This window comes from Cyclopterus lumpus, chromosome 8 (genome assembly GCF_009769545.1).
Source record: "Cyclopterus lumpus isolate fCycLum1 chromosome 8, fCycLum1.pri, whole genome shotgun sequence".
Taxonomy (NCBI): domain Eukaryota; kingdom Metazoa; phylum Chordata; class Actinopteri; order Perciformes; family Cyclopteridae; genus Cyclopterus; species Cyclopterus lumpus.
In genome coordinates, this window is record NC_046973.1 from 12,346,863 (window position 1) to 12,619,777 (window position 272,915).

Below are 272,915 nucleotides of genomic sequence, written 5' to 3' on the forward strand. Positions count from 1 at the left end.
AATTAGTCTCAAACAATGTTTTTTTGTATTTTTCAAACTGCAATTATAGTGGTAAAAATTAGTGTCAATGTCCAAAAGTGACATATTTTGATTCAATATCATGTCACTTTGGATAGGAGATAAGCTTCTGAAATGTAAATGACGTCTGTCATTGTCTTTGTTAATGGGGGGGGGGGGGGGGGGGGGGCTTGGATTCTTTCCCCTTTACCCTGTAAAGAGTTTCTAGACACATACAATTTGGAGATAAATATTCATATTCACAAGGCAGACGGTTCTATAGAGTAGCAATCCTCTACCTGTCTTTTGCATTATACGCAGTTAACATTTTTCTTTTAAGAATATAAATAGCATACTTCTTTTTTTCATCTAGTAAAAAAGAAAAAAAAGAAAACTCTTGCTGGCTGAACACAGCTATATAGTTTCACATGTAAACACACAGATACAAAAAAAATGTGCGTGTGTGTGTGTGTGTGGGGGGGGGGGGGGGGGGGGGGGGGGGGGGGGGGGGGAGCTTAAAATGGGCAATTCTAGCTTTTATACAGTGGTAAACCTTAGAGGTAGAACAAGTATAAAATATCATTGAGAACTTTAACACAAACACCACAAAAAGGACACAGAAAGGAGCTCCGACACAGAGGACGGCTGAGATCCCCCGTTTACCTTCACTGTTCACTGTCAGACTTCAGAAAACAACATGGCCGCCCCAAAGATAAAAGGTCAAAGAGAAGAAGGGAAGACGGGTCGGTCCCGGTGACACAACGAGGTCCGAGGACGGCCAGTGGCAGCTATAGCTTCCTGACTGGTGCGATGGGTTAAATACTGGACACAACGTGTGCGTGTGTGTGTGTTTGTTGCATGACGGAGATGCTGAGTTATTGATTAGCTCTGGGTTCAAACAGCCACTGTTAAGACTCAGAGAAATGTCTGCACCCTCTGGCCCATCCAGCACCGTTTCTTACACAAAAAGAGAATCTGTAAAAGAGACCATCTGACCGGATGTTTTTATTTTCATAAGACTTGTATTTAATCATATTTAATTGTAGTGGGTGCATGATAAAAGGCAACATCACTCTGCAGCTGATACCCAACCATTCACATAAAGTACTACAATATGTATAATGACGATAGGTAATGGAAGGTAATATCTTTATGGAATAAAAAAAAATCTGGTGATCGATGTTCTTAGTCTGATCTAAATAGTTTTTTTCTCTCGTGTGTTCATGTCTTAAAAACAGGATATTTCCTTAAAGTAAAACATTTTTCATCTGTTAAAGCAGGTGAAAAAAAATGTTTTGTCAGGTTCATTTTTCAATGTTTTTGTTGTTGTTACAGTACTCTTTTTAATACTAATTTTCAATAAAAAGCATTCATGTTTTCTTCCAGGTGAGTTTTAATTTCTCGATCCCCCCCACCTACTGAAAATGATCCTACAAAACTTAGAAAGGAACGTAGATAGGCACGTTTCTCTCACCTGTTCTGTAGTCTTAAAAAAAAAAACGGGGATCAGATTTTAAAAATGGATTGCCAGAATTAGTTTTTAGTCCTATTCAAATTTAGTTTTCCAATTCTCAAAAGAAATCTTTTTGGGATGTCTCTGTTTAGCCATGTGACCTGAGCTCCTTAAAACTGCATTCATTTTGTTTTTGGGCCCAGGCATTGCTCTGTTTAATCACAGCCAGCTGGTCTGTGTCTGCCAAAATGCATTGCATGAGTCAACGCGCTGCAGACCTGCGTTGTGTCAACCACCTCGAGAGCCGAATGAAAAGCAGCACCGGTTCGATACTGGCTGCCGCAGATTGGGTTAGCGGGTGTGCCTGGCACTCCGTGCTAGCCAGTGTCAGGAAGGAGGTGCACTCACAACGCACAATTACTTTCACTTCTCAGACAAAAAATGAGCTCAGAGGCGATTTTACGTAGACAGACCATCACCGGCCGTTTGCTTAGCTCATTATTTTGTAATTTAGTCACAGTGTTCGTCGGGAAATATTAAATCTAAAAATAAAATCGGGAACAGCTGATCCTCTCCTTTGGAACCCCAAAGTGGGCACAGTTGAATATATAAAAAAAAACATTATTACATAAATAATCATGTTAATAAACTGTGAACCAACAATTTGTGAAATAATTAAAATTCTATACAAATGTTTTAAAAAGCGCCACGTAATATATTGATGCAATTTAAGTGAGTAATAGCCAGGGGCGTACTGCTGTCGTGTAATTTATTGTTCATTGCTCGTATTAGCTTAAATAACTATTCAGGGTCAAGCTACGTAATTCCGTGTTTCATTTGCTTCTAAACACAACCATTAATTAACCATTAATGATATGCATGTTTGTTTTTTTGTTACATTTCAAGAGTTTATTTCAAAAGAAACCCTTCTTGATGAGTCTTTTTTTGTCCTCCTATTTTTGTGTAATGCGCAAACAAATACTCTTGCCAGGCATTATACCGGTGCTCTCATGTTGAGCCACGACGGTGACTGCTGAACCCAGAGTTCACGGCGGACACAACGAGCGGCTGACTGCGCTGGAGCTGCTGAAAGGGTTTTGTACAAGAGTGTGTGGGGAGGGTTCAGGCTCAGGGTCTGTGAGCATGCCAGAGTGCAGCGGAGGATCGGTCTGTGTGTGTGTGTGTGTTTCTGGGTTTGTAGTGTGAAAGGAAGCTCCTCTACGTCCCTTTAGGCGGTGTCCATTTTAAGGCTTTGGGGTCAATGGTCTTGCCATTGCCGCGTTTGGTCTCCTTGGCCTTCCAGTCGTCGATAAGGTCCTGCAGAGAAAAAACGCACCTTAGTAGAGCTTACGTGATAAGCAATCAGCTACCAGCCGGGCAAAGTAGGCATTCCCTACCAAACGGTCGGAACGGTATGAAATTAATTTCAAATTTGATGTTTCTTGTTTCCTACCTGTCGCTTTAAAACCAGGTGCTTCCCCTTCCAGTATTTGAGCATCTGGAGGGACTGCAGCGTGCTGACAATATCCACTGGGTTCACTGCCGTCTCCTGACTGATCTCTGTGAGCACAAGAGTGGGACAAGAGGAGGTCAGAGTGATGGCATCCGGATTGTCTGATTAAGAAGACTTGGAATCTACTGCCATGCTAGCGGCTCTGTGAGGCTGTACACAGAAGCGCTTTGAGCGAAATGTTGAAGCCGCCACACTAAAAGGCTCACAGTGACGACATTAAAGAAATGTATTTTGCTTTCTTGCCAAGAGTTAGATGAGAAGATTAAAACCACTCTCATGTCGGTCAGTAAATGTAAGGCTATAGCCAGCAGGTGGTTAGCATAGCGTAAGATAAAGACTGGAAACACCTAGCTTGTTTCTGCTAGCAGGTGGTTAGCTTATCTTAGGATAAAGACTGAAAACAGCTTGCTTGTTTTTGCCTAAAGGTAACACCTACCTGCACCTCTAAAGCGCACCAATGACCATGTAATGTCTCATAGACAATCAGGGAGAATTTTATTTAGTTTATCATTGTTGAGGCTTGAAAAAATACTCAACATAAAAATACTTAAACTCAAGTATGACCACATCCAGAGCTCTTCAAGCAACATGCTAACACAGCGGTATAGTGAGAACTAATCAGAAGGCTCCAGAATGATGCACAATGTTTTCAAATCTAGTGTATTTGAATGTAGACTGGAAATGACTGAGAAGAGGTATTTCTATTACTCTGCACGAGTTGAAAAGATCTTCCTAAATGTAAAATGACGTGCAGGAATTACAAAAAAAAGAGAACACAAAGAGGCTTTGACAGGAGGGAACAGAGTGTTATTACTGAACTCTCCGCTCCTTTGTCCCACTGATTGCCGTCTGATCTATTATTGGATGCTTTCGCTACCTCTCCTAAGCGTGACATCACAGCTGTAACTGGGAGCATGTCAGCATACGGTCAATGTCGTGCCTCACGGGATATTTGTTTTCTTTTCAAATGTATGATAATTTTGTCTGTGTTAATACATTTGGCTTACATTTTTGGCAAGGTTGTGAGTTTTACATTAAAAAAATTTTTTCTAACTTTCAAACATTTAAAATTCTGAAAATGAATGAATATTTTTTTTAGTTTTGATATATATTTATATATATATATATATATATATATATATATATATATATATATATATAAATAACCCAGTTTTGCCTTATTTATCACCTGAACGCTGACTTGGAGTGGCGACAGTGTTCTCTGGTCCATTCACAAAAGATGACACACACACACACACACACACACACCTTTGATGGAGATTTCTTTGCCCTGAAAGTTGTTCAGGTAGCGCAGCAGCACCTCCTTCCAGTAACTCCGGTAACTGATGAGGCCCAGGTCAGACAGGGGGCGCTCAGGTGAACCCACCTTCTCCTCCACTTTGGACAACAGGTAGCCTTAAAACGGCAGATCAGAAAGAGCTTTATGTTGTTGTTAGCTAAACTCCTCCTCAAGCATTACCTTCTCCCAGTGAGGACATGTAATAAGGATACAGAAAAAAAGACAAATTAATGACTGTAATAGCCAGAAAACAAGGAAAGGGAAAGTGCTCCAGAGAGCCTCTTAAATCTGGTGTTATTGTGCCACGCAAAAGCCCTTGGCCTGTGTTTTAAGTTTATGAGGCAAACACACACACACACACACACATGCAAGAACACGCAAGTGGGATACACACACAGACACACTAGGCGTCTGCACTCACTGAAGTCGATGAGCATCTTGCCGTAGCCCTGCCTCATGTACTGCGGCATGGTGAGGATGCAGGACACGTTGTAGTTGAGGAAAGAGTTCTTCTCCTGCAGAGGGAGAATGAATCCGTTAACACAGCGGTTTGGCTGAAATGGGTTTTTCAGGGGCTGATGTAAGGACTAATATTTGGGAATTTGAGGAAGCTGACATTTTGAGCTGATATTTACACAGGCAGAGGATATACTGTAGGTCATTTGTCAGATCTTTTTGGCTGTGCGTATTCACTTCGGCTCATTTATTTTTTCTCTGGTAAACACTGGACATTTGTTTACCTTGGAGAAGTATCCGACTAGATGGCACCCTGTGTTGTCAGCTTCGGTCATGACGTAGAAGAGGAAAGGTTCCACATCGTAATACAGAGTCTTGTGGTCCAGGAAGAGCTTCGCCAGCAGGCACAAGTTCTGGCAGTAAATCTGTGAGAGAGAGAGAGAGAGAGCAGTGTAATTCATCAAAGTTTCCAGGGAACACAACACTGGAAAATCTCCCACACAGAGATGTATCAGGTGTGGGAGTATTACATTCAGGCACAACAACCGGTTAGAAAGTCCAGAGACACAGGGCCTTACTTGGAGCTAAAGAGGAACTGCGGCAAACCAACCAGAAGTGCCGGGTTATTTTTCTGTTTGTTTTTTTTACAAACACTGCAAATCAAACAAAAAGGGACTTGAAGGAAGCATCACCTTTCCCCTCTTAGTGTTCCTGTAAAGGCGTTTTCCAATAAAGGCCATTTGGAGACTCCATTTTAGATAAGACAGATTCACTATTGCTGACACAGAGTAACTGAAGCATAAACACATTATAATGTTTTTTCCCCTAATTGAAACTAAATTGTGTGCACAATGAACCAACATCCAAAGGTTATCATTACGCAGTGAAATTACCTGTTTTTGCCTTGGACCTGGCAACATAACCGGCATACCGTTGTTTTCGTCTTTTCATTGGCTATTCGAATCCAGCGTCATTTGACAAATCGGGCTCAGTGGGCGCGCACAATATACGAAAGAAGAGGGTCGGCACTTTCCTTCAACGCTGACTCTGGTTGGCTAATGTGGGCTGTGAAGAGGAATGTATTATTATCCTATTGGCTCAAGTTTGGTTTCATTCGAAAGGTTAGAGTTCAACGGACAGTCTGATATCCTGTTTTTTATCAGTGCGGGCATGAGAACGTTTTTTACAGGGAATATTCTGAAATATTTTGTCATATCTGCCGGCTGATTTGAAATGATGCAACACCAGTTTGTGGATATTTATGGATGTAATCATGTGTTTTGGATAACAACTTTTACTGGAATGGATCGTCTGGACCTTTTTACGATGTAACAAGACCGTTTTTATTGGATTGTGATGATCTGTGGCTCACCACGAGGCTTCATCGGCGAGTTGCCTTGATTTTAAAATTGTTTGTTTGTTGGTACAATCTGCAGTGCACAGTTGTAAAACCCACAGTAAAGGAGCTAGGGGAGGTGCCAAATAACCTTCCAATGACATGAAATTCACAATTGATCCAGACTCATTGACTAGTTATGTACAGAGTCTGCCTTTCACTACAGCTGGAAAACCCCTTGTATTAATATTTCCTAATCGTTTCTCGTCCCCTAAAGAGACGACTGAGATGGTTACATATGTTATGTTGTAGCGAAGCAGAACAGTAAACCTGTGACCAAATGTAAATAACGCACACTTTCTCATGAACAGCTGAAAAAGGTCATTTCTGACACCTTTGTGCAGAGTTCAGCCAGTCCGACTTAAGATGAGTAAGAAAAGCTGATAAGAATGCAAGAATGTTCTTGCGTGAGGCCCGGCGATACCCGGACCTTCCTCTGGGAAAGTCGCTCTTTTACCTTGTTCTTCTTTCCATCCACCTCAAAGACAGAGATGTTCCCCTTCCTGTAGATCTCGTCCCCTGGAGGGTGCTTCCACACACACTTGGCCTTCATGCGACAAGCGATGAGAGAAAGCAGTGCAGGTTAGTTCATATAGAAGTCAGCCAAACATTTTACTTTTAGTTTTGCACGGTGCTCGTTCTGGATAGAAGAAAAATAATCAAAAAGGAAACGGAGCCAGAGATATTGCGACTACACTGGATCCTGCTTTATAAATTGCCCTCATCTTAGATGTTCCTAATTGATGGTCACAGTTCGCCATTCGTTTGACATCCAAACTCCAAACCATGAAGTTCAGCACAGCTTCTCTCACTCCAATATAGAAACGATGTGAACTGAATCAGGAGGGGAAAGTTATACAGTCTATCTAAATAGAGTCGGCATGGTCTGGGAATACAATTATGAGTCGCCTCAGGCAGCCGAGATAGTAAGGATAGAGTTGGAACTAAGGCCCAGGCTCATTTTGTGCCACAGTCCATTTGCACTTTGATGCTTCAACACCACTGACTGGAAGCTTCAAACCTTTTGGTTATCGATCAGAGACATTTCAGGTCCGATAAAGTACCGCTCCCTAAACTTACCAGTCAGAATTTGCAGTATTTAGAGGTGTTTTACAAATTATCAAAGAAGAATGCAATTTTGTTTAAAACGATAGATCATATCCACAGTAGAAAGACCATTGAAATGTCAAAGAACAGACGGATACATTATATATATATATATATATATATATATATATATATATATATATATATATATATATATATATATATATATATATATATATATATATATACACATACATACATACATACATACACACACACACTGCATTATTGCCAAACTCAAGACTAGTGTTGTCACAATACCAAAAATACTACTAAAAACAGTGTATCTGCAGGTCTGAAAACACTGAATTAAAGACATTTAGAACATAAATGACAAATGGAATTGGATTAAGGTACAAGTTGCCATTTATGTTTAAAGTTTGTGAAACTACAGTCTGCATAAACTAGCAACTTGTTTGGTGTGTTGTATCAGCCCCACTTCGTATTCATCTGATATTGGAGATCTAGGTAAGTCCAATACAGTGTGTGACCAGGAGGAATTTCAGGAGTTTTTCCTGATCCGATGTGAGGTCCTGGGACAGGGATGTCGTATGTGTACAGATTGTAAAGCCCTCTGAGGCTAATTTGTAATTTGTGATATTGGGCTATACAAAATAAACTGAATTGAATTGAATTGCAAGTAAGGTTTTAAGACACATTGCATTGTTAGTAAAAAAAAAACATGAGTTTGATTTCCTTCTGACTTCAAAAGGACCTGCAGACGCCCCAGAGAAAGAGCTGCCTCACCATGTGCCGCCGCAGAATGGTCTGGCTCTTCATATACTTGAGGCAGAACTCGCACATGTAGAGCCTCCCCAGGCGGGCGTATTCCTCTGGGTATGGGGAATGGTACCACGTGTCCAGTTCGTAGCGGCCAAACACAATGGTCTTTATCATGTTGCTGCCCTCTGACACCTGGCCGGCGAGCCGAAGTTTCTCCTGTAGAGGCCGGGACAGGAGGGACGGGGAGATGGGGGCCCGGAAGTGAAAAGGAACAAAGAGAGGAGAGGAGAGAAGAGAAGAGAAAGAAGAAAATATCCCAATTATTCAGGGAAGAGGATCCGGTGAACCAAGGAGCATACACAGGAAAACCTCAGTGGAGGCAACCAGCCAGATAGAACAATCACAAGATGCAGGAAGAAAGATTAGAATGGAGAACCAATAGGAAAAGACCTAAAGATGAAGCTTTGAAACTAATTTACACGTTTACATGTCGTCTGCAAGGGTTTTTAAGACATTTTCAGAGGCAAATAGGAGACAAGATTTGTGTCACACAAGTATTTCTAAAATCCGTGAAACTGAATTTAAGACTTAAATAATGTGAATAAGATTCAAGGCCTTGGCAAGGGAATTTAAGACTAGCTGCGTTACCGTGCAATGATACCATTAATTTGACAGAGAAAGTACACCTATCTTACATTTTTCCAGATGTCTTTTATTTAGTAGTGAAATACAAACCAATAGCAGCTTGAAACGCCAAATCTGAATCTATTGTGTGTGTGTTTTTGGGGGGAGAATTGTAAGTACATGCCATTTGTCAACTAAAACATACAAAACAGTCTGTGTGATTGGAGGAGAACAATGCCTTTTCATCTGAATGGTTCACAAAGTAACAGAGCAGAAGAAAAAAAAAAAAAAACAGAATAACAGGAAGTGATTTTCCAAACTACCAAAAATATCTCAGACTCCTCCTGTGGCTGCAGAGGAGGGTTTGCTGACTGAAACAGAGAAGAAGAGGAATAATGCAGACGGGGGAGGGGTGGGACCAAAAAACAAAGGGTAGCGGAAAAGCGTACGGGAGGGAGGTGAGGATGAGTTTTCTCTCTTACAAGGTCCTCCGAGGCACGTGCCTGCGCTTTCCTGAACAGCTCAAGGTCGTAGTCGCTGGTGATGTTTTCCAGCAGCGGCTCCCTGCTCGCTCCGTGGCTCTGACGGTGCTCCTGGTGGGGTGGGTGGGGGGTTGGGGGGTGGGGGAGTAAGACTTTCAAAATATGAATGGGTAAGGATACGGAGGTGTATGAAGGAGTAAACACGTTCATTTCTCACACACTTACCATGTACTTGTCCTTCTGCTCCTTATTGAGGCCAGAATTCCTCTTCCTCCTCAGCTCCGTTACCTTCTCCTTGTAGCGCAGCTGGCGGTCTGATGGGGCCTGAGACCACAAAGAGACTGAGGTTGAAGGCTTTGCACTGCCTGATGAGACTAGATAAAGAATTAATGTCTCGCTGAGATGTATACATTTTCTATTAAGTGTACTAGTGTTATTGATGTTTTATTACTGCTTGATGTAATGGAAAAATTAACACAAACTGTGAAGGTTCGTGATTGTAAGTATATCGGCGTCCCACAGGGATCTATACTTGAGCCACTTTTATGTAGTCTTTATATAAAAGATATGCCTGTGTCTGAAGAAATCCAGCAATATGCTGATGATACAGTATTTTCTCACATTTCACGTATTGTTGAACAAACTGGTGCACAGGCTGACAAGATTTATATGAATATACTCTTTAAGTTATGGACCAAATATCAAACGACCTTCAGAGGTGTCACATTTGAAATAATTCTAACATCCTGAGCCGTTAAAAAGTATGCGTTAAATCTGAAACTACTCTTTTATTGATGGCCTTGCATGTTTTCTTTTTCTTCCCAATTATTACACATATCTTGCAGCAGACTGCCATATGTTATACAGTGCCATTACTTTCATCCTGATATTTTATAAAATCTATAATTTTGTTCTGGTTTAGGGATTTTGGAACAACTCCGGCTCATTGGCAGCCTTTTCTCTGTTGATCAATGAGCACGGTCCCTTTCACACTCACTGGGACTGAACCAACAGCAGCCCGTCATCACTTTGCCTCTGAGCCCGCTGGACTGAGGAAACAGTGTGATCTCAGACCTGAGGTATTACTGCTTTTAAGAGTAATGCATGTGGCATGCGGGAATTCCCCCTTCAAAACACACAGGCACACACACCTTCAGCTCATGATGAAGTGAATCGGACAGGTGAAATTAAGGATGGGTCACAGCTTTCACCTGGATTAATTTGCTCACTTCAGCTGATAAAGAGAATACGCTTTCCGGATATATATATATATATATATATATATATATATATATATATATATATATATATATATATATATATATATATGTACATGTATCCCTCTGTTTTTAGGTGTGAGCATGTGTCACCACGTGTTATACCACGTGTGTGTGTGTGTGTGTGTGTGTGTGTGTGTGTGTGTGTCTGTGTCTGTGTCTGTGTTACCTGGTTTCTTGTGGAGTGTCTATTCTCGTCCTGGCGGTGCGACAGCGTCCTTTCCTCGGCCTGTTTGTCGCGCGTCGATGCCTTGCCCTAACAAAACATCAACACTGTGTCTGCCACCAACAAATCACAAAAAAAAACCTCAGCGGAGAAAAATAAATAAAAAATAGCAGCAACCCCCTCCGTGTTCCTGGAAGCTTCGCAGCTTGACAACTTCGATTTAAGTCTGTTGTCTTCCTTCAGTTTCATGCACTGGACACTTGGTCACAGTGCGACGAGGTATTTCCCACAGATGAAACTTGGTTTGAATAATGAGTAATATCATAAAAGCAGCAAAAAAAAAGTTTACAGATTTTACAGAACAACAACAGAAAATACATGAAATGGTGGGAGCTTCCCTGGAGTCCCTGTTGATATGTCTTTGTGTGTGTGTGTGTGTGTGTGTGTGTGTGTGTGTGTGTGTGTGTGTGTGTGTGTGTGTGTGTGTGTGTGTGTGCACCTTGCATTCATCAGCAGAGAGATTGTGGTAGAGAGGACATCCCGATATGGAGAAGTGTCTCTCATGCCTGCCTGTTAGATGACCTGAGAGAACAAGCGAGAGACAGAAAGGGAACGAGATGTACGGAGAGCTGAGTGTTGGTGCATGGGAGCGGGAACATCTGAGCCAATGAAAAAAGAAACGTTGTTGTGTTGGTGCCCTCACCCAACGAATTACACCCTGGCGTGGGACACTTCATGTTAAAGTTGTAGCTCTCGTGGAAGCGCCGCCGTTTGGGCCTGTGGGAAAGGTCGTGGGCGGCGGCCTCTTTGAGCGACAGCTCTTTGGCCAATCTCTCGTCCTCCTCCTGCGACACTACAATGTCGTTGCTAGAAGACACAAGGTCGTTGCCGGGGCTGGAAACATCGATGTCGGACTCCGAGGACGGGGCGTTACCCGTCGGGGTCCGGGGAGGTGTCTCGTCCCGGTCTGCCCCCTGCTTCAGGTCTGCTGAACCAATTAGGACAAAGGGAATGATTGCAAGGACGCCGAACTCTGCATAAATCTATCGTAAAGGGGAGTCCGAAAGTGCACACATTTTGTATTTTCATTTGAGTGTTTCTCATAGAAATAGTGGGGTTATATGAATGACTTCCTATAGTCCCACTTTGGAGAAACAGACAGGAGTACAGCACAGGACTAAAACAATATACTGCTGCAATACAAAAAATAAAAATCTGTTTAAGAGTACACTATCTTTAGAATATTTCCACCGCCTCACGTTATGGCCCTTTCCAGCAAGGAACTAAAGTCACACAAAAATTAACCGATCAGCGGTACACCAGCAACGCCTGTGTTCTGCAAGGTACAGCTACTTTCATGCTGCATAGCACATGGTGGACTAAATACAGCTACAACTAACAGAATAACAAGTTTTTAAAAGCCATTTTTCAATCTTTTACCACAAATCAATCTAACAGGAATTCACTGTCGGCTGCAAATGTGACCACACACAGATGCAGCCCCCCCTACCAGCAGTGGCTGCCGGCAGAGAAATCCAATAGTAAAGGCCGATGTAACCGCAGCAGAAGAAAACACTGACAGGTGCATGGGACATATTGCAGTCCATTTCCTATCCTTTGTCTCCCTGTCACATTTCTCTTAACTCTGAAATTGAAAACCCCTGCCAGTGCTTCAATTCAATTCAATTCAGTTTATTTTGTATAGCCCAATATCACAAATTACAAATTTGCCTCAGATGGCTTTACAATCTGTACACATACGACATCCCTGTCCCAGGACCTCACATCGAATCAGGAAAAACTCCCCAAAAATAACCTTTCACAGGGAAAAAAGGGAAGAAACCTTCAGGAGAGTAACAGAGGAGGATCGCTCTCCACGGATGGACAGATGCAATAGATGTCATGTGACCACAATGTCTTAAGATGTGTGCTACACCCCAAAGCATCTTTCCTATTACAACATGTATTTCAGGCGAATCCCCTTTTCTTAGTAACCCTGTAGGAAGGCAAGCGAACAAAGACGCACTGAGGTACAATATGACAAACCCTATTATTTCATAAAAAATCTAACCAAAGAACCCATCGACTTTGAGCCGAGGGAACAGGAATTGCAAAATAAATGCTCATTTCCAGGTTTTAGGACTCATTCCTGCAGCACTCCTATCCCATCAAATAGTCCGGGTTAATTTGTCACCTCTGGAGGAATTATCCACGATTAACATTAAATCTGGTGTGTTTCACAAGGGTCCGTTTGAGGGCCTATGATGTTTGGAATTTGCCCAATGTTTGTAAACTGGCATCTAAGATTTTAATTTGCAAGCATCAACATTATTTTTTACGCTCACAGGAATCTTGATTATAAGTTTATGGCTATTTAACTCCTGAATCGTGTGGACTTCTCCTAAAAGGGACCCATTAGCATCTTGGTGCATATCTGTCAGTGTACTTTGATTGTGTTTGGAGTTGTTAGAATTTTGCTTTGACTTTTTCCATTTCATCTTTGTAATGTGTAAACAGACTAACTTGGTTGAATAAATAAATGAATAATGTTTAGCTCATTCCTTTGTATATTGTTTCACTCCCACTAAACGATAATGTCGAAACAATCTAAGGTGCAGATATATCTCTTTTGTGGACACAGATCAGCACCTCCTACAGTGTCTGAAGTTTGAAAACGGTTCGTGGTCTCTCCGTGAGGTAATTCATTCAACACAAAGATAAGATACATATGTGCCGAGGTATATTCGTCTTCTTTAATAAATCAAGAACATGCTGTGATCACAGACAGGTCTCATAAATGGGCACTGAATGAAACACGCAGATAGATGCTTTTCTTCCTCCTTCCCCTCCTCATCGTCATCTCATTCCTTCTTTTCTCTTCCAGCTTCCTTTTACAACTCCTTCATATACTCATCAGTATTACCTTTTACTCTCCCTTTCGCTCTCGCCCTGCTCTCTTACTTTACTGCCTAACTGTGCCTCAGTTTCCACTCTCATAAAAACAGCATCCACTTTTAATGAAAAGGGTTGAACAGCATCCCTTAATGTTATGTCTAGGTCTTATATCCAAGACATATACTGGTGCTCTCACCGTTAGCCTCGGTATCCGAGCCAGATGACCTGCTCCGACGCAGTGGGTATTTTTTGGCTGTGGTGTTTGTCGCCCCCTGCTGGCTGCGTGTGATCCTGCGCCCAGAGGAAAAGACGGACGCTGCCACTGCTGCCGCCGCCGCCGCCGACTCTGCCGCTGAATCCTGGCCTTCGTCTGGACCAGTGGCTGCAGGAGAACTGCTGCGTACTGAGCTGCAGTTATCTAAAAGGGAATGATTTCCAATATGGTTTAGACACCCCCTACAACATTAACATAGCGATTAAAAATGGATACACTCAGAAATTTAATTTGGACGCATACATTTATTTTCCTTTACGGCATTACTACTTTTAGTTACCTACTATTATAGTGGGCTTTTTAATTGACAACTATTTTGATGATCAATTGATAATTTAAGTAAATTTTTCCAGACACAAATATCCTATTTCCAGCTCCTACATTGCGAGGACTTGCTACGACAACTTCTAAAAATTTTACAGTTCTTTGATTTTAATTCAGATATATTGTAATGTTATTTTGTACCTATGTCTCTTGATGTTTGCAATACTTGCTTTTACTTTTAATTACATTTTCTCTTGCTATGTTTACGTTGAGCACCATTACACCAAAGCAAATGTCTCATATGTGAAATACATACTTGGCAATAAGGTTTTAGATCAGGGGCTTCATCATGTCAGCAAAGAATAATCAAGAAAATTCAAATAATAACGTTCTACTCTCATTGTCTCCTAGAAACTTAAGTTTACAATCTATCTAACAGCATGAAAACCTGAGCAGTCGGTAACAGACTAACTCCATGCGAAAATAAAACAAATGGGAAGAAGAAGACAGTTACTTGTTGCAAATGGCCTCAATGATATAGAAGAGATTAATCCTGCAGCAAAAAAGAACACTGAACCTTGTGAATCCGCTTCTTTTTTTGGGGAATAAAAAAGGCCCCTGTGCTTTTTTTATTAAGCTGTATGGGGGACAAGGACAGCGCAGCAACAATAAGCAGAGGAAACAGTGTCGCCTTTTATTTCTCCGTTTGTGAATCCCCCCAGCCACAGCGGAAAGAGGTCACACAGGGGGTAGGGGTAGTGTTTTTATGTCTGTTGTTGGTGCGTGCGTGTGTGTGTGCGTGTGTGTGTGCGTGTGTGTGTGTTTTGGGGGGCGGAGTCAGGCTTGCTGAACACATTCATGAATTAGGGCTGCCGATAGATAATAGACACTGTTCAAGTGTGGGTTGGGGGTTAAAGTCTCCCTGTGATCCCCAAATGAAAACATAATTGCTTATTCAAATGACACTTAAATTAAATTATACTGTAAATGTGTGGCTCTGTAAAGAATATGTGAGATTAACTATATATGAAATGGTCAACATATGCACTAAAAACATTTTTTAAACAAAGCAGAAAACTAAAACGGTGATATAATGAATGGATTTAATTATAAACCTACAAGGGAAACTGGCACAATAAGATCAATTAAAATGATACTTCTATCTTTCTGAAGTCCAAGGCAAAACAAACTGGTGTTATGTCATTCGGGTTGTTTTAGAAAAAGGTTGATAGTTGAAGTTGAAATATAACGGTTATATTGTGTCACATGGAGCGTTTACCTTGTGAGCTCCGACTGAGGCGCAGCGATGCGCGAGTGAGGCGAGTGCTGCTGCGCCTGCGCGCGTTCTCGGAAGCTTCCGCGTGCTCGAGGTCGGCGGAAAAATCCGAGTCCTCCGTCCCGTCCGAGCTGCTGCCGGCAGTCCTCTGCAAACAACAACGTTCATCAGCTGGCAGCGTGGTTAAAGTATCAGACGAATCAGCAACAGGATGTGAGACTGGTGTTAGTAAAGCTGTGTGTGTGTGTGTGTGTGTGTGTGTGTGTGTGTGTGTGTGTGTGTGTGTGTGTGTGTGTGTGTGTGTGTGTGTGTGTGTGTGTGTGTGTGTGTGTGTTTTATTTGTTTGTTTGTTTGTTTGTTTTTACCATCGGGTAATTCAACAAAGATCCCATGCTGGGGGAGGAACATCACCCCCTCCACATCTCCTGCGGCTGCGCGCCCCCTCTTGCCACGATGGACGTCAATAAATTCTCAAAAAAAGCCTCATCGCCATTGGCCGCGAGTACAAAGCCGAGTAATGCTGCACGCGCGCATGTATTGCACCAACACCCCCCTGTTTGATCACAACGTCAGAGTCCGTACCTACCACGTGAATTCCCAGTTCGTATAGTCAATTAAGTGGACTAGAAAGACTGTTACCATACAAAAACACCCAACAACTCAGCAAAGAGTGATCCACTAATGAAACATCCCATAAACGTGTGTCACCTCATCATGGACTCCAGTACGAGCCAAAGTGTCATTTGCATATATATATATATATATATATATATATATATATATATATATATATATATATATATATATAATATAATAATAATAATAATAATAATACTGTACCCTCTGTAATAATAACCCAAATGTGATATTAGGAGTAGGCAACCCACAATTGTTTAATATGAATTGGTGAAAGAATAATGTGTAGATTCACCCGTTGCGCTTAATGTTTAGTTCACAGTCGTATTTATTTGTTTATTCTTCTAATCACGACATATGTCACGTTGATTTTGCACAAGCCCACCCAAGAAAATACATTAACTATATATGATAACCCTTTATTGACGCGCATGGGGTAAAGTATAGGTATTATAAGGACAGAAAGGATAAAAAGGGGGAAACGGAGCAATTAAAATACAAATGAGGTAAGCTACACCATGAAACAAAATTAGCTTAAAGTTATTCACAGATAGAGATCAAATCAAGATAAGAAAGCTTTGTACAAACTTAATGTGAATTCATGTGGAAATTGTGCAAAATGAATGCTGCTGTTAAGCGTGTCTATTAATGGTAACTAAACATTAACTACATTTTATTAGTACTAGAAGACAGTAACAAACAATATACAAAAATCCTGAGTGTGAAATGTATTTCTACACTCAAGCGTGGACCACAGCGCACATTCGACGTTAAGTGCGTTTGACAACTTCACAACAAGAAGCCGAGGGCTCATTTGCATACGACCAATCACATTGGAGAGGAGGCGGGGCTTGTGAAAGCCACACCAATGAAAGCGACGCCTGTCCAGATTCTGGCCAATCGCGGCGTTGTTTTGGTGCGGACGCTTCGTTTTCATCCTAGCACTCAAAGAACAGCCTGTTCCCTTTAGCAACAGTTAAAGCTGCCGTTATTGACACCACTGGAGGTCAGCGTCTCCATGCAACCCACCAGCTGGTCGAATATCACCAGAATGTCTTAAAAGCCCAAATGTTTAAAGCTCTTCCCACTGTACCGCGAGGGAGCGACGCTTCATAAACTGCATCACATTCTTGCAACACGTTAGCTAGCGTAGCTTTTTAGCAACAACACAAACCGATTGCTCAGTCGAGTGACTCTGCTAACGTCCGTATTTCAACACACACCCACGACTTATTAGCGGCATCTTGTAGAATTGCATTTCAGCTCACAGGCGGACAAAGGTGTTTCCACACAGTTAGATGTTTGGCTAACATTAACTATGACGTTATGTTGTTGTGTGTCCGATCTGCAGCAGAACGACTGCTGCAAACATCTGTCTTACCTTTCTCCGGGGCATTCTCAAAGGTGTCGCGTGTGTCGCCAGTGGCCGATTACTACTCCCTACTTTGGGGGCAATTTATTTCAGGTTGTAAGACCAACAAATCATCAGCTTTTGATATGAGCCAACTCAGCTGAAAAGGGCGCACCAATTTTTTCCGCACTTCCTTGTGAGTACGGCGCAAACTCGTTCGTTTTTTGGGTCCGTTGACAAAATGCCTCCGTGCGGAACATGAGGCTGCGGCGGTCCTTTGATTCCACAGGTAACGGCGAGAGAGGTAGTGTATCTCAACTTTGTAAAATTCAAAGTCAACGAATAGTTATTATAAGTTAGTTACCAAAATGTTATCTAAATTATCGTCTCACTACGATTAAGAAAACGAATCAAACACACAGAGCGGAACCCACCTACTAAAATACAACTGGTGTTTTAACAACATTTAAATACATCTAAAATACATATTTAAATTAGCTGTTGATAGCTTATAAAGAACACACACACTCATTACGTTGTTTGCTTAAATCTAGTAAATCCAGAATGAACCTGGACACGACACCGGAAGTAAGCATAAGGGAAACCTCTCGCTCGACGTCTGTCAGGCTAGCTCTGCACGTTCGTTGACACAGCGCGAGGTGTTTCTAGTGGGAGGAGGCACGTTGCATTTTGACGTACAGTGGGACCTCAGTCGACTTCCTGCTAGCCTTCTCCTCTAAATAGCTTGTAATTGCCACATTAACAACTTCAAAGTAAACGTTTTCACCATTGAACGCCACCAAGAAAACGAACACGTAGCGCGCGAGGAGACTTCCTTCCTTCCTTCCTCACTCACTCTAGTAACTCTATTATGGATGGCAGCACCGCCAAGACAGTGCACGATATTTTCCAAAGCATGGAGTACGGACCAGCAGCAACTTCCAGCACCGCCACTGCACAGGTAAAGCTATCGGCTCATGTCAGACGGCAAAGGTTGCCTTGACACTACTTCATGTTGTTTACGGGCTGGTATAGTGTTACTGCGCATGTTCCCGTCAGACTATTTGACCCATGTGAAGTTCATTAACAGTCTGTAGCTCACAAGGCAGCCATGTGACAGAGACTGTACAGCTCTGGTTATGAACGGTCAAGGGTGAGGCCAGATATGTGGACACATGTTTACTCTGAAGGGGAATCTTCACACTGACACTCGGGGTCTCTCAAATCCAATAATTAAGACTTCTGGAAGTAAGCAGGTGTTAGGTGTAGGTTGGTTAGTGTAGTAAAAAATACATATAAAAATGTCCCAGTACAGGGACTGAATGTGTTGTCATAATGTCCTGGAATATGATGATGATGTCACATCAGACCTTCTGCACAGAGAAGGTCAGCTCTGTACTTTGGTATCCTCTGTAAATAGTTGACACGCTCCGCCATGTTCCTTTAATTTCTTTGACTCAGTACGCTCTTTCCAAAGTCAGACAAGCAGTTTTCTACGATTTCCTGCAAGTTGTGAGAGGTACACCGTTTCACTCTCACACAAAGTGTTTGTAGAAAGAAAGTTGTCTCTTTCAAGACCTTAAACGATAAACTTCCCTTTGCAAGCTTGTGCGGCTTGTGTCTGACTTTCTTTTCTTTCTTAGTGCCCACTTGCATATCATACACAATGGTGCACATTTATTCAGTTAAAAAATGAAACAGAGGAAATCTGTCAAAAGAGTTTAAACAAAACAAAGTGAGGTCACTGTGAAGTATGTGACCTATATATCAACTGACATCAGTGTGAAGTGAAATAATAGAGTTCTCAGAGAGAATATTGCTGTGTGGATGTGCAGAGGGATATTAAACAATTCTAAAAACAAGATGTGTGCTACATTTTTTCAATACATTTATTGTTTAAAACATCTAAACGAGTAGCGTTGTAGTTTGAGCTCTTTATACAGTCAATACCTCTGACTGCTGTGTTTTTGGAAAGGTCTCCTGCTGGAATAAGTGTGTATGTTTCGGCTCCCTCGGCAGCTTGAGAACCGACTGACGCTTTCTCCTCTCCACCAGGCCTGGCTGGACAACCATTCACGTTCTCTGGGCCTGTTCGTTGATGGCAAGTGTATCCGCCCGGCAGACAGACAGAGTCGGTCCCTGGCTGATTCTAAAGGTGAGAGCAGCCTGAACTCGTAATGCAAGAAAAGCCAACACAGCTTACACTTGGGGCTCTTTAAATATTTTTATTTGCACGCATGTTTTTTTCCGTTGCTCTCCAGGTGGTAACCTGTGCAGCACGGTGTGTGCCGTGGAGGACGACGTCTCCCAGTGCGCCTCCTCTGCCGTTAAGGGCCACAAGGCCTGGGGAGACCTGAGCTGCCACCAGAGGGCCAAAGTGCTGCTCAGGTAGGAACAAACTCACTCTAGTCTAGTCTACTCACCTCGGGAACCTCGGTCTGTTCGATTAACGGCCCTGTTCTCTGCCGACAGGTCGGCAAGCGCTCTCGGGCAGCACGGCACGTGCGTGTCGGAGCTGTGCGAGCTGTGCGAGGTTTCCTGCTCGCCCTCCAGCCTCATCCGACTGCTTCAGTACTACAGCAGCTGGGCGCAGCTCCGAGACGCTCTCGTTCCCGACTGGACGCCACTGGGTGAGTTTAACATGGGATTTGGTGTTAGTTTTCACTTTCGTTAGAGTTAAAAAATAAAAATAATAATAATATTTGTATATATTTATATTTTTAAGCCTGTGGTTTTTCCTGATTCCCAGGTGTGGTGGCAGTAGTCACCTCTGATGACTGCTCTCTCTATTCCCTTATGCTCAAAGTTCTACCAGCATTGGCCATGGGTAACACACACACACACACACACACACGCACACAATTCAATACACTCTGAAAAAGTTCCCTCATAACTAATATCTGAGGCTGCAGCTAATCCTTACTCTATTGTTTTCTCGTGTGATCTATTATAATGAACCATATGAACCCCAAGCTGTTACAGGGTGTTTTTTCTTTTGCTCCTGTGACATTTAACTTAAAGGCCATTCATCATCAGAAAGAAGCTCTGCGTTCAGTAGCCTGCAGTTTGTTGGATACATTTCCAACCTCCTGAAAAATCGACTTTGAAGTTCATAACTGTTCTAAGAGGTGTTTTGAGTTCTGATTTATTCCTTCTAGGAAACTCTGTCATCGTTGTCCCTGGTAGGAGCAGAGCCCCACCGACTCTCCTACTGGCGCAGCTTTTTACGGGAGCAGGACTTCCTGCCGGGGCACTCAATGTCCTAACAGGAAGTGATATGTCGCTGTGTGCCAGAGTGGCTCAGAACGCCAACATCGGCTACGTCGCCTACAGCGGCAACAAGCAGGTGCGTGTGAGGGAACTGGTGTTACATTCCCAACCCCAACGTTGGCCGCCCTCCGATGCATTTGTTCATAAAGCTTTCAAAATGGCCTAAAATGTTACCTCGCATTTCCTGCTTTGTTAAAACGATATTTCCCCTCTTCTTTCAGGACGGGGTGTTGCTGTGTAAGTCCACAGCGGGGATGGGCATTCCTGTTTCTGTCTCCCCTAACATCGGAGCTCGGTGTCCCTTCATCATCTTTGAGTCGGCCGACATCGACAGCGCAGTGGACGCAGTGATAGAGGCGGCCTTCAAGAAGAAAAGAGAGGTGCACTAAAGAGATTATCCTACAGAGGGATAGAGTGTTTCACGCCATCCTGTTAGACCGCTTCTCTTTAAAGGGTTCAGATTTCCTTTTTTAACTACTGTACTCCTGTCTGTTTTTCCTTGCCGACCGCCATCTACACTGACTACGGATCAGTAGAAACACAACCCCCCCCAAAAAAAATCCGAACCATCCCCATTAACAGTTTTGCCTTCCTCTCTCCGCTCAGGTCCACTGGGTGCTGTGCGTGCAGGAGAGTGTAGTGGACAGCGTTGTGGCCCGTCTCGGCCTCCGTATGGCGGGCATGAAGTGCGTGGCCCTGCACAGTGACGGAGACAGAGGCCTGGTGGACGCTGCAGTACGGGACGCTCAGCAGCAGGGGGCAACGGTTAGTCAAAAAACACAAAGAAAAAGCGGTTTATAGAGCGATGGTCCAAATGAGTGGCTGAGAGGAGAGGAGGTTCTTTAATATATGCCGAACTCAAGTAGGAAAATTAAGGAGTTAAAAAATAATAATGAGCCGTGACCTACAGGTTTTCTGTTTTCTTACTTTTTCCTCTTCCTGCTCCCCCAGCTGATTCAGTCCTGCGCCGCCCCCTCTTCAGGCGCTCAGTACCCTCCAACAGTGCTCTGCGGGGCGGCCCCCTCCTCTCCATTCGTAGTCAACCCCTCTCCCGGACCACTGCTGCCTCTCATGACCTTCAGAAGCAACACAGAGGCAGTGGTCCTTGGTGAGGAAGCCTCCATGGATGTAGAGAGGCCCTTAGGTTCCCTTTGAAACTTTGGGAGGGACATCATTGAGATATTATGTGAAACTTTTATCGCATTTCCATTGTTTTGTAAAAGTAATGCACTTTGTATTGTGCCACTGTAACGATCTCTGTCCTCCACAGGGAACCACAGCCCTCATGGCCAGGCAGCCTCCATCTGGACTGAAGACCTCACCCTGGCATTGGAGACGGCTAAGAGGTACCGTCTTATTTTCCTCTTCCTCTTCTTCGTATCGTGTTTTTCTTAAATCTTCTACTTAAATCTTCCACTTTCTTTGTCAGTCTTCTTCCAAATCACCTTATTTGTCTTGTAAACTTTCACTGTAGTAAATGTTTCCTATCTCTCCATTTTCTCTTATCTTTTCTTTACAGGCTGATATTCACAATTGTACAATTTTCATTATAGGCACCTTAAAGACTGGAATGTCCATTTAGTAACTACTGCAATAAGTGCTTCCTGTTCGCCGTCTCCTCCCTGAGACTTCTATAGACACTTTTGACTTCTCCAACTGTCTGCTGAGAAAAGGCTCTTTCACTCCCTACTGATGTTCTCTCCTTCTTCATCTCTCCTCAGTCTGTCAGTTGGCTCGGTGTGGGTGAATTCCCACTCGGTGTCTGACCCCTGTCTGCCTGTCTCTGGTCACAAAGACAGCGGTACCTGCACTGACGGAGGACAAGAGGTATGTACGACTATTTGTGACTTCTTCACCAGCCCGAGCAGGGAACAAACCTAACGACCTGCTCTCCGCTGTCTACCAGGGTCTATACCAGTTTCTACGCCCGTCCTCGTCTTCCTCCCCTCTTCCTCGCTCCTCCCCTGTCTCTATGGACTACTCCAAGTTTGGAACAGCAGCGTCCATCCCGGCTATCATTCCTGATGATTCGAATCCTGCCAGGTGGGTTTATAATGCTCTTTTCATTTTTTTAAGTCATGTTTTATAAGGTATCACAAGGCATCATAGCTGCATTATAAGCACATTACTAATGTATTCTAAGTATCAGGGCTGTACCAAATATCTTTTTTATTTTAAACTTTTATTGACTTTTTCATACTATGGTGTCATCACCCTAAAAAAATCCTTGATAAAAATCCTCAATTTGAATAAAGTTATTCATCAGATTTGAATAAGTTAGTTCTTTTTTTTAATGTAGTCTTTTTCTTTGAATATAACTCCCTTTGTGTGCAACCAGTGGGAGAGCAGGTGGGTTTCTTTTCACCGCAGTGAAAATGTTGTTTTTGAAATGCTGAGCACTTTTTGTTCCGTAGAAACCTTTTTGATTATACGACGCTCTGGAGTCATTGGAAATGTTTGGCTAGCACTAGTCGGAAACAATCAAAGCATGGTATAATTCTAATTATATAATATAAATTATTTATAAACTAATCTTTATCCACATCTGTGCAGAAATACTGGCTTAATACAGAATTGGGGGGGGGGGTGCAAGTCATTTAAATAACAGCTTACATGCTTCCTCCCTCCTCTCCCATCAGTGCTCCAAAGGTCTACCTGCAGTTTGTTGGTGGTAAGCCGTGTAAGTCGGTGTCTGGCTGCAGTGTGGCTGTGCAGTCACCAGGGGGCGCCAGTGTGTTAGCCTACTGTCCCGACGGAGGCCGGAAAGACGTCCGCAATGCCGTGGAGGCCGCTGTCAAAGTCCAGCCTAGGTGAGAGCTTATATGAGGGCTGATGTTTACCTGCTAAGCTCAACCTCTCCATCCCCAAGCAGGAAGTGTTGGGCCAGAGGGTTGTTCAGTGGAATATGGTCATCTAGTCTGCATGACTCATTGATTCTTTATCTGACTGAGGTGTGTGTCAGTTACACTATATGTCTCTGAATCAGCCTCCAGTCTGGCTCAGCTCTACTGCTGCGGGGCTTAAATATTTATAAATCGCCTGCTGCAAATAGGTCCGTGTTGTGTTTTCAAAGTCCCAAACCCAAACCCACAGTGGACACAGTTACACATCCAATGTGGTGAAGAGCACACCCCTTGTTACATTTTTTATTTAGCACTGTTTCGTTTTTTCAGCAATATAAACTGTTGCAACAAGGGATCATATTAAACTGATAAATATCACAAAAGCAACAACATTTGCTCGCACACTAAATACACAGAGCAAATTATTCCTTTTTTTCATTCTTAAAATATGCAAACAATTGTTTTTGTCTAACCAGATCTTTTGAACCTGTACGTTTTGCCCGAAATACAACTTTTGGAAGTGAAACTTTTATAAGAGACATTATTTCATGTTAGACCCTCACAAGGACACACCTCTGTACAATCCAGAGAGGCACCAACGTATTTCCCAACCAAGTGGGCTGTGCGTGTTTATTACCAGTCAAACTCCAACTTGAGAAATGTAATGAGTCATACGAAGAACATAAACAAAGCACATGATGCTGAAATCCAATAAACATACGGCTCTTCATGTCGGTACACGTAAACCATTAAAGTACAGTATGAGCTCAGTGTGTCTGCAGGACAGTTCTAACCATCATTCCCAGGTTAGGTATCTTAACCTAAATAATGGTAAAGATATATAACATTTTCTTTCTTTTCTTTCTTCCCCTCCCCCAGCTGGATGAAAAAGAGTCCGTCTGCACGCGCTCAGTCTCTCTACTCTCTGTCCAAGGGCCTGGAGGCAAAGAGGCGGGACATAGCCGGATCAATTAATGTTCAGACCGGCCTCTCAATGGACGAGGCTGATAAGGAGGTGGAGCTCAGCATCGCCAGGCTCAGTGATTGGGCAGCTTACTGTGACAAAGTGCAAGGAGGATCTCCAGTGAGGCTTTTTTTATATTGTGCTAGTAGACCAATAATGATCAAATGTGATGATTGTCAGGATGCTTGGTAGCATTATTCTAACTGCATTATTAATAAACTCCATTTATTTCTTGTTGTGTCCCTCTCCCTTCAGGCCCTCCCACAGTCTGGCTCTGCTCTCTCTCTCCCCGGAGCCCTGGGAGTCGTGGGGGTCGTCCTCCCCGACGAGAGTCCCCTGCTCTCTATGGTGACGCTTCTCGGGGCGGCCATCGGCAATGGCAACGCTGTCGTCATGGTCCCCAGTGAGAAGTATCCGCTACCAGCCTTGGCTTTGATTCAGGCAAGTGATGAGATGTTAAAATGTGCCGTGCAGCAATGCTGGTCAGAACAAAAGTTTGCTAAATGCTTCACAATGAAAGCATTTACCACAAAATATCAAATGTGCTGTATCCAGAGAGAAGAGGAACGGAAATTAATAAAAGTAAAATTAGCAACAAGTACAAACCATCAGTTAAAACGTCAATATTTAAAATTCCAACGACAGTGGGGTGAATGAAGCTTCTAGTCGGTACATCCCTGTCTCTAACCGGCGATATCAGTAACCGGACCTCCAAACGCATGTGTACGCCTGTATGTGTATCTGTAAACACTGATCTTCCTCCTCCTCCTCCTCCTCAGGTGCTCCAGTCTTCAGACCTGCCGGCAGGATTGGTAAACATCATTACAGGAAGTAGAGACCAGCTGACAGTGGCTCTGGCTACTCACAGCGTCATAAAGGCCATCTGGTACTGGGGCAGTGCTGAGGTGAGGACTAAACACTGACACGTACACCAGTGTTTACATTTCAATTGGGGGGTAAAAAGAGGCGTGGGGTTCAACAACAGCCCGGCCACACATCATCATCTTCACCCCTGCTCTCTGCTTTGCTGCCGTAGGGCTGTCAGTACCTCCAGTACACCTGCACCAGCCCTCTGAAAACCCTGCGCCTGTCCTGCCAAAAGGAGGACGGCGGGAAGGACTGGACTTGGTCTCATCCCTCGCTCCTGGAGGAGATGTGGAGAAGTGCCGTGCAGTGGAAGAGTGTCTGGATCCCGACTGCATGAAAAAACAAGAGGACAAAGAAAGCTAGGCAGCGGGTGGGGAAGAGTGTCAGATTTCCACCATTTCCACCGCTTTAACGTCCGTAGAGTTAACGTGTGACCTGTAAGCAAATGAACTGTGACCATGGAAATGTCAAGATGTCAGTGAAATTAACAGTGAGCAAACAAGAAATATCATACCCAAGATCTTATGAGATTTATAAATGAACATGCAACTTTAAAATGAAGGTGAAATAAGAAACACTGTCCAACAGGTTACGAGTCAGCAGAATGAAATCAGAGAAGGTTAAATATTTTAACATATAAAAATATTTCATTTTGACAAATGCAGGAATTTGTCACTTAAATGCAATGGTACGGCTCTTTGTGTGTAATATGGATTTAAAATGAAGGATGTCTACACAGATTCTTCTCGCTCATCAGATCATTGTTGGGTTTTGGTGATTTATTGATAGTTAAACGATATTGCAGACATTGGGGAAACAGCTAATGCAGTGTTCCACTAATGTGTTCAAGTCCAGGGCAGACAATACACAACAACAACATCAAGACGACAGAATGCCTGCTCTTCACCATATGACTTCCTACCTCCATCTTCGGCTGCTCTCTGCTTTGTTTATTTTAGTTTTCCAGCCTGATTTGCAGGTAGCTACGAAAGACCCAGAGAGGAAATATGTGTCTGACCTACATATTCTTTTTCTTTCTTTTTTTTATCTGTGAAACAAGTTCAAAGGTTTTGGCGGGTGAATGTTTCTTGTCATAATACGGACTAAAAGCACTTGTGTTTTCTTCCAGGTGGGCTTTAATTTGTCCCTATGCTCTAAACACAAGGTTAATTTATTGTGTGTTTGCAAGTTATGTAACATTACTCATGTTTTTCTTTTGGCTAGAAGTGTATTTTAATCTATGCTAATCTGCCATCAGGGAAAACAGCTGTTCTTCAGTCATAAACAGAGCGAAGGCCATTTAGATAAGACTAGATCACCAGAAGGGGAGATAATATCCTCATATGTCTGTCAGGGCTTTTGTTAATATCTCTGTTGGAAAAGTGGCAATTTTAAAATTATTTTTTTTACTACAAATACATCCCTTTCTGAAACCACATCTGCCTTAAAATTCTGTCTGTGACCAAGCAATTAAACAATCAATCTTGTGTCAACGCAGCACTAAATATGCACATGTCCTGCATATCTTTATCACTGTGCTTTAATACTGTAACCTTTCTGTCGTACACACACACACACATTCCCTGTCAAAGTTCACACCGAAATATGTGTGTTTCTAGAAAATAACTGGTGTTTTACTGCCCAAATTAAAATGTCAATATTCAATCAAATCTCAACTTGGGAATTTATACCCTCTTCTTTCCACTGGTCAAATACCGTGGGCGCACTTTGTTTAAATCAGCAACGTCATCGTCTCGTCTTGTTTCAGGATCCTTTTTTTTTCCTCCAACTGGTTCCATCCAGCAGTGAGACATGCTCTTTGGTCACAAGACCGCTCTCCACACTGTGCTGAGTCACAATGATGACACAGCACAAAACCTCTACTCGTGCTACGTGACTCAGCACCAACAAAATAAGGACGGGTGCTTTCTGAATTGCTGAGTCACTTTTCCCCCCAAAGTATGAGAATGTGGGATATAAAGTGAGCACAACCACAGATGTTTGACTGTAATGGCTTAAATTCAGAGTCACAGCAATACATTCTTACTAGTTGGGAAAGAAATATGCACTGCGGGTAATCTTCACCATTAAAGTAGCAGTTTGAAAATAAAATGTAGTTGTGGCCCTCGAGGTCAACCTGGCACTATACAAGTGGAAAACTAATTTGCTGACAGTGCTGTGTCACTTTATGATAGATGATGTATTGTGCTATATACAAGAGTATGATAGTCGAAGTACACGAGGACCAACCTCAACCCACAACCTCAGTGTGTGTGTTTGATCTCCTGGAGCCACGGTTTACAACACCCTTTCTGGAGACTTGATGTCACTTATCTGACTCTCACGTTAAACAAATATGAGCATGCATTACAAACTGAGGCGCTTTTAGAAGCACACGTTTCATTATGAACGTAATAATCACTGACAATATGCGAGTACATGCCAAGGCTTTTCTGGCTTTTCAGACTCTTTCACATCTCGCAACAGTGCTGTGGTATTGAGTAATGTAATAAAAGATAAAAACATTGGTCGAAAAGACAATGTCAGCAGTTTTTAGATGTATTGTATTACGAGATAGAACAAGTTGGGCTGTATAGGGCCAAAGTTAAATACATAGCCATGGCCTATGGCGGTCTATAGATGGGCTATTGATATATTGATAAATGGACATATGGGGAGTATTGGCCAACTATCCAGTGCTGGGTCGGTTTGTAGAGCGAAGGCAAGACCAGAACTCAGTGTAGAATGAGTTATTCTGCAACTTGGAAACAACAAAAAACAGATTGGACACAATTTATCTTTTAATAAGGTTGGATGTATTGTAGTTAATACAATAACAGGGGAAGATATTTCCCCTTCATAAAAACTGAAAGAAAAGATAGAAAAACCTGAATACTCTTACATAAAGGGCCAATTATTTTTACACACATAAATTGCACACTCAACCAATTCTGTATTTTAATTTTAATTCAAACTATGATGCGCTCTATTGTCTTTTGAGCAAAAGTGCTTCGTCATTGCAGGTGTGAATCAATCAATGGGATATGAAAACTTGGATTTCCACGAATGAGGAAGCTGGGCGGGGGTAGGGGGGGGGGCGGGGAGTACAGCACCTCATGTGTGTTATCCGAGCTCAGTGATTTGCGGAAACGCCTCGTGACGTTCCGCGTGTCACGTGCTCTGGCACGAGTATAAATACCAGGGAGGGGAGCATCTTCCATTTCACACAAGTAGTTCTTGCTTCAACAGTGTTTGAACGGAACTTCTTCCCTCGTCCCGCGGACTATTACTTCAGCCAGCCTGAATCCGGACACGAGCACAAACGTTACTACTTGAACACCACTGAGAAACAAGTCGCTGTGAAGCTTTATTTTTGTACCGATTTGCTAAGAAAAAAGAACCGAAACCCCTCAAGAAACGCCAGTAAAATGGAGTCTCAGGTGCGTCAGAACTACCACCGCGACTGCGAGGCCGCCGTCAACCGGATGGTCAACATGGAGCTGTTTGCCTCCTACACCTACACGTCCATGGTGAGAGAGACATTTACTTTAATCTTAGTACGTATATATGTCTGATAATTATCTGCTTATATTGTTTACAAAAAACATTGGCTGACCGACATGTTAACTAAGTAAAGTACCATAGCTATTTAATGGTATCGTGTATAGTTTTATAAGTAACGCAGTGTTGCCGTACTTGAGTGGCGCATGCTGGTTGTTTTCAGCATTCCTCACTTTATCTGATTGCCAGATATGGAGTCTTATCCCCTACCACCACATCGAGTCCAATATGCTGCTTGTACTTATGCTGCCTTTTTAAAATATATTTTACCCTCGATGCTTGTGTTCTAACCGACTAGACCTTCTGAAATAATGACTCATGTGGCTGACTAATACTTGGCTGCATAACTACTGTTTGTCACAACCTTTTTTTTTTTAAAATGATGTGACTTCTGCTAATAACTGTTTCTAACCTCTGCCGTCCCTCCTTTACAGGCCTTTTACTTCTCCCGTGATGATGTGGCCCTCGAAGGCTTCGCTCATTTCTTCAAGGAGAACAGCGACGAGGAGAGGGGGCACGCCGATAAGCTGCTGGCCTTCCAGAACCACCGGGGAGGACGCATCTTCCTCCAGGACCTCAAGGTCTGTACAGACTGGAGACTGCCGCACGCATCATTAATGTAGTGACCGTTCAGTCTGCTATAATTGACTTATTTCCCTCTGTAGAAACCAGACCGCGATGAGTGGGGAAGCGGGCTGGAGGCCATGCAGTGTGCCCTGCAGCTGGAGAAGAACGTCAACCAGGCCCTGCTGGACCTGCACAAACTGGCTTCGCAACACGGAGACCCACATGTAAGTTTGAGTTGGTGCTGAGAGGGCTTCCAAAGAGGGTCCCGGCTGAACCACAAGCTTGTATGAGTTGTCTGTGCATGGAGTAAAATCTCTCTCTCGTCCCGGTTCTCAGATGTGTGACTTCCTGGAGACCAACTACCTAAACGAGCAGGTGGAGGCCATTAAGAAGCTTGGTGACTACATCTCCAACCTCTCCCGCATGGACGCCAGCAAGAACAAGATGGCGGAGTACCTGTTCGACAAGCACACCCTGGCAAGCAAGAGCTAAATGTGCCAAGTCGCAGGGTCGAGCCTGGAGTGGAAATATGGCCGACACGCCGGGTCCAGTGAGCCTACATTTACATCAGATCTGCTAAATGTAAAGTCAACAAGTTCTGGTGGTGTCACTGTTTTTGTTTTAAATGTCATTTAAGCAAGGCGATTCATAGGTCATGACATTGCCCTCATGACCTAATAAATCTCTTGTGTGACATTTATTACGACTACTGTAACTGAATGTTTCTGATCTGTTCCTAATCTGAATAAAAAAATGTTGAGCTGGACTGTGGCGTCTGATCTGCATCTGTTACGCAGCCTCTAGTGTTTATACACTGATCAAACTGTGCTAGTTAAATTGCTGGATAACTCTTAAATCTGGCTAATCGTAACTCCCTTGTAATGTGTACATGAACAACTACACTTTTCCTGGATCCAACAGTCAAAAGAGCCTTCTGTTTTGTTTATCCTTGTGTGACTTTATCAGGGTTTTTTGGCCGGTGTTACGGTTTAATAAGCGACCGTGTTAACTGGCCACTTTGAACCAACGCGTCCTTTGTTGTCGTAGTTACAGACAGCTGTTGAAAGGAGGAAGATAACACGTAACCTAGCTGCACTCGTGAATGCCCCATTGTTTAAAATTTGTATAGTATATACTATTGTGTATGAAGGGGGTTGACACTTCATTACAAACTTAAACCAAGCGGCATTCACGAAGACTGCTAACGTTATACGTGAAAAGTCGCCAGTTAACAGGGTCGCCTGTATCACCGGAAGTACATGTTAACGTGACTTTCTATTCAAATACATGATAAAGCGTTCTCTACTGTACGTCAGTCAACCAACATATAAATACTGTGGATATTACGTTACATACACTCAGTGAAAGAACAGCAAACTATGAACGGAGCGTCCCGGGGTGAACGTGTTTGTTTTGATGGTAAACTTTAGTACTTTTACTCTAATCATTTATTTTAATGCAAGACTCTAATAAGGATACGTTAAATACTCTAACTTATACTTGTTAAAGAGTATTTACACCATGTGGTGGTATTCAGATATTTTGTTTTACAAGATGTGTAAACTTTCATCACCACTGTTAAAATCAGAACACCAGAATGGGATAAAGTTATTTATTACACAGTATAATCATATTCTGATGTGTGTTTGGGATGGGATGGGATGGGGATGGGGGGGGGGGGCTGCCATTGAAATGTAAATTGTGTGGCTCAAGAAACCCAGGCATACAGAAAAACAGGCACTTAACATACACACATTATATCAGATGTTAGTCTGCTGTACTAACCTCCTATGTCCTGCTTTCCATAAAGACTACCTATTAATATCTGATATTAAAACAATGCCAGTGATGGATGAAGATGAAGAGCTGGAGAGAGAGATGCTCAGTATCTCTCCTTCCAAGCAACATGTGCAGAGCTGTGAGTAAACATTTGGTGGCTTTTATTTCTTTGTTTCTACTAGCTGAAGATTCAAAATAATTTACAGTTCCTCTGATTTGCTATTAATCGTGTATTCTATTCAGCATATATGATATTGTTTTGTTTGTGTTTAACAGCTGTTTTTGCATCATCCTTATCCTCATCATCTGCCAGACAACGACAGCCTTTGGGAACAGAAAGAAGTTTTTAACCCAAAACGCCGGTGACCGACACGACTGGACCATGGATTCTTATCCCACATGAAGATGACTTGTATCATCCCGTCTCATGTTGACCATGTTCTGGTCATGTTTGTCTTTTGGTGTATCACTTATTGTCCCAGTGACTATGAATTGATCCCAGTCATGATGAGGGTACGTAGCAGTCTTTGTTTTCTTATATGGATTAAAACATATACATGTGAAACTGCTGTGTTACTAACACCGGATTGCATGTGTTTGAAGTGTGTCATGTTGCTTCCCCTGCCTAGGTTACATCCTAGGGAGTATTAACCCATTCCAACATAAACACGTGTATGAAGTATATTGTTTATATAATAATGTTAGAAAAAGTCTGTTTCATTGGATTTGCCTGATAAAAATCAGGTGACGTAAAGATACTTTCTGCCTTTACTAACAGTAGTTTTTGTGTATCGTCAAAATATGATCCCCACCAGAGGCACATTCCAGGAGGAGGGTTATTACTTCGACCAGGAGCAGTGGGTCACTGGAACACAAACTTCCCCAGAGCCGTTTCATGTTCAGGGGATGACTGTGGCACGGTGGACTTGAAACAGCCTAGTATTCACCTCCACGCTGATCCTGCATTAATGGCCCAGTTCAACACAGTCTCTGAACGGGTGTTGGGACACGTCCCATTTCTCTAGTAAAGACACTGGAGAGATGTTTGGCCTACAGTACATTGAGCCTGGTTACCACCAAGTTCCTTTGGACTGGGACCAGCAAAGGACCGAGACAGACTCTGCCCGGCCCTGAATCCACCTCCTCAAAGCAGCGCGCCCACTGCCCAGTCATCCTCAATGGCACCCCTCAAGCTGCTTCAGTTTCCTCCACGCCCTCCTGCAGATTCTGCTGTCAAACCAGACGTGAATCCCAGTACGACTCCCGGGCCTCAGACAGATCCAGGTAACCATCAAACAGACAAAGTAGTGGACGAGACTCCAGCATTAGTTCGTAGAAACTGAATTTCAATCATATTTATTTTAATTAGGTGGGTAATGAAGATGTTGCAGTTTTCTTTTCTTACGAGATGTGACAATATTTAATGTGTTAATGTGTTAATGTGTAAATGACGGTTGCATAAACATACAAGTTAGCCATGAGTCGGAAGGAAAAGTGTAATATAATATGTCAATAGCCAATAGTTCTACTCCGCCATCATCCAGTCTGTTCTCTGTTCTTCCATCACTGTGTGGTTTGGATCGGCCACCAAACAGGACAGAGACAGACTACAACGCATAGTCAGGTCTGCAGAGAGAACTATTGGTTCCAGCCTGCCCTCCATCCTGGACTTGTACACCTCCAGAGTCAGGAAGCGGGCTGGAAAGATCACTGCAGACCCTTCACACCCTGGACACAAGCTGTTCCAACTCCTCCCCTCTGGTAGACGCTACAGAGCACTGTACGCCAAAACCACCAGACACAGGAACAGCTTCTTCCCACTGGCCGTCACGCTGTTGAACAATTAATCACCTCCATCTGCACTACTTGCACTATCACCACTTTCTGCACTACATCCCCATTTCACTGTTGTTGTTTATATTGTACATACATGTTGCTATTGTTGTCTTTAATGTCTTTATATTTATCCTGTTATTTGTCATTTAAATTTGTACGTACGAGGAGAGCGTACGTGAAACCGGAGTCAAATTCCACACATGAATGGCCAATAAAGCTGAAGCTGATTCGGATTCGGATTCGGATAAATAAGTCAAGTACTTATATACGTAGTCTGCCACTAGGATATAGTGACATTACATTATTACATTACATGTCATTTAGCTGACGCTTTTATCCAAAGCGACTTACAATAAGTGCATTAAACCATTGTAACCAGTGACAATCAGTAAACAGCAAAGTAGGATCTTGATTAATAAATAGCTCGTCATCGTTGATGTGTGGCTTTGGCCCAACTGAGACTCGAACCTCTGTCTCAGGATATTTGAGGCCAAGGTGCTGAAAACAGTGGCTTTTCAGCACCTTGGACAACGTTAGTAATGCTGCAATTTCATTGGCTGTCAGTGATTGGCGGAAACGCGTCGTTCCGCGTGTCACGTGCTCTGGCACGAGTATAAATACCAGGGAGGGGAGCATCTTCCAATTCACACAAGTAGTTCTTGCTTCAACAGTGTTTGAACGGAACTTCGTCCCGCGGACTATTACTTCAGCCAGCCTGAATCCGGACACGAGCACAAACTTTACTACTTGAACACCACTGAGAAACAAGTCGCTGTGAAGCTTTATTTTTGTACCCATTTGCTAAGAAAAAAGAACCGAAACCCCTCAAGAAACGCCAGTAAAATGGAGTCTCAGGTGCGTCAGAACTACCACCGCGACTGCGAGGCCGCCGTCAACCGGATGGTCAACATGAAGCTGTTTGCCTCCTACACTTACACGTCCATGGTGAGAGAGACATTTACTTTAATCTTAGTACGTATCTATGTTTGATAATTATCTGCTTATATTGTTTACAAAAAACATTGGCTGACCGACATGTTAACTAAGTAAAGTACCATAGCTATTTAATGGTATCGTGTATAGTTTTATAAGTAACGCAGTGTTGCCGTACTTGAGTGGCGCATGCTGGTTGTTTTCAGCATTCCTCACTTTATCTGATTGCCAGATATGGAGTCTTATCCCCTACCACCACATCGAGTCCAATATGCTGCTTGTACTTATGCTGCCTTTTTAAAATATATTTTACCCTCTCCAAACTCGATGCTTGTGTTCTAACCGACTAGACCTTCTGAAATAATGACTCATGTGGCTGACTAATACTTGGCTGCATAACTACTGTTTGTCACAACCTTTTTTTTTCTTTTTTTTTAAAAAAATGATGTGTGACTTCTGCTAATAACTGTTTCTAACCTCTGCCTTCCCTCCTTTACAGGCCTTTTACTTCTCCCGTGATGATGTGGCCCTCGAAGGCTTCGCTCATTTCTTCAAGGAGAACAGCGACGAGGAGAGGGGGCACGCCGATAAGCTGCTGGCCTTCCAGAACCACCGGGGAGGACGCATCTTCCTCCAGGACCTCAAGGTCTGTACAGACTGGAGACTGCCGCACGCATCATTAATGTAGTGACCGTTCAGTCTGCTATAATTGACTTATTTCCCTCTGTAGAAACCAGACCGCGATGAGTGGGGAAGCGGGCTGGAGGCCATGCAGTGTGCCCTGCAGCTGGAGAAGAACGTCAACCAGGCCCTGCTGGACCTGCACAAACTGGCTTCGCAACACGGAGACCCACATGTAAGTTTGAGTTGGTGCTGAGAGGGCTTCCAAAGAGGGTCCCGGCTGAACCACAAGCTTGTATGAGTTGTCTGTGCATGGAGTAAAATCTCTCTCTCGTCCCGGTTCTCAGATGTGTGACTTCCTGGAGACCAACTACCTAAACGAGCAGGTGGAGGCCATTAAGAAGCTCGGTGACTACATCTCGAACCTCTCCCGCATGGACGCCAGCAAGAACAAGCTGGCGGAGTACCTGTTCGACAAGCACACCCTGGCAAGCAAGAGCTAAATGTGCCAAGTCGCAGGGTCGAGCCTGGAGTGGAAATGTGGCCGGGTCCAGTGAGCCTACATTTACATCAGATCTGCTAAATGTAAAGTCAACAAGTTCTTGTATGTTCTGGTGGTGTCACTGTTTTTGTTTTAAATGTCATTTAAGCAAGGCAATTCATAGGTCATGACTTTGCCCTCATGACCTATAAATCTCTTGTGTGACATTTATTACGATTACTGTAACTGAATGTTTCTATTCCTAATCTGAATAAAAAATGTTGAGCTGGACTGTGGCGTCTGATCTGCATCTGTTACGCAGCCTCTAGTGTTTATACACTCTGATCAAACTGTGCTAGTTAAATTGCTGGATAACTCTTAAATCTGGCTAATCGTAACTCCCTTGTAATGTGTACATGAACAACTACACTTTTCCTGAATCCAACAGTCAAAAGAGCCTTCTGTTTTGTTTATCCTTGTGTGACTTTATCAGGGTTTTTTTGGCCGGTGTTACGGTTTAATAAGCGACCGTGTTAACTGGCCACTTTGAACCAACGCGTCCTTTGTTGTCGTAGTTACAGACAGCTGTTGAAAGGAGGAAGATAACACATAACCTAGCTGCACTCGTGAATGCCCCATTGTTTAAAATTTGTATAGTATATACTATTGTGTATGAAGGGGGTTGACACTTCATTACAAACTTAAACCAAGCGGCATTCACGAAGACTGCTAACGTTATACGTGAAAAGTCGCCAGTTAACAGGGTCGCCTGTATCACCGGAAGTACATGTTAACGTGACTTTCTATTCAAATACATGATAAAGCGTTCTCTACTGTACGTCAGTCAACAAACATATAAATACTGTGGATATTACTTTACATACACTGTGAAAGAACAGCAAACTATGAACGGAGCGTCCCGGGGTTTCTTTTGAATCACGTCACGTGATGAACGTGCTTGTTCGTTTGATGGTAAACTTTAGTACTTTTACTCTAATCATTTATTTTAATGCAAGACTCTAATAAGGATACGTTAAATACTCTAACTTATACTTGTTAAAGAGTATTTACACCATGTGGTGGTATTCAGATATTTTGTTTTACAAGATGTGTAAACTTTCATCACCACTGTTAAAATCAGAACACCAGAATGGGATAAAGTTATTTATTACACAGTATAATCATATTCTGATGTGTGTTTGGGATGGGATGGGATGGGGATGGGGGGGGGGGGGGCTGCCATTGAAATGTAAATTGTGTGGCTCAAGAAACCCAGGCATACAGAAAAACAGGCACTTAACATACACACATTATATCAGATGTTAGTCTGCTGTACTAACCTCCTATGTCCTGCTTTCCATAAAGACTACCTATTAATATCTGATATTAAAACAATGCCAGTGATGGATGAAGATGAAGAGCTGGAGAGAGAGATGCTCAGTATCTCTCCTTCCAAGCAACATGTGCAGAGCTGTGAGTAAACATTTGGTGGCTTTTATTTCTTTGTTTCTACTAGCTGAAGATTCAAAATAATTTACAGTTCCTCTGATTTGCTATTAATCGTGTATTCTATTCAGCATATATGATATTGTTTTGTTTGTGTTTAACAGCTGTTTTTGCATCATCCTTATCCTCATCATCTGCCAGACAACGACAGCCTTTGGGAACAGAAAGAAGTTTTTAACCCAAAACGCCGGTGACCGACACGACTGGACCATGGATTCTTATCCCACATGAAGATGACTTGTATCATCCCGTCTCATGTTGACCATGTTCTGGTCATGTTTGTCTTTTGGTGTATCACTTATTGTCCCAGTGACTATGAATTGATCCCAGTCATGATGAGGGTACGTAGCAGTCTTTGTTTTCTTATATGGATTAAAACATATACATGTGAAACTGCTGTGTTACTAACACCGGATTGCATGTGTTTGAAGTGTGTCATGTTGCTTCCCCTGCCTAGGTTACATCCTAGGGAGTATTAACCCATTCCAACATAAACACGTGTATGAAGTATATTGTTTATATAATAATGTTAGAAAAAGTCTGTTTCATTGGATTTGCCTGATAAAAATCAGGTGACGTAAAGATACTTTCTGCCTTTACTAACAGTAGTTTTTGTGTATCGTCAAAATATGATCCCCACCAGAGGCACATTCCAGGAGGAGGGTTATTACTTCGACCAGGAGCAGTGGGTCACTGGAACACAAACTTCCCCAGAGCCGTTTCATGTTCAGGGGATGACTGTGGCACGGTGGACTTGAAACAGCCTAGTATTCACCTCCACGCTGATCCTGCATTAATGGCCCAGTTCAACACAGTCTCTGAACGGGTGTTGGGACACGTCCCATTTCTCTAGTAAAGACACTGGAGAGATGTTTGGCCTACAGTACATTGAGCCTGGTTACCGCCAAGTTCCTTTGGACTGGGACCAGCAAAGGACCGAGACAGACTCTGCCCGGCCCTGAATCCACCTCCTCAAAGCAGCGCGCCCACTGCCCAGTCATCCTCAATGGCACCCCTCAAGCTGCTTCAGTTTCCTCCACGCCCTCCTGCAGATTCTGCTGTCAAACCAGACGTGAATCCCAGTACGACTCCCGGGCCTCAGACAGATCCAGGTAACCATCAAACAGACAAAGTAGTGGACGAGACTCCAGCATTAGTTCGTAGAAACTGAATTTCAATCATATTTATTTTAATTAGGTGGGTAATGAAGATGTTGCAGTTTTCTTTTCTTACGAGATGTGACAATATTTAATGTGTTAATGTGTTAATGTGTAAATGACGGTTGCATAAACATACAAGTTAGCCATGAGTCGGAAGGAAAAGTGTAATATAATATGTCAATAGCCAATAGTTCTACTCCGCCATCATCCAGTCTGTTCTCTGTTCTTCCATCACTGTGTGGTTTGGATCGGCCACCAAACAGGACAGAGACAGACTACAACGCATAGTCAGGTCTGCAGAGAGAACTATTGGTTCCAGCCTGCCCTCCATCCTGGACTTGTACACCTCCAGAGTCAGGAAGCGGGCTGGAAAGATCACTGCAGACCCTTCACACCCTGGACACAAGCTGTTCCAACTCCTCCCCTCTGGTAGACGCTACAGAGCACTGTACGCCAAAACCACCAGACACAGGAACAGCTTCTTCCCTCTGGCCGTCACTCTGTTAAACAATTAATCAGACACCTCCATCTGCGCTACTTGCACTAGCACCACTTTCTGCGCTACATCCCCATTTCACTGTTGTTGTTTATATTGTACATACATGTTGCTATTGTTGTCTTTAATGTCTTTATATGTATCCTGTTATATTGTCATTTAAATATGTACGTACGAGGAGAGCGTACGTGTAACCGGAGTCAAATTCCACACATGAATGGCCAATAAAGCTGAAGCTGATTCGGATTCGGATTCGGATAAATAAGTCAAGTACTTATATACGTAGTCTGCCACTAGGATATAGTGACATTACATTATTACATTACATGTCATTTAGCTGACGCTTTTATCCAAAGCGACTTACAATAAGTGCATTAAACCATTGTAACCAGTGACAATCAGTAAACAGCAAAGTAGGATCTTGATTAATAAATAGCTCGTCATCGTTGATGTGTGGCTTTGGCCCAACTGAGACTCGAACCTCTGTCTCAGGATATTTGAGGCCAAGGTGCTGAAAACAGTGGCTTTTCAGCACCTTGGACAACGTTAGTAATGCTGCAATTTCATTGGCTGTCAGTGATTGGCGGAAACGCGTCGTTCCGCGTGTCACGTGCTCTGGCACGAGTATAAATACCAGGGAGGGGAGCATCTTCCATTTCACACAAGTAGTTCTTGCTTCAACAGTGTTTGAACGGAACTTCGTCCCGCGGACTATTACTTCAGCCAGCCTGAATCCGGACACGAGCACAAACTTTACTACTTGAACACCACTGAGAAACAAGTCGCTGTGAAGCTTTATTTTTGTACCCATTTGCTAAGAAAAAAGAACCGAAACCCCTCAAGAAACGCCAGTAAAATGGAGTCTCAGGTGCGTCAGAACTACCACCGCGACTGCGAGGCCGCCGTCAACCGGATGGTCAACATGGAGCTGTTTGCCTCCTACACTTACACGTCCATGGTGAGAGAGACATTTACTTTAATCTTAGTACGTATCTATGTTTGATAATTATCTGCTTATATTGTTTACAAAAAACATTGGCTGACCGACATGTTAACTAAGTAAAGTACAATAGCTATTTAATGGTATCGTGTATAGTTTTATAAGTAACGCAGTGTTGCCGTACTTGAGTGGCGCATGCTGGTTGTTTTCAGCATTCCTCACTTTATCTGATTGCCAGATATGGAGTCTTATCCCCTACCACCACATCGAGTCCAATATGCTGCTTGTACTTATGCTGCCTTTTAAAAATATATTTTACCCTCTCCAAACTCGATGCTTGTGTTCTATCCGACTAGACCTTCTGAAATAATGACTCATGTGGCTGACTAATACTTGGCTGCATAACTACTGTTTGTCACAACCTTTTTTTTTTTAAATGATGTGACTTCGGCTAATAACCGTGTTTCTAACCTCTGCCTTCCCTCCTTTTACAGGCCTTTTACTTCTCCCGTGATGATGTGGCCCTCGAAGGCTTCGCTCATTTCTTCAAGGAGAACAGCGACGAGGAGAGGGGGCACGCCGATAAGCTGCTGGCCTTCCAGAACCACCGGGGAGGACGCATCTTCCTCCAGGACCTCAAGGTCTGTACAGACTGGAGACTGCCGCACGCATCATTAATGTAGTGACCGTTCAGTCTGCTATAATTGACTTATTTCCTTCTGTAGAAACCAGACCGCGATGAGTGGGGAAGCGGGCTGGAGGCCATGCAGTGTGCCCTGCAGCTGGAGAAGAATGTCAACCAGGCCCTGCTGGACCTGAACAAACTGGCTTCGCAACACGGAGACCCACATGTAAGTTTGAGTTGTTGCTGAGAGGGCTTCCAAAGAGGGTCCCTGCTGAACCACAAGCTTGTATGAGTTGTCTGTGCGTGGAGTAAAATCTCTCTCGTCCCGGTTCTCAGATGTGTAACTTCCTGGAGACCAACTACCTAAACGAGCAGGTGAAGGCCATTAAGAAGCTTGGTGACTACATCTCCAACCTCTCCCGCATGGACGCCAGCAAGAACAAGATGGCGGAGTACCTGTTCGACAAGCACACCCTGGCGAGCAAGAGCTAAATGTGCCAAGTCGCAGGGTCGAGCCTGGAGTGGAAATGTGTCCGGGTCCAGTGAGCGTACATTTACATCAGATCTGCTAAATGTAACGAGTCAACAAGTTCTGGTGTCACTGTTTTTATTTTAAATGTCATTTAAGCAAGGCGATTCATAGGTCATGACTTTGCCCTCATGACCTATAAATCTCTTGTGACCTTTATTACGACTACTGTGACTGAATGTTTCTGATCCGTTCCTAATCTGAATAAACATTTTGAGCTGGACTGTGGCGTCTGATCTGCATCTGTTACGCAGGCTCTAGTGTTTACACACTCTGATCAAACTATGCTAGTTAAATTGCTGGATAACTCTTAAATCTGGCTAATCCTAACTCTCTTGTAATGTGTACATGTTCATAAACGACTTCCTAAATTCAACAGTCAAAAGAGGTTTTTTTTTTTTTTTCCTCATCGGCTTTTCTAGTCCCCTCGGTTCAACCAAGTGATGCCCTGATTCCTTCCAGGCTACTTTTTCCTAACTGAATAAACTAAGGAATTTATAAATGGCACACTACCACTACATAACTGTTAATTCCTCAACTGGTGTAATAGTTTTACTTACTTTTTTTACAATGTCTAACACTGATGCTGTTATGGATGACTGACTGGTGCCAATAAAAGTTATACAAAGCTCTTTCAACTGTCTAATCTGATAAGAAAAAATCCTGTGCCTTTTTTTTTTTTGAAGGTAATGTTTTCTACAGCTGATTTCCGTCTGTTCATATTGTGTGTGTAATATATATATATAATCCGTAGCCGCACACAGCTTCTCCAGGAGCTGCGTCTGGATGACGGCCGCTTCCAGACTATAAACTCATCCTCTATAGTTTCTGATTCAACAACAGCATGACGTCAGTCGGACCATCTCAACGCTGATTGGCTGTAACGTAAAAAAAAATTGGCGTGCGTGAATGAAGCGCATGTTTTGCGTCGCGTCATTCACGCGCCCGGCGGAAATGACGCGTTAATCACAGACGCGTCTGTGGATTGAAAAAACATCCCCAGTTCTCCCATTATGAATTCATCCAGACTCAGATCTATGTCAACTAAGGTTGAAGTTAGTGTTGCTTAATGTTTTTCAGTATCTACCTACTAATAAGGTAATCAGAAGAACAGTTAATGTTGTATACACTTTTTGTTTAATTTATTTTGAGTTTGTGGATAAAAGCTGCTCTTCAAGACACTGACTTGTTGTGCAACGTTGGTTGTCATAGATTCAGTGAGTGAGCCATAAGTCACATCTTTTGAGGCTTTAAACTACTTCTCACTAGACTTTGCTATTTCATGTTTGTGCATGAAAGTACTGTTGAGTATTTTTTTAAAGTCTGAAGTTACTGAATTGTTATGCATGTTGTGTTACCTTGTGTCCTTAAGATGCACTTTTTGGTTTATAATTGACTGTAAAAGGGAATATTCCTAACTAGTTTTAGATATTCTTTACTATCTCAGGTTCAAACTGCACCATCTTTTCATTAATTCAATTTGAGAAGTTGAAAATGTTCCTCGATTTGGGTGACTGCTTGTCATTCAGGGGTGATGAGGGGTCCCAGCCAGGCCAGTGAAGAACCACTGCCCCAGCCCACATGTCACACATGTTCTTAGCAGCTCACTATTTGTTGGACCAGAGTTAAGTCCTTCTTCAGACACAGTCACCTCATTCAAGAATAGACTTAAGACTTTCCTGTTTGATAGTGCTTATAGTTAGGGCTGAATCAGGTTTGCCCTGGTCGAGCCCCTTGATATGCTGCTATAGGCTTATAGGCTGCTGGGGGATGTTTTAGGATACACTGAGCACCTCTCTCCTCTTCTCTCTCTCCTTATGGATACATTTACATCTCTCCATTGCACCTTATTAACTCTGCTTCCTCCCCGGAGTCGTTGTGACTTCACGTCTCATAGGGTCCATTGGACCTGGAGGTGTCTGATGCCTGGTGAGCCGGCCTCCCACCTTGGCCCTGCTGATGCCCCGCCCCCTCCTCTCTACCTCCTTCTGTTTCATGGATTGGAGTTCCATTCATACATTGTCATATTCATGTAATATGTTTATGTAACTTTGTAAATGCTGTTCATTCTGTACACATGACATCTATTGCTTCTGTCCATCCGGGGAGAGGGATCCTCCTCTGTTGCTCTCCTGAAGGTTTCTTTCCTTTTTTCCCTGTGAAAGGTTATTTTTGGGGAGTTTTTCCTGATTCGATGTGAGGTCCTGGGACAGGGATGTCGTATGTGTACAGATTGTAAAGCCCTCTGAGGCAAATTTGTAATTTGTGATATTGGGCTATACAAAATAAACTGAATTGAATTGAATTGAATTCTCAACTTTGACAAAAAAGCTTTGAACAAAGTTGTGATAACATGCGTTTGATCTTTGGTACAGTAATGTGGGTTCTAATAATATAATTAAATGTTATAATATTAGAGAAATTTGCTTTTTTTAATATATATATATATATATTTACATTTATATAAATGCATGTACAATATTTTTACACTCGAATAAACTATAATCAAATGCAAGACAGTTATTTAACAAAATGTTGGGGATAAGTTACATTTATACAGCCTTACAGTTGACACACGCTTGTGAATTTCTCCCAGGCGATCAATTAAGTCTTATGGCATCCAACATACCTGTGTATCATTAATCAGAATCTTCAAAGTTTAATGGAAATTAAGCTTTTCAATCTCCTTTAGAGAAAACAAGTGTGATGCCAAACACACTTAAATGTTTTTAAGCTTTTATTAAATAGAAACCTGCAATAATTCAATTGAATGACCAGAGCTCCACCCCACAAATGGTTAGGAGGTCTGACCCAGAAAGATAGTGCAACATAGTCTTATACAGTCACACTTATTGATGAAATGTTTGCCCCTCATCCCCCTCCCCCTTTTGTTCCTTCCTCCTTCCACCTGCTCTCCTGCAGTCAGGTTCTGTCTGTCTAACAGATGTTGTTTGACTGCGTCTCTGAAAGGTGAGAGAGAGAGAAAGCCAAAATACAAGACGACTAAACAATAATAAGATCCGTTATTCCTTGTGGTTTAGTTTGTTCTAGTTTTCGGGTGCCAATGTTTTGGATTTAACTGCCCACTGCTTCCTGCTTCCCATCAGCCGTTACCATGACTCCCCTTAAGCTCTCAGGTTGTAAGTCTGTGTTTGGGTCCAACTCTGCAATTCCCTGTTAAAGTCATTAATAATTTTTTTAATGTCATTAAAAAAAGTATAGTATAGTATACCATAAAACAGTCATAGTATAATTCGATTAAATTTACTAATATATATAAAGACACATTTTATATAGAGCCGTTCATAACCATACTCATATATAATTTAGTAAGTCGAAATTTCCCAAAGTAAAAGTCTGACATTTCTACCATTTCAAATGGAGACATTTCTTTTCAGATCTAAGTAATTTCAATGTTTATATGTCCTGAAACCAAATGTGTCAATCATTGTCAGCATGTATTGAACAACATGTTTTTATAGCACCTCAATTATTTAGAAATTTCTTTTACTATGGAAAATCTCTTTAAAACAGTAACACAAATGCTTTGTTTTATTTATTGATGTAGTCGGGATTATAATTCCTTATTATAATTTAAGACATTTATCTTGCAATTGTGTGGTATTGTCATTCTAATCACAGGCAACATGTTTTGGAATATAATACATTTCATCTTATATCCATATATATAATTTGTATGTACTCTTACCCTTATTTTATTTTTTTAACTAGACATAGTTTCATCTCGTGATCTCTGGATAACAATGATACAAATAACATAGTTTAAGGCTTCCGTAAAATAAGGGATAACTATCTGGGATTACACATAAAGTGGATAACAGCATTTGACGTGAGGCACAAGTATTAATCTACAGATATGAACATGTCTGAATGATTAAACCCAACAAAGCACGACAGTAGTCTCAGCCGTCAGTAACGATTCCTTAATATCCGGTTCACTTCTGGCACAGCAGGGGGCGCCGCAACGTGACGTCACTGGGGGAAAACCAAACATGGCCGACAGCAAGCGTTAGACGGCTGAAGTTAGCGTAAAGCGAGCGTAAATTCGGCGAACGGCTTAGACTTTGGTGCAGGTATTTGGAGTTTGTGCTACACCTTTGCCGTGTCGTCGTACTGGGACACGTCTCACACATGAATTGGAGGTTCAAGTGGAGTTTGTTCGTCTGTAAAGGCGTCGCCATACCGGACTTTAGCCCGCCGCGTTAGCCTCGTTAGCTGCCGGACCAGCGCCTGCTTTTGTTTTTGTGGGGACGGTGAGCTCCAGAGGGCTGAAGCCGTGTGGTCGCGCATTTTCTTTTCCCAAACGGACTGTAGCCGTTTAGGTGGACTGAGTCCGGGGTTTTGGGTATCGTATAGCGGGTGGGGTCCAGCCCGTCTTGCTAGCGTTTTAGCAGTGTTTTTCATTCAAGGCCAACTTGGCAACAAAGCCACACTTTTGCCGACAACGGACACGCACCTACCTCGAGCCGCCTGCGGACATTGCACCCAGCAACATGGATCCAAAGCGCGCGCATGGCAACCCTCACACGAGTAGCAGCAGCAGCAGCGGCGGCGACTCCAGCTGCGGCAGCCCCGCGTCCCCCTCCAGCAGCCCGGCAGCGAGCAAAGCCCCGGGGCCCGGGGGAAACGCGTTCGCCAACGACGGCAGCTTCATGGAGATGTTCAAGAAGAAGATGGAGGCGGAGGCGGCGAAGAGGAAAAATGAGACGTCGCAAACAGGTGGAGAGGCGAGAGCCACCGAGCAAGGACAGACAGCAGTGGAAAAGAAGCCCCTTCCCGTGACGAGCTTTGTAAGGGGTTTGGCAGTTGTAAGATGATCGCAGTATTTCAACACGCATCCAAAGTGGAGCGCCATGCTCTGATTGACAGGCTTACTGTGACACTAAAGTTATTGCATCCTGAAATCATGGCCAAGAGTTCAGCAGTATTTGCCTGTAGTATTTCACCCACACACTTGCCAGTGATTTGTGTAAAACCTTCCATATTATCTGAACACATTGTGGCAATTTGCAATTTTTCTAGACCAGTGAAGAGCAGGGATGCTCCTGGTGATGGTTTTGCTGGTGGTGCAACAAGGAACTAAATGTAGACCTTCTGCGCTGGTGTAGTCTCCTTCATTGACCGTCCACCTGCAAGGGCTCCTATAACGGTTTCAGTCTTCTATCCCCTAACCCAGGTGGGGAAGCGCAGAGGCGGCGTGTTCCTAAAGACCGGCATGGTTGCAAAGAAGCAGAAAGATGAAACGGAAGTGAGTGAGGACGATGTTTGAACATCTTCTTTTTTTTTGTACTATTGACATTTTAATCACCTTGCGTTTCCTCTCCTGCAGGGCACGCCAGGCAAGAGCGATGCTTGGTCAAAGTATATGGCAGAGGTAAAAAAGTACAAAGCCCACGAGTGTGGCGACGACGATAAGACCAGGCCTCTGGTCAAGTAGGGTTCCACGGTGCGAAATCGAAAAAGTGTTTGTGAAGGGGGACACCCATCTGGGAGAAGCTCTGAGGACGGCCGGCCAATCCTGAACCTTCTCATACTGCCAGTTCAAGTCGCCCTTCACGTCAGTCTTTCACAAACTGCGTATATTGATGGGCCCTTTTCCCCTACTTTCTTTTTTTTATTATTATTGTCTTGCTTGTTATTTGTTGGGACTCTGGTAATCTGATGTCAAAAAGGTGTTCATTTAATGTGTTCTAATTTGTCATGTCTGGGTTAAGTTAGGGTTCATTAGCAGTTGGATTTGATTTAATAGCCAAACCAAGGTGTCAATTAAATCTACACTGCCCATTGAGTGGTATTGTGCCTCAGTTTTGTGTTGGTTTGTAATCCCAAAAGCATCAGTCTCACTTGACTTCAATGCAAGTCTGTCAAAAGTATAAACGTATCAAAGGGCTCCATTTTGAAGGGAAAGATTTTAATTAAAAGGTTTGGGTTCTATACAGACAATTTATTCAAGAATCTAAGTACAATGAAAAAGTGTACAGCTCTTGAGAGAGAAGAAAAGAAGAAGCTCATTCTATTTGCAGTTTATATTTCTTACAGGTATCAGTGATAATTACATGATTAAAAAACAGCACCAAATAGACACATTGACCATGCATCAGCGAGGGAGACATACAAAAGGCACGCTCTCAATCCCACCTACCAAAAGCATTCAAACCCACACACACACACACACACACCTAAAAATCCCAGTCGTTCCTTCTCCCTGTCCACAGTGATATAGGTCTATCTTGTAAACATTGACAACCTGTATTTGTCATTTCATTGAACAATTCTATGAATAGTATTTCAAAGTTATCAAATCGTTTAAAAAAAAAAAAAAAGTTATTTAAACTGCGGTGTTCGTGAAAAGTTGAGCCGATCTCTTTCAGATCAAGTATCTTTAAAGTGTAACAAAGTCCTCATTTCAGACCCGTCCCATCTGTCACCAAAAGTCACACTCCGTCCCAACACGTCACATGGTCATTTCATCAGACAGCGTCTTTGAAATCCAGCTGTATCATAGAGTCTTCCTCTTAGCGTCTCCTGTCTGGCTTTGACTGACATCTGCATGGGAATGATAACAATGTTCAGTGAAAAGCATCAAAAGACAGAAAAACATTACGGAGGTCGGACGACGATATAAAAAGGCAAAAAAAAAACCAGCAGAGAACAGGACGACCCGAGACAAAGAACACCAGACACTTGGAAAGAGAGGGGGAGGAGGGTGGGAGTAAATGGAGCAGGCTTTTGAGAGTGGAGGGAGGGTTCAGATTTTACCTGAGAAAGCGAGCTGCAAGTGAGGAGGCAGAGCAACCTGAGACCCTGACTGGAGACTCTTATACAGATCTGAGGAGACAGGACAGGGGAAGAAAAACGAGGAGAAGGCGGTGGGGGGAAGAGAGCAAGATGGTACAGAGGTGAAGGGCAGGGTGATGACAGCCAAAGAGAAGAGGGGGATTTACGGATGAGGGGAGATAAATATTTTGGGGGAAATGAAGCAAACAAAATGGAATAATGTCAAACAGGAGAAAAATCACAAGCTTACATTTGACAGACGATATGATGATAGAACAAACGCTGCCGTGACATAAAAACACAAAACGAAAATCTCTGCAGGAACACAGAAAGGGACAACAAGGCAATGCCTGCCCTCATGTGCAAACACGAATACTCCACGTCAATAAACATTGCATCAGATTTGGCGCCTGCCACCGATTTTTAAATGTGCGTCCGTGTTTCTGCCCTGCGTGGTTCACTCACTCTGTGTCAGGGTGGAGAACGATGCATTGCTACTGGCCGACGAGCCGCCGGCCACCGCGCTGGAGCCCACTGTGCCCAGCGGGGGCAGGTTTAGCATCTGGGGGAACTGGAAGGGAAGGGATACGGGCACCAGGCCCCCGAGCATCCCAAAGCCCAGCGAGGAGGCCGAGCCGAGCAGGCCGCCGATGCCCGCTGTGGAGACCTGGGCAGAAGATGGTTGACGAAAAGAGAGAAAACACGTTGGCATGTGCAAACACAAAATAACCTCCACAACCCAGCCTGGACAGTTTAATTCACAACTCATTCCACACAGTTCATCCATATCACAATAAAAGATCTTCCTCTTCAGTCGTACTCGGATTCTTAACGAAAGTATCAGGACCACAATGTGAAACTATTTGGACTAACTAAAGCTAAAATGGGGGGTTATCCAATTACTACAGCACAGTACGTGCAAATGTGTTCAATAAGAACTCATTTGGACAAATAGGAAGCAAAAACTGCAGGTTTTAATAATCTGGACATGCTGGCGGTACAAACCTGTGTCAACTGAGAAGAGACGGCTGACGCTGGGACAGACGCAACCGGCTTGGCCCCCTGAGGTGTCCCGCCCCCCGGCCTCTGGCGCTGGCCCTGGATGGCAGAGGCTATTGTGGGGGAGGCACTGGATCCTGAATGCTTGCTAATGGATATGGCGTTAATAAGGCTGGCGTTGGTGGTGCTGTTGTTGGGCGTCTTCTGGCTGCCTGGAGGAGTGTAGCTGCCTTGCCCCTGCTTGGTTGCTCCTCCTTGAGCCCCTGAGAACGCGGAGCGGAACCCGACTGCGCTTTTGGGAGAGTACTGGTGTATCGGGGGGTTTGCCTGAGACCGTGGGCTAATGGAGATGGAGGGCGAGGCTGAGGGGGTGGTGTGCACGTCATGGCTGAAGGTGCGCGGCGTGAGTTTGACGATCGGCGGGATGCTGCTGTGGGCCGACTTGGTGAGGGTGGCGTGCATGGGGGTGATGAAGTTGGACTGTGGCCGGGGCTGAACCCCCGGAAGAGTCTGGGTGAGGGAGGGGGAGGACTTACTCAGCGGGGTGTGGGGCAGGCGAGGCGTCTGGAAGGTTTTGGTGAGCATGTGTGAGGAGGTTATAAGGGTGTGTGGCCGAAGCGGAGGCGACGTGATGATGAGCGTGTCGCCGCTGTTGGCTTTATTATTGCTGCCTTTGAGGAGGCCAGACATGGGGGCCCCCGCCTTCAACCCTGGGGCCACGAGCGGGGACGCAGTGGGTGGCGGACGCGGTTTGGGAGGCAACGCTGAGGCCAACATGTTGGCTTTGGCCACGCCCACAACCAACGTCCTCTGAGTGTTCAACACTGATTGTCTGTGCGCCTGCGCTGTGCCCTTGACGACCCCCATACCATCCGCCCGCACCGAGGGCAGTGGCGCGCAGGTGACGGAGAGAGGCCGAGACAGAGAGGTGGAGGTGACGGAGAGAGGCCGAGACAGAGAGGTGGAGGTGACGGAGAGAGGCCGAGATAGAGGGGTGGAGGTGACAGAGAGAGACCGAGACAGAGAGGTGGAGGTGACGGAGAGAGGCCGAGACAGAGAGGTGGAGGTGACGGAGAGAGGCCGAGACAGAGAGGTGGAGGTGACGGAGAGAGGCCGAGACAGAGAGGTGGAGGTGATGGAGAGAGGCCGAGACAGAGAGGTGGAAATGGACGAAGAGGTAGAGATGTAGTGTGGTGCGTTAGAGCTGGGCGAGCTGACGGGGTTCTTCTTCTGCTGCTGCTGTATGAGCGGCGAGACATGGAGCGAGGAGGGCTTGGCGGCAGCCTTGTGTCCATCGGGGGACGGGGGGTTGTCCCCGTGGGCCAGGCCCTTGGCTGCGTTGCCGAGGATGGCCAGGGCCTGGGAGATGGAGTCCAGGGAGGGGGCCGTCAGATCCTCATCAAGGGAATCCAGACATATGGGCTCGGAGGGTGACTGAGGGGGTCGCTTGGCAACCTGGGCTGCGGGGGAGGGGGTGGTGCCCGCTGAGGGCACGGACCGCTGAACCCACATGGCCTCCTGCACAGAAACAACATTTATACAAGCTGGATTTGTTGCAACAGGGCTGCATTACACATTTCCATGTCTTATTAAAGTAAAGGTTTGCATTTTTAGAACATTACTCACATACCAGATGTACGTTTTAGTCGCTCTAAATCTCTTTTTCCCCTCTCAAATAGGGATTAAAGAGCTAATTCAGCTTTCCCCCCTTTTGACAACATTTTGAAATTGTAAAATCTTTATTTGACAAAGACTGACTTTGGATGACACCAACTCATGTAATAAGCATTAAAAAAAAAAACACAGTCTTTATTAAAACCAACACCCTTTACTGTCGTGTCGATATAGAAGACAAGAGTAACCTTTGGCTTGGCCTTGGGAGTAGTGACCATCCTTTTCTTTGCTCTGGAGACACAAAAACAACACAAAAGGGAGTGAGAAACAAACTAGACAGAGTTAGTTCTGAAGACATCAGTTAATAAAAAAGTCCTGTGACTCACGTGTAGCCTGTGAGGTGACCATGAGCCATGATGCTCTCTTTGAACAGCATCCTGTAAAACGGAAATATCAGAAACATCAATTTCCGGAGAGATTCGTGTGGAGGTAATTCACAACGAAGCTAGAAAGCAAAAGCAAGTTAAAGCCGCGGTGGAAGACATTCCACGGCGGCAGCCATCTCTAGTAAACGCTGACAGACACAAAATAACCTGAGCAGTCACTTACCTGGCCTGCATCCAGCCTTTAGGCCAGAGAAGCTTGACTTCAGTCTCCATGAAGGCTTTGAGGTAGTCCTCACGAGACAGCGAGTTCTTGCCTTCCAGCTCGTAGCAGCCCAGCTTCACCCGCACCAGGTTGCACAGCAGTAACCTGGAGAGCGACCAAAAGGCAATCGAGACCAGGACTTGAAAAGCCCCCCAAAAAATACATAAATAGCATCCAAGGTGCATTATGTAACATGTTCAGTGATGATCCAGCTGCTATGGCGGACCGGATGTTGCACCATTTGCTAAAATAGGTTAGAAATCATTCGAAATGACGACAGATTGATCATATAATAATAAAATAATACCAGTCACCAACCAGCATTGACTCATATTGACATTATTCAGGGCTTTGAACCCTTTAATCCAGTGGTTCTCAAATGGTGAAACATGTACCCCTGGGGGTACGTGAAGGTACTCCAGGGGGTACGTGAGATTTCTTTTAAATATATTTAAATTAGCATCCATTCAAAAATACTTTAACAATAGTTATTTAATACATATTCAATAAAATATAAGTGTAAGTGTAAGTTCAGAAACTGAATTTTATTAATTATATATATTAAATCAGACACGGATGGCACAGCGTTGTGTTGTACGCTGAAACCGATTTTCCAGGAAGCATTGGGCCCGTTATTGCCACGTGCACGATAAATGGACCCCCCCCCTTCAGCGAAACTGACCTCAGTTTGTCGTCCCACACAAACTTCTTCCGAGGGCCCATCACCCTCTTCCCTGGCTTCTCCTCGTCGTCATCCTCGGACCCGTTCTTCTCTGCCTCCCCCGACTGCTGCCTGCAAGCAACGAGATGAACATCGTTATATCACAACGCCTTCATCAAGGCTGCGGGTGGGAATATGCTGCGACAAACTGTGGCAAGGGTCCTCACTTTGCCACCTTGGCGATGCAGTCCATGTTGTAGCGGGCGATCTGCTCCGGCATCACGCTGCACACCGCCAGTTTCAGCTTCAGCAGGGGCGTTCGGAGGCGGTCGTCCTGGGCGACGGGGACAAAAGGCGCAGTCAAAACATAACGCACACACACACACACACACACAACTTACATGTCAGATATACTATCGGACTATATGACCATTTTTATAAAAAGCAAATCACACACACATCCTTCCAAAACAGACATGTTATGAGCACACTGCAGAAAGCCGCACACCTGTATGTTGAGGCTGAGTTTCTTAAGGCGTTTGAGCAGAGCTTCTTTATTGCAGGGCACGAAGGCCTCCAGGTGGGAGTAGACGACCGCACGCACCTCCGTCGGCTGCTCCTGAACCTGCAACTCAATGCTGAATTAAAGACACGCAGAGACGTGTGTCAGAGATTTTATATAAATGTGTCTTATTTAAAATATGAAAATCTGGTGCGGCACTCACTCCAGCAGGATGTTGTTCATGTCCAGTGTGAAGAATTTCTTCCTGCCCTCTGCGTCAAACAGTCGGGACGCCTGAAGGGAACAAGCAATGCGTTCATATTTCTGTCACAGACTTGACTAAAAAAAACATTAAAAACACAGCTATCAAAAAAAAGGGGGCGAGGATGATGAGGCGTTTAACCTCTTCGTGCCAAATACTGAAAGGATTTAAAATAAATTTTTGCTTTATAACATTAGAAATTTTATATCTTAAGGTGTCGGACTGTTGGTCATATTGAAGAAGTGATTTTAATTGGTCATCAATAAAGAAAAGCTGGAGCTCTAATCGAACACATGTGGTCCGGTGGAGTGCTGAGGCCCGTACCGCTCTCAGGTCTTCAATGCGCTTGGCGAGCGGGGCCGGGAGTCCGCCGGGCAGAGGGGGAGGGGCCATTACGTTGCCCTGGGGCACCCTGCTGCCACCGACTTTGTGGCCCATCCCTAAGGAGCCGTTCTCTCCCTGCTGGGGACTCGAGGGCTGCGGGGAGTCTAGCATCTCAAAGTCCAGGTCGCCCATCATGTCCTGCAGGATGTCGTTGTTGGCCGAGCCCAGCAACGACATTACGGACGAGTCGGCGGCCAGGTCAGTCATGTTGCACTCGTTGCCGCCGGCAGCCTTGGACTGGGCGCTGAGGAGGGCGCTGGCGGCATTGGGCACTTTGGCAGCGGCGGTGGCGGCAGTAGCAGCGGCAGCGGGACGCTGCAAACCGACAGCAGGAATGTTCCTCTTTCGCATCTCCTCCTTCTCCCTGGTGAAGCGACGCAGCATGTTGGCCAGGTGGATAGAATCCTTCATCAGCTTCTTCCTCTTTTTCTTCTCGGGCCGATGAATGTTCAGGGCCGACACTCTGCCGAGAATGGGAGAAACGACGAGTAGAGACGATTAATTGACTCGCACAGAGAACATGCATTGAGATGAGGAATTAGGGGGAAATCAAGATCAGGGAACAAAAATAAATAAATAAATATATATATATATATATATATATATATATATATATATATATATATATATAACTGACATTTTTCCACAATCAAAGACGCAAACAATTCATTAATTAACAGACAAGTTCATTCTTTTTCTAATGATCAACTAAAGTTGATCAACTAAAGTTAGTTACTCAACTAATAGTTTCAGCCTGTTGTTTGTGGACAAGCAATAGCTTTTATGTTGGGATACAGAGGAGCATCGGTCACCCTAAAACCCTGTCAAGATGCATCTGATCCAGAAACTCTTGGTGTGACATTTGAGCAGGTCTGATAAAAATATGTTTAAATACAACACTTTTTAAACTGTAGCTAAAAGTGTGAACTAACAGATGATGTAGGGACTATTTATTTATTTGGATCTTGCCACCCGAGTAAGTGATCGTTCTACGCGGCCGCACAGCAGTCTGCTCATTAAACTGCATTGTTGTGTGCGTAAAACAACAAGCCCCTATGATGAAAACACTTACCCGGGCTTTGGTACTTTATTCTTCCTGGGTTTCTTGTCCTCCAGAATTCCACCATCTTGCTTTTTCCGGCGTTTCTTTATCACCAGCTCCTCGCCATCTTTCGTCTTCTGCAAAACAGGTGCGACGTTGTTTTTTTTGTTACAGGAATGAAGAAAAAAAAAAAAAATCATCAAAACTGACATTATTTGTCTGTTTGTTGTTTACTTGTATGTGCACTTCGCTACATACGAAAAGGGGGCTGAGGAGCTGGAACCTGCCTTGAAGCGATTGTCCTCCGCGCCAGCGTTTTCTCCCTCGGATTCGGACGCCGCTCTGAACTGAAGAGTGCCCGTGTTGATGTAGAAGCCTCCGTGTTTTGTGGTGAGGGAGGCCGGAACCAGCTCGTCGTACTGAGGCCATGAGAGAAGTATAATTACTGTTAGTGCTCCTTCTACTGCCGCGCGCTGAGTCAGCCTTTTAACCGCTGCTTAGAATAATGTTTCTTCCACATGATACTTAGCTATACGTGCACATTATACAAAACGTGCTGCGTACTGGGCGACTGTGGGTCAGTGGTTAGCAGGTCCGTCTTTCATTCAGGGGGTTGGTGGTTCAATTCCCGCCCTAGTCGATGTGTCCTTGAGCAAGACACTTAACCCTGAGTTGTTCCCTGTAGCTGTGTCTACAGTGTATCAATGTAACATGATTGTAAGTCGCTTTGGATAAAAGCGTCAGCTAAATGACATGTAATGTAATGCGTTAGTATACAAGTAGATACAAGACGTGACCAAACGACAACTTCAGACGTCTACTTTTACAATGAAACTTAACTTAAAGCAACATATATTTATGCATCTCATTTCCATTTCACCATACTCAAAAATACACAAACAAATGAATAAGCAGAACTTCGTATCGTAAACTTTATACACTAACTATTTTGACATTCTGATTCTAGTCTGTTAAATGTGAATATTTTCTGGCGTCCTCTGTGACAGCAAACTGAAAGGTTGTTGTTGTTAAGAAAACACATTGGAGGACGTCATCTTGGGCTTTAGGAAGCACAGAGCCACCATTTCTTGACTTTTTACATACCAAACAATTAATCGAGAAAATAGTTAATTGAAAATAAATAAATATATATATATATATATATATATATATATATATATACATACATACATACATACATACATACATACATACATACATACATACATACATACATACATACATACATACACACACACACTTTGTTCCATGTTCATTTAAAAGGCAGTTTGCTGACTATTACGGAACACAAGTGATCCCCTGTGGGTAACGCAGAAAGTGACGTGTGTTTTTGGCAAAAAGGGAACTCACAGCCTCTGAATTGTCGATGAAAGGGTCCGTCTCATCGTAGCCGTAGCCGATGTCGATGAGGTCCTGCATCCTGTCCTTTTTCTTCTTCTTTGGGACACCAGGCTGCAAACAGAGCCAAACACATTTAAAATGCATATATTAGACATCTTTCTGCATGCACATGGTCCACACGGTTACAGCTGTGACAACAGATCCTTACATCTGGAGAATATGACACTTACGTATTTGTTCTCAAACTTCTTGGCCATCGCTTCTACCTCCCGTCTTTCCCGGTCCTCGTCAGCAAAGGGGTCTCTGGGGTCCAGGGGAGGAGCGAGTCCTTTGGGGGCTGTTGAACCTGCAAGCTTTACCTGAGAGAAAAAAAGAAATGGACAAAGTAATGACATGAGTGTGAGTGGCCTTTTTCGGTTTTTGTGCCATTTCTCATAATAAAACAATATGAACCTTATCAGTCAAATGTTAGACATGAAAATTGGGTTTCTGGTCACAGAGAGAACTATGGCAACTGTGAAAACAGTTGTGTAAAGTCTCTGTGGGGGTCTGAATGACTAAACCAGGGTGTGGACTTGTGTTCCGCATCCACGTCATATCAGAGTACTCATAATTACAACACAAATCAAAATGTAATGTGTTAGTCCTAACAGAAGAGTGTTTCTGGAGTTTCACTCACACTAGGGAGTCAAGAACCATTTTTAAATTGTGTCTCTTGTAAATCCCCAAATGTTTATGGATATGGAATTGAAATAATTAAAGAAAACCTGGATTACTCCTTTAAACACTTTCCTAACTTAAAAAAACCTGTCCAGAGTTTGGCCCACGGTCATAACAAACACGCATCCTTATTGCGCATAATAAAAGCGGTTATTCGCTGGGTAGCAGCCTCATCAACGCAACTTGTGCGAACGTCTCAAAAGTGTTGACACCTCCGCCTCACACAACCAAACACTTGCGACGTGACGCCGGGTCAGGCCCCTCCTGCCGCCATCATGGCGCCCCACTGTGCTGCTCTGCTCGCCACTAACCTGAGTGAGAGTTGTGTTGACCAGCTCGCCGTAGTTGAACTCGGAGGACCCACGGTCACTGGGCTCGGCCAGCGGGAGGTGGAGGCGCACGGTGGGTTTCGCCTCCACGGCCTCGGCGTCGCCTCCCGCCGCGTTCACGTTGCCGAATGGACTCCCACCGCCGCCACTGCCGCCTGACCCGACCGCCGCCGCGGCGGCAGCGCCACCTCCATCTCCATCTTTCCCAAAAGTGATGTCGATGGCCTCGTCTTCGCGGCGACGCTTCTTGCTGGACTCCGGGGTCGGCGGGGACGCGTTGAAGGTGGAGATGGTGACGAACGGCACCTTCCTCGGCTCTGCCATTTGACGCTGTCGGTCCGGGCGACCGGGCACGCGCCCCTCCTCTGAGCCGCCGCTGGCTGGGAAGCTAAAAACCTGGAGATGGTCGACAAGCAGCGCTCGAGCTCGCTAGTTGCTCTGCTAGCTAGCTTCCTCGGAATGTGTGCGGCGGGCAACACGAGCACTTTTATGTCCTCGCAGCCCGTATTAATCCATATAGTATCGTCCCTGGCAGAGCCCGCGTCGCCTACGAGGGACTTAAACAGTGAGAAATAACAGTTTTGAGCGCTTCCATGAATTTGGAGGTTAGCTACCGCAAGGAGGATTCTGTAGTAGCCATCTTGATCGTTATTATCATTATTCAGTGGCTGGGCGTGCGCATGAAAAGAAAGCGGAAGCCGGGGAGGAAAAGGAGCCGTGTTCGTCCAATGGCGGCGCCGAAACACGCCCACCTGACAGACAAGCGCGAATGTGGAGGGGGGGATTGTTCTGTACAGGCGGGATGCCCGGACTCCGGACCCCTGAACGCCTCACTACTGTTTACTACGGAGAGGAATTATATGTGTGATGCGTTTTTGTTTTTTTTCTGCCCCGGTTGCTCGTAAAATCCGGAAATGAAACGATACGACCCCCATCTTCCCCCCTAAAGCTAAAGAGGTGCTCTTCAGAAATATGAGTGAACTTCACCGTTTTGCAATTAACTCTTTTATTATATAAACAAACGGACAATTTTGCAAGTACAGATTAAGATTTTGTTTGCGCTTTAATGTCTGAATTAATGCTGCAGTTAACACTTATTTTTAAAGTATAAATGTCAAATTCGGAATGTTTTTTTCTCACATGCAGTTTAATTATTTTACAAACTTATTAATTAAATATTTTTTTTTACTATATGCTATATCAAATATATGAGGGGTAAAAGCCCCACAATTACTCTGATATCAGTATTTGTGTTGGTATATTTGTATGTGCTTGTCCATCTGCTCTGATTAAGTTGAAGAAACACAAAAAAAACTACATTGACAACATGCAGATCAAATTAATGATATGGACACAAACTTATGGACAAATAAAACATATTGTTGTTCTTCGGTCCTACAGCGTGAGGTATCTTTTAATGCAGATCGAGTTGAGCCATGTTATTCTGTAGTTTTATAAAACCACAGAAATAAGTTTTGCATAATAAAATACAGGCTCAGTGCTAGTCTTTTTATGACTAGTGACACCACCCAATCACACAGATTGTATCTATATTCATGTATCAATCTTACTCAAATTAACTTTAATAGTTTCCAATAAAAGAGAGAACAGGGACTGTAAAACTGTTACATCCAAACAATATAATTTGTGAAAGCTTTATGTAAAATCTACCGTAATATACTACATAAGCCTGTTTTTTAATGTTCTTCTGAGCCACCATTATTTTTTAACAAATATCAACCATACAATATAATGTATGTATACTGTATAGAGCCACACTCTGCACGTTCATCAAATTACAAATGATTGCTGCAGTCAGCTGCAAAGACCCACTCTTGTCTCCTATATTTCAGCGTTCTACACCATTTCTTATGCCTAAACCGAGTTTCCGTTGCCGGCCAGGTGAACCTTTACTCTGCAATGTGAAGCAGCATGTCTAACTATGAACAACAACTAAGGAAGGAGATCATATTCCTCCTGTATTAGTGTATCTGCACAAATCTAAACTCCTCACCACAAAGCCTTAATTGGTGAGGCACCATCCTACCTTAAGGTACCATATTATCCCACTAGAGAGCTGCGTTCACTAAATATGGGGCTACTCGTTGTTCCTAGAGTCTTAAAAAGTAGGATGGGAGCCAGAGCCTTCAGTTATCAAGCTCTTCTGTGGGACCAGCTTCCACTTTCAGTCCGGTGGCTGACAGTGCCCACATTTAAGAGTAGACTTAAGACGTTTCTCTTCAATAACACGTATAGTTAGAGCTGGCTCAGGTTTGCTACTATAGCCCTAACTTTGATTCTTTCCCAGAAATGTGCTTTCTCTCCTCAGGTTTACATGGGTCGTGGTTATATCTGGACCCTGGTTCTGCCTGACACCCACTCCTATTATTAGATTCATTGCCATCTCTATTGCCCAAATCATTGCTACTTTTATTATACATCCACTGCTGCCGTTATTGGCAATTGTAACTTTTCATGCCTCCTAACATTACGTTATAGTTTCTGTCATATGTATTGAATGTGTTGTCCATCCTGATACATGGATAGCACAAGCAGTCCTGTCTACGTCTCCTTCCACTTGTACTGGGCTGACAAACCACAATACACGTTGGTCAAATCATGACACCATTTTTCACTTAGAATTGTCTCATTAAACTTAGTCAATGTCATATTTGGGTAGTATTAAGGTAGCGCACCAAGCTTGTTTAACTCCTATTTATCAGATCGATCTAAATTTGTATTTGTAAACGATGAAGCCTTGTTGACTACCAACATTAATCACAGAGTTCCACAAGGTTCTGTGCTTGGACCAATTTTATTTACCTTATATATGCTTCCTTTGTGCAATATTATCAGGAAACACTCCATAAACTATGCAGATGATACTCAATTATCTATCGATCAAGCCAGAAGAAACCAAGCAGCTCGCTAAACTTCAAGCATGTCTTAGACGAAAACATGGATGACCTGCAACTTCCTGATGTTAAACTCAGACAAAACTGAAGTTATTTTACTCGGCCCAGAACACCTCAGAGATCCATTATCTGGTGATGTGGTTTCTGTAGATGGCATTGCCCTGGCATCCAACACCACTGTAAAGAATCTCAGCGTTATCTTTGATTGGGACCTGTCCTTTTTTTTGGGGTCAATTTTTTCATCTACGTAACATTTGAAAAATCAGGCACATCTTGTCTCAAAAAGACGCAGAAAAGCTGGTTCACGCATTTGTTACTTTTAGACTTGATTACTGCAACTCCTTATCGGGCTGCTCTAATAAGTCTCTTAAGTCAAAGTCTATATTGATGATGCACCATCATATCTTAAGGAGCATGTAGTACCATATTGCCCCACTAGAGAGCTGCGCTCACTAAATGCGGGGCTACTTGTGGTTCCTAGAGTCTTAAAAAGTAGGATGAGAGCCAGAGCCTTCAGTTATCAAGCTCCTCTTTTATGGAACCAGCTTCCACTTTCAGTCCGGGAGGCACTAAGTCACCTCATTTAAGAGTAGACTTAAGACTTTCCTCTTTAATAGTGCTTATAGATGGTGCCGTCTCAGGTTTGCCCTGGTCTAGCCCCTAGACATGCTGCTATAGGCTTATAGGCTGCTGGGGGACATTTAAGATAATCCTTTATTAGTCCCTCAGTGGGGAAATTACAGGATTACGGCAGCATTGCTCACAGTAATAAGTAAAAAACAAGTAGTATAATAACAATAAACAGAAATAAGATAAGAGTTAAAACAAGAAGAATATTATATATACAGACTGAGTAGAAATTTTATTAGATAATTTTATAATAGAAATAAAAAAGTACTTAAACATCTTTGGTACCGGTACCACGCAGGATGTCTTCCATAGCTGTGGTACTTTCCCCAGCCTCAAGCTCAAGTTGAAGATGTGCTCCGCTATCCCGCACAGTTGGTCTGCGCAGGATTTGAGGAGCCTTGAGCTGATGCCATCTGGACCCGTGGCATTCCTCACCTTGATCCTCCTCAGTTCCTTCCTCACCTGGTGATGGGACACACTGGGGGGTGTGGTGCTGTGAGGTGTTGGAGTGGGTTGCCGGTCATAGAGTGCTGAGTATGAGAGGTGTGAAGGGGGGCTGAGTGCTGTAGAAAGGGGGGAGGTGCAATCCACAGGGGGTGCAGATGATGGTGCTGCAGCAGCAGCAGCAGCGAGGTCTGGGTGGGGGGAGGGGTGAATGGCTGGTCAAATCTGTTAAAAAATTTGTTCAGATCATTTACCCACTTATGGTCCCCCTTAGGCTGTTGGTTGAGCCCCTTGAACCCAGAAATCACCTTGAGGCCCTTCCAGACCCCGATGGTGTTGTTCTGCTGCAGCTGGTCCTCTATCCTGGTCCTGTAGACATCTTTACCCTCCCTGATCTTCATCCTCAGCTCCCTCTGCAGTCCTCAGCTCAGGATATACTGAGCTATTATCTCTAGACAAATTCACACCTCTTCATTTTTCATTACTAACTCTACTTCCTCCCCAGAGTCTTTGTACTTTCTCACCTCAGGGTCCATTGGACCTGGCTGTCTGGAGCTGGTCCTGACTCCTTCCTCATTGGCACTGCCTCTACCTCCCTCTATTTACATAGATTGTGGAAATATGGCCTACTACTCATTGACAATTTGTCATATTCAGTGAAGGTTTTGTAACTAGATTCATTCTGTACACATGACATCTATTGCTTCCGTCCATTCGGGGAGGGGGGTCCTCCTCTGTTGCTCTCCTGAGGATTTCTTCCCTTTTTTCCCCCCAATCCCAATTTTGGAATATACAAAATAAACGGAATGATTTTTACAACGTAACCGAAATGCATAGTAAATAGTGGAATTTATCCTGTGTGAAACACCAACAATCAGCGGTATGACATTAGGCTTTGTACGATGCTGAATTGCCAAATTGTGTATTCACAATACCAGTCTCTTATTCTGAATGTCACATTCTACCCACTTTGTCACACCGACTTCAGCTGCAATTTACATTGACAACGAAACATTACAGCAAACGGTAACCTTCAGTGAATGTCAATTCAAAGTAAACAGAAACAGTCAAAGTGTGAAAACACCGTTTATTGTTGCCAAAGTCAACAATTTAAGCCCAGTCAGAAGTAGCGCCACCCCAGTCAGATGCCTGGGCAGTGGGGGCTGTGGACCAGTCTTCTGTGGCCGGCTGGGTGCTCCAGTCCTCTGCAAGAAACACATTAAAATGCATTTAGCATCAAATATTAAAACACCTTTAAGTGTTCCGCCATTTTTTGGGATTCATTTTAAACTCTTAAAAACCTCACCTGTCTTAACAGCCGGAGCAGCCGCTTCTCAACAAGAAAAAAGAAGAAGTTTAGTGTCAAATAACATACAAATATTAAGTGGCAGGTTTTGTAGCAAGTTGCCCATCAAATGGCGTGATCTTACCGGCAGCAGGGAACTGTTGGATGGGCACAGATGGCACAGCAACACCCTCAGACCAGTCGGCCACCTCAGGCTGGGTGAACTCAGCTGCAGGGGCACTCCATTCACCCTGGAACTCCTCCTTCCCGACAGCCTTCTCTGCAGCAGCCTGCTCCTCCTTCTCGATCTGCATTGAAAATATGTGCATCAGTGTGCAAATCAACCAATGTAACGTTGCATGCAGCAACCTCAAGCCACTATACAGCTCTCACGGTGCACTGCCTTACCTCCTCTGGATCCCTGTAGAAGTACAGATCGGGCATGACCTCCCATGGGTGCTCCCTGGAGATGGTTCCCCTCATCCTGAGAACCTCCCTGGCCAACATCCACCACATCAGACCAACAGAGTGGTGACCCTGCAACAGTCACACAAGTACATTGTATCAGAAAACATGTGTTATACCGTGTGTTTCACAAGATCCAGAGGCATGACAATATATTAAGAAGTTTGGCATTTTGTAGCAAGACCTCTACTCTCATCCCCACTGGTATATAGAGAGGGGGAGTGAGGACCAGCGTTATTATTTAGCACACATCCTACACCCAGCACAGCACAGACGAGACAGCGCCGGGCTCTAACGGTGTGCAAAGATTTACTAAATGAACCCAAAACAAACAATCAGATTACGTCAACATATAATCTATTCTTCAACTGGTCTCACCTTGTTGTTACAGGGGATAGCAATGTCCACATATCTCAGTGGGGAGTCAGTGTTACACAGGGCAATGGTGGGGATGTTGACGTAGGAAGCCTCAGTCAGTGGCTGATGGTCAGCACGAGGGTCTGTCACAATCAGAAGACGGGGCTCGCGGAAAGCTGCCTGGATCTGATTGGTGAATGTACCGGGGGTGAATCGACCGTGGAAGGTGGTGGCGCCAGTGGCAGAGGCGAACTTCAGCACGGCTCTCTATAGAGGGCCAAAAAGAACAAGTTACACCGAGGATCTCTGTTGAATTCTGATTCTTATTAAAACAAATTTAACTGTGGCTCAGGTCACTATCAAACTCCAGTCATGGGACAGCAGTCCTACTGGTGTTAGCGAAAACCCGGCCGGCTCACTCTCGCACACTTCCGACGCCTGAACACCGACATCAGTGCCCGGCTTTAATTAGAGTGCTTATCATAGTGCATGTACATCTTTCGCTGTGTAAACAGGCAATCACTTAGTCTTACAGGAAAACCAATCACAAGTTTAACTCTACCTGTCCAGTGTTTCTGGAGGAGATGACACACACATCAGCTGGGTTTTCAATGGCAACAATGGCCCTGGCAGCAAGCAGTAGCTTCTCCCAAGTCCTCTTCAGGTTAACAATGTACACACCTGGTGATTAAAAGAGAACCCCAGGAATGAAAACAGTCCAACTTCATTGACATGTGTTACTTGTAAGAGTAGGACTATGGTGCAGATAGCCATGACAAAAAAACAGAAAAGTTTACTACCAAGTTTGTCTTTAAATATAATTTCACCACCTGGGACTCACCGTCACTTTTCCTCTTGTACACGTACTGATCCATCTGGAAGTCCAAGTTGGTACCTCCCAGGTGGGTCCCTGCTGCCAGGAACTTCAGCACATCCTCCTCCTTCATTTGAAGGACATCTAGACCTCCGGACATCGTGACTGCTTACCCTGAGTTACGATTGATAGGAAAGCTGGGAAGAAGACGACACGTATTAGCAGCTGCAGGTTTATGTCTTCTTGATCGTTAGTTCAGAGTATGTCAGCAGTTTGACACACACACACACACTCATTAACTGGGCAAAGACCGGAAGCTAATAGGCTGGACAAACTAAAGGTATCCGGGTGAAAGAGTAAGAAACCACGCTGAAAATCAAGTGTGTACATTTATAGTATTCTTACGTGTCTAATAGTAAATATATAATTGTATTTAATTTCGGTATGCGGCCAATATGATCTCATAAGTATTAAGAGTCATGGCGCGAGGGGAACACTACGAGATGAGCGCGTGTCAGCGGCTAGCACATTTAGCTGTGTCCGTTAGCATATCTTCTTTGGGGTAATTCAACATGAAAAAGACCCGATAGGTCGGGGTTGTGGTGCCTTGTCGCGTGTCTTGTGAGCCGCCCATCATTAATTAGTCTTTTACACGTCGTTTAAACGTTTATTATTGAAATATAACAGTTTAGAAAACTTACCACGAAACAACGCCGTATGGAAATCTGACCACACGGTGAAAAAGAGGGCGCTTGGAGGAAGTGACGTAGTATAAATACCAGATTCCAACAGCCTGCGATTGGTTGGTTATGTAGAGGGGCGGATATCCTTTCCCGGAGTTCGCCTCTAGGGGGCGGTGTTTGCCGTGCGCTGTGACGACGGGAGCGGAGGTAACCACAGGTCAGATTCCGGGGTCCCTTATTAAGAAAGTGGCGTTGGAAAGACCATATTAAGACAACGCGGAGACGCTGACTTCTCGGTGAAAGACTGACCCGTGTTGCAACTGTATTTGCTCGAGATAATGAGTTCCAGGACCAGGGAACACAATATGTACACAGTGGCTCCACGGGTTGAGAAACAATTTCAATAAAATGCGTTTCATGTGCAGAGAGTGTGTTATACTGGTAATTCTGAAAGGACACAGGCAAAGACGTACAGGCTGAGATTTTTGGGTGCGAATGTCCCATTTGAGGCAATGGATCCTACAAATAACCCTACAAAAGAAGTATAGGAGTGACGTGTCAAGCGGAATAACGTGTTCTTTTCCTAGTTGTTTTAACCTTGTCAACACATACAGATTAATTTTTCTATCGGGCAAGCCGCCATTTCATATTCAGCCTTGCAAACTGTTCAAACTATAATTCAGTCACACATGAACAAATCAGTCAATTAATGACACTCAATGGTGGAAAAAGACATTGGGTTCAAGAGGATTTATATAAAGTGTATTCACATAATATATATATATATATATATATATATATATATATATATATATATATATATATAATAAAAACACATGAACAAAATATAAATTAGTCATAAAGTCATAAAGTTTAGCCAGGAAATATCTAAGAAGATGCACTTCATTTTCAGGTTTTTATTTTGTATTCTATTACACAATGTTTATTGTCACACACAAATCACCAAGTCAAATCCCGTGGCAATAAACAGTTTCCAATTCTGATTAATGATTTCAATCATTTCAGCAGATAGCTCGCGCTCTGCAGCTTAATGTCTGACTTTAAACCCGACCCCCTCCTTGCCCTTATGTCCTATTTGACATGATGCCGCCGCTCCCCCTCTGCTGCTTATCTCGGAGAAGTCTTTGGCCTTTTGGTTGCGGCAGTCTGCTGCAATCTTACGATTGCATTGTTTTATATCCCGTTCAATGAATGAGAAAAAGAAACAACGTCCATGGCATGCAGTTCCGGTACTTGAACATGAGATTTTAATCACTTTGATTATTATTATTTTTCTCAAAAAAGGAAGAAAACCTGGCTTGAAAAGGAGCTGAATATTAAAGCCGGTGGTGTCATAGATGATCCCTCCACAGTCTGGACCAGGATCATTGACCAACCAAGATCCATGTTCCATACATCGTTAAAAACAGGAAACGACTTTGCATGAAAGTACACTTCAGACAAATATAAAATGTTAAAGGCAGACAAATGTAATGAGGTCATACACAAGAACATATTTTATTTTACAAAAAGAAAGAAAGAATATAAAACAACATTGTGTTATTGGAGAGGCATTCATGAGTCTCCTGGTCGTAAACTGTGCGTGCGACAGAACTGCAGGGGTCAAAGTGCACTGCAGAGGCCTGAGCTGCAACTGTATCAGCTGTATCTGTCTTGAGGAATGGTGGATCGTGTCTCTGCAGTCTCGTCGAGATCACAACCGGGAAAGCAGGAGACACAGGAATTCCCGCCGAGGCGTTTCGGAATCGACCAAATACTCGCAGAGGGTCGCAATTATTGATGTGCAATCATCACATCATGCCAGTGGTATTTAAAAAATAAAGTAATACTTTTTCAAGACTTACAAAGCACTGGCTAAACTAAATCTGGTTTCTGAACATCAGCCATAAGCCAGCAGAGCACATTCCATGGAGCAATGTCTCCTCGTCCGTTTTGTGACGATCCCGTTAGTCTTTAGAGAACGAGTGCATCTCTTGTGTTGTGGCGAAATATATCCTAAACTCCTGTTCACATTACCGTCTTCACTCGACTCAAGTTTGAGCTCTTCTCTCTTTCAAACGCTTCTACGCCCCCCTGCACCCTCCTTTCAGGACTCCAGTCCAAAACGGGCCATCATCTGCTCGTACACCGTCCACGCCATGGCGGCGATCATGGTCCTTCTCAGCGCCCGCGGAACGGCCCCTCTGAAGAACCCCTGGAGTCTGTGTTCCTGCGAGAGGGAAGAACGAGGACGGCAGAGTTCAAACTGGACTGCTTGCCCCGACGGCCCCAAACAGCTAGACGCTCAAGCTAAAGAGGAGCGGGATAGTTACCATGTAGATGCATCGGATTGCCTCGACCGTCCTCAGCTGCGAGTTCACTTGGACGTGCGTTTTGACCACGTCAGCCGGCTGCGTGATCAGGGAGGCCAACACCCCCGCCAGGAGGCCACAGCTAAAGTTCGCCAGGGGGGCGGAGGCAGACGTGCTGATTTCTAGACAGAGGACCAGACGATGGGGTTTTAAGTCAAAATGGATGTTTCGAACCAAAAGAGCCCGAGCAAGACCAACAGTGACAGTACGACTCCTCGGGGGGCGCGCCTACCTTTCGACAGCGAGGCCTTGGTCTGGCTGTAGAACATGACGTAGATGCCAGAGAACGGGACGTCTCTGAGGAGAGTGGCCACCAGGCCGGAGAACAGAGCCGCGGGACCTTCAGTCCGACACACGCTGCGCAGAGCTCCGGTCACGCTGCCGTAACTGTACCTGCCACACTGAAACACACACATTTAGTTTAGTTCTGCAACGATGATTTGTATTGTGAATTGACATCCAGTTTCAACACACACATGTGGAACATGTTGATGAAGGGGTACAATAAACAAAAAAAGGAGGGAACCGTCATGGTCATGTTCAGGCCAAAATGTAACGAGTACCACACTCACTTCGAAGCGCGCCTTGATGACAGTGACTGGCAGCATGGCGACGCCTGCCACCGTCCGGGCCCCGCCTCCCAGCAGCACGGCCCCCACGGCCCCCGGGCTGCTGTCCTGGAAGAAGTGCTGCTTCAGAGAGTAGTAGGTGCTGAAGTAGAGCCCCACTCCCGGGATGGTCCGAGCAAAGGACTGGAGGGGCAGCAGATGGATATGTGAAAGAGAGAGAGAGAGAGTCAGAAGAGGGGAAATCTGCAGCTGCTGGTTTAAACAAAAAAAAAAAGACTTCCTACAAGAGAAGGTGGGATGAAGACCGAATGAAGACGTTCTCACCGGTGAAACTCCTTTCCACAGTCCCAGCAGCCTCTCAGTCCGCACCACGCTCAGGAGCACCGCCATCATCCCCACTCTGCCCGAGCTGAAAGAGTAAAGGGGACACAATGAACACTGCTGTCGTGCAGTATTTCACGCACTGGGGGGCCTCAAACAACATTAAACAAGGCAGTCCCTTTGGCAGGAAAACAGGGATGCGACTGTGCGCTCATGCATGCAGACTCACCCGGGCTGCACGCCGCTCTGCAGAGTCTGCAGCCGGGTCTTGACCAGATCCAGAGGCTGGAAGAGCAGAGTGGAGCAGGTCCCACTGACGGAGCCGCACACAAAGGCTTTGATGGCCGGGTGGGCCTGAGGGATCAAGTTATTATTATATTATTATATTATTCACATAACTGTTTTAATGTTATATATTCAAAATAGCTGTTTAAATAGCCTACAATTATTTTTTTACGAATTTGTTGAGGGTGTTAACTTATTGTTTTGTCAATAACATTAAAAAACGTTTTTGTTTATGTTTCTTTAGATGATGTTTGGTCGACAAAGAACCATAAAAGGAAACAAATCAGGAAAATATTTATTTAATGAAATTAAAAACTGTTGCCCGTTTGCTGTATTATTCAGCTGTGAGGTAACAATACAGCCCGTCCAGTCAGGAAAAGGGTAAACAAGGTCACAAGTATGTCAGAATGGCCCAACCTCAAATTAGTGGCAACAACAAGAATGATCCTTCTCCTCAAACCCCAAAAAGAATAATAATAATTAAAAAAAAGTATAAACCGTATAACTTAAAACAGACTAATCAGGTAAACAAAAGCATGCATAGTTTCTCCGGCTGGGAAAACTCACCAGTGACAGTTCCATAGTTCTTCGAGACGATGAATGTGGTTTTTTCTCCCTGAACACACACGTAAAATCTGTCGCTCTGATGCTGTTTGCACACCGAGAAAGAGATGAAACAACCAAGAGAAGTGTCCGTTCAGTCGTCTGATAACTCAGTCACATAAGAGTCACTCTTACAGATGCATGTGTGTCCTGCTGTCTGTATCTGGCTGCATATGATCACTCTCTCTCACACACACACACACACACACCCTGACCAACACTGTGCTTCCTATTCTTGACCACCTGACAGCACACAGCTACTCATTGACTTACCAAAGACCGCTGTGCTACATATTAGGATGGATCTGGTGCACATGATGAACTAATGCAGTGTGTGCGTGTTTGTGTGTGTGCGTGTGTGTGTGTGTGTGTTTTGTTGAATCAATATCCGGTGATGAGTAGAATCAGCAAAGGGGCTCTTTTTTCTGAGCAATGTCTCTAAATGGATGTTTATGAGGTTACATTTCTCTCTCTCTTTTGTTATAATATTAATTTGACCCCTTGTAGCACATTCTGCTGCAACCAAAGAGGTACAATGAGAAAAAGGTGTGAAGTGGTCCGCAGAAATAGTCCAATCTTATAACACCAATATCATGACACTCACAGCCAGCTATGTTCTAGACACATTATAATTATTAAATTATGATGCGTTACACTGTGTGATATCTCCATGGAGGGAACGAATTATCAGTTTATACAAAACAAACCGGATAAAGACTCTTCAGGTGTGTTCCTCTGTAGCTTACCCTCCTTTAAAAACAAAACAATAAAAGACTGCGACACCACAGCTCGTGAGGTGCGGAACCAGTTAAGTGCTCTCTCCGTCGCGTGGGCCCGAGAAACAACACCGACGGAGAACCTCCTTGCGAGCGGAAAACCGCTTCTGACCGACCGACAACCGGGAGACCTGAGCGTCACGCGACACACGCGCTCCTGTGCTGTGGCGTGAAAGCACAACCCGCTCGTTGAAAACTTAAACCGGCCGGTTCCTGCTCGATGACGCGGCCAGAAAGCCCCGCCCATCTCGAAGGGGGCTGGCTTCTGATTGGTTAAAACAGCGGGGCATGGTGTCGCTTTTTTAAAGGGTCACCGCTAAATTAAGGACTGGAGGAAAAATGCAATGTTTAAATAAAAAAAAAAATAGAATCGTGATAGAGGATTCTTTATTTCTTTGACTTTTTAAAAAGTTTTAAGTCAAGACTATTACTTGAGTAAAAGTAACAACTACCACCACAAGTTCCTCCTTTAAAAGTAAAGAAACATTTTAACATAAGTACTTTTAATGCATAATGACTCCTTACAAAGCGCGATACAATCATAGCATTGCATCTCTTTTATTGTGAAACATTTATAGTTGATTTTTTTTTAAGTACAATATCCAATGAAGTAGAAAAGTAGCAGAAAATAGAAATACTCAAGTACCTCTAAACTGTACTTAGTCCTACTGTACTGTGCTGAAGTAAATATACTTAAGTAATTTCCAACCACGAGCTGTATTAATGAAAACGTATCTCCATCTCTATTTGACGTCACAAATGTAGATCCAGTAACAGAAACGAATACTTACTCCATACAATACTTTAACGTTGTGCCGGTTCCGACTTGATACGCTACGATTGTCTAATTGAAAGAAAGCCCCTACTGCCCTCTGCTGGTGGAAACACATCATTTCACAAACAAAAACTGCTCCAACAGTCATCAAGTTCTGGACTTCAAATCGGACTTTTCTAAACACTTAAACCCTAAATTAACAAATGGAAAAAAACATCAGTATGAGACAAAGACTCAGTAGCAGTTTAGAAAGCCTTTTTAATTGCAATAATGCCAACATGATTTTCCATTCCAGAGGTGCAGACAGACAAAACATTACATAATAATTGAGATGCAGTTTCTTTTTTGGGGGATTTCCGTTGATTTTTAAGTGCGAAAGAGCGATCTTTTTTTTGTTTTAAATCTGAGCCATTACCCTTAACACATTCCTCCCACTTCCCAGCAGTGTGAGCCGAAAGCAGCCCCCGAGCACAGCCTGCGAGGGGGCTCTCGCATCCTGACGCACCTCTATGAAACTGCTCATCTTATACATCGGCTCCATGTTGACTGCTGTCTCCACGGAGCCCCGTCAGCCAGAGTACAGTGTACATCGGTTACAGTGATATAAGTACGACCCACCCCACCCCCTCTCCGTAACACCCTCAGCTACTCCTCCCCCTCAACAAGCTGTGCTCTGAGAATACAGTGTGTGCTGCGAGTAATACTACCCCATCACCCCATCTGAACACTGATAGTGATAATAAATGTAAAGAAAAAAATAAAAATAAAATAAAAGAATCAATCCATGTCCAGGAAAAAAAGCCAACAAAACCCCGCCGAGTGGAATTCAGCTGCATTTAAGGCCTTAGTGTGTCGGCAGTCTGGATGAGCACGTGCACAAGTCTTTACAAAACTTCCAAGCTTCTCCGTCAATGTGTCAATGGAAACACAAATGCAGTGGTTTATAATGTCGAGGCATAAGTGTTTTTCGTTAGTTTTTCTCAACTCAGTGCAAAATTAAGATATTTCCGCACAGTCACAATCAAAATGCCTTCAGTATGCGTCAATGAGTCTCCAGCTGGGTTCCTGGAAGTCTGCCTCCAATTTCGTTCTCGCAAGAAATGTGTGTGTATAATATTATTAAGCCCAAAAAGCGTAGTCACGAGTACTAACTGCAGCTAAATTGATAGGATACATTTCCGCGTATAAACCTTCATTATAAAGCATTATGTAGCGCGAGCATAAAAAACATGAAGCACTTTCTTAACAATTCAAATAAGAAAAAAAAACAACAAAAAAAACTTCGGCATAAAATACAATTCTATAGATTGAGATATTACTTTGGTCCCCTTCCAGTAATCTGTCTTTATCTATGTATACTTCTTTCTTGGTTTTCTCCTTCAATTAGAAAAATAGATCCCAAATCAGGACTATTATACCTGGAATGTTTCCTTACAAAAATATTAGATTTTTTCCCAGAGAATGAAAAAAATGAAGCAAACCAAAAGAAATTTGGGCCCTCCCTCACAAAAAACATAACGTTTGCGTTTGTCAGCATGGCGATTGTCCGAGTTTACTGGCTCCTGTATGTTACGAATGCATAGATTGTCAATGGTAAAGAGACACGACTGTCACGGGGCTAAACGTGGAGGAACGGGTGGAATCCCTGTCTGAGTCTTACTTTGTTTCCTCCCCGTTCAGCAGGTACAGTAATGTGTGCTTGTGTGTTTATTTCGTGTGTGTATTTTGGGTCGGCCTATTCGTGATGCAGTTCTAAGGAGTCGAGTGGCACTGCGTCGCTTCATTCGGGCTTGGGCTCGGGGGTCTCGCTCTTGGGCTCGCTGTCCTCGTCGCTTTCGATGCCCGTGCGGGTAACGGTGCGGCGCACGGTGAAGGGGAAGTCACCACGCCTAAAAAAAGAAAAGAAAAAGAAAAGAGGCGATAACAATTAAACTACAGAATGCTTAACATTTTGTTAGACGCATTTGAAAACTAAGTTTCTTGCATTTAGTTTCCTGTATATCGCGTTCTTCTCCCCACCTGAGCTTGTTCTTAAGGGTGGTGACCTCACGGTTCACAACGTCGGCCGACTCCGTGGCGTCCTCCAGCTCCCTCTGCAGCTTCCTGCGGTTGGCGTTGGCCCTCTGAGCCTCTTCCTCAGCCTCCTCCAGCTGACGCTTCAGCTGCTTCATGCGGGAGTTCAACTTGTCCACCTGTAATTTGGACACGGATAACGTTAAAGACATACGGCAGAGCACGCTCTCCGATCTCCCGGGAGTGGGCTACGACCAGCATTGGCTCGACAGTGGCGTTAGAGAAACGCTGACCTGGTCTTTGTACTGCTCCGTGTTGCGTCTCTCATCGTCCACCTGCAGGATGACTTCCTTCAGTTTCTTCTCGGTGCGTCTCACGAGCTTGGTGGCACCCTGCCTCTCCCTGAGTCAAGAGCACAACGCTGGTCAGACTAATGTCACATGACATGGTGGAGGAACTATTTAGATCTGTGTCTCTTTACAAAGTATTACTATCAAAGCCAGCTGGCCCATCACCTCTGGAGCCGGCTCCCCAGGAAGCTGCAACCACTGACGTGTGTTGTCACCATAACAATAACAATCTTTTGTACATCATCAAATAACCACAGTGAACAGTTAAATATCAGTTATACTCCCATTCTATTTATGTGGTCGTGTATGATTGAGAAAAACTTGAATAAAATGTTTTGTCACCACAGACCCAGTTTGTAATACTACAAATATAGCAATACTTTCATCGAGAATTTAACGAAAAACCATCTTTTACTCATTTAGCTATAACTATAATGCAGAATAAAAGCCCACCTGGTCTCCATGTCCAGCTGTTCCTCCAGCGCAGCGATTTTGGACTCCAGGGCGGCCATGTTGGCCTTGTACTTGGACTTGACCGTTCCCTCCAGCTCCTGCAGCTTCAGCTTCAGCTCCTTGTTCTGACGCTCCAGCTGGCACCGAGCCCCCTCCACACGCTGACAAGTACTGCGCTCTGCAGTCAGCTCCACGTTCATCTGGTCAGTCTGCAAAAAAGAAAAGAAAGAAGTTGGACGGGGACTCTAAGCCTGGGGGTTTGATCCATTTAATAACTTAAAATACAGCAATTTTCACACCACAAATGGAAAAGAATCAATGTTTCTTCGATAATGAGATGCAGAATACTCGTGTCCACAAACCTGCAGCACTGCTTTCTTCAGCCTGTCATTGGTCAGCTCGGTGTTGCACTGCTCCTCCTCCAGCTCCTCCTCCAACTGAGCGATGCGAGCCTCCAGCCGTCTCTTCTCCTCTGCAACCTGAGCACTGAAAGATGAGAAAGGTGGGGAAATGGTCACCAACAGGGGAGATGCAGTCAGTTTGTTCATTTGTTTTACTTGAAAGATGCGTTACTTCTTGGTGGCCTGGTTGTTAATCTCATCCTGCAGCTCGTCTCTCTCTTGCTGGGCCTGTCTCTTTACTCGCTCTGCGGCAGCCAACTCCTGCACAGTAGGGTGACCGAGAAAGGAGCAATAAGATTTAGTGTGCAACAGCGGCAGGGGAGCAGAACAGAGTTGGAGAGGAGCGCGTGCCGACCTCCTGCATCTGGATCATCTCGGCCTCCATGCCCTTCAGCTTCTTCTCAGTCTCCTTGCTCTGAGCGAGGATTTCCTCTCTGGACATGCGAGTGTCCTCCAGCTCCCGGATGAGATCCTTCATCTGGGCCTGCGGAGTAAAGGGGAGTCAGTCGAACTGAGTCGGAAGAAGCAGCTCATTTTCTTTGTCGTATTGAAGACATTTCGGCAACGGACTCACTTGGATCTTCTTCAGCTGTTTCAGGGCCTCGTCGCGGTTCTTGTTGGCCATGTCGATGCCCGCCTCCAGCTCCTTCAGGTCCAGCTCCAGCTTCTTGCGCCCGGCCACGGCGGCAGAGCGCTGCTTCCTCTCATCCTCCAGCTCCATCTCCATTTCCCGCACCTGATGGAGGCCAGTTTGAGTTTCAGCCACTTCCCAAAACACAGAAGACACTGCACCTGCATGCTGACACCATCTCAGCTGAAGCCACATTTCATTTAAACGATTCATCGTGTAGTCCAAATTAGTTAATTGCAGCCATTTAAAGTGTCAGTGTGTTAAACATTTTGCTCTAAATATGGCAACAGCAGATGCCTTTTCATGGCATGCTCAGTCCCAGGCTCTGAGGGCGTCCATTCAATTGTCAAGCAAATTTTAAGTGAACTTTTGAAATTTCACCAAAAAAATAAATAAAAAAGTGGTAAATGACTAGGGGCGTTTTCCATTAACTTATGAGCAAATTAACTTGGCTACAGCAGTTTGGTTAGAAGTTGTCACTATAGGCTACTCCCGTCTGGGAAAATGCCAGTAAACGGAAGGAGTAAAGAATGCAAACCGAATAGTAGTTTGTAGTGTTCTTTCATGTCAGCTAGTGTTCATGCTCTCCAGAGATATTTGCGTGTTATATTAATACCAGAGAAGACTGCGACAGCAGAAACAGCTGATCAGTCATGTGACTTAAATGTTTTCCATGTCCGAATTTACTCAGCAAAGCCGTTTCCTTAATCCATTAAGGCAAAAATCACCTCAAGCGAGCGTAGAAACTTGTTTACACAACTGAGAACATTTTCAATGTCAATAAAGCACGTCTAATGCGGCACTAAAAAAAATTGAGCTTGAACATACTTATACCATAAATGCAGCTGATATCGTTTGATTCTAAGTAACAATATTGTGTTTAGTGCAGATGTCTTTTTCCGGTCTGTAACCAAACTGTTCTGACACTATATACAGATTGTTCACCAGTCTAGAACCAACTTCCCACAGGAAACAGTTACCATACAAACATTGGGTTGGGTCTACATCCCAGTCGTACCTGTTTGACCAGCGCCCTCTTCTTCTCCTCGCCCATCTCGTCCCGTCCCGACAGGTCTCTCTCATACTGGGCCTTCATGGCCTGCATGTTGACCTCCAGGCGCAGCTTGGCATCCTCCGTGCCCTGCAGCTCGTCTTCCAGCTCCTCCAGCTGAGTCTTCATCTCTTCCAGCTGCTGCTCCATCGCACGCTTTGCCTTCTCCAGCTCGTGGACCTGCAAGAGAAAAAGGAGGAACGCTTTATGCGACGACATGACAAAGACAAAGACGCCTCTGAAAACACACATCTTTCCACACTTACGCTCTTGCCGACATCGTCCTTAGAGGACACCAGGTCCTCCATCTCGGCCCGCAGCAGTTTGTTGTTGCGGTCCACTTCGTCCTTGATGTCCATCATAGAGTCCAGCTCGCGGGTTAAAGCCAGTGCCCGGGTCTCCTTTTCGCGGGCCTCGGCTTCAGCCTTGTCACGCTCCTCTGCATAACGGGCAGAAATGTTCTTCTCCTCTGCCAGCATCTGAGTCGGGATGACGAGTGTCAATCCTTTAGATTTCAAGCCCATGAAAGACTAAACAAGTGTTTTACACACAGACATCTCACCTGGTCAAACTTCTTCTGCTTCTTCTCCAGGTTGGAGACGATCTGCCGGAGGTGGTCCTGGTCTACCAGCAGGTCGTCCAGCTCCTGCTGGACACGTGTCTTGGTTTTGTCCAACTTCTCGAAGGCGGAACATTTCTCCTCCATGCGCTGGTTCAGTCCCTCCAAGTCCCTCTGAAGCCTCTTCTTCCCTTCCTCGGCGGTCTCCAGGCAACCCGCATCCTGCTCGAACTTCTTCTTCATTTCAAGAAGCTGTACGGACAGAAGGCGGTGTGTCACTTGAACATTCGATGCGGTGAGGCTTCATAAATCCATAATGAGGCAGCATTAGTCCAAATTAAGTTTAAGCTGTACGCGTGTCTCAAGTTAGTTTTCTTTCCAACCTGAGCCTGAACGGTTTGCAGCTGCTTCTCCACGTTCCTCTTGGTCTCTTCTTCCTCCTCCAGTTGTTCCCTCAGGTTGTTCTGCTCGTCCTCAAGCTGGCGCAGACGTGTGCTGTTGGACAGCTTCTGGCGCGTCTCCTCCTGGAGCAGTTCCTGTTGGAAACATGGGCGTGTGACGCCAAGTTAGATGTCGCAGACCATTGGATTTGTGTGATATTATCAGTGATCTTAAAATGTGAGAAATATATATATATGAAAGAAATACTCAAATTAAAAGTCCTCCTCCACTCAAACATGTATTCCTCCTAATATTGTTTCTTTTGGATGCTTGAAGAACATTTTCAAATTCACCGGCTGAAGGGGGAACGTTTCTCAGCCTTAAATATGAGTCTATGACATTACACACAAATTTTGGAGAGTTTGGATAGCAATTGTGGTCCATTAAGAAACCTACTGTTATGCTTAGTCTTCAAATGCAGGGTAAAAATGCATAGAAATTTGGCTAAAGCATCCGGAGGAAGGGAATATTTTTGACTTAAGTTTGTGTTACCGCTGAACATACAGGAGGCTCTAAACAGCGGGTGGGTCAGTTCGTACCTGAACATCCTGCAGCTGGGATTCCACAGCAGAGCAGTCCTTTGTGGCCTTGATGGACTTGCCCTCTACGTCAGACAGCACGGTGCTGACGCTCTCCAGTTCGCTCTGTGGACAAAAGGCAACGAGTGAACCCCTGAACCTCATCAGTGTTCAATCCGGATGGAACTTTAATAGCCGGTTTCATAAAGACACAGGTTTAGCGTCATCTATTGACCACAGACGTGATTCGGACACGCGAAGAGATTTGTCATCATTAGTGTTATAAGCTGAAGGTGCAAACAAAGAGTTGTACCTGCACTTTGGCCAGTTTCTCGGCCTGCTCCAGCCTCAGGCGCTCGCTCTCCGAGTGTTTGAGCTGCAGTTCCTGGACCTGGGCTTCGGCCTTCTTCCGGCGATGCTCAGAGTCTCCCTTCCCCTGCATCAGCGTCTGCATCTCAATGACCAGCTCGTTCCTCTCAGACTCCAGAGCCTGCTTGGCCTTCTCCATGGACACTTTGTTCTGCGAGTGAGGGAAAGGGGGCATGAATGGTTTCAGCAGTCAAAATAACAAATGGGCCTTGAGGGGAAACTCCAAGTAGTTCTGATAAAAGGGGCTCTTACCCTTTTCGCCTGCTCCAGCTGCTCGTTGAGCTCGTCGAAGGCCTGACCGTGTTTCTGCCTCATCTCAACCAGCTGTTGTTCGTGAACTTTGGCGTCGTCGTCCAGAGTCCTTTTGAGATGAGTCACCTCGGTCTCGCGCTTGGACCTGAGGAGGGAGAGCGCAGCTTAATCTCCTTGCGTCAAGATGGATGACGGACTATAAAAAAAAAGAAAAGCACTTTAACAGACATCTGTGGACCGGTATCTCTACCTGAGTTCCTGCTGAGCGGCGGTAGAGTCCAGAGTGTCCTCCAGCTCCGTCTTGAGGGCCTCCAGCTCTTCTCCCAGGTCCCTGCGGTGTTTCTCTGCCTTGGTGCGTGCCTGCCTCTCCAGCTCCAAGTCCTCCTGCAGCTCAGAGAGCTGAGCCTCCATCTCACGGATCTTTTTCTGCGCCAGGTTCTTCTGCGCTGCCTCCTCCTCAATCCTGACAGGAGGAATAGATGAAGAAAAAAAATAATTGTGAATTGAAATAAAATTACAAACAATTGCTAAAAACAATGAGCGGTAAAGTCCCACACAGACCTGGCGAGAGCTGCCTGGAGCTCTTCCTCCTTCTTGGCAAGTTGGGCGCGGAGCTCGGCAATCTGAGCCTGCAGCTCAGCAATCTGGTCATGGATCTCGTTGAAGTCGCCGTCCAGCTTGCGTCGGTTCTTTTCCAGCTCCTGGCGCTGCTTCTCCTCCCTGCGCAGGCGGTCTGGGGAAAAAACAAACAAATAGGAGTTTATAAAGGAGGGGAGCAAACACCGGTTTAGGACCAAGTGGGACATATAATAGCTATGATGTACGTATCCCTATCGTGGTCTCGTCCTACCCTCCAGGTCTGTGATCATGGCCTCGTGTTTGGTCTTGAGTTTCTGCAGGCTCTTGGATTTCTCCTCCTCTTCCGTCAGGTTGGTGGTGTACTCGGAGATCCTCTCCTCCAGCAACTTCTTCTCCTGGATTCACAAAAACGTAATGGGTCAACAATAAGTATCCCCAGAGATGACGCACATCTCATTTGTTTTTAGCGGAAACAGGTTAAATCAAGCGCAGTATTTGTTACGAGCTCCATCTTCAGTTCATCGGGGGCGCTTACACCAAAAGGAACAACGAGTAACCACAACTCCTGTTGACCAATCTAAGTGTCCGTCACAGTGGTGATAGTCCTTCTCGTCCTAACCTTGTTTAGTTTGCCGTTCTGGTCGTCGAGAACCATGACATCATCTTCGATCTTCTTCATCTTGGACTCCAAGGTGACCTTCTCCAGCTGAAGCTTCTGTCTGGCCGCTTCCTCCTCGTCCAGCTGCTGCTCCAAGTCCTGCGAGCAGATGAACGTTACATGTAATGACATGTCCAAATCAGTGGGTGTCGAGTGGAACTTACTCCGATATTCTGCTGCATCTTCTTTTTCTCAGACAAGAGCTGCGAGGCGCGCTCCTCCTCCTCTTCCACGCGTGCCTCCAGGTCGTGGAGGATCTCCTCCAGCTCCTGCTTCCTGGCGGCCAGACGAGCTCTCATCTCCTCCGCCTCGGCACAGAGCTCCGTCTCGGCCTGAAGCTGCTCCTGCAGGGCCATTTTCTCGGCGCTCAGCTGTAAGCGTGCAAAGAAATGTCGGTTAACAGCACTTCTATGATTCACACACATATCATATAATATGATTATATGGATGTCACTTCTACATTTCATACCAATTTCCTGAAGAGGAAAAATAGGACAATAAATGTAACAGAGATTGTGGTTTCTTAAGTTTTACCTGATGCTGCTTTTCATCCATCTCCTGGAGCTGCTGCTCAGCATACAAATGCTTCTCCTTCACCTTCACCAGCTCGTCATCCTTGGCCTGCATCTCCTCCTCCTGCCTGCTGACTTGCAGCAGAGGCTTCACCTGAGGACCAAAAAAAAGTTAGAAAGGACAATAAAAAATAAAAAAAGGGGGTGGTGAGGTTTTAAAGTAAGAGGCTGGGGTTTACCTTGGTGAAGAGCCTCCACCACTGCCAGTTCCTGAGTTTGAGATAAGCAGCACAGTTTCTCTGGATCACCTTCATCGCGGTCAGCTGCTGCTGTCTCTTGGCAAAAGCCCTACGAAGCAATATTAGTTTAGAGATGAGTGGTCGTCACTCAAAATTATTATTTATTATTTAACAGTTGAGTCGCAGAACATCTTTTCTTACTTGCGGGCCACGTAGCCTCTGCACCAGGCCTGGAAACTGATGATGATGTCTGTGATCTTCATGTCTCTCTCCTCCTCCAGGTGAGCAAGGACTCCCGCCCTGAAGAAAACTTTGCTCTGGCCAATACGGAACAGGTTGGGATCCAGCTCCAGGCTTTTTATCTGACGGGACAGGAGATGCACTGATCAAGTTAAACTGCAGCGGGACTCAGTGCAGAGCTTGGCTAGAATTGTGTAGAGCCTTACCATGAGCACGCAGGCTTGCTTTCCATCCATGAAGCCCTTGGGGATGGCATTGGGAGTGAGGATTTCATACCTTGGAGAGAAAGCGGATGATAGGATTTATGTTTGTCTGACACATACCTCCCAGGGAACAAGGCATGCTGGGAACAGTGTTATCATTTGGTATACCTCTGTCTGAACTCCTGGAAGACAATGCGGTTGGGGAAGCCCTGTCTGCAGATACGGATCCCCTCCAGCACACCGTTGCACCTTAGCTGGTCCAGGACCAGGTGGGGATCCAGTTTACCAGCCTGAGAACAAGGAACGTTTACCGTTAAGCGGTGTGAACAGCTCCATTCAACACAGTGGATTATCCAACAAGTATAGTGACGATTAGTCGACTAGGAGGGGGAAGCCCTAGCGTTTAGGGTTTCTTTTGTGAAACGGTGGTACACAAGTTGTAGTCATTGGTGTTTGACCAATGCGCACGAGGCAGCCCCATTCAAACTCCACCCGTAAACTTCCTTTAACACTAGAAAGCACTAGAACCGACACAAGGATTTTTTTAATGTGAATTCCCTGGAACTATAGAACAATAACTAAATTGAGTGCCTAAGGACAGAAAGACCTGCAGTAGAAACCACCCAAATAGATGACAGAATTTCTCGTGTACCTTCTTCTCGTGGTTGGGGATGATGCAACGGACAAAGTTGGGGTTGGTGTTCCTCAGAGTGGCCATGAGCTTGGACAGCTGCTCTTTGTACAGCTGGCCCACCGTGCGGAACATACCTTTGCGGGTCTTGAAGGCACCGGGCATTTCGGACATGGACACCTTATCCAGACCCACAATGCGGTCCACTGAAAAGAACAATAGAGGAGACAATATGTAAGAAGCCAGTGGATTTAAAATCCACGCATTTGAACCAGGCAAACTCAAGGCAAAATATCCATTGTGTCTCCCCTTCTTTTTTGGTAAACACACACCCGGACGGAGAGAGTGGAGGCGGTTCATAACACCAGGACCAGTGAAACACCACACAAACACATGGTGAATGCTGAGGGAGATGGGAATCAGGCATAGGACGACAAGAAAGGAGTCACCCAAAAAAAAAAAAGCCAGTGAAGCGTGGAGAGATTACACACCACAACGAAAACAAAACTGTGCAGTGAATGGAAGCAGCTGGTCAAACTGTTGACGCCACCGGTTTGCAGATCTTCAAGTGAAAACTTGTGTGATGGTTCGACTGAATACGTGTGTCATTAATGTGGCAAACTGAGGGGGTTGCAGTGTGCATGTATTTGTTTTTGTTTGTGGTGATTTACTTTTTAAAAACACACCAAACCCATGCAGTATATACCCATTGCTGCAGTACCCATGACCAACACCAGGAGTCCCCAAACAACACTATTACACAGGGGAGGGAAGAAAAAAAAAAAAGGAGAGTTCAATGACAGAGCAACAAGTGGTAAGATGACTGGAAGAGTCAGAAACATTCTTAATCTACTGAAAGTCTAAACCCAAAACACAAGTTGAAACATTTGGATGGATGGCAGTGAGGGATTCATGGTGGGGGTAAAAAATAAAAAAGCATGTTTAAAAATGGACAGCAAGAATAAGAGGGAAGGACAAAATAAATGAAAAGAAACCTTGTCACCTGAGTCTGAGTGTAGAATAGGAAAACGGTGATAAAAATAGGCTCTCTGACATTTCTGTACCTCTGAGACCCAGTAAAAAGAGAGAATGACAAAAACAGGGCCGCACAGAGGAAGAAATGGGCGGAAGAAAGTGGGATTTGAGAAGGTAAAAACAAAAAGGTCCACACACCAGACAATAAGAGAGCAAAAAAAACAAAGCACTGTGAAACGCAATACCAAAAGCCAACATGAAATATGTATGCATTCCCTTATCCGGCTGTGACTTCCGGGTTTAGCTCCCTCAACTCACCGTCCTTCCAGAGCTCGGACACAAACTTGTCGGTGGACTGGTTAAGCAGTGAGGCCACGTTGTCGTTCAAGGGGTCCATGTTCTTCATCAGCCACTCGTCTGCTTTGTAGTCCACCTGAGGAGTGACAGTAGGGAGGAAGACTCTCTTTTAGACCTCTGGGACATTATCATAGAGTTGAAAAAGAGAAAATCTATGACAACGCGATAATGAGAAAGCATCCTCATGATCCATTTACCTTGCCAGCGTAATGGATGACGCAGAAGTCTGCCTCGTCCTTCAGTTTCTTGGGCTTAAAGAACTTGGGGTGAGTGCCCTGCTCTTGCAGCACCTTCTCCACAAAGCTCTTGTCCGTGGCTTTGGGGAACCAGCACTCCTCATCCAGCAGGGCGAGGATCCCGGGGGGACTAGCCTGAGTCCAAAGGAGAGAGTGCAGACGTTGAGGCACGAGATAGAAACGCTGTGAAGTTCTTAACATAGTGGATGAACAAAGAAGTCGCGTTGGGGAAACGAAAGCCGTACAAGCGTGTAGGCTTTCCAAAACTCACAGGTTTCTCAATGAGCTCGATGCAGGGCTGCAGGTCAAGGCCGAAGTCGATGAAGCTCCACTCGATGCCCTCCCTCTGGTACTCCTCCTGCTCCAGGATGAACATGGTGTGGTTGAAGAGCTGCTGCAGCTTCTCGTTGGTGTAGTTGATGCACAGCTGCTCAAAGGAGTTCAGCTGGAAGGGGACACAGGAGAGAAGAACACCGTTGATCAACAGCACAAATAAAAACATGGACAGGTCGATACTGCCATAGACGACACTTTCAAGTCGGGATTACCTCGAATATCTCAAATCCAGCGATGTCGAGGATGCCGATGAAGGAGGCTCCCTGCCTCTTGGTCTTGTCCAGGGCTTTGTTGATCCTCATGACGAGCCAGCGGAACATCCTCTCGTATGTGGCCTTGGCCAGGGCCTCCACGGCGAACTCAGCCTGCTCCTGGGTCTGGGCCTTCTGGACGAAGTCCCTGCCCACCTTGATGCGGGGCGAAAGGATGGCCCTGGTGAAGTCCGTGACATTCATTCCCATGAGGTGGCTCACCTTCTGGGCAGCTGGAGCGGAGGAAAAGAAGAGGAAGAAAACACAGCAAAAAAGGTAGAGTTAAAAGACGAGGAGAGGGCAAAACGAGATTTTAGATGCAACTGCAGGATCATTGACAACTCGTCAAGGTTCTCTGCAGTGCCGATGCCCACTTCAGGTACCGCTATGACGTACTGGTGTCGTCGGGCATGGCTGCCTGGTCTGTGTGGCGCTCCTTCTTGAAGGTCATGTTCCCGAGCTGCAGCACAGAGGCCACCACCTTCAACAAGCCTGCACAAAAAGAACAAACGGGAGCATAAGCGTTGTTTTGCGGTGCACTGAGAAACAAAAAAGTTATTCTAAAAAGTAATTTGCAGGGTTGTGTTGTGCCTTATTTACCTATTTGCTCATCCTCGGGGATACTCATGATCTTAAAGGCCTCCAAGGTCTCTGTAAACAGGTCCTTGTCCTGCTGCCCGGGAATGGTAACGTTCCCGTTTGAGAGGAAACGGTAGTTGTTGTAATTCTCAAGGAGGAGTTCATCTGAGAGGAAAAGGATGGTCGCAGTGAGTCAAGTGCAGAAAAGAAACAACTTGAAACGGAGTTATGTTATATGTCGCTTACTGCGCAATTTATCTCCGGCCCCCGTGAGCAAGTAGTAGAAGATGTGGAAGGTCCTCTCGTCTTTAGCCTGGCGAATGGCACGGGATTTCTCCAACAAGTCTGGTAGTCAATCCGTCAAGGAAAAGGTTTTTCCCATACTACCAGGGCTGTATTTCAAAACCTGTTTTTATTCATGCATCGCCTTAAGGACACAAAAAGAAAAACAAACTAGCACTAAAATGTCTTTAAATCTTAAAAAAATGTGTTAGAGATGACAGCATTGAGGATACACGTCTCAATATTGGCACCGACGATGTAACCGTTGACATCAAAGTTTATCCTGATGAATTTTCCCTGGAGGAGGAAAAATAAAAAACAATTAAGAGAGATGTGTGGAGCAGTCCAGCAGCAAAACAGGCGGTTAATAAGAGGTCTGAATCGCAAGAGGGAGCACCAAGTCTTACAAATCGGGAGGAGTTGTCGTTCTTGACCGTCTTGGCGTTGCCAAAGGCCTCGAGGATGGGGTTGGCCTGCAGCAGCTGCTTCTCCAGCTCCCCCTTGACGGACACGAAGAGAACAGCAAGGCAACATTTTAACAACGCTTTCCTTTTTTTTCTTCAAGCAATAAATCATGACGGTTCTCAGCCATGGATTCAGATCCAAGTGCTGATATATCGCGAGAACCTCATTATGATCCGTCAACAGAATGGTACTTCATTGGAAGAAATTTGCCAACATACTTACGTCTGAGGAGAAGGGATAACACAGAGTGTACGAAAACATGTAAACATAAAGTGATCAGAGGAGGGATACCGAATACACACACGCACAAGCAACAAACACATTGCACCCAAGCATTCCCCCTCTCCACACACACACCACATCATGTTAGCGCCCACATCTGCAAACACCCAGAGACCCTGAGACCCTCATCAGTAACCCGTCACCTGTTACCCAGAGCAGAACAATCCAGTGAACCCAAAGCACAAAAAATTCAATATAAACATCTTCCTTCAAGTTTTACTGGTTTTACTCCAAAAATGAGTTGTAAAGCATTTGTGTCACTAAAAATAATGGAAACGACGTCAGACAATTTCCAAAGGCTGCACTGAATTGTAGGTAGAGTGGGTGCATTCTACATGTTGAGTTTAAAAGAATTCAAAGCAATGACGTCGTAGAAATTTTTTTTGTCAGAAGTTGTCTGCATGTGTCATTTATTCATCAATCTTTTCTCAGTGTAGAAAAAGCAGTGAAGGCCCTGGATTTTCAATTAATTTCAAACTGTGCTGCACATCTGATTCTGGACTTCACTGAACCTCTTGATCAAATAAGAACAAAAATCATTATGCAAAAACGAGAAAAGCAGTCAAACTTTGGACAGGGTAGCGATACAGATGATGAAAAATTCAACCACACAAATATGTCTCAGACCAAAAATTGCTGTTCCTCAGCAAAGACCCCACCCTCTTAACCTTCCATTGTCTGGCTGAATTTTTCACAGGAACATAAAACGGCTGCTACCGATCTGCAAACAAACTTCCTCCCTTACTTCCTATTGGCTGGCAGGACACGTCACCTCTGCCCTCGATTTACAAAGTGACTCCCACAACAGTGCGCTCCAGCAAAAAGGGGAAAGGGAGGGAGGGCGGGAGGTGATTACAGAAGCAGGTGGGGAGGAAGAGCGAATGGAAGGGAGAGAGTTAACTCACATGTGACAGGATCGAGCTGTTCTGTTGATGGGAGAGAGAAATACGACAACCTCAAAAAAAGGGGGTCTGATGGATGTGTGTTTTCATCACTGGCTGCTTTCAGCAGCATTCTGTCATAAAGCAGGCGAGAGAACAGCGGTGCAGCGTCTCCAGCCGAGGCCGACGCTCTGGGCTACAGAGAGGGGAAGAAGTCCCGCCCCTTCTGGTGGATCGCCATGGGACCTTATCTCCACGAAAAAACTATATATGTACAGTAGTCAACGGCGAGAAAGAAACAACTTTGAACCCGTTGAATTGTGCCATGAAATACACACACATGATGTTTGACAATTTAAAAAGATAATTTAACACCAACAGAAAGTTGCATTTTGTCTTAAAACTGCATCAAATGATGCCCGTGTGCTTCGTACCGGGATGCACTCGCATTGAGTCTTGCTCGTTCAGATGCTTTCCGGTTGATAGAAAGAGTTGCTGATGAAATGCATCAGGTAAGGTAACTTCTACATTTCAGCATGGAATTATAGCGACCTAGCTAGCAAGCCAAGGTAACAGCTGTGATTGGCGTACATTGTGCGAGACAAGATATGGAGTTTCACACAAAACGAAAAGTGATGACAAATTGCAACTTTCTTGGCGTGGAAAATCACATTTTAAAATTGACAAACATCATTCAAACAGGATCAAACAATATGTGTCTTTTGCCATTAAACCCTGTACATATTTATGTGAAGTACGGTCCGATGAGGGGGGACACCGGAAAAGGGTGGGACGTCGCCCCTCTGCTATCTTGATTTCCGCCCATTTCCCTTTGGTTTGAATACAACAATGTGATGAAGGATTAACAATCATGTGCACGAGCAAGTGCGAACACACACACACACACCGATGTACATCAGACACAAATGGAAAGAAAAATCAAAGTGATATGAAAAATGTAGTTCCTGGAAGACTAATGCCTTTGAGGAATTTAGGGAATTGTGTCTCACATGAAAATTAATCAAAAAAACAACAGGAGGGAGTAAAGTGAGAGATGAAGGGAGTGAAGTGATGTAAAAAGAGTAGTAGAAGGAAGGCTTGAGGGAGGAACTGTGTGGATGGGAGGCAGGACCGACCTGGTCTTTCTTGGTCTTGTGAGAGGAGGCCACGTGAGCCAGATACTGGATGACCTTCTTGGTGTTCTCTGTCTTACCGGCACCAGACTCTCCTCTACGAGACGAAGAGAAGAAAAACTATTTAAAAGAGGGACGGTCTAAAAACACAAACGAAGACCAGATGTATTGTTCCTCTGAATGCGTCATGTGGACGTTTGTTACTCACGTGCAAAGAATGGACTGGTCTTCACGATCTGTGGAAAAAATGCAAATGTTTGATTATGCAAAAAAAAAAACAACTACGCCGCTTGTTCCAAGTGAGCATGCGTTATCGCCAAGGCACATACACTTTCTGTAGTCTGCACAACAGGAAGTGCATTGGCCACACAGGAAATTCAATACCAGGCTTCCTGTGATTGTAAAAGAGGTGCTGCCGGGTTTCAAACTAAGTAGCCAATTACCCTTCGCCTCCCACTTTGCTGGAGCCAAAGTGGAGAGAGGGGAAAAACGACGACTGGGATAGAAGAGTGTTTTTGGTATGGGTGGTGTGTGCATGACACAACACATGAGGAACATTACAAAGAAATATTTACACAATGAGATTGTTTTATGAATAAATAAATCTGTAATAATAACCGTCTGGTATGTTCAGAGGGTGAACTCCACTTTACTGTATCGCAACCTATAAAAGCTAAGATGATACCTACATTCTTTTCACAATAGATATAATATAAATATAAGTATGTATATGTAATATACAGGCATGACATGATCGTGAAAAAAAACAACCTTAAACTGTGCATTTGAGGGCACATTTTTTAATACTTTATTGGCAGTAAATATTTTGTGTAGTAAACGCATGCAAGTATAAAGAGCAAAATGGACTGAAATGGGTTCGCACGGATTTACACATACGAGTTTATGCCATTTTTACCCTGTGACCCCAGAGGACCTCTGTAATTACGTCCTCTGTATATTCTTCCAAGGAATGTGGCAAATGAGCTGCATAGGAGTCACAGGCCTCATATTTTCTTCTTTTTTTTTTTAAATGGAACCTCTTAGCTAGATTTGAGAGTGTCAGGTGGGGCTAGTAAATCAACACTCTGCAAGCGTCAGACAATATTCTGCAGCAATTTGTCTTCTGTACAATATACAAGCTACTCCAATGCACCCCGTATCATTTCTTTTGCGCAGTTACTGACAAAAACTACCTGTATTGCGGTGTACATACAAATGTAAAACCTAATCTCTTGGGAGCCTTGTCGTTTGCAGCTCTGCCACTCGGAGAACAGTAGCTACTTTGACAATGCAATCTCATTACAAGTTTGGGGGCTGCTAAAATATCTGCCAACGGTTTTAATAAAAGCCAAAAAAACTACTTAATTCAACTTAATTTCTTTTCTGCTTATAATGAAATACTTCATCACGACTTACCCTGCATCATGCTTCTGTAAGACGTGTCAGTGATGGCGTAGATGTGAGGCGGCATTTCGTGCCTCTTCTTGCCCTTGTACATGTCAACGATCTCCTCGGAGTAGATGGGCAGGTTCTTGTAGGGGTTTATGACGACACAAAAGAGACCGGAGTATGTCTGCGGGACAGATGGAGGTGGCATTTAGAAATAAATTTTAAAAAAAAAGGAGGGGTTGGAGTTTAAAATGGGATAAATATGATAATGTTAGGTCTCCATTTGGTGTGCAGATCGTGGACTGGGATGCTTCATATGCTACGTAGTGTAGTGCTTGTGAAATACACAAGTTGTGCTCGGCACCGATTCAATAATAAGGCCTTCCCATCCCCCATCGAGACCTAGCTGAAAGTTTCTCATGGATTTGGATTTGTTACCCTCCGACATCATTACATAATCTCAACCACACCCTGCTGCATGTTTAAACCGATGATTGGCCGAGGTGCTGTGACACTTCCGCCACTTCACAGGTTAGCCAAGTCATATCTAAAAAAGGTCCAAGCGGCAGTATAATCTGCTTTGAACGCTAAAACCCTCCTTCATTCCCCTCTATAAAACACTTTTCACTTCTTTTTTCTCTGCGTGCTGCATTCCTGCGCTGCCCTCCCCAACATCTCTGTACCAGACATGTCTCCCTCTGTTGTACACCCGGTTCTCTTGAGAAACGGTCGATCTAAAAAGACTACAGAGCCCGGAGGCGCTCCAACGAAACCTGGGTCTGGATCTCTGGAGGGCTGTGATGATATGACCGGGTCACACACACACCAAAGAGATTAAATCATTCCCAGCCCACCACATGGGGATAAACAACATGAATTATGGGGGAAGTAATTGCAGTTACAACACAATTTACATTCCATGTCGAGTGTTGCAAAAAACGGGACCCCGACGCCACCCTCCCCTAACTCTCGCTTCACATCTCTTGTACTTTGGAGGGCATTGTTCCCTGCAGCTTCCGGTTTACAAGACAACACCAAACACAAGACGGGCTCACATACCATGAGCATGTTAGCTGTGTCACTTTGTAGTACAATGGCTCGTCTTAGAGAGATAATTGAGAGTTTGGACAAGGTTTGGACGCTGGCAATGACTGATTTCTATGAGCCAGCGGGGATTTCATAACAATAAAAAAAGGGAACTGCTTTTAAACAAATAGGATGACATCAACCTGATGACTGTTTGGTGGAAAAACATAAGGAAAATAGTAGCAACACTGCATTTTATTATTAAAAATATAACAAACCTAAATCTTCATTAATACTCAAAAGAAATGTATGGGGGGGAACCCAGAAACTAAAATGAGCTCCAATGCAGCAGAATGAGGTATCCATGACAAGCTTCACACTCACATAGATGAGACCGGAGTAGTATCTCTCCTTCAGGTTGTGCAGCACGGAGGCCTCGTTCAGGCAGGTGAGCTCGGCCATGTCCTCCACCTTGCTGAACTTGGGTGGGTTCATCTTCTGGATGTCATCCTTGTTCACCCGGATCTTCTTGCCGGAGTCCGCCAGCTCGACCACACACTCGTCGCCGCGCTCCTCCTTCACGGAGCCGGCCTCGAAGCCCAGGCGCTCCGAGGGCACCCATACCAGCTTCTTGGTGGCCCAGTCGGCCTGTGCCAAAGGGTTGTTGACCACATTACGGTCCACGTACAGGAACTTGTCTGCGGCGGACATGGTGGCTGTTTCAGAGAGAGAGAGAGAGAACGTTTGTGGTTAATGCTGGGAAGAAAATATGAAATTAATTCAGATTTAAATGTTCGTTATCCATCACCACGTCATAAAAAATGTACGAAATGCCGCATATCCTCAATAATTGTTTTGTTAACAGGATTAGATGTTTGCTCCCCTTTCATCTTCAACATGCATTCTCCGGGGAATGACAAGGTCTAAATGGGACGAACAACAGGAAGAGTCTGCTCAAAGTTAGGTCGCGTCATAAAACATAAGGCTCTGTGTTACTTCTTGGCAAACCGCTGCGAATACACACGATTTACAGCTGCTGGACCATCCGGGGGACAGAGAAGAAACATTTGCCCAACAGATGTGCCTCCAGTTTGGCGGTCCACTGGTGGGAAGCCTGTGAGGGAGTGCGTCTTTTGTCATTGTTTTCTGCTGGTTGGTTGAGTATCTGCTCAGAGGGCAATGATGGGATAGCTGAAACCGCTGCATGACGTATGGCCCTGGTCAACCAAATAGTTCCAGGGGACTAAACCCAGCAACTAAAATGGGAAAACAAAATTTTCTTTTGTGCGTAACAATTTGTTTTTGTTCTGCTTCAGAGGAACCATAAAAGATAAAGGCATCATTTTCTTTGGCATTTACCATTAACCGTTTCATGGTTCCGACTCAGATTTAGTAAATAACCGTTTTGTTTGTCGTGGTCACACCTTTTCTCGGCAGACTACTATTTCCTTTTTAGGTTTCCTTTTGTTAAGACTTTGATATTTGTTGTACAGGCCTCTCTCTCTTGATAGTAAATATAATACAATCCCATCCCCTAATATTTGATACTAGTACAACATGCCAGATACGCAGTTTGTGCCACAACAGCACTGATTCTGTTTGTCAATGGTGTGTTGTGAGGAGCGATCAAGGCAGGGTGGGGGATGGGAGCGTGGATTTAGTGTTCAAACTGGATGAAAGTTTCCTGTAAAATTTGCAATGACCAAAAACATATGGCTTTAAAAGCAGCATGCGGATATGTCACACTAAACACAACTACAGTGCAGAAACTAAATCTTGAATCGGCACAAGCTGCTCTTGCTTTAACACGCCTTTGAAAAGCTTGCACACCACATGTTGACAGGGAGTGCTGTCGTTTAACCCACATAGAAAGTGACCCGACGAGTATTACCAGTATCAAGGAAAAAAATAAGACAACTCGCACAACTAAAGCAAGTGCAATTAACTGAACACGGTGTGCTTTCACCGGAGGCACCACACTTCCCCGTCTACAATTAGCCTTCCGACCCAGCGGCAGCAGGACACCGGTTACCCCAAGTGCCACACGGCGATCTCTGTCAGCTTTTCCTCACCTCCGATGGGACAACCCAGAGAGCTTCCCCGTGGAGGTTCGTTTGCATGTGCCAAGAAAAATCACAGCAGAGGTCGGGTCCAGCCCGGTGTTTCATTTGTCAATGTCTGAAATATGGAAATAATAGCTGGAAAGTGTTTGGTTGTGTCCATGAAGGGATTTCGCCATTGAGAGGATGTTCTGGTGCCAAATTCTCATCCAACACCACTTGCACACAACAGCAGGGAAATACATACATTTATGAATGCATGGCGCATTGTGCAAAAATCAGAGTATAATCATAGACGGTCTTTTTTTTTTTTTAGATGATTACAGTGGCTGAACCTAATGTGACTTTTGAACAAATAGTCTCTCTGAAATACCCACATTTAAATTGAGAAATGTGTTTTTTTACCATTTCAGCTAACGAATACTTAGTCAAACTGATTATAGATTTGACAAACATAAATATGGATTAATATTATAATATCAATATAATCTTTAGATGTTGTTTTCAAGCTCCAATCATCAGAATTCACGGATGACAAAATGCAAACTTCGCAGCCTTCCTCAACTGTACTGAAAGAGAAAAAAGAAAACCCTTGAGGAAAGTGCTGCGTTTAACGAGGTTATTATGTCCCGGGTCCGTTCTAGCACATTAACCCTGATCTGGGAGAAAGAAAGCAGAGAGAGAGGCATTCTTCTCATGACCCCCCCTGCCTCTCTTCATCCTCCATCATCGGTTTCCGTCGGGCCACGCTGCAGCCGGCATCCATCACTGCTTCACCCGCCCCCTAACCCATCTCCCGTTTACCGACCCCATACTGTAACAGAACGTTGGGCTAATTGGTCCTGCTTGGGCTCTCAGCTGGCTCCACGCTCCCTCCTCTGCCTTGCACCTCCCTCCTCCTCTCTGCCCAGAATCCTAAACACCCCCCCTAGTTTATCCAGTCTTTTCAGGGTCGCATTCCTCCCATGCTCACCCTTTATCAGAGAGAGACAGCAAGCAGCAGCATTCCACAAATATCTGTCCTCTGCGCCTCCCCTCTCACTCAGACCTGTTCTCTGGCTTTCCTTCCCGTTTCCTCCCCCATACTCCCATCCCAGCAGCAGACTATTTGGAACCTGTGTCGATTGGGGGGGAATCAGCATCACCTCACACAAGTGTCAGCACACACAGAGCTGTTAGTCACTTTGAGTAAGTTCCCATTGTCCTTTAAATGGACATGCGTGTTACTCGCTCCAGTACACTTGGCCCCATGCAGGGTTGAATATGAGCCATAACTCACTATAATCCCTCTAGCTTTGTTGTTTGGCAAAAAAAAGTGAAACAGAGAGGCTTAAAAAGTTCTCCTGTTGCTTTCAGCTTGATACATTCCCATTATTATAGTCACGGTGCTGGGACACGTGTCGGCCATTTATGATCGAATTAATCGGACAATAATTGATATCGTGATACGAGACTAGATATCGCCTTTGATTTCTCAAAATTGTAATATGGCATCTTTTCCTGGTTATAAAAGGCTGCTTACATTTTTCTAACTACCCAGACTGTTCCAGCTGTTAGTCTTTATATCCACATTACTGATGGTCATTCTTCAAAGATTTAATTGTTTATATATTAGTCAAAGCACCAATTGTCATGATGCATTTGGTGAGAGAATATTGTGATAGCTGATTTTCTCCATATTGCACAGCCCCATTACCAATCACTTTCCAGATTAATGGTTTTAAATGTCAGGAAACAAGGAGAAATGCCAACAATAAAGAGAAAGTCTTTATATTCAGTTTACCATCACAAAGAAACAAAAAAACTAAACCAGGGATTGTTTGATATTTCTTCTTGAAAAATGACACTGGCATCAGAAAATTAACAAGGAACTTTATTGATAATCAACTACGCATTTCAGCTCTAATTTGGACCTTAACTTTTTTTATCAAAGTTTGTTGATATCTGCTTCCGTGTGACTCACATATTTGCCACAGATAACTCAGTGACACACTTCAAACCACCTCTAGAGAGTAACTCTAGGTCTAAAAATGACTCCAAACGCTATTCAAGTTTGACAAGTGCTGCTCTATAATTGAAAGTAGAAAAAAAGAAAAACTGGAGGGATAAAGAACTCACATCGGACAACATTAGACGTGATTAGGCTGACCGTTGAAGTAAGACACGGATGTTGACTTGACTTTGAGATAGAACGGTGTTCATTGAAAGGAACCCCTACTTGGCTCAGGTTCCTGAGGCCGCCCTGCCAAGTCCGCTGTAATCCTGTAAGAATCAAGCTTCCTCTGATTGCTTGTCGCTTTGCGACACGCTCAGCTTTGAAAAGAGTTCACCATCTATTCTGTTGAGACCCTTTCACGACAAGATTAGCTGGCCTAGATGATCATAACAAGGATTACTCATTAATTGAGCACACGGCAGCTGGAGGAAAACAGTCATCCCGCAAAGATCCCTGAAATTTATGAAACCTGACTGAGATACCATTAAAGGATTATGTCTTGAAAAAAAAATGCCCAAATGAAAACAAGAGTTGGCGGTGTCATGTCAAAGCAGCAGCCTTCTTGAAAGAGAAAATGTAAAATTAGCAGCATTAGGACAAGGATGTTTTTTTTAGAAACCGGCCATATCACAGGGACCAGAATGTGGTTACAGAGGGAAGTGATGCAGAAGGCCAGGACTTTGAGGAGGGGGAGGTGGAGGAGGAACCGGGAGAGAGAGGAGAGGAAAAGCTACAAAGTGTCTTTTTCAGTCCTGGTTGTCCCGGTTAGAAAGCAGGTCAACCTTGGCTGGCCGTCATAAAACTGAGGCATCCCACCAATCAGTCAGACTCCCTCTCATTCCTTTCCACCTCAGAGTTCCTGTATAAAATTTTTTTTAAAAAGGAGACGAGAAAGGAGACTCTACCAAAAGCATGACCGTGTACAGTCAGACCCCTCCTGCTCCTGCTAAAAGGGAACCCATAAACCAGCTGTGCCGTGTCGACTGCCCCATCGACAGGAAGAATATTAATAGAACGACCAAAAAGTCAATAACACTGCACTCCCCACCAACTGGCTTCATCCGAGCCAAGGCTGCTCATCTTCCTCATGCTGCGTTTTATTTAACCTTGTTGGTTTGGCTGCATTCTGTTTAGATAACCCTTTCCAACAAATGCACCAATCAAGTTAGTGTCAGCCCCCCTCTTTAGTCTTTGCTTTACCACTTACGTCCCCCCCTTAACAGCACAATGATCAACTGACTGAGTTCGCTCCCTCATGAAAGTGAGTCGGTGCGAAACAGGGGATGGAAAGGTACAGATTCAGTCAGAATTCATATCTTTCTCTCTCTCTCTCTGTCGAAGCGGGAAGGGTGGGGCAAGGACGTGAGAGGGAAGGAAAGAGGAAATGACAAACTGAGAAAACTATTTTGCCATTTGTGGAACTTGTTGTGTGCGAGTCTTTCAAAAAAGGAGGGAGAGAAAGAAGGTGGCATTTTTTCTCCTTGAGCGCACGCTGTGCGGCTCCGAGAGGCACAATTAAGCCCTTGCTGGAAAACTGCACTGCACGACAGATCTCACATCACTTTCCACATTACTTCTCGCATTCCTGCCCCGACCGGGATCCGGTTTCACTTTTGAACTGTAAGTAGGCCAATGCCATCTACCGTTTACAACCAGAGGCCCCGGCTATGGGTCTGACTGAAGCTCTCGGCAGGTCGACTACACCAGTAGGAACCATTGACCTACACACACACACACTGTGCAGATCAATTTTTTCGGCTATGTTTGAATAGTCTAAATCTCAGTTTGATCTATCTCAACTAAATTTGACCAATGGGAGTGAGAAGGCAGACCGATTGAACACTTAAGTCAAATGACAGAATAAGAAAAAAAGCGCTGATAAGCACATCATTTCCAGGGTCATAGAACAAATTTCACATCCATCAATCGAAGAGCTATCCCTTTACACCACTGAATGCACTATTGACTAGTTATGTGACAAAACAGAGCAGATACCGGTGTGCCCTATTACTGGAGCACCCTGCAGTATTTACCCTTAAATAGATAACTGGTTACGTAAGCCTTTTTCTTTTAGCAGACGTGAAAGAATGCAGAGGGGAGTTAAGATAGACATTTCAATATGTCAGCAAAGCATTTTCCTGAGTAATGCTAAGCTGGCACAACTAGGTTTAAACATTTCTTTTTTAAAAGAAAATCTGCTATTACCGCCTCACTTCTGCTCCGTTGTTCATCCAATCGCCAGGCTACCCTCCCTTCAACCTTCGGGAAATATCATGTGGCTCTTTTCAGCTATATCACTTCTTATCTCCACCTTAGGGCACTCCCTTTGAGTCATCCACAGACTCAGACTTATCTTGTCAAACAATGCAATCGCCGACCTCCGAGGGCCACATGCTGGATCGACAAGCTGGGCGTCTGGTGAGCGATGCAATTTGGACTGACATGGGAATAAAAAACGTCCAATGGGAGACGGGAGATGGACGTGTTACGCAGAACGTTCCAAAGTTCACCTTGCAAAAGTGTCTGGGTAGTGCTTGTGCAACACATTCGCCGCACTTTTCAAGTGGGATCACACGCCAGGTGCGCCACCCACCACCACACCCGAAATCACCACATCATCTCTAATAAAATGTATGGCTTTACGTCCAGTTTCAAAATGCATTAAATGTTATGTGCACCACTAAGAAGACTTCCAACTAGCAGAACTTTATGAAAACTATTTCCTACAAGGAAGTTATATGGGGGGGTGGAAACTATCACATAATTCTAACACATACCAGGAAGCTGGGTCATTAAACCAACAATGCAGACAGTTCAGTAATCATTGATCGAGGATTACCTCTTCAATTATGGCACAAAACAGAAAGCAGAATTATCTACTAAGATAAGTAATCATCGGGCCTCAGACAAGGTCTGTCCGTCCAGACCAAGTCCTTTCTGTGTATAGTCCAAGTCGGTGCACAACCATTTCCTGGTATTGTTGAAGCCTTACAGGTGCTTGCTAAAAGGGGGAGGGCGAGGAAAGGATGGGATGGGATGGTGACAAAAAAACAAAACACAAACAGTGGAAAAGAGGGGGGGGGAGACATAGACAGGGAACAGAGGGCACGGAGAAAGGTCTGAACAAACAAATAAAGAGATGCGGGGATACACAGAACCAAATAACTGAATTAAAGGCCACCATTGGTGACATACGGCACATGTAGGACGTGTGAAAGTCTTTGATGCCGTCCGCATCATAAAACTCTCCCACCGTCTCTATGTACTGATAAATGTCCGCTCTGCCATGGTTAATGGAGAACCATAACAGTCTACGCTCTGACTGGAATGTTTTGACCGCATGAATGAATCTCAGCTGACTGCGTAGGAAACAAGGCATGACCCCCCTCGCTGCAACGACATCCATCACCAGGGGCAAGCATCGCTAGAGCAATGCACTCAGAAAAGAAAATTGGCACATTCCAACTGGTCAAAACGTCACAAAATAAAGTGTGACAAATAGCAACAATTTCCCAAAGCCTTGCTGACATTTTTATATTAGCACGTGTCAAAACCAACTGTTCAAAACAAAAGATATTCCATTTACAATTATTTAAAAGACAAAAAGGAAAACAGATAAGATTACTATTTTTTGAGAAGCTGCAGCAGGGATATCATTTTAGTATCTTCCCTCAACAAAAATAACCAATTATCAGAATACTTTATGATCGATAAATCATTACAGCTAGTTTTGAAATACCTCCCATTTGTTACAACAACGTTGAGAGTTCATCCCAAAGACAACTGTGGGCAACTTCCCCCCCAACACAGCACTCGTATTTGCAACAAAAGCAAAAGGGCAAGTAATCGATTTCAGCCAAGACGACCCTACCTTCAATAAAGAATTATCTAAACCACTCCAGACTTGATCGACACCGCCCCCTTGTTAAGACGCCTGAGTTTTTTTTGTCTAGCCTCCAGTACGTAACCCTCCAGGAGGGGAATTGGGGGGGGAAGAGAGAGAAGACATTGCTGACACACGAGTGATGGAATGTAACGATCTCCACGGGGTGCTCCATAACCGCGCTGAAACTGGCAACAAGTGAGAATAGCTGGCCTCTGGGGAAGCCGTTGCACAATGCAATGCAAGTGCTTAATCCATGACTCAAAACACAATAACAGGATGTGACATATACGACATGTCACCCAATGTGCCCCTTTAAGGCTACACATTTAATGATGCGTCTCTTCCTCAAGCAAATGACCGGGCCTGCTCCATGACAGTGTAGGTGCATAATATGGAGAGATGGTTTGATAAAACAAGCAACATATGACTATATAAACAGACAGTGGTTTGTATTCCACAGCTACTGTTGACATTTCAGCATGAAACATCATTTGCACAATCATTTCTATGTCTGAGTACTTAGTGAGGTAATCTCACACTAAGGTTTCATCGCTTCTTGGCAGAAAGCATCAGCTAATCGTAAGGTTCTGATTTCTACAAATGAGAGCGGAGCGGTGTCTCTCTCTCTCTCTCTCGCTCTCTTGTACGCCACTAACACTTTGCGCAATGAGTTTTTGGGCAAGCGGGCGCAACCTATTGATGCCCGGAGACGGCGTGCTAATGCTCAAGCCGCATAAGGCCAACCAACCGCACGTCAGTAGGGGCGGGCGCAGGCATACCAGAGACTGTTTGCTTCCCAGAGTGCAAACACAATGATGTGCCGTCTGACAGAGCAAACCCAAATTGCCCTGACAAAGCACACTTTGTGTAGGTGTGCAAAGACAAGTCAGTTAAGCACGAGGAGAATGTGACACTTGACAAATCAGAGGAGAGTCTGCGATTGACCTGTTGAAAGGAAACGATTGAGTGGGTTGCTGTCACATCTTTTCAAATTAGGTTAGATTAATGAAGGTTGGTTTCCTGCGATTGTTCATGTACTTGCTGCAACTGGGGGTACTTTTACACTTATTGGAAAATCTTAACTTATGAAACTTAATATATCCGTAACAGTATGTTTGCACCCAATACTGTCACCCTTTCTCCAGATATAGATTTTACAATTCTGTCTAAACTGCACCCATTTATGTCTGGAATAGGGACCCCACCACTTTCTCCCTGTCCGGTCCCATGTTGCAGTTTGTGACGCCCTCTCAGGCAAAATTGTGATTTGTGACTGTATAAATAAAACTAGCTCAACTTGGCTTGATATATCCCATAAAATCTCTCATGCTGCCTAGGCAATCTTCATCACAGTAGACCACACTGTAATTACAAGACAAACCTGGTCATTTTCAGCTGGCATTCTTCATGTGGAATTCATTCTGACTAACTGACATAACAACCAGTGACCATTAACCCCTGTAACAAAATATAGCACCCATGGCTATGAGTAACTTACAAGCCAAACTTAATATCAGGCATTCAAAAGCCACATCCAAAACATTTTTAAAAGTAATGGAAAAGAAATGTGTCCAATATTGTGCTAAATGTGAATGTTTTACATTTCTCCCAACCAAGAAGGGGCCCTTCTGTAAGAGGTCGATGTAAAACCAGCCATGTTAACCTCTGGTGGAATAAATCACAGTGAAAATGTATTCCTTCTTTGCTGGGGGCCCCTTGAAGAAGAAAAACCCTCGAGGGCCCCGGTATGCTTCACAGACTGTATATGACATTGGTTCCGTGAGAAGAAGGAGCATAGCGCCGGTTTTTCGCCCTTATTTTTTTCAGTCCACCGGTAAACCACTGACGTCATGCCGCCAGCGAGACTTCATATCAGCGACCACACACAGCGGCCGTTTCCGACCGTCACACGCCAAACGGAAAGTTTAACGACAACCACAAAAAGAGTCACAAACAACCCGGTGTCTCACGACGGAGCCAGCGTACACTTAAAGTCTAAAAATGCACTTTCCTCCCATTTCCATTGCACTCAAACTCTTCTCTGGCCCCCTTTTTTTCTTTTTTTTCCTCGCAACTCATTGAAGCGAATCACTTCCTGCCTCCACTGCCTTCCAGCGTCTCGCCAGCTGCCACAATGCCGGGACGGTATTTGACGGCGTACGTCACGCGTATCGCACACACACACACACGTACACTCATTTTGAAGTTTGAGAACAATAAAGTGTGAAGCCGGGTCCTTAGGAAAGTTTAAGAAACCTCAGTTTAAATCTGTCGAGGAGGTCCCGCTCCACCCTTCCTTCGCGGTCGCGAGCAGTGAACTAGCGACCGCGCCGCTTCCTGGTCCGCTGCACTTGCCGGAGTTATGAAAAGAGTAACACGGAGGAAGCATGGCGGTCACGCGTGTTTCAAGTTGAGAATATTACCTGCTTTTTTGGGGGGGTGCAGGACGCCTTTTCTTCAGGGAGGGGGTAGCTAACAACAACCGGGTGGCTCGGTCAGCTTCCGCCGTGAGTCAAACTTCTTTTCCCGTCGACAGCAGCTTCGCAGAGAGTTCAGGCTAAACTACGGCGCTCGCTTCCTCTCTCTCTCTTTTTCCACTCCAGTCCAGTCACTCTTTCTATCTTCTTTTTTTTCTTCCTCTTCTCTCCCCCTCTTCCTTCTGCCCTCCCGCCTCTACTGGCTGTTAACTGGTTTGCGTAATTTCACTCAGTACGTAGCCATCCGGAGCCGGGGTGCGGTCCAGGACGAGGCGGGCCTCTGCCCGCGTGCACCGCCCCTCTTAGCCAATGGCTGCCGCGCTCTGATAATCCGCACACTTTGGACCAATCAAGACTGGAGGCGGGACAGCCACTGCGCAGGCGGAGCGCGCAGGAAAACGCTGAACTCGAAAGAGTTGGGAGGGGGGAGGGCTACAGATAAAGCTATGTTTAATGAGAGAGGTATGTGCATACTAAGGATCTTTATGACCATATAAGTAGCAGTCAACTCTCAGGATGGACTGCATCATCCAGGGCCTCCATTGTGTGTCAACATGGTCTAGTCTGACCACTGTCTGCTTTGAAAACAAGTAGCAGTGATGCCTCCAACTGATTGATATTTGTTATGCTGTAAGGCTGCCCAATATCAGACTAATCACTGGTCATCAGATCATTCATGTCTTTGTGTTGCATCAAATCATTTCTTTTTTTTACTGTATACTCGATAATTTATCTGATATTGGAAAGATTATATATTCATATATTGATCAATATTGATAATACAGCATGTTATTTATGCGTGTTCCAAAAGGAGGTCAGAAGCAGAACAGGGTTGAGTGTCTGGCCCTTGGGCAATTTGGTAGGATGGATATTGAACCTCTCAAAACATCACGTCAAGGGACTTTAAATATTTTGTTTATCTACTGTATATAAACAATGTATGCTTGTTTGAGTTCTTAGATGCAAATGATATAGAGATATTTATTGTGTGTGTATTGAAAGACTTGAAGAGATAAAGAAGAGAGACTTTACAACCCTTAACTGCCCTTTTTCCGCATGTTCTCTCAGTGCTCGTGCACTTGAATTTTGCAGTTGTTCTTTGGCATTCATTTAAATCCACCAGTGCACCGCTCACATAAATGATTACATCAAGAGACCCAACAAGACGTGAAGTGCAGAACAGATTTACTCTCACAGGTTTCCATCACTTGAAACAGGTAAGTCTAGATTGACCAGACATGTCGACACCACATGGGAACCGCTGCAGGTGATCATGAAATTAATGTGAAGGAGGGGAAACCCTTGTTCAGCCCAAACATCACTCCTGACATTTGTTTTTGTTGGCAAAAAAAGGGCCTGACTTGTTCCAGAGAAGTGTAAGCAATGGAGAAGACTGGGAGATATATGCGAGATGGAATCAAAGACCAACGGGATAAAGTGATGGATGTCGAGATGAAAGTTGCGTTTGCACAGAAGAACAATGTGAACCTGTTTGCTTCAAAATCCTCTCCTGGGATTTGGACTAGGTGATCTGAGTCCAGTTTACCGAGCCAATGCAGATGCTACAACAGGAAGGGAGGCATTAGCGTTGGGAAATAATTTAAATATTATATGTGTGAAACACATATCATTTTAATCAGCATCTTTGATCAGTAGCCCAAACTGAGATGGGAAAGATAATTAAGAGCAGGGATTTCTAACCAGGGGAACATTTCTACTTGGCGGTGCATGGGAATTATAGTTGGCAAGCGAGAAGAAAAGCCTAAACACTTAATGTAAAAGAGACAAATCGTTGAAATCGTTAGCGGAAAGTAACGGATAAATGAAGATCACTAACGGATTAAAAGTTTGAATAGTTTGCCAAAAGTAATGAATAATTTATTGAATGTCTTCAGCCAATAGTAAATGTTAACTTAAAGGGGAACACCGCTTAAATTAAAGGTTCCATGTTGTAAAAAGGGAGATTTTCATGTTTTAATTTTTATTTCATATGAGCAGGTCAAAGGCATTTACCATTGTGATGTCACAACTACAGAATATATAGACCGTTTCACTGTTTTTAAGTGTAAACATTATTGTCCCAGTTTATTTCTGGTTGCAGTGTATGTGAATGACATGAGCTAACAGGAAATAAACATGTAAAGGTCATTTCACTCTTGACCTCTTTATGTTTCGTCTCTCCTTTAGAAGGCGACCCAAGAATCAAGAAACAGATACTGCTGCTCTGGATGTCCACGGATATATAACAGCCTTTGACCATCAAATCAAATAGCACAGCAACACAAAGGGCAACACTTGACCCAGAGAAGTCATATCATGACAGGGGCTCAGGTATGGCCGGCATCCAGTCGGCAAACATAGGAAAATTGTGTGATTTACGTCCACCGAGTGTCATTACGAAAGGAATGCGCCCTGTGCGTGTTTTCCTCCACGTTGAGCAGCTGGGCATCACGTGCACGCGGAGCCAAGCCGTCGAACACTCGGCGGCGCGCCTGCCTTTGGAAAAGCTTAATAAATTTCGCACTCTCGCTCTCTCTTCTCCGGGATGGATGGGAAATATCCAACATTTTCAGCGGGGGAGGTGAAAGGTCACCCCCCCACCCCACCCCGGCCCGGCACCCGTTACTTGAGCGGGACCAGATGCCTAGCGAGAAGAAGGGAGGAAAAAGAGAGGGGGACTTCAAATAAACAAATTTCTAAAACATAAAAAAAGAAAAATGTTCACGTGTAACAAAAAACGCTGTGCTGGAAAAATAAAAATAAAAGTACATAAAATACTCAACGATGGCAGGAGACACAAGCGCAGAAAGAGAAAAATGTGGGCTTTGAACCGCGGGCATGTTTTACCAAATATGGACACTTCTGACCTCACCATCTCCCCTCCTTCTCTGCTTTTCACTGTGACCTAGTCTCTCTCTTTCCTTCAGTCGGTGGTAATAGCAGCAGGGTGTGTCTGTAATTCAGGGTGTGTGAAGCCATTATATTACTCAGTCAGAAAGAAAAGCACCTATTCAGCTGCTGCACGCTTAAAGGGTGGCATGGTCAAGTCGCCGACCACTCTTGCTGTGTAGCTGCGTGTGTCTGTGTGTGTGTGCCCTCATGCATGACATGTGTGGTATCAGTAGCCCAGATCTGTGTCAAACCTGAGTGTAAGGAGGTTGTTTAACGCTTCCCCTCGCTCTGACCCAGTTCCTCCGACTGTAAACTCTTACCGGACGGAGGCCTTGTGTTTTTTTGTTTGTTCAATACATCACTTCCCAGGCACGTACAAAGTGTGTGTGTGTGTGCGTGTGTGTGTGTGTCACCACAAAGAACAATCAAGAGCACATCCAGTTGTTGAGATAACGGGACATTATCCCCCCCCCCCCCTCTCTGTGTCCAGCACCTCCATCCTCCTCATTTCCTCAGTAATCAGCCCACAGGAACGCACTCAGGAATGTGGAGTTAAAAAAAGCAAAACTACAGCATTTGCTAAATTACAAGCCAGGCATATTTGACAGCATCTCTAATGCAGCCAATATTAGATATTGGTCCGGTGTTGTAAGCCATGTGTGTGTGTTGCAACAGGGACAGCTTTTCCTGTTTGGGTCTGCAGCAGAAAGGGCAACATGTGTTTACAATATAAATACAGCTATGAATTTGCTATAAACACAGATTGCTCTCAGGCCATGCCAGATCTGGGTGGTGGTGTTGTTGTTGCTGAGTCTCTCGCTCTCCCACACACACACCCACACACTGCAAAATATATTTAGAGAGTGATTTAATTTCAAACAAACACGCAGAAACAGTTTTAGGCGGGATAGAGTTAGTAGAATAAAAATGAAAGTCTGCTTCTCGGCCTGTTTGTTCAGCAGCTCGATACCTTCCCTCAAGTCTTTTTTTTGCCTTATATGGTCACAAGAGTGGTTGAGCGAGCAAGAGAGAGAGCGCGCGAGGCGGGAGGTGTGGTCTATGGTTTCTGGCGGAAGAGGTGTAGGGTTACGTCCAACTTTTGGAGCTCGTCTACTCAGTCACCTCTCTCTCGCTCAGACAGAAGAGGATGAGTAGTGAACGTTAACAAAAGAAAGATGCCATCACGACATCTCCAAACCACGCAGGAATGCATTTCATCCAGCACACAACACACGCGTGCGTACGGCTGGATCAACTGATTACGTTATGTCAGTGAACCCCCCCCCCCACCTTTTTTTAATGTGCTTGAACACATTATCAGTAATGATCCAATCCGAGACCCGTCAAAGGGAGGTGTTACAACAATACATCAGAGTGGAGCCCCCCCTCTGCGGAGTGACAGGTCTGTTAGCGAGTCGTGGGAGAGAAGTGGGGGCTGCAGGTGTTTGAGCCGGCAATGACACGAAAAGTAGGGCCTCTAATCGGTGGTCTCCGATTAAAGCGCAAGGGCTTATGGGAGTCCTCGCACAAGGTGAGTGGAGCAGCACTTCCTGGTTGGGAAATTATTTAATTTATCTTGCATAGAGGACTTTGCATGCCTACTATTCCACTGTTGACAAAGTGATAACGCCAACTTATCACTTTTTGTTTTTATAATTGGGAACCATAGCAACCACCACAAGGCATTTTGGCCCAGACCCTAGACTTATGTACAGTCTAATGGTTTGGACTGGTGGGAGACAAAAAACGGAAATAAAGAGGTCAAACGGGGTCAGTCCATCTGCCATCGATCCTTATGGAGGATGTTTTGATCTTGGTGCGAGACTGGAGGCATTATAGATTCAGGATTAGAGAGACTATCCATTTGAAGGTGGGGGAAGAAAGGAGGTCATTTAAAAGGGTTTATAAGTGGTGGGTGGCATGTGTGGGCGCATCAGTGTCACCGATGAGGGGTTGCGTCAACAAGCGAGAAGACACCGATGTCTAAATCACAGAGAATAATTGAGGGATACTTTAGCTCCCAATCAGTGAACCTAGTAAAAACAAAAGGAAAGTACACAACTATTACATTAGTTGTGTACTAGTTGTGTGCATCACTATTATTTGTGACAAGAGCTACGACCATCTGGTTTGAGTTTTTTTGTTGTCCAAAACACAATTAAACTACAAGAACATCTTCTGACTCCTTTATTACTTCACTTGTTCCCAGTACATAGAGTTCATTTGATTAATAAACCAAACCAAACTTGTATTTGCAATTCCCACTTGACCTTAGTCAAGACACACACACACACACCTTCCTCTCACATCATTTAGGCAGACTGGTGTAAAACGACCCATGTGTGGCTTTCGCCATGCTAAGAGAAACGCCACCACCGTGTGGACAAACACAGGAACTACAGGTTAACACTCACTAGCCTCATTCAGTATGGTCAGCTTTTTAAGTTGAACCCTTTCCGCCCGCTAAAACTAAAAACGTTCGTCCCTCATGTTTTACAGTACACGTGCAGTGGCGTGATTTCCATTCTGCTGACTTTTAATCTTTTGAACATATATGCGTATGAAGAGCCCGGCTGCTCTTGTGAGGAGAGAAGTCACATTACTGTAGAGAAATAGAAAACGCTGCAAAAAAAACAAACAAATGGAAGCACACGCCCATCTCTAGACAAAAAATGAATAGGAGACAGAGACGGAAGCATTGATGCAAAGCCGGAACAGTTGGTCTAGGGATGGGTGTGAGCATTTGAGTGTTTGCCACCTAAGATTGTGGCAGGTTTTTTAACAGGCCGGCGATGGCAGTTGTAATCGCCACACACAACTGCACCATGACGGCGGTGAATGGCAGGGTTAGGCTATTGTCCGATGACCTTCCCGACAAATGAGTCCAGCTCGTCGTCATCTTTGATCCCCACAAAGCGGTCAACGACGTCCCCTCCCCGTATGGCGATCACTGTCGGCACGGCAGACACCTGCGAACAGTTGTTCATGTGTTAACAGCAATTCTTCCAAGTTTAAACAGCATTCGAAAGTATCGGCAATAACATTCTTAGAAGTAGAAATTATATTTAAAAATGTCTATAAAAAGATTTGTTATATATATATATATATATATCCATCCATCCATTTTCAATACCGCTTATCCTCATTAGGGTCGCGGGGGCGCTGGAGCCTATCCCAGCTGACATAGGGCGAAGGCAGGGGACACCCTGGACAGGCCGCCAGTCCATCGAGGGCACATGTAGGGACATACAACCATTCACTCTCACATTCACACCTATGGGCAATTTAGAGATCAATTAACCTGCAGCATGTCTTTGGACTGTGGGAGGAAGCCGGAGAGCCCGGAGAGAACCCACGCTGCCACGGGGAGAACATGCAAACTCCACACAGAAGGACCGCTCCGACCGGGAATTGAACCCGCGGCCCTCTTGCTGTGAGGCGACAGTGCTAGCCACTGCAGCCCCGATCGATCGATCGATCGATCGATAGATAGATAGATAGATAGATAGATAGATAGATAGATAGATAGATAAAACACGCTACAGAACTGCAGCGAGTCTCACCCCGTACTCGATGGCCAGGTCTGTGTGATCGTCTATGTCGACCTTTGCCATGGCAACGCGGCCTTTCTGTTTCGCAACGGCCTTCTCCAACCTCGGACCGAGGATCTTACAGGGACCGCACCACCTGAAGAACCAAAAAATACGCAGACATAAGGCAAAAGTAATGAGTTTTAAGTACAGCCACCTTGAGTGAGGCACGATGAGCTACTTGAAATGTTAAAAACACGGCGCAAACCAGGTAAAATGCACCCGACAGTTCATTTAACCTCAGAACCAATCAGCTACGAAGAAGGTAATGCGGCCCCACAATTCCTTGCGGCAGCAACATATAAAGCGACGCACCATTGGGCTGTCAATAAGACTTTCTGTCATTTCTGTTGGGCTCTAAATGGTTAGTATTGATGTTTTTTACAACGATGTGCATTATCTACACAGGACTCCTAATCCGAGTTGATGTAGCAAGCACCCAGACTGTCTGGATCAAGAAACCTCTCTATTGGACAAGAGTATATATCGTGGTGTTGTGCAACCTCACATGATTAGTTATTTATACGTGTGTCTATTTTAGAACACTATGTGACCCCTCAAGTCATTTAAAGAAGCAGGGCAGCCAGAAAACAAGCCCTGATTCCCCTGTTGGAATTCAATCTCTTTAATTTAGTGCGTATACCTTTTGGATATATACAGCTTTGTATAGTGTAACTGTGTCCTACAACCAGCCATCCCCACGCTACTCACTGTGCATGGAAGTCAACGAGCACGGGCAGCTCGCTGTTGATCACCCTGACCGTGAAGTCCTCATGGTCCTGAACGTTGAAGGAGACTCCCCGAAGGGAGGTGTGAGGGAGGGAGCAAGGCAGAGCGTGCGAGGGCGAGAGGAAGGACGCCCGGGTTGTGGCGAACTGCAGGATAGAGGTGGAAAAAGAAGAGGCGGCGGCGGCGGATGCTGGGAGGCAGCGGATGTCTTTCGCAGAGAGCGTCCAAATTCTGCGCACAAGCAGCCTGTGAGCCATCTGCGTGAGAGACGTCAGGAGTAAAAGAAAAGAAGGAGGATGTTAGTCAATAAGAGTTTGTTGTGATTTGAGGCCGGCTTGAGAAGAAGCGAGGCTGGCATGCTCACAGCCCATCTGCATGAATATGTCACGGTATGGGGTCAGAAATGGACATTTGAGAAAAAACACAAATGCTATATTTCAGAGAGAAACTTATGGTGAGATGCATTTTGTTTTATTAAACATGTATACACAACACTGACTTTTAGTGACATGTAAGCCCACGTGGGCCTGTGCATCGCTACATGCTTGACAGAACAACAACAACTATAATAATGTCATTAAATCGATGCTTAATAATTGAGGTTACTTGATAAGCAAAAATGACAGAAATTCACTGGTTCCAGCTTGTCAGATGGGAATTGTTGCTAAAATGGTATAATGTAATATCTTTGGAAGTTTTGGGCTGATGGACGGACGAAACACCTTATTGATTAATAATGTATTAAGTGTGTTAGTATTGTGAATAATTTTCCAAATGCCAAGTAATAAAAAAAATGACAAGCAATTAATGGATGATTATCAGACTTGTTGCAGATAAATGTTCTTCATTGTCCTCCTCCATTACTGTAACGGGGACTGAGATACTGTACTGGCTCTCCGGAGCTCTGGTCCCTTGATGTTTCAGTAACACGTCTGTGGCTCGTGAGAACGTTCCTCGTTCAGGCGCTTAAAGTTAACTTTATAACACAACGTGTCAGTCTGTAAGTGAGGTTAACACATCACAGCTCGTTAAGTCTCTTCTGACACAGCCATGTTGTTACAACTCGTATAACACTCACGCAACAAGGGGAGGACACACAGCCGAGCTATAAAAATAAAACACTCAATGTGTACTTATATTAACTAAATTAAAATAAAGACAAATAGCTGTGTATTCGCGGCTTGTAGCGCTCGCTTCGTATCTACCGGCGGCTCGTTGTCTCCATTATGTTAACCTATGTTACGTATGACTTTGCCCTCTCCTCCCCTCATCTCCTCCCCTCCTAACCTCCTAACCTCGCCGTCGCCTCCTCGCGCTGCGAGACGCACAAACACTCAAACCGGACAGCTCGGCAGCTCAAAACCCGACAGTCCCAACCGGCATACGCGAATAACAGCCATACGGAGCGTTTCCCGTGGTTACCTTGCTGCTTCGCTGGCGTTGAGCTCGGCCTTGGCTGACCACTGAAGTACTTCCGCCTTCGGTTCCGCAGATGAGAAAGAAAAGAGGCTTTTTATTGCCTCTTCGGGCTGCAGCACCGCGAGTAGCGCCATCGCATGGCCACCCAGAGAAGCACATGGCCGTTTGTTTAAGGCAAATTATGAATATGATACTTGATATTTTTACTATTGTGTGAGTTGTGTTTGGTCCATTTGAAAACGGCTTACTAATTATCGTAGCTTACGTTGTGCTGTTTGTGAAACATCATGATATTATTTTATCATTATCTTCCTGGTTTTATCTGAACCCCACCTGAATCCCCACAATACACATATTTTGGAATACGGAAGACGCAATCGGGGGCAAATACATCTTTGAAGACACTTTACAAGTAGTATTTATTTTCTCAGTGTGGAAAAGTAATCAAGCCCATTTATTCAGGTGCTGTGAAAACATTTTTTAAAGTACTTGTACTTGATCATTTTCATGTACTTCAGATCAGAATCAGAAGTGTTTAAGCCTCGTTGAACATACAAGGAATTTGACCCGGTCAAAGTTGCATAACAATAAAATAATAACAACAATAAACATAAATATGGTGAATAACAAAACAGATAACTGTACTTTAAAACAAGTATATATTTTTGAAATAAAAGTGGCAAGTGTATTTTCAATAAGAAAAGAAAAGATGTGCAAGTGTGTTTGAAATTGTCCTGGGGATGTGAGGATCAGAGTCAGTCAGTGGGGGTCCTGGTCTTTGTTGATGAACCCGACTCCAGCTGGAAAGAAACTGTTCTTGTGGCGTGAGGTCTTGGTCCTGATGGACCGCAGCGTCCTGCCAGAGGGAAGCACCTTGTGTCCAGGGTGAGAGTGGTCTGCCACAATCTTTCTTGCCCACCGTGAAAGTGTTGGGGGCAGATTTTGTGACCCTCAGAGAGAGCCAGGCTAGGGGTTTTCCCTTGTCTTATGCTACACTAACCAGTAGCTTCATGTAAAAACAACTCTCAAATTATATCTTGCTTATGTAATCCAACACTTTTGGGGTTTTATAAGAAGTTACTACTCCATTACAACTGCTGTTGTTGTTTTTCTTTGCGGCACATTGTGTCACTGCACAAACTAAACCCCCTTCGTTTGGAGAGCGGAAGGTCTTTTTGATCACCCTCACTTTTGATCTGAACGCTTTTGAACAGAATGCGTAAAAGCGTTGAGACAAAAGTTGGAATTTCGAGACCGTCTCTCGTCCTTCGGCCTTCTCCGCTGTTTCGCCTGGCCTCTCTGCCGGTCTGCCTCCACACCGACGACTCCGCTCTATTTTTTGCAGGTCCAGAGCGGTGCTGCCCGCAGACGCACACCCTATCAAAGCTTCGGATGCACGCACCTTTACGGACATCCAGACGGGCAACCACGCTGATACGATTGTGCGTCCACTCTCAGAGGATCTTAAGTCCAGCACAGTGTTGAATGCCCCTCAGCCTGAAGTGGACTCAGATCTTCACACGGGAGCTGTGTTTAGGTCAGGGGTTGTTGCCTCCACGCGATCTACAGTGTCAGCGAGCACTCAGGTGCAAAGCGAGCAGCAGGAGACACAGCTGTTTTCTCACCTCTGTCCGCCTGCAAGAGCCACTGGCAGAAACAGAGGCCGGAAGGGCAGATGGGTGACTCCGCCACCGACATCAGAGGATCCTGGGATCAAAGAGAAGCAGCAACAAAAGGGGAGAAAAAGGAGCTTCAAGGTGGACTGCGGAGGCAAACTGAAATATGAAGTGCCGTCACTCAGCGAGAAAGAGGAAGATGCCAGGTTATGTGATTGGTTACAAAGTCTGGGCATAAGGCAGCGAAGTGGAGGATTCTGTCCCTTCCCAGCGGGGGCTATTTGCGTCCAGACGCAGCAGGGTGAGCAGAGAGCAAGAGACAGCAGCGAGCCTCAGGCGAGACCGGCGCCCCCATTTCCTACCTCCCCTCAGTCAGTCGGGCTCCCTCCTGCACGTGCCTGTCCTGCTCCCTGAGAACTCCCCCCCCCCCCGCCCATGTTAAGGTTTTGTGGAGTTTTTGTTTCTGCATTATGATGTTATGTTTTTTTTCTTTTTTTACTCCAACATATTTTTAAAACTTTGAAACGTTAACATTTTCCATACAGGGGGAAAACAACCTAACAAGTTTGCATTGGCCCATGTGCAGAGAATACCATCCAAGGTTACTTGCACCTCTGCAGTAGCCAGAGTCAGGATTCTATTTAAAACTACATATAACATTATGGAGTCAGTTGTAACACCTGTACATCATGTGTTGCAATTGACTCAGAATATATAATTAATTTACAAGTGAGCAAAGCAAAGTCAAAAACAATTAAAGCTGCGAGCAGCAATGAACGGGTCCTCGCTCACCCGCACCAGTCGGGGGCGCCGGCGGGACGCCGACCCGCTCGGCCGAGAACGCGGGGCCGCCGGTCGTACTTTTACCGTTTGTCTTGTAACCCCGATATTCTTTTGCCAGTAGGTGGCGCGTCGACCGCGAGTGAAAATAAGCTTGTCAATATCCTCAGGCCGTGACTTGTAACAAGCATGACAAGTTTGATGCAGATTTGAGCAAGTCCATTTGAGCCACTAGGTGGCACTTTGAGAATGTGAACAAATACATGCACCATGTGTCTCTATGTGAAGTGTAGACCATGTTGTGTAATTTTCATGTGAATCTGATGCATTTTTAGGCTTATTTGTTTTGGCCAGCAGGGGCGCTTTGAGAATGTGAACAGATACATGCATCACGTGTCTCTACGTGAAGTCTAGACCCCATCATGTAAATTAAAGGTAAAAACAACTTTAATTATATATATAATATAATGTATATATATATTTCATATATATATTATATATATATTCTGGTCTAAAACTTGCCATTTTATTTTTTTTAGTTGGTGTTTCTATGACATTTTCAAAAGTTTCTTCTTGGAAATGTGTTCAGGGCTTGACTGGCATCATGCATGATTACTTTTGGAAAGATTGGTTTAGTTAAAGCAACAGTCTCTAGCATAACAAAAAACAGAAACTTGCAGAATAATCATGCTCAAGGCCTTTTGATCATCCTAGAAAGAAGATTGAAGTCGATCGGAATTTTTTTGTGGGAGATAACGTTAAATGTATAACGGCAAAAAGTGGCAAAAACAAGCTAAAAACGCGAAAAAACGGGCAACTCTGGCGAATTATTGTAGCGCCCCCTAGTCTTCAAATCGCACAATATTTTTTTTGCAAGTTAAGGCATGCCATGTGTACTTAGGAAAAATGTTTGAAAGTGATTAGTCCCAATAGTGTTGACGCTATGAGCATTGAAAAACAAGACAAGCCCCTAAGATGTTCATTGGGCCATAGATCCTTACCACAATGAGATATAAATAAACGGTTGACATATTCTAGGTCATCTGGCTTCAATGATTTGATTGATATCAGGTTTTGTTGATTTAGACAAAGCATGTAGTTAAGAAAGTCAATTAGGTGTTTTTCACAAAAATCAAAATGGCAGAAAGTAAGTGAACATGTCTGAAAAATTTCAAGTCAATCGGACATTCTGGGTGAGGGGCGTCGCCGGTCAAAATTGGAGGGGGCGCTAGAGAGCAACTATGAATTGCAAAATTTGACTCCTTGATCAGATGGCTATTTTCACCAAGCCTGACAAGCGTGGCAAATATGGTTAGTTTTAAAAATGTCTACGTGCCCCAGAAATGCTCCCAATGTAGACGAAGCAATTTCAATAGGGTCCTCTCGGACTGACTTCGTCAGTCACTCTGACCCTAATTAGCTAAAAATATTGGATAAATGGACGCATGTACATTAGCAAACGTAACAGAGAGAGCCTACACATTTAAGACCACTAGTCTAATGAATAGCCTACCCTATTTCGTTAGCTAAATGCGATACACATTTTAAATGGCTATGCTAATGATTAGCCTGCATAATTTGATCATCAAAAGGTCAAAAACATTTTAGGTAGCTCTTATAGCGAGTAGCCTGCACATTTTTGTTAGCTAAAAGTAATGGCTAACCCATTTTAGATAAACAGTCGAAAATGTATACGTTGTCAAAAGGCTTAAATAAATAGCTGTATAGTTGAAAGCAATCTAGAATTAGTTGAAGAAGTTAGCACAAAATAAATAGATAGACATTTGAGATACCTTAAATGCAATGAATAAACAGTTAAGAAGAAATAGTTAGCTAGCTAGTTAGCTTAAAATTAGCCTAATTGTGAAAAGGCAAAAAATAATGTTTGTTGGGAACCTTTGTTCTAGACACTTTTAAGTAATTACGGCATTGAGAGAGATGTTTATTTCAAGCTCCAAGTGTTTGTTATACTGTTATTTCTGTGCATAACCTCATCTTTCCTGCAGAGGGCGCTGTGCCTGTAACAGACAGGAGGCAGAGGGGGGATGTTTATTAGACTGTGGCCGTTGGGGCCTGAACAGAGCGGTGCTCTGTGTTCCTGCTGAGGTGGGATCTGTGTGTCAGGACCAGAACACACCGGCCTCAGTCCTCCTTACCGCTTGCCCTTGCGTACCCCTCCCGCACATGTTTACCCTTGAACGCAGCCCAAACTGTTTGTGAGTGAGGCTCTTTTTTCAAGGCCTGCCCGCCCCCCCCAGCCCTCTTTCCGCCAAATAAACATTGCACCGGAAATTGCAGGGATATCTGGGATTTTTGAGGGGTCCCGGTGGAAAGGAGGAGAGGGCGAGAACAAGGGCGCTCTCTGTGACACCTCGGAGGTGAGGGGAGGGCGAAGACGCGGACGGAGGCAGCGGTGGGGGGGTTGTGGGGGGATCCAGAGGGGAGGGCGTGACCTTGCCTGTGGTGCTTGGCGGGATGGGCAGCATCAGCATATCCACTGACGAACAGGTACAGGTGACCCAGTTTCCTTTGACCCCATCAGGGCCCGGCGTGCATGCTAAGACTGACCTTGCTAATCACAGAAGGCCCTGATCCCCGGCTAAAGGTAGAGAGGAAGCCATACTCTGTAACGCAGGGCAAACTGTACTGCGCGCCTCCAAACAGATGGTGACCTCCTGGGGTCGTCGTAACCGCTGCACCTGATCGCTCCAACCTTGGCTGCAAGATGCAAGAGTTGGGAATACAACAGCCATTGACGAAGCCGAGGCAACGGGACAAAGCATGCATGAGTGGCAGGGCGTGTGTTCTTTTGCCTTTACAGAATGCCCTCCCTGGTTGGGGGGGGGGGGGGGGGGGGGGGGGGGAGGGCACTACCAACCACCACCTTTGTGTGTGAAGTTTTATCCCAGCTCACTCCCCATAAACCCAGGCACCTTTAATTAATGATAACTTCCCGGTGGTGGAAAAGAACACAGCTTAAAGCCTGTTGTTGTGCAGTTTGAGCCAAGAAGATAGAACATTACAGTTGATAAACCTCATGTTTATCTCAATTATTGTGGAACAGTATCCACAGCAATTTTATGAGTCTCCTCACTTCCTTTTGCTGGTCATCTTTTCTTTAAATGTGACGCCTCCATTTCTGTCGAGGCTTACCACTGGCCTGTAATTGTGATATCCTGAGATTTGGGTTCCTTATGTACATCATGTCTTGATTATAGGGCAAATGCAATATATATCTATATCTAACTCTCTCTCTCTCTCTCTCTCTCTCTCTCTCTCTCTCTCTCTCTCTCTATATATATATATATATATATATATATATATATATATATATATACACTGCATATATATATATATATGTGTGTGTATATAAATACATGGGAAAACAGGAATTGCACAAATAGAAATTCAAACAAACGCCTTTCTCATCTGTGCTTTGAGGTTTGAGGTCTTGAATATGTTAAAAGGCAGAGCTGCACACTGAGGTTTAGATAGTTTACGTTCGCAGCCACACGTCCTGATGAGAGTGTGAATGTGTGAGGATGAAATGTAGCAAACACCGACAGGAATGTGTTTGGATGTGCGGACGCAGACACGTGTATGGGATGACACACCTGACAGCTGAATTTATACGCTTCCGGTCCTCCTTTCCCCCCAGCTCTACTCTTAAACCAATCCGTGTTTCAGTGTTTGGGAAGTCAACAGTGGAGTTCCTGTTCTCAGTTTAAAAATAACTTTGTGACTTAAATTCCTCGCGCCCTTTCTCTCATCCTTTCTTACTGGCACTCTCCCTTTGCTTGTTTTTCTTTCCCATTTCTTCTGTTTTGGAACAGGCTGTCCCCTCTTTCTTTCGGGCCATGCGACACATATACTCACACACACACACGCACGCACGGACACACACACACACACACACACACACACACACACACACTCATACAACCACATATACTCTACATACACGGAACATTAATGAGAAAAACGATTCCGACAATAACTATGATAATAATAAGAAAAAATAATTTACTTCAATTTGCCAGATTGGTTGTCTCCTTTTTTAAAACATGTTTTATTTATTTAATTATCAGAAAGAACAGAGTTGTTAAAGCATCAGCACACACAACAATGAGACGTTTATGACTATACTGTATGCCTCTGCCAATGCTAATGCCAGGATGGAGGCATAAAAGACGTTAATAAACACCATAATAATACCGGTAATAGTGGGACAAAAGAACATAGGACACAGGAGACAAAGCACTACGACATGGTCATTTAGCACGACATGGTCATTTAGCACGACATGGTCATTTAGCATGCCGATGTTCGCTAATTAGCATTCAACACAAAGTACAAGCTAAATTGTCAGAAAATACTAGCAAGAGCGTTATTTTTTTTAGAAACTTAGAAAGTATATTTTTGTCCAGCTGCCTTTTCATGGAAGTGCATTCCATTTCAAAGGAAGGCTGAAGTGAAATAGATATTTTGGAGGTCATTGTTTTCCTTTTAAAGGCATTGTGCTTATGTGGTGCGCACCCTAACCATTAGGACACAGGAGACCCATAGAGTTTAAATTTAGGACGAGAAACTAAAAGGCCGTCCAACGCTCTCCCATAAAAGTCAGACAAAGACAAATTACAACAACCTTCCCCTCTTGTGTGACCCCTCCCCACAAAGACACCTGTCCCCTTTCATCGGAGGAGTCCAGAGGGATATTTCCGCCAGTGGACAGAAGAGAGAGCTTCAGGCTGTTACACTGCCACAACATAACAAAGCGTTGCCGTTTTAAGATGTATTTAAGACATATTCATAATGTGTGTGCGCGTGTTTTTGTGGCGCATAAAGAGGAGTGTCACTGCAGGTGTGTCGAGGGGGCTCCGCCAAACAAACATTCCACACCTGTCCTCACGGACACACAAAGACACTTTTCTGTGTGCTATGAAAAGAATCCGATGTGAAAAGTGAGCCGCTTTTGTTCCAGCGACCTCGCTCTCTTCTCTTGTTCTATCTATTTCCTGTTTGTTTTTGTTTTTTGATTTTTCTCACTGCCTAATATTTCCCTGGTTCCATGCATGCGGTTTACACCATGTGTCCCTCAGCCCCAGTCTTGTGTTTCCAATGACAGTTTTTTTTATCTCTTTCATCCACTCCCCCCTCTCATTCCCCCCCATCACCTATGGCTCTTTGATAGTAGCGCCAGGGAGGTTTTCCAGCGAGCTCCTAAAGCAGACCTGTGTCACTTCGACCGTTGCAAGTTGACACAATTCGCCGTCAGCTTCGGGGCGTAAAGGTTACCGCGCAGGGGAAACCTCCCACATGTCGAGCAGCGCCGAGAGCTAATGAAAGCCTCCACTCTGGTGTGTTGGAAAACCCTGCATGTTTGTTTATTATGTCTAGGATGGAAGCCACCGAGAGACCAAAGTGGAAAAGGACACCGCTCTTTGATGAGCCAGTGGAACTTTAAGACGAATACGAGAAGAAACAGCAACATATTTTACTCTTGATGTTGGGCTTGTTTACACGGGCCACGTTACATCACCTCCCCACACTGACAGAGAGAAGCGGTTTGTGTGGGAAGAGGATGGAAGTTTGGTGAATACCTCATTTTTGCTCCCTGTGTAGGCCTCTGTGTGCCCGTGAGCACATTCTGTACACAGCATACGGCGTGTGCTTTGGGTCAGTACAATCATTACCGTTACAATCGAGCTGGAAAAATACATACCTGGCAATTTAAAAAGAGAAGAGAAAAAAGCATGGCTTAACAACAGCTATTCTGAAGGTATTTCCAGAATCCTCAAAGATTATTCTGCCGTCTGAATAAAAAAAAAAAAGTCGCAACAGTTATTTGATGGGCTGTTATTAAATTTGGCACGGACGTAATCACTTTGCAGACGTTTCTTCTCATCAGGATCAGAATCTTCGTTTTTCTAACACTTTAGTTTATGACCAGGTACCTGCGAAGCTTACGATGTTCCCATCAGCTTTAGCCACGATTTGTGCTAATCAGCAAATGTTAGGATCAAGATGTTGGCATTGTGAAGATAGAGCCATGCTGATGTTGGCAATCAACAAATACAATTATTTATGTTATTGTTATTACATTTACAACTGGAAACTGCAACTGGAAAACTGTGTTGAAAACATTGTTGTTATTGTGCAACAGAGCCAGGTGGTTATAAGATTCTGAAAACATCTTGAGGGCAGCGGTTAGTGTTGTTGAGCAACTGAGAGCCACAGAATGGAGCTGTGTGTGTGGGGGGGGGGGCTTTTGTACTGTGTGCATCAAGTGCCTTTGGAGTGTGTTGCTGATGTGCAATCAAGAGTATGCTTTCTAGAGGTGCACACAGTTGTGTATGTGCATCACAAGACTGAACGCACCATCATGTGACCATTTGGTGAAGTGCAGGTTGGCGATTTATAGAGAGTGAAGGGCGGGGGACGACATTTTTCCTGTTAGCACAAATAATCGCATGTCATCCCTCTGCTTAATGATACATTTGAGGGAAACTGCACTGGCAAAAACAACAATCTACCCACCCACAATCCCTCTCTCACAGAACCTCTACAGCAGCCCACTGCGTGTGCCCCATGCCTTAATGTAAGGTTTGGGAGCATGAATACGCGGAATACGTATTTAAGCCTCTCACACAGAGTATCAGTGTGCGTTAGCCACCAGCTCAGGTAGTGCAGATGCGGGTTTCCTGTGTGCGGGTCTGCGGGGACAACGACAAGATTATCCAGACGGTGCTCACCTCCGCTCTGCACTCTTCAATGAAAAACAACAACTTCAAACCAAAGTGGACAAAATTCTCGCTTGTTTACATGGGAAGCTGTTTGTGCTTGAGTGTGTGTGTGTGTGTGTGTGTGTGCAGAGAGAGGTGGCCTGGGAATCTCTGGGTATAGGTAAAAGGGATGTGAGGGCTAAAGACAGGATATGGAGGGAGGAAGAGAGAGCGACCAATTGCACGGGAGATTATCATAATCATATTCCACATCACTATAAACTCAATCATGCAGTCATAACCAGCTCCAAGGAACACTCGGCTCACCCGTGCATGTACTTTATCTGTCCAGCTCTTGTCTAAAAGTATTTTTATAAAACGGGGGGGGGGGTAAGGAAATTCCTAGCTGTTTTCCATGGCCGGCCCGGAGTATTAATGTAGCACAGGCTAGCAGCTGAGTATATTTATTTTACTTTTCACAAAGCAGCAGCCTGGGACAGAGGAATGCATGTGAAACGGACTTTAAAGCATCGAAAATATTATTTTCGCTCAAACATAAATAAATAAACACCCAGAAGCCAGGTCCTCTTTGGAATGTAGTAATTCTGAATTTTTATGAATGACTGCATTCATGCTTGGCCACGCCCCCCCCCTCCCAGAACCATCAGCTTTCCCGTGTTGGAGCTCCAAGCCCCGCCCTCCGCCTCCCCTCCTTGTCGGGATACCTTGGCCGCGCGCCTGCCTCCTAATTGGTTGAAGGAGGGTCCGGAGTGGGCGTGGCCTCCCTAAAAAGCACGGGGCTGATATAAAACACAAGCCTCAAACTTTGATCGATGAAGATGTACAAGTGATGAGAGAGATTCGAGGATTTAATCTCTGTGGACAAAAACTATTGTTTCTAAACCGGTGGAGGATTTATTTTCCTGTGATATAAAAAAAATTTTGTGTGTGTGTGTGTGTGTGTTTATTTTTTTTTTTCTTCAAACATCTTCTCTTCTTCTATGGGAATCAGCTGACAGCATGGGGATACTGCTATTATTCGCCGTCTTGCAAATGGTGACTGTCGGCTTGGTAAGTGCGTGAACGATAGTTTTCTGCCACCGTTTTTTCCGCTCTTTGTAAACATTGCGGGGAATAAAGACTCACGTGCCCGCGCTCTCCACTGCAACAGCAGCTTGAGCTCCACGATGTCGCCTGAAAGCCTGCATGCCAAAATAATGGTCGAATGAGATCCGACCCACCGTTCAGCTGCACTCATAATCTTGATCTGCGAAACACTTGTATCCTTCCGTGACTAAAGGGGTCGGTGGTAATAGCTGGTGTCTTCCAAACCCAGAGGGGTTCCGCGGCAAAACGGGCTCGTTCAGGGTGCTCACAAAACATACTGCAATATACAAATACTCCAATATAAGTCCCGTAAACTTATGTAAAAGTATACAAGTATTATTGGCTAAATGTACTGCTCATACTGAATATAAAGTGAGTGTTGTACTATATTATTGGAATATTGTTAACCGATGCAATAATGTATTTCATTTGACTGTTGTTGTACTGTTGTCAAAGTGATGTTGGGTAGTTTATTCTGTAATTATGCATCGCGCTTCATACACGTTTTGTATGTAACTCGGTGATCTGTAAAGTATCTTTGGTAACCGAAGCTGTCAAATTAAATCAAGTGGAGTAAAACGTACACTTGAGCAGTGTGTACTTTACATCCACCCTCTGTTCCTCTTCCTACACCTGTGTCCACGGTTTAGACCCTCACTAAAATCTAAATATACGGATGAAACGTTTTGAGTATTTGAAGAGGTTTCTTAACCCAGGAAAAAAAAGAAGAAAAAAAAACCTTCACCAAATCACCCGTGTACAAATAATATGCACATGCGCTTCCATCTCTCTGTGGGTCCAGAATTACACTGCGGTAATATTATCCAACAGTGATACGGATGGAGATAAAAATACACGGATGAACTCTGCTGCACACTATAAGTGTTATGGGGCTTTTAGTGAGGGGATGTTTCGAGTACCAGGTTAATGCCAACAATGCAGCGCTCAAAATAGACAGCCATTGTCACCGCATTGTGTAATGTCACATCCTCCTCACCCACACGGGACCCACGGGAGCGAACTGACGGCAGGCCCCACCGGCTGCCGGCCCGAGTTCAGACGGTGGCAGCAGAGTCCGGAAGGGATCCCTTCAGGTGATCTGACTGGACAGCCAGACTGGCAGCTTTCTGTGATCCAAATACCCACCTGGAGTTGTTGGAGTGGCTTGTGTGTGTGTGTGTGTGTGTGTGTGTGTGTGTGTGTGTGTGTGTGTGTGTGTGTGTGTGTGTGTGTGTGTGTGTGTGTGTGTGTGTGTGTGTGTGTGTGTGTGTGTGTGTGTGTGTGTGTGTGTGTGTGTGTGTGTGTGTGTGTGTGTGTGTGTGTGTGTGTGTGTGTGTGTGTGTGTGTGTGTGTGTGTGTGTGTGTGTGTGTGTGTGTGTGTGTGTGTGTGTGTGTGTGTGTGTGTGTCTGTGTGTGTGTGTGTGTGTGTGTGTGTGTGTGTGTGTGTGTGTGTGTGTGGCAAGAAAGGGGGTGAGAAACAAAAGGTGAGCGGGGAATGTGTGTGTGTGTGGTGGTGGTGGTGGTGGTGGGGGGGGGGGGACTTTGGGGGCAGAGACCGTACCTTTCATCCCAGCTCGCGCGGCGAATGCCAAGCGGAAGGCGACAGAGGGTCACAGATATCCCTGCGGGGCTCGGGACAGTGCTGGGTATTCAGCAAATGTTTAAGCCTCGCACACTTTGAGGAATTTCTGTGATCTGCGTAACATGAGTCTAACTATTGTCCTGCTCGGTTCCAGTGCTTCCTCACGTGGAACCCGTCGACGGTAACTAAAGTGCTCGCTATGTCCCCCTTTCTGTAGGTGACCGCTGGCTGCCCGGCGGCGTGCGAGTGTGCGGCGGGGCCCGCTTCCTGTCCCCCTGGGGTCAGCTCGGTACCGGACGGCTGCGGCTGCTGCAAGGTGTGCGCCGCTCAGCTCAACCAGGATTGCCACGAGGGACGGCCCTGTGACCACCACAAGGGCCTGGAGTGCAACTACGGCAACGACGTGGGCCGCACCCACGGCATCTGCAGGGGTGGGTAGCACAGAGGTGGTGGAAAAGGCTGGAAGAGAGAGGGGTGAGGGAGGGTTAGATGCAGGGGGAGCTTTTGGGTTTAGATTGGGCATCGGGTTTTTGGGTTTAGCGAGGGGTTGAGCGAGGGGATGTGTAACTTCAGGGTGGGGATGCTGGCTTCCGATCCAAGCGGCTGGGGTTTCTCTTTGATAGGGGGGCTTTGGGTTTGAAGCCCGTGCCACGTTTAAAAAAAACTGAGCACCTTCACGAGCTGCGACTGAAACCCAGCCAACTCCGGGGATTTGTATAAGTAGTTCAGTGTGTACACAAACTGCTCAGCGGTATTTTATTTTTATGTGTGTGTGTATTTGGGGGTCTTTCTATATAAAGGGGATGGTATCTGTGGAGGGAGGGGGTCGCATGGCTAGTCCCACTCAGAAGGACGAAAGGGTAGGACGTTGTAAACCAGTCAAAATTCCTTTTTGGATCTAAGAATAGAGCATGCTTCATAAATATGGAGATACTGTGTCCCTCGCGCTCTTTTCTGAGCCACTTCCTGTTTGATCTTTACTTCCCGTCACTCAACTGTGTGACGGGAACACTTGATGTCTGAAAACAATCTACTTACTAACTGCCCCGTCTTCTTCCTTTTCCCTCAGCAAAGGCGGAGGGCCGCTCGTGCGAGTACAACGGGCGGATTTACCAGAACGGCGAGAATTTCCACGCCGGCTGCAAGCACCAGTGCACCTGCATCGATGGAGCGGTGGGCTGCGTGCCCCTCTGCCCCAGCCACGTGCCCCTGGCGTCGCCCTCCTGTCCCGCGCCACAGCTGGTCAAAGTGCCGGGCCAGTGCTGCCTCACCATTGACTGCCACGGGGGCACCACGGTCGTGTCGCCGGTGCACCATCGACCCCAGCCGCCGGCCTACCCGCCTTACCACTTCATTCCCTACCCGGCCTACCCCTTCCTGAAGCCTTACCCGAAACCCTACCGGAAGCTGTACCCCTACAAACCCAAAAGGGAGAAGGACGCCCTGGGCAACGAGCTGGTGGAGGTGGGGCGCAAGTGGGCCAAGGCGCGTGGAAACAAGCACCTGGCGGGTGAGTGCGAGGGCAGCCGTGTCGCCTCAGAGTCCCGTCTGTTTCCTCCACGCAGTAAAGCATCATGTTTATGTTTTAGCCATTTTAGCTCGCGTTGACACACAAACGGCCTCACTGTGAGCCTTTTCCTCTGCATCTACGTATGTGTGTGTGTGTGTGTGTTTGTGTGTGTCAGCATTTATGTGAGGCTTGTTTTCCACTGGCTCCTTGCACACCAGAGGTGCTCTCACACAGCACATACCTCTGTCACCCAGCTTTCCCCTCTCTGTAATCGCCCTCTCTATGCGTCAGTGTTGCCTGTTGCAGTGAATGAAGCTAGTGTGCTTCGCATCTCCGGACCTCTCCTTTCCCCTCTCTCTCCCACTGGCCACCCCCCCACGGCTTTACTTTTGCCGATGTTGCTCCTCTTTCTCCGACTCTCCATGCTTTCGCCTCGCCCATTGTCCTCTCACACGCCCTCCGTTTCATCTCTCGCAGCCTGGAGGCAGGTGGGCGATCAGTGCGTGGTTCAGACTACTTCCTGGTCCCAGTGTTCTCGGAGCTGTGGGATGGGCGTCTCCTCTCGGGTCACCAACGACAACGCCCGGTGTAAGCTGATCAAGGAGACGCGCCTGTGCAACATCCGGCCCTGCAGATCCATGTCCATCCCCGTCAAGGTGAGGAGTGTGTGTGAGGGTGTGGGGAGAGGGTGTGGGGGGGTCTTTTAAGATCCCCCCCCAAGGGATGGATAGACGGCACCATGCTGAGTAGATTCAGCAAAGGTTTTCTCATAAGGGGTCAGATTGGTATTAATATCACTGCTTGTACACAGCCCCTGGATCTCCCTCTGTTGCTGGAGCCCTTTCTGGTCCATTCGTTCTATTCACGGTTCTGTTGCCGTGTGGGGAAACTTCCTCAGCAGGGTGACAATGGAGCCCCTTTAAGACCACGATTCCTCGGCTCGTGCTCAGGTCACGGTTGGCACACTGGTGAAACGATTAGTCCCACCTTTTGGGCATATACCCGTATTCACTGTCTGGTGCTGGAGTTGAGATGAGAAGACTGATACCACTCTCATATCTGTAGGGTAAAGATGAAGCTGCGGTCGGTTAGCTTAGCTTAGTACAACGAATTGAAACATGGGGAAACTGCTAGCTCGTCACCTTGAAAGCACTAAAGTGATGGTCATCAAAACTGCATATCTTGTTTGTTGAAACCTAAAGTGTAAAAATGACATTTCGCCATTTTATAAGGGTGTTGGTTCACGTGCCAGACTATTTCTTGGCCAAAAGGGTGTAGTGACTTCCGAGTCTCTTCAGGGGTGTGACAAAGCACTCTCCCCTGGTTTGTCTGCGGGGGTTGGGCGCTCACCCACGCCGGACCTGCGACACTGCGGCTGTCAGCTGCACTCTGCTGGCTCTTAGCGATGCCATTTGAAGAGCACTTGTTTCGCCCACTGTGTCGCTCTCTCGCATTTCAAAACGCAACACCCTCAAAAACACTCGCCGCGAGGCTGATGGGTTGTTGCGCACCTCTTCCTCCCAATATTTGCAGAGCTGCTGTGGGTGTTAATGTGCGCCAGTGTCAATCCTTAACTATTGTGTTGTGTGATTAACTGCATTAACTTTGTTTTTTCAAGTCTAAGTGCTTGAGAGATGAGTCATTTCATTTCACTGGACAGCGACCTGCATCACAGCTGCACCAAAGAAAAAGATGTTTACTTGCATGACGAATGTTCCAATGCACGACAAACTGAATCCACTCTTTCCGTCTTCTGTCCCCCCCCTTCCCCTTCTGCAGAAAGGAAGGAAGTGCTCCCGCACCCACAAGGCCCCCGAGCCCCACCGCCTGTCCTACGCGGGCTGCAGGAGCACCCGCCTGTACAGGCCTAACTACTGTGGCGTGTGCCGGGACGGCCGCTGCTGCTCGCCGCGTCGCACACGCACCGCCAGCGTGGCCTTCGCCTGCCCGGACAGCGAGCGCTTCAGCCGGTCCGTGATGTTCATCCAGTCCTGCAAGTGCAGCGACGAGTGCAACCACCTCAACGAGGCCGCCATGCCCCCTCAGCGGTGGCTCTACGGGGACACTCACAAGTTCATCGACTAGTGGTGTCACACACACCCTCCTCCCACCCCGACCTACATTCCCTCACAATAAAACTAAAGACATCACTTTCCCCCATTATAGAATAGCTGTCCTTAGTGTATCTATAAGTAGAAGCAAGCGAGGTGAACCAGTCGAATCATCTCATCTGATGATTATTTCGGGAGTTGAGGAGAAGGAGGAGGAATCCGACGGGAGCAAAGTGCCCAGCCCCTGCTTTAGTGTAGATGCAGAGAGTTGTTTCTGGCCTGGCCAGACTGACAAAAACATTACGCAAAAGGTGAACGCAACCAGCTGCCATGTTGCTGCCGTGCACCAAGAATGTCCCCTGAACTCTTGAGACTTTAGTTGGGGACGCTGGAGCAAGGGCACACACACACACACACGCACACATACACACACTGGCATAACTACTGGTGGCGTTGATTCACATCAGTCACCGAGCAACAGGTCTGACGTTGCTTTGGAGCCAAATGTGAATCAATATGAATCATGCGTCAATGCGCTCTGATAAACGCAATATTGATGAACCAAATGAAGACTGGACGGCGAAGGAACTGGGATCTCGGATGTCTCTCCGAGGAGCACAGCTTGTGTCTTTTTATGGTATTTATTCACTGGTATTTATTGTTGAGACAGACGCAATGACACAGTGGCTTGCCACCAGGGAAGGGCGGAGCTGCTATGTTTGGAGCACCAGAGTGGCTGATTGGTAAGGTGGGTGTGGGGGTCTGAGAGAGGGACAAAACAGCTGAGAGCTGTCAGCCACGAGAGGAATCCCACAGATCCGGGGCTTGAACCCTCCCCCCAGGGTAGCATTGGAGGTCACAGTGGTCAGAAAGCTGCATCTGATGATGGACGATGGAGGCAACGGTAGAAGAGGAGGTATGTACTGAGGGGGGGGTGGGGGGGGGGAATATGTGAATATGGTTGTGTACCCAGCTGGAGTCATCCCATGCCTTGCCTAAGCCGAGAAACTGAGGCATTTAGCAAGCACCATAAGAACAAGCCTGGGATTCTGGCGCCGAGACGTCGACCGCCTGGTTCTGTGCAAATTACAATCCCGACTGTCCACGGCGAGAGAAGACAAGCCACTCTTAAAAATGTGCAAAAAGAAAACCGGAGCACACTGACGTAAACATGTAATTTGTGACTTGGCGGGCAGAACCCTGTAATCGAGCAGCACGCCGGCTCGGGGAAAACAAAACGATAAGTTTGAGCTTCTTCCATGTTTTCAGTGGCGACTGCTTCTGAGGAATGCTGTCAAAGGCCAGTTGAAGTCAACTGTCCGAGAGGAGCCACGGCTACTGGACGCCAGTAACAACCTACTCCCAGGGACATTTTAGGAGGGGTAATTCTGTAGTATTCTGTTTTCTGCTAAAGTCCTTTGTCATGCCTGAAGAGCCCACCCGTCTCACTTAACTGGGACTTGACGACAGCCCGGATTCACAACCTTTGATCTCATTGAAAGGTTAAACAGAGGGACTGAATACACATTTTTAATGAGTTATTCTAAATCATTTGACCGTTTCCTCAATGCAAAGATGTGCCATAAAAAGGTGGCGGACGTTTTTTCTTCTTCAGTTTGCTGTGAAACTGGAAAATATTTGCATTTTCTACCATCTTGGCTACAGTAGGCATTAATTGTTTTTTGCCTAAACTTTACATGCGATTGTAATGGTTCACCATGTTGCCATTTGCCTTTGTAGACGCTGTGGTGTTGGTACTGTATGTCTAGTTTTGTTAAAGAGGACACTATAGAGCAGCTATGGTCAGATGCATCGTTAAGTTCTATCTGCTGTATCAAGGGCCAAACCGTTTAGTTATACTGAAGTAGTCCATGTATAGTTTAGCACTGAACAAAGCGTCCTTTTATGAGCGCGAAGTTGAAAGCATGATTGTCTACTAATGTACATTAACACCATCTCCAATAGTTGTACTTTTTAAAACGTCTCAAGAGAAACGTGTTCATGCTTTCCTCATGAATATTTGTTGTAAACTGTCTAGCACAAGCTGGATTTTGAAGAGTTGGAATGAGTTCAATTTGCATTTTTAATAAAGACATTTTCCCCTCAGACTGAACCAAAGTGATACTTTAACCATCTAATCAGTTTTTAATTCATTCAAACAGCTGTGAGACTGGATAATTGTACATTGAGTGGGGTTTGAGCTAAACTCTAATAGTGGCTAATTAGCACGACAACTATAGTACAATTATCCAATTGTAGTTTAGTAAAATATGTTTAAATCCTAAAAAACAGACATTGAGTAACAAGTATTTCATTGTATGATGTGCTAATGACAATCTTATCAAACGCACCACTAGGATTCTGAGTGATTTTGTTTATTGGAGGCATTCAATTGGAAATTCAAAAGGGCTGCCATGTGAGGCAAAAAATGTACTTAACCAACGCCATGATGTTTTAAAAAGACCAACTGTTGCAGTGGAGGAAAAGACAAAACACCAAACCTGCTATACAAACTAGTTTGAACAATAAAAAAAGGCTAAAATCACTTTTACATGTTCTTCAGAACTACTTTTCTACACGTTTCCCTGCCAAATTGACTGAATATGGAGAAGAGACAATAGCCTCACAAGAGACCACAACAGTAAAAATGGCATTTTATAAAAAGTTTTAATTCCATTGAGCAAAAAAAACAAAACAAAAACAACCCCCCCCCCCCCCTCCAAACAAACAGTAAAAGACAAATAAAAATTGACCATATCCCACCCCAAATAACTGACAATAAAAATAAAGGTTTGGTGAACATTGGGAACGAGCAGAGCTTTCAAATCAACGGTGAAACACGTCTACTTCCAAAGACACGGTCCACGAAGAGACTTCGGCGTGGCCGGAGGACTCATCTGGACTGCTCGACTAAACGGGGAGAGAGGAGGAGAGACGAGTTGAGCGTGTGAAAGACAGCTGAGCATACCAACGTTTCAGCAACAGGTTAAACGTGTGAGGGCTGTTTCCATTTTGACGAGAGCCGCAGTTACATGGCAGCACCAACTGCGGGTTCTAGCTGCCAAGATGACTCTAAAAGGTTGATTACAGCAGCTCATTATCTGCAGGGGAGGGGGGCCATCTTTAGCTGGGAAAATCGCCTGCCCGGCAAAGTGCTTTGAGCATATTTATCCACAAAACAGGCCAGCCCCGCAGACATTCAGAAACGTGAGGGCTTACTGTAAGAGGAGATGTCAATCTCGTCCGGCAACTCGGCCACGTTGACCTCGAAGCGGTCCTGCACGTCGTTCAGAGTCTTGGCATCGGTCTCGTCCGACACAAAGGTTATAGCCAGGCCTTTTGTGCCAAACCGACCGGCACGGGCAACCTGACGGGGGCAGAAAAGGGCCAGAGTGAGTGAAACGTAAAAATGCAAAGACCAAGAACAAACATTAAGGAAAAAAAACAAGTGCCGTTATATCCAATCTGCAGTTCTCACCCTGTGCAAATAGGTGTCAGAATCTTCTGGCATGTCGTAGTTGAAGACTATGTTGACCCGCTCGATGTCCATTCCTCGGCCAAAGAGGTTGGTGGCCACCAGGATCCGCCTTTGGAAGTCCTTAAACTGCTGATAGCGAGACAGCCTGTGGAGTAAAAAGGGGGCAGAGTCATCAACACAGCTGCTGGAGGCATTACTGGACTGCAGCCTCCCTTCTTTGAAGGCAACGATGTGTTGAGTTAACTGATGAGGCCTCACGCTCGATAAACATACTCAGCATTCAGAGCTCAATGGAGCTTATGTTTAGGAGCGCGGGCATATCAGTGGGGAGATGTGTGTGTGTACACAAGTCTCGTCTCACCTCTCCTCCTGAGCCATCCCTCTGTGGATGGCGATGGCAGGGAAATTCTGTTCCACCAGAAGCTGGGCCAGAGCGACACAGCGCTGGACTGACTTGACAAAGATCACCACCTAGAGGTGAAGCATCGGCGTTACTATGCGGCTGCTGAGGGAGCAGACGGGCACCGGGAAAATCAGTGTAGCTAAATAAAAAAACACGCCAATTTAAATGTTGCATTTAGTTTCTTGTACAAAAACAGGTTCTTGTTTGGAAACCTTAACTTCCTTTAGTCTCCACTGGCTAGCCTGACACAACCCCCATAAAAAAAAAACATGTATCTTTTTTTGCAATGTGGTTTCCTGGTTCAGATTTAGTTTACCGCAACATATTTGTTTTATTTTAAAGCAACATTTGCAGTTCTGTAATCCTAACCCAGGACTTTGGTGAGACCAGTGATTTTTTTATATGATATCCCCTTCTATGTTTGATGATAACGAGCAACAACTCAAGTGATACAATATGGCAAAAGCTACTGGCCGTGCAACGTGCGATAGCGGCATCGCTTTACCTGGTTGAACTCCAACACGTCAAGCAGGTCAAAGAGCTTGCGGTTCTTCTCGCTGTCCTTCAGCTTGCAGTAGTATTGTTGCAGGCCGTGGAGTGTCAGTTTTGTCTCGTCGTCCACAAATACTTCCATGGGCTGCACGGGACAAGACGACAGAGGGACACGTTAGGTAAACTTGTTGAGTTTCAGATTACGTCACCAGCAAGTGGGGAAAACATGCCAAATTCAAACGTGCTGCAGCTTTTTCTTGATGATAAAACTGCGTTCTGTGAAATCCTGACGTAACGACACTCCATCGATCACTTACATCCTGCATGAATCTGCGGCAGACTGGTCGAACCTCCTTGCTCAGAGTGGCACTGAACATCATGACCTGCTTCTCATGGGGTGTAATCTTGAAGATGTCCTGTACGTCACGCCTCATGTCTAGTTCAGAGAGAGGTTGGATAGATAGATATATAATACAGAATTATGGGGAGCGCAACTAGATACTGCCAAAGCGGAGTCTATGAGAATTGAGAATAAATATTTAACAAAAACTCACCGAGCTGCTCCAACATTTTGTCACATTCATCCAAGACAAAGTGCTTGACGTTCTTCAGGGCGAGGGTCTTGTTGCGGATGAGAGCGAGGATGCGGCCTGGCGTTCCAACCACGATGTGAGGGCAGTTCTTCTTCAAGACATCCTCGTCCTTCTTTATGGCCATGCCGCCAAAGAACACGGCCGCCTTTACAGAGGACATGTACTTGGAGAAGCGCTCGTACTCTTTGCTGATTTGGAAGGCCAGCTCTCGCGTGTGACACATGACTAATACAGACACCTTGAGGGGTAGACGTAACAAAAGGCTGATTCAGATACTTTTACCTCATCGATTTAATGCTTGATGTATATGTACTCCTTAATGCAAGCCATGAGTTGAAGACTATTTATGTACATAGACCTGTGTGTTGAATGTGTGTACTGACCTGTCCATCAACAGGTTCAATCTGTTGCAGTGTGGCCAGCACAAACACTGCCGTCTTGCCCATACCAGACTTAGCTTGGCACAGGATGTCCATGCCCAGGATAGCTTGTGGGATGCATTCATGTTGAACTAGAAAGAAAACAAACACAAAAACATTTTAAGCCAGTGTATTTGTGTTATTAGAACAACAAGTATTTTAAGCTTTAAACAGTGTGCAGATTGTTATTTGTATTTATGAAATGCATATGGGCAGTTCATATAACGTTAATACTGTAAGGGGCATGGTGTTTAAAAAACCTCATTAGCGCATGAATAAATGGCCCTCACCTTCAGACGGATGCTCAAAACCACAGTCGATGATGGCGCGCAGGAGCTCTGGTTTGAGCAGAAAGTCTCTGAAGCCAGAGCTGTGGATGGAGACGTAGGAGCCCTTCACCTCCTTCTTTCCTGCAGGGGCCACAGTCTCTGGGGCTCCTTGGGGCTCCTCATCCTCTTCGTAGTCGAGCAGCTCGTTGTCGACATCATTTTCTGCCATTGCGTCTGTCTAAAACGAGGAAAACAGAAAAGGGGTCTTTAATCAGTTCCCCCATCTCCTACCATGGCTGAACCCTTTCTCTTAGATGTAAGGGGTGCTGTTAACTAAGCCTAGCTGTTGTTGCACCTCTTTGTGGCATGTTTTACTGCTCGTTTAAAGTACATTCAGATAAGATCGTAGTTGAAAAAGTTGCGTTGATATGCATTCTTCCCATTTTAAGTTTGGTTAGGGTAAACAGTGGTACCGATACTGCTTTAAAGTAACTCTAACGTCGATGTGTTTAGTCCGCGAACCCCATTGTGAGACGTGAGGCCATTGAATGAGCTCCGCTAGCTAGCTTAGCTAAGGAGAGGGTCCACATATTAAATAACGTCGACACTAACGGCGATGTAAACTAAATACGGCCTATGTACACAACAGCATCGCGTACAGCACTGGTCGGCCGAAGCGTCGGGGTTTACGTTAACCGTCGCTCTCGGGTGGACCAAACCGGTGAGCATCCGAAGCGTTTACAACACTGGGAAGCTATTGTGTTGCATAACCACCGCTAACGTGGCGAGCTAACGCGCTACACGGCAGCTAACTATTTAAACAATGGACGTGCTGCATCGGACATTTCTCTTGCGAATCGAATAATTATTTTTAAAAAGACATTACGCGGAATATTAAACGGTCTAACTACGCACTCTGAACATGATTAACGTTACATACCGGGGAGGTTGGTGGGCTGGCGAAGCTAACGAATGCTAGTTCACAAAACGCTAGCTAGTAGTTTAGTGACGGTGAGCTCCTGAATGAAACAACGAAGGAAGCCGTTTGGTTCCAGACGAGATACTTTGTCAAAATACACTAACGCGGGACTTTCTGGAGGCCAGTGGAAGTTTAGAGACCTCTCTCTTCGCAATAATGTAACATATTATTGGACTCTTACCTTATCGGTGTTGGTGTTAGCTACGCGTCAATCTGAAGCTCAAAACCGCATGGGGAGGCCTCGGTTCGTTTATACGAGTGACCGGACGTCCCGCCTCCGCTGAAAGGCGCCGATATCATTGGTTGATTCATACGACCATCGACCTCGGCGGCCAGCGATTGGACACAAAGTGTGTCGCAGTCCACCGCAGCATAAAAAAGCGGGATACAGCAGTACGTATGGAAGAGACCCGTAATAAAATAAATATTTGATACAAATATATGCAGAAATTGTTTTTAATTAATATTATGCACATATTGTAAATATATGTTATTGTGTATAATAAGATAATATTTATATATAGAAATATATCGATATATATGTATATACATATATATATATATATATATATATATATATATATATGTATATATACATATATATATATATGTATATATACATATATATATGTATATATATACATATATATATAGAGAGAGAGAGAAAGCCTCAAATGTAATAATGCTTTTCAGCTCTGAAGGACAACCCTTTCCTATTTAATAAAAATATGGAAGCACTACTTGTACAGTAGTGTAGAAACAACTGTTATAATTGAGTTAATAAAGAGCAATTCGATTTTTTAGTTGTTCTGTTGTGGAGACCATAATCTGCTGGAAATGATCATCCCAGCGTCAGATCGTACTTGATAGCATGTTAATACTTTGAGTAATTTTCACAATAAAGTGACCAAACAGGAGCAAGCAAAAATAAAAATGTTTATTTGTCTTTATACCGTGTATTTATATTTTATAGACGTATGAATTAATGTATTTATTGTCATCTTATTACTAATTTGAGTAATTTCTGTATTAATGATAAACAATGCACATCTTTGTGCCATGTTATATTCAGAGAGATCCCTGCAAGTGATTGTGAATGTTTTTTTCCCTCTTCCAGTTCAACAGTTATTTATCCACAACCATTATTCAAACCTACAACACACGCAGATGGTCTCCTCGTCTATCTTAGGGAAAACAAGTTCTCGACAGTAGCCTAAGTGCAAAACCTTCTCTAAAAAAGTTAAATAGTAATGAGGTTAACAGCGGTGGTGTTTCAGTACATTTACTATGAATAATGTACTCAATGTAACTGCAAAGTGTACAAGTGTGCTTTGTACATTTGTGAAGGCATTATTTAATCGTCCTGCAAGCCTTTGGTTGCCACTAATTTAGTTCAGTAATTAGTGTGGTAAGAAAATGTATGTGCAGAATGTGTACAATGAAGTAACGTGTGCTAATAATGGTTGTTAAAGCCTCACATTAAAATGACCAATAGGAAAGCCTTCTAAAAGAACAGCTGGTCAACACTTTCCCGAAAGCATCGCAAAAGCAAATCTCGCAAATCTGTGTTAGGATACTTAAATCTGTGATTCCAGAGCGGACGAGAAACTCCACTGTGTAGGAGAGAAGTATGGGAAACTGTCCGAATCTGGGCGGGAATGACCCTCTGAGTGAGTACCAGAGGGGCCCCCGCGAGAACGGCCCAGGAAGTTCCTGACCTGTGGAGGCAAAGAAAGAAACAGCCAGTCTTCCACAAGGAGACCACCTCCATGCAGCCCTGAGCAGCAGCCCAGCTCGGCAGGCAGTTCCTCCAGACTGTTGCTGCGCAAGTCCAACCTGCACAACCGACTTAAAGCAGCGACCCCCCTGGGTAACGAGCTGAGAGAGTTGCGAGCCACATTAAGGATGTGCAGCTCCAAACAGCTACTGAAGAGCGGAGAGGGGAGGCTCTCCACCCTGTTCCCACTGAGGTCCAGCTCTGTAAGCAGCTGCAGTGCCTTTACCTCTGAGGGCAGCACCTCCAGCAGGTTACCAGCCAGCAGGAGTTTGCGAAGGCGGCGGAGAGTGAAGAGCGCTGGGGGGAGGCTCTGAAGCTGGTTGTTGGAGAGATCCAGGAGTTCCAGGCCTCGCAGCACACCGACGCTGGCCGGCAGTGCCAGAATGCGGTTGTAGGCGAGCCGGAGGCAAGAAAGACGGCGCAGATGAGCCAGACTAAGCAGCTCCTCCAGAGTCCTCAAGTTATTGTGCTGCAGGTCGAGCTTCCGCAGGTTGGCAAGAGCCAGCAGGGCCGAGGGCAAACGCTCCAGCCGGCAGTCCTGCAGCAGCAGCTCGGTCAGGTCGACCATGCGCTTAAGGCCCGTCAGCACGAGCAACCTGGTGCCCTCGTTGTAGATCTCCAGCCTCGCCAAGCTGCCGGCCACCTCGCACAGCTCCCCGGGGATCCGCTGTAGCGTGCCTCGGATCACCAGCACACGGAGGTGACGCAGCTGGCGGAGGCTCCCCAACGCCCAGCCACGGCCCACACCGCCGTCATTACTCAGCCGGCCAAAGAGGTGGAGCTCGTGCAGGCTGCGGAGGGAGAGGACCCAGCTCGGGATCTCTGACGCCTGGGTAAAAGTGAGGTGGAGGACCTCCAGATGTTCCTGGAGGACTCCGAGTGCACCAGGATCCACCGCTGCTGTGCAGTGATAGAGGTGGAGCTTCCTGTTGGGTGAATAAACAATAAAAGACTTGTGTATGTAAGTCACAGCGTTCTGCTTTTCGACAAAATATCTAGAAGTAACTTGATTAGCATTGTTTAAAATGTGTAAAATGTGGGTTTCACCACTGCGAAACCCACCTGAGTGAGGTCATGTTGGCCACCTGCGCAGTGAACCTGGCATCAGTGATGAGCTCCAGTTGGAGGACCTGAAGCTGGCTGAGGGTGAAAAGGGCCGGAGGTAGGCGAGGCAGGGCCACCAGCTGCAGTCTGGAGCAGCCCTCTGCGTCCACGCTAGTCATGGCACGTAGCTTCTCCTCCCCCCAGCACCTCTCCAAGCTTTCCCCCAGCAGCCTGCTCTCACTGACAGGAGACAAAAAGACGGACAGACGCTGGGCCAGTAGAGGGTCATACTGGTCCAACATGTGTAAAAGAAAGGCCAGGTCATTTCTCAGGTCGGGAACATCTCTCAGGGAGCACAGCTCCTTCAGTGATTGGAAGGAATACTGCCGTAGAGAGCTAAGTACGGCACAGAATGAGAAAAGTATATCACACAGTCTCCCAAAACACAGCTTTACACTCTAATCCTATAATCAGGCCTCTGGTATGCTTTAGAGGCCCTTTGAACAATCACTCAAGTCTCAACAAATTATTTATCAACCATTTGACATGTTTATTTTGTTCATGCAATGCAACAAATTACCTATTCAAATTATTTGAAAAGCTCACCATCAAGTATGAAAAACAGTGTGCCAGGAGTTGAAACTCACAGCAATTAATCTACATATTTCAGAACACATGGAGTCACATTTGTATTCATTTGGAGTTGTGTTTCTGGCCACCATGGTTCATTATAAGCTGTCCTTTAAGCTCTGTTTTGGTCTCCTCCGACTCCTTCATGGTAATATCTGGCTCTCAAGCAGCTAAATGCTTTACTATGGCCACCAGCTAGTCGCTTACTTTGTCTCACATTTTGTGCCGGGAAGGTATCGTAGCTATAGCTATATCAGAACTTCATTTTCTGAAAGCAGCTACTTGTTGCTGGAGACAAAGTCGATGAGAGTGAACCAAAACAGTGAAGTTGCGGGCCTTAAAACCAAAACAATGACTCAAAAGACATTGAAAAACTGAGAGAGTTGAGTGCTAACTGTGTGGGTCCGTCAACCTTACATGTGGTACATTTATCGTTTGTTTATGTATACATACATTTATTAGTACAGCTTGAAAGTTTTCATAAAAATATAGAGTTTTTAGGGTATTTCTACACATATCCCTGTATACTATACACCAATGCACTAACCTGTGCAAAATCCAGCAGAGGGTGTAAAGGTTGAGCAGGCCGTACAGCCCCAGTAGGGTCAGGTAAGCTACCAGCAGTTTGCGTAGGAGGGAGGAAAGCACATGGATACACTCAAAGGTAGCGTAGCCCACCAAGGCCTGCTCCTCAGGGTGACAGGTGTGGGTGAAGGAGAGGGAGCTGAGAAGAGGGATGGTGTAACTCAAGATCAGCGTCACCATCAGCAATTTGAATACTGTCTGAGTCAAGTAGACCTGAATAGATGAAAGGGAGGTATCATGAACCAATTGACATCGTTCAATCAAGCCTGATCAAACATTGACTTGTGTTATTATGAGTTCAAACTCCTGCACTTTTAAAGGTATAGTGTGTAGCATTTGGCTTCATCTAGCAGGGAGTTTGCTGATTGCGACCAAGCGAAATGTTTCCAGTGTGCCAAGCGTGTCAGAGAACTATGGTACCAGACACAAAAAACAAGAAAACGTGAATGGCCCTATCTAGAGACAGCGTTGGATTTGACCGCTCTGGGAACCCATGAAGACGACCTGCTCCGTATGTAGATATTAACGGCTCATTCTAAGGTGATAAAAACACAACGATTCATATATTCAGGTGATTATACACTAAAGAAAACATATTTAATAATAATCTAATTTATTAATATATACAAGCCTAAATGCGATACACTTGACCTTTAAAATAAAGAAACAAGCAGGTTGCTATCAATATTAAGTCCTATAACATCACAACACCAAACATTTTTGGACAATGAAGAACTAAAAAGGAAATGTGTCACCAGTTCAGCTAACAAAAGACAAAGAAGATGATAGCGTATATAAACCATCTAGACTTGAGGACCTCTCACCTTATAGATGACATCTGAGCTTTCGCAGTGTGACCGGAATTTCCTGACCCTTTCGAACAGCGCCCTGGCCTGTTCCCCATCACTTTTACCCAGACTCATGACCTGCCTGGGACTGTCAACCATGACACGCTTGGAGGAAGGAAAGTGCACATGGGACCCGAGGGATATAGATGACATGGCCGAGTTACAGGAGAGTGTGGAGGGGCATGGGGAGGGAGGGGCGCCGTAGGACGCACTACCCGACCTCTTCAAAAGCGGGCTGTCTGTGCCCGAGTCTATGCTTGTGCGTCCCATGTGCGTTACCGGGGGTGAAGATGAAGCTGAAGAGGGAGGAGGCTGGGGCGGTCGTCTCTCCTCCACTACCACCGCCGCCACCACCTCCTTCTCTTGGATGCTCTCCTGCCGGACGGCATGAGACAAGGCCTGAGAGGTCCAGGGCGACTCGCAGCACTTTGCCAAGATGGCCAGGAAGTGCTCTATGCGGGCGGAGGTGTGGGGGAAGTGGAGCCAGAAGGATCCGCTGGCTACCAGCACGAGAGACTGCAGCATGGCCATGTATGGGAAGAAGCGGGAGCACAAAGGCAAAGCCTCATGGTAGCACACCTAGACAGATAGAAGATAGACTTAAACCTAATAACTAATTTCTTTGTCCACTTGGAGTTTGTGAACACAACATTGTATATGATATATCGTCACCCTTTAAGCAACAAGTTAGCAAACAGTTACGCAATTGCACTTTCGGCCAGAGCAACTTTCGGACAGAGCAACTTTATCTCATTTGGAGTTGTGTTTCTGACCCCCTTGTGCATTTAAGTCACTCTTTTTTAGCTCTGTTTTTGGTCTACACCAACTCCTGGAGGAAATAGCTAGCTCTTTAGCGGCTAATTGCTTCAGTAGCTCGCTGCTAATTGTATCTATCTGCTGTTTAGTGCAGGGCTGGGAACATTCAGTGTGTTTTTAGAGCTTTGTTGCTGTACAAGAAGCGCAAGAAGCGCCTCCTGTGGCCTAAAATAACACTACAGCCGTGAGACTGAACCAAAAACCGAAAAATTGCGGGCCATAGAGCTGAGGGGAGATGCAATGTTAGGTGATAATTCTCTCTGAGTTCATCATTATGAAGAAGTCCTTTCACATTCAAGTAGTCATCCATCCATCCATCCATTTTCAATACCGCTTATCCTCATTAGGGTCGCGGGGGCGCTGGAGCCTATCCCAGCTGACATAGGGCGAAGGCAGGGGACACCCTGGACAGGCCGCCAGTCCATCGAGGGCACATGTAGTGACATACAACCATTCACTCTCACATTCACACCTATGGGCAATTTAGAGATCAATTAACCTGCAGCATGTCTTTGGACTGTGGGAGGAAGCCGGAGCCCGGAGAGAACCCACGCTGCCACGGGGAGAACATGCAAACTCCACACAGAAGGACCGCTCCGACCGGGAATTGAACCCGCAGCCCTCTTGCTGTGAGGCGACAGTGCTAGCCACTACACCACCGTGCAGCCCTCAAGTAGTCATTTGATCCATTATTGATAAAAGAATATATATATATATATATATATGTATATATATATATATATACATATATATATATATATATATTGAGTATCGCTGTTTTCAGGGACTTAACAGTCAATCATTTTAATCGGTTTCACCTCTTCTGTTGCATAATTTCTTAATGACTCTTGCTAGTATTATAGTACCTGGCTAATGTAAACATACTGCTGGTAGGCCAGATGTGTGCGTCGACCCCGGCCTGTAGAGTGAAGATTTGTGCCGGCGTTGCGTGAAACATGAGCTGGAGTCAATGCTTGCCCGCTAGTGGAGGGACTGCGATTACTGGTGTTCGCAGTGATAACTGGATCCATGGGAATGCACACCACTCGATCCCTGGACAGCTGCTCAGTACAAGCCAGGACGGATGCCATCAGCATCAGGACCACCAGGTAGTCCATGAAGACCTCCCACCAGGGCTTCAACAGTTTACACCGACCCTGATGCTGGTTCAGAGGCGCCAGCTCCGACAGGGAAAACATGGTGACCTCTTGGTCCCACAGGGATGACTGAAAGAAGAATGGTGAAATAGTAAACAAAGATCTGGGCTTAAACTGATGAAGTAATAAGTCTGGTTTGAATCTGGCTTTCACTGTCAGTGTCGACGGGTGCCACAAACAGCCATTTTGGTAACCAAACTATATGTGACCGGGGCCTGATCCAGGAGCATCCTGATCAGGTCACAGTACAAGAGGATCCTGCCCTAAAAACATAGTTTCTAAATCAGCTTATTGTTCTGAATGTTGTGGTACAGAGGAGGTACAGAGGAGTTTTGTTTATTTCACATTCCTGTGTTTCTGAAAAGGAATGTTTGTCATGTTTTCCCAGGCATCGATCAGGATTTTGCAATATTTGAATTATGATGTAATGGTAGAACAAAACTGATTTTTTTGAAAGTTGGACCTTAAAAAAACATTTGTTCAGTGGTTGCAAATTAAGAGTAAATTAAATTAAATTGTACAACATGAAACACAATTTCCATTGTTGGCCAACATCTCTGAAGTCTACTTCAAAAACAGAAATCACAACCGAACAGTTCTTTCACGTACCTGGATAAATAACTGGTTCTCTCTCTCCTCGGATCAGCCCACAACCGCTTTATAAAAACTTCACTCCGGCGCTGTCTGGTTCTGCTGTGAAACTTACAACAAACTCCTCCTCAGCCGGCCGACACACAGCTTTTCAACGGTTGCCATGGCAGCGGAGGATGTGTGGCTGAAAAATCTAATTCAGCACTATAAGCCCGTTCAAGACCCACCCAGGGGAGGGGAGGGAGAGCCTTTTCTTTAACTCCTTCAGAACAGACTCTGAGGAAAACATCAGAGGATTATTAGACAAAAATTGCAGTCGCAAGAAAACACTAATTATTCTTAACATATATTATATATACCAAAAGTAAAAATACTTTCAATGCAGAATGGCCCCGCGAGGTTGAGATGAAGGTCTATGTGCCAGAATGCCCTTCTTCATAAAGCCTTTTGTTGGGTAGTTTAATCTCTAACATGTTGTCATATTTTATGAACTCACTAAGTTTTGATAACCCCTGCTCAAGCCTCTTTTTGTAAACCCTAAATGTTTTACGTTGTATCCAGCCTTATCCAGCAGGGGATGCTGAAGTTACTGTACTGTGACACGTAACAGCAGCATCTGACTCCACACAGCCTACTGATGACTGGGGAGCGTTGTTATATTGCAGTTAGAGTGTGTATGCATGTCATATGTAACTTTGGGTGCTGCTTCCTTTGTATTTGGGTCAAGAAGAATCTGGAGCACTCAAACTGACAATGAACCACATCGTGATCTCCTCTCCACAGCTGGTGTGTGTGCATTTTCTGTGTGTTTTCCAAGTGAAAATGTGTGTGTGCGTGTGTTTTACTCGTCTTGTGGGGAAAGAAATCTGATTAAGCAATCACATTGTGTGCACTCGCTTTGCTTTTGAGGTCCAAATGGAGACAAAATGCATGTTTCCATGATGTAAATTGTTACATTTTAGGATGAAGACTTGGTTGAAGGTTCGGGTGAAGTCAGGATAGGTTATGGTTAGGAAAGAAGAAAAGAAAAGTGGTGTGGTAGTTGCAGCAGTGGGTGAGGCATTTATTGTCGCCACAAAGAAGACGAGGTGTGAAGATGTAACTTTGAGGGACAGTGACAATTTCTTAGATAACGTATTATCACCATCTAGGCCTACTGCTACATACAAAGTCAAGCCTACTATAGAAGGACAACAAGCTGCTTTATCTGAGAGCCTGTACTCGAGCAGAGTGGTGCATTGAGCTAAATGCTAACTTCAGCATACCAACATGCTCACAATGATGATGCTATGTTCAGGATGTATAACGTTAACCCTCTTCATTTAGCGGGGTAGCATGCTAACTTGCTAACATTTGCTAATTAGCACAAAACACAAAGTGAGTGCAACTGAGATCAAAGGGAATGTTACTAGTTTTGCGGGTATTTAGTCATAATCTAAAGTGACCTGATGATGGTGTTGGATATAAGTTAAAACCTTTCATCCTGAAGGGAACATTATCATCTGAACCAAATTTCATTGCAATCCATCCAATAGTTGTCCAGACTTTATACCTGCATTAGTTACATTTTTTTGCTGAAAACACAAAACTGACATACACAGCTTGATAGATTATGGCTTAAGAGTTAGCAAAGAGTTGTCTATTAACTAAGCGGGAACCTCCGGTCCTGAGAAATGAAGCCAACGAGTAAGTGCCAAAAACTGCAATTCCTCAAATGGGGATGGCTTCCAAAATCACTCAATCTCAACAGACAACATGCCCAACTTTACAGCAGAAACAAACATGTTTACAGCCTAGTTAAAAAATGTGTTTGGTCTCTATAGATCTGATTGCCGCTGATTGGCACTAACTCGCGCTTCAACTAAACAAGGTAAAGCACAGAATAATTTACTGAAAAGTCAGTTTGGTTTTAAGAGGACATTGAGGTTCCATGAACTCACTGCAAAAGAAACTTTTTTATTTTGTATGTCTCTTTCAGTGAAATATGGCTTTAAAATTAGACCGCAGCGCTGTGGCAAGCTCAAAATGACAGGGGGCCGATATCAATACCCTCGGTTTTAGAAAAGGCCAGCGGCTTCACACCTCTTTATTTCCCACAAACTCAAACACAGTAACACAACCGTGCACATAGGCAGTGATGTTTCGGGTGGGGTTCTGTTATGTGACTTCACACGTTCCCGTCATAAAACTTCACAACTTCACAAGCTTGCGACAGACCTCTGCACATCAAATGGCTAATGTCTTTAAACATATACAGCATGAGGTTCAGGTTTATGCTAAACAATTAGTAACATTCAGTAGAAATTCTGGCTGAAAGTTAACCCTGAGTGAAAAGAAAACTTTTTTTATCCAAAGATAGCCTACGGTTGTTTGGATCTGGAATTGGCTTTCTTTAGGAGTAAATGCACACGTAAATGTGTTTTTTAAGCTATAAACTAATTATATGACTGTACTGTGATGCTGTTGTTAATGTTAATGACCTATGTGTCATGGGCTAATCCGACCCACATCCTCGCCTCTCCACACAGCATTTATCATTGATACGTTTTCAGTAATCACTGTGTAGCATTACAATCACATTCAACAAGCCTCTTCTCTCCTTTCTGTGGGCTGAAAATGAAGCTATCAGCACAATACAAAAGCCGATGAATCTGTGTTGATGACAGATTATCTGGCAATAGCAATGTTTTTTTCTACGCTATAATGACAGTGTCTAGAATAGATGATTAAATTGTTGAATTTGCGGTTGGCTGTTTAGCTAGCTGCCGTTAGCTTGCTAATTCCACAATGTTTTCATGCTAACAATACACTGGATACTCAAAATAAGCAACACAGCTGGCTGGGTCCAACAGTCCGGGCTCCCCGCCTCTATGGAGACTACAGCCGTGGCGGCCCGGAGCTGGAGCCCACTCTCCTCACATCTCCCAGCGGCAGGGGGTGCGGAGGAGGGATCACGGAGTGCACTAGCTAGCTAAGTCTTGTGTCATTTGTGCTCAGATAGACTGTAAATTCATCAATTTCACTGCCCCACATCGCCTTTTTCCCAAGCTACTTTAGCTGTCATATTTGTCAACGCTTTGTTTAGAAAATACAAAATTATGCTGGGGGTGGATTTAGGCGCTGACCTGGTAAACTTTAAAACACGACCCAACATACAACATAAGCATGAATGAGATTATAAAACAATACATCCTCTACCCTGATTATACAGAGGTAAATAATAGAAGTAGGCCTAGTTATATTTACAAAGCAATCTATTTTGAATATGCATGGAAATAGTATACTTGTATTGGCTAATAAAGTGTGTTTCTGGATCAATGTGTCCAATTGGTCGATCGGCCCACTTTGATCAAGACTGAAAACAAAGACTCATGTGCCACTTGACACTGACTTTTTCTCTGATGCCACCATTAAGTGGACATTTTTAGAATACTTTCATGAATTGAAAGCTTTTCAGCTCGCACCATCATCATCATTTCACATTGAATATATGACCAAATACCCACAAAACTGGTGTCATTCTGATATGAATAAGGCTGTTTGGCAAATGTTAGCATGCTAACATGCTAAACTAACTATGATGAACGTGGTAAACATACGGTCCCTGAAGATCAGCCGTTGTCATTGTGCTCATGTTAGCACGCTTATACATTGAGGCTCTCTCTCTTGATACCAGCACCATTGATTTTGCAGACGTAGGCAGGTACCATGTCACTTTGGAGTTCTCACACCCCCTTACCTCTCTGATGCCCTGCATTATGACACACATCTCAGAGAGCTGGCTGTGTGTGTGGGAGTGGGGATGCCCATCAGTTGACTGAATATGAGAAGATGTCGTCATTGCTATCATCATCTTCATCAGACAGTTCTGGTTTTAATCTGAATCTGCGATGTTTCTCAATCTGACAGCCATTGATTGAAACGAGTAGGAGGATGTGATAAGCCGTTACATGAAAATACCTAAGCAACATACTTGTTTCCTGTTCAGTGGGAAGCTTGACACCTGATAGTGTCATGGCTTGACACTCTTGAACCTGATATAGTGTGATATTGAGAGATAGATACAGTCAACGGTTCCCATGGTTTGAACATCATGTACTACAAAGTAATTCCTCTTTTTCTTATTATCAATGAGTCTATTATATCATATACATGTATATAACCATATACATGTAACACAGATAGACATTACCTGCATCAACTACTCACTAAGCTCTCAGACTTTTCCTACTCTCTTTTCTCCTTTCCTTCCTCTAACGAGGAAAAGACAGCCTGCACTGTCCTTAACCTTTGTTCTTTTGCCAACCAAAGCGAGAGAAAGTTGAAAAGTTGTGAGGAAATGAGTGTAAAAATGAGTGGGTGGGGGCGAACTGGTGACAGCAAGATAGAGAAGCTGTTGGCAGTGAGAAAGGCACTGCGCTTCTTTTGTCACCCCCAGCCACAGCAGCAACACAGATAAACACCAAAAGGCTGAGACTGCGGGCTGATAATCTGAAGCTTCATTTTCTCTGTTAATTAGGCTCCAGCAAATATATTGGTTCACTTGATTTCACCTGATGACATCATCAGGACTATTTATGCAGACTTTATAAAGCTTTCTCCAGAACAACAGCAAACATCATACTATTGTAAAACAGTTTTCACAAGCTGAGCCGTGCGACCCAAGATGTGCAAACGTATCTTAAAGTGACGCTATGTAACCTTTGCTGAGCAGCAGCCACAGTGGCCTCAACTGCAAGTTACAGGATGTCTGTAGATGCTAAAACATAGTAGAGCAGGTAAAAGAAGAGTCAATTGGCTCAGTTATTCTGTTATTCTGTTATACATCAATTTACATCAAAAGTTCAGAAACAATAGCTAAGTTTAGCCACCCTAACCAGATCAAATACAGTTATAGCAGGAACACATGAGTATGTTGAATTAAGCAAGGTTGCATGTCATTGCCTGTGAATTAAAACTTTTAATTTTTAAGAAAAATGTGGTTTTGTCTCTTCTTTCCAAAGCTACAAAGCTTCTAAAGTCTCCCTTTAATGTGTAAAAGTGGCCTCTTTAAGAAGATAAGGATGTAAAACACCAGTTTACTCTTTTATGGATTACTGGTTTAGAAGCAAAAGTTAATATAATTCATCTATTAACATCATCATGCTAGTATTTGTTTTAAAGGGGTTAGTACTAAAAATAAACATTGCACCCCATCATTTGATTAATATAGTTAATGTTAGGAAAAACATGTAATTTGATGGTTGTTTGGATGGCAGCTGGCAGTCACATTCCTCCCACGTGATATACCACACATAGTCAGGTTTAAAGACTGGTAAGTGAACATCAGAAACAAAGCAATCGGAAAATGAACCTTTGCTACAGTAACACCAGCGTCTCCCCCTTCTCCTCCCAGAGTTTCAGGTTCCTAGAAAGGCAGTTTTCTACCACCATGGGGGAACAAGAAGCCCCTGAACCCCCTAAAACAAAATGAGGCAGAAACCCACCAAACCCACCAGCCCGTCTCAGCTCCCTGCACCACTCTCGTCTGCTCATCCTGACAGACCCCGGGAGAAGGTTGCAAGCCCCCCACCACATCAACCACAGTGCTCTGACATGCCTCTCTTCATGCACATATGCTGCTGTGTATGAGTCAAATGAGATGTTTGCAAAAATACAGCCACATTGAGAAAGGTTTTGGTTTCAGCTCACATGATGATTTGATTTTAATCTGAGGTCAGATTCAGACCTCATTACTTGACAACATATACATATATGTGCAAAATACGGTTGTCACAAGTAAAGAAAACATCTTTTTAAAAATGATTATTTAAGAAAGGATGTGTTTTAGATAGATAGATACTTTTCATCCCCAAGGGGAAATTAATTTAAATTTTGTTATTGTCTTATCAAGAAATGGTATCTTGATTAGTCATATTTATTTAGGATTTGTGTATTTAATTAAGGACTTTATACTCCGGAAGTTGGGTAGGTAAAATATTTAATTATAAATGACTACGGCGTGTGAATATTGTATTAATATTAGTTACTCCTGATGGGCAGGTGGCACCTTGCATGGTAGCCACTGCCATCAGTGTATGAAAGGGTGTGAATGGGTGAATGATGACAAAAAGTCAGTTTACAGTCCATGTTTTGACTTACAATAAGTGTGTTTGTCACGATATTTAAGTTAATCAAATAAGCGAACAGTGGATGGGAACGACGGTTTCACACGACACACAAACAGCAGTCTCCTGGGTAAAAGTCCTGTGTTTGTTGGGACCACCCAGCCACACCGCCCTCCTCCATGTGTAGACATCTGTGAACTATGAATAGAAGTATTTTTGATCCGTCAAAAACACGTAATTTGGGAGAAAGTACTTTCCCAACAAAACATAATTGACAATGCAGTTTTGTTGGATGTGAACTAAACCTTTTTAGAGGACGAGGCTGAAAAATGACGTGACCAATTTTATATTAATCATATTTATATGTTGTATATTGATTTTCATGACAGCTTTGGTAAGTAAAAGAGTATGTCATCTACATACTGATTGATTTTGTATTCTTTCATTTAAACCAGATATGCGTTCCTGTCGGGTTAGCCTGTTGTAAATACTAATTTGAAAAATGTAGTGTCTTTTTATAACATTCTGTTGAAAAAATCTCCCTCCGCCCACATAAGGAACTGTGTGGAATGACTGGGTGCCACATAAGATCACACACACACACACACACGCGCATACACACACACGCACAGACAGACAGACAGGTAAAAAAGGATTGCGATGTGTAAGTGGTGCCTCTATAGTAAAGGTCCACATGTTCACATGATAAAAGATGAGATATTCAAACTTTCCAAAGAATCCGCAGTGTATTAATGAGTCCTCCCACACGAATAGTCGTTGAAGTATATTCCGCGTTGACGCAGCCATAGAGACCCCACAGTAATCAAGGTTTCTCTTGACTTGACTTTGGTATCACAGCACCTTTGTTCACAATGGGTCCTGAACCTAAAGTGTACGGTTGACCAAACCTTTAAAGAGCACAGGGGTGTTGTCCTGTTTTTGTAGACTTTGCTCGACAGAATTTGGGTGGCAACAGAGTTAAAACCCCCAAAAGTTATTGCAACGAAGAGTATATATTTTAAGTTATCTGTTCATTTAAACATTTCTTTTGGGCATTTTTCCCCTCCAATGCAGAAAGACCAAAAATCCTCAGCAGTCTTTCGAAATCAAATCAAATCTCTTTGTGTCATGTCATCAGTCGATGGGTGTGAGAAAGAGAAAAGAGGACGTCGCCAGCAACAAAGACACAAGAAAGGCTCTCAGCATTCAGCTGCGCAGTACAGAGGTAAGATCAGCACTTCAGCGTGAATCTCACTGTTATCGTAGGTTATTAGCTTATTTTCAATGTATTGAATCTTTTAGACATTTTCTAATGGAACTACAAAATGGCAAATTCCATCAACTGGCACATTGCAGCTTCTTCTGTCCAATGTCAAGGATGTGAGGGACATTATTTTATATAATTACATAATCAGGTTACTAAATAAGTTTATTACAGAGGCTCATGCAAAATAAAAATAAAAACATTGACTGGTGAAAAAGTGTGGTAAAAAGAGCATGGTAATTTTCTTGTGTTCTCTCTTTACTTTTCTTTTTGAGGCTTCCCTCTTTCTTGTTGACCGTGTGATCTGATCAAATGTTAAAATCAATACCAAAGCAGTATTAAGAAGTACATTCACACATATTCTATTATGAATGAATACATTTAACACTTGGTTTATGTTTAATTTAGGTAATGTTGAACTAATATTCAAACATTTAAAATCCTTCTGAATGACTAAATGGAAGTATAACAAGTGTACCACAGTGTCAGTTTAGAAGTCGTCAAATGCCACAGACGGGTTATCCTCAGTGAAAGCCCTGAAAACCTCTGTGCAGGTGGCGGGCTGTATTTGCTGAGGAAACCTCAAGCTTTGGCATTGTAACTGAACATAGCAGCAGGTGTGCAACACCGGAGTGTGTGGGCACACAAGCGTGAGCGAATTCTTCAGACCCCCCCTCCCGGGTTTATTCTGCAGGATTCTCAGTCACAACTATGCCGCGGTCGTTCCTCGTCAGGAGTAAAAGGACTCACCTGCTCCACCCACCTAAAGACCCCTACCGACAACACTCCCAGCCCCGGATAGAGGTCCACCAGTCTGTGCAGCATGCGACGGGACAGGGCAGGAGGTGTCCTGAGGATGCTGTGAGGCCTTTGTCCCCCATGTTAGGAGTTAAAGACTTGCTGTTTGAGGCCTGCTCACCCTCCAAGGGGATGGCAGTCCGCTCTCACAGGGCCCCCACAGATGAACCTTGGCCTTCAGGTACCCAACACTTTCTAATTATAAGACTTTCTAAATAGATAGATAGATAGATAGATAGATAGATAGATAGATAGATAGATTATTCATCCCCAGGGGGAAATTTGTTTGTAGCAGCAGCAAAGAAGGTTGCAATATATACAATACAATAAAATAAAATAGCAGAGAATATTAGATTTAAGAAAATTAAATAATTAAATAATAAAGAAAATGAAAACAAATGCAAAGTATATACAGTATATATAAGTTGATATAAAGTTTATAAAGTGAAATCGGTGCAAGGGTTATTGATGTTGATTCAATTTGAGGAGTATCTGGCCATGGTGATTTATTATATAGTTGGCAGTTGGTCTTATAGCAGTTGGCAGGAATGTATCTGTCCTTGTGACAGTACTTGTTCTTTGGATAGCATGTATATTGGTCATAACTGAGACAGTAGTTTTGTACAAGAAAGTGCAACTTTCAGACAACATCTTTGCTAAGCAAAGACCCTGAAAATATGATATGAAAAATATTCTCTGTGGACTAAAGTCATGCCCATCATCCTTTCATATTGGAACAAAAGCCCCTGTGGACAACGGAGACGTCCCGCTGTCGGTCTCGCCTTGGACGGCGGACAGACGCCAGGCATCGGAACGAGAGAGACAATTGGAGGGACTGGTCTACATGTTACTCAACCAATCGTCACACACTGACCTCAAATTTCCCGTCAGCGAGTGTCCGCTCTGTGAAAGGGTAAGAGGCCTCCGCACGGTGAGAATATTCATATCCTTATTATCTCCGTCCTCATCAGCTGCTATCAAGAAAGTGGAAACTAGGGTGAATAACGATAAAAGTAACTGCCATGACACCGAACCTGGCAATATGTCAGAGGGTGACACGGCAGCGTGACTCGCAGTGTAAAAAATAATATGTAAGCGCAGTCTGTGCTGTTCAACAGGGTGATTGCAATGATTCTTCTTGTGGAGAATTGTTTGTGAACAAAGGGGTCATTTGAAAAAGATAAGTGGCTTTCCTGGTGCCAGAGGAATGCATGGTGAAAACTTGGTGAAAACCTTGGAGCAGAAAAATAGTGGATATATTATTTATGCCTTATTTTTATTTTTTAAGCCTCAGCATTGAACAAATTGTAATAAATCTCAAAATCTCTGGGGATTAAAACATTTAAATGTTTCAGCTCAAATAACCGCATGACAGGTCTAAGTAAAAATGTCAACTTAATGAAATAAATATGAATTATTATGTATATTATAACATAGAGAATAAACAGTTTAAATGTATTAAAACATTCAGACCATAGAAAAAGTTGTATTAGTGTTTGTGGACAAACTGGAATGGTGTCACTGTTTCCACCTCAGATCTATCTTTGGCATTTTGGGTTACTTGTCGAATGAACGTTGATGAACAGTGTGTGTTGGTATCCAAGCTAATCTGTGCTTGGTTGACATGTGAGCGTGTGCCACTGGCTAGCTAACGGCCACCGTGCTGCACTGTTCTCATACGACGGTTACAGCTAATAACACCACCCTTGGCTAACGGTGCCGTCGTAGCGTAGCCTCCGGTTCCCCATCAGGTAAACACTACGGTTCGCATCATTAGCTGCCAACTGCTCGCTGCTCCGTTGCTAAGTCTCCCCCATATGCTAATGGTTCTCACTGCCAGAGGATGGAGACAAAAGTTAAGCAATTCAGCTCTGAAACATTATTACATTTGTGTCATTTGGAAAAAAGTAGAAAATCGGATTTGTAGCTGTTCGGCTATCAGCGGTAACTCCAGTAAATTACTGATCTACTGATCCCAGCTTAGAAGTAGTAATCAGTGAGCTTTAGGAGTTCTGATAGGCAGATTCTATCACTGCCACTGTTTCTCCATGTTTTCAAGGATTTATGCTAAGCTAGGCTAACCGGGAGACACAGACTTGACAGTAGTATCATTCTTCTCATAATTTCCCCCCTCTCTCTGTCTCCCTCAGTCTCTTTCAGAAGTCTTGATATCAGGAGGCGGCCATCAGGCTCATCTCAACAGCCTCTCTGTCCCATTGACAAGATCACCCAGTGCCACCGACATGCCCCTTATGCCTTTCGGCTTCAGAGCAATTGGCAGCTACGATAGAGCTAAGGTACAGTGAGAAAGAAGTAGTTTGATTATTTTCAGTACAAGCACATGAGCCATCATGGATTCTCTGGTTTGCCTTCATGTCAAAGTCAATGTGTTTGCGTATCCAGGAGCGTAGCTTCGACTGCAAGGTGTGTGGGAAGGCGTTCAAGCGCTCGTCCACCCTGTCCACACACCTCCTCATCCACTCAGACACGCGGCCCTACCCCTGCCAGTACTGCGGCAAGAGGTTCCACCAGAAGTCGGACATGAAGAAGCACACCTTCATACACACGGGTGGGTGAACACAACAGTGAGGCAAACTTGTGCAGTGAAAGCGCTCAAACTCAAACTCGTGCACTTTCCTTTCCGCAGGTGAGAAACCACACGTGTGCAAAGTGTGCGGTAAAGGATTCAGCCAGAGTTCCAACCTCATCACCCACAGCCGAAAGCACAGCAGCTACCGGCCCTTCAGGTGCCCCAGCTGTCAGCACAGCTTCCAGCGCAGGGTGGACCTACAGCGCCACCGAGAGACGCACTGTGGCTATGCAGACACGTACACTCAAAACTGAGACCACGAGGCAATAAAGTGATAGCGAAATTTGTAAATAATTTTTAATCCCTTATCATTTTAAAAGTCAGAATGGTAACGCCTTGGATAATAAACCCTGATTGTGTAACGTTATTGGTTGGAGTTTTTTAAAATATATATTGTTGTTGAAGATTTGTATCTTTCATGAAACACGCTGCCAAAAGTCCCCCCCCCCCCCAGGAGTTGCCAGGAAAGTGTCAAGAAGACCATTATCCAATCATGTTGTGCAATTTTAAGGGAACTATTTTCCTCAGAAAGTTGTGCGGATGTGATTGTAGTTTGTGTGTCCATGTGTGTGTGTTTGTGTGTGTGTTAATTGTCCCCATTATTGGATGTAGCATCCATAATACACTGCAGCTGGGCTCCCGGCAGAGATGATTGATGATGACATATTCATAGGATGTGCTTCCACTAATGCTGGACTGGAGGTCCAATTTTGAAAAAAACACATACGTGAAAGCTCTGTACTCTGTTTTTTCTACAGCACGTCCGGTACATGTTGCATTAAAATACTGTGATTTTAAGTATTTCCATGTTAACAACTGAAAGGGGCTGCGGACGAACCTGTCATGACCGAACAAGGACTAGAACCCATACGCACGACTCAAGGCAAAGTAACAACAAAAATCTCAGTTTTAATTAACTGGAAACAAACAAACAGAACATCTACATGAACAAAGTAACATAAAATCGTGACTGGTGAATTCCATAAAAATGTCTGGTTCTTTTGCACAAAAGACAAGACGAACAGGCACAGGACAAAGGGAGACGCAGACAATATATACACAGGGTGAGGGCACAGGTGGAAACAATCAGGAGCGAGGCAGACAATCAGACTAGAGGAGAAACACACAGGGGAAGGAACAAGTTGCCTGAAACAAGAGGAGAGTTGACTTTCACAGTAAAACAGGAAATCACGAGACAACATGGACACAAGACACGAAACTGATTAATTTAACATGACAGTTTCCTGGACAAGACAGAACCCACAGAGAAGGAGCGACCAACTCAGTCCCTCCTCTGCTCTGCGGAGCCTTTTTACTAACTAATTGTTGTGGTTTTGTGGATGCAGCTTTAATGTTTTTAGGCCACTCTCGCTGCTCTCGTTAGGATTTCTTTCCCCGCAAAAAAGCTCGTAAAATTTTTTTAATAAGCCACTGCCACAACCTGCTCAGCACCACACGACAGACAGACACTTCGTGACGAGCTGGTGAACACAGCGGAGCCTTTAGCAGAGTGTTTCTCTCAGGATTAGAGACCAAAACAGAGCTTAGAGGAGAGTGTGTTGAACTTGACTTGCAAGTGACTTGAGTGAAACGACATCGCCGACATGCATCTCGACTCGTTTATTACATCTTGTTTGCCACATCAACATGAACAGAATCCACATACAAATAAATGCTGTTTTTCAGCTGATTCAGTGACAGCACAACAGTGAAAATGATTTGGAACACGGACTCTTCAAACAGGCACTCGCAGTGACCGCTCAGTTCACCTTTGACTTCGGGCTCCCCGTCTCTTGAAAGGTGACGATGTGGTGACGTGGTTTCTGTTTCAGTCGCCCCGTCGAATCCAGACACACACACACACACACATACACGAGCTGTCAGAACCTCTGTCCCAGTTCTCCTTTGTCAGATTTGCAGGAAATCCTGAGAGAGAAATAAAAGAATAAAGAAAAACATGTTCAGACCTCTCTGGCACATCAGTTAAAATCTGCAGGTGTTGCTGATAGATTTTCTGTTACTGCCGGCGCTTCTAACCAAGACGTTTACAGTTTAGTCAAAAGATCCAGGTGTGTTAGGCTAGTAGTACGGCGAATGTACTGTGTGCGAATGTGCTATTATTCTTTTCGCTTTCAAACTTGTCGTCTTAATCCCCCAACTGATGCTGACTCGAGTGACATCACTTGAGGCTGATATAATGCAGTAGTACTCTCCCAACATAGACTTCGATGGGGGACTGTCCTCATCAGATCTTACCTCCTACACCGAGCTGGACGACTGGTCAGACGGTGGCGTTGGATTCCAGCTGTTGGGCCCTTCACGAGGGTGGTCTGTGACATGATTCTCTCCTCCAAGTGATGTTGGAAGGGCCCCTTCATAAGATATAAAAACAGAGTTCCTTTATAATGTCTCCACACAACCTCAGATGGAAAATGTCATTGTTAATAATGTTTCATTTGGAAACCTGCATGATCCTCATTTATTTGATAATGTTTTGAAAATGTTAGTTATTAGTCATTACACATGTGCAACCAAGACTAAATGTAGAATTTGAATTTAGACAGTGCTTTCATGCATTTTCCCCAAATCTGGATGGTTGTCAAAAATTCACTAAAATGAACTGGCTGTGTGTTGAATTCCTAATATCTTACATTAATCATTGATCAACAGTTGCAACATGGATATGAGGAGGAGGAGGATGATGATGATGGTGATGATGATGATGATGAAGAATACTTTTAATTTGTCCGGTTCATATGTCAAAGGTTCTGCACAATCAAGTCACTTTTCAGTGACAGGAGGAAGCTGATTTGGTCACCTGTACAATAGTAGATGCCCCACAGCCCGCCCCCCATCAGGCAGCCGGCCATCACAAAGGCAGCGAAGACAATTCCCATCAGTGGTCCCGTCGGCACTGCAGAGACACAGAGAGACAGTGGAGCAGGTTCAATAATCTCACGATAACATTGAAGAAACGACAGAATGAATGATGCTCACTGCTGTGCTCCGGGTCTGGACTGGCCAGTGGGGGGAGACTCAGCCTCTTGGTTCTTTGGTCGGCAGTGGGCGCCAGTGAACTAATGGGATGGGTGACCACCATGGGCCTGTAGAGGTTTCTGACCTCACACTGAGATGGGAGACAGGAGAGGGTAAGTCAAGTACAAATTGTGAATCAACACGAAGTCGGACATGATAAATAATATACAATCCTAAAAAACTTACACTTCCTACCTGTGATATGAAATTGAACAAACTTTCTTTAGGTCTGTCCCCGATTGAATAGTGAAAATGTTCAAGTCACATTAAAGTAAAGTAATATTTTTGGCAAATATGATTGTTTGCTTTCTTGCTGTCATACCACAAACATGTCTGTATGTTAACTAGGAAGCTACTGCTAGCATCAGGTTAGCTTAGGTTAACACATAGACAGGAAAGAGCTCGCCCCTTGATGCCTTCACAAGGAGGCTTCACTCTGCACCTGTTTTGTGCAATGAAACGTAGTACCTGGTGTCTAGAAGATCTAGAAACCAGCGGAGGGATACGCAGCCTGTCCTGACAGTCAGTCTTTACTTTTTCCTCTGTGGGTTCCTCTTTTTTCAGGTCAGAGATGCACAGACGGAGGCTGCAGTGGAGGAACTGTATTGAGTCATTATAAACTGGTCGAAGGATGAAACTAAACCTCAAGGGCCGGATCTCCTCCTCTGCTCCCACGTTTGCACTCTTATTGTCCAGCCTCTCTGGTGCTTCTCTCCCTCTTCTGTCCAGTCCATCTGTCTCCTCCTTTGTCTTTTCCTCTTCCACTTTATCATCACCCCCAGCACCTTCCACCTCTTCTTCTTTTGTCTTTGCACTGAGGGTGAGCGAGGGGTCTGAGGAGCAGCCCTCGCTTAGGACGGTCCAGAAACGAGACTGTTTCGGGTCTGAAAGAGGAGAGACCACACAGGACTTCACCTCCACCATATCTATGAAGGGCCCTTTGGCTGAAATCTGCAGTAGGACAGATAACAACACAGCTTTTGTCACTGGTAATGGTGCCATACACTTGCATAAAGAAAAGAAGACGATCACACCAATGAAGTTCTTGACTTCTGCATCAAATAAGCACAAAAAATAAACGACACAAACACCCAGACCTCAACGTAGACACGGTGGTCTGCAGTTATGACACAGGGGCCGATCCGGCTCCGCTTATATCTCTCAGCGGCAGAGAGCTTCAGAACAAGGACGGCCGCAGACGTTTGTCCGAGTGTCGGAAGGTGTCTCAGTCCTGGATTGGACCCTGGACGCTCGAGTGCCCAGGAGACCGGCCCTACGTCAGCAGACCCGGGGAGCGTGGGGACCGCAGCAAAGCAGCTGAACTGAGAGCAGAAACAGGAGACTGCAGGTTAAAGATATGTCATGAATAATGGAGTAGTCAAGGGTATATAGGTTTACAGATATCTCACATGTATGCCGAGTGGACCTTTGGACTTCCTCTCTGTTTCATTGAGAGCCAGGATGGCCTGAGGCGCGTCTCTCCATAGTAACACCTGGGTAGAGAGGAGGAACACAGATCGGTGTGCTGTACGGGTTAATTCATTGCAACTTTCTGAGCCCTGAAGGTGTAGGAAAATGTCAACACACTTGAGTATAGCAAATATGTTTTTGTGATACTGTATTGATTCTCAAAGACACAAAAAAAAGTTATTCATGGTTTGCATACAAAAATGTGTGGCAGAAAGTGAATCAGGAACTGTGATAAATGCAGGTCCCACTGCTCGCTTATTTTAGTCAGGGTTTGATACATATATTTTAAAAAAAATCATAATATATCGCAATATATAGAACCAGAGCTATTTATGTTTCAGATATATCCCAGCAATGTCTCCTATCCTATAGTCTCATCTTTGCAAAGAAACGGCTCCTCATGTACTGGGAACAGAGTCCTACAAAGATTTGTCACATTAATACCTGGTAGAAACATGATTATTACAGTTGATACGACAGAGAAAAGATGCACATTTATTTTATTAATTTCGTTCCTGAAATCCCTCTTATCCTTCTCTCACTTCATTTGCCTCTGTGCAGCATCCCCTTTTTAGGCTTTACTGCCACGCTGTTGTGGTCATGATGACCTGGGTCCACTGGGGACAACTTCCACTTTCCACAGTTTCAAGTGTCTATTATGTGCCTTGGGTTTTGTTGTTTTGCCACTGTGAACTTTGAATTAATTTTGGAGTCAGGTGTTTTTCCCTTTGTGCTCCGAAAGCTTCACTCATTCTTTTCTCTTTCTCTCTGATTGCTCCGGCCTCTGTTGGTTTATGTCAATTAATTAAACAAGAATGACATACAATCTCACAGAATTCTTTAAAAGTTGGGATAAAAATAATGTGGATTATTTTAAGGAGTAAAATAAACATTGAATTTGAACAGGGTTTCTCATCTCACCGTGTTTTGGTACTGCACTCCTCTCGGCTGTCCCAGGAGAAGATTCTCAGTCCCACAGGAAATGAGTGGAAACACCAACAGGAAATGACTCCCGTTAGACTGAGCCTGGCACATCGAGTCTCGCAGAGTCACGGCGGTCACCGGGACAGACGAGCTCTGGAGGGGAGAACTGATGTGAGACCACGTCACTTTCATAGGAACCATTTTTCTGTATCAGATGTACACATCGTTTGTTTCATAATAACTGCTAGTGTACCGTGAGGCTGTGCTCTTACAAAATGGTGCTAATGCACGGCAACATGCTCACAATGGCGATGGTAGTAACATGTTCAGCAGGCACGATGTTCGCCATCTTAGTTTATCGTGTTAGCATGCTAACATTCGCTCGGTAGCACAAACATAAAATACAGCCAGAGCGAAGGGGAATGTCATGAATGTTGTCGATATCCATCCATCCATTATCAGCCGCTTATCCGGGGTCGGGTCGCGGTGGCAGCAGGTTCAGCAGGCCGACCCAGGCTTCCCTCTCACCCGCAACACTTTCCAGCTCATTCTGGGGGATCCCGAGGTGTTCCAAGGCCAGCCGGGAGATATAATCCCTCCAGCGTGTCCTCGGTCTTCCCCGGGGCCTCCTACCAGTTGGACGTGCCCGGAAAACCTCTAATGGGAGGCGTCCAGGAGGCATCCTGACTAGATGCCCGAACCACCTCAGCTGACTCCTTTCGACACGAAGGAGCAGCGACTCGACTCCAAGCTCCCCCCTGATGTCCGAGCTCCTTACCCTATCTCTAAGGCTGAGCCCGGCCACCCTACGGAGGAAGCTCATTTCGGCCGTTTGTATCCGAGATCTCGTTCTTTTGGTCACGACCCAGAGTTCGTGACCATAGGTGAGGGTTGGAACGTAGACCGACCAGTAAATGGAGAGCTTTGCCTTCCGGCTCAGCTCCCTCTTCACCAAGACGGACCGGTACAGCGCCTGTTTTACTGCTGCAGCCGCACCGATCTGCCTATCGATCTCCCGCTCCACCTTACCCTCACTCGTGAACAAGACCCCGAGATACTTGAACTCCTTCGCTTGGGGTAGGCGATATTCAGAGCAAAAGCCAAGGTTGGCACATTTCATTGATGATGGATATGGGCAGCTTCTCTCTGAATGGTTTATGTCTATACTGAGGTATGAAGACCTGCAGGACGCGCCGGTCTACGCTCACGCTGAGGCATCCGTCCTCACACTGCACTGTGAAACTCTCCCGGCCTCCTCGTGCTCGGCCTCCGGAGTTCAGCCACAGCCTCAGCCGACGCTCCTCGGCCCAGGACGGCCTCTCGACCACGGGATTCATCATCACGGCGGCCGCGTCTGTGGCACAGACGGGGACGCTGTTGAAGGACTACACGAGAGGGAGAGAGAGAAGATGTTGTGAAGGCAAGTTTGGTCTCAACAAGGTTGACCTGAGGAGGGCTTCCACCTATAGACTGTATGTAAGAAGTGGGCGGAGCCACTGTGACGTCACTCATTGCTCTTTAGACTGCCCTTATGAAGCCTCGAGTTTGGGGATTTGGACATCGCCATCTTGGCTTTTTTTGCAACCAGTGAACAGAAATGAGCATATATGGACGGCGGAGGAGTGACATAGAGACGCCGTTTATTACCTGTCAATCACAAGGTAGCCCCGTCCTAAAGCATACTCTGCTTTATGCTCTATTTGACTCTAAATGGACCATCATTTACTATTGAAGAATACTTGAAACTAGAGATTGAGGCCATAAACTCATGTTTACAATGTTTACTGAGGGAATAAATCAAGAGAAGTAGAGTCATTTTCGCATTGGAATTCTATACAACCAGAGGAGTCGCCCCCTGGTGGACATTAGAGAGACTACCTTTTAAGACACTTCTGCATCGGCTTCACGCTTCAGAACTGGATGTTTCCGTCTGCTACAACCACAGCTGAGCGTGACGTGTGTGTCCAATCATGCCCAAAATCTAACTTAATTTGAATCCAAATAACCATCTTATTGATCAGTCCAAAATGACCTTACATGAAACACATGAGAATATGTAAAAATGTTTTCTTATTTTCCTATTTTTACATAATGACATAAAACAGCCAGATAGTAGTAATATTTTTTGCGCGCATTGCTGAAACAGAAGTACGTTTGTGTAGTCAAACACAGCACCTAGTGCAACAGTGTGGCTCGCTTGTGTGTTTAGTCTTTGGGCAATAATAGAGCTTTATGGCACAGAGGAAATGGATATATCAGGAAAAGGCTACAAAGGCATGTCAGCGGGACAATAAGAAAAATATAGAATAACGAAAGCTGCTGCGAATCAGCACAATCGTCTGGCTCTTTGAGTTGGCCACCAGGGGCACAAGAGAGACAATCACCTCCACCTGGGGGGAGCTGAAGGAGAAGGAGAGAGATGGAGAGAGAGAGAGAGAGAGAGAAATGGTTGAATTTAACTCGGCTTGTCATTATGCTCTCCCTGGGGCTTCCTGGGGCACATTTTAACTACATATATACTGTTGGAGAATTTATTGCACATAATCATCCATCCATCCATCCATTTTCAATACCGCTTATCCTCATTAGGGTCGCGGGGCGCTGGAGCCTATCCCAGCTGACATAGGGCGAAGGCAGGGGACACCCTGGACAGGCCGCCAGTCCATCGAGGGCAGCACATAATCATATATTTTATAAATAAAAATAAATAAATAAATAAAATAAATAAAATCTTAATCTGAAAAGTAAAAAGTAACTAAAGCATTCTGATACATATAGTGGAACAAATAACAATATTTCCCTCTGAGATGTGTAGAAGTAGAAATATGAAGCATACAATGTAAATACTTAAGTAGAGTACACCTTAAATGTGTACTAAAGCACAGTACTTGTGTAAATACTCTTGCCCACTGCCTCCATAAACCCATAGGGGTCAGATCATCACCTTGTTTCCGGGGTAGTGTGTCCCACTCCCCACTGCAATGACATGGGTTTCCTTGTCTCCGCGTTCCCTAGCAACGCAGCCCGGCCCAGTCTGGAACCTCTCCAGCAGCCCCCGAACAGGGTGCAACTGCCCCGCCGGTGCCAAGGAGCACCGCACCTCCTCGCCGAGAGCTGAGGAGGAACAGCAGACGCTTGGACTATGAAGGGTGATGAAAAAAAACGTGCAGGTGGTGTGTGAACGTCACTATTCCTCCATGTCCCAAAAGCAATGAGCTCCGGTTCTTGTGACTCTTCCGCTTTCTTACTTCAATGTATCAGTCAGATGGAAAGATTCCTGCCGGAGGAGACTGGAATGTTTCGTTTTTTTTCACTTTCACTCTGACACAATAAAGACCTTTGACTAGTGGCTGCTTGAGCAAAAGGAAATATGTATTTAATGTCTTCACAACACAGATGACGATGCTCTTACCTGCCGTTCTCTTCCAAAGCAGGAGGAGACAGAGAACAGTCCATCCCAGGAGTGAAGGCATCATGAGCATCTCACTGCTGCGTTGCAACATCCTGGTGAACAGAAACAGCAATAAGACATACATAACTATACGTAATGCATTCCTCTCTAGTGGTGCTCTCTTTGTCATGCAATCACCTTGAGCTGAGGAATATAATAATGAGCATTTTCACTATTTTTTTATATTTTTATAGACAAAGCGATTAGTCAATTGATTGAGAAAAATGAATGGCTAATCAATTGATAATTCAAATTATTATTATTAGTCACAACCTGATTCATCATGTTAGCCAACCATCCTGGTTACTATGGAAGCAATTATTAAGTAATTTTAATAAAGTCATCATTACGACGTAGGAGATCAGAATTATTGGATTGAAAAGTCAACATTATTATATGATCAAATAAATATTTTGATTTACTAAGTCAAATTCTATTCTATTCTAAATGTTCATATTTTTTATTTCAAATTATGTATTTATACTGTTTACACTGTTTTTATTTTAAAGGCACCGATGAAGTCAAATTGCTTGTTTGTGAAAACTTACTGATTCTGCAATTGATGAAATGGTGAGCCAAACAATTCACAAAGTATGTCAACAATTTATGGTCAAAATTATTAAAAGTTATTAAAAGTGACTGTGAGACAGTGAATAAGACAGTGAATCAAAAATATGAGAACATTATTTTGCTTTCATAATTTGGGTTCAACACCATTGCTTCCAATTTGATCCTGAAAATATTGTTTATTTAACTCGCTGATATGGGCTTCCATAGTTTGACAAAGAATGTGGATGATCGTTTCTTTTAACAGCACATTTCCCAAAAAGTACATGAATATTAGAGTATGAATATCACAAAAAATAACATATAAGCACATTTTCAAAAAGCAATACAATGAAAAGCAATATATTAATACATCTATTATCTCACGAGTAGATTCCTAAATAATAAATGTAGATTAATTAAACAGGAACAATCAAGAAATGTAGGATTTGAATAACACCAAATGAGTTTTAAATAGGATCGCCGATGATTCCTAAAAATGTTCCCTCACATCAACAAACATGTGAAGGACTAAACATGAAGAGAGACGTAGAACTCACCTGCGCACTGAGTGGTGAGACAGGCGGACTGCTGATCCAGCTGTTGCTCCAGACTCCACTGTGGGAGCTGCACTCAGTACCCGAGACCCCCCCCCCCTCCTCATTCCTCAAACACACAACCACCACTGGCTGTAAAGACACAATGGAAAGGGGCAATGGGAGGGACTGCGCGATGGTGTGACAGAGATGGCGCGATGGAGAGGAATAAAAGGCCTTTGGAAACTTCTCCGAAAGTAGAAGGCAACAAACAGGAAGGGGAAGAAGGAGGGAGGGATGGAGGAGGAGGAGGAGGAGGAGGAGGAGGAGGAGGAGGAACCAAAGCGGTTGACTGGCAGGTGAAATGTTTGGGAGGGGAGTAAACTCACACACTTGATGTCTTCTTTCACCCTCCGAGACATTAATGACTTGGTTCACGTCGAGTTATTCACGTTGCTCGGTCCCCTTTGACCTTCCAGTTGGAAGTGAGTGAGTCCAGAAGAGCCAACATGCGGTCAAAGACTCGTTGTGGAATATTAAATGTTTGGGGTTCAGAGCATTAATATAGCGGCTAACAGCTATTCGCTCTCTGAAGACATGGTGGAGTAATTGACGTTAATATTTGTTTCGCGATCAGGCATATTCATAATACATTTCCACACATCGACAGCCCAACATTGAGACATGTTGGCTGATTCAGTAAAATACTGTTTGTGCATCAGTTCAGTGGAGTCAGGACAAAACAACCAAATTACGGTTCAGTTTTCACTGTGTTTTTAGAGCAATTTCCACTCATGTAACAAGTCTATAATTCAGCCTTTCTTAATAAAAAACAACCTATTTTTTAGGTTTCTGCTTGAAATAACATATCCAAACTAAAAAGGCTGTATCTCTGCAACCACAAAGGCTATTTGAATAATGTTGGTGTTATAATCAAGGCAACCCATGAGAGCTTTTGTTCAGATGTGTAAATATTAGTATATTTGTTATTGGTTAAGAGTAAATAAAGATGAAACACAGCAAAAATAGAAGTTTCAGGTTTGCCTAGGAAAAAAAAGCACTTTCAGGATGATTATCTCTTGGAAAGGTGCAAAGGTCGAAACCCATCCCTTAATCCCAATCCTAACCCCACTCAGATCATATCAACATATGTGAATAGAATCTCTGCAAAGTTTTACTTTGAAAAAGTGAAGCAGAACAAAGTTAGAGAGGTACAGATTAATTATGCAAAATGGACATTTGGGCACATTTGGGCACCATCTCTGCAATTTGAATTTTCTCATGTACCAAACCATATATTTCACTTGTATATTACGTATGGTGTTCAATACATCCGAATACAGCAGTCTTTGGCTTTCGTTTTTCTTCTTCTAATCAACAAAGATAAGCAGCATTTGCTGACTGTAAAGCGCTAAAGAGATTCATGTTGCTGTGTTCTTTAGCTCATATCTCGGTGATGCTTTGGTGCAGAAGGATGTAAAGATGTTTAGAATCTGTGTTAAGTCCTCTTGCTTTTTGCTATCTGGCTTTTTCTGATAGCACCGAGCTACGCGTTGAGAGTTCCGGAAACGTGCTGAGTGGGCTGACTTCTGACAAAATTATGATTATGATATTTTAATAATTCTTTTAGTTGGTGTTCGAGTTATGTTGAAATGGCTTACTAATTCTTGTAAGTTATGTTGTTTAATTTGATGTATAACATCAATATATTTGCTCATGTTTATTGTGATGTTTTACACAATTTAACCATAATGTGTACATTTCCAATTGGGGGGCACGGTTTTTAAAAGGTTTATTGCGTTAGTATTTTCTTTCACGTCCAGTTACATCCCCCCTAATAATTCTAGGAATGTTTTTAATTCCGACCCTTTTAAGACACAATTAACCAGAGTGGCTGGGCGCTGGCTCGCTGAAGCACTCAACAACACACAGAGATGGAAAATATTGCGGCCCACAGCGGCTGCAAAACTGGCTCCATATTCTTAGCACCCAAATTGCATTTTACCCCGTTTATTTAGTCCTTTCTGAACGGCCAAATCCATCAGAGCATCTGGGAGTTCGAATAAACTGATGTGGACATCAGCTGATGCGGCTTAAACCGGAGTTCGCTGTCCTGGGGTCAGCGTGAACCTGTAAATATCTTCTATTATTACATCCAAAGAAACTTTGGAGACTTTCTTTAAGAATGACATCAGTCATTTGCCACGTTGGTATTCCCAGTCTGCATTATGTCTCGGCAATCGTACCTGAACAAGATGACAAAAATGGTGGAGCATTTTCAGGCGTTAAAAGTCTAAATATCAGTCTGTTGTAAACATCTGTCAACAATAACCCAGAAACCTTCCGAAGAGTGTCGTCCTCTCTGAACATCTAAAGGATTTAAAGTGTGAGAAGACGCTGCTCTCCGGTTCAGAGAGGAAAGGAAATCCGCATTGGGACAATGTTACCATGCAGATGTTCCAATACACGTACTAACACGCTATTTAGGAGGCCAATAATAAATAGGTCCCAACACACAGTATTTAGACTATTGCGTTTGATCTTTTGGTCCATGGATGTGAAAGGTCACAGGAAGATCAGGTGATTTTATCTGAATTTTACAATCAGAAGTCTTAACTTTTTGTTGCTTTGTGAGCCACTGAACCACTTCCCTAAGGATGAACGGGGCCCCGCCCCCAACACGGTATCCAGTTCTCTTCACACGTCCAATACCAGCATCACAATAGAACAGAGAGCCGGCGTCATCATCAGGGGGCGTCTCCAAACAACTGCAGGCCAGCCGCTTTTGAAGAATACACAGGTCAAAGAAACAGTTACTTCCTGTTAGATCCGATCTGTATCTTTTTATGTCTGCCTGTGAAACACTTTGCTAATCGTTTTCATGTGTTGTCTACATAAGCTCTGTTATTTGTGTACCCTAGATATGTTTTTAGAGTGTTAAGTATTACAACTGCACAGAAAAATAGGATTTTATACCAAACGTGGTGTTTGTCGTCAAATCTGAGAGTCAATCAGCTCTCTGATCTGGAGACAGCCAGGCGTTTCCCATCATGCATTGGGTCATGCAGTCAGTGGAGAGCAACTGCGGCTGCTGGCTCTAAAAGCTGTGGCCGCCTCGCTCTCGTGATGTCACCGTTGACCACGTGTGCACAACGTCAGAGCAAGTCAGACTCAAATCTAGGACTCGCTCATCTCGAACGAGCCTATGATGGCGATTCTGTCCCACAATCCTTTGCACGGCCGAAGACGAGCCGATGTGACCAATTACAGACAGCAGACATGTGAGCATGGGGGTCGGTAGTAGTATAGTCCTAACTGTACAGGTAATGATGAGGGCATACTAAAAGTAAAAAGAAAAAGTAGGCGATTTGGAACCATCTTAGCTCAGTGTGTTAGCGCGCTAACATTTGCTAGCACAAGACGGGATGAGGCTGATGGGAATGTCACTAGTTTTGCAGGAACTTGGCCATAAACCAAAGAAATGGGCGATTACAAATGTTGAACCATGAAATAAAACATCACTTAGCTGGTGAGATATAGTGATGATTTAGAGCTCAAAAAGGATTGAATGAAGACTTCCACGTTTCCTCAATAAGTACCGATTAACTGAGAGGGACAAAAACGTATCGATGCTTCTGTGTTGGGTTCACATCTTTACTGAGTCACAGTTTAAACATTTTTCACCAGCAAATGACAGAGGAGGAAACACAAGATGGAGAAAAAAGAACAAAACAGAAATCACAAAAAGAACAGAAATCTGTAAAAGCATTTTTTTTGTCATTGAGAAATGATTGTAGTTAAAAATCTGTGTTGTACCGAACAACAGTGGAATGAGAAGATGACGAAGAGGAGTCCTACGTAAGATGTCCCCTCTGGGGTAGAACCCCCACCTGCTCTGCTTCTTCTTTTCTCCCTCCTCTGGCTCCCCCATGTGTTAATGCACAGGCGGTGCATGATTGCGGCTGACACGGTGGATACATTCAAGACACCGAACACAACGAAACACACACTGAGCAGCAACAAACAACAGAGGTCAAGGGTCAAGGGACAAGAGACGGGAGCGCTAGCCGGAAAAAGAGACAAACTGCTTCCTGTCAGAATAATCACGTTTGACTCTTGGACTCACGGAGCGGTTCAGCACAATCACCGATTCCTTCACTGTGCCTCATCGCGTCGGACAGACGGCAGGATCCATCATCTCATTTTCCATCTGTTACATAATCTGGATTATCTTCATCACCACTTCCTTCCTTCCTCTAAAAGCCTTGCAGTGTCACGCATCTGCTGCAGGTCTCTATAGGTCAGCAGATCTGTGACACTGCGAGTGTGCGGGATACGGGATCCGCCTCCGTCGATGCCCCGCCCACAGGCGCTCGGCCCAGCCGGTTCTTTGTCCCATCGCAAACAGACGGACGGAGAGGAAGAGGAAGAGGGGATTAGCCTCTCGTCACTTTCAAGTTCCTCTCTCTCTTTGTGTGTCTCCTCTCAGAGTCTGCGGCTGGCCGCGGGGCATCTAACGACCCCTGTGACCCCTGACCCTAGCAGAGGTCAGAGACGTAGTCAAAATCCTTGAAGTGGTCCTGTTCCTTGCAGGAGAGGGTGCGGCGCTCGCGAGGCGGCGTGAGGGCGGGAGCCTCGGCTGTGAACTCCATGTCGAAGTTGCTGACGTCCTCTTTTCCTCCGATGGTCGGGACGAACGGGGGCGGGAGCTTCCGCTGAAGGAGATCCTCCCAGTCGATGCCCTAAACGACAGGTATGTTTAGTTTCTCACCAGCGGCACTCTCAGGGACATCGAGATTCACAAAGTGAAGCCTCACCCTAAAGAACGGTTGTTTTTTCACATCTTCGGCGTCCTTTTCTCCAGAGCCCAGACGTCTTTCTGGATTCCTCCTCAGCAACTACAAACACAAAAAGTACAAATTTACCAGCTCACCTTTTACTCTCTATGGTGATCAGTGATCAGTGAAATGTTTTAATGTGTTTCAGTGGGCGGAGTCTGACCCGTCTCATGACGCCGATGGCTTCGGTGGAGAGGAAGCGAGGGTAGCGCACTTCGTCGTTCACTATGCTGTCAAAAACCTCCTCTTCATCATCGCCTGGGAACGGAGACTGAAAGAAACCGACACGTTAGTGCACGTGTTAATCACGTATTGGACCTCCGTCTCTGAAAGCCTCGATTGTATAATATACACGATGAACATTACCAGACTATCAACGAGTGGATGTTCCTTTTAAAAGGGGAACAGGGAAAGGATGACCGCGCCAAAGCCAATCCTCCATTATGGACAGCGATGCCAACCGCCCCGTGACTCTGGTCTGGACCGGGAGTGGTGCAATGAACTGCTCTTTACAGAGTCCATCTCAACTCTATCCACTAAATGTATATTGATTAATCTATCCACTCTTTAACCAATGAATCAATTAATCCGAACAACTAATTTTCCAGCCTTTATGTTTAGCCAAGCGAACCACATGCTGGCTGTAGTTTTACATTATAGGTACACACACGAGCGGTGCCGCTCTTCCTTTATATTGATTTGGGAAATGTCCAAAATCCAAGCATGCAGAGGTCGCCAAAGGATCTTTCATAGACACACAATAGCCCGGCTGCGTATCCTCACCTCACCAACCAACATCTCATAGACGAGCACCCCGAGCCCCCACCAGTCCACTGCTCTGGTGTACGATGTGTCCGTCAGCACCTCCGGGGCCAGAAACTCAGGAGTCCCACAGAATGTGCTAGTCCTGTCCCCAAAACCCATGCCTTAAAGGGACGAAGGAGTGAGGGGGGAGTAGATTTTAGAGTTGATGAAAGGGGGGCTGGCGTGATGAATAAGTAACAGACACTCACCTTCTTTACAGAGCCCAAAGTCGGCTATCTTCACAAAACCCTCCTTGTCCAGCAGCAGGTTGTCCAATTTAAGATCCCTGACAGAGAAAAAGGACGTGGATTTATGTTGAATACCGAGGGAGTATTTGTTCCTCCCTTTTTTACAGCATGTGCAACTATCTGAGTCCTCACCGATACACAATCTTATGGTCGTGAAGGAACTGCAGACCCAAGACCACACAAGCAGAGTAGAACCTGTTGGAATAACAATGAACAGAGAATTCAACATATATATACATATACGGTATACATACACTCGTACATGGTGACGCCTCACACACACACACACACACACACACACACACACAGACACAGCAGAACTCACACAGCGCGGGGCTCAGAAAAGACGTCGGCGTGTATGTGCATCATGAGGTCCCCTCCTGCCGTGTACTCCATGACGAAACACACATGCTCCGGCGTCTGGAAGCATGCGAACAGGTTGACCAGGAAAGGGTGGTGCGAGCCGTTGACGGTCTCAAAGATCCGCTTCTCACACATCAGACTGGAGACAGACAGAGAGGGGAGGCAGAGGGGAGGTGAATGACATCTTGGTTGAGGTTGGCGAGCGCTGCGATTGCGAAACGCGGTTACCTTTCCACTTCATCCCTCGCCACGATGTCACCCTTCTTCAGGGCTTTGATGGCGTACAGGCTGCCGGTCCGTTTGTACTCCGAAAGCAACACCTGGGGAGATTCACATGTTTTTGTTATTATCAGTAATTCTCTAAAAAACAACAACCGTGTGTCGGGTCGCGTATCCTGACGTCACATTAACTAAAGTGACGCGTGACATGCAAAATAATGTCAACTTTCACACAGCGAGTTGATCCATTGTTAATATAAAAAAATGGATTTCTGCAGTTCAAGTACTTGGTGAAGAGACACAATTAGCATTCAGGCGAACAATGCCAGTTGTGTTCATCATGTGAGGAAGAAGTCAAGTTTGAGCACCTTCCCAAAGTGGCCCCTGCCGAGCACTGCGATCAGTTTGAAGTCCTGGAGGCCCAGAGGGCCTCTGCTGGGTCTGAGAGGGAGAGATTATAGACACGGCATGCAATAAAACATAACAGGAGGTCATATTTAAATGTGTAAAAACCTCCATAACAGCTACGTTGTGAATAATGTTCAGCATGCGACTCTAATCGGCAGTCTCACTCACACGCGCGCACACACACACACACACACGCACACACACACACACACACACACACACACACACACACACACACACACACACACACACACACACACACACACACACACACAGTAAAAAGAGGTTACAACACAGGACCATATTGTGTGGGGGTGTGTTCCTGGTGTCAAGCTGTGTTGGCCATAGTGCAAAAAGATATGCTCAGGTGTGGTTTCCGTCTGCGTGTGTGTGTTTGTGTGTTTGTGTGTGTGTGTGAGAAGGACATGGTTCCCCCTTTGAGTTCGCACCTGCGCAAAGAGTTCTGGGACAGCGATCTGGTTGGCGGCTCGTGAACCGGGACATCCGGCGCGGCCGGGGGCTCGATGGCCGGCGTCGTCTGTTCCTGTTGAACAATGGAGAGACGATGAAGAAGACAGGACACATGAGAATGTGTCAGTCCAATGAGTGCACGTGGGAGAGGAACAATAATAATAATAATGACGGCTGGCATCTGTAACGACCTTCAGTCACAACGGACAAACCGACAGAGCCATCGACGCGCATCACGACCGGTGGCCAGATTCCCTGCTGGCCGACAGCCTCGCTCCTCCCCTCTTCCTGTCCACTCCGCCCGCCCCTTGCTCACTACTAATTAGTTCTCTAAAAACACATCAGAGTAATTAATCCCATAATACTTCAACCCCATTGAACACACCATCTGCTGCAGGCCCTCCACTCCTCTGACTCTCTCTGCTCTTTGGTGCGTCTGCGGTCTCTAAAATGCAAGTTGGCTTTATCGCCGTGACCGTAGCTAAGCAACTAAGCAACTAAGCAACTAAGCAACTAAGCATCGTCAGAGGTCCGCAATACTTTATTTAGGATATGAGAAAAATGAATAAATAAATAGATAGAATATATATATATGATAACGTGAGATTCAATCCCTCTGACTTTAAGTTATTATAATATTAATTTAAAATGGTAATTTGAAGGTTACTCATGGGGTTCCTCAAGACTCAGTGCTGGCCCATTATTCTTTATTTAATCCATAAATGCAAGTTTTGCAAAATTGTTATTTTGTTGAAATTTGGAACTCCAAAAGAATTAAAAGAATTGGTTTGATTTTAACAAAAGTATCTCCATATTTAAGCAAACCATGCTCTTTGGTAATTGTTTTGTTTTGCGTGTGTAAGTTGCGTTTCTATAGACGCCAAAAACATTTTCGGTTGGTAAAATCAACACATGATTTTTAAAGTCCTGTTGATGTTGCAACTTGTGTTTTGTTATCTTTTTTCCCTTTCTTTCTTTCTTTCTTTCTTTCTCTCTCTCTCTCTCTCTCTCTCTCTCTCACACTTCCTCTTGCTGCCACCTCTCCAGTCCTCTCCCCCATTATCACCCTCTCCAGTTTATCAGACTAGGAAACTAATGCAGATTTGGCCTTGATTAAATTAAAGCCCCCCCCCCCAAATCCAATTACATCTCATTAAAGCTGTCTCCCTGAGTCTCCAGCTCTCCATTTCTCTCATCATTCATCCTCTGCCTGCCAGTCTTATGTTTCACTGCAGCACACAGTGCCTGTGCCTGCAGGTAGGAAGTGAGCACAATAGTGACACGATAGTGATCAAATCCTCCTTCCTCTTTGGCCTCCGTCCCTCTGACTCACCAAGGGAGCATCGGGGTCCACCACATCTCTCTGGGTTTCAGCTTTGGGTGAAGAGTCGCTGCCCAGATTCAGCTTCTCCACTGAGATTTCTCTGCGCGCGCACACACACACACACACGTATTATTATTTGTCAAAAAATTATGATTGATAAGATCTTTATCATAATTCGATCACTAGAAAATAACTTTCAGCACCAAACTTGAGAGTCCTGTTTTGCATAACTTCTGCACTTACTGCCTCTTTTATTACCAACAAGTTGTGCCTGAATGTCTCATTTCAAACACTTCAAATAAAAAAACAAATGAATTAAAAAGCCTTTTTTCAAGTCATACTGGTTACCCACCCAGTGCCCTGTGTGAGTGTGTTGCCCGTGAAACTGGGAGTGTAGGCAGGGGCGTTGCTTCCACTGGGGATGGCGTTCCTCAGCAGGCGGACCCAGGTGGCGATGTCCACGTTCATCTGACGAGCACGCAGGAAGGCTTTACCTGAAACACCCGCAGAGGAATGGAAGTCAGGGAGGGAACGGGAAACCATCAAAAACATTGGTTTGCCGCCGCGTCTCATTGCGGTCTGTATTTACCGGAAGAAGAAATGAAAGAGAATCCATTCATGCTAACTTCAGCATCTGATGGAGGATGTCTCCTGCTGAGCTTGCATTTCCTGTAAATGTTTAGAATCCTAGTTCCAGAAAATACCACAAGCCATTAACACTTTATGTGCTCAACCCATTTGGCCTGCTTGTTTGTTTGGAATGGGTAAAAACACTCTGGAAATAACTCACAATGATGATTACAAACAAAAATGAAAGAGGAACTGTAATGATGAAATATATCATCATCACTGCTTGTTGTATGGTAGAAATGCTTCTACCTGACCTCGAGGTTGGGAAAAAGCGATCTATATTTCTCTAATATTTAGCTTTTACTGAACATTCATTTGGGTTTTCAGGAGGTATTTTGGTTGTAGTGAACTGATGAAGTAGTAGTATTAGACATTAGTCATGTTCAGCAAATCAGTTTCTTGTCACGGTGACCTTGATCTTTGACCTGGAAATCAAATCCAGTTTTTGCCTAAATTAGAAAAACACTGAAAACATGACACCTCCACAGCAGTAACTAATAACACACTATATCTCTCTCTACCAGTAACCCCCTCTCTTTCTCACACACACACCAACTCAATAGGGTGCCTCTGAATATTAGATCATTCAACTACCACAACACAAAGGTTTGGAGACAGCTGTTAAACTGAAAACGTATAATTTGAAGAGTGAAGGGACCTCTATAAGGCTGTGAGCGTACTTGAACTCACCGTGCTGCTTAGAGAAGACCTTCTTCTGCCTCTGGAGTCTTCGGCCTCTCTCTATCACAGGGTTGAAGAAGATCACCTGAAGCAAAAACAATATTTTGAAGCACAAAGCATGTGTCTACAGTGAGTGTACATCTGAGGCTGGAGCACCTGCAAGTGTCTCATGCACACGCAGGCTATAAGGAGCTGTGTAGGCGGATATCTATTACTCTTTACCTGTCACATACCGCTGTGTGAGTGTGTGTGTGTGTGTGTGTGTGTGTGTGTGTGTGTGTGTGTGTGTCCTGTACCTCTGCCAGCAGCAGCCCCTGTGGCTCCAGTTCCAGCTGGACTCTGTGCCTTTGGTTGTCCAGGAACTCCTCTAACTTTAGGTACTTCAGAGCGCACAGGGAGCGGTAATCTCTCCAGTACACTGCGATCTCCATCTCCCGGGACTAATCGCACACAAAAACAAAACACAACAGTTTGATTGTTGGTCCAGCATCAAGTTTAGGTTGAATCACAGTGTTAAGGAGCGATTACTGTTACTCACTCTCTCCAGCTCCACAATGAACGTCTGGTCCCAGGTCTGCTCTCCCACTGCCTTCCACACTGTCTGACCCACCACTGTGTTCTCCAGCTTGAGTACTGCGCTCACCTCCGCTGTAAAACACACACACACACACACACACACGATCTGTTTAACGTCACATATTCGTATTTGTACACTGAACATCGAGGGGCACCCATACGATACAAGAATCAAAGAGAAGCACTCACAGGAGAGCTCCTCATTCTTGCCGGGGATCTTCAGGCTCATGCTGCTGGTGCTGCGGCTGTAGAGGCCACTCAGTTTGAAGGAGGGGCGTCCGTCTCCCAGGGAGTAAGAGGGAAGGACCAGCGGGGTCCCTCTGCTTCGCCCTGGGACGACCTCCAGCAGCCCCACACAGCCCAGAAGGTGCACCTGAAGAGTACCTGGAAGGAAGAAAACATCTCCGCAGGTAAGAAAATGAAAAGAAACAAGGATGTAAAAGTTCAAACTAATTCCCTTTTCCAACAGCACAGTGTCTGTGTCTACCTGTGAGTGGGGATGGTTTGCTCATGGTGCTGTACTGGTTGTGGACGTAGGGGGTGCTGTGGCGGGAGCTGAAGGCTGAGGAGGTGGTCAGCACCAGCTCCTCCTTGATGAGGCAGGCCTTGGGATGGTCCTCGGGCAGCTCCTGCAGCCTCTGTTCCAGAGAGCACCTGAGCAGGTCCAGGCGCTGGGACGACTCGCTCAGACCACACTGAGCCTGCAGACATCAAGGTTTTTTTTACTGAGGGCTTTTTTGGGGGGGGGCAGGTTTGTTGTTGTTGTGAGTACAACCTGCATTGATCTTAAGAAGGGGAATTAGGATTCTGCAGCAGCAATGCTAATATTTTTTTAAAAAAACAGTCAACTATTTGATCTGCAGTCTCATTCGGTCTCAGTCGGCCGGTTGCAGTGAAGTAAATAAAGACACAAAGGATCGTTCATCATTCAGGAATAACAACGTGGATATGTCTGCATGTATTGATCCGAGCACTCGCGTAAGAACGTAGCACTATCAGGGCGGTAGATATGTTTTGAATTTATGAACAATGCTGTTATCTCTTTGTTTCCCTGTATGTGGAAAGTGGAATTTGGACCAAAGGTTAAATCAAGACCACAAAAAAAGGTGTTGGCGCTCTGACCTCAGCCATGGCCTTCTTGTCCTGGACCTTTCCCGCCCCCAGCAGTCGCAGCATGTTCTTGGCGCCCTCGGCCATGGCGTGCTCCACGCGGTAGTGATGCCATAGCTCCTCCACACGCAGCTCCATCCCGCACATGTCCGGCTTACCTGGGACACAGTGCCAAGTTTAGCCGGTGACACATGAACAGCGGTGTACACTGGGGATGCATGTTGATCACCATGGTCAGGTTCGTTTGGCAACAGATGTATACAAAAACAATTATTCCAGATTCGATCAGAGTTATTGAGCTTGGCTTGTGTGGAAGGGTTTACTTGTTTTTCTGTGGGCTCAAATATTCACTCTCAAACGTGCAATAATTTTGTCCGCATGGCTCAGCGAAGACGAGCTGTGAACACCTTTTAAGTTGATAAGGTAGTGGACAGTGGCTTTTTAATGTTTGAAGGTTACTCATGGGGTTCCTCAAGATTCAGTGCTAGGCCCATTATTCTTTATTTGGTCCATAAATTGGACGTGCAAGTTTTCAAAAATGTTATTTTGTTGGGGTTGTAATTTGGAACTCCAAAAGAATTAAAAGAATTGGTTTGATTTTAACAAAGTATCTCCATATTTGAGCACGTTTGTTTTGTGTGTGTAAGTTACGTTTGTATATACGGCAAAAAATGTTTCGGTCGGTAGAACAAAAACATGATTTCAGTCCTGTTGTGTTTTGTTATCTTTTTTCCCTTTCTTTCTCTCTTTCTTTCTCTCTCGCTCTCTCTCTGTCTCTCTCAGATTCGGCCTTGACTTCATGTACTCATTCATGTACTCATTTGGAAAACTACTCAGATACAACCGCACCAGATACCGCTAGGGCAACGTGGCGTTAGCCTCTGGAAGTTCTTGCGTGTTGCTCGTCAGCCACATGATTTATAAGACATTGTTAGAACTGTAATGGTATTATTAATTACTCATATCAGAACCTAGTATGGGCAAGTACTCAAATATAAGAACAACTAAAGAAGTGGTATTGGTGCATCCCTGAACCAAGCCAGTGTGAGACAGAAAATCTTAATGATGAGTTAGAAATAGAATAAACAGGTTATTTTCCGACACCTTTCAGTCAAGTGATCCCTTGTTAATATAAAAATATGAATTAATCGCAGCTTCAAAAGCACAGTGCCAGAAGAGAGGAAAGTAAAAGGAGAATGGAGAGAAAACAAACTAGAGGCTTGATCCTAGAATCAGTCAGCTGCCGCTCTGAGCTTTTGTTTCCCTCTCTGCTCGTCCTCTCTTTCATGCCCGACTCCTTCCTTCACTCTGTCGTCATCTCGGACTCGGCCCTTTCAGTCTCCCTCCCTTCCTGCCTCCTCTCTAACCTCTGCTAAATGAGGCATGGCTTTTAGTTGTTGGGCAACATCAAGGGGATACAGGAACATCAATAAGGCTCTAACCTGGGAGAGCGAGAGGGCTGTAATGGAATATGTGCGTGTGTGTGTGTGTGTGTGTGTGTGTGTTGACTCGAAGACTGTACACTGTGAAGTTCTGAGGTAGGAATCGATCCATTACCACCCGCATCATAAAATATGCAGTGTTTATAAGTTTTATAACAGGTGGGATGAAAGAGGAATTGGAAGATGAGCGAGGATAAAATAAAAATAATAATAATAATAAAAGCGTGATAGGTACTTTGGCCGTCCTCAGATTGCTCCGTGGCCTGCATGGCCTTTCGGATCTGCATGCGGATGATGTCGATTTTGGTCTTGCTGTCCTGCAGCATCTGCTGAGCCATCTGGAGCAGCTTCTTGTCCTGTGGAGGCGACAGAAGGCACGGGAGGCAATCAGGTCGAGAGGAAAGGGACGAAATATGACGAAATATGACGAAATATGACGAAATATGACACAATCTGCCGCGGTCGCAGTGAGCGAGGGTTTCGGCCGACAGGTCGAGCCAGATGAATACCTTGGTGCCTCCGTTGGCATAGATGGGAATCATGTTCTCTGCTCCTTGTTTGACCTTCAGCTCGATGTTTAGCTGCCGTTCCAAAGCTGCGATGCGCTGCTGGTTGGCCGTCGGCCGGTTGAGCGACCCCGGGGACCTGGGGGCATCTGGGAAGGAGGAGGGTTGGATGGTAAGACGTCAGGTTACTGTTGGCACTTAATGTTAAAGACCATAAACTACTACAAACTACTCTTGTGTACTGCCAAAGCCAACAATAGGTTTCTGTATTGATTTCCTGCCTTTGAGGGAGCCACTGGTTTTAGTGTATGCCAGTGTGATATAAAAAAATACTTGCTTGAGAAATGTAACTCATCATTTTGAATGTTTGATGTTTTAACATTAATAGATTTGATCATTTAATTCCAATTCATGGGTTAGGATGTTTGAAAATAGATTTGCACTTTAACTTGGGTGATGACGGCACACGGTGCTTCCCTGAGCTCCCGTAGATTTCCGCCAGTTTTAAATGTATTTTGACTAAATTAAATTAAAATTTGTTATACAACTGGCAAACTGACTGCGTAGGTTGTGTGTAAGAAAGTGATTAAAGTGAAACGGGGTTAGCCCCAAAGCGAGCAATAACTTCAGTCCGGGCTCACTTAAGGTGGGCTGACTTTTAAGGTGGACCAGCTATTCTCATGTTAGTGAGAAGCTCACAAAAGGAGATGAGAGTTATTTGCTCATTGAAAAAGAGGCCCCCGGTGGAAGGTCATCACTGTACAGCCGCTATGGCGTTTCACATCTTTCTTTGTTTACTTTTGTTAATTACATTCGTTGTTCAAGGGATTATTCTTTTTTTTTTTTTATTCATCTTTTTTGTTTGAAAGAAAACATTTTCAGATATATATCCAAATCCTAAATTGGGTGTGGTGTGAAGAAACCAGGGGTTTATTTGTAGTCCATATCGCCCAGCACTGAAACATAATGTAACTGGTATGCTAGCGGCTCAACGGTCCACTTTAACAGCCTTAAGCGCCATAACATTTTATACAGACATCTGAGCTTTCCTAGGATGAATCACCATCAGTATGTTCCAAATGGCACATCCCACAGTGGCAGAGCTTATGAACCACCCTCCATGCTGTACCTTTGTTGTCATCAGTGCCCTTGACCACAATGTGCGCTTCCAGCTCCTGCAGCTGAGCCTGGAGGGACTCTAGCTTGCGCTTGAAGCTGCGGATCTGTGAGTCCACCTGCTGGGCATTCCTCTTGTCGGTGGTGGCCCTGCGCAGATTCTCCGCGCCCTCCTTGATCTTCAGCTCCTTGCGGATCTCCCTACGGATCCTCTCTCGGTGCTCGTCCAGGCGCTGCTGCACGCTGGAGTCTGAGAAGTCAGAGTTCTGGTCCAGGCCGAGCTGCTGGAGCACCGACAGCCCGCCTGGATCGCTCTGAAGGAGGAGAAGAGGAGGGAGGGCACGGTGGTTAGAGAGAAGTCACAAAAGACAGAAACATATATAGGAAAAACACAGGATTGTTCAATTTGAGTTGAAAGCGCCACAGAATCAAAAGGCGACGTCCAGCTGAGAGCTGCTCAGCCGGGGTCACGCACAGTTCTGACGAAGTGCAGAGCTGTGGGATGAAAGGAGGGCGAAAACCTCAACATGTGAAGCATCAAAGTAGTAAAGAGTCGAGCTCCAGTAAACAGACACACATGTATGAAAATGTAACATGGATGAGTCAAGACAATGGAACACGAACGTGTACATTTACTGTATCATACGGGGAAAAAAGTTATACAGCTCTAAAAATATTACTGAAGGATGCATCAATGCATTTCTAGTAGGGGTGGGTAATCCTTCAGAAAGAGGATCGGCGGTTCGATCCCCGATAGCCCACGTCGATGTGTCCTTGGGCAAGACACTTAACCCCAAAATTGCTCCCATAGCTGTGCCTACGGTGTATGAATGTTAGTTAGTCCTGATGCGCAGGTGGAACCTTAGCTCCTCCCATCAGTGTATGGGTGAAGATGTCATGTAGTGTTAAAGTGCTTTGAGTGGTTGGAAGACGAGAAAAGCGCTGTACAGGTCCATTTACCATCACACGTCTGCTTCACCATTTTGTTTAAATAAAATTGCTTGAAGTGAGATGAAACGAGGGGAAACTTTATCTTATGAGATGCAACATCTGTTGATTATTGAAATAAAAAAAGTGCATTGTCACAAGACTATTGTACACGGTCACATGACCAGAGCCATTTACTTCTTGGCTGCACAAAGACCAAAACAAAAGCTTTCAAAATAATTTTGGTATTAAAGTATGTTATCACTAACATTTATAGTACACTAGCCTTACTATATTCAATTCACAATTACACATACAAATAAGTAGTTATTGTTCTATCTAACGTTCTACTCTTCTTTCTTTTACCTTCACTCCAAGTCACGCTCAAACACCACCAGCCACTTTATTAGGCACGCCAGTTCGCGTGGCAGCAACTCGATGCATTTAAGCAAAGCAGAAATGGTCGAGACGATGTGCTGATGTTCTAACCGAGCGTCAGCATGACGGAAGAAACGGTGATTTCCTGCAGCAGAGCTGAGAAGTTCTCGGTGCCACCCGAGGCTGAAGAGAAGGCACCGAGAACGACAGCAAGGGAGAGTTTGTTGGGCACAAGAAACTCTGAACCGGACGTTTTTACGACAAAGAACCTCCGGAGCGAGGAGCGAGACAGCTCATACAGCTCACAACAATGCACAGGAATGAGAATTTGCGAGTGGTTCGCTCTCGGATAGGAGATGGTTTTATTTTTTGCAGGAAGTGAACGAGGAAGACGACAGAAACGGGAAGGGCCGCAGTAGTGGGTGTAAAGGAAATGCTGAGGGCCCGCCGCGGCCCCCGGTTTGCCTACCGAAGACTCTGTGTCACTCTGCTCTGTGTGGGAGTCGAGTGGTTTATCGCCCGGCAGGCCCTCCAGTGCGTCCTCACTGGCCATGTTTGGCCTCCTTCTGGTCTCGCGCCCGGGCCCACCCTCCCTGTTAACACGTTCGGCACCGACAGCAGCGCCGATCAGGGCCACGCCGCTTTTTCCTGCCTCCTTTAAAATCCAGGATGTCCTTCCCCTCCGGGAATTGAAAGGCGGTATGAAAAACTTGAGCGAGTGAACGAGAGGCGGAGGAGAGGAAGAGAGAACAGCACAGACCGAGCCCCACCTCGCTGCTTCCTGTTCTGCTCATTGCCAGAGAGAGGCCGAGGCGTCATGCACTTTACACACACACACACACACACACACACACACACACACACACACACACACACACACACACACACACACACACACACACACACACACACACACACACACACACACACACACACACACACACACACACACACACACACACACACACACACACACACACACACACACACACACACACACACACACGGGTTGTTTTGTAAGTGAGAGAGCTCACATCCACTCTGCTTCCTGCTACTGGGTCTCCAAAGCTGTTGCGATAGATTGATGTCATAGTACGTGGGCCATCAGATCATGTATGTCTGTGTTTGCGTGCATGTGTTTTCAGCATGTGAAAGTACACTACAGACATGTGCACCAGTATTTCTATTATCAACATGCAGATTTATAAAGACATTAGGCCGTACTGAGAGAAGGTGACAAGGGACAAAACATTCCCATTATGAAGCACGAGAAAGACCTTCTACTGAAAGGGATTTGGCTCTAAATGAGCTGTAGAAAGGTCTTCATGGTAAGTTGTGTTATGAACGAGCCAAACTTTCCTCATGTGAACACTGAGACGCCAAAAGCAAAGATCTTTAAAAAGTGACGAAGAGACTCTGCTTTAAAAAAAACAACAACTGTAAACATGACGCATCCGTGCATCAAGTTCACTGAAGGGTTAACACTACGCTTTATAAACACACACACCGCAAGTCGACTGGTAGCTGCACTGGCTTTTTCGGAAGCTCGCACAAGCTGAGTCGTCACCTTACGAGACGTGAGCGGGGGTCCCACCGCTGTCTGACTTCTGTCCTCTTCCTGTCAGTGAGAGACACACACACGCACGCACGCACACACACACACACACACACACACACACACACACACACACACACACACACACACACACACACACACACACACACACACACACACACACACACACACACACACACACACACACACACACACACACACACACACACACACACACACACACACACACACACACACACACACACACACACACACACACACACACACACACGTTTGCGGGATCGCAGGGTCCTTCCCTTCCGAGCCCTCACTGTGTGGCAGATGGCCCTCTTTGCTGAACTCTCTATTTGTCACACAGTGTGTGTGTGGATGTGTGTTATCCCACAATGCTAGGAGGGAATAGGAAGTGAAACAATGTGAAGTCAATAAGCAAAACGCGGGCAGTTGTTCCGGCTTGGCAAAGCTGTGTGTCCAATATCTATATATTTAGAATGCTTTCCTTACCAAGCAGCTGTGGCTCTCAGTGCTTCCTCTGTGCTGTGGACAGGTGGCTGCAGAGATAAAAGCCCCCATGCATCCATACTGTGTCTCTCACTCCCCGTTTTGTTGTTTACAAATACTGCTGAGCTGTCATTTTAACTCCGCTGTAACGAAACTGGAAACTGGAAACTGGACTTGGCCTGAAGACGAGCTGCGCTCAGCCTGCAACATCAAACTGCCGCACTCATTGCGACTGTGAAAAACATGCAGTGACTAAAACACGGTGCGGACCACAGTATCAGGAACTACGATCACACCGGTTTATACATACATGCTCTTAAAGTTATAGTCTCACACCTGGTCAGGACTGAAATCATTTCAGAAAGGGTTTAAGCTCTTAAGGTTTATTCATACATTACATTACATGTCATTTAGCTGACGCTTTTATCCAAAGCGACTTACAATAAGTGCATTAAACCATGAGTCCAAACTCAGAACAACAAGAATCAAGCAAGTACAATTTCTTCAATAACGTTAAACTACAAAGTGCTATCAGTAAGAGCCATTTAAGTGATACCAAAGTGCTACTACGGCTCTACCTTCCCTATTCAAGGTATAGTCGAAAAAGATGTGTTTTTAGTTTGCGAAGGAAGGTGTAGAGACTTTCTGCTGTCCTGATGTCAATGGGGAGCTCGTTCCACCAATGAGGAGCCAGCACAGCAAACAGTCGTGATTTTGTTGAGTGTTTAGCTCGAAGTGACGGAACTACAAGCCGATTGGCAGAAGCCGAGCGAAGTGAACGAGGTGGGGTGTACGGTTTGACCATGTCCTGGATGTAGACCGGACCCGATCTGTTCGCAGCACGGTACGCAAGTACTAATGTTTTGAAGCGGATGCGGGCGGCCACCGGTAACCAGTGTTGGCACCTCTCAGTTGCAATACTTTTTTCAAAGTGTTCTATTGTAGAGCTGAGAGGAACTACTGAGAGTGGGGAACCATGACTAAGTTGGGTGTGTCAGCCAGCAAGGGTACGCTAGGAAATGAAAATGATCCAAACCAAAACCCAGAGTTCTAACAACTCTTTTCCAATGGAAGCAGCTGGAGCAGTGGCTAAATTGAGCGAGAAAGTCGCCAACACTGACTCCCTTTAGGCCTCCCTACAAAGCCACTCCCCCAAAAATTATTGTTATAAACACAAACAACAAACACGGCTATTGTTAACACTCAAAGCTGTTGAGCCAGCGGCTCGTGGAAGACTCTGTGACGCACAACGAGTGCGACCGGCAGGTCGGCCGTCATCACATTCAGGCCGAATGAAAAGACTGGACCGCCACATCGGCTGTACTGGGTTCCAGTAAGTGTACCGGTGATGAAACTATTATTTATTGTTAGGAATATTGCAGATTAAAACAGTATAACACAAGGTCATGACATGAGCTTTAGTGTGTGTGTGTGTGTGTGTGTGTGTGTATGTGTGGTAAGCCAAACACTAAAGACGGACATAATTTGGGGGAAACACAACTTTAAATTCTCCTCACATCCTGATGTCTGCACACAGCTTCATTCAGCAGACAGTGGATAGGATTTGGGTTAAGAGGGTGGGAGGGGGGTTGGTTGGAGGCAGAGGTGGAGCGAAGAGAGAAGGGGGAGTGTGTGTGTGTGTGTGTGTGTGTGTGGGGGGGGGGGGCTAAACAGTGAATTCCAATCAACCTCTCCATAGACACACAAACAACAATCGTGTCTTCAGTTAAAACACAGCGAAGGATACCAAACAAATGACATAAATAATACACTGATGGAGGAAAAGCTTAAGCACCAACACACACACACACACACACACACACACACACACAGTAACCGCTTGGTAATGAATAAAACAGCACCGTTGGGCGATGTCAGCTGGATGTTGAGAGTGCTCTGCATGACACAGCGACTGAGAGGAGTGTGAGAGTTAACTCCAGGACACCGTGACGCTCGGCGTGCAGGCCGACTCGCTCAGTCGTCGAGTATGCAACGCTTTGGTGTTTTATGGGGGCTGATTGAGGGGGGGGCTGATGTTGTTAAGTTTCATGTCTTTTGCAGGTCAACCAACTTTATTCAAGTGAAGTACTCAGTCTTAAGAAAAAAATCAGAAAAATGACCATAGCCAAATTCCCGGCCGATATCTGGTCTTACGGTTGAAACTTTGGCCCTCTATGAATGAGTTAACAGCTTACAGAATGTACCTTGGACTGTGTGTGTGTGTGTGTGTGTTTCCTGCTAATCCCTCAAATCCCTCATATTCCAGGGGAAATTCAGTTGCCAAATCTCCTTTTGCGGTCTTACAGTGCAACACGGCTGCACCGCCAGAGCTTGATGAAGACATCACGTGCCCCCCTTCCCCCAAAAGTCTGGGTAAACAGGTGAAAGACATGATGGTATTGTGTGTGTGTGTGTGTGTGTGTGTGTGTGTGTGTGTGTGTGTGTGTTGAGGCAGTATCCGCTCCACAGCTGGGGAGGAGCAAATCGTCGTGAATGGCATCTTTGTGACAGAGGGTCGATCTTCTCGAGAGACTTCGGTAAATGCTTGTGTGTTTGTGTTGCCGGGCTTTGTCCATTGTGAACTCCGTGGCAACAAACAGCCACTCTGTTCAAGCCGCTGAGGAATAAGGCGCCGTAAACCTTCTTCCCCCCACACCCCTCCATAAGAAAAGCCCTACAGTCCTCACACTTAATCTGCTCCTGTCGTGGTACGTACAGCGGCAGCTCTAGAGAAACCAGACAGCTCTCTGAAACCATTCAAGAAACAACATTTTTAAGGACTAAACCGTTCTGAACAGCTATCAAATGTGTCTAAAAAAAACTTGTACAAAACCCACAAGAGCTAACTCTGACCAGCTCAGAGGTTAAAAAAAACAAAAAAAAACAATAAAAAGGTACTTGGACTTGAATCCTACAGCCATAGCCTACCGTTCTCTGAACCTGCATATAAAAAAGACAGCAAACAACGTTGTTGACCTACAACAGTCAACCCGGATCAGGGTGTTATTCAAAGGAGAGATAATGAGGTGCTTCGCGGCTTCAGAGTTGTAACTACTGTAACCTCCCTCCGTATGTGGAAGAGCAGGGCCCACACATTGAAGGGCAACCAGGAAGACGGATCAGGATGCAACAGTAGTAGTCTGAGCTGCATGAAGACAGGGAGCTGTGGGATGACGGGGCCGTAATGTCTGAGGTCTGCTGGACGCTGCAGAGACTTTCTGCAGCCGTCCGATCATCTCGGGGTTCGTACATACACAGAATGACCTCCACTCCCTCTTTCCAGTGACATGGGCCCACAGGGAGTGAGGCTTCCGACTGAGAGAGCCAAACAGACACGTGCACACGTTGCTGGGACTGCAGCAGGTAACAGGGATTCATTCTAGAAAGAAAGACACATACACAACAACAACAACAACAACAAGGTGCACACACAACGATGCACTAAACAACATGTTTAGTGCATCGTGTTGTGTTCCAGCATCTTTACAGCTCCTCAAATCCCACTCGAATCAAACAGCCCGAAACATGAATGAGATCAAACTGCCACAGGATTTGACGCGTTAGCATATCCCCCCCACCCCCCTCCTCCGGCTCCTTGGGACAAATCCAAACTCAGATGTTGCCTAAATGCATGCGCGGATGTCAACGGGAGATTTTAAATCAGAATAAAACTCAAACACATGGGCATAAATCTGCGGTGGTTGAGGTTCTCTCCCGCTGTGCCCGTCTGTGTCCTGAACTCGGCAGGTAGCAGGTCACATGGCACGCTTCATGGCAGATGCTCACGCAACATGCTCGCGAGCCACCGACAGCGGTGCAGGAGGGGAGAGCCCCGCCGTGTGATGGAATGGGTGAGCAGGCCTGATGCTAATGGACGTGGAAAGCAGATTAAAAATGATTATGGCAGAAGGGCTGAGGCGGATAAGAGGTCCATTCTATAATGCAGATGGTTATCCCTCTTTACTGGTGCTGTTGATTACGATCGTGCGGCGCTCACAAAGAAGAGGGAAAACACACACGAGCAGAGTGTGTTTTCCGAGCAGATTTGTGTCATTTTAATAAAGATATGGTGGCTCATGAAAACTGGAGCCCCATTAGCAAAAGGTGACATGCTTTAAGGTCTCCGCAGACCCAGCAGTGGTTTGATTCCAATAGTTCATTGTGTTTAATAGGATAAGGCTGGAATTATTCTACATTGTTCTTATTGTTGACAAATCCAGTGAAAAAAAGACCAAAATCAACAATGCGTTATGTATTCAATCTGAATACAATGCAACTTGTCTGTGGCTTTCAGCAACATGTCTACGTGCTCCTACTGACAACATAAAACCGTTAAAACAGGTCCAACATTGAGTGTATAGTTTCATTTGAAAGAAAAAGTAGAAATACACTGAAAGGTCTGAAAAGGCATTAGATGTTTGATTATACATCAGCTGCTCAGGGTCTTAGGACTCCCTCTCTACCATCTATGTATATTGCTGTATAAAACATACATTGTACAGAAACAGATCAAGACATTATAATTTAGTCTGCGTAACCTCTGTAAACATCAGCATGAAGACAAATATAGATGCCTTTCTCCATTGACAATGATGAGGAGAATGCAAATATGACATGAGACCAAAATCTGTCATGTGAAAGAAGACGATGGAGTCCACATTTTGCTTAAACTCCGAGACGCTTCGTCCTCCTCTTTAAAGACTATTTAGTACTCATAACCTCCTGCGCATTGTTGGCGCTAGATAAAAAGAAGCCAAACTCACAATAGCACCTGGCTGCTGTTTGTGTCCCAGCAGTTCAGCCTCAGAGACTTTAATAACAACAATGGCTCCAGTTTGAGTTACCCTCCGGTTCTCCCTCACAAACAGGTCATAATCTCTCAGCGAGGTGAACTGCATGACAATTCATGTATGCAATGTCTGTTTGGGCTTTCCCACTTGTTGTTGTTTTGTTTTAGCAGCCGATGTATGTTCTTCCAGAAGTCAGTGTACTCCAGTCAACTACTGTACACCACCAGTTCTGTTGATTCAATATTAGGGCTTTGGTCAAGACCGACCTAATGGAGTCCAAGTCAAGACCAAGTCCAGAGCAAAAAATACTTTTCAAGACCACATTAGGCAGAAGCATCTTTCCTCTACCAATGCAGTGATCAAGGAGGTAGGGTGCTACAGCCTTTTTCAATACAAAAACCTCCTTTTGTTTGTCCCTTTTACCTCGGAGTGTTCTTTTCAGTTCCAACCCAAGGCCAAACACCACAGGCTGCCTCACAAGCACCGCTGAGCCTCAGAGCCCACCGGCATTACACAACTACTTTAGCAACCAATCAATGCTCGGCTCTCAGGCGGACACGCGGCTCCTAAGTGGCTCCCATCCTTTGTGACCTTCCCATCCCCGAGTCGCACTGAGCCAAACATCATTTCTAGATTGAAATTACGATACGTCGCTCGCACAACGCAAGACCAACTTGACCCTCTTAGCAACACATTCTTCAATCCTGTAATACTGCAATCTCTTAAAGCCCTAAAAACACTCAGACCGGCCAGCTCCGAAACAACCAAGATGTAGCGGAACACAAGCAAGCAGCATAACTAGCAGTTAGTCCGTCCTTCACCAGTTTGTGTGTTCCTCCTTTTGTTGGCTTGGTCTCAGTTATAACTAATCCTCTGAAAAGCCTGTGTGGTGACTGGCATATAGCAACAACAGCTGGTGTGAGGGGGTCAGTGGGAGCACTGGCACGGAAACACAGGGCGTCACGGATGTTGGTTGGAAGAGATACTTAGAATTTTTGGGATTTGTTATCCACACTGGCATTTTCAGATATCGGCATTCCTATGTGTCTGGCACTAATACGGGCTGCGTAACTGCACCCGAATGGCCCATCTGGTTCGTTGACGCCATTAAGATGTCTCGTCGATGCACTGCAGCAGCCACGAGCCTGTCTACTGGTGCGTCTGGGAGAGAGGCAGATTTCTGCAGGGACGGCGTAATCCTGGATTCATGCAAGAGGGACTGGATGTTGTGTGTGTGTGTGTGTGTGTGTGTGTGTGTGTGTGTGTGTGTGTGTGTGTGTGTGTGTGTGTGTGTGTGTGTGTGTGTGTGTGTGTGTGTGTGTGTGTGTGTGAGACTGAGGGCACTAATGCCACCCGACTAGGAGGTCAGACACACAGTGAAGTCCACTCTTCTAATCCTATTATCCATGGCAGTGGCAGCTGGAGACACACATTATGGTGAGTGTGATGCAAGATATCGCTGTGTATTATAACGCGCGTGAGACCATCGTGTGTGTGTGTGTGTGTGCATGCTCGAAAGTCTTCAAATGCCATTAAAGAAATGGACCGAGTTGGCCTCCGCTCTCTTGGCTGATCAATAAAAAAGTAATTTGGGCGGGGGGGGGTTGAAGAGTCGACTTCGCTCCCCACCACTGTGAGTGAATCTGCTCTGACTCTTATAGATAATAACTACAGGAAACCAACAGAAATAAAGAATTCATGAGAGGGAGGCCGCGGAGCATATCACTACCTCAGAGTGTATTTCATATTATCAGCTCATCCTCGGCAGGAGACGCTTGAGTTACATTCCTCACAGCTATCTGCAGGAAGGCCGACATCGACGTGGTAGAGAGAGAGAGCACGAAAGCACTAATAGTTAAGCTACACTTTACACTGATGGCCTCCTTCTGCGCATATATGGATAATGTGTTTTTAACAAAAGAGAGAGAGATGGGGAGGGAAGACAGGTGTCATCCCAGTTGTTTTCCTCTTCGAGCCCAAACAGGATGAGGGCCTTGATGAGCTATTCAGGAGAAATGAAAGGGGGGAAAAGGGTGATGAAGCGCTGTTCAATCCATCATTGTTACACAGGTGACCCCTTGATCTCAATCAGCCCGTCTGCTGGACGGGAGTAATGATGGCTGAGCCCCTGTCGTGGTCACAGAAGGGGGCTGAACGTACCGCTGAGGTACAGCAATCATCGAGGGGTTACGGACTGAGGCCATAACGATCTTCAGATGGGGGCAATAATACACAACACTATTGATAAGTACTTCACACAACCCCACTTCAAAAGACCTTTTTTTACCATCCCTTTAAATGGGCTTCCCTTTCTTACAGGAAGCGTTTTCAGGGATCAATCTGCAGTGGAAAAGACATAGTGGTGCACTGTGGTCCATATGAGTAGTTATTGATAACCACCAAACCCACGTGCAGTGCAGCTTTCCAAGAAACACTCGACTGCACCTCCCCCCATTCAGGGAAACTGCTAAATGTCACTGAAGGAGACGGTTTTCACTCCCAAGTGATGAAGCGTGAGCAAGTTGATTTCTGAGGAAAAAGGGAGATATGTCTGGAATACATTGCATGTATTTCTGCACCAAGTTGGTGTATTTTAAACTTTATAATACTGCAACGTCCTCTGCAGCAGTTTAACCTTGTGCTGGCTCCTGGCCCCGGCACACAGCCTTTAATTTTTAACGTTTCCCTCCTCTGCGGGCTGAACTAGGCTGACACCAGGGTAGCTGTAACCCTACCCCTCCAAATTAGACCGGAGGCTCGAGCACCACAACGTCTCCCATGACTCAGCCCAGACTCCACCTGAGGGCCACGGCCGGGTCACGTACGGGAAAGCGTTGCATTTCGTTTGTGAAATAGCGTCGATCCACTCATTGTGTGTGAAATATAAATAAGTAATAATTTTAGATGTCAACATGTAGTCAAACTAACTACAGTCTTCTGTTCAGAAAACATGGCTGGTGTTGTCCATTGGCTGTTATTAGAGAAATAGCAGTCCTACTTTCATATTATTCTGCTTTACACTTTCCTATTCATACTCCATAAAAATAAAACTGTCGGCTATTGTACCGTTTTCTACAACTGCTTGACACAAGTTCTGTATCACACCACTTAGTTTAACTTGCTGCCGTCTTCAACAATGCCAGTGTTCATTGGTGGAAAGTAACTAAGCACATTTACTCTAGTTCTGTACTTAGGTCATATTGTTATACTTCACTTGTATAGTTCAATGTTATGCTCCTTTAAACTTCTACTGCTGATGGAAATGTTTTACTTTTTACACCACTACATGTATTGATGTAATGGGAGTATTTACCAGGCACGGCAGGTGTAATGAAAGACGATATTGAGTTGCATCATGGGTAGTCTCATCATGTAGGCTCTTGCATTTTTTCTGGAGCATTTCCCAATTTAAGAATTACAAGTTAGGCTGTTTTAGCCTCTCCCACTTCAATTTAGAACATGGGGGGGTAAGCTAATTTTTTTGCAACAGTAAATCCCAGGAATAGCCTTCTGGAGAACACCATCCCTCATCAGAGTATTCCCATCACAGACCTCCGGACATCAACAGGAGTCAATGAAAACACCTCCAGATGTTTCCCCCACACCATGGATCTTCCAGCATGGCAAATTAAAAAGGAAGAAAAGTTGTGAACTCACTTGTAGCTCGTTGTTATTGGCCATCATGTGCCGGGCGGGCGGCCAATTAGACGGCGACGCCGGGGAGACTTCTGCTGCTGTTCGTGTCACTTCTCGGGTCCTTCAGATCATCGTGCACATCACGGATGAGCTCCTCAAACACGAGCCGCCCGGCGTCCTGTAGAAAGGATCAACGTGGAGTCACTCAACGCTCCCCGGGCCAAATGCGCACTTTCATGTGGAGAATCGCACGAGAATCGAGACGGACGCGTGGTTAAAAAAACCGTGACGTTTGGAGACGAGACACGGGAGCAGGTGGGGAGAGGAGAGAGGAGGAGGAGGAGACCATCACCTCCTGGACTCTTGGTCTGCAACACGCATTGCAGTCCGTCCGGTAGTAGTGAGAGAGCGACCCGGCTGCTGCTGCGGGCTGTCTTCTCATGCTCGGGGAGGGGGAACAACCCGCTGCGAAGAAACCCGAGACCCGCCGGGATTCACCCCCACACCGGGCTCTGATTGCGAGTGGCAACTGAGGCCATCCTTCACCCCCGCGGCGGTGCACTCCTGCTCGGCTCTGCGGAAAGCTGAGAGCCGGCTGAGCGACGCTGGGAGGCGGGGAGGAGGAGGGAGCAGATGTGAAGTCAGTTCAGCAGCAAAGAGTGCAGCTTCCGGTAACGACCTACAAAATAGTACCGGCTTAGGTTGAGGGTTATTTAGCCGACTACTGTGGCGTGTATTACAACATAAGTTGTGAGTCGGGTACCAAGCTACGTCACGGAAAACTAGCGTTACGTCACTCACGGACAGAATTAAGCTCACCGATAGTGTACTATAGGTTAAACATATTACAACTAAACCATTTTCACGGTCAACATAGTTACAGAAGCACTCGCTGTGGTACATGGAAGTCTCCTTTACCGCACAGCATACACATATATACACGTTGTTTTTACCGGCAAAAACAAGATATTACAGTATTTAAAGATAATTACTGGACATTTTAGGACAACATTAGCAAAAACAGTCCGGGGCGCCCCACTCACGTCTGCAGGGGCTCCGCGAGAGGGCGCTCGTGCTACACACAACAGAGAAGCCCCATGGCGGGAGGATGAATACGGCACATACGTCATATTACTCATACACAAGTGGTTATTAACAATAACTTACGAACAATAAGTGGCATTTACTTAATGACGGTGGTGGTAGAGTCGTTAGGTTAACTGTTCCGGTTGCCATGAGCACCACACCTGTACTAAGGTGGTGGTGCCGCATTCACAGGGGGCGGGGTCCTACAGCTCCTACCTGCCCATGTGTGGAAGGCGTGTCGGTGGGCAACACATCTTTTGCGTGTGAATATGAGTGACATTGCACAGCGCTACATATCTCTATAGTATCTGAATAAATGTGTATTTTCTTACAGAAAACTTGAGCTATGAAGAAAAACGATCGTGTCTTTATTTTGAAGTCGGCCTACTACTTCCGGTGCTTCTATTGTCTCCAGCTTGATGCAGCTGCCACCCGGGGCGCAGATGTCTGCGGCGGCAGAGCGCCCTCCCGCTTCAACCCGGGACCTGTTGATCACGTGTACCGTGGCAGGTTCCACCGGCCTGCTGGGAGGGCAGCTACCGACCACAGCGATGTCTGTGTTAGCCCAGTGGGGTCAATGTGAGGGTTCTTAATGTCTACAGGGGCGCAGACTATATTGTAAAGTGTATTCATGAATGTATCAGGTGGTATTTATGCCTTTCAATGCCAGAATGTTACACCGTGTCGCTAGATTCTCTCAAAGGCGGGAAGAAAAAGGAAGAAATGCCAAATTTCCCTTATCAGACAATAGGAATTTATCTGAATTCACCATGGATGACCTTTGACCCCAGAAGGTCGACCCTACCGGATGCTGACAAATCTACCAACCTATGTGATTGCAGTGTCCCCCATTAGACAGGAATGAAGCACAGCGTTTTATAGCCTTCTTTTTAAGAACATTAGTATTTCCCTCCAGTAAGTACTTTCCTGTTTGAGGATGTCATTAGAGTCACATCCACTGGTTTCAGCATTGGCAGAAGATTTGTCGGAAGGGAAGCAATGTAAAGAAGTCCATATCCAGATGCAAACAATGTTTTAATAAGTATTCCGGCCCTTAAATTGATCACCTCAAAATACTCCATTTCAAGTAAAAGTCCTGCATTCAAAATTCCATTTTGAGTGAAAGAAGTATGATACTGAACGATAGAAACAGCACTCATTCTGCAGAGACTGATAGACTATTTGATGCTCTTAGATTGTTTTAAATACTTAATTGCTGTGGTTCCCAACACTTGGGGTCCGGTCCCCTCAACGGGTCACAGGATACGCTTATGATGGGACTGTAATGATTAATAGCGTTGGAGAGAAGGAAAAAAGAGTTCTGATACACAATCCTGAATTACATTTTTTTTTTTTTCTTAATCTTTTTATTAACTATGGTTAATTTGACTCTTTTTGGGCCATAAGCAGTTATTTAAAGGGAGACTACGTGATTCGCAAAAGAATACATTATTTCTCATACAAAAAAACAAAAAGGAATGAACTCACAAGCAACTTAATCCACTGCAGCAATGGCCTTATTTGGTTTGGTGTGACCAGTAGCTTATTGTTGCTAATGTTAGCACACTTTGGACATTTAGTCTTAATTCAATACTGATGTTATTCTTGATCCCGGTCATCGGATTTTGATCAAAACATGAAATTATTATCAAAACTCCTTCAGTTCAGTCCGGCTTCGCTGCTGCGCTATTGTTACACAAATAGTTTGCATTTAACAGCATCCCTTAATTTCCACTTGTGGCCAAAGTGTTGGTTATTAGTTCAAAGTGACATCGTCCTTAAATGAAGACACCAGAGAAGTTTAGAGGGGAAGTCTGTTTTTGGTGAAACTGTTAAAAGAGAAAGAGCCCCTCGCTGCCTTGTTAGGTCACCAGTCAAAGGACTGGGACCACTGGGGTAATCTTGAACAACATATTGCTCTATATAGAGACTACCACATGTTTTGTGTGTATAAGCTCTTTATCTGAAATTTAAAAAACTATAACAGCCAAATGTAGAGGGGTGGAAAGTACAATATTGACCTCTGAAATGAGTAGAAGTAAAAAGTAGTGGCCTCTAAATGGAGATACTCAGCTGTTCTCAGAAGCTGCACTAACGTGCTTAGTTACCGTCGTCATGGAGCAGCTAATGCACTGAGAAAGACAGAAGTACATTTGTCACCTTTGTGTCAGGTGTCCTGTGAAACAAAACACCTGTTCGGTCAAAAACTAAAATATATATATGTGGCAGCGTGGGTTCTCTCCGGGCTCTCCGGCTTCCTCCCACAGTCCAAAGACATGCTGCAGGTTAATTGATCTCTAAATTGCCCATAGGTGTGAATGTGAGAGTGAATGGTTGTATGTCACTACATGTGCCCTCGATGGACTGGCGGCCTGTCCAGGGTGTCCCCTGCCTTCGCCCTATGTCAGCTGGGATAGGCTCCAGCGCCCCCGCGACCCTAATGAGGATAAGCGGTATTGAAAATGGATGGATGGATGGATGGATATATATATATATATATATATATATATAATGTCATTTTTAATATGAAGTGAATGTAAAGAGTCAGACACAAGCACAAGATCCATACATTTTTATTTCATATTGGGAGCAGTGATTTTTGGCACAACACCACAAAAGAAGTTTCTGCAATACAAAAGAAGACCACGAATGTTCACAAAACAAATAAACTATTTCAAATGTAAACACTTAAATCGTATGAAACTTAAATGGCAAAGTTGCACAGAAATACCAACGTAGAGGAACTCGAGGCACTGTCATATAAAAACAATATAGGTGCACTTATAGGTTTACTCTGATGAATGCATGCATAGTGTCAGTTGTGCTCGCTTCTGGATATATAATAAAGGGAATAACTTGTGATAACTCTCAGATATGATCATATATTGCAGCAAACGGCAGCAGTGGCCATACGTTAAACATGCACAGTGTGAGACTGCAGTATAAATAGTTACATCATTTAGAAAACTATATTCTGTACATGCCATGCTTTCAAATGTCATAAATATTGGTTTGAGATCCACGTCACTCCTGTGTCATATACAAATTGTGCATATCACTTATAGTAGCGGAGCATAACAGCAGAGGGTGGATAGGCAATAGGTCAGTATAGAAAACACAGCGGATGATTTATTGTAAATCACATCGGGTGTCTTCCTCGCGCAGCCACCAGGGGGCGCTGTTCTGCTTTCATCTCCCGCTCTCCAGACCGCCCCGCCTCTCGCGCAGACACAAAGAGGCAGACAGGTGCTTTCTTTCTCTCTTTCTCTCTTTCTCTCTTTGAGCACGACGTTTAAAAAGATATCCTGATAAGTGTAAAGCATATTTTCTGATATATTGCACAAAAAACACCCACATATAGATATATATATATATATATATATATATATATATATATATATATATATATATATATATATATATGGAGAACGTGTAGGAAAAAACTTATGTTCTAGTGAACACGTAATAAGTACAGAGCACGGTCTGTTGGTTTTAACCCCCCCCCCTCCAAACTGGTCCCCTTTCCAGAGCGGTGCATTGTCTCCTCTCAGACGTCCTCCTTTCTCTCCCACCATGACATCATCGGTAACCCAGGAGACTCCCTGAATGCCAGGCGACCCAGGAAATGAGGTTTCAACTTTGGAATGTGAGAGGGAAGACAAGATCTATAACCCCCCACCCCCTCTCTCTCTCTCTATTCTCCCTCCCATCACCAGACCCCCCCTTCCCCAACCTAACCTTCCCTCCCCACACAGCACAACAAGTAGGGCCTTCTTCTCTCCCTCTTCTTCTATGACAGACGCCTCTATCACTGCATCACTCCTATTTGCACACACAACATTGAGGATTTTTGGGGTTCCTAAATCATACAAACATGTAAATCTATTAACAGTACTGCCACTTACCTGCGTAAATACGTTGGCCTACACAATGAATAGAAGAAGAAAAGCAAACATAGCTCAGTCTCTCATAAGTTGAGAGGGGGACCAGCTTCTGGTCTCAGCATCTGGTTCAGGACCAGTACAGGGGTGGAGCGCCGACCCCACGCGACAACAACCCATCTAAAACAGGTACGGTGCATTTCGGCAGGAGAGTAAAACAGCCGAGGAAACGTGCTCTAACGTGAGGCTACAGTGGGAGGTATGCATGACCGGGTAGAACCCATCGATGACTCGGTGCATCTACGGCGGATGGGTTCTACCAGGAATAAGGACATCGAAGGGAAATCCATGTGCACGGTTAAAAGGAACAGTTTGACATTTTGGGAAACGCGTTCGTTCACTTTCGCCTGTCTGTTGAATGTTAAAGCCCCGTCAAGCAGCAGGTTAGCTTAGCATAAAGACCGGAAATGGCTAGCCTCGCTGTCCATTGGCAACTCATTAACACCAACATTTAAAAGAAAAAGGGACTTCGGACTGAGCCAAGCTAGCAGTCTCTATGCTAAGCTACACTAACTGGATCGCGTTTCCCAAAATGTAGAAGTATTCCTAATTTATTGACTCGTTGATCGGCTGATGTACTCGTGGATCATTGGTCTTCAGTGCTGGGTCTCCACCTCCACCACAGTCCAGTCCCCAGTAGGGGAGCTGCCCCGGCTGTCCGGGGAGTAGCTGCTAACGGAGGTGACCGTGGCGGCAGGAGGGCTGACCTGAGGCAGCAGGGGCCACATGCTGCTCTCCAGGGGGCTTAAGGTGCCCCCCGTCCCCACAGGGAGGAGGAGGAGGGGAGGGCAGCCTCCCTCCCCGGACAGCATCAAGGTCTGGTTGATGAGCTGCTGGACCATGTCCACCTTCTTGTTCCATTCCAGCTCCTGTGGGGGGACCGGACGCAGCTGCCTCTGGAAATCCTGCGCGCCGCCGCGAGAGTGCGTGTTCCTGTTCGGCCCTCCCCTGGCCTCGTCCTCCTCGTCGCTGGTCTCCATGGCTTCGTAGATAGTGCAGAGGCCCGAGGACGGGGACAGCATGACCCCGGTCGGGCTCCTCCTCAGCTGCTGCTGCTGCTGGATCTGCTTCTGCTGCATGCGGTACTGCTGCTCCAGCTCCAGCTGCCACTGCAGCACCTGCCTGCGGTGTCGGTGCTCCTGCTGCTGCTGCTGAAGCTGCAGCTGGAGGAGCTCCCGGCGCTGATTCTCCAGCTGCTTCTGCTGGTCCAGCCTCAGGCGCTCCTCCTCCAGCCACTGCCTCTTCTGCCGCTCCTGTTCCTGCCGGTGCTGCATCTCTCTGAGCTTCTCCTGGTGCTGCTCTAGCTTCCTGAGCTGTTCTCCACCGGCATAACCGTCGACGGTGGCCTCTATCAGAGGAAGATGAGGAGGGGAAGGGGGTGCGATCTTGGCGAACTGCGCCGCAACAGCGGGATCGATGGGCCTCCTGTTTCCCGGGACCAGTGCCAAGTAGTGGCCGTTGGCTATAGGAACTGAGGTAGTGTGGTTCTGGTTCCGGTTGTCTTCCCGCGAGTGCGTTTGCAGCGTGTGCTCTTCGTCCTCTTCGTCCGTCTTCTCGTCTCCTGTGAGACAGTCAAGATCACTTGGTGCATCCATTAGAGATGCATGCATCAAACAGAACGGGTGGTACAAGAACAGGGACCAGGAAGTAGAGGGTTCAGGAGAGATTTGACAAGACGGCTAAAGGTGGAACGGGAAGGAAAAAAAAGAGAAAATAAAAAAGAACGGGAGCTCTCAAAATAAAATTGACATCCATACATACTGTATCAACAAAGCAGGAAACAAGAGACAAATCATAAGGTAGTTCCTGCATGATGTTTTCTCTCTAAAGTTGCACGTTCGTTAATATATAACCATATTTGTTCCTTTGATTTCATGATGTAAACTACAGGGAACAGGTGCCACATATCTTTGTCCTTTTTGAATACATTGGTCATCATGCAAGACAGCAGTCATATATATATATATATACACCCGCGCACACAGACACACACACACAGTACAATACAGACATTTGAAGGGACTGATGACAACATGGGACTAGACCAACAAACATGACAGAAGTATAATGTATGGTATAAAATGTAACTAACTGTATAAAGGGAAGCAGCGGTGTCCCACGACACAAACCTTAAACAGGACTTCTTGCAGAGCTTCATGACTATATCAACAATTTAGAACCCCCCCCCCCCCCGCTCCATGTCAGGGTTTTGATGAGGAGGAGCAGGCAGGTCAGAGGAAACAAGGCACAAAAGGGAGAAAGGAGTTTGGTCTTCTTGAGCTTCAACATTGGAGCGGCTTGTACAGAGAGAAGCTGCGTTTTCCCAAGAAAGTCCAGCAACACGTGTCAAGTTTCCTCTCTAACATACAGGAATTATTTTCAAAATAAATGTACGTCTTCGCAGGAAGAAACTTAGTTAGTTAGGTTTAGGGAAAGATCCTGAACTACTTAGTTAGGTTGAGGCAACACAACTACTTAGCTAGGTTTAGGAAAAGATCCTGAAAAGATTGGGAACAACTTTGTCAAGTTGAGGAAAAGATTGTAGTTTCTGGTTAAAATAACTAAGTTTTGCCATTACTAAAGTACAGATGTTACATGAAAAATAAATCAACGTTGACTTCCTAGTTTCACATGGGGCACGAAGAGCGGCCACCTGGAGCAAAGACGGTGTCTGTTTGACCCCTCCCCCTCCTCTCCCACCCATTCTTACAGCCTTCATAGTTCCTGGTTAATGATCACGTGGATTACACACTATTTGCTTTTGTCCGCTCTGAGAACAGCCCGCTATGTGCTGAATGTGTGTGTGGAGGCAGGCAGATCTGAATTGCTTTCACTTGGTTGGCCATGATTTTACTCGTGGGTCCCTGCTTTGGCTGCATGAGCATGTGGGCTCCTCTGACAATTGGTGACAATGAGGCACCAACAAAGTCAGAGAAGACGACGAGACTGCGAGCAGACATTAATGTAGAGAATGTAGGATTTAATAAAAATTGTGTTTTCTGAAAAAGGGAATTCAACAAGTTTCTTTAGACAATTAGGCCAGTCGGTGAAACCTCCACAGGGTAACAAAGTGAGCGCCACCCGCCATGGACGTGGCCTGAATGTGATGGTGGTCACCGTGTGTGGAATCTGAAGAGGTCATGAAGGCATATCAGCATGCTGGAGAACAGGACACAGGGACACCGTTCGGATTACCTTTTTGATTCGAAACCAAAATTCCATTTTCAATACAACACCATTGTGCACCATGTCCTGTTTTACAGGTTATTCCCATGGTGAAGGAGTAGGAGAGGTCATGGGAAATTGAATTGTGTGAACACACAAAACACACAGCGACTCGAAACACGAGGCATGCTGGATCAACAGGGGAAATAAGAAACGGGAACAGAATGCCTTGCAATGATGTTTTAATGGAATTTTGAAAGATAACCTAGTGTGAATCATTCATCAATGAACATGTCTAGCGTAGAATTGCTTCAAATCCAAGGTAGTACACAGTCTTTATGTTAGTTAAACATGCAATATACTGTTGAAATAGTAAACCAAGCGCTCACTGTGAAAACGTTTCAGCGAGTGACAGTGATGTAGGACAATGCGGGGCGGGTCTCATCACAAATAATAGGCTAGCTGTTAGTCTCCTCTGGAACACAAATGATCAGCTAACTGAGGCTTGAAGCGTAGCCACTTAAAACCAAATGCCTGAAACACATACTGTACGTGACTGCACGTTATATACCTCAACAATCTACGCAAAAAGAGGCTCTTGAAGCGCACATTCAAAACTTCACCGACTGCCATCTAATACTTCCCACACCTACCTCAACAAATCTGTCGTGTTGATATCTAGCCTTTATTTAGCTAAAACTCAGAGCACAAACTTTTAAAAAGGAGCATTGTGACTAGTGCCATGGTGCTGTTGAACATGAAGCATGTGTACACAGGGTAGGGAGGACCAGGTTTCAACAGAAAAAAAAATACCAACAAATAAGCAAATACAAAACAAAAACAAATAAATCATTGACATTTGTTCGGTAAAAACAGTAGGATAAATACACAATGAGTCCATTTCATTCCATCTGGGGTTTTTTTCTTCTTTTTTTCAGGTTTATAAGCTCAGTCACAGTGGACCAATCAGTCAATACCCCAACGGGGGCTACAGAATATGCAGTGTTACTTAAAAAGGAACATTCTACTAGAAAATGGTAGTAGCTATTGTACATAAAGGAGTTTAAGCCAGACACTCATAACCATGACAGTATGAAAGAGGGAGGCTTCATTTAAAAATTGCTACAGTCTTTTTTCCCCCCCATCTCCTTTGTTTTTAAATCTTTTCCTACATTCTTGCTCTCTTTTTATTTTTTTTGTTCTTCTAAGCCATCTAATCCAACTGGAGAGAAAACAAACAACAGGTAACGGGGGAGGGTTGCGGGGAAAAGGTGCATTCCAGGGGGAATAGGAGGGACTTATACATTACCTGCCAGAAAACTATCAGTCTTATCACATATGGTAGAGTAGTAAGGTGGCTGGCTGTCGCCGGTGTCTTCAGACTCCACGGCCCCAAGGTGGCGGCTGGGCTCGCATGGATCGACCTCCTCTAGGTGGTCTGCTGCGTTCTTTCCCCCAAACATGTAGTGGTGCTCATCTAGACTGCCGGGCTGGTTGTCGCCCGGGTGGCCCAAAGGCATCAGGTCCACGGGTCTGCCCAGCAGATCCTCTGCCTGGGCGGCGGCAGCCACTGATGGCAGGGTCAGCTCCTTGATGAGGGAGGGGTCCTTGGCCTCCTCTGGAAGCTGCTCCTCATTCTCCAGCGAGAAGATCCCCGGGCTCTTTCCGCAGCTCTCGGCCATGGAGTGGGCATTCGAGTTGGATGTGGTGCAGTCAAAGCCGTAAGATGCCACAGAGTTGGCGGACTGGGGGGTGGTTCCGCCTCCGTCCTCCTCGCCCTCTCCGGCATGCGCATCCCCCGCCTCCTCATCCTCCTCGAGAGCCGGCAGGCTGCGGGTGGGAGGAGGGCTTTCGAATCCAGCGCTGTGGTCAGTCACTGCCGGTGCGTCGGGGTCGTTTATTTGCATCTCGTCCTCAGTGTCGCTGGCCTCGTCTCCTGAAGTGGAGGGCGAGGACGGGGCGGATGCCGGAGCGGTCGGAGGTCCTGTTCCTAGGACCTCGTCGGCGGGGAGCGTCTCAGCTTCCTCCTCTTCTCCATCACCTTTCTCCAAGTGAATGCCCAGGTCCTGGTCCATGTCAGGCTGGACCGAAGGGGGAACTGGGGTGTGCTGTTTGTCAGAGCGGGACTCCACCCCAGAGCTGCTGTCGTAGTCTTGCAGTTCCTCCGGTGTGCTCGTCTCGCTACCGCTGTGGGCAGCACGAGCTGCGCCGGGCTGGGACATCCCTGCGTGAGCCTCCTCCACGTCTGCTGAGGTCTTCATCTCCTCATGGGTTGACTGATGCTGCCGTGGCTCATGCTCTGACTCATGAGCAAAGGAAGGGGCACTGCTGTCCACACGTGCGTGGGCGGGAGACAGGATTGGCGTCTCGGACTCGGCCGCACCATGGTCGGACACGGGGCTGGGGGAGGAGACGGCGTGCAGGGAGGCCGGTTGAGCCCAGGGATCACTGAAGGTGTTAGACTGACTCCAGGAGGAGGCCGGGGGGATGCACGGCGGAGGACCGGAGCGATTTAGGTTGCTTAAACGCTCCTCCTCATTGAAGTCATCTTCGTCTACATTCCCACAGCTCTCAGTCACACCTTCGCTGTGCATCTCCACATCTTCGTCCTCCTCGTCCTCGTCCCGCTCCTGCTCCTGGAACGCCTTGTGATGCTCCTCCACTCTCTCTGAGCTCAGGTCCATATCGTCCACCCGCTCGTCCTCCTCATCCTCGTCCTCCTCGTTGGCCAGAGTTTCCACGTTGGGAGAACCCATAAGGTTGCCGTCTCCCTCGGAGCCGCGGAGGCTAGAGTCGACAAGGGCGTCAGAGCTCTGGGTGCCCTCCAGCAGCGCGGTGTGCTGGGGGCTGCTGAGGTCGGACACGCCCTGCTGCCGGCTGCTGGTGCAGCTGCTCACGTCCTCGGAGTCCATCCCGGACAGCAGGTCGTCGCCGTGCCACGCCGCAGAGGCGCCAAAAGCCGAGGGTCTCACATGGAACTCTTCAGAGGGCTGAGACGTGCTCATGTCCGTGACCAGGGACGAAGGCTGGTGTCCTAGTCTCCTCTGCACCTCATCTTCGTCGTCCTCCTCCTCCTCCTCATCATCATCCTCGTTTATCTCCTCATCAGCCTTTTCCACTGCCTCCTCCTTTTCGTGCGGGGAGATCAGGTCCCCGGAGGTGAAATCACCCATGGGCGAGGCATCCAGCAAGAGAGGCTCTGCCATCATGTTGAAGGTCTCTGCAGATGGAGCTGTGGAGGTCGGCATGAACAGGTTCTCCTTCTCTTCTTCTTCTTCTTCCCCCTCCCCCTCCTCCTCCTCCTCCTCCTCCTCCTCCTCCTCCTCCTCCTCCGTCGTTGTCTGTGCCTTAAACTGGTTTTTATTCTCCTTTTCCTCTTCTGTGTAGAAGTTCATCGTATTGACAAGGCTCTGGGGGGCAAACTCAGACGGACCCAGGGTCTGGTTGTCGCCCCAGGGATTGGACTGGATGTGCATGTCCAGCAGAGAAGAGGTGTTCTGTGGCTCTCTGACGGGGGACACGGGGCCCAGTGGAGAACAAGGTGGAGACATGACAGTAGTTCCCAGGCAAGGAACCGATTCCTTGGTAGACTCCTCGAATTTGAAGTGGTCCAGTTGAGCCAACAGCGGCACATTGGAGGCTGGTTCGTGGACTTGTTCAGCTCTTAGATCTGACTCTGGCTGAGACAGGGGTTCTGGAAGGGGCTCTGGAGATGGTTCTCTTACTTGGTCTGGCCTTGGTTCATGTACTGGTTCTGGTGTCAGCATCTCTATGGGCTCTGGTGTTGGTTCCCGTATGGCTTCTGGTGCGGGGTCTGACGGCTGTTCTTGCACTGCTTGGGTCTGGCTGGACATCAGTTCTGCAGCAGATGGCTCCACAGCTGTTTCTGGTCCCTCTGGCCCTGCGACGGCTGCGGCCGCAGTGGCGATAGCTGCAGCTGCAGCTGCAGCTGTAGCTGCAGCAACGGCGGCAGCGATTTCCTTTCCGGGTTCTGCAACCGTTGCTGCTTTGGGACCGCGTTTTACCGGAGTCGGGGTGCTGCTGCCAACAGTTTTCTTGGGGATGGGAGTCTTGGCTGCACCTGCTCTAGGTCCAGGGGTCTTGGCAGCATCCTTAGAAGGTGTGGCCTTACTCTCTGCTTTGGTGCGGATGGGTGTCTTTGTGTCTGCAGCCTTACTAGCGGCAGGCTTTTTGGCGGCGGCTGATTTGGGGGTCTCGGGTTTTGCCGACTTCGTTGTCAAGGAGGGGCGGGTGAGGGGGGACTCAACAGGCTTTTTAGATGATGAAGTGGCTGGTTTGGTAACATCTTGGGAGATAATACAGCACAAGAAATGGTTAAACAATATTATAATTAAACCCAACAAGAGCTTATCATGACAAAAGAAAAAGCACTTAAATATTGTTATGATAAGTCAGAAAATCTTGTTTGTTCGTCACCTTTTTTCACAGGGGTTGTGTTTCTGGATGTTTGCGATGCTGGAGGTTTGCCACCAGAGGGGGTAGTGGAGGTTAGTCTGGAGGCAACGGGCTTGGCAGTGGTGGAGGGGGCTTTCGGGGTGGTGGTTTTGGCTGCAGCCGGGGAGCTCTTGGTTGTGCTGGTAGTGGGCGGCCTGGTGGAGCCTGTGGCAGGACGAGAGGACGCCGGCGTGCTGGGTGTAGACCTGAAGACATGAACACAAAGAAGAAGGTTGAGCGATGTGGAGAGGTGCTACGGCACCGAGAACAATGACGGTTGCGGGTGCGTATGTTCTTTTACAAATCCCCACGGAACAGATATATCCAACTTATCTCAAAACAATGGCGATTTCCTTATTGCCTTATGGAAGCTCACTCAAGCGTTTGAGGCTCGGGGGCCAGCCTCATGTGGTGGGCAGCCCTGTACTGTAAGTGCCTCGAAATGGTCGTGACAGGGAGCAAGACTTTGACTTCTCATTCGTTACTCACTTCTGCTGCCAGAGGACACACTCCGAAAAAGCACAAACGTGAAAAAAAAACAATAAACAAACATGTGAGGATAAGGAGAGGCTGGGCCGTTGTTAGTGGGTGCACGAGCAGCCAAAGCCCTGACCTAAATAGCCTTTCACAGATGTGTGCAAGGCCCAAATCAGATGAAGACATGTGACTCTGAGCCACCACGCAGACCTTTCGAAGATGAGAAGCTATTCCCACTTATTAGCTATAGTTATTGTCATTTATTAATTCTATTGGGTTCATTATTACATTTTTCTTTTTCTTTCTTTTGTTGTCGTTGTCTTATTAGCTTGTTCAGTCGCCTGCCAACCATGTATGAAAGGTGCTATAAATATCAAGTTTGATGGACTATGATCAAACAGCATACGGTGAGGGATTTGCATTAAATAAATCAAGAGTTTTGCACGGATGAAGCCTGAAACCAGCAAATGAGTCAATCCTTTTGCACTTTCGGGTTCCCTCTTCTTAAAGTCAATGTTATTTTCTTAATGAACTTCAAACTCAGGCTGAAGATACTTAAACAATCTGTGAATTTATAGTGTCTTAAAAAAGGCGGTCGTTAACGATTACAAAACATAATCACACCAAACACTCAGTGATGAAAAACATGTGACCGTGGTGGAGTTCGTTGGCTCTTTACTATTTTCGGCAAGATTCCGCAATCCGATGGGGTAAAAAATGACATTGGCAGATTTTTGATGCTAACTTCTGTGTCGGCCTCCACAAAGACGTCATCCCTGTAGCAGCATCCGAGGCTCGGCTAGCTCCTCCACAGCCCCATGACAAACTTCCCCGAGGGGCTTAGAAGCAAAGCAGTCTGGGAGGTGAGTCACCACGGACCCAGGTCTCTTGTCTCTACCCACTCCCCACGAGGGAATGCCACTGGGGGCTTTGTGCATCGGGCGCGCCTGCTGGGACGGGCTCTCGTCCTGGGTCACATCTGAGCGATGCAGCCTACATCTAGTGGTCCTGACAAGGCTGTGGTGTGCAGTCTCCCCGGGCCCACGCTGCACTAACTGCCTGTTTCTAAATAAAGACTTGAGCGAGGACTAGCAGAAAGAGAACGGGGAGGTAAGCGGGAGAGCGTAGATGGATGGGAACACGTTAATCTTTAATACTGAAAGGAGAAACAAAAATAGCTTCTCCGAATGAGCCAGCTGGAACCCAGGACTGCGTTAAAAGCACACTATCTGCGAGGGCGATGAGCTAGTGCGTGCTACTAACTGCCTGGCCAACGGAAACGGAAAACGGTCTGGTAACACGGAATGAGATTAAAGCAGGGGGGAGGGGCAACACAACACAACCGGGGTGTGGTCCCGTCGAGAGTTCAAACAAGCGTTTACAGCGGATCCACGACGTTTAGAATGGGCTTTGGGTCGTGAAAGATGTGTTACTCATGCTGATGTTGTTGGATCATGTCGGTGCAGTTTTGCTAATCTAGAAACCATAAAAATCTGTCTGTGGAAAACCACCAACCGACTCATCTGTGACGTGTTGCTTTACTGGAAAATTTGAAAGTCCGATGATGAGGTCATTTGAAAAACAAAGTCACAACAAATCCTTTTCCTAAGGCAAAATATGTTTTAACAAAAGTCAATTTAAAAAAAACAATGTCTTCAATCAAAAAGTCAATTTAATTCAAATGTATTTAATCGAAAATGTCTTCTCTATAATATTCTGTACTGCACTGCTCATTGTCCTAAATTAAATAAATAAATTGGTCGCCAATGAAGATGTTAAAAGGCGAATTTACACAAAAAAAGTTAGACTCTGTGGAGCCTGAATTAAGGAGTAGAAGATAAGAAAAGCATTACAGGCAGAGGAGAACAGGGAGAACCTGGCTTTAGAGATGAAGCATGCTGAGGGGATATTCGGAGAGAGCATTCGCAGTGATCCGTCTGATAAAAGGAATTTGGATAATCCAAAAAGACCAGACTGCTTTGAAAAATGCTGGAAATGAACCGGGGCCACTGAGAAGAAAAAAAGAGGAAAGAGGGAGACCAAGCGTGAGAGAAATGGGACGGAGCGGTCAGATAATATTCATCCGATTACACATTATCTTACATCAACGTCTTCTTCCTCCTTATCGAAGAACACCGGTCGTGTGTTGTGAAGTAGTTTAACCACACCAAGCGATGCATTGATGCTTGAAATATTTGAAACCTCCATTTATTCTGTAATCAAGCAATCAATGACAGAGCTTGTACGAGTAATTGCAGTCTTTAAAACATTGCAACTTTAACTCAATGGCTGTGTTGCTCATTAACCCCCCCCCTCCCCCTCTGCAGAGAGAAACAGCACTATAAATCAGGGTTAGAAAGCCCAGAAACGCTACTGGCACACAGCAAAGTGTCTATGTTCACCTCTGTTGCCTGAGCATCATTGCTAACACTTTAGCTTTATTGCAACTACACATTTCCTCAATCACTGGGTGTAAAAAGAAAAGCATAGTGGTTGCCTACTGGTGCTGCTTTGTTTGCGAAGACAACAAGAGTCGGGCTGTGATTTGAATAATGAGATGAAAGGGGGGGTGGGGGGGTGTAATGAGTAAGCAGGAGCTAAGCGAGCGTGCAGGCAGACAGACATCTTCCCCTGCAGCAAAGGACGACAAAGAACGTGGTGAAGGGCCCTCCTGCCACTCGTAAAGACGAGGCCATGTTAACTAAGCACCAGACATTTGGTGGCAGGGTCTTCGGCCTGGCTCGAGTGGCCTCGTGATTTAGAGATGCTGTTGTTCAATGAACCTGATGAGGTCTCCGCTCTATATGAGATCATCCCTTTCCTAATGTATCTTTATGGGACAATAGAAGCTCGCTGTGGTTGGTAGTTCTAAGCCACAGAGGTGTCTACTTAAAGCAGAATGTGCAGCCCCCCTGCGCTTTAAGTTCTATAATGTAGACACAATACGACCTCAACCAAGGCGGCACCTCAGGGACAGAAAATTGGAGCCAAAGTGCCTTAAACATGCATTCTTTCTGATGGCCTTCAGCGGGCGACTCCGGTCTGAGAGTTGACCATGTTTTTGTTTCAGAACTTTTACTCTCAGTTCATAAAAGTTAATTGTTACCATTTTGGTCACCTACAAATGTCTTACTCAGCATTCTCCTAGAGTTATAAATGTGTCCCATATACACTATGTGAGATGCTATGGTTGAAATCCCACATTGCTCCAACTATCATTTCTGTCGCTCCATTACCAAAAGAATCTTCGTTTTCTTTGTTTTTGATTGGTAGAACACGAGAAAAAAGAGAAGGTCGTAGTATCAGCAGAGCCGTCTGTAGAAAGTATCAAGGACATAATAATGCAGTCGTCTAAATCTAATCACGTAGGTCAATTAGTGAGAGAAGTATGACTTGAAACAATGAGAAATTGGGAATGTTTAAAAGGGGATGACCGTATTATATTGTTTAATAAATGCTCAACTTGTGTTTGAAAATATAACAGCCGACATGTGGGTCTGGAAAAGAGAAGAGAGAAAAAAAACATGGCTTTCACAAAGTGTTTTCTCCGATGTCTATGACATCCATCACAAGTGAATACCCACGAGCGCGCCCTCAAACCTTTTTCTCACACTCAAATGTGCACCCCCTCATTCCGCTCTCTCTCTCGCACTAAATCCATTTGGTAATTGGCTCTGCGGCTGCACCTCTGTAAAAACCACGGCAACGGGTGACCGCATCCCGGATGACACCTGCCACACCCAAAGCAGGACGGAGGATTTACAGCCTGCCACACACACACACACACACACACACACACACACACACACACACACACACACACACACACACACACACACACACACACACACACACACACACACACACACACACACACACACACACACACACACACACACACACACACACACACACACACACACACACACACACACACACACACACACACACACACACACACACACACACACACACACACACACACACACACACACTAATTTGTTAGATCATGAGGAGGGTTGCATTCAATTCGGTGCAATAAAACGATATCATCCCTGAGGGACCATCAGGGAGGAAAACAGCATGACTAATGTGGGAACACGGGGTGACAGAGGTTGAAAAAGAAAGCGAGGGGCAAAACTGTAAAAGTGCCTGATCGCACGACAGCAAGCTCATCCCATTTTCCTCTTCCGAGTTTGTGAAATAAGGACTGAATGCCCTTTCTTTGTCCTCTAATGTATAGGCTAAAATCACCCTCCGCTTCACGCAGAGACACCCTCTGGTCCTCTGCATGTGTTCTCTCTCTCTCACACACACACCTCTCAGTCTGTATGCATCTCTGGCAGCAGTGACAGGAGCTCAGCAGGGACGCATGACTTATTCAGCCACGTAGCGTCCATACAACGCCACCACCATTTTTCATTCTTTTCATTTCACTTCACTCTGCGGCATCGGCAGCCGGCGAAGCAGCTCGGTGGCACGTGCGAGCGTCGCCACGTGTTTTCCGACGGGCCGACGCGTGTATGCCTCCCCTCCCCCTTAACCTCCACATCGAGTGATATGAACGGCGAATGAACACATGCTCTGCATCCTAATGACATGCTGCTCCCACTATGCACACTGAGGCACCTATGTAGCGTTCGCATGCTGCACACCAGTCTCCAATCATCAATGCATAACCGGACGCAAATAGACATGATGTTCAAGCGACTCGTAATGGTTTCTACTTTCCCCGTTTGGACGCTAATCAGGCCCAAATGTTTCCCGGCGCAAGCGGCGCGCCACGGGCAATCAGCCTAACATAGCATGTGCACAAAGAACAGGTGTACAAAGAACAAGCCATAATAAAGAGTCACTGGCATCGACAACTAAGAAAACCTAATTTAATTTCGCTAAAACCTCCAGCTGAATAGCACTTGTGAGAGGCCTTAAATTAGATTGATGTCACTTAGTGAAACCTGCATTTGCTCCGCACTTTTATTTGTCTGATAACCGCAGATGGTATTAAATCAATTGAGCCTTAAGATAAACAGAGTACATTGAGAGACCTGCTGGTGGTGTGTGTGTGTGTGTGTGTGTGTGTGTGTGTGTGTGTGTGTGTGTGTGTGTGTGTGTGTGTGTCGGCAGTAGTGGAAGCAGGGTGTGTCTGATGGGGGCAATTAACGTTTCTCATCTACCTCTCTGCTACTCAGCTGCTGAAAGCAGGCCCTGAATTAAGGATTGAGGGAGTTTGGAAAAGGGCACAATCTAATTAAAGCAGATATTAATGGCCCTGTCAAAGCACGTCACATATACAAATGCTGACCGGCGCACGCACACACTTAAAGTATGCCTCCAAGGGTACGCTGTGCTGTCAGAGGAGCCCATCATCAGTAATGGTTGCATCTCTCTTGTGGGGATTCATCTTACTGCGGATAAATGTTCCTCTGCACATCTCAGACAACTTGCTCACGCTCTGACGCCACAGAATACTGCATCTAATCCAATCTTAACCTCATTACAATATTAGCTTCGGCTGGATTTCAGCTCAATTTTGACAGATTTAGCTCATTAGCCTTTTCTTTTATTATTTGAAAGCTCCACTGGTCACTTCTCAATTGGTGCGTGTTCCATTAGTAACATGGGAGCATGTTGTGCTGCGCATTTGCTCAACTGATGAGGGGTGAAAAGGGGCTATTGATAGCACCCATACAAGCTCTTCTTCTCTCCCCACTTGGACTCATGCAGTTCACGGTCCTACACTGGGTTCACTTCTCTGAAGCCCGTCTGAAATACACCCAGAGGTAGAGGACGAGTGTGAAGATGTCATACTTGTTATAAGTTATAAAAACACTGTTTTTGAAAACACTCAAATTGTGTTCATTTGTTCCTGACAGTACAGTAACTTTAAAGTAGTGGTGGTGAGGTTTTATGTTAAATTGGTCGGTAGTGAAGAATGAAATCACCATGCCAGTTCATACTGGCATTCAACAATGCGCGTTCTGTACTACAGTGGCGATTACTATCATGCTCAAGTGTAATCCCCCTTAATTAGATATTTGCACATCAACTATTGTATAAAGCTGTAATCTGAATGTAATCTCAACAATCCAACTGCTACCCGTGGCACGTGGAGTGAGTGGTGACCTAAGGGACTTTCAAATGAAACACCTTACTGTCAGGGGGAAGGTAGTGGCTGGCAACTTAGTGTGCGTGTCATGTTAGTCTATTGGCAATGACTGTGCAGAGAAGAAGACGAAGAATTATACATTTTTGATGGCATCCTTCGGCTTTTGTTTTATGGATGTATTATTCCATAACTTAATCAGTGCTGCCATCTCTCAATAACCGTACATGACGTGAATACGCAACATAAATAAATCATTTGGATGAGAAACTATTGACATTTAGTATTTGGCTTGTCAGATATCTCTGGCGGACAAACTATGTCATCCTAAATATGGCAAGAAAGCCAATAAGCGCCACTATCCATTTAAAAGTGCCTCCCTTCGGGTTGCTTGCAGCATGGTGGTCGTTCTTCCGGGTTTACATTAGTGTTTCTGCAAAAGTGTCTGCACAGACATGCCAAACGCATCATACCACACAGCGGTGGCGTAACGGGGAGGAAGAAAGAGGGCCATTGCTCTACCAGACAAACAAGCAAGAAGCAGAGGCAGTGGGATGAACTCCCGAAGGCTCTATCTTAGTGTAATCTCCCCCGTTTCAGACAAAGGCCCCCTTCAGTCCCCTCTGCTGGTACATCGACGAGCCACCTCCGGAAGTGACGCCGCGTGACTCAGGTGAGGAACACACGCCGACTCGCGCAAGCACTCACGAAAACATTAAGAGCGCTTGTTCGAAATTCTTCTGCTCGCCCCTCCTCCCCTCTCTGAACCCTGCTCCTTCACAAAACTTGGTTTATTAATAATGCTGCTGCATAACGCTTGCTCTGGTGAAACCCTTTCGAGGTGATACTCTGAGGCTTGGTCTGACATTGGCTTGTGGCTGGCCTACTTAAACCTGGCCCTTCAGGTCTTTGTGGGGGATCAGTGTTTTTTTTCTCAAACAGGTTCGTCTTTGAACCTGTCGCCAAATGAAGCCTTTTGAACGGGCTGCTATTCATAATGCTGAACAGAGTCTGCTGCAATTCTTATCTATTTGGCAATGTACTCTGATTTGATGCTGTTCTGGAGCAAATTTGCTGATTTGCTTGCAAATTGTTGGAAAGGCTTTTAAGAAAAGAGGCCAGCTTGTTGAAGGATGTCTAAGAAGAGGACCAATTTCAGACAGCTGCCTGTGCCATCTTCAGACACACAGTGTGCTCATACAGGTACGCACACAAGGAGAGGCTTCAGTCCTGCATAAATGTCACACCTGGTTGTCTTGGAAGTCAAGGGCTTGGGTGAGGCAGCAGCACTCGGCTTGGTGGGAGTTGCAGAGGCGGTCTTGGGAGCTGGAGGAGAGGAGAGGAGACAAGAGGACAGGAGATGAAAGGATAGGGGGCGGGACGAGAAAGGAAAGGAAATGACATGAGAGGAGATGAGAAGACAGAAAATGAGATGATAGTTGAGGAGAACAGAATATGAGAGGAGAGAAGAGGACATGAGGAAATAAGACACGGTAATAACAATATTAGACCAGTACTATACAGCATAGTTTATTGTAACATATATTACAAATGTCGGGCATGTCATCAGGCTCTAGAACAAATGCATTTCTAGATTATCAGCAGCCATTATGCACTGTGTGGTGCGTGTGCTGAATTCATCCTGTATGCATGTCATCCCATTACAGTCTCACATCATGCCACTCTCACCGTGGAGTTTTTTTAAATTCCCACACAGCCTACATACTGAACTACACTTTGCAATGCATTTGTTTTGTGGTGACATTTTCACTAACCTGGGGGCTTTTTAGCAGCAGCAGCGGCGGTGCCGGTTTTGACACCAGGAGCGGTTGCGGACGCCGTCTTCTTTGCTGACGTTGTTGTTCCGGTCATTGACTTTGCACCATTGGTGGCCGGGGCCGCCCCTGTGGGTTTCTTCTCAATCACTTTGCTCTTGAAGGCCGGGGCCGGGCCTGTTGGTTTTTTAGCTGGAGCTGGGGTCGGGGCGATCTTTTTCACCGCAGCAGGTGCGGTTTTCTTTGCCACGCCGTTGGTCTGGGGCTTTGACACGCCATTCGAGAGGCGGCTCTGGGATGTGTTGGGCCGTGACCCAGGGGTGGTTTTGGTTGGGCCCGTGGTGCCAGGTTTCGTCTTGGCCGTGGCCTTGTTGGTAGTCTTCGCTTTGGAGTCACCTGATGTTTTGTTGCTGTTCTCGGCAGCTGGGGTGTCCTTGGCCTGGTCCGGCTTGGGTTCCACCTGGCCTGTCTCTGCTGCAGGCTGCTGTGGCATCTCCGCCGGACTGGCCGCCTGGTTGGGCTCCTGTCCCACAGCTGGCGCTGCCTCATTTACTAGATTGGATTCCAACGCTTCCATGGGCTCCAGCGCCGCCGTGGCAACCCCATCCGGCTTCATCTCTCCGTGAGTGGTGGCGGTCCGTCTCTGCAAGGCAGGGGGGCAGACTCAAATCTCACAGGATGGCCTACAGGCTTTCTGGAGACGGCGAGGTATGGTCTGGTCTGGAGAGAGACAGGAGGAGAACGTACGGTAAAGTTAGTCAACAGCAAGACCAGACATGAAAGGCAGCCTGCTGTCTATCAGGAGAGCACAAGGAATGTTGATAACCCTGGGAATCAGATAAAGTGATGGCTTGTATCTTCATGCAGCTTCAGCATCACATACAGAAATATTTTTGTCCAAGTGTATGCAGAAGGAAAAAAAGCATGCAAACCGCACACACATATATGCCACCTGTAATAACGTTAAGACATGCAACTTTATTGGATCTGCACACGGATGAAAAGCCGGCTTCGCACCATTAGGCCATAAACGGCTATAAAAAGAAAAAGCAGGATGAGGTGGGGGAAACGAACTTGGGTGTGTGTATGCTAAGTGGGTTGAGGCGTGTACAATAAAACCCCGAAGACGGGCAGAAAGTTTGACACGAACAAGAGAAGTCGAGGAGACACGAGGACGAGAAGTGGGACGCAAAGCATACGAGGCCCGATAAAGGGCAACCGTCTGTAGCACAGGCTGTCACACGTCGTCTGCGTCAATATTAGACAACTGTCTCTTATTTAGTTTCCTCAGCCTCCTTGCGAAAAGGAAGGACGAGAGGAAACGGATAGGTTTTTACAAGCCTGAGGGGGGGAGTGGCAGGAAACTAGCTTGTCAAAAGTTTACAAACGGAGCGAGGGGGAGCAAAGTGGTGAGACAAACTCTTGAGGCAACACAGGGGCCAGTGGAGAGGAAGAGGCTCGGCCTGTGGAGCATGGGAACAGACTGGGAAGGCGGGTCGTGGGTCGGACAAGAGACAGGGAAGCGAATAACAAAGACGTAAAATGAGCTCACTATTGGCTGATCTTTGCTGGTTTGGTCATCTGAGTTTCCGCTGACCTAAACGTGCACACGCCTGCTGTCCTATTTCTAGGAGGGGACAGACATCATCTCTATGCCGCTGGCTTCCTGGAAACTATTCCCTCATCGGATATTCTCCCTCGTCCTTCTTTCCCTCTTCCATCATCCGTTACTCATCCTCTAAACTGAAATCTCACATGTCAAAAGGCCTTCTTTCTTTTCTCCTCCCTTTCTCTCAACCCCCCCCCCCCCCCCCCCCCCATCTCCTCCTCCTCCGCTCTCCTTCCACCCCTCCATTCTCTGTTTTGCTTTTTGCACAGATGGCCAGAGCAGCTGAGGAGGGCCAGAGGGGGTGAAACTGAGTTTTTTTTTTATTTATCGAAATATCCCAAATAACACAGAAGAGATACAAACAGCTAGTGCAACAGGCCAAAACAAGCAGCCATGTGTGCCGCACCCTTCGGTCACAAGGGGGGTGGGGGCGGCTGGGGGGCTAAATGCTACAGAATGGACAGTTGCTTAATCATGTTACTACCCACCACAACCAGTCACAGCTTTTAGGAGAGGGTGGACACTGGTGCAGCAAGATGGAGAGCAAAAGATTTGTTCACACTGTTTTTCAGTTTGGTTTCGGAACAAAACCTGCGATTTAGATCGCCTTTCTTTTAACACATAGGTCCTTTGGGAATAGCTCAGTACGTAGTGTGTACATAGCCGGCAGCAACCTCTGGGTCTGAAAAGTGATGCTGGTGCAGAAGTGCCTTTAACTTGCAGTCTTTCTAATGGCCAGCAGGGGGTAACTCTTCTGGTTGCAAAATCAAGTCTGATTGTATAGAAGTCTATGAGGAAATTTCAATCTCTAGTTTCAAGTCTTCTTCAATAAAGGAGGATAAAGCAGAGTATGCTTAATGCGCATTGTCTGTGTTTTTGTGTCAGAACCCTTGTAACAGTTTGTTCTCAGTTCATTAAAGTACATTTTTGGTAACCCAACAATGACTTATTTGGCATTTGGCTGTACTTAGCTTCACCCTATCGTGTCACTTCTGGTTGCAAAAAGCCAAGATGGCGACGGCTATAATGCCGAATTTAAGGCTTCAGAAGCATAGTCCACAAACCAATGGGTGACATCACCGTGCCTACGTTCACGTCTTACATACAGTCCATGGTTCCGACCTAGCTGCTGACATTAATTAAACTATCGCTAGGACCATTGGTTGGTTTCAAAACCCTGTCTACGGCTAACTTACTGTGATGGCTACGGATGAGGTCTAACCGATGTCGGATAGCACCCAACACCTTAACTACATCAGGACAATAATGTATTGCCTAGGTGACACATAATAGATCTCTATGTACGTTTTTCCACAACAATCACGCCACTGTTTGTGACCTTAAGGGGTGAACCAGGAAATAAGACACTGTCATATCACCGTTCCCGCCTCTCACTTCAGACTGATGTCCTGCTCTTCCCACCCTAGACTAAAGCATCTGGCCTGGCTGTTCTATTTCACTGCTGCGCTCCAAACTACCCAACACTGCTGTGTGTGCGTGCGTGCGTAAGAGAGTGATAAATCCTGATTGCACGACCACAGCCAGAGGAACATTTCTCTTTCTCCTGCAAGTCTCCAGACAGCTGTGATATTGCACTCTCTCTCTCTGGCTCTATTGCTCACTCGACCGGCCCTTACGTCATTAGGAAGCACAGATAGTCTAGCAACCACGACAGGAACATACTTTTGAAAAAAGAAAATGTATTATCTACTCTCCACAGAAACTGGAGGTAGGTTTGACCACCATAAAGAAAAATGAAAAATGAACAAATTCATAAGCTACAGTCTGATAATTGTTGTTTTAGTCTGTTGCCACGGCTCAATATTATCTCAAATTTTGGCTCCCGATTACTGCAGCACTCTTAACTGAAACATCTAATCCCATTAAGGCTATTCCAGGTTTTTTATTCAACCTAATTAGATTAGAAGAGTTATTCCACATCAAACGGACGGAGAGAGCTGGCTGTTACAAGGGAACACATTTGGTGAGGGCTGAAAATGAGAAGTTGTTCTATTCCAAAGCTGTGCGATGGTTATGACATCTATACACTGCAGCCGATCCGTGCTTTCTAACAGACGGTTGCAAAAGTTAAACTTGAGTTAAATTCCTCATTAATTAATCGTTTTATGCTACTAGAAATCCTAATGTTTACTACCCGCTGCTTCACATTTATACATTTACAACACATCTGCACTGTAGCGCTTTGTGGCACAACTCTAGCTTTCTCCATTAACGACTAAGCAGCTGAAAGTAAAATGTTTTGCCAGTTCATTGGCATCTCAGCTAGAGCGAGTGATGGTGGATTACTTATTGTATAACCATATTGTAAATAAGGAGATGTCTTATTTTTTATTATGAAGCAGGTGTAAGTGCTATATGAATACTAGAAAATAAAACCGCCGTATTCAGACACTGCACCTTTAAATGGGCCGTATTGCTATGATGTCACCATTATGCAAGATATAGACCGTTTCACACTTTTAAAATGGAAACGTAATGTGTCACAGTTCATTTCCGGGTTGCAGTGCATGTGAATTACATCAGCTGAGTAAACGTGGGCCCCAGCTGTGGTCTTGTGACGCAATTCCATTAAAACACACTAAAACGGAGCGTTTCATGTTGAGGGTGAATAGAAGAAACCCAAAATACAAGTATGAACCTGGAAATGAGCACGATATGTCTCCTTTAGGAGGGTTACAATGGGATTGCACCACCATTCATTACATAATGCCGCCCTGGGGTCACATTATTCAGGTCCACTCGCCAATCATAATATAGACGATTGGACCAGGGGGGTATCAAGTCTTAGGACAGTGTGCAATTTCATGCGAGTAAACATGAAACACATGAGGCCAAATGTGTTACTTTCCTCCCAAAGATCCTCTCCAACAACTTCTTGGTTCCACAACCTCGGCTGTAACACACAGGATGGCATTTTCCACGCACAACTGACAGAATGAAGCCTATTCAGTGACATGACACATAACTGCCTGTGAGATGGTGCACATTTCCAGCAGCTAATTCTAGACAGATGGCTGTGTCGGCCGCATTAGGTCCATTTCAAAACATTTAGCAACAGTGTGTGTGTGCACTGTGTGAACTGTTTACAACATTAAATGGCTTAATCTGAGGAGAATTGCTTGTCAAGCTACATCAAGACGAGGAAGCAAGTCAGCTGGCCTGACCTCCTGCGACCTCAGCGACACACATGCGCACAAAAGACTCTAGTTGGAGAATAACTACTTCCACAGGATGCAGTCGTTGTCCTTAGTGCCTTACAAGCTACAAAACAATAGACTAAACAGAGCGACGTGGAAAATGGAATGGGAGTCTTGCACTGTAGAAATTATGAATGTAGTCGACTCCGCAAAAATGTGTTTGTTAGCCTTCGTGACGGGTCCAAATCGTGTGGTTGCAGCTCACAAGAGTCCCACTCCAAATTCCCCGCAAGCCTCAATGATGAGCTACGCAGTAATCGAGAACACAGGAAACCCACACAAACACCAAGGGCACTGGCCTTAGAACAGGATCAGGAAAGACCAGTGAAGGACTCCTCCCCAACCCCCCTGTCCTCACACGCACACCGTTTACATTCTTTGTATGAAAACATGGGGACACGGTTGGTCTGATTATCAACTAGGTCTGCTCCTTTCTCTCAAACTAGCTTTTATAGACTTTAATGTAACAGCCTTTGTTCCTACTGATTTTAATGCTAATGTATTGCTCGCAATTGTTTTACCTTAATTCTTAAGTATCTTCACACACACAAAAATGGAAAAGAGCATGAAATAATAAGGAATAAATAAGGACTGAATGCCCATTGTCTTCTAATCTAAAGCCCCAAATCACCCTCCGCTTCATGCTTTTTCCTTCACCTGTCTGACACACACACACACATTGTTTTTATATCATTACAAGGATTAATTTTTATATTTTAAAGGCACATTTTGCTTTTAGGGAAACTACTTTATTTCTGTTGTCGTCATTATCACATCGTCACTTAATCCGCCTCCAGCAGTACACTAATGACCAACATGTCAGGTGTATCCGACCTGACACGCAACCGTGTTCGGGCCTATACTGTTAATAACTGGAAGGCATCCAGCTCCTCTGAGGGATCTCAGCTTTACTGACTGTCTAGACATAAAAAACGCTGTTCTTGAATAATCAGGTCATCAGCATATTTAAACAGAAAACTTTGACCCCATTTTTTTTGCATCGAGTATAACAGTCTACTACTGTGTGTGTGCGGGGGGGGGGGGGCCACATGCACTAAACATGCCTGTTTAGAAAACAGCAGGAGGTCACATTTAAAAGAAGACCTTGCAGGAAAATACCATTATGCAGATTCCAATGAAGAAGCGTGAGAGTTGCTGATCTAAATGTTAAGTTAATGTCAAATCTGCTCCCGGGCCGTGGTGTGTGTTCATGTCTGAACACATCCACTGTCGGTTAGAAAAACAAGAGAGCCTTCTCTACACAAAAGGCCAGAGTCAAAAGCGCTTTAACCGGCCGACCGTCCGAGGCGAATCACCGCGGTAGAAAGACGACTTTCACAGCACACAACTGTGTCCACGCATGTGCATTCTGTGAGGCTTCTTCTATCCCCGGGGCCTACTCTAAATAGTAGTCAAAGAGAGGGATGATTGCGGGGGGAGAGGAGGTAGCAGCGGTGGGGGGGGGGGGGGGGGGGAGACGGTAGAAAAGACGTCAAAAGAAAGTGAGCTTTTGTGGTCGATGTGACAAATGTGATGTTGCTGAGACGAGCTGGTGCGAGCGCGATGGGAAGAAGAGGGTAGAGGGTTCTGGCAAAGTCGGTGGCGGCGAGAGGGAGTCGGTGGGTTTTGAAGGCATTTTTAACGAGCAGTCGGTGACCTCCGACTCTGTAATTGACATGCTTTTATCTCTGCGAGCAGCAAACCGATAACGGTTGGGTTGTGGCGTTTGCTCTTTGACACCGCTAATGAACCGTCCTCTTCCCTCTTGATGCGGCGGGATTTACAGAGCGCATCTCATGAAGCAGAAACGCAGGGAGCCGTCTTTCCTTGAACAGCTGTTCAATTAATAATTCATTTATATTTATATATTGGCCTCACAAAGACAACAACGTGTGGTCACTAATGGTTTAAATGCATGTAATAAATGCATTAAATCCTTATTTGGATTGATATTCAGTTGCTTGTAAAAACGTGTCAAAATACACATTAATATAATACATATCCATGTAATGGACATCAGTCTAACCGTGGACCTTCTCCCGTGGACTCACATGTGACTTGTGAATATAAAATAACAAGAATAGGGAATGTGATGTATGCGTTCATGGCTGTGCGTAGCACTCCTCTTTACAAGAGGCGGAGAATGTTAGATTCAAGACGCCACATGCTGGCACGGGGCCCGAGATTGTCCATTCAGCCTACTCCAAAACACAACAGTAGGCTCAGTCAACTCCCCACCCCATTTAGGGCTACTTAGAACCAGGCTTTCAACATTATAAATGAATCAAGCAGTTATTTCACATTTCAAACACTTGGATGACGGATTTATAACTTCAGAAAATGCCACAAAAAACACTTTTGCATTTGCAGACTTTTTAAAAAAGGTATCCGTCACCAGGGAAAACCTTTAGGATTTTAACATTTCAGATACGAAACAATTAATAACTGAAGGAAATTATGAATAGATTCATATTATTATAATGTAATTTTATTTGAACGCAATAATTGGGATTGAACATTTTAAATCCAAAATTGATGTCGTAGCACCCAAAATGAATTAGAACTGAGACGAACTGTGAGAGAGTACACGGTTACGACACAAAATCAGCAACTAGAAGGTATAATGCTACATAATAATGTGTTGAGGAACTCAATGTAAGAACACAAGTGCAACAGAGCACCGACAGAGAGAGAGAGAGACATCCGTCTTTACTTCACAGGTATCTGCATCAAAAAGGAAAGACGTACAGCAGAGACGCCCCGCTGCTGAATGTTTCATCTCCTCAGCCAAACCTTGGCAGAACACAAGGAACAGGCAGCTGCAACAGCTACCGTCAAGTCACGGGAAAACGCTGTTTGAACACGTTGAGCACAACAAATTAGGAGTCGTCTCTGCAGCCAATGCAGCTGTTTGGATAAGACTATAAACTGTCTACAGAGTGAGCTCTCTACTCTGGACTCATCAATCAAGGAGTTATGCAACGGCAGTCTAAGGTTCAAAGCAAAGTAAAAACAAAAAACTTTCAAAGTCTCTCTCTCTCTCTCTCTCTCTCTCCGTGCCTGTCCGGAGGAGACCAAGGATTCTCAGAGCCCTCCGTGAGACTGCTGGAGGCATCCCCCTGGTGATGTGCATGTGAGAGGGAGGAAAAGAGATGGTGTGTGTGTGTGTGTGTGTGTGTGTGTGTGTGTGTCAGACGAGGGCTGCTAAAGGTGCACGACACCCGGTTCAATCCAGCTGAGGTGCTGCCTCCAGGCTAATCACAGCTCATACATTCCCTTAAACCCCCCCCCCCGACCTGAGGTCAGGAAACCGCCTCTGCCCAACAAAGCCCACTGCTCTGCATGGCCCACATTCCCCATAGACTGTGGAAGAGCCAAGCGAACAGCCAGAGAGAGGGCGGGGAGCAGGGGACACGACAACAGAGAGTAGTCTTCCATCAGAATGTTGTGGAAAACCCAGTGTCTTTTTCCACCTTTCCTGTATTGATGCACTAACTCTACTTAAAGCAACCATGAGGAACTCTTAACTGGTTATGAAACAGTCTCAAATTAATATTGATGCCGACCTACATAAATCAACAAATCGAGAGAAGACTGGCTATTTTTATATAGTTACTCTCAATGCTTGTCAACGGTGCCAACGGGTTCGATGAAATCATGCAGGTTCAACAGAAACTATTTCAGCTCAGACACTAGTGGGGCCACCAGTCCACCGCAGACAGACCCAGACCCGCTTGGTGCCGACACCGCAATGCTGGAGACGCGATGAAGGAAGAGAGGCACGGGAGAACCAAAACCAGGACTGAGCAGAGCAGACTGTCAAACCTGTGCTGCAGTAAAATGAAAGCTTTTCCAAAAAAACGCGCTGACAGTTGACTGCTGTCAGCGCGTGGTGATAATTGAAGGCTACTCAGATCAATATTTGTCATCAACTCAGGTCCTTCTCTCATCTGCACCACGGTGTCCTGGCAGCACTTCCCTGACATTTCCAATCAGGTCTTCTCATGCGACAATTCAAAAATACACATTGAAAAGCAGGTGGATGGAACTTAGAGATGAAGATGCCGGTGATTCCAGACCTACCTACCCCTTTTGCACAGAGCAGTTGTCAAGTGAACTCCTTAAAAAGGCATCATTCAGTCATTCCTATCAATTGATTTGCAGTGAGCCGCTGGGATGCTCAATGAGATGGAGGCCCCGCTGGGAGGTAACGGAACGATTCCCTTTTCCCTGTCTCCGTGTTTACTCAGCTGCTGGCGCATGGGAGAGGAAAGAGCACCAGATTGTGCGACAGATACCTGGATCAGAGAAAACATGTGACCAGAGGCTGGCACTAATCCTTATGACTCTTTGGAGCTTCAACTGTACTAAAAGGGGTTGCAAAATTTGCACTGGAATAAAACACAACAAATCAGCAACAAGGCTTCCCCAAATGGCAGAGAATGCCGATGCCGTCACAGCTCAGGGCTGTACAATGTGTGAGCTCACCCCACCCACCCACCCTCCCTCCCTCCCTCCCTCCCACCCTCCCTCTCCTCCTCCTCATTTACAAGCATCAAATAAGTCGACGCACACATAAACACTCGAACCCTGTCATTCCCATAGTGCATCCGGGCTCGGAGAAACTTCCCCCCCACGGGGACTGGGCAGATTAACACATGACAGAGCTTGTTAACCCTGGACAAAGAGAGATGCTAATCTTGTACAGTCGGCCTTGAGTGTCCTAAAACAGTGCACAGACACAGGGGAAAGAGAGAGAGGGGAAGACCAAGAACGAACGATGGAGGCCTTGTGTGTCCCAGAAAATGGACAAACTGTGTGTGTGGGGGGTGGGGGGGGGGTGTAGAGGCAGTACGTCAGCCCCAAACACAGCCTGGCTGTAAAAACGGCAAGGACCCTACGACAGCCGTGGCTGAGCTTCACCGCCTGCAGGGACGACCAGCAGGGCAGCGCAGAGCTCACCTCTGTGGATATTGATCGAACAGGAGAAAGTGGGGAGCCAGGCCAGCTGGGAAGGGAGGCGACCGAGAGAGAAAGAGAAAGAGAGAGGGACAGCGGAAGAGCATTAGTTCCTCTGATGCCGTTAGCGCTCTCCCCTGGGAGATAAGAGAGATAGTAGTGACAAGGTTTTAAGAGAGGACAATGAAAACGACAGAGGGGGAGTAAAAAGGGACAGAGAGAGAAACAGCAAGACGAGGGAAGAGACAGAGGACCCAAACTGAGAGGCAACAGAGAAACAAGGGCTAATTTGTAACTTGAAGAGCTGCTGGATCATCTCCATAATGGGCCGTCAGCCCACAAACAAGCTTCTCTTTGGGGTAAATGAGATCAGGCCAGCCCAGGACCAGCTGGTGGCTCGGATCAATGGCACCCAGATAAAGCGGGTACGTGGAGACGGAGGGAGGAGGGCAGAACCGGGGCATCTGGACAGGATGGGAGAAAACACCCCCGGGAGGCATTGACGTTCTCTCGAGATTTGGCCCTGGGGGGGACGGGACATGGAAATGCGCACGCAAAGTCCAAGGGGAATGACCATGTCCATAAGAGGATTATGTCCTCCTGTTTGAAGTAGAACTGTTTCCAGATGGAAGGGCGGCGGACAGGTCGGATGGTCTGACCAGATCAGCACCTACAGCTTTCTGAGACCAAACCGTACGGCACACTACTGGCCCCAAATCTGCCAGAAGCTCCTTTTTTAAACAACATCCACAACAGCCATAAAAATACATTTAACACCTCACAAGAGAGTTGCCAACTAATAGACGAAGACAGGACACAACCAGATCAGAATGTCACATTGATACGACAGAGCAATAAAATGGCCCCTACAGCTGCCGATGGCAAAGAGAGCCCATCACTCTGACGGCACCAGTTTCCGGCACAAATGCCAATCATTCCATGCTCCGGCTTTGGTGAGGGCTGGTTTTGACATAATCTTTGCTCTGGAGCAGCATATGTACATGCAAAACCGAAGCAAAGAGGAACCCGTTGACCAAATAGCTATGGCAGAGCAAAACCTTGTAACTGACTACAACGTTGCATTACACGAAAACAACTCGGCACCGAAATCAAAAATTAATTAAAAAGATTTGGCCTTGAAGCCCAGAAACAAGGCCATGAACCACGTTTATTATCCGTCCTCCCACCAGAGGAATTCAGAGCGCCCAAACGCAGCAAATTACTGCAGCTGCCAGCAGATACAGCCTCAAAACCACAACCGGCAGTTGCCAACTGCATGCCCGGACAACTGTGACAGCCAAGGCCGCTATCACGACCGGGAGCGTGGATTACGGCAGCATTTTCCTCAGGCCTCAATTGGCCATGAAAATACATCCGAACATAGGTTTCTGTTCGGGTTTTGATGATATCTAAACAAGAAACTATTGTGCTGCTAGAAGTGCAAGGGTCATGCTCTCAGCGCGATGACCAGAGGCACAGGCTTGCCCTTTTCACAATCAGAGCTGGGGGGGGTTTCAATCCGAGTCACACACCCACCAAACGCCAGTCCTTAGGCTACACAGGTCTATTAATGCGACAGTCATCTCCCCTCTCAGGACGGAGGGGGTGGGGGGAGCATGGGTCAAGAGGCCAGCTGGGGGGGAGGGGAACAAGAACATTAGAATTTAAATTCACTTCAAATAAAAAAGTGTATGAAAGAAAAGGCTGCGTGAAAATATTCTCTGACTATTTAAAAGCATGTTTTGCACATTCTCGTTAGGATTGTAACTAAAGATTATCATCTCAATGACTTAAGTGTAGGGGTGAATTAACACGTATTAATCTACAAACAGTTTTGTCATTTACTTTGATCAAAATGTCAGAAAATAGTGATGAATGCCCATGATAACTCCCCAAAATCTGTGCCGTACTCAAATCGCTTGTTTGATCCGACCAGCAGCCTAAAATTCTGATAGATGTTCGGTTTTCTATCATAACTGACCAAAAGAGAAGCAGCAAATACTCGCATTCACTTAAACAATTCTTTGTTTATCAAAATAGTTGATTGGCGAGTCCATTGACTAATTGTTTCAGCTCTAACTAAAGTATGTTGACAATAAAAACCAAAGGAATATATAAATCAAAGATAAGATAAACCTTTGTTAGTCCGGCAGTGGGGAAATTTAAAGGGGTAAAGTGCACACAAGACAAACACACATCTCCTGGCATAGGTGAACCTGGAAGCAGAATCATTAGGCTATCAATACTTTGATTGACGATCCACTAATTAACTGATTGTTAATCACAGAGAAAATTGCAACTATTTAATAGGTTGTCGTGCCACTCGTCGAATCATTTAGTCTCCATTTCAGCCTCAATAGCTTCAATTGTCAGCACATCCCCCTCTGCGTATGAAGAACTGTCTCAGACACAATACGCTCTCAGTCTTATGGATTCTGTCTCGTCCAACAGAGTGCAGACAGTGACAAGAGACAGACTGATACGTCCCATTAAAAAGAAAATAACTAACAGAGATGAATACAGGATGTCACTATGATCCAATCCACGCCGGAAATTAGATTATGGTGGCCAATTTGTTTTTCAAATTACAATAACCACCTTTATTTATTCAAGTATAGTTTGTCAAATCCAGACCACACACAAAAAACCCAATTCTCCAATAATCTTTTTAAATCACCTCCCTCTTTCACTGACTCTTAAATAACTTGATTTTTTTTTTAAACAAGCAGTGTGGTTATTAATGGCAGCTACATTACATTTCAAGTGATTGCATTAGGCCTGCCTGTCTGTCCTCCATTTCCCTGCCTCATCCACCAACACTGTGAGTCAGCCATTCTCTCATCCATGCACCATGAAAAGGGGGGGGGGGGTTAACTATCTGATGGCTTAGCCCACTTCTGATTTAAGGATCCTGGAGTGTCTCCAAAGCCCCGCGTGGCAGAGCCTTTAGAGTGCTCATAGTAGTCGCCCATGGGACACCATCCACTAAAAAGGATGACATCAACGCCATCGCAGTCAATTGCCGACACGTTGTTCGACCGATCCATGGACCACAAATAAAGCTTGAGACAATCTGAGTCGGGGAATGGAGCTTGTGGGCTGAGGTTAAAGATTTTGCCAACGCTCACATGTTTGCAGTTTATTAAATGCTCTTGGCCAGGCTTTTGGGAACTGGCAGCATTCTTCCTCCTCCTCCTCTCCATTGTTCTACAGATGGGAGTGTAATCTGTCCTGTTGCACTCAGAGTCAGCGGAGGAGCAGCTTCAGAGCCCCTCCAGCCTCAACTCTCACATCACAATAGCTGATCACTTTTGGAGAGAGGAGGGGGGGTAACATTAATCACCTCTGATTACATGCCAGCTCGAGTCTGCGCACAGCCATCTCGGAGATATTTCAGCTTCACACACTCCCTCCGAGGTCTGAGGGAATTGTTGCTTTTACACGCTGAGAGTTCATGCTAATTTATTCGGTTTGGTTGACATGCAATAAACTGAGCGAGCATGTGCCCCCTTAAATTTGCCGGCTCCCCCCCGAGGCGACTAAAACATTTCTCAGCACTCGCACCACTTGGCCCATCACAGAACAATGGGCATCCGCGGTGGAGGATGGAGAAGGAGGGGAGAAGAGAAAAGAGAAGAAGAAAAAAAAGTTCAGCGAGGGAGGAACAAAATGGTCGCCTAAAGACTGAAAAACATTCTGTTTGTGGAAAAAAAAAGAAAGAGGAAAAAAAAAAAAAGGAGCGTACGTTGAAAAACGACGTATCTGATTTCGGGTTAGCCCGATATCTGTTGAGCACTCCCAGCGACCACGCAGCGTGCCACCGCCCCATCACCCCCCCCCACCCCCCCCCACTCCCCACTCCCCCTTTCACTGACTCTTAACGGAGCGCCGCTCCTCGACTGAAAGACAAGGTGACACCGAAACCAAAACCTTTTAGACGGTTTCAACTGCTTATTTAACAGGAATATTCATTCACACATAAGAGGACACCGCTATTTCGACGCCCCGTGTTGGCGTTCAAATGGTACAAACACGGGTAATAACAAGTCGCGGTTAAAATCGGGACTCTTAATGTCTGTAACGGCCGACGGACGTAACGTTCAGTTAGAGGATTCGGCTTCGGTAGACGTTCATTCGCCCGGCAGCGGTTACAAACTGACGTTAGCATGCTAGCTAACGCTCAAAGAATCTCGCCCTTACCAGTCGGTGCAGCAGCGAGCTAGCGAAATCCTCTCCGTCTACGCCCAGTGTTAGCAGCGGAGCCGGGTCCTCGAGTCAGGGAGAAGAAGAAAGAAAAAAAAAGAAAGTGAGACTCAGGGCGAAAATGAAACCGGGAGGAATGGAAGAAAATAGCGGGAGAGCTGAACGAGTCGAGCCGAGCCGACCGACAAAAAAACTTCTGGGTCTCAAAAGCGCCGTTTCTCACCAAGTGATGCGCGTTTACTGAAAGGAAGAAAGGAGGAGAATGACGCTTCAGTCCACACTCTCTCTCTCTCTCTCGCGCACACACACGAGTAGACGGGTGAACCGAGGGATGGACGGGCGGAGGAGGAGAGGGCTGCCGCTGCCTTCAGGGCCGATAGAAAATGTTGGAATAACGAAACATTTTACATATGAAAGGCTCGTGGTCATTTTTAAGCTGTTGTAAAAACGCCACATTATGTAGCTACATAAGCAGGATTTGACTTAAACTGGGGTTTCTCTGTGTGTCCGTTGTGGAGATGAAACCATAGCTAAAAGTTAAGTCGGTCTACATTAAAACAAGCTGAAAATACTTGATAAATAATGTTATGTTAAAAATAGAAATAGCTTTTTAAACGTTCTGCCTATTCGCTTGTGCTAAATGGGAGGAGCCTAGCTCAAAGGTAACAAACTCCACTGAGCCAACTCAAGCTCAATAATGAACCTTTTATGTCTTGTTTGTCTCCATAAACTGTGTTAAACGACATACTTGCCATTTTATGGGGGATATGTTGTGCCGGACTATTTATAGGAACAGTTGCCAATAACCAAGCTTATTGGTTCGCGCTAAAAAACAACGCTAGTCATTAGTACTATTCTCTAGCACTTAATTGACTTAGACAATAGAAAATAGACAGCATACGAATCGATAATGGACACAATCATTAGTTAGCCAAACAATTAAAAGTAATATGGTTGAAATGGAAGCAGCAGACACCCCAATATAAAATTACTGATATGGTTCAACTTTAGAAAGCTCCCCCGGAGCCACAGAAGACATTGTACACCTGTTTTGAGCTCTAACCTTTACAAGTAACAGACCGTAATGTGCAAAATTGTCAGACTGCCCCTTTAATATTATTATATAATATTAATTCACAATATCAAGTGAAATATTGGTGTCTGGGCTTTTAGAAAAGTAAAATGAAGATGCCCTGTGTATAATGTAACAAGTGGAAGAGCAGGGTGTTAATCAGTGGGGATCCATGGCAGGTTAATTCCAGCCAAACCTAAATGGAATGTAGCGGTTTTTCATTATAAAAATAATTCCGTTCAATTAGTTACACCTGTTTGACAAGTCTAAACAATCTAAACCAATTTTGACGGACGAATAACAAAACAAATTGTGGTAGTCCTGTCAAATTTTTTTATTTGGTTAATTTAATTCTGGGTGTCACTACATAGGTACACACTAACAGAACAATTCCACTTGATCACTACACATAGCAATACATCTATTAAAATCACATTTGTTTTATTTCATAATCATTAAAGCCATTCTTTTTTTCCCATCACAAGTTCCAACCTCAGAGAACAGGAGGCCACAACGAGCCCCTTGAAGGCAGCATCCACCACTACGGCCGCGCCATGCTGGAATTGAAAGAGCTGAATAGCGAATGGCTTTCTCCAAGCTCAGCCAATCACCTCCCAGGCTTTGGGATTATTCAAATTAAGGATGATGTCACCTCTTGCAAGTCACCCTACTTCTATGCCCGAGTTCCTCCCGGTTGTCTGTTGCCCTCCCTCGAAGACCCCCCTGCAACCCCCCTTTTTCCTCTCCTCTTCAAACCCTTTTCTCCCTTTCTCCATGCCCCACTGCACACACACACACACACACACACACACACACACACACACACACACACACACACACACACACACACACACACACACACACACACACACACACACACACACACACACACACAGCATTACTGCTGCCCCCCACATGCATCAAGTTGCAGGCATTGTCCGTCTCAATGTTGCATCCAGGAATTTAAATCTCTGAACACATCTCAGATCTGTTGATTGATGTTATTTCCAAACAGCAAGATTTTAAAGGTCTTTGGACGTTTTTTTTCTTTGTCTTAAAAGTCAAATTCCCTGCCATTTGAAATTCCCATGCAGTCCGACACGTGCACCTGCCCCCGCCGGTTCAGTTTGTCACAGGCAATAAGAGAAGACAGCAAGAAATGGAAGAGAGCAAAAGGGGGCAGCCGATACTTTTTTGTGTGTTTTTTCTCTCTCGGTCGCAGAAGGGCATTGTTCCACGGTTTTACAAGCTTTTGTCTCTGTGCGCCGTGCTCCTCGGCAGATCAGGGCTTTTCATCAGGCACAGTCTGGGTGGGCATGCCGCCTGTCTGTCTGTCTCTCTGTCTGTCTGTCTGCTGCGGGGCTGCTGCCGCTCAGCTCTCCCATAGCAGCCGCCTGCATGCCCCAGTCGACATGAGCCAGCCTTTTGTGCGCCGCTCGGCTTCGGATGGGCTCCTTTTCATGTCGAGCCCGCGGTGCACTCTGCTCTTTCCAAGTACTGGAGGGGGGAATTGTTTGAGCTCAGGGTGGAAATGTGTGGCACAAAAACAAGACACACACCTGATTGCATTCATAAAAAATAAAAAGACACATGTTTACTATCCGCTGTGGGGATTCCAGCTAATTCGTACCACTTGTGTTGCTGTTGAATCACAACTGAAGGTCAAGCTATTCAAACTGTTGATCAGACTGAGTTTAGTTGCAGTGTGCGTGCAGGTGCGTCCACAAGTGTATGAAAGGCATGGATGGAGACCAGGAAGAAGGTGGGAGGTTCGATGCCTGCTGGTTGGAGGCTGACAGACGTATTGGCATGGTCGACCAGCAGCAACAAAGAGAGGAAGGTGTTTGGGTTTTCCTTCCTCCACACAGGCGGTAGTGTTGTGCGGCAGCGGAGACAGGAAGGGGCAGGGCTGTGTACGCCGCTGCACAGTTCCCGAGTTATTTATCTCATTGTTCCCCCCCCAATCCACCCGCACACAGTCCAGCTGGGGTGGCACAAAAAGAGTTTGGCACACTGTCAAGCCCCCCCCAAAAAAACCTCCTCGGCCTCCTCCAGTCGGTAGGGGGGGTCTGCTACCTTTGACAAGCTCTTACACAATACATTAGTTATTTAAAAAACAGGCACGTCTTATTTAGTTTCACGTTTCCCAGCGAGTACAGTCAGACTGCACAGTCATCTTCCGCCAGCCAGTTCAGCCAAAACAAACACACAAGAAAGCAGACGGCACTGCGAGACACACCCATACGCGCCATATTTTTTCTTTTATTAAAGAGGTAAATCAAACTCCTTTTAACAGAATTGGCTTTCACAAAAATGCACGAGAGATCCAATCATAACATGGTGTGTGTGTGTGTGCCAGGCAGTTACAGGTTAGCACACGTGCAGCTGCCTGTGGACTCCCCAGAGACAGTGATGTGCCAGCACAGCATGCAATCAAGATGCTGCATGCTGGGGGCAACACGTGAAGAAGAAGAAGATGAAGGATGCACGGCCAACATGGGAGGGGAAAGCCCTACAGGACCTCATGCCTGTTCTTCTGCAGCGTGCGGGCCAGGCGCTGTATACATACGTCTGTACTACACAGACTAATGATGAGGATCGGAAAGCAAATGCAGGTGAAGAGCCTCTGGATTCAGACTGTGAATGCAGTTAACTTGGATTGGGAGGAAAGCGGCCGGTGAGCCTCTGCCCTGCTGTGCTTTTCCTCAGTGGGCCTGTTTAACCAGCTTTACCCTAAAGGCCGGCCGGTTCCTGTCAGTCTGAGTCTAAGTGCTTCGTCTCAGCCTCCACACAGCGTCCTTGAGTGAGTGAATAATGCATGCAGGTGCCGAGGGTATCGGACAGCCGTGCCACTCATCCGCACTAAGAGGAGCGAGTGTGCACGCATCTTTCTTGGATCTTTGTCCATCCCATCCTGGGTTCTCTCTCATTTTGTGTCCATCCTCTGTGCGTTTGCTCCGGCCGGTGCAGCCAAAGACTCTGCGTCCATTTAGCTCACGTTGAGATGTAGTTTATAGTGACGTTGGATTTGAAGGTTAAGCACTTTACTAAAGGGTTATTCATCTTTAATGAAGGCAACATACCCCACCCTCCCTAAGTATCTGTGTTTTATCTTCCTAGTCCTAGATTGGCCCTGGGTGGTACTGATTGCTGAGTTTGGTTGGTTGGTGGCTGCAGACAAGAGTCTGCTCTCTCCCTCTAGTGGTGCCAGACTACAACAACACACTGAAGGCTTGTCAGCTTCATTAAATCCAAGCTTGGTATCATATTTCTTTAGCAGCCTATCCCAGCACAAGGGTACTTCAGTACAGGCTCTCATTACTGCCGTCACTCTCGGGAATAAGGGTTTCATTCCAAAGGGGTTCTTCCTGGAGGACTAGGGTTCGATCCAGAACAATTGACTTCCTAGGATACCTTATTCTTTTCAAGGGTACTTTGTAAGACTAAGTGTAAGACTAAAGTGCCTAAGTACTTTGTAAGACTAAGTGTTCCATTAGGAACCCTTTTCCATCCAAGAAAACCTTTTTGAAAAGAAAGAGTTCCTCAAAGATCGTTGAAAGCGGAACCCAGCCCACTCACCCCTAAAAATTTGAATTATGAACCATGATTGGTGTGGGCTCTGGGCACCAAATCAGCCTCGGCGCTTCAGGGTTCTAAATAAAACCCTTGTAATATAAAAAGGGTTTTCATTAAACATGTATCTAAATAAAAACAAAATAAACACATAAGTTAAGTAATTGTTTTTGTTGTGTATGTTTTTATATCGATATAGTTATGTATAATGTTTTCTTGAAAATATAATAAACAAAGCACAACAACACTGGCCGGTTTTACTTATCTCAACAATATTGACACAATTTTAGAGTCTCTAGATTCTTTACAGTTTATTTGATCTACATGTACTTTCTTTCAGAAGGCGGCATCATCACAAAAAATATTTAACAAATGAGGGTAAAAATCTTGTTTACAGAAACTGAGAAACTCCCTTTTTAGTCATCACTTAAAAAAATAATACATTCAAAATACAAGGAAGCCAATGCAAATTTACCATGAAATCAAAGTGGCTTTAAAGAACCGTACCACAGGAGAACAGGAACAGGTGCACGTTACAGACACAGTGCTTTGCTCCTGTGCGACACATTTAAATCACTATTCCTTAAGTGCAAATAAGTATGTGTCAATAAACATTCATTCAACGTAAATGCATGTTGTGATTGTAAACAATAATCATATCAATAACCTTGTCGGTGAACAGTACAAAAAGAAATATATATATATATATATAAACACACACAGTACCCTTTAGTCCTGAAACACATCACTCCTCCTTTGCCTTCGCGCAGCAAGGTTCTATAATAAGATATTTGGAATATTCTTTTTCCTTTTAAAGAGAAAAGATAATGAAGAACCACTTGTTTGTAGACATGCCCTTTCTCATTTAATTTAATAGTAATAATAGAAATGTACACTTTATTGATCCCCGTGGGGAAATTCTTCTCTGCATTTAACCCATCCTTACTTATTAAGGAGCAGTGGGCTGCAGTGAAGCGCCCGGGGAGCAACTGGGGGTTCAGTGTCTTGCTCGGGGACACTTCAACATGCAACTATGGGGAGAGCGGGGATGGAACCGGGTACCTTGTGGTTACGGGACGACCACTCTCCACCATGAGCTACAGCCAACCCCAAATTTACAGATTTAAAAAGAAGATAACGGCTTGAATGACCCATTATATAAAATGTTAGCAACTCTCTAAGCTGCCTACAAAGCTAAAACACATTTGGTCAAAATGGATGTGAAACAGGCAACTTTTGACTTTTTATTTTATTTCTTACGTTCCCATATAAATGTGTGTACCCATGAATTAAGTATCTTTTAAAAATTCACAAGAAACCAAAACAAAGCGAGCCTAAGCTACAGCTAACGTACCCACTTGTTCTTATACACTAGCTTAGCATAGTAGCCATACCTGCCGTCTCCGGAGGGCAAACTACATTTTAAATTACTTATTTACAGGTATTTTACAGTTGATTTATTAAACTAGCTCATCGGTGGACAAAAAAGCTGAAGAAGAATCTAGAACATATTTAGCTTGTAAATGCGTTTTCCCTACGACCTATCGGAAGGTGTTTAAGGTGAAGGTCGTGACAATGACTAACAATCAGCATAAAATCTGAAAGAATAAATTAAAAAACATTATAAAAAAAGGTTTTAGAACTAATACATCTTTTACAAAGTTTGGCTAAGAGCCTTTAAAGTTCACTCAGCTCCACTGTTGCTGTAGTTATTGCTCTCCACCTTTATAGCCGATATAAACATCCCAAATGGGTGCCAGGTTATTTCCTGCATCGATTTTTGATTTTGAATTGTGCCATGAATTACATATGCAATGTTTGTCAGTTTAAAAGATAATTCTGCACGTCGAGAAAGTTGCATTTGGTTGTAAAACTGTTGAAGTATGAGGCTGTGAAAATATGTAATCACGAAGACTACGCACCTAAAAGTCGCGCAAGTGACGTCTCTCAATGAAGCTCCGATCCCAGTGAGTTTTCCCTGGCTAGCTAGCTAGCTACCTACAGCGGCTGGCTAGCTGGCTGGCTAGCCAAGGTAACGGCCGGCAACTTTCTTGATGTGCAAAACTATGTTTTTAATTGACAAACAGCAGATTTGTAATTCATGACACAATTCAAACCATATTTATCTATTATTGCATGTTTATTGCATGTTTATTGTATTTTCATTGTGTTATTCTTTGTTTATTGTTATGCACCTTTCACAGAGTCAAATTCCTCGTATGTTCAACATACTTGGCAAATGAGCACTTCTGTTTCTGATTTTGAAACGGCTCCAAAAAAAATCTTTGTCTCTTGCCGTTGACTATCGTGCTTCCAGGGTTTCTATAGAAAACGTTATTGTGCAGCCAAACGGTAAGAAGGCTCCGTCGGCTCAGCAGAAACAGTTCATACATATTGATGACTTACTGGTTGGCTGCAGGGCTTCTCCTTTCTTGTGTGAAAAAAATGAACACAGGGAGTGGAGGAGGAGCCTTGATTGAAAACGTACCAGGAGCCAACGCGTACGATGCAGTTAATGTCCCCTCCTTTTTTATTGTACCTTTTCTAAGTCAATTAGTATTTTGTAGTCATTTGTACATCTTACTTAGTTGACCATTAGCTGTCTACAGTGATACATGTGTCTACTGGCCATCAAAGCCCCAGCAAACTGTCATGTCAGAAAGAGACAATCAATTATTTATACAGAACAAAAACCCTAAGCAGGTAATGGGGCATGCGAGTGCAAATCTAATGCTAAATTCTAACAGAGGACATCGTGGTCCAGGGTCAGTCTGGTCAAGGCATTTATCGTCCCTGCTGGGTGTTTGAGGGGAAAAGGAGTGCAACTGTAGACAGCTAAAGTGGAAACACACACACACACACACACACACACACACACACACACACACACACACACACACACACACACACACACACACACACACACACACACACACACACACACACACACCCCCCCCCCCTCTGGGCATCCTCCTCCTCCTCCTCCTTAGTCACAGCAGCAGAGGAAGGAGCACGACGACCCCTCGGGCCCCCGGAACTTGCCGGAGCTGGGTGTGTCCGCGCACTCTGCGATGAACGCGTGCAGGTCGCTGACTCGCACCTGTTCCTGCTCCTGCGTTTGAGCCTGCGGGAGGACAACGTAAAGCTGAACGTGTTCCTACGCACCAACCTACAGCGCTGCCGAGAGCAAAGAACCCGAATGGAACTGTACCATGATGGTGTCGTAGGCTCCGGTGATGAGCGCGATGAAGAGGGACAGCACCATGTAGATGAAGAGGGAGATAAAGGTGTAAAGGTAGACCTGGCTGAAGATCCACACCAGTGTGCCGCTCCTCTCCATCTCGTGGAACGTCACGAACATGTCGTCCCCGTTGATCAGAGAGAACAGGCACTCCGACACCGTGGACAGGGAGCGGAACTGTACACAGACAACACAGGCTACAGTTTTACAGGCTTTGGACCCGCCCCTGATGATGGTGGGGCGACTGTGGGTCAGTGGTTAGCATGCCCGTCTTTCAATCAGGGGGTTTGTAGTTCAATCCCCGCCCTAGTCGATGTGTCCTTGAGCAAGACACTTAACCCTGCATTGTTCCCTGTAGCTGTGTCTACAGTGTATGAATGTAACATGATTGTAAGTCGCTTTGGATAAAAGCGTCAGCTACATGACATGTAATGTAATGTCATCATGGTTATTTTGGGCTTGAAACTTGAAGTTTTGACATGTAGATTGACCATAACAGGCACTAAAAGTCAGGATATCTTGGCCTAGCGGTCTCTCCGGAGTCACCTGACTTCATGGAAGAGCAATACTAAATCACTGGACTCCTCCTTTAATTTTTTTAGAAATGCCTTAAACTGTCAATTTTAACACAGTTCTTTGCAAAATATGACTTTTAGAGATATTTCTGTCGGGCCGGGAATTTTTATTTCATACACTACTTTTGTGCATATGTGAAGTTTGATCTATTAATTGCACTATGTAAGGTCTTTTGAATGCTCTCCACATTACACCGAGCAAAAACAACCCATCCACTGAATGTTGCCATGATTCATATTTAATGAATGTCAATTTTCTCCTCTCATTAATTATACACAGCTGCGAAGATGATACACACTGGAGGGCCTTTTATGATAATTAGGCTTTCGAGACTGACTATCCGAATGACTCATGCCTGCTCATTCCTGGTTAGAGTGTGTGTGTGTGTGTGTGTGTGTGTGTGTGTGTGTGTGCGTGGTACCTTGGTGTGATAGGGCCCCAGCACAATCCAGCCACAGAAGCAGTATCCCATGTAAATGGCCGCTGCACAGCAGCAGAAGCGGATCACGTTCGGAAACGCAGCCGTCAGAGTCACGATCAAGATCTGAGACGTAGAGGGAGCGAGGGAATGAGAAAAATATGTATTTACCCTCCGGAGAAGAGGGGATGAAGGTGAGCTATATTTGTGTGTGTGTGTGTGTGTGTGTGTGTGTGTGTGTGTGTGTTTCTTTCACCTACATTGTATTTCTGAAAAAAGCTGAGGTAGCGGATGACTCCCACCCACACCAGCAGGGTGGAGGTGCCCAACAGGATCCCGCACATGTCATATGACGACAAAGTCTGCATCACAATGTCACTTATTACCAGAAACTCAGATGTTTTTTAAAAGTTTTTAAAAATCTTTTTATCACATTACCTTGGACTCAATCCCAATTTTGATGAAGCTGCCGATGATGGTGAACATGTCGCTGACGATGAGCAGAATGTACCAGCCGTTGATGAACTCCATTCGGTCTCCCCAGCTCACGCTGCGGCCGAGGCTGTGCTTGAAAAACTGCACGTACTCCTGGTTTGGGGGGTGCAGGGTGAGGACAAAGATGAGTCGCTGTGTTATGTTTTGTTTTTAACTGTCTTCTTTTTTCCATCCATATAAAATTGTGTGTAAAAATAACCCGCTGTGGTCTATTAATTAGTTAATTTTTTACATTTTCATCAGAAAGTTGATAAAAAAGAAAAGAAAAAAGGGAATACATCGTATCATAAACAACTCTTGGGACTGGTTGAAAGTCCTGTGTTTGTTTGACCCACCCTTTCCCAAACCACCTGAAGTACTCTTTCTCACTGTTTATACCACAACACTCACCCAGAGCGTAGCGTTATTCACACAGAGCCGTTTACATGGCAGTCGGTGCACACTAGGTGGCCGCAAAACGACAAGAACGTTGTCGTTATCGCACGCTAAATGACTATTTGGTCCAAATATATCAAGTATAATATTACAGTACTGTATAGAATTCTAGCATAACAAAATATATATCTAAACAGAAATCCCTTATTTTCCAGTTCAAGGTACCCTGTGGAGTCTTTGATCACTAGTAACACAATGGATCAATAGTTTTATGAGGGTTTGCATGAGGCCAAAGCGATACATATTCCTGCCAAAGGTTTCACAGTATTACAGCGATCAACACCAAGAACCGTATCAATGTGTGAGTAAAGATAGGAAAGTAAACATGGATGCAAACAATGTTGTTTTAATGTCTTCGCAAATCTTTTATGAGGGAGGAAAATCATTTAAAATACTCCACCAAGCACCTTTAATGTCTGTGTGTAAGTCAATAAAACATATTGTGCACAGTCAAACTAAAAAGTGGATGAAGGCGCCTCCCTCACCGATTTCTCCGATGCTCCATAAATGGGCACCGATGACCAAAGCGAAACAGTACGATATTTAATTTTTTTTACACCATAAACACACAAACGCTTGGGCCGCTTTCTCACGTGTTGCAGGACGATGCCTCTGAGGATGGAGCGGCCGCACAGCAGCAGGGACAGCAGGCAGACGAACGCCACCAGCACGTCCAGGAACTCACGGGCGTAGCTCTCCGCTAAAAGAGGAGGAGGAGGGGCGAACGAGAGGGATCAAACAAGGCCAACGTTAAGGGTGACACAGTGGGTATTTAAAAGAGAGTGAGGAGTGTCGGCTCACCGTGTCCGGACACGTTGGGGTCTTTGCACTCCTTTATGGAGGCCTCGTTCTGCAGGCTGATCTTAACTTTGCCGCTGTGCGCCCTGTTGTCCATGACGATCTGATAGCAAGAAGAACCAGAGGAAATGTATACGGGGATGTTTCCACATTCACCACAGAGCTTTGCCTCGAGTTTCGCCCACAACTTGCAAACACACAGTTGTGATCCACGAGGCCACATCGCTGCCCCCTGCTCATTCAAATAGAAACAATAGGCTCACCGTGATGGCAAAGGTGTAGCAGTCAGGGATTTCATTGTTTATGATCGTCTGAATGTTGATGGCCTTCAGCTGGAAGTCAATCGTGACGTTGATCAGCCTGAAAGAGAATTAGATTTGAATGGTTCACACCAGAAAAAAAGACAAAAATCACACCCTTTTTTTATTTCTAATGTACTTTTTTTTTTTTTTAAAGACATAATATCATCTGACTTGTAAAACTTGAGAGTGAAATTCTTGTAGTCTCCGTTTCCTGAAGCCAAACTGTAAGTCAGTGGATTCATTCCAATGCATTCTGGGAAAAAAAACAGAAAACGTCATTAGATGAACTACCAAAATACCACATCTGTCTTACTTTATGTTTCGCCACAGGATTCGTCGGGCATTGCCAAAAGCCATCTCTGCCAAATCAGCAGCTGTATGCAAATAACTCCTTTCCCAAGGCAAGAGGAAACAAACTGTGGTGTTGCGTTTTTTTTGTTTTTCGGCGACAGGAACTATTCCGAGCCTTTTAAAGTAGGGCAACCTCTTGACATATGTGGAGCAGCAGCACAGTGACTCACTGACACAGTCATTTCCTTAAGGAACACGAAAATCCGAGTTAACACCGAGGAGGCTGGTTTATTTGTTAACGTTGATCACCCAGAGACCGACTCAACCAACAACGAGGACAGAAAATCCCTAAGATAGAGGCCGTCACCTACCGGTGTCGACGTGGGGGTCAATGTCAAAGGTGTCGTTGACGGGGTCGATGGTGCCCCTCCTGTAGTTGCGCTGGCAGAGGGAGAGCGCACTCCCGTTCACGCCAACGCCCAACACGTACGCGTACCGGCCCAGAGAGATCTGGGGTAGAGCCATGTACTTAGGGGGTAGAGAGAAGCAGAGAATTACCCTTTATGGGTTCACCCAAATAAAAATATGCATTTCCTTCCTCGTCTCTAGTGGTAGAATTCAAATGTTATATCCTCCAGATTTTGGGATGTTTCGGCCTCCACCCCATTGGAAGTTCTCCCGCGGTGCCAAATGACATCTCAAAACCAGAGCAAACAAACTCCTGAATTATCTGCATGTGGCTGCATGAAGACGTGTTTTTTCTTGCATTTCGGGAGCCAAATTCGCCCTTTTGTAGTTTTTGAATTACCTGCTCCACGGCGAAGTTAATGCGGCCATACAGCTCCTTCTGCGTGTGGACGGCCTGCGGAGCACCGTCCTGATAACCCTTCAGGAAAAGGTGTTTGAAGGCAGCCGTGTTCTCCTCTTTGAACGTCACCACCATCTGGTTGCTCAGCCCGAACAGCACCAACTAGACGCGTGGAGGCCGGGACCCGGGGAAAGAAATGCGCGGTTGTGAGTGAACTGATCATAATCGACTAATCACGTTGTGATGTCATCAAAACCACAGCACACAGATCTATATCCACCTGCACAGTCACAATGAGGATTTTGAGCAGCTGCAGGCCCAGCTTGTAGGGCTTGCGTCGTTTGGCGTGATACTTGTCACAAGGGCTCATGAAGAAGTACTTGAGCTTCCTCCTCAGGGCCGCCTCCTCCTCCTCCTCCTCCTCCTGCTTCTGATGAGGGGAGCCCACCAGAGACATGGGACGAGGGCTCCCATAGTTAGCAACGGAGGAGAGGAGCCTGTCCTTCTCTGGGAAACATATCGTGAACAGCGTCATTGAAATATTAAAAGGGACACTGGGGTCGCATTTCATAAAGTGTGTGTGTGTGTGTGTGAGGGGGGGGGGGGGGGGGGGGGCGAGGGGTCACAAGAGACAAATTTGAACACATTTGCTGATCAGCAGAAAATCAATCTGCAACTATTTTGATAATTCAAATTGTCTAACACAATTTGCTTTTATATTCATAAATCTCACATTTTAGTACCTTGAATAGCTCGTGTTTTGGGGACATTTGATGACCTCACTTTAGGTGCTCGTCGACTAAAACAGATTAATCGTACAAATATATCAGTCTCTCCTACATGCCATTTTAGGTTTCAAGACGATGACATCACCGGGGTTGTTTTTTTATTTATTTTTTACAAACGGCCTCCCTCCAGTCAGAAAACAGTGCCCACCTGTCTCAACAGGCCGGCGAGCTCTGGTCCTCGCGACAAACGAGCGCGTGAACTCGCTCGCGTCTGTAAAAGCCGTCGTCGCGTGAACGGCGTGAGCTTGAGGACCGTTGCTCTAACACGGAGCTGTTTATACGAAACATGTCCTTCAAAAGACCCGATGTCCGGCAGCAAGAGGGCGTCCAGACTGACCTGTGGCTCCATCGTGGGTGCAGGTGGAACCGGGAGACGCCATGGCGGGGTGGACGCTCACGCGGGCGAGATGGAGGAGGACGTCATCATCATCAGCACGAATTCATATTAAAACTGAAGCGCGTGGTGTGTGGGTGAGACACAATGTAAACAGACCGCAGCAGCTTCCTGCTAACCACGTGACTCCGCCACGTGACTGACGTCTGCGCTGCGCCGGCTTGGAGGAAGCAACAACAACCCATCGTCTGTGGGGGGGAAACATGACGTGCTCTCTCTAAGTGTCCGTGCAGATACCATGTCAATATTTATATATATATATATATATATATATATATATATATATATATATATATATATATATATATATATATATATATATATATTTGTGTGGTAATGTTATTACAGCTTTATTCACGGTTAAATACACGGTGCCATCAGGAATAAGCAGAAGGAAGCATGACGAGGCTTGGAGATAACCTGAGGTCACACATTGGGTTACATGGGAATGGCTTTCAGCCACTTGGTCAGCAGGATGCCGGTCCAGACATATTTATCCCTCCCACAGCAACGAAATACTTCTGTCAATCACTAATTATTTGGATTTTTCACATTTGATTTAAGGTATTCAATGCTTTCATCACGCTGCCAGGAATAACATTCTGGGGGGGAGGAAGGAGGAATGCTGAAGCCTTTATTTAGCATTCAAATTTGCCAAGATGCAGAGTCTAAGGATATTGTAGCCAGCTCATAAAACCCCAATGTGTACGTTTTGTTACGTTAATAATAACCCCAAAGTGACACTAAATAAAACGACAATATATTCAAATAAAAATGGTGACGATATGACCTCCGTGTTGTCATGCTAGCTACGGCCCTGATTATATATCTATTTCACAATATCTTTTATTATCATTGTATAAAACAGGGACGCTCTAATTATCTCCATTAGGTTGGTTCACTTTCACCCTATGGGGCGAAGGCTGCACATTACAATCACTTTTATCAACAAATAATCTATTTGAGTGTTTCTTCAATCAATTGTTAAGTTGAAAAATAAAAAGGGCCGTCACAATTTCCCAGAGCCAAAGGGGACATTAATTAATTCAAGTTATTTTTACGATGTGGTCACAGTATTACCCAATATTTTCATTTCCCGCCCCCCGAATCATCAGTGATGTGACAATGTGACGTGAAACCACAAATAAAAAGTGATGTTTAGATGATCCACAAAAAAAAACAACGTGGAGGATTGAACCAACGAGCTGCATGTTTCCTGCTCTCGCCGTGGCTCAGCATGGTCCTGTCTCAGAAGTCACCACAAGGAAGTTCAGTCAGGGACAAACAGCAGCCTGGACCTGGATGACTTCACATCTTACTGGGTTGATCGCTCTCTCTCTCTCCGGTCTTCCTCATCTGCCATCCAGAGTCTTGTCCCTGGCTATGACCGACTCGTTAAACTTGATCATCAGTGTAGTGCCCTTGTGCCAGTGGGCGGTGACCTTGGCGGGGAAGCCGCTGTGCGTGAGGATGGCCTCCACGACGCCTGCCGTGAAGGCGGCGCAGTTCAGGCTGCTGTTCTCCTTGGGCACGGAGATGTATGCATTGATGAGCGGCTCCTTTTCAATGATGTAGTAAGTCTTGTCGTCATCGTTGGCCTGCTCCAGCTTGTCGGCTTCCTTCCCAAACAAAGACTTCCAGACATTAACCTAAAAAGGGGAAAAAGAATAAATAAATACAAATAAAATATACATATATTTATACACAACATTTAGTTCAAGAGCTAACTGGAAAACCATCGGCAGGTGTTTTCTGTTTGCTCACTTTGATGAAAAGCAGCATGTTCAGCACTTTGGTCTCCCTCTTGCCGTTCTTCTCCCTCAGCACCAGCACGTCCAGCAGGCTGGCGCCGACGCTCTGGCCCATGTCCGCCAGGCGCGTCTGCAGCTCGGACACAGAGTACACGCGGCTCTGACAGTACTGGACCATCTCAGAGAACAGGAGGGCGAACGCACTCACGCTGACCTCTGTCTTGGGCCGGGTCAGGGGTCGCTCCAAGATGTTGGACTTGCCTCGGGTGAACCGCGTGTCCATTTTCTGGCGGTGGTCCCACTGCACAGGTTAGTATCTACCGACACACACAGGCAGCTCATTTATAACTAGTTAGTGTAGATTGCTCCAGGGAAGCACTGGATACATGTGTACTTACATTTTTTAATTAGCCAAGAGTTTTGCGGTTGATTTTATGGATTAAAACATGATCTCTAGCACATATTTCTGGACCGTCGCATCTATTGACACCACAATCTGCACATTATGACCCTTGGTAAAAACTCACCACCAGAGGTCCTGATGTAACTATGCCATTAGGCCTCCCTCCTCCCAAGTGAAGGAGCCTGTAAATTACCCGTTTGAACACAGTCCACACTGTGTGATGTTAAAACACGTGGGCCACACAAGTCAGATTATTAATACAAGCAGCCAATGGTGATTTAAGCCTCTGGCTCCCAGGCTTCACATTTAAGCCCACTTCCATCACATTGGGGAAAATTCCTTCATGCAGATATCAGATCTAAAAAGGTATTTTTGCAGGCTTCTAGACTGAATATGGATGCAGCAACATACCAGTCTTCCTATTCAGATTAATGAATAGCCTGTAATAGCAAAACCCATATCGCTTGTTTTGAGCAACCACCAGTCCAAAAATAAATTCCAATAAAAAACAAGAAAAGCTGCAACTCTTCACATTTGAGCAGATTTTTGGGCACATTATTCAAATGACGTATGTGACAGCAACGTGTTCTGTTGATCAACTAATCAATTAACTCACTAATGTACCAAAATGTGTCTCTGGTTCTCCCATCACGACAGATACAAATGACGTGTTATTAATCACCTCTCGCGCTGCTACCTGTGAGCCACTAACGAGCGTTCAGGACTCAATAGCGTTAGCCGTTAGCTACCCAAACCAAACAAGCTAGCGGGTACTTTCCTGTTAAAAAACAAACTGCACGCGAGCCCTTCGAGCTGTGAACACGTGCCAGTTTAAAATAAAACACAAACCAATACAGAGTAGATGACTTAGTTATGAACGGGACGTATCTCTTGGAAGATAAACCTACCGTGTTGCGGAAGAGACGAGCGGCTGAGCAGTACCTTCCCTCTTCTCCTTCTTCCGTTACTTTCTCAATAGTCTCGAATTGCAACCAGGGTTTACATTGCGCTGCGCCACCTAGCGTACCGGAGAGTCACCGCATCAACAACGACTACAGTTACCATGGAGTGGACAGCCTGTATAGACAGTGCATGTTTAGGCTATGGTGTATGTAAAACAGTTAAATAAACCTGTAGTTTTTCGAAGTTTATACATATTTGTTGCTCTAATGTGGAATGTTTTTCTTCTAATATTCACAAGCACCATCCGTGTCTTGTAATGACTCAAACTAAATTTGATGATGACCTTTATTCCTCTAGAAGGTGAATAAAGGTCATCATGTAAACCGATTACATTTTGGGGAATGTTGGGAAAAAGAAAAAAAAAGTTGGCAAAGAGTTGGCGCATACAAAAGCTATGCTCATTACACCCAACTGATCCTCTCGTTTCCCAATCTGAAACACAGGTAGCAGCACAAATCTCTGCCTGTCTGACTGATATCTCTCAGTGGATGTCTGCACACCACCTGACAAAACAGAACTACTTTTCCTTCCAGGGAAAGGCTCTCCCACCCACTACCTGACCCACCCACTACCTGACCTTCAACAACTCAGTGTTGGCCCCGACTCCGACTGCCAGGAACCTCGGTGTGACACTCGACAGTCAACTCTCCCTGACTGCCAACATTACCGCAACAACACGCTCCTGTAGGTACATGCTGCACAACATCAGGAGAATACGACCCCTTCTGACTTAGAAGGCGGCACAGGTTCTGGTCCAGGTTCTGATCATCTCGCGTCTAGACTACTGTACCTCCCTCCTGGCAGGTCTACCTGCTAATGCCATTCGACCTCTACAGCTTATCCAGAATGCAGCAGCTCGACTGGTCAACCTCCCTAAATTCACCCACACTACTCCGCTCCTCCGCTCCCTTCACTGGTTACCGGTGGCTGCACCATCCGCTTCAAAACATTGGTTCTTGCGTACCTTTGATATATATGATGAGTCATCCAAATGCTTGATGCTTTTTGATTGATGCTTGGTTCCAAAAGAACTACATTCACAGACCATCATCACAGCAGGTATTGTGACTATTCCAGAAAACTTTAAATGAATGTAATGTTGTGGAGTCATTTTAGTCAACTTATCGTTCCTCCCTCTAAAAGGTCTTTACTATTACAGATTACCGTAATTACACATTGATATCTTTGATCTTTGTTATTGGCATCCCAGACCTTCTGCAATGCATTTCCCAGTGCCGCCATAGACTACAACCACTTCCTGTTCTTGTCCTCACATGCCTGCAGCCTAAACACTGTGTCCTTTTTGTCTTCATCGCTGCATTTTCACGACCTATAAAAAAACTAAACAATCAACGATGAATAAAATCAGCGTGCGGCAAAATTTTTTTGGGGGTATCACTGCCCGGCAAACAAACAAATCACTTTTGTTTGGCGGGTTTCCCCAGTTTTGCAGCCTGGCTCCGGAATACGCTTATTGCCTCAGAGAGGACTGCCAGTGATTTGTACTGCAGAGAGAAGTTTACCGCTTGCTGGTTTTTATTCCCAGAAGGTTTGCTCTCCTTTTTACAAGCACCAGCCACATTAACAAAGAGACTGAGATTTAATGGGGAACTTGGGAATTTCTCAAAAGTGCCCTCGCGTCCGGCGCTGTATGTGGAAAGACCTTGAGCGGAAAGGACAAAAAAAAAGACTTGCACTGCAGGTGCCACATTCCCACAATGCTCAGTGGGCCACGCCAACGGGCTGAACGCAGTAAGTCAACAGTTGCATAACCACCCGCTTATTATGCATGGGTGGGCGGGAAGGACTTGTATAAATGACAGGAGGCAACGGACGGCGCAGACATTCGAAGCTGCTCACGCCTCAGGATGGCTAAAGGCTGCTGCAGACCCGCCCTGGCTCTTGTTGTGGTGTTGCTCAGCACGTATGCGGAAGGTAATGATGTTTGCTTGTTATCACCTGTTCAGTGAGAACGCATTGGATGCAATGTGGTAGAAACTGCACTGACTCCAGTGCACTTAGGTCTTTTTTGGTTCCGCATTTGGTCAGAAAAAATCTTCACATGAGATTCTTTACAATTGTGCGCCTACTTAAAAGCTTTTCCTCTGACTCGTCTTGATTCTGTCGGGTCCATGTACTGTATGAGCTCATGGCGTCATGGAGGTCGTGTCATCCAAATGTTTCCCGTCTTTGCCCCCAGCTACGTCTTCCCGCCACATGGATAACTTCATCGCGGCGGTGAGGCGGGTGGAGGACGGCGTTCCTGGGTCAGGCCCGCTGGCCGTGTTGAGGAGGCTGCGCGGGGCCGCCGGCCTCAATGACACGTTTGTTCGGCACTTCCTCGGCAACGCCGTCTCCGACGTTCCCGAATTAGACGCAAGCCTCTCGGGTTACCTCAGCAAGGCTGTGCATCACAGGCTGACCGGGGACGCCAGAGAGGAAGGCGTTGTCCTGACGCCCGATGGCACCACCATCGCCCTTGCGCCCCTCCTTCTTGGCATCGAGGCCGGTTTCCTCGCCAGGAAGGCGGGCCGCGTGCGGGGCCTGTACCAGCTCACTTTGGCCAAAAACCTGGACAGCTCCCCTCTCCTGGGACCCGACGGATGCTGGGACAGTGTCACCTCCCCTCAAGTCTTCACCCTCCTCGGCAGCCCCTCTAAGCTCACCGCCGCTCGGGTCAACGGAGGCATGGACGGCGCGGTTCTCGGGACAGAGGTCTCCGCCAAAGGCAGGCGCCCCCTCTCACTCAGCGGCCTGCTGGCGGAGTACTACGGCCATCGGCTGGAGAGCAAAGGACTGGACGCCGCCCCGCGCCTTGTCAGCCGGCGCCGCAGGGAGAACTTCAGGGGGCTGGCCTCCCCTCCGGCGCTGGCCAGACAGGTGGTGAAAGCGGCCGAGCTGCGGCGGAGGCTGGCGGGGCGCTCGAAGATGGCGGCGAAGGAGAAGAAGCAGCTGGTGGCGTTAGTGAACGAGGGAATGAAAGAGTTCATCCATCAGTACATCGGTGAGTGAAAGGATTCTGAAAACAAACGGTCTCTCAAAATGATTATTGTCCTGCGTTCACTCACACTTCCCTGACCCGTTTCAGATTGCCCGCCCATCATTCCTCGCTGCATGTGGGGCGCCGAGCCGTACCGAGGAACCCCCACCAACCTGTCTCTCCCTCTCTCCTTCATGTACATCCACCACACCCACACGCCGAGCCAGCCCTGCCTGACCTTCCAGCAGTGCGCCGCCGACATGCGCTCCATGCAGCGCTTCCACCAGGAGGACAGAGGCTGGGACGACATCGGATACAGGTACGGCCTCGTGTCCAAAGAGTTCAAACCTGCACCCCGACTCACAGATGTCTAAGTTTGCCCCTGTGTTCCCTCAAAAGCTTTGTCGCGGGCTCCGACGGGTACATCTATGAGGGCCGAGGCTGGCTCCAGCGCGGGGCCCACACCCTGGGACACAACTCCGTGGGCTACGGGGTTTCCTTCATCGGCGACTACGCCACTGGGGTTCCCTCCCAGCATTCCATGGGGCTGGTGAGGGATCAGCTGGCATCCTGCGCCGTCGGCGGTGGGAGACTGGTCGCTGACTTTGTCCTGCATGGCCACAGACAGGTGGTGAAAACTTCCTGTCCCGGCGATGCTTTCTACGATGAGATCAGAGGCTGGGAACACTTTGGGGTATGTACGAGTGAAGGTGAGCTGGGCAGCTCCGATTACCCATAATGCCCCGATGCAAGAGTCTGTGGCCTTTCTTGCATCAGGGCGTGGCGTCCCTAGCTACGTCTCCTAATCCTTCCTTCTGGACATGTCAGGACAGACCCGGGTACTTTGTACAACTGATGTCTCTCACGTGTTGTTGGGAAACAGTTCTCCTTTATTTGTTGTTGCGGCATGGGTTTGTGTAAGTCCTGCACTTATGTATGATGTGGAGGTACTTGTACCTTACTTGAAAATGTACATATTGTACTTTTTCCTATATTTATTGTAGCTACTCTCTGAACCTCTGAGGGGGATTCATTTAAATGACTATGTGAAGCCCAAAGAGGTCTAGTTCTATATGAGATAATAAAAAAGAGGCCAATTCACTGCAGAATAAATACGTTTGATACTTTAAGTGAATTCTACTGATAATACTGTACTGCGATGAGTTGTTACTTTTACATTGATGTGCTACTACATACCAGTTTCACTTATTTCATTCCCTATTTCCTTCCTTTTAGGAAGTCAAGAAAGGAAAATGATCTGCTTGGCAAGAGGGAGCTCGAGTGAACCAAAAACTCAAACCCAATAAATATTTGTTTTATTCTCATTTTTGTACATTTATTTGATAATTTGCTGGTTGCTAGTTGCTTCATGTTATTAAAACAAAAAAAGGTAATCAACAAAGTTATTATTATGATAATAGATTATGTTAAGATATTATATTGGTCCCTGTGGGTAAATTCCCAAGCTACCCAGCAGTATATAAAGTAACTAAAATCAGCCGCATGAGTAATGTTTACACATTAATGCACAAATACTTTTGTACAACACTATATGTATATAGAGTACTTTTACTTTTAGTGGCCTGCTTCAAGTATATTTGGACGCTAATACTTTTACTTAAGTAAAAATGCTGTACATTTACTTGTGACAAAGTATTGTCTTCACACTGTGGTATTAATACTTTACTTTTAGAGTCAGTACTTGATGGAAAGTGTCCTTGATGGTACAAAACACAGTTCCACCTCGGACCGGTAAAGGGCGCCAGACGACTATAATAATAACCGGCAGTGAGGTTTTAGATTTACAACATTTAGAACATGTAATGACCCAAGTAAAGATAAACTGGTCCAGCGGTCCTCACCTCACGTGTTTTATAAACGGCGTTCAACGCGGTGGTGGACAGCACTGCGACCGACTGACACTAAAACGCCACCAAATGACACTTAAAATGTCACCTGTCTCCAGAAATCGATGTCCGGCACAATTACGCGTCCCCGGCGCGGCTCGTCGACCCCGTGTAGTCTCGCATTATCTCGCAGAGCGAAGTGTCGTCGTGACCCAAAACGCGTTAGAACCAAAAACACCCCCCCCCCCCACCCCGACATAAACCGAGGCGCCGCTAGAAAAAAAAAGGAGAAGAAGAAAAGAAAAAAAAAGAGAGAGAAAAGTTGAACTTATTCAACTTGACTGGCGTTGCGACTCGGAAAAAAAACTATTTTTTCCCCGTCGCCCTCCCCGTCGACGTTACTTACGTACGCAGCGTGCCCGCGAGCCAAATAACATGGAGTCCTCCGTCTGGCATCTTCGAGGAATCCATGCAAAGACCTGAGCGGCGCTTCGGAGGGACAAGTTCGTCCCCGCGGGAGCAGTCCAAGCCGCCGGCGGGGAGAGCATCGTCTCGGGGCGGTGAAAGCCTCAGCGCCGTCCTCGGGACTATGACGAGCGGAGCTTGAACCAGCTCAGCCTTTTCTACCGCGACCAGCAAACCAGGCCGAAATTCAGTGAGTATGTGCACACACTGGAGGAAGAAGAAGAAGAAGAAGAAAAAAAACAACCCTGCAGCTTCTGGGCGTTTGGTGCTTTTTAAACGATATCGTGCGTGGATGCGGCGTTGTTCTCGTCACCTGACAGCGACCGGATCGATACCAGCCACGTCCTCTGGAGCAGCAGAGGCCAGCCGGGAGGGGGGGGACACCCTGGATGTACCCGGGCATTTTAGAAGGGGCTGTATGGGGACATGGGCCGGAGTGGAAAGGCTACTTATTCATGTAACCAGCTGGGAGCCCTATTTCATTCTTTACGAGCAGGCATGTTGTGAAAATAGGCCAGACAGTCCAAAAACCTGCAGCTGGCAAAAACATGAATAAATAGAATAAAAAATATACTGGAGGACAGATTCTGCAGATTCTGACACTTCCATACCGATGCTTTCTGATTCTTCCCTCACAATCTGCGACAATAATTGTTGTCTGTTACTAGAAAGGATGAGTGAGACACTTTTATTTGATGTGTGTGTGTGTGTGTGTGTGTTCCAGAAGAAGAGGAGGCTGCACAATGTAGGACAGCTGGTCACCAGTGGGACTCCATACTGCTCTCTGGGGGGAGGGGTGGGGGGACCATGGAGCCAGTGGGGCAACCCCTAACCCCAGGGACCAGCTATGGGCTCGCACCCTCAACCTCAGCACAAAACCCTATCTCCCTCAAAGGCAGCTTACAGGTAAAGGCCCCGTTGAACCTCGCCATAATTCGTCGCATGCCATCTGACTATACTATCTATATATATTATTATTATTATTATTATCGCCCTCTAGTCCTCATGTTCTCCAAATGTGAGGGACGGCCCGATGTCTGCCAAGCGTTCGAGGGTGGTGCGGGCCGGCGATGAGGGCGCTCGGATCAGTGCAGACCCGGGGAGGAGCGCACAGAGGAGATTCAGGTCCTCAGCCTTTCCTTTCTCCCTAAGCTGGGACTCTGACTCTGAGAGAGAAACACTAGATGGTAACACATGGCTTAATACCTACCGGGATAGTTGTGATTACAAGTGTCATTTAAATGTCGTTCCTATCATTGTCGCCGTGGACTCTAACTGTGAGGTGATGTTTTGTGTGCTGTTGTGTGTGTCAGAGGAGGAGCCACAGCACTTTTCTAACCCTCATGGCCTGGCTGTTCACAGCCCAGGATCCTCTTCTGGACTCAGGTGAGGAGGAGGAGGAGGAGGTGATGTCAGCTGCTTAGTTCAGGGAAAACATCCAGACACAGAGAGAGGGGGAGACATAACAAAGGCATATCATCGGGATATTTGAGTCTTCGTGCTAAGCTAAACTAATCTAACTGGCTTTAATGTTCAACTCTGGAAGTGATGACTAACTAAAGACTTAGTGCTGCTAAAGTCCAACTTCTATAGCTTGTTCCCCCACCCCCACCTATGAAACCTCCTATGTATTCTTGTATTCAGGCCCATAAAATATATCTTTAATTTCCCAACTTGAGGGTCTAAATGCTGTCTCAATATCGGGACACAATCTTCTATCACGATAACGTGTCGCAATATATATTTTCTGGTAGCTCAAAAATTAAGTATTTTATGAAATAACCACATGGTTTTGTATGCTTGTGTGACTAAAATAATTGACAGATGAGACAAAGTGATTGTCTATCACTGCGGTGCTGCAACTAACGATTATTTTCATTGTCGATTTTTATTATTTTACTTAAAAAAACATTCCCAGAGCCCAAAATGATGTCCTAGAAAGCCTTGTTCTGTCCACAACTCAACTCAAAGATATTCAGTTTACCGTCAGAGGAGTAAAGAAACCAGGAAGTAGTTGCATTTAAGAAGCTAGAATTAGTACATTCTTCCTTTTTAAAAAAAAATCTAAACGATTGATCGTTTATCAAAATAGTTGGCAAGGTTAGAGGTGTCATGAAACTCTTTTTTTTCCCCTCGCCGTCACGGTCCAGTCTTGATCATGAAGACGGCCAAGAACCTAAAAAACTGGAGCACTTGCATGGCGAGATGGACTGGTCTACGGCCTTGGAGGGGCACCACGGAGACCATGAGAGAACAAAGACAGAAGAGACAAATACGTCACGGCTCGGCCCGACAGACTGTGAGTAGCATAAGGACGAAACCCAGATCCGCCTGCATACTTGAGAGCCTCCATTCATAACTCCGCTGTTTTCTCTTCGCAGTGGCAGACAGCGAAGCGTGGAATGTATCCAAGCTGTTTCTCTCGAAAAGAAAACCAAAGGACGGTTGCCAAATGGAGATGGAGGAGGAGGAGGACGAGGAAGACGAGGAGGAGGAGGAGGAGGAGGAGGAGGAGGTGATGGGCCATAGTGAGGGAGAGAAGAGGCCCAGGGGGAAAGAAACTAAGGAGCTTGAGAAGGATGTGTACACCTTCCCTGGAGACTCTGACCCAGAGAGTCCCCCTCCCGCCCCCTGGGCTCATTGCACATTCATTCAGCGGTGCCGGAAGAAGAGGGTGCTGCTCAGGCCCTTCTCCGGACTCGGCACCTTGAAGCGCACATCCAGTCCTCAGAGATCCCAAAGCACTGAGACAGCACAGCTGGATCGAGGTGAAGGGGTGTACGATTTTGAGGAGGCCGGCTTCGGAGAGGCAGCAGTGGAGGAGCCGATGAAGTTAAGAGAGAGAGGAGGGAAAGGGGATGAAGATGAAGAAGAAGAAGAAGAAGAAGTGGAGGAAGAGCCAGGTGAAGAAATTTTCACCTGTGTGGAATGTAGCATTTACTTCAAGAAGCAGGTCCACCTGCAGGAGCACATAGTTGAGCACTGTTTGAGTGGCGCCGCGGGCGGCAGGAGTTCGGGAAAAGGCGGCCAATTTCGGTGTGTTGAGTGCGGATGGGATCTTCCGAATCGGCTCGCACTGGCCGACCACCACAAGAGGCACCAGGAGTCCCGTCTAAAGATCTTGGCGGAGATTGAGAAACTGAACGAAAACGGGAAAGCGAGAGGGATTCAGAAGTTCGACGGTAAGACGGTGAAGCACACGAGTTCGGACGCGGCTGTGATGCGAGATGCGGGCAAAACATCGGACCCAGAAATGGTGACGCCACTTTCCCCGGCCCCGGTTTCAACACCGGACCCGGCAGTTCTCGACTCGTACGCCGCTCCTCCGAATTCAGTTCGAAGTCCGGCTCCGGTCCGAGGTGGTTCCGCCTGCCGTCGCCGCTTCGTCTGCACAAAGTGTAACTTCAGCACAAGAACACCTCAGGCACTGGCCAATCACATCAAGACCCACAACAGAAAGAAAGCCGCTCGCCAGGCTGACCCCCCGTCCCCTGGGCCGCCACCGTTTTCCCTGGCCTGTGGTCATTGTGCCTTCCTGACCTCCAGTCACACTGTAATGAGGGAACATCAAAAACTTGTTCACCCGGCGCAGGTCTCCATCAGTGGCGTGCTGGCTGATGAGACTGGCCAGCGTTTGAGGTCCCACGTGGGCGCTCAAATTCCAAAGCCCTGCCTTGATTCTGACTGTCTCGCTGGGTCTGGATCTGGATCTGGATCCTCTCACGATGCGACGCCAGACCGCGACGCAGCTCGGTCCGCGAGCCAGGTGGTCTTCGAGCGCGTTGGGAACAGGAGATTTAGCAGAAGAGGGAAGACTTGGACTGATCTGGACAAGTTTCTGGAGGTTGACAAGCGGACAGGGGCCGAAGAAGAAGAAGAAGAAGAAGAAGAAGAAGAAGAAGAAGAAGAAGAAGAAGAAGAAGAAGAAGAAGAGCAGGACGAAGAGCCGAGCACAGAGCGTTCCCAACCAGATGCCAATTCACCTGTTGGAGTGAAACCGCACACCAGAGCACAACCCAGCACAGGTGAGACTCAATGTCAGACTAAACACTCTCATACTGCTAATTGATTATGTACATGCTCACATTGGATAAGACATTCGTCTGATTTCTGCTCCTTCATAGCTTTGTTTTTGTAACTGCTGAAAACCTGATCACACAGAAAACATTAAAGCTGCACTTTATAAATATTATTTTATCATAAACAATGGATCAAATGACTGAGGTGTACAGTGACAAAGATAATTACTTAACTCTGCAGTTCCCCATTGCTCTGCGGAACGTTTTAGTATGTTAAAACTAATCGTGTTCACTTTACTCTTCCATAATTGTTGAATTTAGTTTCACTTTAACCACTCAGCGTTGATTCCAGGCTGCAGCAGGCGTCTGTTTTCCATGAAAAAGCTTGGAAAAACGACAAATGGCTGACTGTAAAAAGTTAGCGACTAGCATTTAGCAGCTAAAAACGGCAGATATTTCCCTCAGGAGTTGGTAGAGACCAAAAACCGAGCTAAAAGTAGAGTGAACATTTGACTTATGTTCGCTAGGCGGACTGAACACTACTACAAATGAATGCCAATGTTGCTCCGTGACTGCTGGACGTTTGTTACAGCAACAAGTAGTTTGTTGTGTAAGAAGGCCGTTTAAGGGTTTGTGTTCATTCTCATATTTTTGTAGCAGAATACTAGCTCTGTTAGCATCACTGGTGGCTGGTGGAATTTTTTTTGGTAGGGCCATCCAATTTGGTAGGGCCATCCAATTTCAGCAAACATCCCAGTATGATTCAATGCAAAAAAAGTATCAAACACACATTTCTACGTTGTAGTTAAATATTTAACATGTATTCCAACACTGACATAATAAGGACATCTTATTCATACAATTCAGTATATTATCATATATTAATAATATTCAGTATAATATGATGAATAAATATACATATCATAAATATATTATAATAACATATAAATATTGTATAATATAAGTTACACAAGTGTGCCTGTTTTCCTCATTGTGTTTCTTCACCTCCATCCTGTGTCCGTCGTCCAGCTGGTAGTGACGTTCACTTTGCCCAATATGGTTGCTTGACGGAGTTCTCCATGTGTGTCCTGGTGTTCACATGTTTTCTGTGTGCTTCATGTCCCTTACTCCCTAACTGTCCATGCTGGATGTGTCCCCGTTGATTTATAAAGCACAATACGGCATTAGCACGACAGCATCCAGCTAGCCAAACCTTCCTGGTGTACCGGTCTCTCCGGTCAGAAGCTTCATGTACTGCTTCCCTTTCAGCCAGTCTGTTGTCTTCTTGTGAGGTTGATCTGGGCCCAGATGTTTTACATGTAGTTTGTCCGCCAAAGTTCTTCTCTCAAAGGGTCTCGGAGGAGAGATTTTAGCGGGTCGGGTCTTCTTGGAAGAGAAGTGCTCATGCTCGCCGTTTCATGTCGTTAAAAAGGCGCCTGACGAGAACGCGCAGCTTTTGGGCCAGACGACTTTGGCCCAAAGTTGAACCTATTTTAGGACGCTGATTGGCTAAATTGTATATCAGATTAATGCAAAAACTGCAATAATAATGAATAATGCATTTAATTTATATAGCGCTTTTCATAATACTCAAAGACACTTCACATAATTAAAACATCCTAAAAGCTAAAAATAAATAAATAAGAATAGCTAAAATACAGGTAAAACAAATAAATAGGGACTTTCTGAGTTGCTCAGACCCTGATAAGAAAACAAAAACAAACAATCACACATTAAAAGCAGTTCTAAACAGGTGGGTTTTGATTTGCGATTTGAATAAGGAAAGATCAATGCAGTCTCGGATGAGTTTGGGGAAAGAGTTCCAGAGGGAGGGGGCAGATATGGAGAAGGCTCTGTCACCCCACGTCCGGTGCTTGGTCCTATGTGGGATGGGCAGGAGATCGGCATCAGAGGAGTGGAGCCGACGGGATGGAGTGTGGTGATGGAGCAGGTCGGTGAGGTAGGAGGGGGCCTGATTATGGAAGGCTTTGTGAGTGAGGAGAAGGATTTTGTATTGGATCCGTTGTGGAACGGGGAGCCAGTGAAGGCTCTGGAGAACAGGGGTGATGTGATCACAGGAACGGGAGTGGGTGAGCAGCAGAGTTCTGGATGTATTGGAGTTTGTTTAGGATTTTGGAAGATGTGCCATAAAGAATACTATTGCAATAGTCAATTCTGGAGGTGATGAAGGGGTGGATTAAAGTTTCAGCAGCAGATGAGGAAAGTGATAGGCGGGGACGGGCAATGTTTTTTAGGTGGAAGGAGGTTCTGGTGATTTGTTTGATGTGATGTTCAAATGAGAGGTCGCTATCAAACATGACTCCGAGGTTCCGGATGTGAGGGGAGGGAGACAGAGTGGAGTTGTCAATGGTGAGGCAGAAGTTGTGACTGGTTTTGGTGAGAGATTTGGGGCCGATGATGATCATATCCGATTTATCACAGTTGAGTTTGAGAAAATTGGTTTGCATCCATGATTTAATGTCAGTGAGGCAGTTGGTCAGAGTGGAGTGAGTAGTAGTGTTAATGGATTTTGTGGAGATGTAGAGCTGGTCATCATCGGCGTAGCAGTGGAAGAGGAGACCGTGATGACGTATGATGTTACCAAGAGGTAGCAGGTAGAGGATGAACAGAAGAGGACCAAGCACCGAACCCTGGGGGACGCCCTGAGACAGGAGCAGTGGAGGAGGTGCAGTTGTTAATGCTGATGAATTGTTGTCTGTTTGTTAGATATGATTTGAGTCAGGAGAGAGCAGTTCCGGTGATGTTGAGGGACGATTCGAGGCGGGAGAGAAGGATGTTGTGGTTGATGGTGTTGAAGGCTGCAGTGAGATCCAGGAGAAGGAGAATGTTGAGGTGGCCAGAGTCTGAGGAGAGGAGGAGGTCATTGGTGACTTTGAGAAGGGCTGTTTCGGTGCTGTGCTGCGAGTGGAAACCAGATTGAAATGGCTCGAACAGATCGTTGGAAATGAGGTGGGTTTTGAGTTGTGCAGCGACGATGCGTTCCAGTATTTTTGACAGGAAGGGAAGATTTGAGATGGGACGGAAATTGCTCAAGGTCTCAGGGTCGAGTCCAGGTTTCTTGAGGATGGGGGTGACAGCAGCCAGTTTAAGTGTGTCGGGGACTGAGCCGGAGTTGAGGGAGGAGTTGATTATTGCTATGATGAGTGGAGCCATGGCTGGGAGACATTCCTTGGTGAGAGTAGATGGTATGGGGTCCAGGATACAGGTGGAGCTTCTCATTCATGTTGTGAATGAAGAGAGCTCCAAAGGGGACACAGGGGAGAACTGAGAAAGGGGCTGAGGGGTGTATATATGGGGAGGGCGGGTGGAGAGATGGAAAGGGCGGGGGAGGTGTAATCAGATTACTACACTAAATGTAAAGGATTGACATCGTGACTTAAGCCAGACAAACTTTAAGACTCACCCAAAAGCTAAGATGCACATGTCGTATTTAAGGTAAGCATTCTGTTTCAATGTAAATGTAATGTTTATTCAGAATTAATTTTATTATTATTATTATTACTATATTTTCTTGTCTTGATAGAGGACTGCGCAGCACAGCAGAGCGCCACATTATTGCTCCCCCCTGACAAGTGTGTGAACGACGAAGACGAGCTGCAGGTGGAGAAAGACGGTAAGGTTCTCCTTCTGAGGAGGAGCAACCGGGTTCCCGCTGCTCCCGCAGAAACCGACAGCGAAGAAGAAGACGAGGACGAGGACGACATTGACGAGGAGCACGTGCGGCATCTCTTGTCGGAGGGCTTCTTGGATGAAGACCCGGACGGGATCGATGAGGACTCCGAGGCGCTCAAGTGTGTGGAGCGGAAGTGCCCCTACTGCCCCGATCGATTTCATAATGGCATCGGGCTCGCCAATCACGTGAGGGGCCACCTGAACCGAGTGGGCGTCAGCTACAACGTGCGTCACTTCATATCCCCAGAGGAAGTCAATGCCATTGAGAGGAAGTTCTCCTATCAGAAGAAGAAGAAAAAAGGTCAGCGGCTTGCTGCGTGTGTCTCTCGGCTGTGTGGAGATCCTAAAGCCCAGGCGCTCGTTGTTTTAGTATATGCGCAACGTATCGATCCTGACGTGAGCCGTTACGTTAGCGATGCCATCATTCTGTTGAAGGCTAAATTGTCTTTGTGGACTTCCCCTCTCTATAAATCAAATTGTTGGTTACCTGCTGGGAGCGTCCTATATTAGCTTAGCATCCTAAAATGAGCTAATTAGCACTAAACAAAAAGCAAATCTGAAGACGATGGGAATGTCTCTAGTTTTGCAGGTATTTGGTCACTAACTGGTCACCTAGGTAACGGGTCCTCGAAGTGAGACGACACACCCTGTGGGGAACACAAATGGGTACCCAATTAAAAGGCGATTTCACTCAAAATTACAAATTGTAACCTCCTGGTAGAGCTAGAGGACAAGTCAGTAAAGTATGTAGGGTTCATCCTCAGGGGACCATGAATGTCTGTACAAAATCGCATGGCACTTTATCCAACAGTTGTTGAGGGAATTCAATCTGGACCAGTCAGCCTACAGCTGTACTGCACGTTCCGTCACATGTCTAAAAGTGTTGCCCCCCCTCCCCACAGTTGCAAACTTCGACCCGGACACGTTCAGCGTGATGCACTGCGAGTTCTGCAGCGCCGGCTTCGACACCCGGGCCGGCCTGTCCAGCCACGCCAGGGCCCACCTCCGCGACTTCGGCATCACCAACTGGGACGTCACCATCTCGCCGATCCACATCCTGAGGGAGCTGTTCTCCAGCAGGCCCGACCTCGCAATCCCCACGGCTCCCCCCCGGAGCACCGGCTCCTCAGAGGAGGAAGAGGAAGAGGAGAACCAGTTGGAGGAGGAGGGGGAGGGAATTGTTGAGATAAAGTTGGAGGGGGACACAAGCGAGAGGACGCTGAGTGTGGCCGTCCCGGATGCGCCGCCTTTAGCATCTCCTCAACGCTTTAAGGAGGAGGAAGGTGTTGACGAGAGTGAAGGTAAGCTCTCATTGTTATCTTGGCCTTCAAAGTAGGCTACCAAAGCACCAAACTCATCCCGTTGGATGCTGATGCGGTTGACGGTTATTATGGTGATCTGGCGCTTTGAGCTTTAAATGCCTTTAAACTTTAAAGCGAAGATGTCCGGAGGATTTAAAAAGGCTGTTACAAATTCATTAAGCAGTGGCAAATGTGAGTTTAGATGCTCTTGTATTAGGTGGATCTGGCTGAATAAAAAAAGGTCCTTGACCCAGGTGACACAGCTGTGCAGTGTGGGAAGTGTTTGAATCAGGATGGTGGCTGTGGAGGAAATCAGCCTTAACACAGAGAGAGAGAGAGAGCGAGAGAGAGAGAGAGAGAGAGAGTGTGTGTGTGTGAGAGAGAGAGAAAGAAAGGGAGAGTGAGAGAGAGAAAGAGTCACTGATACCCCGTGGTTGATGTGGCACTCGGTGCATTTCATCCCAACCTCCGCCTCCACTCGATTGGTCACGCCTTAGCTTAGCGGTGCATATGGGGGCAAAATGGCTGCTTCCACCTCCCCGTAGACCCAAACAATAGCGGCAAAAAAAAAACCTGTCTGGCTTCGGCTGCCGGGGAGTCCGATGCACTGCGGTTGCGGACCGGTGAGTACCGCGCGCTGAAATTCCCGAGCACCCGCGTGCCCCTTTTCTGGATCGCATGGGGCGCCGCGCGTCTCGCGACGCATCCTCTGTCACATCGTAGCCAGACATTCAGCCATTTACAAAAAAAAAAAAAAAAAAGACTCATAATCATCATGCAAGACTTCTGTACAGCAAACCAATGTCGCGCACAGTCGTGAAGGTATAGCGTGTGACGCGCGTGTCACAAAGCTCACAAAGCGGCTCATTGTTATTGTTTCGGGTTGTTTCCCCGTTTCTGCACGCGCGTATAAATAGTGATGATTACGGGGCTGTTGTGGCCAGTTTGTGTCTCCTTTTAACGTCCGTGGGTTTCTCTCTCTCCCCTTCTCGCTCTTTATTGTGCACGTCTGGGATGACGTCCAGTATTTCTAATGCTGCAGGATCTGTAAAATTACCTACAGTTGCCCAATCCTCGCCATTTTACTTTGCTTGATTTTTTGATAGAGGACACGCTGTGCTTTCAAGTGCACACATTTGTGCATGTTTTTTTTGTTGCAATCAACTGAGAGCGAGATTGCCCAGGTAACTTTGTAACCACTATTCCAACTTATCCGGATCAGCGAAGTATAATCGAAGTATCACTTTTTTTCCTTCCCCCCCCCCACCCCTTCCCTCTTGGAAGTACCGGCTCGCTCGTGGTGTCACTCCGCCTCGAACGACGCAAAGTCCAGTTAGCGGGTCGCTACTTTGATCCGCAGGTTCTCTAAACGTACCCGGCCGATGCGCGCGGCATTGTCTCCGGTATAATAGACGGTGTTATAACGCTGCGCGCGGAGGTGTCACGTCGCTCTTTTCCAGTCAGGAGATGAACTGACACGCGCAGCGCCGCCCACCAGACAAGAAGCATTGTCTGTCTGCGAGGCTCCTCTGATTTACGCGATTTTGTCGCATAAAATGGCACTTTTTTCTTTGGGTCTCAGGAATGTCTGACTGGGGGGGGGGGGGGGGGGTAGACTGCCATGTTTGTTTCATACAGGAGTGCAATTACTTTTCTAGATTTGAATTTTTTTAACGTGCACCTCCTAGCAGTTGACTTTATAATGCGCCGTTATTTGCAAGAGCTGATACATGATAGGCAATGAGCTGAGGAGGTTTTTAAAATGTATTAATAAGCTTTCAAATGCTGACCTATTTTAGGAGCATAGAAATGAATTGCCAGACATTCTTTATTTGAACATCTTCTCACTTAAGGCCTAATTACAGCGCATTTCTTCTCTTGAGCCCTTTACTTACAACAGTACTATATTAATTATCATTATTAATTATTATTATTATTATTGTTATTGTCTTAATATTTTAGGTGGGGAGAAAGCAGCTGAGGATGACGAGGAGGAGCCCCAGCGTCCAGCACTGGATAGTCTGAGCTCCAGCCAGACACAGAAAGCCGAGGTGTGCAGCGTGGACTCGGACGGCCTCTCTCCCGGGGAGGATGCAGACTCCAAGGGTGAGGGAGAAAGGGAGAAAAAAAAAACGCTGACCCCGGACTGTTGACAGGAGGATTGGATTTGCTAGAGCAGAGCTTTATCGTGGCTGTCAGCGGGGAGATTGTAAAACTGACCCTGGGTCAGCGTCAGAGAGGGTTGTCGCCGGTGGAATCTTCAGATGTAGACAAATGTATATTAGGAGCTAATGAGAGCACCTCTAGCACTTGGCTCGTGTTCCTGCAGACTGGGGGATGTAGACAGGAAGTGTAAGCCAGGTGAAACATCCTCTGGGATCTAAAAGAAGCCAAGCCTCCTGTTGTTACTTTGTGTCTTTTATGAATTGCTCTGAAATAAGGCTCACCTCGCGATGTCTCACGAGCTGTTCTTGCCTCGTTGTTCGCAGTCTATGACTTGAAGTGCGCGGTGTGCGGAGCCCAGTTCGAGACCAGGCGCGGGCTGTCCAGCCACGCCCGCTCTCACCTGCGCCAGCTGGGTGTCAGCGTCTCGGAGAGCAGCGGGGCGCCAATCGACCTCCTCTTACCAAATTGCCAAGAAGAAACTCCTCTGTCCCTCAGAAGGATGAGGACCTAGGAGACATGGATTTAGAAGAGAAAGCCACCCCCCTCTCCATCCTGTCCAAAGCGGCGAAAGCGGTGCCACCCTCTTCCTCCACGCCGTCACCGTCCCTCGGTGCCTATCCTGCTCCGCCTCACTCCGGCTCCCCGTCTTCAGTCGTGCGGAAAGCCCCATTTTCCTCCCTGCTGCCTGTCTCGTCCCCCTTGCGCTCCCTGGAGCACAAGGCCGGGGGAATGAAAAGCTTGACCTCAAACCTCTCTTCCACCGTCACGACCAAACCCATCTGGGCACCGCAGGAGAATGACGCCCCTCTCAACCTCAGTAAGTTCTCTCGTAACATCGTTGAAAGTTCTCAGTGCGTTGTCTTTAGGTTCAGTTGTTTCTTCCTCACGTGCAGCACTGGAGGTGGACCCCAACAAGGACATTGTCTGTCAGCTGTGCGGCGCCTGGTTCGAGACTCGAAAAGGTTTATCCAGCCACGCGCGGGCCCACCTGCGGCACTTTGGGGTGGAGTACTCCGAATCCAAGGGTTCTCCCATTGACCTACTGAACCAGCTCATCGACACGGATGACTTCAAGCACAAGGCCGGCGCGCTGCAGCTCGACGGCCACGCGGAGCCGCGGGGCCTCGCCGCCAAGCTCTCCGCCCCGAAGCGCTCCCTGCTCAGCCTCGCTTCCTCCTCATCCCTCCTCTGCAAGGTGACCACAGCCGGCGGCGGGTCCAAGCCCAAGCTACCTCTTCCTCCACCCCGCCTCTGCTTGGCCCACCCGCCAAGCGTCTCAAGTCCTCCTCCATGAGGGTCTTCGCCTGAGCAGTTGGCGAGCTCATGGCCCTTCCACACAGTGAGTGTTGTTTCACGGGATTGATGTTTCCCGATGAGGTGTAAGGCTTCTGTTTTAACACATTTTGGTTCATGTCTTCAAACGTCTAGGTGAACCGCCAAAGGAAATAGGCTGCGAGTTCTGTGGGGAGTACTTTGAGAACCGCAAAGGCCTCTCCAGCCATGCCCGCTCCCACCTGCGCCAGATGGCATCACCGAGTGGACCGTCAACGGCTCGCCCATAGACACCCTGAGGGAGATCATCACAAGACGGGGCTTGCCTTGCGCTCTTCCTCTAAAACCTCTCAAACCTCCACCCCCGTCCTCTCCGGACCCCCTCGTTCGCCTCTGCCGACCTCCTCCTCCTCTCCTTCCGCCACCCTCCTCAGCCGCCTACCCTTCGCCTTCGCCCGGCCCTCCAGCCCCCTCCAGCCTGCGGCGTCCAAATCGAGTTTGGCTCTACCGACGTTTGCTAGCGGGCTGATCCTCAAGCTGAAGCCTGAGCCAGTGCAGCTGGAGGTCACCACGCCGGGAGCCGCGGGGAGATCTGCCAGCATCTCTGGTGAAGCTCTCAACTGCAGTTGGAGCAGCTCTGACAGCGTGTTCCCCCTCAACCTAGGTAACTTTGAGCCTATGTTTTCCTCCTGGGTTTATTGTGCACATTTTAAGGAACTGTTCTACATTTCGGGAAACATACTTATTTACCAGTAATGTTTGTCTGCGCTCTTGCTATTCTTTTGATCCTCTACTTTTTGTTGACTTTCTCTCTCTGGTGTTTCCGTAGCCATGGCCCATGAAATGGAGCCCACGAGAGATATTCGCTGCGAGTTCTGCGGGGAGTACTTTGAGAACCGCAAGGGCCTCTCCAGCCACGCCCGCTCCCACCTACGCCAGATGGGCATCACCGAGTGGATCGTCAACGGCTCGCCCATCGACACCCTGAGGGAGGTCATGCACAAGAGAGGGGTGGGCCCCTCTTCTCACCAGGGAGTGAAGAAGGAGACGAGCCAGGGGGCCAGCAGTCCCCTGTGGGAGAACACCGAGGGTTTGGGTGTTTCAGGCTACCAGTCCAAGTTCCGCAAGTCTCCGCTCAGCTTGCTGCAGTCGGGGTCCCGGCTCCACAAGCAGGGCCTGGGGTCCACGTCCACTAACCCCCCTGCGGGGAAGTTCTTCAGGCTCTCCCCACTGGGGAAAAGGCCTCTGTCTGAGGAGGCCCAGCCAGTGGAGACCGCCAACTCACCGCCACATCAGCTCAAGGCTTTCTCACCACTGCCACATGATTTCTCCTTCAAAAGAAAACCCTCCCCGGACAAGCACGGACACCAAGGTGAGTTAGTGTTTTGTATTTTTGTCTTCTTTAAAAGACGATCTCTCATCCCGTTTTCTGTTATTTTTAGATCCCAGTTGCGAGCTCTGCGGCTTCTTCTTTGAGAACCGCAAGGCCCTGGCCAGCCACGCGCGAGCCCACCTGAGGCAGTTCGGCGTGACGGAGTGGTGCGTGAACGGGTCCCCCATCGAGACGCTCAGCGCCTGGATGCGCAGCCGGCCGCAGAAGGTGCTGGAGATGCATCGCAGCTACATGCAGGGCAACCGCACCACCCTCAAGAAGGTGAGCCGAGGCAACGCGCTGCTGGTGATTCATTCGCAGTTTTGACTTCCCTCTCGCACTTCAGCGAAGTGTTTTGTTGCCAGTGTGTTTTTTTTTTTCAAATATATCAGTAGAAGAAGTTCCCACAAAGCTCAGCGGCGGCGATGCAACACAAGATCACAACCTACTGTGCTACTTCTCTGACGCACTCTCTTTTCCTCCCAGTGTCTTTGAATAGGCGTCTCGCTCGGAGATCTAACGCGCCTCAGCTGGTGGCGCGACAGACATTTTGTGTCTTGGAAAGCTTCAGAGACGTGTTGTCTAACAGCTTTGAGCCTTACTGTAGGCCCTGTGTCTTTACACACGGCAGAAATCACTGTGGGGACAGATGCCAGAACAACTCAGCTATTGACTTGATAGTTGCCATAGTAACCAGGGTGCCTGGCAGCTTATGTTTCATCCTCAGATAAATTATGGCATGCTGTTGATAGGAGAAAATGTATGGGAGGGGGTGGTCTTTATTTTTTTTTTCTCCCTTTTCTTCCTTTCCCTCCTGAATTAGTTTCTGGTGCATTTGCGTCACTGTCGCACCTTTTTCCCCGAGCTGTGATGTGACACACATACAGAATGGATCACCTTTTAAATGTCCTTGTAATCATTACTGTAAAGGGAGAAATGAACCCACCGACGCTGCGTGTGTGCTGCTCATTTGATGCATGATTTGAAATGGACCTACCACATATTAATTGATTGAGCCAATCAACAGAAAATTAATCAGCAACTACTTTGGTAATTAATGAATCAGCAGCATCATCTTTCAGGCAGCAAAAAATAGTACTACTAATTTTAAGACATCATATATTGTGTTTCAGGGAATTCGTAAAGGGCATTTGTTTCCAGTATTTACTGACATTTTATGGAGCAAAAGATGAGTTGAGATGCTTTTAATTGCAGCTGATTAGACCTCTGGGCCAGGAGGGGGGAGATAGGTGGAGCTTTGCTGTGGTATGTTGTGATGTCGCTAGACTCTTTATGAAAACCAAAAAGAAGGTTGAACAGAATTGACAGGAAAGCGAGAGGCATGTCAATCAGGTCTAATCACGAAAGGAATGAAAGCACCTGTGTGGGAGGACTGCTGTGTGCGTCGGGGCTTTAAAGAGATCTCTCTGTCCCCTGAATAACAATGAGATGCCTTTTCATATTACAATATTCTTCACGCCGCCGTGGAGCTTTCAAATGCACCACATGGTCTTCAAAAAGCAGAAAACAGGCAACATTTACGACAATACAATAGTTTAATTAAATCTACAAATAAAGAAATCCCAATTAAAGAAATGCACCACTGCTAAAATAAAATGTGTATGTCTATATTCGCAGTCAAAATCCTTTCTATAGCAAATTAAAGGAATATTTTGACATTTATTTCTATCACATTGCTGTCTGTACGGTAAAAACGGAAGTTTAGCATGTTAGCTTAGCATGTAAGCCCCTGCGGAACTGAATCTCCTGTAAAACCACAACATTTACTGTTTCGTGTTGGTACTAGAAAGAAAGAAACGTGTCAGTTAGTGAGCTTTAAAGTGCTGGCATGTGGTAGTCTTTATGCTAAGCTAAGCTAACCAGCTGCTGGCAGTTGCTTCATTAATCATTTGAAGAGGGGTATCAATCAGCTCCTATGTTGAACTATTCCTTTTAAGATAAGGATAATAAATGCTGCCAATGTTATATGAATAATAATGTATTAGATTTGCTATTGTACGCATTATTTGGCCTCATAATGACAAGGGCCCTATTTCTCATACGTGGTTCAACTAAGTCGATCAAATGTCCTATTATCCATCTTAAATTAACACGATGATTGAAATCAGGCTATCCCGGTTTCTCAAAGGCTGATCCGCGCTCAAACCATCTCGTTAATTCGAACCAGACGTCAGTACTCAGGATAGTTGAACCAGACGTCAGTACTCAGGATAGTTGAACCAGACTTCAGTACTCAGGATAGTTGAACCAGACGTCAGTACTCAGGATAGTTGAACCAGACCTCAGTACTCAGGATAGTTGAACCAGACCTCAGTACTCAGGATAGTTGAACCAGACCTCAGTACTCAGGATAGTTGCGCGTGACCGTCCGACTTCAAAAGGGGGAAGCGTCGATCACAGAAACCATGATTTTCTAACAGCACAAAGGCAAATAAACTCTAAGGAAGAGCCTCTTTTTTCTCCGCTGACGAGCAGGAGATGATCATGAACGTATATGAGGAATTCTAGACCATAATCATGGAACATCTAACACCGCCACTGCTGCGAGGGCTAGACAAGAAGCATGGCAACAAGTTAAATGCGTAATGCTGCTATAATTTGTATATAATAATTATAATTTCCACCATCCACCATGGAAGAAATAACCACTATTTTCTGCTTTATAGTTGTTGTGCTCCTCCTATGAATCGCCACCTTAACGTGGTGGAGGAGTTTGAGTGGCTCAGTGATCCTGGGAGCTATGTTGTCCGGGGCATCAGCCCCTGGTAGGGTCTCCCAAGGCAAACAGGTCTCGGGGGAGAGCCCAGACTAAGAGCGGTTCAATAAACCCTGATGAATAGCAGCCCACGGACTGAAGCTACCTTGCCCGGACAAGGGAAACCGGGGCACCCTCCCGGAGCCAGACCCAGGAGGGGAGCTCGTTGGCGAGCGTCTGGTGGCCGGGCTTTCGCCCATGGGGCCCGGTCGGGCTCAGCTCGAAAAAACACCATGGAGCAGCAGTCACCCTGTGGACCCACCACCCGCAGGGAGAATTATCGGGGTTGGGTGCTATGTAGACCGGGCGGTGGGCCAGGCGGGAGACCTGGGCGGGCTGATCGCCGGCGGCATAGACTACCTCTAGGGACGTGGAACGTCACCTCACTAGCGGGGAAAGAGCCGGAGCTGGTGCAGGAGGTGGAGCGGTACCAGCTAGATATAGTTGGGCTCACCTCCACGCACAGCATGGGCTCTGGAACCAAGCTCCTGGAGAAGGGTTGGACTTTGTCCTTTTCTGGAGTTGCCCATGATGAGAGGCGCCGGGCGGGAGTGGGGATACTCACAAGCCCCCGGCTGAGCGCCGCTGTGTTGGAGTTTTCCCCGGGGAACGAGAGGGTCTCCACCACCTGAAGAGTGGAGCACCACCTGGTGGTGAGTTGGATCAGATGGCGGGGGAGTCGGCTAGAAAGACCTGGCAAGCCCAAACGTGTAGTGAGGGTGAACTGGGAACGTCTGGCAGAGGATCCTGTCCGGGAGGTCTTCAACTCCCACCTCCGGAAGAACTTCTCACAAATCCCGAGGGAGGCTGGGGACATGGAATCCGAGTGGACCTTGTTCAAAGCCTCTATTGTGGACGCGGCTGCTCTGGGCTGTGGCCGGAAGGTCATCGGTGCCTGTCGTGGCGGCAACCCGAGAACCCGGTGGTGGACACCGGGGATGAGGGAAGCCGTCAAACTGAAGGAGGCCTTTCGGGCCTGGCTGGCCCAGGGGTCTCCTGAAGCAGCTGACGGGTACCGGCGGGCCAGAAGGGCTGCAGCTGCGATGGTCGCGGAGGCTAATACTCGGGCATGGGAGGAGTTTGGGGAGCCCATGGAGAAGAACTTTCGGTTGGCCTCAAGGAAGTTCTGGCAAACCATCCGAAAGCAGGGTCTACCCCAGGCTGTTCTCAGCAGGGGGGGGGAACTGCTGACCCGGACTGGGGACATCGTCGGGCGGTGGAAAGAGCACTTTGAGGAACTCCTAAACCCAGCCAACATGTCCCCCGGAGAGGGGGCAGCGCCGGAAGACTTTGGGGTGGTTTCACCAATATCCCTGGCAGAGGTCGCTAAGGTAGTCAAAAAGCTCCTTGCTGGCAAGGCGCCAGGGGTGGATGAGATCCGCCCTGAGATGCTGAAAGCGCTGGACATTGTTGGGCTGTCTTGGTTGACACGCCTTTTCAGTGTTGCATGGGGGTCGGGAACAGTGCCCATGGACTGGCAGACCGGGGTGGTGGTTCCCATCTTCAAGAAGGGGGACTGGAGAGTGTGCTCGAATTATCGTGGTATCACACTGCTCAGCTTCCCGGGAAAAGCTTATGCCAGGGTGCTGGAGAGGAGGCTCCGACCGCTTGTCGAACCTCGGATTCAAGACGAACAGTGCGGATTCCGTCCCAGTCGTGGAACAGTGGACCAGCTCTTTACCCTCGCAGTACATGTGCTTTGTAGACCTGGAGAAGGCTTTCGACTGGGTCCCTCTGGGTTTTTTGTGGGGGGTGCTGCGGGAGTATGGGGTGCTGGACCCGTTGGCACAGGCCATCCGGTCTCTATACGCCTGCAGTAGGAGCTGTGTTCGTCTCCTCGGTAGTAAGTCAGACACGTTCCCGGTGGGTGTTGGCCTCCGCCAGGGCTGCCCTTTATCACCGGTCCTGTTCGTGACCTTCATGGACAGGATATCTAGGCGCAGCCAGGGGGCGGAGAGGATCCGGTTCGGGAGTCTCGGGATCGCCTCTCTGCTGTTCGCGGATGACGTGGTCCTGTTTGCCTCCTCGGACCGTGACCTCCAGCTTTCACTGGGGCGTTTTGCAGCCGAGTGCGAAGGGGCAGGGATGAGAGTTAGCACCTCCAAATCTGAGGCCATGGTGCTCTGCCGGAAACCGGCAGATTGCTCCCTCCAGGTGTGGGTAAACTGCCTACCCCAAGCGAAGGAGTTCAAGTATCTCGGGGTCTTGTTCATGAGTGAGGGTAAGGGGGAGCGGGAGATCAACAGGCGGATCGGTGCGGCTGCAGCAGTAAAACAGGCGCTGTACCGGTCCGTCTTGGTGAAGAGGGAGCTGAGACGGAAGGCAAAGCTCTCCATTTACTGGTCGGTCTACGTTCCAACCCTCACCTATGGTCACGAACTCTGGGTCGTGACCGAAAGAACGAGATCTCGGATACAAGCGGCCGAAATGAGCTTCCTCCGTAGGGTGGCCGGGCTCAGCCTTAGAGATAGGGTAAGGAGCTCGGACATCAGGGGGGAGCTTGGAGTCGAGTCGCTGCTCCTTCGTGTCGAAAGGAGTCAACTGAGGTGGTTCGGGCATCTAGTCAGGATGTCTCCTGGACGCCTCCCATTAGAGGTTTTCCGGGCACGTCCAACTGGTAGGAGGCCCCGGGGAAGACAGAGGACACGCTGGAGGGATTATATCTCCCGGCTGGCCTTGGAACGCCTCGGGATCCCCCAGAATGAGCTGGAAAGAGCTGCGGGTGAGAGGGAAGCCTGGGTCGGCCTGCTGAACCTGCTGCCACCGTGACCCAACCCCGGATAAGCGGGTGATAATAATGGATGGATAGATAGTTGTTGTGGAAATCCCACAAACGTCGGAACATCAAACGCCCTCGTGTCTGATCCGTGAAAATCCATCCATTCGTCTGTGCATTGACTTTCATGGAATATACTCGCAACGCTTTTGGTGTGAACGCAGCATAAGTGTTCTCATCACCCCAATCAATCCGATTATATATTTTTTAATGTGACTGCTGGCAGTCGGCTTAATGGAATGCATCATCCAATGAGATCTAAAATAACTATCAACTTTTTCAGAACAAGTAGATAATATATATATGTGTATATACATGTATGTGGAGATGACCATATAGATCTTTTATTGCATTTACATGAACATGGCCAGGAAACCTAATGAACACATCCATGAGTTTAAGCGATAAATAAACTTTACGAACACCACGGCATACAGTGGCTCTCCCGATACTGTACAACAATGTACCACAAGGCTCTGCATACAGTCTGAGACAGTCAATGCCCGTCTGTGGTCTTCAATGTACGGCTCGAGAAAGTATTTAATAAATGATTCCTTGTGGGCAGAATCGATGGCGCTCGTATAGGAAGTCATCATCATGTGATAACGGATCTTGGCAATCTCAAAGAACTCTCTCCCTATAAAACGTTAATCTAACTAATATCGCTCCTTCATCAATGAGGAAGGGAGCTGCCATTTTGGCCAGTTCATCCAGCTAGATTGAATGAGCCTGCGGTGGAGCAGGTTCACATTTTTGGATGTGTTGCTATGGTGATTTTGCCAAACTTGCAACGTGGAACCAAAAAACCTGATTTATGTAATCTTATCCTGAAAATTATCCAGCTAACTATGTTAGCCAGGTACGAGAAATAGGGCCCTGATGAGTACAACTAGTGAGGTTGAGTTTAGCATCAGGACATGGCAGCACAAGTGTCTCTTGTTTTGACATAATGTTGATAAGAAAACTCATCTCTGTCCCTCTTCCAGAAGAGCAGCTCACCTCTCACTGCGCCAACGGATTATCATCATATCCTCCCCATCTCATCACAGAAGGCCTCCTCCTCTTCCTCCTCCTCCTCCCAGTGGACGTCGTCTTTGGCTGTAAGCCTGGTGCGGCCGCTGAGCCGTGAGGTCGGCCAGGGCTCTTCCAGGACCGCCGAGCGTGAAGCCGACCCCAACCTAGCGGCTCCCTTCAGGCCCGGGCCCTCGCGGCTCGCCGCCGGCCTCCCGCTCCAAGCACAGGTGGCACGCAGTGAGCTAAACGTCCGCCTGCCCAGAGGTATGTCAGGGATGCAGCATGTGGTTTTGTTGTGTTTAGTGCTAGTTAGCAAACGTTAGCATGCTAACACACTAAAATTACGTGGTAACATTGTAGCAAAGCTGAGGCTTATGGGAATGTCGGTAGTTTTACAGACATTTGATCCGCTAAATATCCGAATGTTAGCATTTTCCTGGCGTGCATGTTAGCAATAGCATTTAGCACAACGCACCGCTAGTATGGCTGTCAACTATTTTATCTAAACATTTTTAACATTACATGAGATGTAAGGCAGATAAAACAATTTAAAAGTCTATTATGCGAAAAGGAAATAAAACACAGAAAATGAGGGGAAATAAATGTCATGTTTGTGGAGAGAGCCACGGTACTGTGCTCGCCTTTTGTGGTTGGCAAAGCAGTCAGTTGCCTTTTTAAATTTATTTTTACACAATTTTATTTTAGTAGTGATGTTTTGAAGAATGATTGCTAAATGTATCTTGGAAGTCTAAAATTAAATGAGAAAAGAGAGAAATATTGCAGTTTTTAAGTCAGCTGGGTTTAGAGAGAAAACTCAACTAGATGACTACCAGCCCTAAAAGAGGTGACACTGACATCCAGGTATTGTGGCTCAGCTCCACTTTGACCCGACCCTGATTTTCCCCATCCTCCTTCCTCTTGCTTAGGTTATGAGCGGAGGCCCTTGAAGCACCCGTCGTTCCCAGACGGAACGGAGAGCCCTCCCAAACCCCCCCGCACAGGCACCATCCCCGCCCTGGTGCCCAAACCGCCCTCCTACCCACTGGTCAAACTGGTGGGCAAGTTCTACACCCTGAAGTGCCGGTGAGTGAAACCCGTGAGGAAAAGGTTCTGGGCCTCTTTCACACATTAGACATTTTAGGGACAGCAGCATTAATGGAACTGTCAGGCTAAATTTTAAATAGTCCAGTAATCCCCAGGAAGCAATCCCGACCCCCATCCCTCGCTGAGCAGCACTCTACTTTTAGTGGCTAATGCGCTATATTGAGAATCCTGAATCATTTGGGATTTTCAGGCAACACCAATGAGTGCTTTATGTTCTGATATGACTGCAGTACAAAAGAAGGATGAGCTGAGTTTAACACCATCAGTTTGTATTTTATTTCTTTTGTGTGAAATGTTTTTTTTTTTCCTCCCTGCGTCAGATTCTGTGAGGTAGAGTTTCACGGCCCGCTGTCGGTGCAGGAGGATTGGATCCGACACCTCCAGCAGCACATCCTCAAGATGAACTACAACAAGGCCGCCGTGCCCAAAGCGGCCGCCGTGCCCAAAGCGGCCCCCGCTGACGCCGCGGCCCCGGTTCAGGCCTCCGCCTCGGTCCAGGCCTCTGCCCTGGTCGACGTCCCGGTCCAGGCCTCTGCCCTGGTCGACGTCCCGGTCCAGGCCTCTGCCCCGGCCTCCAACTCTACCTCCAGTACCACCTCCACCACGCCTGCCCACGCTTCCACCCCGACCCGCAATGCGCCCCCCGACGACTGCTCCACCACGCCCCCGGTGGCCGAGTGTGCCCCGCCGGTCACTGCCACAGGGATCGTACCAGTTTCGGAGGAGCAGTCCCCCCTTTCCCCAGCTTCTATCCCCCTCCCCACCCAGACAGTGTAAGCTCGAGCTCATCGGCGTCATCGAACTCCTCGTTTTGCTTCTTTTCGTCCATCCGCTCCTTTCCTTTCGGCCTTCACAAAGTGTTTTCGAGAGAGGATCGTTTCCCCTCCAAAGAGCCCTCAAGCACCTTTTGAAGCAGCTTTCTGGACTGTTACTAAGTCCTGTTACCAGGGGAACGAAGCACTCCTGGCTTATCCGCTGCAGCAAGTATGGTGAGGAGAGACAAACTGGTGTTTTGTGATTGCCTTGTTTCTATTGAATGTCCAGGTGTTGACACAGACTTTTGCTGTACCTCTCTCCTCCCAGTCTCACCTGGTGATATAGGGGTTAATGTAGCCCTTTATCAAGCTTCAACCCTACCATCTGCTACAGTCCCCCCCCGACTGAGATTAAATGACATTTATAATCACGGCAGTCTCTTCTGGTCGAGACTTCAAACATGTGGTAACACTAAGTGTTAAAACAGGCACTTCAACGGTTGACATTGTCACTCGGCACTTAATGAAACACCCGTTTTTTTTTTAATTGCCGGAATTTGACTAAAAGACTAGTTCCATTTGGTTAAAGGGGAAAGAAGTGGAAGCACACCCAAAAGGGGAAACTCCCCCTTGCTGATTTTACAATGTAATTATTATCCCCAAAATATACATTTTGCTTGAATGTAGCTTAAAGCACCTATTGAAACCTTATATGCACACCTTCATACACAATCAAACATACGCCCCGTGAAACTAACATTTCATGATGTTTCTTCTCCAACGTCTGTCTTCTGCAGATGGTAGCTTTTTTTTATGCAGTTTCACCCAAGTTATTATTTATTTATTCTTATGCATCTGAATGTGGTAAGCTAGGTCATTTTAAAGCTAAAGTAGAACTTTGGAATGTTTGAAAATAGGTCAGCGGTGCACTTTTACACTAGTGTACACAATGTGTGTTTGTATGATTGTGTACATGCATTGCAGATGTGCATTTGTCTCCCGGTCTAAAGAGAGAGACGGAAGTAAACCCGCTGATGGGAACGCCCCCTCTCCTTAGCTCAAAGTAGACTACATTTGGGAGCCTGTCTGTGGTCTAATCAGGACTTGAACTGCATCCGTCATCGTGTGTTGGGATGTGCCAAAGAGTCTGTTTACTTCCTTGTCTTGTCTCTGTAAAAGCTGTTTACGCTGGACCTGGCGGTGGAGGAAACTCTGCACAGCCATCGAGTTCCCCGGGTTCCTCCACGCCGAACCACTGACTGAACCAACCGGCGGTGAAACACATACGCTGACAACTGGCGCCGCTTGGCGGGACTCGTGCCGACACTGCGGGGTTGAGTTTATTCCGAGTGAACATGAACGCAAACCAAACCGGGCTCTTGAGAAGCACCGCAGTCCAAACACAGACACATGTCTGATCTCCGCGGTCTGTTTCTTTCAAACTTTGCTTCAGAGTGCGTTCATATCAGAACTGAACCAGTACCTTAAAAGGGGTCCATGTAGACTGGCCATCGAAACGACAACCCTCCCCCCAAACCCTTTTATGGAGTATAGATACATACTATATAACTACATGTACTTAAGAAACTGTTGACGCTAGTAGAGCCATCAGCAGTTCTATTAGCGAGGTAGTTACAGAAAAAAAAGAGAAAAGAAAAAAGTGATCTTAATTCATCTATCGTGATTTGATTTTAACCTTTTGATGCTCTGTATTTTGTATTGCTCTGTACATTTCTGTATTTGCAGTCCTGCAAGGTGAATCTTTAGAGTATTTTTTATTTTGAGGCTCTCCGAGCTGAAACTTTTGGTGCTGGCAAAGAGTGTCGCAGGTCCGGAAGCCAGCGGGTGGCTGAACTTCCTGGTATGCCGGGAACCTCATACGCAGCAGGGCCTTTTAAAGGGGACCACCGTGCAGGACACGATCCTCCTCTGCCTTCACGGGGGGGGGGGGGGGGGGGGGGTGGTCTCAAGTCCTGCATTGGAGTTCCCTTTTTAAGATTACCTGACATCAAGACTCAGCTGGTGTAACCGGCTGTTCTGTGTGTGTGTGTGTGTGTGTGTGTGTGTGTGTGTGTACATGTGTGTCTGCGTGTACGGGTGTGTAAAAAGACGGACGACGTTGGCGATTTTAAGAAGAAAAAGATGCAGTTGAGGAAAGAAACGTACTTTACACAAAAGGGTTTTAAGTGAATCGACTCCCAAGAACAAACAATAAATGTGATTTAAATTTCAGACACTGAAGCCTTCGTTTGAATGGAATTTAATGTACTCTCATGTTACACTTTATTTTGTTCAGCCCAAAATTACAAATTTGCCAAATTTACAATGTGTACACATACGATATCCCTGACCTTTGACCTCACATCGGATCAGGAAAAACTCACATTCAATGAATATGACAAATTATGAATGAGTGACATCTGTGCACATTGGTCTTATTGTCCGAGTCGGTGTTCAATGTGTGCAAACTCTTCAGTAGTAATGCTTTTTGGCCACTAGGGGGCGGTACAATATCAGCTTTATGTTGGTTGCGCGTTCTGATGGATGGGAAAACAAGTTAGTTAGGAACTTAATTGACCACAATATGGTCAATTAAGTAAATGGTCAATTTAATATAAATACAGTTAATAGAGTAAAGTCTTCCCGACAATGACTTTAAAAGGCCTCAATTCAGAGTTTACAGCTTCACTGGAAATGGAGGTTGACAAAATGACCTCACCCAGCATGGATGAGAAGTCCTTAGTGCTCTGAAATAAACCGAAATTTAAACCAACTAAATTTCTATTTGCTGATGATGATCATGTGATATGACTGAAAGCTCCACAGCAGCATGCTAAATGGACATTGTGGGATATTGTTTCCATAAAAGTAAGCAAAAGACACATTTTTTGATGGCTGATGGCTTAAGGGTGTAAACTGCATTTATATTTCTCACTGTCTCACTATTTCGTTGCATTTATTTTTATTTGGATTGTATGTAATGGCCGTACACAAAATAGTTCAAATTGGTGAAATAAAATGAAGAAACTATAAAAAAAAGTGGTGCTATAAAGCCTCTAAATAAGATCAGGTGCTACCTATTACCTTATGAAGTCTCGTACTTAAATGAATAACAATAATGGATTTAATTTTTTTATTTTATTTTTTTAACAAGCTCTGCTTGTGTACAAATCTCTTCAAGGTCTAGCAGCAAAGTACATGTGTGACATGTTAGAGCCATATGAACCATCTCGGGCTCTGAGAAGCTCAGGGAGTGGCCTCCTGCTGGTGCCCAGAGTCAGGACTAAACACGGTGAGGCTGCGTTTCAGTTTTATGCTGCTAAAATCTGGAACAGTCTTCCAGGAGATGTGAGACAGGCCTCAACTCTGACAATGTTTAAATCCAGGCTGAAAACAGTTCTATTTGACAACTGAAAGTATTTTATCTGCACTCTTCGCATTTAATATAATTAATTAATGATTATTTTTATGTTTTTATCGAATGATTTTATTTGCCTTTTTGTCATTTTATGTAGCTGTAAAGCACTTTGAATTGACTTGTGTACGAATTGTGCTCTATAAATAAACTTGCCTTGCCTATATAGCTCTTTACGTGATACTCATAGACACTTTACATAACATAATTACAACATCCTAAAAGCTAAAAAAAAACAACACTAAAATTACAGGTAAAACAAATAGGGACTTTGTCAGTTGTTCGAGCCCTAATAAATAAAAATAATAAGAACATGGAGCCAGGGCCGGAGTGGGGCCACTTTTCAGCCCGGGAATTTCAGGCTCAAGACTAGCCCACTTTTTCCATGGTAGTGGAAATTGGATAAATGAAGCTCTTACTATCCTGTAGTTTTGTTGTATTAATACCATGGTCCAACAAATAATGTAAAAGGTTAAATACAACAATAATAATCCACTTAAGATGAGAAGTTAACAAAAAATATTCCGCAAGGATAGGTTGATAAATTAACAAAAGCAGACATAAATAATTATCTTTTTTCTGCATCAGTATTATATAGTGGTGATTTACTCCTTTACTACACCCACTTCTGAGCAAACAATGCATATTGGTTCATCAAGTACTGTCATATACTGCTCTTTCTTACAATATATAACTTTAATTCATATTGTTTCCTCTGTTATCCTCTCTACCTGTCCCTGTAGTCATGGCCTCCTCATTGCAAATGTCGGGCTCATCATTTTCAGCAGGAGACTGTCTTATCTGCTGCTCCGAAGCTACAAAGAAAAATTAAGTCATATTACTGCATACTTCAATATCAATATTATATATCAATATTTGCATGATATTTGCAAAGTCTATGGATCGCCATATTTTGGGTGATATAAAAAGGCTAATATTTGAATTCAATTTAATATTTTGCTTGGGAATAGGTTGACAACGCTACAACGCTATTAATCAAGGCTACAACGTTAGCCGAATAGTTAGGTTGCTAATCATTAGGCCTTTGTCTCTCTTTACCAGTTGCCACTTGTGTTTGTCCTCTTGAAAATAAATCAGTAAGCTTGGCACATTTGGCAGCATCCTCCTCCAATGCCTTTCATTTTTTCAACCCCTCCTGCCCTCTTTCTCCCGTCCATCCTCCCTGACGCGTATCGCTGCGGTCGGGCCGGCCCAGCTATCCGTAGCCTATCTGAGAAAACCTTTTGGAAAAGACGGGCTACGGACCGAACCAACTCTATTTGGGAGGGGAGAACTTCCTCGCATGGTACAACCCATGCAGAGGCTGCGATGTCAGAATGCGGAACGTGTGTAGCCCACTTTAAGAGAAGATGAACTAACGTGACAAATGTCAACAAATAAAATTCTCGACCGGCCCAGAAGTGAAGCGGCCACCGGGAAACTCTCCCGATTACCCACCCCGGGCCTGCATGGAGCAAACAATCACACATTAAACGCCAGTTCTGAACAGGTGGGTTTGATTTGCGATTGAATAAGGAAAGATCAGTTCAGTTTCGGGAGAGTTCCAGAGGGAGGGGGCAGATATAGAGAAGGCTCTGTCACCCCACGTCCGGTGCTTGGTTCTATGTGGGATGGGCAGGAGATCGGCATCAGAGGGGCGGAGCCGACGGGATGGAGTGTTGTGGTGGAGCAGGTCGGTGAGGTAGGAGGGGGCCTGATTATGGAGGGCTTTGTGAGTGAGGAGAAGGATTTTGTATTGGATCCGTTGTGGGACAGGGAGCCAGTGAAGGTTCTGTAGAACAGGGGTGATGTGATCACAGGGGCAGGAGTGGGTGAGTATCTACCTAACATTTAAAAAATCAGGCACATCTTGTCCCAAAAAGATGCAGAAAAGCTGGTTCACGCGTTTGTTACTTCAAGACTAGATTACTGCAATTCCTTATTATCAGGCTGCTCTAATAAGTCTCTTAAATCCCTCCAGTTAATCCAGAATGCTGCAGCTCGTGTACTCACAAAAACTAAGGAAAGAGATCACATTACTCCTGTATTAGCTGCTCTGCACTGGCTCCCTGTAAAATCAAGAATCACATTTAAAATTCTTCTCCTCACCTACAAAGCCTTGATTGGAGATGCACCATCATATCTTAAGGAGCTTGTAGTACCATATTGCCCCACTAGAGAGCTGCGCTCACTAAATGCGGGGCTACTTGTGGTTCCTAGAGTCCTACAGGGTAGAATGGGAGCCAGAGCCTTCAGTTATCAAGCTCCTCTTTTATGAAACCAGCTTCCACTGGCACTTTCAGTCCGGGAGGCAGACACAGTCACCTCATTTAAGAATAGACTTAAGACTTTCCTGTTTGATAATGCTCATACAGGGCTGAATCAGGTTTGCCCTGGTCAAGCCCCTTGATATGCTGCTATAGGCTTATAGGCTGCTGGGGGATGTTTTAGGATACACTGAGCACCTATCTCCTCTTCTCTCTCTCCTTATGGATTAATTTACATCTCTCCATTGCACCTTATTAACTCTGCTTCCTCCCCGGAGTCGTTGTGACTTCACGTCTCATAGGGTCCATTGGACCTGGAGGTGTCTGATGCCTGGTGAGCCGGCTTCCCGCGTTGGCCCTGCTGATGCGCCCCGCCCCCCCTCCTCTCTACCTCCTTCTGTTTCATGGATTGGAGTTCCATTCATACATTGCCATATTCATGTAATGTGTTTATGTAACTTTGTAATGCTGTTCATTCTGTACACATGACATCTATTGCTTCTGTCCATCCGGGGAGAGGGATCCTCCTCTGTTGCTCTCCTGAAGGTTTCTTCCCTTTTTTCCCTGTAAAAGGTTATTTTTGGGGAGTTTTTCCTGATTCGATGTGAGGTCCTGGGACAGGGATGTCGTATGTGTACAGATTGTAAAGCCCTCTGAGGCAAATTTGTAATTTGTGATATTGGGCTATACAAAATAAACTGAATTGAATTGAATAGTAATAATAGTACACCAATGCGTGCAACACTTTGACCTTTGACCTTTGACCTTGGGCACGCGCATAAGTATTTGGTGGGGGGGTGCTGTAGTAGCTGTCATCTTTTTGGCCTAGTGTACGTGCATAAGTATGCTGTAGCAGGTTGGTGTGTTTTTGGTTAAGGGGGGGTGGTTTGTTATTGTCAAGTTAAGCAGGACGGCAACCGTTGACCTTTTCGGTCTCGCGGACGAGTACAAGTATCGTGTGGGTGTGGGTGTTTGAACAGGGGTTTGGGGTGTATTGGGATGAAGAAGACCGTATATGGGTGACAAGGGTTTATATACTGTATGTCTGTAATAAAAAGAAAAACGGAAATACGTGACCATCCACATCCGCTTGTATTGGCTCCGTATCTATTCACACACCTTAAAGTGCCCACATTGATAGGACTGGTTTTGGCAGCAGAAGAAGTCAGCTACAGAGTACAGCGGATTCCTACGTTTTCGCTGTATCGAGGGTCTATTTTCGCATATAGGAGTGACGATGGCTCAAAGGACTGGTAAATCTGAACAGACTGCGAAATATTCCCCCTAATCCGTTGCTGTACTGCATCCTGGCTCCTATAAAACCTGGTAGCTCTCCGCCCGCTTGATTCATATACCGTCCATCATCTCGAATGTATGGAGTATGCATCTTCTTCCAATAGTTTTTAGAAAAAAACTGTTCTATAGGTCTGAAATGTAGCTTAACAATCACTTTTCCGTATATAAAAGATATATACTGGTTCTGATCGTTTTTGATCTCAATATCATCACCGACCTGCTCCACCACCACTCTCCATCCCGTCGGCTCCGCTCCTCTGATGCCGACCTCCTGTCCATCCCACATAGGACCAAGCACCGGACGTGGGGTGACAGAGCCTTCTCTATATCTGCCCCCTCCCTCTGGAACTCTCTCGCCAAACTCATCCGGGACTGCACTGATCTTTCCATATTCAAATCGCAAATCAAAACCCACCTGTTCAGAACTGCTTTTAATTGCTTTTAATGTGTGATTGTTTGCTCCATGTTTTTATTATTTTTATTTATTAGGGTTCGAGCAACTGACAGAGTCCCTATTTGTTTTACCTGTATTTTAGTTATTCTTATTTTTTGAGCTTTTAGGATGTTATAATTATGTTTTGTAAAGTGTCTTTGAGTATCACGAAAAGTACTATATCAATTAAATGCCTTATTATTATTATTATTATTATTATCAATAACGTTTTTGGAGAGCGATGTGTAGTGTGGCCTGTCATAAGTCAGAGTGGGTATACGTCGTTGTTCATCCGCCACATTTATACATCGAAGGAGAGGTACCTAGCTGTCACCAACTATGTTTTTCCTCTGTATATTCCCCCATATCCACTAGATCAATCTGAAACCGTTTGTCAATACCACTAACTAAAACCCGATTCCTTGGAAAATGTACAGCTGCCTTGACGTGTAGCGTGTACACGTCTTGCTCCAATAAAATGTGTTAACCCTGGATAATGTCGGTGTCACAGTGCAGTCCCTAACGGCATTACGAAGCTTAGACACACTGCCTAACCCCCCTGGATGGGCTGGATCATAATATATCTTAGCGTAGTATAAATGACCACATTTGCGTTCGTTAGAATATATTTTATTTCTGTTGTAGAAAACATATCACTATGATACTACTAAGAATAGAAAAGAAAATCACACACTCATTCAAAATTAGTTTAAAATAGTACAAGAATATAATGTTTAAAAATTAGTTAAAATAAAAGTATGTTTAAAATAGTTTAGTTTAAAATAGTAAAAGAATATAATAAGTTTTAGAAGAAAAAAAAAAAACTCACACTAAATAACAGTCACGGTTTTGATGTTTTTGCAAACACTTCATTTCATTTTTTTACACATCAACCGTTGCCCAGCACTTGTCAATCATTTTTAACTGTGCATTTTTCAGTTCGTCCTCACCGATCAAAGTATCATACATTTTTGTAATTTCATCAGGCACCAGTGCACTGCTTTCAGATCATTTAGGATTACCTCCGCAGCGACTTGGATACGGTCCTCACTGGCTTGGATGACGTTTATGTACAGAAAAAGAAATATGAAGGGTATAAAACGTTCAGTCCAGAATCTGTTCAACAGCTGCTCAAAGTGGTTTTCGTAGAACACCTCAGGCATCGGCCACATACACGGGTGATTTTTCTGACTCGGGTTATCAGTCTGACATCCGTAACAGATCTCTGACCAGTATTTAAACAAGACCCTGTTCAACAGATGTAGTGCACTAATCTTAACGCCGTTTAGGAACGTTGTAGAAACCACCGCTGCTGTTTGAGGTACACTGTCATGGAGCTGGAGGCATTCCTCTCTTGCGAGGTCATAGGTGATGCAGGCGGGGTGCAGATCAGCAGAGACTGAGAATGAGGAGAAGAGGGAGGGGTCCAGGTGAGCGGGTCATGGTAGTTTCAGAGTCTGAAATAAAAATTAAAAAAAGATATGTTACTGTTCTGTATAAACAACACCGTTAACAAATATAAACAATAATATAACCCACCTGTCATTTGTTTTTAGAAGGTTGAAGGATGGATGATTTTCGGCTTACACAAGGCAGCAGAAATACCAGGTTGTACACCAATCGGCGTATTGTCGTAAACAAGATGTTTTCTAATAACCCCGTAAGCCTTGTTGACCCTATCTCTCTTGATCTCCACGTCAATCTGGCTAAACACTTTTTGCAGTGCAGGCCAGTCACACCACTGAACAAAGAAAATGAGTGGAAACCACATGTCATACTCTGCATCTGTAAGAGGTTACGGATGTTCTCTCCACTCTTTGCGACCTCTGTGAGTAACCACCCACTCACGGTCTTCACAGGCAGTCAGCAGAAAACAGCAGAAGCAGCAGCAACAGCAGCAGAATCCGAAAAGGATGTAGTTCACAGAGAAGGGGCCACATATATATATAATATATATATACATATATATATATATATATATATATATATATATATATATATATATATATATATATATATATATATATATACGCCCCTCACTCTATGACGTATTTTTACTATTTTGTGTGGAGCCATTACAAAAAATCCAAATTAAACACGTGGTCAGTGACACTGTAATTAGATGTTTAGTTTGGACTTAAAAATAAAGGAGAAAGTGCAGCTGCAGATGTCACAAAAAGGTCCATGTAAGTTCCAGGTTGTAGTGCAACATAATAGGAATAAACAGAGTCCACCACCAACCCGCCAACGGACAGTTAGCGACGAGCTGGTGAACTCAGAGGAGCGTTTTATAGTTACGGAATTTAGTTTTTTTCTCGGGAGTTGGTGGAGACCAAAACCAAGCTCAAAGGAGAGTGACCCGACTTACCAAATCACAACCTTGTGGAGCACCCGTGCTTCTCTGATCCACAGGGTGAGAGTACCAAGGCCACACTAGAATAAAAAAAATACAGAAACATCTGGTGGACGTCTCGGTGTGTGTGTGTGTGTGTGTGTGTGTGTGTGGTCTTCGTGGATGACTTGACCGTAACTTTATTCCATCTTCTGTTCTTCATCTCCTGTTCACAGATTGGCATGTCATTGGAAACACATTAGGGTTTCTGTATACTGTTGGCAGCCGTTTTCGCCGCATCAGATTGGAAAGCTCATGTCTTTAGCTGCTCAAGGGTCAACAACGTTCGCCGGGCTAGCTGCTAATTTTGTCCGTCTCTTCACAGTAAAGCTGTGGGACGGAAAAAAAACCCACAACAAATGAACCGGAAGATGCTAAAGCGCCTCACCCTGTAACTCATGACGCTTCCTAGATCAATTCTCAATAACCCGACTCGCGTCCTAAAGCGAAAGCAATATTTCCGATCAATGAGGAAGTTGACGGGTTCCGCACAGCGTTGAATGTTTGAAGACGCCGTGCATTAGCAGCACATTCCAAGGCCTTGTGTCTTTAAGTCCTTATTGATTGATGTCAGTGGACAAACAATATAGTGCATCCATAAAGTGGCCTATATTTTCTGTCATAACATACACAGCTTGTGTTGATGCTGGGGCCTAAAGTGCTCTTTATTTTAGATTAGATTAGATTTTACTTTATTCATCCCCAGGGGGACATTTCTTGATGCAGCAGCAACATTTTTTTTACAAATATACAATAAAATAAAATAAAATAGCAGGACATATTACATTTAAGATTTAAACAATAAAGGAAATGTAAAAAATAAAATAAAAATGAAAGTGTATACAGTGTCTCTAAAGTATAAAGTGACAGCGGTGCAAGGTTTATTGATGATCAGTTTGAGGAGAATTTGGCCAGAGGAGACACAGCACCCACACTCATCCTCATGTGGACAATCCTGTCTGAAAACATGTGTGTGGATCGCGTTCCCATTCAGTTCATTAAGTGATGGGAAAGTGACTGAGATAACAGTGTGGGGAAGAGCGAAGAGGCTCCACAAGAACGGAGTTCAAGACCTGCACTAATGCAGCCGGGTGGTCCTCATCGCACTGCAACATCTGCGCACAAAGTACATCTATTGTGTAGCTTCTAAAAAATGAATTAAAAAAAAAACTTAGTTCATTCAATTGTGCAAAGCAATCCCCACTAGATATAGATAACAAGTGAAAGAATGGAGCCTGTGAGGGGGGAGAAGAAAGCTGTCGCACCCGGACTGCCAATACGCAAACATCAAGGGTCTGAATCCAGACGAGAAACAAGACCGCGGTGAAAGAAAGTTAAATCAAATCGACAATAACTCTGATCTTTAGCAGCGGGACACAGATGAGATCGATTACAGAAGAGTTAGCCTAATTTGTTTTGTAAATAAATAAC

At 45.5% G+C, this 272,915-nt stretch overlaps 22 protein-coding genes and 2 long non-coding RNA genes across 38 annotated transcripts; 11 read left to right on the forward strand and 13 right to left on the reverse strand.

The window, feature by feature from the left end:
- Positions 1-508: 508 nt before the first annotated feature.
- On the reverse strand, positions 509-17,583 carry LOC117734560 (histone acetyltransferase KAT7-like). 7 transcript variants are annotated; one of them, XM_034538690.1, is made up of 16 exons: positions 17,221-17,583; positions 15,207-15,351; positions 13,586-13,807; positions 11,198-11,482; positions 10,994-11,076; positions 10,498-10,584; positions 9,277-9,375; positions 9,052-9,162; positions 8,893-8,940; positions 7,970-8,161; positions 6,573-6,662; positions 5,004-5,144; positions 4,685-4,778; positions 4,233-4,379; positions 2,904-3,010; positions 509-2,767 (listed from the first exon to the last, which is right to left on the reverse strand). In XM_034538690.1, exons 1-16 carry the CDS (start codon positions 17,233-17,235, stop codon positions 2,669-2,671), a joined length of 1,965 nt encoding a protein of 654 aa, XP_034394581.1. In that variant the 5' UTR covers positions 17,236-17,583; the 3' UTR covers positions 509-2,668. The 7 variants fall into 7 exon arrangements, with proteins under 7 accessions (XP_034394581.1, XP_034394582.1, XP_034394584.1 ...); XM_034538691.1 differs by having other exon boundaries at positions 11,198-11,479; positions 17,221-17,582; XM_034538693.1 differs by lacking the exon at positions 8,893-8,940 and having other exon boundaries at positions 9,019-9,162.
- A 209-nt stretch (positions 17,584-17,792) lies between these two features.
- aldh16a1 (aldehyde dehydrogenase 16 family, member A1) lies at positions 17,793-26,621 on the forward strand. Its single transcript, XM_034538689.1, has 17 exons — positions 17,793-18,151; positions 19,246-19,345; positions 19,452-19,578; positions 19,663-19,820; positions 19,940-20,017; positions 20,349-20,536; positions 20,682-20,840; positions 21,067-21,225; positions 21,412-21,568; positions 21,731-21,806; positions 22,182-22,287; positions 22,367-22,503; positions 23,100-23,270; positions 24,183-24,387; positions 24,523-24,708; positions 25,047-25,172; positions 25,304-26,621. Exons 1-17 carry the CDS (start codon positions 18,062-18,064, stop codon positions 25,469-25,471), a joined length of 2,391 nt encoding a protein of 796 aa, XP_034394580.1. The 5' UTR covers positions 17,793-18,061; the 3' UTR covers positions 25,472-26,621.
- Positions 26,622-28,347: 1,726 nt separating this feature from the next.
- On the forward strand, positions 28,348-30,028 carry fthl27 (ferritin, heavy polypeptide-like 27). The gene is made up of 4 exons (XM_034538565.1): positions 28,348-28,664; positions 29,130-29,276; positions 29,361-29,486; positions 29,599-30,028. Exons 1-4 carry the CDS (start codon positions 28,563-28,565, stop codon positions 29,752-29,754), a joined length of 531 nt encoding a protein of 176 aa, XP_034394456.1. The 5' UTR covers positions 28,348-28,562; the 3' UTR covers positions 29,755-30,028.
- Positions 30,029-30,956: 928 nt separating this feature from the next.
- Positions 30,957-32,666, forward strand: LOC117734512. Its single transcript, XR_004609811.1, has 4 exons — positions 30,957-31,180; positions 31,318-31,554; positions 31,857-32,325; positions 32,637-32,666. It is a non-coding gene; the product is annotated as an uncharacterized LOC117734512 (long non-coding RNA).
- An 864-nt stretch (positions 32,667-33,530) lies between these two features.
- On the forward strand, positions 33,531-35,203 carry LOC117734513 (ferritin, liver middle subunit-like). Of its 2 annotated transcripts, none has more exons than XM_034538566.1 (4): positions 33,531-33,849; positions 34,310-34,456; positions 34,541-34,666; positions 34,779-35,203. In XM_034538566.1, the coding sequence occupies exons 1-4, from the start codon at positions 33,721-33,723 to the stop codon at positions 34,932-34,934; spliced, it is 558 nt and encodes a 185-aa protein (XP_034394457.1). In that variant the 5' UTR covers positions 33,531-33,720; the 3' UTR covers positions 34,935-35,203. The 2 variants fall into 2 exon arrangements, with proteins under 2 accessions (XP_034394457.1, XP_034394458.1); XM_034538567.1 differs by having other exon boundaries at positions 33,531-33,822.
- A 958-nt stretch (positions 35,204-36,161) lies between these two features.
- On the forward strand, positions 36,162-37,871 carry LOC117735239. The gene is made up of 4 exons (XR_004609867.1): positions 36,162-36,385; positions 36,523-36,759; positions 37,062-37,530; positions 37,842-37,871. It is a non-coding gene; the product is annotated as an uncharacterized LOC117735239 (long non-coding RNA).
- An 853-nt stretch (positions 37,872-38,724) lies between these two features.
- On the forward strand, positions 38,725-40,799 carry LOC117735191 (ferritin, liver middle subunit-like). Its single transcript, XM_034539677.1, has 4 exons — positions 38,725-39,032; positions 39,509-39,655; positions 39,740-39,865; positions 39,976-40,799. Exons 1-4 carry the CDS (start codon positions 38,931-38,933, stop codon positions 40,129-40,131), a joined length of 531 nt encoding a protein of 176 aa, XP_034395568.1. The 5' UTR covers positions 38,725-38,930; the 3' UTR covers positions 40,132-40,799.
- Positions 40,800-44,146: 3,347 nt separating this feature from the next.
- trir (telomerase RNA component interacting RNase) lies at positions 44,147-45,993 on the forward strand. Of its 2 annotated transcripts, none has more exons than XM_034538728.1 (3): positions 44,147-44,997; positions 45,366-45,437; positions 45,519-45,993. In XM_034538728.1, the coding sequence occupies exons 1-3, from the start codon at positions 44,683-44,685 to the stop codon at positions 45,624-45,626; spliced, it is 495 nt and encodes a 164-aa protein (XP_034394619.1). In that variant the 5' UTR covers positions 44,147-44,682; the 3' UTR covers positions 45,627-45,993. The 2 variants fall into 2 exon arrangements, with proteins under 2 accessions (XP_034394619.1, XP_034394620.1); XM_034538729.1 differs by having other exon boundaries at positions 44,147-44,979.
- Positions 45,994-46,079: 86 nt separating this feature from the next.
- On the reverse strand, positions 46,080-56,175 carry LOC117734579 (ubinuclein-2-like). Its single transcript, XM_034538727.1, has 16 exons — positions 55,472-56,175; positions 54,671-54,799; positions 54,450-54,551; positions 53,366-53,497; positions 53,109-53,215; positions 51,977-52,499; positions 51,614-51,684; positions 51,397-51,526; positions 51,116-51,222; positions 50,910-51,020; positions 50,189-50,332; positions 49,966-50,016; positions 49,828-49,870; positions 47,972-49,483; positions 47,432-47,633; positions 46,080-46,735 (listed from the first exon to the last, which is right to left on the reverse strand). Exons 1-16 carry the CDS (start codon positions 55,811-55,813, stop codon positions 46,689-46,691), a joined length of 3,753 nt encoding a protein of 1,250 aa, XP_034394618.1. The 5' UTR covers positions 55,814-56,175; the 3' UTR covers positions 46,080-46,688.
- A 4,370-nt stretch (positions 56,176-60,545) lies between these two features.
- Positions 60,546-63,220, reverse strand: rpsa (ribosomal protein SA). Its single transcript, XM_034540098.1, has 8 exons — positions 63,101-63,220; positions 62,427-62,596; positions 62,148-62,266; positions 61,607-61,852; positions 61,172-61,300; positions 60,909-61,071; positions 60,785-60,808; positions 60,546-60,683 (listed from the first exon to the last, which is right to left on the reverse strand). Exons 2-8 carry the CDS (start codon positions 62,557-62,559, stop codon positions 60,589-60,591), a joined length of 909 nt encoding a protein of 302 aa, XP_034395989.1. The 5' UTR covers positions 62,560-62,596; positions 63,101-63,220; the 3' UTR covers positions 60,546-60,588.
- Positions 63,221-64,573: 1,353 nt separating this feature from the next.
- On the reverse strand, positions 64,574-68,249 carry LOC117734612 (mitochondrial glycine transporter A-like). The gene is made up of 8 exons (XM_034538802.1): positions 67,979-68,249; positions 67,197-67,278; positions 66,574-66,698; positions 66,348-66,432; positions 66,027-66,206; positions 65,687-65,855; positions 65,416-65,576; positions 64,574-65,312 (listed from the first exon to the last, which is right to left on the reverse strand). Exons 2-8 carry the CDS (start codon positions 67,209-67,211, stop codon positions 65,190-65,192), a joined length of 858 nt encoding a protein of 285 aa, XP_034394693.1. The 5' UTR covers positions 67,212-67,278; positions 67,979-68,249; the 3' UTR covers positions 64,574-65,189.
- Positions 68,250-69,021: 772 nt separating this feature from the next.
- Positions 69,022-97,814, reverse strand: LOC117734611 (myosin-9-like). Of its 3 annotated transcripts, XM_034538798.1 has the most exons (41): positions 97,441-97,814; positions 87,460-87,791; positions 86,077-86,233; positions 84,869-84,896; positions 84,664-84,757; positions 83,552-83,572; positions 82,307-82,399; positions 82,133-82,196; positions 81,864-81,962; positions 81,639-81,782; positions 81,435-81,530; positions 81,000-81,271; positions 80,723-80,896; positions 80,413-80,586; positions 80,177-80,291; positions 78,905-79,089; positions 78,421-78,542; positions 78,256-78,325; positions 78,011-78,171; positions 77,810-77,918; positions 77,593-77,724; positions 77,223-77,429; positions 77,020-77,157; positions 76,672-76,795; positions 76,383-76,554; positions 76,072-76,284; positions 75,822-75,966; positions 75,514-75,720; positions 75,222-75,326; positions 74,625-74,777; positions 74,245-74,493; positions 73,949-74,161; positions 73,650-73,862; positions 72,575-72,736; positions 72,356-72,484; positions 72,173-72,261; positions 71,962-72,085; positions 71,600-71,808; positions 71,090-71,198; positions 70,803-70,975; positions 69,026-70,672 (listed from the first exon to the last, which is right to left on the reverse strand). In XM_034538798.1, the coding sequence occupies exons 2-41, from the start codon at positions 87,784-87,786 to the stop codon at positions 70,564-70,566; spliced, it is 5,880 nt and encodes a 1,959-aa protein (XP_034394689.1). In that variant the 5' UTR covers positions 87,787-87,791; positions 97,441-97,814; the 3' UTR covers positions 69,026-70,563. The 3 variants fall into 3 exon arrangements, with proteins under 3 accessions (XP_034394690.1, XP_034394689.1, XP_034394691.1); XM_034538799.1 differs by lacking the exon at positions 97,441-97,814 and having other exon boundaries at positions 69,022-70,672; positions 87,460-87,786; XM_034538800.1 differs by lacking the exon at positions 83,552-83,572 and having other exon boundaries at positions 97,441-97,695.
- Positions 97,815-102,557: 4,743 nt separating this feature from the next.
- On the reverse strand, positions 102,558-106,189 carry txn2 (thioredoxin 2). The gene is made up of 4 exons (XM_034540204.1): positions 106,128-106,189; positions 104,688-104,962; positions 103,950-104,073; positions 102,558-103,355 (listed from the first exon to the last, which is right to left on the reverse strand). Exons 2-4 carry the CDS (start codon positions 104,960-104,962, stop codon positions 103,239-103,241), a joined length of 516 nt encoding a protein of 171 aa, XP_034396095.1. The 5' UTR covers positions 106,128-106,189; the 3' UTR covers positions 102,558-103,238.
- Positions 106,190-116,054: 9,865 nt separating this feature from the next.
- si:ch211-106h11.3 (CCN family member 1) lies at positions 116,055-123,597 on the forward strand. Its single transcript, XM_034539229.1, has 5 exons — positions 116,055-116,313; positions 118,149-118,362; positions 119,001-119,441; positions 119,919-120,097; positions 121,221-123,597. Exons 1-5 carry the CDS (start codon positions 116,263-116,265, stop codon positions 121,524-121,526), a joined length of 1,191 nt encoding a protein of 396 aa, XP_034395120.1. The 5' UTR covers positions 116,055-116,262; the 3' UTR covers positions 121,527-123,597.
- Positions 123,598-123,846: 249 nt separating this feature from the next.
- ddx39ab (DEAD (Asp-Glu-Ala-Asp) box polypeptide 39Ab) lies at positions 123,847-128,418 on the reverse strand. The gene is made up of 10 exons (XM_034539228.1): positions 128,307-128,418; positions 127,168-127,384; positions 126,842-126,969; positions 126,420-126,696; positions 126,183-126,301; positions 125,879-126,010; positions 125,332-125,441; positions 124,971-125,115; positions 124,712-124,859; positions 123,847-124,402 (listed from the first exon to the last, which is right to left on the reverse strand). Exons 2-10 carry the CDS (start codon positions 127,373-127,375, stop codon positions 124,386-124,388), a joined length of 1,284 nt encoding a protein of 427 aa, XP_034395119.1. The 5' UTR covers positions 127,376-127,384; positions 128,307-128,418; the 3' UTR covers positions 123,847-124,385.
- Positions 128,419-129,042: 624 nt separating this feature from the next.
- Positions 129,043-135,691, reverse strand: si:ch211-106h11.1 (volume-regulated anion channel subunit LRRC8D). The gene is made up of 6 exons (XM_034540132.1): positions 135,592-135,691; positions 134,692-135,051; positions 132,986-133,588; positions 132,124-132,374; positions 130,965-131,342; positions 129,043-130,828 (listed from the first exon to the last, which is right to left on the reverse strand). The coding sequence occupies exons 2-6, from the start codon at positions 135,022-135,024 to the stop codon at positions 129,703-129,705; spliced, it is 2,691 nt and encodes an 896-aa protein (XP_034396023.1). The 5' UTR covers positions 135,025-135,051; positions 135,592-135,691; the 3' UTR covers positions 129,043-129,702.
- Positions 135,692-143,654: 7,963 nt separating this feature from the next.
- LOC117734777 (zinc finger protein Gfi-1b-like) lies at positions 143,655-146,590 on the forward strand. Its single transcript, XM_034539043.1, has 5 exons — positions 143,655-143,923; positions 144,486-144,655; positions 145,893-146,039; positions 146,146-146,311; positions 146,390-146,590. Exons 1-5 carry the CDS (start codon positions 143,656-143,658, stop codon positions 146,584-146,586), a joined length of 948 nt encoding a protein of 315 aa, XP_034394934.1. The 5' UTR covers position 143,655; the 3' UTR covers positions 146,587-146,590.
- Positions 146,591-147,659: 1,069 nt separating this feature from the next.
- On the reverse strand, positions 147,660-156,410 carry engl (endoglin, like). Its single transcript, XM_034539640.1, has 12 exons — positions 156,320-156,410; positions 155,175-155,266; positions 154,707-154,876; positions 152,944-153,147; positions 151,760-151,915; positions 150,778-150,861; positions 150,466-150,690; positions 149,837-150,319; positions 149,330-149,459; positions 149,151-149,246; positions 148,589-148,704; positions 147,660-148,258 (listed from the first exon to the last, which is right to left on the reverse strand). Exons 2-11 carry the CDS (start codon positions 155,263-155,265, stop codon positions 148,592-148,594), a joined length of 1,752 nt encoding a protein of 583 aa, XP_034395531.1. The 5' UTR covers position 155,266; positions 156,320-156,410; the 3' UTR covers positions 147,660-148,258; positions 148,589-148,591.
- Positions 156,411-159,921: 3,511 nt separating this feature from the next.
- LOC117734731 (serine/threonine-protein kinase N1-like) lies at positions 159,922-183,447 on the reverse strand. 4 transcript variants are annotated; one of them, XM_034538996.1, is made up of 23 exons: positions 183,192-183,447; positions 182,861-183,017; positions 171,045-171,345; positions 169,919-170,064; positions 169,645-169,765; positions 167,980-168,125; positions 167,345-167,558; positions 167,047-167,241; positions 166,820-166,929; positions 166,578-166,721; positions 166,291-166,366; positions 165,323-165,464; positions 164,980-165,070; positions 163,625-163,719; positions 163,136-163,208; positions 162,777-162,868; positions 162,511-162,687; positions 162,318-162,380; positions 162,147-162,223; positions 161,917-162,059; positions 161,297-161,404; positions 161,113-161,193; positions 159,922-161,037 (listed from the first exon to the last, which is right to left on the reverse strand). In XM_034538996.1, the coding sequence occupies exons 2-23, from the start codon at positions 182,885-182,887 to the stop codon at positions 160,834-160,836; spliced, it is 2,826 nt and encodes a 941-aa protein (XP_034394887.1). In that variant the 5' UTR covers positions 182,888-183,017; positions 183,192-183,447; the 3' UTR covers positions 159,922-160,833. The 4 variants fall into 4 exon arrangements, with proteins under 4 accessions (XP_034394887.1, XP_034394886.1, XP_034394888.1 ...); XM_034538995.1 differs by lacking the exons at positions 182,861-183,017; positions 183,192-183,447 and adding an exon at positions 174,417-174,650; XM_034538997.1 differs by lacking the exons at positions 182,861-183,017; positions 183,192-183,447 and adding an exon at positions 173,107-173,195.
- A 7,809-nt stretch (positions 183,448-191,256) lies between these two features.
- wu:fb95e10 (microtubule-associated protein futsch) lies at positions 191,257-218,206 on the reverse strand. 2 transcript variants are annotated; one of them, XM_034539232.1, is made up of 6 exons: positions 218,057-218,206; positions 217,831-217,899; positions 203,845-204,564; positions 203,317-203,395; positions 195,469-195,692; positions 191,257-195,337 (listed from the first exon to the last, which is right to left on the reverse strand). In XM_034539232.1, exons 3-6 carry the CDS (start codon positions 204,458-204,460, stop codon positions 192,330-192,332), a joined length of 3,927 nt encoding a protein of 1,308 aa, XP_034395123.1. In that variant the 5' UTR covers positions 204,461-204,564; positions 217,831-217,899; positions 218,057-218,206; the 3' UTR covers positions 191,257-192,329. The 2 variants fall into 2 exon arrangements, with proteins under 2 accessions (XP_034395123.1, XP_034395122.1); XM_034539231.1 differs by having other exon boundaries at positions 217,831-218,194.
- Positions 218,207-222,775: 4,569 nt separating this feature from the next.
- Positions 222,776-231,150, reverse strand: mcoln1b (mucolipin 1b). Its single transcript, XM_034540165.1, has 13 exons — positions 230,968-231,150; positions 230,123-230,349; positions 229,843-230,004; positions 229,406-229,562; positions 228,915-228,996; positions 228,705-228,801; positions 228,445-228,544; positions 228,237-228,343; positions 227,152-227,301; positions 226,974-227,075; positions 226,717-226,839; positions 225,690-225,896; positions 222,776-225,602 (listed from the first exon to the last, which is right to left on the reverse strand). The coding sequence occupies exons 1-13, from the start codon at positions 231,008-231,010 to the stop codon at positions 225,465-225,467; spliced, it is 1,695 nt and encodes a 564-aa protein (XP_034396056.1). The 5' UTR covers positions 231,011-231,150; the 3' UTR covers positions 222,776-225,464.
- A 487-nt stretch (positions 231,151-231,637) lies between these two features.
- Positions 231,638-234,234, reverse strand: trappc5 (trafficking protein particle complex 5). The gene is made up of 3 exons (XM_034540328.1): positions 234,087-234,234; positions 232,789-233,092; positions 231,638-232,673 (listed from the first exon to the last, which is right to left on the reverse strand). The coding sequence occupies exons 2-3, from the start codon at positions 233,056-233,058 to the stop codon at positions 232,377-232,379; spliced, it is 567 nt and encodes a 188-aa protein (XP_034396219.1). The 5' UTR covers positions 233,059-233,092; positions 234,087-234,234; the 3' UTR covers positions 231,638-232,376.
- A 1,677-nt stretch (positions 234,235-235,911) lies between these two features.
- On the forward strand, positions 235,912-238,399 carry pglyrp6 (peptidoglycan recognition protein 6). The gene is made up of 5 exons (XM_034539454.1): positions 235,912-236,076; positions 236,342-237,145; positions 237,230-237,440; positions 237,521-237,815; positions 238,358-238,399. The coding sequence occupies exons 1-5, from the start codon at positions 236,010-236,012 to the stop codon at positions 238,376-238,378; spliced, it is 1,398 nt and encodes a 465-aa protein (XP_034395345.1). The 5' UTR covers positions 235,912-236,009; the 3' UTR covers positions 238,379-238,399.
- A 793-nt stretch (positions 238,400-239,192) lies between these two features.
- Positions 239,193-263,614, forward strand: si:ch211-194b1.1 (protein Wiz). Its single transcript, XM_034540026.1, is given in 21 exon segments — positions 239,193-239,623; positions 240,158-240,339; positions 240,434-240,620; positions 240,747-240,819; positions 241,584-241,732; positions 241,815-243,458; positions 246,997-247,446; positions 248,048-248,446; positions 250,409-250,552; positions 250,936-251,085; positions 251,088-251,429; positions 251,506-251,829; positions 251,832-251,951; positions 252,041-252,133; positions 252,136-252,258; positions 252,261-252,548; positions 252,714-253,256; positions 253,327-253,538; positions 259,795-260,086; positions 260,749-260,905; positions 261,247-263,614. Coding segments are annotated over 20 exon segments (6,246 nt in total). The 5' UTR covers positions 239,193-239,623; positions 240,158-240,240; the 3' UTR covers positions 261,704-263,614.
- The last annotated feature ends 9,301 nt before the right edge of the window (positions 263,615-272,915 follow it).

What these genes read in the sequence shown, in the direction of transcription:
- LOC117734560 (XM_034538690.1), bottom strand. An exon ending in CACGTGCCTCGGAGGACCTT is followed by an intron (nt 8,941 to 9,051) that starts GTAAGAGAGAAA and finishes TCTCTGTTTCAG; the next exon opens with TCAGCAAACCCTCCTCTGCA. An exon ending in AGGAGTCTGAGATATTTTTG is followed by an intron (nt 8,162 to 8,892) that starts GTAGTTTGGAAA and finishes CGGCCTCTACAG; the next exon opens with GAGAAACTTCGGCTCGCCGG.
- aldh16a1 (XM_034538689.1), top strand. Translation starts at nt 18,062, where the DNA reads ATGGATGGCAGCACCGCCAAGACAGTGCACGATATTTTCCAAAGCATG. An exon ending in CCTACAGCGGCAACAAGCAG is followed by an intron (nt 20,537 to 20,681) that starts GTGCGTGTGAGG and finishes CTCTTCTTTCAG; the next exon opens with GACGGGGTGTTGCTGTGTAA. An exon ending in CACAGAGGCAGTGGTCCTTG is followed by an intron (nt 21,569 to 21,730) that starts GTGAGGAAGCCT and finishes TGTCCTCCACAG; the next exon opens with GGAACCACAGCCCTCATGGC.
- fthl27 (XM_034538565.1), top strand. Translation starts at nt 28,563, where the DNA reads ATGGAGTCTCAGGTGCGTCAGAACTACCACCGCGACTGCGAGGCCGCC. An exon ending in TCTTCCTCCAGGACCTCAAG is followed by an intron (nt 29,277 to 29,360) that starts GTCTGTACAGAC and finishes TTCCCTCTGTAG; the next exon opens with AAACCAGACCGCGATGAGTG. An exon ending in CGCAACACGGAGACCCACAT is followed by an intron (nt 29,487 to 29,598) that starts GTAAGTTTGAGT and finishes CCCGGTTCTCAG; the next exon opens with ATGTGTGACTTCCTGGAGAC.
- LOC117734513 (XM_034538566.1), top strand. Translation starts at nt 33,721, where the DNA reads ATGGAGTCTCAGGTGCGTCAGAACTACCACCGCGACTGCGAGGCCGCC. An exon ending in AGACATTTACTTTAATCTTA is followed by an intron (nt 33,850 to 34,309) that starts GTACGTATCTAT and finishes CCTCCTTTACAG; the next exon opens with GCCTTTTACTTCTCCCGTGA. An exon ending in TCTTCCTCCAGGACCTCAAG is followed by an intron (nt 34,457 to 34,540) that starts GTCTGTACAGAC and finishes TTCCCTCTGTAG; the next exon opens with AAACCAGACCGCGATGAGTG.
- LOC117735191 (XM_034539677.1), top strand. Translation starts at nt 38,931, where the DNA reads ATGGAGTCTCAGGTGCGTCAGAACTACCACCGCGACTGCGAGGCCGCC. An exon ending in TCTTCCTCCAGGACCTCAAG is followed by an intron (nt 39,656 to 39,739) that starts GTCTGTACAGAC and finishes TTCCTTCTGTAG; the next exon opens with AAACCAGACCGCGATGAGTG. An exon ending in CGCAACACGGAGACCCACAT is followed by an intron (nt 39,866 to 39,975) that starts GTAAGTTTGAGT and finishes CCCGGTTCTCAG; the next exon opens with ATGTGTAACTTCCTGGAGAC.
- trir (XM_034538728.1), top strand. Translation starts at nt 44,683, where the DNA reads ATGGATCCAAAGCGCGCGCATGGCAACCCTCACACGAGTAGCAGCAGC. An exon ending in TTGTAAGGGGTTTGGCAGTT is followed by an intron (nt 44,998 to 45,365) that starts GTAAGATGATCG and finishes CCCCTAACCCAG; the next exon opens with GTGGGGAAGCGCAGAGGCGG. An exon ending in AGCAGAAAGATGAAACGGAA is followed by an intron (nt 45,438 to 45,518) that starts GTGAGTGAGGAC and finishes CCTCTCCTGCAG; the next exon opens with GGCACGCCAGGCAAGAGCGA.
- LOC117734579 (XM_034538727.1), bottom strand. Translation starts at nt 55,813, where the DNA reads ATGGCAGAGCCGAGGAAGGTGCCGTTCGTCACCATCTCCACCTTCAAC. An exon ending in TCAACACAACTCTCACTCAG is followed by an intron (nt 54,800 to 55,471) that starts GTTAGTGGCGAG and finishes TTTTTCTCTCAG; the next exon opens with GTAAAGCTTGCAGGTTCAAC. An exon ending in AATAAAGTACCAAAGCCCGG is followed by an intron (nt 52,500 to 53,108) that starts GTAAGTGTTTTC and finishes CATTCTCGGCAG; the next exon opens with AGTGTCGGCCCTGAACATTC.
- rpsa (XM_034540098.1), bottom strand. Translation starts at nt 62,559, where the DNA reads ATGTCCGGAGGTCTAGATGTCCTTCAAATGAAGGAGGAGGATGTGCTG. An exon ending in GTACAAGAGGAAAAGTGACG is followed by an intron (nt 62,267 to 62,426) that starts GTGAGTCCCAGG and finishes TTTAATCACCAG; the next exon opens with GTGTGTACATTGTTAACCTG. An exon ending in CCTCCAGAAACACTGGACAG is followed by an intron (nt 61,853 to 62,147) that starts GTAGAGTTAAAC and finishes GGCCCTCTATAG; the next exon opens with AGAGCCGTGCTGAAGTTCGC.
- LOC117734612 (XM_034538802.1), bottom strand. An exon ending in CAGAGCGGCGTGCAGCCCGG is followed by an intron (nt 66,433 to 66,573) that starts GTGAGTCTGCAT and finishes TTACTCTTTCAG; the next exon opens with CTCGGGCAGAGTGGGGATGA. An exon ending in TCATCAAGGCGCGCTTCGAA is followed by an intron (nt 65,856 to 66,026) that starts GTGAGTGTGGTA and finishes TGTGTGTTTCAG; the next exon opens with TGTGGCAGGTACAGTTACGG.
- LOC117734611 (XM_034538799.1), bottom strand. Translation starts at nt 87,786, where the DNA reads ATGTCCGCCGCAGACAAGTTCCTGTACGTGGACCGTAATGTGGTCAAC. An exon ending in AGCCATGCCCGACGACACCA is followed by an intron (nt 81,272 to 81,434) that starts GTACGTCATAGC and finishes CCTCCGCTCCAG; the next exon opens with CTGCCCAGAAGGTGAGCCAC. An exon ending in AGAGGGCGCTGGTCAAACAG is followed by an intron (nt 72,737 to 73,649) that starts GTACGACTGGGA and finishes GGCCTCCATCAG; the next exon opens with GTGCGGGAAATGGAGATGGA.
- txn2 (XM_034540204.1), bottom strand. Translation starts at nt 104,962, where the DNA reads ATGGCTCACAGGCTGCTTGTGCGCAGAATTTGGACGCTCTCTGCGAAA. An exon ending in CTCGTTGACTTCCATGCACA is followed by an intron (nt 104,074 to 104,687) that starts GTGAGTAGCGTG and finishes TTGGTTCTTCAG; the next exon opens with GTGGTGCGGTCCCTGTAAGA. An exon ending in ACCTGGCCATCGAGTACGGG is followed by an intron (nt 103,356 to 103,949) that starts GTGAGACTCGCT and finishes AACTGTTCGCAG; the next exon opens with GTGTCTGCCGTGCCGACAGT.
- si:ch211-106h11.3 (XM_034539229.1), top strand. Translation starts at nt 116,263, where the DNA reads ATGGGGATACTGCTATTATTCGCCGTCTTGCAAATGGTGACTGTCGGC. An exon ending in CACCCACGGCATCTGCAGGG is followed by an intron (nt 118,363 to 119,000) that starts GTGGGTAGCACA and finishes CTTTTCCCTCAG; the next exon opens with CAAAGGCGGAGGGCCGCTCG. An exon ending in CCATGTCCATCCCCGTCAAG is followed by an intron (nt 120,098 to 121,220) that starts GTGAGGAGTGTG and finishes CCCCTTCTGCAG; the next exon opens with AAAGGAAGGAAGTGCTCCCG.
- ddx39ab (XM_034539228.1), bottom strand. Translation starts at nt 127,375, where the DNA reads ATGGCAGAAAATGATGTCGACAACGAGCTGCTCGACTACGAAGAGGAT. An exon ending in TTTTGAGCATCCGTCTGAAG is followed by an intron (nt 126,970 to 127,167) that starts GTGAGGGCCATT and finishes TTTTCTTTCTAG; the next exon opens with TTCAACATGAATGCATCCCA. An exon ending in ACGTGTTGGAGTTCAACCAG is followed by an intron (nt 125,442 to 125,878) that starts GTAAAGCGATGC and finishes CTTCACCTCTAG; the next exon opens with GTGGTGATCTTTGTCAAGTC.
- si:ch211-106h11.1 (XM_034540132.1), bottom strand. Translation starts at nt 135,024, where the DNA reads ATGTTTTCCCTGTCGGAGCTGGCGCCTCTGAACCAGCATCAGGGTCGG. An exon ending in AGTATGTTTACATTAGCCAG is followed by an intron (nt 133,589 to 134,691) that starts GTACTATAATAC and finishes CTATCTGTCTAG; the next exon opens with GTGTGCTACCATGAGGCTTT. An exon ending in GCTCAGATGTCATCTATAAG is followed by an intron (nt 132,375 to 132,985) that starts GTGAGAGGTCCT and finishes TCATCTATTCAG; the next exon opens with GTCTACTTGACTCAGACAGT.
- LOC117734777 (XM_034539043.1), top strand. Translation starts at nt 143,656, where the DNA reads ATGCCGCGGTCGTTCCTCGTCAGGAGTAAAAGGACTCACCTGCTCCAC. An exon ending in GCAGCTACGATAGAGCTAAG is followed by an intron (nt 146,040 to 146,145) that starts GTACAGTGAGAA and finishes TTGCGTATCCAG; the next exon opens with GAGCGTAGCTTCGACTGCAA. An exon ending in GCACACCTTCATACACACGG is followed by an intron (nt 146,312 to 146,389) that starts GTGGGTGAACAC and finishes TCCTTTCCGCAG; the next exon opens with GTGAGAAACCACACGTGTGC.
- engl (XM_034539640.1), bottom strand. Translation starts at nt 155,265, where the DNA reads ATGTTGCAACGCAGCAGTGAGATGCTCATGATGCCTTCACTCCTGGGA. An exon ending in CACACTACCCCGGAAACAAG is followed by an intron (nt 153,148 to 154,706) that starts GTGATGATCTGA and finishes CCTCTCGTGTAG; the next exon opens with TCCTTCAACAGCGTCCCCGT. An exon ending in AAGGTCCACTCGGCATACAT is followed by an intron (nt 150,691 to 150,777) that starts GTGAGATATCTG and finishes TTCTGCTCTCAG; the next exon opens with TTCAGCTGCTTTGCTGCGGT.
- LOC117734731 (XM_034538994.1), bottom strand. Translation starts at nt 172,889, where the DNA reads ATGGCCAGTGAGGACGCACTGGAGGGCCTGCCGGGCGATAAACCACTC. An exon ending in CAAACCATCCCCACTCACAG is followed by an intron (nt 167,242 to 167,344) that starts GTAGACACAGAC and finishes TCTTCCTTCCAG; the next exon opens with GTACTCTTCAGGTGCACCTT. An exon ending in TGGACCCCGATGCTCCCTTG is followed by an intron (nt 163,720 to 164,979) that starts GTGAGTCAGAGG and finishes ATTGTTCAACAG; the next exon opens with GAACAGACGACGCCGGCCAT.
- wu:fb95e10 (XM_034539232.1), bottom strand. Translation starts at nt 204,460, where the DNA reads ATGAAGCCGGATGGGGTTGCCACGGCGGCGCTGGAGCCCATGGAAGCG. An exon ending in TGCTGCTAAAAAGCCCCCAG is followed by an intron (nt 203,396 to 203,844) that starts GTTAGTGAAAAT and finishes CCTCTCCTCCAG; the next exon opens with CTCCCAAGACCGCCTCTGCA. An exon ending in TTGACTTCCAAGACAACCAG is followed by an intron (nt 195,693 to 203,316) that starts GTGTGACATTTA and finishes TCATGTCTTCAG; the next exon opens with GTCTACACCCAGCACGCCGG.
- mcoln1b (XM_034540165.1), bottom strand. Translation starts at nt 231,010, where the DNA reads ATGGCGTCTCCCGGTTCCACCTGCACCCACGATGGAGCCACAG. An exon ending in TGACCCCCACGTCGACACCG is followed by an intron (nt 228,997 to 229,405) that starts GTAGGTGACGGC and finishes TTTTTTTCCCAG; the next exon opens with AATGCATTGGAATGAATCCA. An exon ending in GCTTTTTTCAGAAATACAAT is followed by an intron (nt 226,840 to 226,973) that starts GTAGGTGAAAGA and finishes TCTACGTCTCAG; the next exon opens with ATCTTGATCGTGACTCTGAC.
- trappc5 (XM_034540328.1), bottom strand. Translation starts at nt 233,058, where the DNA reads ATGGACACGCGGTTCACCCGAGGCAAGTCCAACATCTTGGAGCGACCC. An exon ending in ACATGCTGCTTTTCATCAAA is followed by an intron (nt 232,674 to 232,788) that starts GTGAGCAAACAG and finishes TCCCCTTTTTAG; the next exon opens with GTTAATGTCTGGAAGTCTTT.
- pglyrp6 (XM_034539454.1), top strand. Translation starts at nt 236,010, where the DNA reads ATGGCTAAAGGCTGCTGCAGACCCGCCCTGGCTCTTGTTGTGGTGTTG. An exon ending in GTTCATCCATCAGTACATCG is followed by an intron (nt 237,146 to 237,229) that starts GTGAGTGAAAGG and finishes GACCCGTTTCAG; the next exon opens with ATTGCCCGCCCATCATTCCT. An exon ending in GAGGCTGGGAACACTTTGGG is followed by an intron (nt 237,816 to 238,357) that starts GTATGTACGAGT and finishes CCTTCCTTTTAG; the next exon opens with GAAGTCAAGAAAGGAAAATG.